Genomic DNA, 287,469 nt, shown 5'->3' on the forward strand with positions numbered 1-287,469 from the left:
GAAAAATTATGACAGGCTGGAAACTTTTGTCTGCCTGTTAGTATCAGGAGATGCCAGGACAGGTGGCATCTGTCCAGGATGGACACAGTGCTAGTTAGAGATCTGCCTTGGGAGCGAACGCTCTCTGTGGCAGACAGCAGCAGACTGAGTTACCTGGAGCCTCCTCCACTGGTTTGCTCTGATGGAAGACAGAGGCCCAGGTTCATAGGTTTCCCAGACTAGTCCCACTTAATGAATCTGTAGTGTTTCTTCCTCCAGGGAACGGCATCTCTGATTTCCAGATTAATTTGTGTTAAGGAGTTAGAGTTCTTCACAGAAGCAGAACCAGTACGGAGGGTATATATGTCCCTATGGGAAGAAGTTTATTATAAGGCATTGGCTCACACAGTTAAGAAGGCTGACAGTCCAAGGTCTACAGTGGGCCAGCTGGGGACCCAGGAGAGCTGCTGGTGTAGCTCCGGGCCGCGCATGAAGGCCTGAGCCAAGCGTGAGATAAAGGCCAGTGGTGTATGTTCCAGACTGAAAGCCAGCAGGCTGGAAACCCAAAGCAGAGCTGATGTTTCTGTTCCAGTCGGGTAGGAGGTCCCTCTTACTCCCAAGGGAGGGTCAGCCTCTGTGTTCTGATCAGGCCTTCAGCTGAGTGAATGAAGGCCGCCCTCGTCAGGGAAGATAGTCTGCTTTAGTCAAGTCCATGGCTTCATCCTGGCCGGCACACCCAGAATAATGTGTGACCAAATACAGGACATCCCATGACTCAATCTGACACATACAGTTAATCACCCCAAGGAGGAGAAACAGGAATGATGCCCGCAGAGTGACCCTCATCCCGCTTAGGTTTTGCTAAGTTAGCAGTGTGTCTCTGAGAAATGGCTGCCTTGGCTCAGATAGTGCTGTGGGTAAACAGTGGGAGGAATGTCTGTGGGTTGTGGATCAGTTTGCTGGGTGTATAATTTGTTCTTCCTGCTTTCTTAAAAGATTTTATTTGAAAGGTAGAGTGATAGGAGAGAGAAAGAGATCTTTCATCCAGTGGTTCACTTCTGAAATGGCCACAATGGCCAGGGCTGGGCCAGGCCAAAGCCAGGAGCCTGGAACTCCATCTGGTCTGCCACATGGGTGGCAGGGGCCCAGTACTTGGGCCATCTTCTGCTGTCTTCCCACGCTTGTTAGCAGGTAGCTGGATCAGAAGCGGAGCAGCCAGGACTTGAACTGGTGCTTCAGTATAGGATTCCGGCTTAACCTACTACACCTTAATTTATACCCCCCCCCCCGCCCTCATTTTTCTCCTTAGCCAAAATTAGTCTGGAATCTGAAGTGCCTCCCATTCTAGGAAGAAACATTTTAGATTCATTGGTCTAACACAAGAACATGGCTAGGGTTAAGAGTTGATTTCTAGGGATCCTTTGTCCTTAAATGTTTCGAACACAGTGTAGATAACAGTACTAGACAGAGGCTGGATAACCTGGGCTTCTCTCAGTATTCATTCGTTTCCAGCTGGAAGGCTTACCTGCAGGTCTCGAGCCCTTGCAGTAGCCAAGGGAGAGAGAATTTAGCTTTCCCTGACGGTCAGAAGAGAAAACTGGTGATTCCTGATCTTAAGCCCTTAGTGTGAACTTCAGGCCTGTACATTCCTATTAAATGGCCTTCCCTTTGAATTGCATGATTCTGAATGTCTTGTCTTCTTAGCTTCTCACCTTACACACACACACACACACAACGCATACTCGCCGTTAGCAATTTGAAACAAAGGAAAACAATTACTTGGTTAGTGTGTGATTAGAAGGATCTCCTAATGGGTAGACTTGGAAATTTAGAAGCTTCCTGTGCCAGAGCCTTTCTGTCCTACCAACAGTTAGCATTTCTCAGGTACCTCACAGATAGGTGCTCCTAACCCATCTTTCCATGAGTTCAGCGGGACAGGGCTGCAGCGCTGGATGGAAAGGACGGAGAGGTAGAGGGGGAGCTGGGAGGGGGAGCTGGTACCTCCAACATCTTTAAAGTTTTAGAGCTCATGACTTGGAACCACAGAAAGGAATAATCCTCTAATTAAAAATTAGTTTTTTCCTTAAAGTTCCTATGGCCAGTTCTCTGAATAGAGGAACCTGGGGAATTTATTTATTTTTAAGATTTATTTTTTTTTTATTTGAAAGTCAGAGTTACACAGAAAGAAGAGAGGCAGAGAGAGAGAGAGGTCTTCCATCTGCTGGTTCACTCCCCAGTTGGCCGCAACGGCTGGAGCCAAGCTGATCTGAAGCCAGGAGCCAGGAGCTTCTTCCAGGTCTCCCACGTGGTTGCAGGGGCCCAAGCTTTTAGGCAATTTTGTACTGCTTTCCCAGGCCACAGCAGAGAGCTGGATCGGAAGAGGAGCAGCCGGGACTAGAACCAGTGCCCATATGGGATGCCAGCACTTCAGGCTAAGGCATTAACCCACTGAGCCGCAGCTCCAGCCCTGGGAAATTTTTTTTTTATATATAGTTTTTTGAGAGGTAGTGTTATAGACAGAGGTAGAGATAGAAAGGTCTTCCATCCACTGGTTCACTTCCAAAGTAGCTGCAACAGCCGGAGCTGAGCCAGTCCAAAGCCAGGAACCAGGAGTTTCTGGGTCTTCCATGTGACTGCAGGGGCCCAAGCACTTGGACTATTTTTTGCTTTCTCAGGCTATAGCAGAGAGCTGCATTGGAAGAGGAGTAGCTGGGACTTGAACCTGCACCCATATGGGATTTCAGCACCATAGGTGGAAGCTTAGTTCACTATGCCACAGTGCTTGCCCCGAAACCTGGGGACTCTAAAATGACATTTTGTCTCTCTTGCTGTGTTTCTTGACTCCTTCCTTACAATACTGTTTTATAAGAAATAGTTAGGGGCGGGCACAGAGGGTTAACCCCCTGTCTGCAGTGCTAGCATCTCCTATGGCACTGGTTTGAGTCCTGGCTGCTCCACTTCCAATCCAGCTCCCTGCTAATGCACCTGGGAAAGCAGCAGAGGATGGCCCAAGTGCTTAGGTCCCTGCAGTCATGTGAGAGACTTGGAAGAAGCTCCTACATCCTGGATTTGGCCTGGGTCAGGCTATTGCAGTCATCTGGGGATTGAACAGCAGATGGAAGATCTCTCTTCTGTGTATCTCTGCCTTTCAAAATTTTTAAAAGATTTATTTATTTATTTGAAAGAGTTACACAGAGAGAGGAAAGGCAGAGAGAGAAAAAGAGAGGTCTTCCATCCGCTGGTTCACTCCCCAGTTGTCTGCAACAGCTGGAGTTGTGCCGATCCGAAGCCAGGAGCTTCTTCTGGGTCTCCCACGTGGGTGCAGGGGCCCAAGGACTTGGGCCATCTTCTACTGCTTTCCCAGGCTATAGCAGAGAGCTGGATCGAAAGTGGAGCAGCCAGGTCTTGAACCAGCGCCCATATGGGATGCCAGTGCTGCAGCAGTGGCTTTACCTGCTACACCGCAGTGCCGGCTCCAAATAAATCTTAAGAAAAAAAAAGTAATTACAGGGTGTCGAAACACTTGTTATTTATTTATTTTTGACAGGCAGAGTTAGTGAGAGAGAAAGAGAGAAAGGTCTTCCTTCTGTTGGTTCACCCCCCAAGTGGCTGCTACGGCTGGTGCACCGCACTGATCCGAAGCCAGGAGCCAGGCGCTTCTGGTCTCCCATGCGGGTGCAGGGCCCAAGGACCTGGGCCATCCTCCACTGCCTTCCCGGGCCACAGCAGAGAGCTGGACTAGAAGAGGGGCAACTGGGACTGAATCCAGTGCCCCAACCAGAACTAGAACCCGGGGTGCCGGCGCCACAGGCAGAGGATTAGCCTAGTGAGCCATGGCGCTGGCCTATTTATTTTTTAAGATTTATCTTAGATCTTCCATCCACTGGTTCACTCCTTGAATGACCACGATGGCGCCAGGGACCTAAAACTTCATTCAGGTCTCCTGCATGGGTGCAGGGGCCCAGGCGCTTGGGCCATCTACCTCTGCTTTCCCAGACATGTTAGCAGGGAGGCAGATGGAAATTGGAGCAGCCGGGACTCAGTAAACCAGCACTCTTTGCGGTGCAGGCATCACAGGTAGCAGCCTATCCTGCTGTATCACAATGCCAACCCTGTGGCTGTTAATTAAAGAACAACTTAGTTCATCATAAAGTTTGTCAAAATTTGCCGAATAACAGTTGAGGGAGTACTTCTTGGATGTGTTCTTTGAGGAGTGCTCTGCTCCAATAATTGGTTCTCAAGCTGGAAGGAACCTTTGAGGAGAGAACTTTTTTCCCCAGGACACCTCACTTTAACTAGTTATTGGCCGGTGCCATGGCTCACTGGGCTAATCCTCCGCCTGCAGCACTGGCACACCGGGTTCTAGTCCCGGTCAAGGCGCCAGATTCTGTCCCGGCTGCTCCTCTTCCAGTCCAGCTCTCTGCTGTGGCCCGGGAGTGCAGTGGAGGATGGCCCAAGTGCTTGGGCCCTGCACCCCATGGGAGACCAGGAGAAGCGCCTGGCTCCTGGCTTCGGATTAGTGTGGTGCGCCGGCCGCAGTGGCCATTGGGGGAGTGAGCCAACGGAAAAAGGAAGACCTTTCTCTGTCTCTCTCTCACTGTCCACTATGCCTGTCCAAAAAAAAAAAAAAAAAAAAAATTAGTTATTAGGAAAAATATTCCTTGCTTATGTCTTTATGTTGCACATGCACGTGTATGTGTGTGTGTGTGTGTATGTTGTATTTGTAGGTTACAGGCAGTACACGTGCACATCTCACACTGGAGGAAGAAGAGGTATTGGTGGACACCAAGATTAAGTGAGCAGGGGCCCAGAGGAGGGCTGGAGCCTCCCAGTCGGATTCTCCTGTACGTGGCTTCAGGACCTGTGTTTCTCGGAGTTCCCCGTGCTGGGGCCTGTTGGCTCAGGCCAGTGCTCTGTTCTGTTGTCCATGGTGAAGAGATCCTCATGGGAGGTAGAAATCTAGTCATTTTGGAGGATTAAGAATAAATTAGTTGGGGCCAGTGCCGTGGCCTGAAGTGCCAGCATCCCATATGGGTGCCGGTTCTAGTCCTGGCTGCTCCTCTTCTGATCCAGCTCTCTGCTATGGCCTGGGAAAGCAGTAGAGGGTGGCCCAAGTCCTTGGGCCCCTGCACCCAAGTGGGAGACCTGGAAGAAGCTCCTGGCTCCTGGCTTCAGATCAGCTTGGCTCCAGCCGTTGCAGCCAACTGGGGAGTGAACCAGAGAATGGAAGACCTCCTTCTCTGTCTCTACCTCTCTCTAACTCTTTCAAATAAATAAAATAAATCTAAAAAAAAAAAATAAATAAATAAATGAGTTTAAGGAAAGGTTGTATTTTCCTTCTAAATTATAGCAGTTGAACTCAAACACAGTTAGCTATTGTGGGTTTTTTTTTAAATTTCTTTTTAAAAACTTTATTTATTTATTTGAAAGGCATAGCAATGGAGGGATAGAGAGAGATCCTCCATCCTCTGGTTCACTCCCCAAATGGCTGCAACAGCCAGATCTGATCCAGGCCAAAGCCGGGAGCCAGAGACCAGGCCACAGTGCCTGCCCCTTTTCAAATTGGTTGATACAAAATTGAATCCTTGTGACCTGCATGCTTCAGCTTCTTCCTGATTTCCAGGTGCCAGCCATTTTGTTCTCTCAAGTACACATATTAAATATACTAGTCTTAGCAAAGTGACTCAGCAGAGAGGCGTGGTCTGTGTCTCCTCTAAATGACAGCTGAGCAGCCTTGGGGGCGTTAGAGGGTGGGGTTACCTCACGCTTGGTTCCGGAGGCAGCTTGGTCAGGGCAGGCTGCTGATGCCTGAGGAGGGGAGATTTTAGGAAGGGAAGGAGCAGACTGGTGTTCAGACAGATACTTTGTTAGGGAAGAACCTCTGCGCTAGAGATGTGGGGCAGTAAGAGTGCTGTGTACAAGAATATCCCTTGGGAATTTGGGAGGGCAGCAGCAGAGTTCTTTCTTTTTAGATGTATTTATTTGGAAGGCAGAGTTAGAGAAGAAAAGATAGATGTCTTCCATTCACTGGTTCACTTCCCCAGATGGCTGCAACAGCTAGGGCTAGGCCAGGAACTTCATCCGGGTCCTCCGTGTGGGTGCAGGGACCCAGGTGCTTGGTCCATCTTCCACTGCTTTCCCAGGCACATTAGCAGGGAGCTGGATCGGAAGTGGAGCAGCCAGGACTCGAGCTGGTGCCCATATGCTGGCTTTACCCGCTATGCCACAGCACCAGCCCCTCAGAGCTCTTACTGAGAGCGTCCAAAGTGAATCTAGTGCGTTCTGATGCAGGGAGCTGGGGAAAGGTGATGTAAGCTTCGCCTGTGGGATGAATCCTAGCTTGTGGGAACGTCAGTGTTTTAGCCCTCCAGCTGGGAGCCATAGGATTGCTCCCAGTGTTTGAAATAGCATGCTTGTCTGATACAGATGATGTTCTAAAGTTTTGGTCTCTCATACCTGCCACAGACAAGTGGAATTACAGGCGTTAAACTTTTTTTTTTTTCAAATTTTTTTAAAGATGTATTTATTTATTTGAAGGAGTTACGAGAAGGGTAGGGGTTTGGGGTGGAGATGAATTATTCTTCAGTCTGCTGATTCAGTCCCCAAATGGCCACAATGGCAGGGGCTGGGCCAGGCCCAAGCCAGGAGCCAGAAACTCCATCCAGGTCTCCAACTTCGGTGCCAGAGACACCCATACTTGAGCCGTTTTCCACTGCTTTTCCAGGCACACTAGCAGGGAGCTGGGACTTGCAGGGGGAAGCTTAACCCACTGCACCACAACACTGGCCCCTGTTCAATTCTATTTTCTTTTATTATTATTTATTTATTTGAAAGGCAAAGTTAGAGAAAGATCTGGGGCTGGGCTGGCTGAAGCCAGGAGCCCGAAGTACGTCCGGATCGCCCAGGTGGGTGACAGGGGCCCAAGCACTTGGGCTGTCCTCTGCTTCCTTCCCAAGTGCATGAGCAGGGAGCTGGATCAGCCCTATGGGATGCCAGCCTCACCGCCGGCAGCTTAACCCTCCACGCCACATTTCCAGCCCTCTTTTTAAAAAAAAGATTTATGCCTATCTAACTCATAATACTTTATACCAACTTTATTTTTGCCGCTAAATGACATTTAGATGTATCCTAGCTCGTGCATCCTTTCTGCAGGTTTTTCTATGTAGACTATGATTAGTATATCCAATGGGTGAAACCTCTCATGTAGTTGGATCTGTCTTCTTTGGCAGACTTCCGATGATTGTGTAATGTTCAGTAGTTTCAGAAGACTGGAAAGTAAAATGCAAAAGACATCTCTACCCATGGGAGTGTAATTTAGTTAGAAACAATCTAACGTTCATAACAGGTAGAGAAAGGTTGAAGGGAATGTGAAACAGCAGACAGCTTTGGAGACCCAGAGGTCCAAATTCACGTGGCTCTGGGTCCTGGACCCAGAATCTCATTTGACCCTCAGAACCGTCCCGTGGACACAGAAGACAGGAGGTGACAGCCTCTCTCACTGATAGATAAGCAGAAGTGGCATCTGAAAACTTCACTTTCCCAAGGACATAGAGCTGGTAGGTTGCAAGCCAAACTGAATCCCAGCTGTCCCAGCCTTCTCTCTGCTGGTTCCCACAGCCCCAGCTCCCCCACTGAATCCTGGCCAAGCAGCACTGGGAAGAGGTCTTTTGATGGCTTGCCACTTAACTGCGCCTAAATCGCCCTCTCTTATTAATACCTTGGTCTCCAGTGTGAATGTGGCCCCTCCTCTATTTCACTATCACAGGAGGTCCTCTATCCAAAGACAGGAGGGTTTGTGAGTTCAGGAGGGACGATAAAAGGCTGCAGATACTGCTGTGGGCATTTATTTAAACAAAGACAAATGATCAGAGAAAGCTGGGGCGTCCTCAGTTGAAGCAGTTAAAAGCTGGGGCCACCTGATCCGCGCGGATCTTCCTCCATCGGTGCTGTGTGGGTGCTGTGTGGGTACTGCTGAACCCCGAGGTCTCACACCAAGTCAGTGGCCGGCTCCGGCTCTCTTCCACTACTCTCCTCCCTGGCTTTGCTTGTTTCCTCTCTCTTTTCCTATACAGGGTTAAATAAAAATGTCTTCCAAAAACTAAAATACACAAATTGGTGTTCTCGTTTTGTTTGACTTGGCTTTGTTGGCAAGCGGCTGGGGAGGAAGCAAAGCGGCGCAGTACAGAAAACAATCGGAATTTGTTGAGAAGCGCGTGCGTGCTGGGGTGTGGACGGCGGGGTGCGCCTGCGCGGTCGCGGAGGCCGGGGGGGGGGGGTTACCCCACTTGGTGTGCCCACGTCTCCTCTTCCTTTTCTGGGCGTGTTGCCGTAGAGGAGTCTCCAAGTTAAACAGAGGCATATTTATCTTGGCTCTAGCTTGTTTTAAAGTTTCTTTTTGACTCAAGGCTTACAAAACTGTGGAAAGAAAAAGAAAAGCTTGGGTTACGGCTTCACAACTTGGAAAGCAATAAAATCCCTGATGTGGTATGGAGCTGCCCTGTCCAGGGCTGGTGTGTGAGAGGCTAGCGTGAGTAAAGGAGACATGGGAGAGGAAGGTAGGAGCAGGTGATGTGTGTTGGCTCCGATGGCCCAAGCCTGGGCTGTAGTCTTGGGCGATTCTAACCCTGAAGGGAGTGGGGCGGGAGCCAGCCTCGGACACCTCCTTGCTGTAAGGTGGGACAAAGAAGAAATAGGTGCCACTCAAAAAGTGGGAGGTCGGTTTTCCACCTGTGGCCCTGTGTGGTTGGCACAGCGGCAGGGCAAAGCTGGTGGATGGACCCCGCTTTCATGAGCCGGGGGCAGCACAGAGATCCAGGGGACACCTTCGATTTTCTCACATGAAACCATGATAACCTGACTCGTGTGGTCTCTCTGGGCCTGAGAAAACGTGGACTTTTTTTCCTCACACTGCCTCTTGCGTGGTTTGACTAAAAGCCTCGAGGAGGAAGACAGAAAGGAGGCTCCTGAGAACTGTGTAATCAGATAGGTAGCTCGGGTTCTTCTTACTCTGCTTGAATAGCGGGGAAAACAAATAGGTGGAGTCAGAACTCCATTCTTTTCACCTGCCTGAAAAAGAAAAAAGCTCAGATGTATATGCGTATGCGGCCGTAGGATTGCTTGGGAGTCAGACACGGTGCCGGGTAGCAGGTTGTGTGGCAGGACGGCCTCCTCCCCTCTGTTGCAGTTCTCGTTATACATGGACAACTAAGATGTCCTGGAAACAACAGCCTAAGGGAGTGTAGATTCAACAGAAAGGAATCAAGCCTAAAGGGTCAGACTGCTTGACATTCGCGTTTCCCAAGGAAAGGTGGAACCCTTTTACCTTTGACAGGTCCAGACAAGGGCTCTGCTTTGTTCTGAGGATTACAGTGAAGGGGCCAGCACAGGGGTCATTTTGCTGTTCTGTTTCTGGAAATGGGAGGGAGTGAAGGGGGAGGGAGAGGGGCTGTGCATACAGAGTGAGTCACAGGGAGCTAAGCTGTCGGAACCCGCGAAGGGCAGCATTTCCGCTGCTACGTGCCCGTTTCGTGGTGAGTAAGGGGGTACTTGCTTAGAAGAGTTGTCTGAGGTTAGAATTGCCTGTGTAGGCCAGCTTACTGCTATGGCCCGGGAGTGCAGTGGAGGATGACCCAAGTACTTGGGCCCTGCACCCCATGGGAGACCAGGATAAGTACCTGGCTCCTGCCATCGGATCAGTGTGGTGTGCCGGCTGCAGCGCGCTGGCTGCGGTGGCCATTGGAGGGTGAACCAAGGGCAAAGGAAGACCTTTCTCTCTGTCTCTCTCTCACTGTCCACTCTGCCTGTAAAAAAAAAAAAAAAAAAAGAGATTTGCCTGTGTAAAGCATCCAACTCACAAGTTCTTTAACGAGAGCCTACTGTACAGCTGGTCCTGTCTTTACTGGGTCAAACAAGACGAAAGTCCCTGCGTTTCGAGCTTGTCTTCTGGTGGCACTCACGTAGAGGCAGCTCCTGATTTGAGGAATGCCGAAGTCACATGGAATTAGAATGCCAAGGGCAGGCAAAAGCCGGCATCAGGTTCTCGTTACATGCAAGAGCATAATGGCAAATGATTGGCAGCTCCGATTTTCTGGCTTTGTAACGGGAAGACTGATCAATGGAGCTCGGGGGCCTGAGCTACAAGTGTTTGATGTCCTCATCGGCCTTTGTTGGGGAGCTGCATTGTCCAGAACCCACCTGCAGACCAAGAATGTCTCTGGCCTCTTTCGTCTTGGCCACAGACCTGTTGCCCCGGTTGGCAGCCATCGGCTCCCCCATGAGTAGAGGCCGCTGTACTCACTTGCCTCTCCCTCTGGGCCCCTTGTCCAGTCTTCCCTCCAGGAGAAGAGCCAGGGTGGCAGAGGTGTGGCACTGGCATCGCTTGGGGCTGATGGCTCCTCCGCACCTACCTCGAGGGACCACCAGGCTGGTGAGCAGCAGCATGCAGATCTGTGCTGGCAGGAAACCTGTCCTGGGAACACCCACATTGTGGCTGAACGCAGGGTGTTGACTGGGCTTCAGGCCTGTCACTGTGTAGTTCCCTGTCTCTGGTTCAGAGAGAAGCATGGGTCAGGGGAGGGTGTCACAAATCATCAGTACCTCCTCTCGCATCATCTCAGAGCATCGCTTTATGACCTCCCAGGGTATCTCCCAGCATAATTCATTGCCCAAGTATTTTAACCTTTGTGGGTGATGAGGGTGATGGACTTACTGGGTGTCAGACACTGGGGCTGACTGCACATAGACTTCAAGGAATTGGAGTTTTGCCCGAAAGACAACTGAAGTAGCCTCATCATTTATACTCAAGATCCAGTTACAAGCCATTTACTGGAGAGAGGCAAGCAACTTTTAGCATAAGGTGAAATCTTGGACTTTGGAATGGAGCTGGATTTTTATCCATCATTTGCTTAGACCAATTATCCTTGAGCCTGAGTTGTCACAGGACAGTAATAGTACCTACTTCAGAAGGCCATAGACATGAAATGAAATAATAGCACTTACTGCTCGGCACACTGGAAACAGTCAGTGCCAGACACTGCTTCTTAATATTGCCCGTCGCCTGTCTATGACTAGTTTCACCTGACAAAGAACCTTATAACCACATTTGGGGATCATCTAAATGTGCTGACTCTGGTGCTTAAATATGCTTAAAAAGGCTGTCTTAGGGAGAACCATCACAAGTAGAAACATTCAGGGGGCTGGCACTGTGCCAGAGTAGGCTAAGCTTCTGCCTATGGCATCAGCATCCCATATGGATGCAGGTGCTAGTCCTGGCTGCTCCTCTTTAATCCAGCTCTCTGCTATGGCCTGGGAAAGCAGTAGAAGATGGCCCAAGCCCTTGGGCCCCTGCGCCCACATGGGAGACCTAGAAGCTCCTGGCTCCTGACTTCAGTCTGGCCCAGCTCTGGCCATGGTGGCCATCTGAGGAATGAGCCAGCAGATGGAAGATCTCTCTCTCTCTCTCTAATTTTTTTAAAGATTTATTTATTTGAAAGTCAGATTTACACATAGAGAAAGAGAGGCAGAGAGAAAGAGAGAGGTCTTCCATCTGCTGGTTCACTCCCTAGTTGGCCACAATGGCCAGAGCTGCGCTGACCTGAAGGCAGGAGCCAGGAGCTTCTTCCGGGTCTCCCATGCTGATGCAGGGGCCCAAGGACTTGGGCCATCTTCTACTGCTTCCCCAGGCCATAGCAGAGAGCTGGATCGGAAGTGGAGCAGCTGAGACTTAAACCAGCACCCATATAGGATGACGACACTGCAGGCAGCGGCTTTACCCACTATGCCACAGTGCCAGCCCCAATCTATTTTTTTTTTTTAAAGAAACATTCTGGTCATGTCAGTGTGAATCCCAGATTATAAGGGCTATGTTGTACCTCAAGGCTTAGCATTGTGCCCGGGGTGCACACTAAGTATTTTGTGGGTGAATGAAAAAGGAAGTTCCTCTGGGGCAGGGGAGTCACATAAATAGAACAAAATTTCACAGAGTCCCCAGTGCCAGGCTACAGTAACACGGACTTGATCCTAAAGACAGAGGCCAGAGGCCACGTAAGCCCAGTGAGTGGCGGTGTGGCTTGTGCGGGCTAGCATTTAGAAAGGTCAGTCTAGAAACAGGGAAGAATGGATTGGAGGCAGAAAGAGTATTTGAAGTCGCGGACAGTTTATTTGCTGCAGTGCGAGGCCCTGTGGAAGGTGAAGGAGACAGATTGGATGAGACTCAGTCGGGGATCTCAAGGGACTCAGGAGACCACTGGGAAGAAGACCTGGCCGACACCTTTGAAAGAGGAGGAAGTGTGGGAAAGAACTAAGAGCGCTTAGTGAACCAACCGCACGATGGCTAAGAGAAAGAGCAACCAAGGTTCTAACTGAAACGGGGGCAGACGTAAGGTCTTGGGAGGACAGGTTTGACTGAGTTTGTGGAGGATGGAAGAGCAGCTAGGAGCTGGGCGTGCAGTTGTCAGTGGAAATGTGTAAACTGAGGAAAGAGGTTAGGCTAGAGCTAGGTTAAGATGGGGCAATTGCAAGGAGGTGCAGCTTTAAGTCACGGGGGTGGCTGAGAACTTGGGAGAGGGTAGAAGAGGTTGAAGGGATGAGGGGTGAGTCAGGGACGCTTGTGTTGGGAATAGGAAGCAGAAGGAAATAGAAACAAATAGAGAAAGGGGAACCAAGGAGAACCGGGGGAGTACAGAGTCACAGAAGCCAAAAGAGACAAGAGTTTGACCACAGAGTGGCCAGAAGTGCTGAGTGCTGTAGGTAGGTAGGATAGGAAAACCCCAGGAAGCAAGAGAGAAAACATAAATCAGCATGGAAAGAAGTAAAACATTGGGATTAACTGTTACCATGGGAGATGTCCAAAACATGTCTTAAAAGGCTCTGGGCTAGGTTTTAATCGGGGGAGATATATTTATTTTGTTTAAAGATAGTAGCTGGGGCAGGCACTTTGGCATAGCAGGTAAAGCTGCCACCTGCAGTGCCAGCATTCCATATGGGTGCCAGTTCGAGTCCCAGCTGCTCCACTTCCAATCCAGCTCTCTGCTATGGCCTGGGAAAGCAGTAGAAGATGGCCCAAGTCCTTGGGCCCCTGCACCTGCATGGCAGACCCGAAGAAGCTCCTGGCTCCTGGCTTTGGATCGGTGCAGCTCTAGCCGTTGTGGCTATCTGGAGAGTGAACCAGTGGATGGAGGACCTCTCTTTCCCTCTCTGCCTCTACCTCTCTGTAACTCTGCATTTCAAGTAAATAAATAAATCTTTTTTAAAGTTTATTTTTAAAAAATAAAGATAGTAGCTGACAGTTCATGAAGAATAGTAGCTGTGTCCTTTTATTCTCCTGGGTTTATTTTCCAGACAGTCACTGCCAACTCTTTGAGATGTTTTATTCCTAAAAAATGTGTTCAGATTGCCACTTCCTAATAAGAGTGTAGACATTATCTATTGACTTTCTGTTATAGTAGATGAAGATATGGTTCTACACTTCCACTTACTTTCCTTCTCCGCATCCTTCCAAAATAATCATATCATGAATTTTTTTAGATTTTATTTATTTGAAAGATTTACAGCAAAAAAGAAATCGATCTTCCACCCACTGATTCACTCCCCAAGTGACTGCAACCACCTGGGCTTGCCCAAGCCGAAGCCAGGAGTTTCATCTGGGTTTCCCACACGGGTGCAGGACCCCACGCACTCAGGCCATCCTCTACTGCTTTCCCAGGCACATTAGTAGGGAGCTGGATTAAAAGTGGATCAGCCAGGACTTGAACTGCCACCCATATGGGATGCTGGTATTGCAGGTGGCAGCTTTACCCACTGCACCACAACGCCAGCCCCATATCATGAATTTCAGTTAAATTAATAATGTTTCCATAATTCAAATTCTGTAAATGTTATTTTTTGCATAGTCAAGTTATGTTCTGTGTTGCTTTGGTAATATTTAGTGTTTTACAAAACATAATGATCATGTGATTCGGTTATATTTCACCTTAGAATTTTCAAGGCTTGCTCTGTTGTGAAGATAGAAACACACAGAGTCACTCTCCTTCGGGGACTTCTCATGACTTGAGAAAGTCCTAGAAGGCTGAGCAGGAGTAGGGAGATTTAGGCTGAGCGGGGAGAGCATGTGTAACATCCGGGAGCTAGGCAGAGATGAAAGGCTGCCTTGCCTCTGAGACACAGAGGGAAAGGAACCGTCTGGGGGCTTGTCAGCTTTCTGGTTTCTGGTTTCTGGTTCCAGCAGCTGGAGCCTATGAGCACCCATTGTAGGTTGTATTTTATTGTTGTTTATGTATTAATCTCATACCCAGCTACCTTTCCTTACACAATTCTTTTTTTTTTTTAATTTAATTATTTATTTGAAAGTCAGAGTTACACAGAGAGAAGGAGAGGCAGAGAGAGAGGTCTTCCATCGGCCAGAGCTGTGCCAATCCGAAGCCAGGAGCCAGGAGCTTCTTCTGGGTCTCCCACATGGGTGCAGGGGCCCAAGGACTTGGACTATCTTCTACTGCTTTCCCAGGCCATAGCAGAGAGCTGGATCGGAAGTGGAGCAGCTGGGACTTGAACTGGCGCCCAAATGGCATGCTTGCACTACAGGCAGCAGCTTTACCTGCTACACCACAGTGCTGGCCCCCAAACTGTCTTTTTTTTATAATAATCTCTCATTTGACTCTTGGATTTTTCAGTCATACAATCATATTATCTGTAAATAATGGTAAGTACTTCCTTTTTATATCTCATTTCTTTCCTTCTATCTAATTGCATTGGTTAATATCTCCAAAAAATACTAAATAATAATAGTGATAATCTGCCATTTTTCTGAATTTAATGAGAGTTGTTTCAATTGTTTCCTTATTAAGCATTACGCTAGCTTTCAGAGGAAATTTATTTTATTTTTGGAAATATATTTTATTATCTTAAGGAGGAATATACAGTTTTCTATGAATAGTTTTAAAAATATCCAGAGTGGATATTGAATGTTAATTGTTTTTAATCAACTAAAATGATCATATGATTTTCTTTATAGATATATTAGTATGGTAATAAATGTTACTAGATTTCCTAAAATTGGTGCATCCTTACAATCCAAAACAAACAAACAAAAAACCATAACCATTTGGTCATAGTTTATTAGTCTTTTAGTGTGCTGCTAGATTCTGCTCCATAGTATTTATTTATTTATTTTGACAGGCAGAGTGGACAGTGAGAGAGAGAGAGAGAGAGAGAGAGAGAGAGAGAGAGAAAGGTCTTCCTTTGCCGTTGGTTCACCCTCCAATGGCCGCCACGGCTGGCGCGCTGCGGCCGGCGCACCGCGCTGATCCGATGGCAGGAGCCAGGTGCTTCTCCTGGTCTCCCATGGGGTGCAGGGCCCAAGCACTGGGGCCATCCTCCGCTGCACTCCCGGGCCACAGCAGAGAGCTGGCCTGGAAGGGGGCAACCGGGACAGAATCCGGTGCCCCTGCTCCATAGTATTTTACTTAAACTTTTGCTTCAATATTCTCAAACAAGATTGACTTCTTTTCTACTCTTGTTGGGCTTTGGAAAGAATTTTATGTGTACTTTATGAAAACAATTTGGAAGTGGCTTCTTTTTTAAGCTCAGGAACAATTTCAGTAGCATCAGAATAATCTGCTCTTTCTAGGTTTAGTAGAATGCTCTAGTGATACTATCTAGGCCTAAGCTTTTGTGGGGAAGTTACACTTTGATAATTTTTCTCTATTTCCTAGTTGATATTAGTTTACTAAGCCTTTTTTTTTTTACTGGAACCAGTTTTAGCTCATTGTAGTTTTGAAAAGAAAACCATCTATTTTATCCAAATTTCTATTCATAGAATTGAGAAATCTCTGTAGGCTCTGTAACTTTCCTCTGCATCTGTAGCTGTTTCTCTCTTTATTTCTCATGTATTTTTCTTTCCTTTTTTCTCCATCACACTAGTTAATTATCTATTTTTTTTTTTTGCTTGCTTTTCCTGAATAAACAGTTCTTGGTTCTCTCACTAAAGGTTCTACCATTTTCTGTTTTCTTACTTGCTGATTTCCAAATGTTATTTTACTAATTTCTTCCTGTTACTTTCTTAGTTTTTCATTTTCTAACTTCCTGAGTGAGATACTTTCTTTTTTTATTAGTTAATCTAAAAAGCACTGAATTTTCATCTTTGCATTGCTGTAACTGATTCCCATAGTTTATGACAAATATGGCTTTTCATTTAGCATTACTTCCTAGACATTCACAATTTATCTTTTATTTCCTCCTTCAACCAAGACAGTGTTTTGCAGTTTTTGGGTGGTGGAGTCTCTTCTCTGGTTTCATTGCACCGCAGTTAAAGAATTCTGCTGTATCTATTTATAGACTGGGGGAAAGGAGCAGAAGCAGAGCAAATTGCTTTATAGTAGCCTCCCTCCCACCCAATTTACATTCCACTTTCTCAGCCATGGACCAGAAATACTAAAGGAAGAATTCCAGAAATAAACAATTCTAGAGTCTTACATTGCGCACCATTCTGACGAGTGTGATAAACCTTTGTGACTTCCTGCTCTGTCCCCAGCCACATCATGAATCACCCCTTTGTCCAGGGCAGATACACAGTATGGGTTACCTGCCCATTAGTCACTTAGTAGTCTTATTGGTTATCAGAGTGACTTTTGCAGTATTCTTTATGCTCAGGTAACCCTTATCTTACTGACAGTGGCCCAAAAGTACAAGAGTAGATGCTGGCTTTCAGATACACCACAGAGAAGCCATGAAGTGCGCCCTCTAAGGGAAAAGGTCAAAGTTCTTGATGTGAAAAAGGAAGAAAATATATGCTCAGGTTGCTTAGACTTCCAGTAAGTTTTGTTGTTAATCTCTGTGATTAATTCATAAATTAAACTTGACCGTAGTTGTGTTTGTATAGGAAACAACATACTCAATAGAGTATCCAGTTACAGGCACCCGCTGGGAGTTCGGGAACATACAAGGGATGGGGGACTGCTCGATGCTGTTCACCTCGGAGGGGTGTACTGTGATGGGAGTAGGTTTATTTATTAAATTTTTTACCATTTTAAATTGTTTGACTTGCAACAATGAAGCTATAATACTTTTACAATTTAAAAATTGATCACAGAATATATGGTGTCTGTGTGTGTACCTGTGTCTGCATTTATGTCTGTGTACACATCCGCGTGCACCCACATGTATGTGTGCCCACAAGCACATCTGGAAGGAAATAAGACAAATTGTAGTGTTTACCTCGGGAATGGGAAAGGGAATTCCATTACATGTTTTGTATACTATATTCATACATGTGTGTTTTTATAATAGCAACTTTAAGAAAACACCTGGTCAAACTCTAATGTGGGGCTGGCATTGTGGCATAAGCTGCTGCCTACAATGCCAGCATCCCATATGGCCACCAGTTCGAGTCCCTGCTGCTCCACTTCTGATCCAGCACCCTGCTAATGTGCTTAGGAAAACAGCAGAGGATGGCCCAAGTGCTTGGGCCCCTTGCACGCATGTGCAAGACCAGGATGAGGCTTCTGGCTCCTGGCTTTGGCTGTGGCTTGGTCCAGCCTTGGCTGTTGCAGCCATTTGGAGAGTGAACCAATGGATGAAAGATCTCTCTCCCTCCCTGTAACTCTGCCTTTCAAATAAATAAAATAAATACTAAAAGGAAAAACAAATTATAATGTGAGGCCAAAATAAAAAATGTATCTGTGAGATTACTAAAAAGCAGAACAAAAATGCAGGACAATTAGCATAGGAGAAGAAATGAGAAGGCAATCAGAATTAAAGCATTCTCTTTTTTTAAAATATTTTATTTATTTATTTGAAAGGCAGAGTTACAGAGAGGCAGAGGCAGAAAGAGAGAGGTCTTCCATCTGCTGGTTCACTACCCAAATGACCACAACAGCTGGAACTGAGCCGATTCGAAGCCAGGAGCTTCTTCCAGGTCTCCCACGCCGGTGCAGGGGCTCAAGTACTTGGGCCATCCTCTACTGCTTTCCCAGGCCATAGCAGAGAGCTGGATTGGAAGTGGAACAGCCGGGACTGCAACTGGTGCCCATATGGGATGCCAGCACTGCAGGTGGGGGCTTTTACCCACTATGCCAGAGCGTCAGCCCCAGAATTAAAACATTCTAATATAGTTGCCTTAAAACTGAGGAGGCATGAAAAGTTCCTAAGAGGTCTATGTGGGCATGATTAAATGAATTAATTTCTAGATCCATAACTTCAATTTGGATCCCCTCCTGAAAGTGATTTGCATGAGATGGAGCTTGTGCGGGAGCCCCTGACTAAGTCTGCTCCCCACCTCCCCCAGCCAACCTGTCCTGCGTGTAACAGAGAGGAGCGGACCTCTCACGCATCCTGACTCACCGTGGAGCTTATCTTAAGGTGTAAAACCTGCAGGTAACCAGCAGAACAATTTGAAATATGAGGCTTACTTGAGGGGGGAAAAATCCTTTCATAAACCAAGTGCCTTCTTATTCTTTGTGTCTAACAGATGCAAGAAACCACGAATGGAAGTGTTAGTTACCAGATCCACTGCTGTATCCCTCAGCATCCACTTGTACTGTGTTTCCCTTTGTACTGCGCCCTCCTGCCCCCCTCTACTGAGTTTCAGCAGACAACAGGTCTGCCTAACCTCTGATTGGGATGGGGTGTACCTGTATGGCTAAGCTTTTCTCCATGCCAGTAAAGGAAAGTGATATGTGCCTGTCATCCATCTTGTTGGTTATAGATTGCAAAACAGAAAGCAAACAACCCCAAGTCCCCCAAGAACAACAAAAATCTGCCATGAATTCCTTCTCTCTCTGAATACATGCCCCTTTGCAATGTGGCTTTGCCACTCAGGTCAGTCTATTGAGTCTAGGCTTAGCTACATAACTTGGTTTAGCTCATGGGATATTAGCTACTGTGGTACTGCTTTGGGAACTTCGGGCTGGCGTGCTGGATCCCAGAGACAGTGACACAGCTTCCCCTACCGCTCATTCAAGCACCAGACATTGAGAGAGTCCATCTGCAACCAATCGGGCACCCAGCCCACCTGCAACTGACTACAGGTAAATGATCGAGACCAGGGCAGGTCGGTGGAAGGACCCGTTGACCCTGCCCAGATTGCCCAACACAGAATTCTGAACTAGCACATGACTTATTTAAAACAACAAGGTCTGGGTGGATGTTGTGCAGCAAAATGATTGGGTACTCGTCCCTTTTCTCCTTTCCATTTCCTGCAGTCTGGAGTTTAGTTAAGGTGCTAGGAAACTGGCTTCAGCCATTCAGCTGAGGGAGATACTGTAAGAAATGGGAAGGCAACACCATTAGGAGGAACCTCACTCCTGGGAAACCTCAAGAAGCAAAATATCCTACGAGTCCCAGACAGCCCAGGGCTATTCCCTGAGAGAGAAACTAAGTTCTCTTTCCCCTCGCCTCTTTGTTATGGGAGCTTTGCCTGTACCTAACAAATAGGTCAGCTAAAAATAACCAAACTGATCATTAAATATATTTTTATGATAGGTCACCATGTGATTTCTGCTGTGTGACACAGTTCGAAGAATGATAGTGCTACTGAAAATGTTCAGTTTTCTCTCATTCTCATCCACTTGACCATTATCAACACAAACATGTAAATATAAATTTACATGTAAATATAATGGATGCTGAAACCTTTTCAGCGAAAGTAATATTCATCCACATATGGAACTAAATTTTTAAAAAGCCAGTCTGTCACCTTAAGAGTGCATACCAGGTTGAAATATTATGCTCAATAATTGTTTACCAAAATAGGCTGTTGGACAACCATGTATTAAAAAGAGGACATTTTAAAAATATTTATAGCCTTGTACTTTGTGGTTCTAGGAAGTTTAAAAATCTCTAATTTCAGTTTACTGTTTTTATTGAACAAATGTATGTTGGGGTATTTTAGAAATACTCCATATCATAATACACCTATTTGTATGAGAGGTAAAATTCAAAAAGATAAGAAAAAAGAATTCAAATTCAAATATATTCACCAAATATATAAATCTAAACAGGCTAAACTTGCCAATGGAAAGACAGACTGCAGAGTGGGATTTGGTGCTAAGGTTGAATTTCTGCTTGGGATGCCTGCAGCTCACAGTAGAGTGCTTGGTTCAAGTCCTGGCTCCTCCACTTCCAGCCCAGCTTCCTGCTGATGCACAACCTGGGGGCTGGCAGGTGACGGCTCCAGTACTTGGAAGAGACCAGGAATGAGTTCCAGGCTCTTGGCTTTGGCTTAAAGCAGCCTCAGCCGTGCCAGCCATCTGAGGAGTGAGCCAGTGGATGGAAGATCTCTCTCCATTTTTCTCTCTGTCTTGGACTCTCTGCCTTTCAAATAAAAAGGAAAATAAATAAAAGACAATTGTAAGGGCCGGCGCCGCGGCTCACTAGGCTAATCCTCTGCCTTGCGGCGCCGGCACACCGGGTTCTAGTCCCGGTCGGGGCACCGGATTCTGTCCCGGTTGCCCCCTTCCAGGCCAGCTCTCTGCTGTGGCCAGGGAGTGCAGTGGAGGATGGCCCAAGTCCTTGGGCCCTGCACCCCAGGGGAGACCAGGAGAAGTACCTGGCTCCTGCCATCGGATCAGCGCGGTGTGCCGGCCGTAGCGTGCCGACCGTGGCGGCCATTGGAGGGTGAACCAACGGCAAAGGAAGACCTTTCTCTCTGTCCCTCTCTCTCTCACTGTCCACTCTGCCTGTCAAAAAGAAAAAAAAAAAAAGAAAAAAAAGACAATTGTAAGAACAAATTTCATGAAATCCATATATATATATACACACACACACACACACACACATACAGACACATATATATTTGAGATACTTAAAAGAGTACGGACATGGAAAGGTTAAAAAATAGAGGAATGGGAAAAGATGAGTTAAATATTAAGCAAAAAGAAAAATGGCATACCTGTATTAATATCAGACAAAAAATAAAAAATCTTTTTAGAGGGGCCGGTGCCATGGCTCACTTGGTTAATCCTCCGCCTATGGTGCCAGCATCCCATATAAGTGCCGGGTTCTAGTCCTGGTTGCTCCTCTTCCAGTCCAGCTCTCTGCTGTGGCCCGTGAAGGCAGTGGAGGATGGCCCAGGTGCTTGGGCCCTGCACCCTCATGGGAGACCAGGAGGAAGCACCTGGCTCCTGGCTTCAGATTGGTGCAGTGCGCCAGCTATAGCGGCCATTTGGGGGGTGAGCCAATGGAAGGAAGACCTTTCTTTTCTCTTTGTCTCTCTCACTGTCTAACTCTGCCTGTCAAATTTAAAAAAAAAAATCTTTTTAGAACTAGAAAGGATCACTAAGAAGTGATAGACGATTTAGTTAACAAAGAAAATATAATACTCATAATCTTGTATATGTTATATAAAGTAACCTCAAACAATGTAAAGCAAAATTTGAAAAAACTATGGTAAGGAATGGAAACCACAGGAAAGTCCACAATAATAGCGTCTTTCTCATTTACTGACAAATCAAGTAGACACACGTAGAAGGGAGAGGGCTTAAGTAACAATAAACAAGTTCATCTAACAAATATATGGAAGTCTCTCCAGCGAGCCATCCAAGAATACACATTCTTGAGGCCGGCGCTGTGGTGGGGTGGGTTAAAGCCCTGGCCTGAAGTGCCAGCATCCCATATGGGCACTGGTTCTAGTCCCAGCTGCTCCTCTTCCAGTCCAGCTCTCCACTATGGCCTGGGAAAGCAGTGGAAGATGGCCCAAGTCCTTAGGCCCCTGCACCCATGTGGGAAACCTGGAAGAAGCTCCTGGCTCCTGGCTTTGGCTCGGCCCAGCTCCAGCCGTTGCGGCCATCTGGGGAGTGAACCAGCAGATGGAAGGCCTCTCTCTCTGTCTCTAGCTCTCTCTGTAACTCTGTCTTTCAATAAATACAATGAATCTTAAAAAATATATATATATATACATTCTTTTCAAATAAATGTGGAAACATTATGAAATAGATCAGTACTAGCCAATAAAGCAAGTCTCAAAGAATCAGTATGATAAATACCATGTTCCCTGTCATAATGCAATAAGCTTAGATGTCAAAAACAAAAAGGATACATTTTTGAGAATCCTAGTTTCCGTAAGCTCGTCTTCTCTGCCTGTCACGCTTTGTCAGTAGGCTGGTGTGGGAGAGGGGTCCATGGGTGGAGGGTGCTCTGGGTTATGTTCCGCTTCTTCGGTGCCCGTATGTGCACTACGACACCATAGAAAACGAGAGCACATCATATACAAACCTAAAAAAAAATCATAATTATTTTTGGAAGGATACGGAGAAGGAAAGTGAGTGGAAGTGTAGAACCATATCTTCATCTACTATAACAGAAAGTCAATAGATAATGTCTACACTCTGTTATTAGGAAGTGGCAATTTGAGCATATTTTTTAGGAATAAAACATCTCAAAGAGTTGGCAGTGACTGTCTGGAAAATAAACCCAGGAGAATAAAAGGACACAGCTACTATTCTTCATGAACTATCAGCTACTATATTTTTTAAATAAACTTTTTTTTAAAGATTTATTAATTTATTTGAAAGGCAGAGTTACAGAGAGGCAGAAGCACATTAAAAAGAAAGTGGACCAGCCAGGACTTGAACTGGCACTCATTATAGAAATCTTTAGGGGCCGGCACTGTGGCATAGCAGGTAAAGCCACTGCCTGCATCCCATAAGGGCGCCAGTTCAAATCCCAGCTGCTCCACTTCCAATCCAGCTCTCTGCTATGGCCTGGGAAAGCAGTAGAAGATGGCCGGAGTCCTTGGGCCCCTGCACCTGAGTGGGAAGACACAGAGGAAGCCCCTGGCTCCTGGTTTTGGATCGGCGTGGCTCCGGCCAGTTGTGGTCAACTGGGGAGTGAACCAGTGGATGGAAGACCTCTCTCTCTCTCCTCACTGTGTGTAACTCTGACTTTCAAATAAATAAATAAATCTTGAAAGAAAGAAAGAAAGAAAAAGAAAGAGAGAGAGAGAGAGAGAGAGAGAGAGAGATGGGGGCCGGTGCCATGGCTCACTTGGTTAATCCTCCGCCTGCAGCGCCGGCATCCCATATGGGCATTGGTTCTAGACCCGGTTGCCCCTCCTCCAGTCCAGCTCTCTGCTGTGGCCTGGGAAAGCAGTGGAGGATGGCCCAAGTCCTTGGGCCCCTGCACCCACGTGGGAAACCAGGAAGAAGCACAGGCCCTTAGCTCCTGGCTTCAGATTGGTGCAGCTCCGCACAGCTCTGGAGGTTGTGGCCATTTGGGGAGTGAACCAACGGAAGGAAGACCTTTGTCTCTCCCTCTCACTGTCTGTAACTCTACCTGTCAAATAAATAAATAAAATCTTAAAAGAAAGAAAATTGCATAACCATTCAAAAAAAGAGAGAAAAAAAAATGTGATTAACAATTATAACCTTAATCAGTAGAGGGATTACATGGAAAGCATTAAAAGTGCTGAGCTGTAGGGCGGTCACTTTAGGGAAGGAGAGGAGTAAGGGTATACAGTGTCTACTTCTGTGTATTATATGCTTACTGCATACTGTGCTGCAGTGTATAGCCTTCCGGGCTACCCAGTGGAAGCAGTCCCACCTCTCTCCTTATGCGCTAAGAGAAGGCAGAGCCCTGATTTTTGTGTGGGAACCCGAGGGACCATCTTCTCTCCACACTCTGGAAGTTGGGCTTGGGCTAGTTAGGTGTCCCTGGGGTGCTTTGGTCCTGAGGGCATGCTGAAACATGAGGTGACAGGGACAATCCCGCTGTGGGATTCCTTCATACTCCAGTGTCTGCTCGCTGCCCCGGCCTCTTCACTATGCTGTGGCCAAACCAAGGTACCGTTCACCCAAGACCGCAGCTGTTTTATGGCTGCAGGTTGCCGCCCGCATCACTGACTCGGGGATGTCTGCATTCCTTTTGCCCAGATAAACTCTGTCATCCCTTAAATTTCAGCTCTCTGTCCTATTAGGGGGCAAAACCACAATGAAATCAAAGAGCTAGTTGAATCCAGGGATGAAGAAGGAAAGTGAAAATTCAGAATAGAAAGGAAACATAATCATAGATATAAGTGGAACCAAAAATTATGAGACGTTTTTGAATTAGTCTGTGCTAAAAACTTAGAAAAGCTAGTTGAAATAAATAGTTTTCTATGGGAATATCAGTGAACAAAAAAAAAAAAAAAAAAAAAAAAAGAGAGAGAGAATGAGACAGACAGACACTAGTGTGTAATAGGCTAAGCTTCCACTTGCAGTGCCGGCATCCCATATGGGTGCTGGCTCGTGTCCTGGCTGCTCTACTTCTGATCCAGCTCTCTGCTATGGCCTGGGAAAGCAGTGGAAGATGGCCCAAGTCCTAGGGCGCACACATGGGAGACCCAAAAGAAGCTCCTGGCTGTAGCCATTGCAGTCATTTGGGGTGTGAACCAGTGGATGAAAGACCTCTTTCTCTGTCCCTCTGTCTGTAACTCTACCTCTCAAATAAATAAATCTTAAAAAAAGAGAGAGGGAGGCCGGCGCCACGGCTCAATAGGCTAATCCTCCACCTTGCGGCACCGGCACACTGGGTTCTAGTCCTGGTCGGGGCACTGGATTCTGTCCTGGTTGCCCCTCTTCCAGGCCAGCTCTCTGCTATGGCCGGGGAGTGCAGTGGAGGATGACCCAAGTGCTTGGGCCCTGCACCCGCATGGGAGACCAGGAGAAGCACCTGGCTCCTGGCTTCGGATCAGTGGGATGCGCCAGCCGAAGCGCACCGGCAGCGGCGGCCATTGGAGGGTGAACCAATGGCAAAGGAAGACCTTTGTCTCTCTCTCTCTCTCTCTCACTGTCCACTCTGCCTGTCAAAAAAAAAAAAATCCATATACAAGGAATTTTCAGTGCAACATTGTTTATGATACAATTGTTTAGGAGCAGGTAAGAGAATGGTTGAATAAATTATGATATATCCCTGGAACAGAATATTATGTCATTACAATGTGTATAAAATTACAAGTAAAACTTAATAAGTGTTCACTTAAAAAGTGACTGCATAAGTTATTAACCTCCTTAGACAAAAGTACTAGTCAGAAAATATGATAGAAGAAAAAAACCCATTCATAATAGCAACAAAAAATTCTCCCATAAAATGCCCAGGAAAAATGTGCCAAGATTTCTAATAGGACCTTTAGGATAAAAAGTTAAAGTAATAGTAAATAAAGTAATATCAAAAGAAAATTAAGAGAGACAATTGTTAGCTTTCCGTGCATTTATCTGTAAGTTTATACAATCCTAACAAGAACTCCCAGCAGCAGCCAAGTGAGATGGCCTGATTTAGCCTGTTTTCTGTTGCTTTAATACAATACCTGAAACTGGATAGTACAAAGCAGAGGGGTTCAGTGAACCCCCAGACTGGGCAGCCTCATCTGTTGGGCCTCTGGTGAGGGCGCCTTGGCCACGTCATAGCATGGCAGCCACTTGCAGAAGGGAGTGCGGGCTGTGGGAGCTGGGGCCCACTTTATGTTGACCCACTGTCCTGAGAATTACTTTACACTGTGAGATTAGCATTAGTCTCTTCTTCTCCTTTTTAAAGGAAGACTTATTTATTTGAAAGACAGAGTAAGAAAGAGAGAGGGAGAGAAAGACCCTCCATCTGCTGGTTCACCCCCAAGACGGCCACAACAGTCGGGGCTGGGCCAGGCTGAAGCCAGGAGCCAGGAGCTCCGTTCCAACTCCAACACATTCCCAGGTGCATTAGCCAGGAGCAGGATGGGAAGCGGAGCAGCCAGGACTTGAACCGGGCTCCGACATGGTATGGCCCCTGAAACCTGCTGCGCCAGCACCTCCAGGCCCCAGCACTGATCTAGTCCAAGGATGACCCAGGGACCTTATTTCTCTTGTGCTAGCCTCCACTTCTTTAAGGTGCCACCACCTCTTAATACTGCTACACTGGGGACCAAGGCTCCAACAAAACAACCCTTGGGGGACAAACCACAGCAGGCCCCAGTGCCTTCCCTAGCTGGACCTCTTGCCCTGTCTCCCATGTTGTCACACCTGCAGGTGCACCACATCTCTAAGGAAAGTCCTAGTAACTCCTGCAACCAAGCATGGATGTCGAGTAGCACGTTTTGTGGCTAGCTACAAAGCACCCTTTGATTTGAAGAGAAGGATAAAGGATTGCCAGGATTCACTCAGCCCAGGGTCATGGTTAAAAAGCACTGATCTAGGCCCAGACTGCTTATGTCCAAATGCTGGGCCTAAAAACAGTTACGGGACTTGGGTGAGTTTCTCGGGCTCCTGGGCCAGGTACAATGCCCAGCCCTTAATAGGCGGACACATTTGGCCATTGCTTCGTGAGCATCCATGGCAGGTTAGGCATGGCAGGGCAGAGGGAGATCACTAGAACAGTCTTCAGCTGCTGTCATGGACAGATACAGTCTCTAGAGTCGGAACAGCAGCCTTGACACCAGGTACCCCTGGGCAGATGTAGTGCCCTCTCCAAAAACGAGTTTGCTGATCTATAAAATGGTGATAGTGTTGTCCTCCTGGGATGATTGTGGGGGTTACGAGAGGTCACCTAGGTAACAGAGTGGCACACAGCCAGAGCTCAAAAACAAAATAAAGTTAGCCATGATTATTATTATTATTTAGAATTTATTATTTGAAAGGTGGAGTTACAAATAGTGAGAGGAAGAGACAGAGAGAGAGGTCTTCCATCCACTGGTTCACTCCCCAAATGGCTGCAGTGGCTGGTGCTGGGCAGATCCGAAGCCAGGAACCAGGAGCTTCTTCTGGGTCTCCCACAAGGGTGCAGGGGCCCAAGCACTAGGACCATCTTCTACTGCTTTCCTAGACCATATCAGAGAACTGCTCCAAGAGGAGCAGCCGAGACTCGAACCGGCGCCCATATGGGATGGTGGCACTACAGGCCGGAGATTAACCTACTGCGTCGGCCCAGCCTGATGATTTATAGGGGTTCTTCACATTGAAAGGAATATACAAGGTCCAGGTACATCCACATACACGACTGTGTTTAGTTCTTAGAAAGCACTGAGCTGTTATTTAATTTATCCTGTGTACTAAGCATACAGAGGCTAGGAGAGATCTTGTGACTTCACAAAAATCACACTTGCTCCGCGCAGGAGCTAGGATGCTAAGCCAGGTTAGGAGAGTCTTGATCTTGGAGTCTGGTGTCTGTCCTCGCCCAGAGCTGCCACCCAGGAGAGCTGTAGTAGCAGTAATCAGGTCAGAAGCATAATCCTCAGGACTAGGAGAGGGGAAATTCTGAATGAGGAGTGCGGGAACGGGATTCGGTGGGTGACGCAAGGCGGGGAGTGGGGCATTTGGCTTCCAGGACTGGCTCAGCACTGGGAAGGCGCTGAGAAGGTCATGTCCCTTCTCTGGGCGAGCTTTCTGAGGGCTTGGTGCAGCGGGATGGGGGTGGGGGTGACGCGGGGTAGGGACTGCTTCCAAGAGCGCACGCGAGAGCCGGCTCGGCTCGCAGGCTCGGATGCGGCGAGACACTCAGCGGCGTGGCCCGGCCTCGCGGTACCTAAGGCCGAGGGAGAGCGGAGCGTGTAAGCCGTCGTGGGTCCTTCTTCGGGGCTGGGGGCAGCCGGGGGCAATGGGGTGCGCTTCCAAGAAGTGACCTTGGCGCCCCGCAGCGGTAGCACGCCTCGGTAGTGCGGGCCGGGCCCCGCGGCTTCTGCACTCTGACCGCTAGAGGGCGCTGCCTTCCAGCCGCAGCCGACGCGACCTTGCACCTGCGCCCGCGCGGGTCAGCGGCCAGGAGCGCGGGGAGGGGGTGTGTGTGAGCAAGGTGGGTCCCGGGGATGCAGCCAGAGGGAACTGGCTTTCTGAAGTGGGGCGGGGAGGGGGCCAAGGAGTCTGGCAACTTGCTGAGCTCCCTGCGTCCTAGAAGGTGGCGATGCCTGGAGCGGGAAGGAGGGTGCCGATCAACTTGGCATCCTCACCCCTGAGTCTTCCTTGGGGCCCCTGAACTGCTTTGGATGAGGGAGAGAGGGGTTGAAGGGGCTATGGGCTCTCAGAACCGTGAGGCAGCTGGGCAGAAGATTGCAGAGGACAGCACACTGCCCCCTCCCCCAGCCCTTTGAGTACTGGTCCTGGAGTCTTCACGTGATCTAGGACGGGTTACTTTACCAGGCTCAGCTTGTGTTTGAAGCTCCCTGGCAGGACTTCCGAGGTGGTTAAAAGTTAGAGGTTTGCCCAAGGTTTTGTGCAGAGTGTGGACTGTCTGATGCGACAAGATAGTGAGAAAGCAGCTTATTCCCCCTGGCGCCAAAGCCTGGATCTAGCCTCTCAGAGGAGCCGGGGGTCAGCTTTGAGTTCCACGGACACCTCCTGGAGTCCGGATCTCATCTGCAGCTGTGAAGGGGCTTCCCACCCTGCCACCCTCCATAACCCAAGTAGAACCAGGCTTGTGAGCAAACAGAGCTTCTGCCCTGACCCCTCTCAACACAGCAGAGTGGGGCTTCTTGGCTGGGGTCCCTCTGGTGGTCTGTTGAAGTCCGTGGAGCCCCCCTCTCAGAATAACATTTGAAAATTCATGAAATAAAATACAGAGGATAACAAAGAAAGCAAATCATCTTAAGACGTTAGAAGCACGAGTGACCCAGGAGACCCATGCTCCTTAAGACCCAGTGCTGGCCCAGTTACTCCAGTAATTTCATAGGAGTCATGAGCATGAATGATGCTTGGCGAACTCGGCATGAACTCTAATGAGATTGGAAAATACCTGCGATTTCTATCAACGGCAAATTCTACTGTGATTTATTGCCTACATTCATAATAGAAACAACTGCTACCTTTCACGTAGAGACAGGTGAAAATACAGATGTATTTTTCCTCCCAAACTCACAGAGCCCAGGAATGAATGTATTTATGGTTAAGGATGAATGAATGAGTCATTCTCAGTTAAGAACTGCTGCGGTCCAGGCTCCACGGGTGGCACAGGGCGGGGGTGGGGGAGAGGGAATGAGGCAACCATGCCTCCTGATTCTTCGGAGGAGGTCTTTGGAACTTGAGGGAAATTATCTCTAAGCCGTTTTTTTTTTCCCCCAGCCCAGAATGTCTGGGTTTACTCTGCTACACACACTCCAGTGGCTGGGAACCTGCCTTGCTGTATCTATCCCCAGGGCACACAACCTTAGGTCCCCCTCAGGGCCACCTCCAAGCTCCACGGAGCCTTGAGGGTGGGACTGTCCCAGCCCAGGTCTGGAGGGTTGATCTGGTAGAGGGTTGATCTGAATCTTGGAATCTTGGTAACTTTCCCCCCTGGAGTTCTTTCTCCTTCATCTCCTCTGTAGTAACAAAAAGATGACCCCTTGACATTCACCTGCCCCTCCCCAGCGCCTAGCAGAACAAAGTGCCTGGAGGAGTGGGAAGGCACCTCCACACGCTCCCTCAGCCGCTCACCATTCAAGGAACCTCAGGATGGGCCAGAGAGTCCACAAAGAACATGGCACCGGCCACCCTCACAGGCAGCCCTGGTCCCCCCGGACTCCGGAGGGCAGGGAACTTTCCCCTTCAAGAAGCAGCTTTCCCGGGGACCTCCCTGAAGCCACCCCGCGGCTCCGACCCCGGGTCCCTGCCAGGCCTCTTTACCTCGGAACAGAAGTCTTCTTCCCTCTCTCCGCCTCCGGGCTCAGGCTGAAGGAGCTCTCAGCCCTCAAATTACTCTTTGGTCTTTTAAGCCGCATCTCCCCACTTCCGTCATCGCCGGCCTTCATCACTGTCACCGCCAGTCTTTGAAAACCACAGACCGGGTTTTAGCAGTCAGGGGTCTTCCTGCCTCTCTTTCCCCCACCCCCACTGAGGACTCACCTCCTCTCTCCCCTCCACCTCAGCCTCCAGTTCCTCCCCTCCTCCTCCATCCCCCCTCCTTTTTATTATTTTTAAGATTTATTTTTATTTATTTGAAAGAGTTACAGAGAGAAACAGAAAGACAGCAAGGTCTTCCACCCGCTTGTTCACTCCCCCATAGCCAGGAGCTTCATTTGGGTCTCCCATGTGGGTGCAGGGGCCCAAGCACTTAGGCCATCTTCCACTGCTTTCCCAGGTACATTATCAGGGAGTTGGATCAGAAATGGAGCAGCTGGGACTCGACCCTGCGCCCATATAGCAAGCAGGTGGAGGCTCAACCTGTTGTGCCACAGTGCCGGCCCCTCTTTTTTATTTTTGCATTAGAAATAGACTAAGATCCCGAGAGGGCTGAGAAAAAACACCCTTGAAATTATCTTCTGTACCTTGAGGCGTGGAGCTTGGTCACTTGATTCCCAACAGGTGAGAACTGAGAGTAGACGCGCTGGGGACTAGAAGCTCTAAGTACAGGAGGTGCCAGGGAGCCGTGGAGGAGGCTGGAGTGAGGGAGAGCAGGGGAGATGTGGAGCGAAAGGGTAGCCAAAGCAGAGGGTGACTGACCTCACTTCCGCAGCTCCCTCTGTTCTGCCCCCTGCCTGGGAGTCGCTGCCGGCTGGGGGGGCTGCAGTGCTCACTGCTGCGCTCCCAGGCTGGGCACTCAGGGCGCTAGGGCCCTGGTCTGAAGCTTTTCTAGGCTCTTAAGCCCTGCAAGGCTGGCCCAGGGCCTGAGCCAGAGGGGACGCAGCAAGAGTCCCATGGTTCAGGAGCAAACAGCCGCCAGGACTAAGCGGGAGCTCAGGGGTGCTGTGAGCAGTGGGCCGGGGAGATCTTGCGTGAGTAATCCCACATCAGGCTCACCCTTGTGTTGCTGTGATGTGAGTGCCAGGTGGCCCTACCGGCTGCTTGGTCAAGTGCCCAGGGGTTTGAGGTCCTCCCAGTGAGAGCTGCTGAAGCCATCACACAGCAGGTGATCTCCCATCAGCACGGTTCGCTCTCCTGCCAGGCCTCGGGGGATGGGGACTCTTATTGGGATGGGGGTTTCTCACCACCACCGTGGTCCCGGGACCAGGGTGCCTGCCCCCACTTAACTTCATTAAAGAAAGCCTGGTTTCTGGGGTCCCAAGATCTTTCTCTGCTGTTTCTGTGACAGTGGAAAAGCAGGAGCTGTGTTTGCTAAAATGGAGACTTGTTCCGGCCAGCCTTGGTGGGTGCCTGGCAGGCCGGCTGTGAGGACACTCAGCATTCCATCAGCCAGGGGCTGTAAAACCTGACCCTTCGAACGTCAAGAGGTCAAGAGCGTTGAAGAGAACCAGGGCTGCGGCAGTGGCTGGGCTGGGCCGAGCGCGTGCAGACATGCGCACTTCTGCTGATTAGTGCCTGCACCCTGTCGTTCTGCAGCCTTCAGAGGTGGAAATTGATTCACTGCGGGCTTCCGGTTCACCAGCCCTGCGGTGCCCTTCCCTCCCGCGGAGAGCTGAACATAGCTTTCTTCCCATGCTGTGTGGGATGGCGCCTCGCTGAGTGGCGGTGTGTGCTCGTGGCCTTGAGAACAGTGCGCCCGCACCTGCACGAGACGAGGCAGGAGACACCTAGTGTTGTGCGTGCCCCGTAAGCGAGAGAAACCCCAGGAAGGAGGCAAAGAGGGGAGAATGCCTGTGGGCCACACTGTTGGGCACTGCATGGCAAAATGAGATTTGAATTAAGCTTTGAAAGAAAGTCCAGGGTTTTTTCAGGTATAGAAAGAAGAGGAGCCAGCATGGTGGAACAACGACTTAGCACAGCTTGTTTGGAAACCAGCGAAGCAACTGAGGTATAGTTAGAATCCAGCCCCTACAGCTGGTCACCCACAGGCCCCCACGTATTTATTTTGAGGGCTTTTAAGTATCCAAGGTACCTGAATTTCAGCAACACAATTTAGCAAATAATACATTGTTTCCAAGATGCTACAGTGGATGCTAAACCCCGTTTTTGTCTTACTGCTGTAGAATTGTGGGCTTCAGAATGGGGAGCGGCTGTAGCTATCACCCAGTCCAGTCCCTGCAGTGTGCAGAATCTTCTGTGCTCCTCAACCTTGAGTGTACTGATCAGAATCACCCAGAGGGCTCGTTAAAATGCAGGCAGTGGGGCCCAGGCCAGCTATGAGCTCCTAACAGGTTCCAGGTGCTGCCACCGCCACTGCCGCTCTGCTACTCCCTGCAAATTGCCCCCTGTAACACCTCTGGCGTCATCTGCCTGCATAGTCCTGAGTGGAACACTCCCGGTTATTTAACAATTCATCGCCCATGTTGTCTTCAGAGCCGCCTCATTTGTCTTCCAAGCGATGCTCCCAGTTCTGCTGAGGGCTCCACAAGGAACACGTCTGCGGACGGCAGTTCCATCATGGCCACGGGAGCCCACCGCCTGGGCTCCAGTCTGGATCCCACCACTCCCATGTGGCTGTGGGCAAGTCACTCCACGTTTCTGAATTTTTCCCATCTGCAGAACGGGAATAATCATAGCACTTCCATCATCGGACTGGTATTGCGGTTAAACGAAGAACATAAAACACTGAGCCTGGTGCTTGGCACTTGGTAAGTACTCAGCAGATGTCTCTGGTATCATCAGCTGGGTTTCCTTTCCTACTTGGAAGTCACTGGAGAAAGTTAATCATTCTCCCCAACATTTCTCCTTTCAGGGCACATAGCCCCAGCTCCTTCCACGTGTCCTTGTCACGAACACAGTCCAGGTCATCAAGTTCTTTACCAGGTGTGTGGCTCAGACATGCCACCTGCCCAAGCTCAGAATCAAAGATCACTTTAGCAGTTTTTTTTTAAAAAAAAGATGAATGACAGAGAGAGAGAGGGAGGGAGAGAGAGCCATCTTCCATCTGCTGATTCACTCCCCAGATGATCACCAAGCCGGGACCCTGGGTTTCCTATGTGGACAGCACAGCCCCAGTACTTGGACCATCATCCTCTGCCTCCCAGGTGCAGCAGCAGGGAGCTGGATCTGAAGCTGAGCAGCTGGCACTTGAACCAGGGCTCAGATATTTTATGCCAGTTTCACAAGCTACAAGGCCACCCCTAGACCACTGTTTAAGATCTTATTTATTTGAGAGTTAGAGTTATAGACAGAAAGAGGGAGAGACAGAGAGGTCTTCCATCTGTTGATTCTGCTGATTCACTCCCCAAATGGCAGCAATGGCCGGACAGACCTGAGCCCACCCGAATTCAGGAGTCAGGAGCTTTTTCCGGGTCTCCCATGCAGGTGCAGGGGCCCAAGCACGTGGGCCATCTTCTACTGCTTTCCCAGGCCACAGCAGAGAGCTGGATTGGAAGTGGTGTAGCCACAGTGGCCATATGGGATGCAAAGGCTTAGCCCACTATGCCACAGCACCAACCCCAACCACTTTAGCTTTTTGTGACTGATTTCCATGGTTAACTCATCCGTATTGGACTTTCAGGCCCTGAAGCAGCCAGAGCCTGTGCCTGCATGCAGAGAGTAAATACTACACCAACTGTTCGGCCACGTTTCCCCATGCGGCTGCCTGGGCTGCACCCACCCAAGGCTCCTCGTGTGTGTGACTCTGTGGGCTGCGAGAGCACCTCTGACGCTTGGCATGGTTTGGGGTTCCTGTTTGCTTTGTGATGGCCCTGGGGCTAGGTCAGCAGGGCTGAGAGGTGCATTGAAGCCCCCGCTAGCTCCAGGAGCCCAGAGGGAGGCCCAGCTTCTCCCCTGGAGAATGGCGACCTGACACCCGGGCACAGCCAGCAGCTTTCTGGAAGGAAACCAAGGCTCCAGGCCAGAGGGCACTGGGAACAAAGCTGCCTAGGCATTTCAGCCCCTCCCCCACCCTGCCCCCAGTGCTGTCACTGCTGGCCTTCAGCCCCGAGTCCTCCCAGTGTCATGTGAGAAGGGAGTCAGGACTCTTTTATGGTGGAGACAGACGGTGGTTGTGAGGGTTTGGGTTCTGGGCGTCGGGGCATGCCCTGGGAAGAACATCTCTCTTCCTCGATTCTGCTGTCCAGTCCTGGCTGGAATTTAGTCCTCAAGCTCTTTTTTAATAAAAGGACAAGAAAACCCGGTTGAGCTACTGAGGTGTTCCTCCCTGGCCACAGAGGATGCGGCCTCTGGTTGCAGCCAGGCCTCCTGCACAAGGCAGGTCCGGCCCGTGGGGCCAGTGTGGCAGCAGCAACACTGCCACCTGCTCCGCAAATGGATTTCCGTGGAGCAACCTGAGATTCCCCAGGACATAGCAGCCTCATGGCAGACATGGCTGCAGCAATGGCTGGGGCCCGCCTCGCCCACCACTGCGAGGCCACCTGCTGCTGTGTGAAGTAACAAGGAGAATGTGGAGCAGGGTTGGGGGAGGGCGTGTATCCTGGGGCGGCAAGTTACGCTGCCGCCTGGGACGCCCATGTCCCGTATCACAGTGCCTGCTTCCAGTCCCGCTCTTCTTGCTTCTGGTTCCGCTTCCTGCTAATGCCCATCCTGGGAGGCAGCAGGTGATGGGTCAAGTACTTGGGTCCCTGCCGCCCACATGGGAGACTCGGATGGAATCCCAGGCTCCTGGCTTTGGCCTGGCCCAGCTTTGGCTGTTGTGGGCATTTGGGAAGTAAAGAAGTAGATGGAACATCTCTCTCTCTCTCTCTCTCTCTCTCTCTCTCTCTCTCTCTCTCTCCTTTTCAAATAAATACAAAGAAATACAAAGAGAATGCTCCTCTCCCCAGCTGAGCTCCCTCCTGGACACCAAGGTAGCAGCAGAAGACCCCCTCCCATAGAGCTGCACCTGGTGAATCCCCCACTGGGCTTCTCTCTCCCCGACTCTCCCCGGCTCTGTCTTTGGCCGAAGGAGTTGGGAAAATTGTCCTCCTACACTTTGTGACATCTGTGTTTCTTAGCCTTCCCAGAGATTCCAAAAAAGACGCAGGCCTTTCTATGCCTGATTCTTTGATGCAGGGATGTCCTGAGTTCCATGAGTTGCCTTCCTGGGTGTTTCCAGTCTGATCCAGGGGAAAGAAGCAGGCCATGCTGAGCACAGGACCCACTGCTGAGACCACACTCCACCCGGAGGCAAGTCAGCAGCGACCATACTCATCCTGTGACTCGAAAGTAGGGGAAGAGGGCAAGCATTGTCTCTTTGCTGGTGGGTTAGAATTCCAGGCAGTGCGGGGCCAGTGCTGTGGCTCAATGGGTAAAGTCATTGCTTGCGGTGCCAGCATCCCATATAGGCACTGGTTCAAGTCCTGGCTGCTCCACTTCCAATCCAGCTCCCTGCTAATGTGCCTGGGAAAGCAATAGAGTATGGCCCAAATGCTTGGGACCCTGCACCCAAGTGGGAGACCTGGAAGAAGCTCCTGGCTCCTGGCTTCAGCCTGGCCCAGCCACAATTGTTGTGGCCATTTGGAGAGTGAACTAGCAGATAGTAGATCTCTTTCTTTCTCTCTCTCTATCTCTCTCTGTAACTCTGCCTTTCAAATAAATAAAATAACTCTTAAAAAAAAAATGAATTCTAAGCAGTGGGGAAACACTGTGGGCACAGCTAGAAAGTCAGCAGGCGGGGCCGGCGCCGTGGCTCACTTGGTTAATCCTCTGCCTGCGGCGCCGGCATCCCATATGGGTGCTGGGTTCTAGTCCTGGTTGCTCCTCTCCCAGTCCAGCTCTCTGCTGTGGCCCAGGAGGGCAGTGGAGGATGGCTCAAGTGCTTGGGCCCCTGCTCCCACGTGGGAGACCAGGAAGAAGCACTTGGCTCCTGGTTTCGGATTGGCGCAACGGCCATTTGGGAAGCGAGCCAATGGAAGGAAAACCTGTCTCTCTCTCTCTCACTGTCTATAACTCTACCTGTCAAAACAAAACAAACAAAAGTCAGCAGGCACTGGGGCCACTCTCATAGCACGGAGCGGTGCTTTGAGGCAGGGCGGCTTTTCAAGCAGGCCACAGGTGGGCGTTTGGTCAGGATGCCCACACCCCATACTGAGTGTCTGGCTTCATCCCTGCTCCAGTTCCTGATTCCAGCTAATGCAGACCCTGGGCTGCAGAAGGTTATAGTTCAAGTAGTTGGGTTGCTGCCACCCACCTGGGAGACCTGGATTGAGTTTCCTGCTCCTGGTTTTGGCCCAGCCCAGCCCTGGGTGTTGTAGCCATTTGGGGAGTGAGCCAGTGAATGGGAGCACACTGTCTCTCTCACTTTCTCCTCTCCCTGCTCCCCGCCCCCAGCCATCTCTTTCTTATTCATCTCTCTATCTCTGTCTTTATCTCTTTCCCTGTCTCTCGGCCTCCAAACCAATCAGTTAATCAGTCAGTCAGGACTTGGGCCACTGGGCTGCTCCTGGTTCCTGATTCTCTCACTGGCCTTTTACCTCTGCAGGGAATCACCCCTGGTGTCCCAGTGCAGGGTGGGGCAGGCCGAGGCGGTGGCCTCGAGATGCCTGGTGCTTTCCTTGCAATTCTCCTGCTCCCTAGCCTGTCCCTCTGGGGGACCTTGAGAAGCCCCCAGATTCAAACTTCCCCAGGGCCACTGATTGTTCCTGTAGCTCTCAGAAACGGCAAGTGGAGTCCCAGTAATCCACACTCCAAGAGTTCCCAGACCTGGGGACGTGCAGGAACCTGGCAGATTCTTTCTCTGCTCCTCAGTTTTTCTTTTTCTTTTTTTTCCCCCCAAGATTTTATTTATTTATTTGAGAGGCAAAGCCACAGATAGAGAGAAGGAGAGACAGAGAGAGAGGTCTTCTATCTGCTGATTCACTCCCTAAATGGCAGGAACAGCCGGAGTTGGGCCAATCCAAAGCCAGGAGCCAGGAGCCTCCTCCTCGTCTCCCACATGGGTGCAGGGATGGGTGGGGGGAGCAGGGGCGGAGAAAGTGAGAGAGCCAGCATGCTCCCATTCATTGGCTCACTCCCCAAAGCACCTGGACCATCCTGCACTGCCCTCCTAGGCCATAAACAGAGAGCTGGGTTGGAGGAGGAGCAGCTGGGACACGAACTGGCACCCACTACACCACACGCTGGCACCACATTCCTCAGTTTTTCTTCTGGTAGGAAAGAGTTATGCATTCTGACTCCTTAGCTGAGAACAGAGAGAGAGAGAGAGAGAGAGAGAGAGACTATATAAACATCCTTTGCAGCCAACTTGCTTGTGTTAATAATTCACAGCTCCCCAGGGGTCCTCCCTGTCCTGGACCCCTGAGTTCCACTCAACAGTCATGTGGGGCTACCATGTGTGTCCCTCCTCCCACACATCTCCTTGCCCTGCTGTAAAACATTTATCTCAGTCCTGCATCTGGACCCTGGACTAATACATTCCTCCAGAGGAATGCAGACTTCCCTGGCCGCTTCTCCGGGTGGTGGATGAGGCTGGAGTCACACAGGGCGGAGGAAAGGCTGACTGTCATAAACATTGACTCTGGACAGGGACAGAGAACCACTGGAGCTTGAAAAGCTGGGCCCAGAGTAAGTTAATGAGCGACTAACAGGCAAGGTAGGACCGGGGCTATCGTACCTGAAGTGGGAGTAAGAATTTGTGGAGTTCAGGGATGGTCTCTTCCGAGCCAGGCAGATAGGTAGAGCAGAAAGAGTGCTGGCCAAAGAAGCAAAAGTACAGAGTTCAGCCATGGCTCTGCCGTGAACTTGGGATAACCTTGGCTAAGCTACTTCCCCTTTGTGGTCTTTGCTTCACAGTCAAAGGATTGGGGTGGTCTAACTCAATAGCAACAAAAGCAAGCTGATTTTTAACATGAGGAAAGGATACACATTTCTTCACAGAGGATATCAGTGACCAGTAAGTCCATGAAAAGCTGTTCAACATCATAAATTTTCAGGGAAATACAAATCGAAACCATGATGAGGTGTCATCTCATACCCATAACCAGATGCTGACAAAAACTCAACAAACCAGAAAACAGGGGTTCACAAGGAAGTGGAGAAATAGGAACATTTTTGCATTGCTGGTAGGAACATAAAATGGTGGAGCCACTGTGGATAACAGTACGTAGTTCCTTACAAAACTAAATATATGAAGGGGCAGACATTTGGCACAGTGGGTTAAGCTGCCCCTTGGGACGCCCATATCCCATATCAGAGTGCTGGTTCAAGTCCTGGCTACACTGCTTCCAATCCAGCTTCCTGCTAATGTGCCTGGGAAGCCCTGGATGATGGCCCAAGTGCTTGAGTCTTTGCCGCACTCATGGGAGATGCAGATGGAGTTCTGAGCTCCTGCCTTTGGCCTGGGCTAGCCCCTGCTATTCCAGGCAAAAAGTGAGTGAACCAGAGGATGGAAGATCTTTCTCTCTGTCTGTCTCTCCTTCTCTGTTATTCTGCCTTTAAAATAGATAAATGAATCTTAAAAAAATATATATTATCCAGCAATTCTCCTTCTAGGCATACACAAAAAATTGAAAGCAGAGAGTTGAACCCGTTTGCCCATTTATACATCTGTGTTCATGGCAATGTTATGTACAATAGCCAAAAAGGTGGAAGAAGGTGGTGGAATTGGGATGCTCTTTGGGATGCCTGCATTCCATGTCAGCGTGCCTGGGTTTGAGTCCTGCTCCACCTCTGATCCACTTTCTTGTGAATATGACAAGAAGTCAGGGTCTGGGGGAGGGAAGAGTGGGAAGTCAGTGTTGAATGGGTTCCGAGTTTCATTTTTTGCAGGAGGGAAAAGTTCTGGAGCTGGACAATGATGATGGCCGCCCAACCATATGACAACACTGAATGCCACTGAAGTGTGCATTTGAAAGTGGTTGAAGTGGTACATTTTATGTTATCTATATGTTGCCATAATTAAAAAAGTCAGAGGCTCTGGAGTGCCGTGGGTAGGTTACTAGAATGCCAAGATACGGATCCCTTCCACTGTTGAATGGACCAGGCAGAGCCAAGCACAGCTGAAACCCTCAGGGAGGTCACTCCCACCATACACATATTATAATGCTGAAAATGTCTACTTTCTTAGCCTCCTTGTCAAGCATAACATATACAGAGAAAAGTGCTTAGAAAGAAAATGCATAGCTCAATAATTAATCATAAACACTGAGAAACCAGGAATTAGAATCTTACTAGTATCCCAAAAGGGTCGCCTTCTAGGCAGGCATCCCCCCAAGTCCTGCTATGCATTTGGACATTGTACAAATGGAATCCTACAATGAAGACAAATGAACTACAAATATTCATGGCAACACAGGTAAATTTCGCAACCATCTAACTGAATGAAACAAACCAGACATACACATACATGACATTTTATTAAAAAAAAAGAAAAAAAAACAATCAGCGGTGGGTGTTTGGCACAGTGGTTTAGTTTCTGTTTGGGCTACTCACATCCCCTATAGGAACGCTTGAGTTTGAGTCTTGGTTCCGCTTCCAATTCCAGCTTCCTGCCAATGCGCACAATGGAAAGCAGCAGATGATGACTCAAAGTAGTTGTGTCCCTGCCACCCATGTGGGAGACCGGGATTGAATTCTAGGACCCTGGCTTCAGGCTGATGTAGCCCTGACTGCTGCAGGCATTTGGAGATTGAACCAACAGATGGAAAATCTTACTCTGTCTGTTTCTCTAGGCCTTTCAAAAATCCTTAGCATTTACTTTTATTCTTTGTCATAAGTCAACTATTAATATATGTATGGGTCTGTTTGGGAGCTTTCTGATCTATTCCATTGGTTCATTGTCTTGTGCCAATATCATGATGTAATAATTACTGTCTTGTCCAGTACAGCAACTCCTTCTTTCTTATTTTTCAAACTAGCCTGTCAAGTTTTACCAAAAAGCAAAGTAAACAAATCCTGTGGAAATTCGATTGAGAATACTTTGATCTGTAGATCAGTTTGGAGAGAATTGATATCTTTACAGTCTTGAAGTTTTCAATCCCTGAATGTGTACGATCTTCACTTAGGTTTCTTTGTAGATGTTTTCCAGTTTTCTACAGGTATGCCAAAATATTGATCCCTTCAACCTTCGGTGAACGAGTCTGGACAGCATCGGGTAGTTGGCCCTAACCAAGTCACTCCACCTTTGAAAAACTGCCTCTGCTTAACCTACTGACCTGTACAATTCTGATCAATTTCTATGTGTGATGTGATGGGAAGAGTATTGGAAGCGTTGAGAAGTCTTTATAGTTTTCCATTTTTGACCAGTTGCACGAAACTTGATGTTGTAAGAATGCTGTCCACGCTGCCCTCAAACATTCTAAACTCCTGAGTTGCCCACTGTGTACTCCTAGCTCATTTGTTTTCATGAGTCTGAACAATGTGTGCCCATAAATTAAGAGAGCTTATTCTTGGCAAAAAAAAAAAAAAAAAGAAAGAAAGAAAGAAAGAAAGAAAGAAAGAAAGAAAGAAAGAAAGAAAGAAAGAAAGAAAAGAAATTATAATAATGTTATTACATACTGGGCCATTACCAGGCCTGGACCGACCCTCTACCAATGTCTTCCTACTTAAGTCTCTGAGCAGTTTTCTGAGGTGGTCAGTATTATCTATGTTTTGCAGGGGAAATGCTGGATCTTTGTATATTTTTTCCCCCTGAGAAGGGAGAGTGAGAGAGAGATCAATCCAATGCTCTAGTTTACACCCAAAATTCTTGTGTGTGTGTGTGTGTGTGTGTGTTTAAGAGGAGGAGGAGGAGAAAGAGAGAGAGCCACAGAGAGGAAGAGAGACAGTGATCCCATCCACTGGTTCATGCCCAGCAAGCCAGGAGGAGCAAGGCACTCAGTCCAGGCCTCCCACGTGGTAGGCAGGGATCCAATTACTTGAGCTATCACTGCTGCCTCCCTGGGTCTGCATTAGCAGGAAGCTGGGCTGGGCTTCCCGCTATTGAGCCCAAGGACTGCATTGTTGGGTGCTGCAGGGATCTTTACCAACATCTTAACCACTAGGCTAAATGGCTGCCTCCCCAAAGCTGGGTCTTTGGAAAGCAGCATAACGATTAAGTGGTAGAACCATTTCTGGCAGACTAGGTAATCTGAAAATGCTCCCTCTGTAAAGTTCATAGGAATACTGGGTAAAATACATCAATTTTTTTTTCATATGGCTATTTGAGCTTAGAAGAAAGGAAAAGAAATCTCTAAGCCCAGAAATGAAGAGAAAGGTGAAACCGGTAACCAAGCAATTTATTTTCATCAGGTTACTTGGGAACAGGAGATCGGACCTAGGAACTAAGAACCTGCATAGAGCTGAGGCCCTCCAAGTCTGTTCTCAGCGAGAGTGTGGGCTGAAGACAAGTCCTGTGGGCAAAGAGAGTCATTCATTCAATAACATCTTTCAGAAAGTTACTCTAGGCCAGGCTTATCTTCCAGGCACTCCGGACACAATGGAAAAAATACAAATCCTTGCCCTGGGGGAATTTGCATTCTGGTAGGGGAGAGACAGAAAATAATCAATAAACACCATATGAGGATGCTAAAAGGGGATATATTTATGGAAGAAAAAAAAAAAACAGGGAAAAAGGGGTCAGGGAGATTACTTCCTACCTTGGTCTGGCTTGTGGGAGGGGGGAAAAAAAGAGTTGTTTCCTGCAGATTTGCAGCTGTAGGTCTGGACTGAGATATGCTTGGGCTGTAACCAACGGTAATTATTGGCGTGATCCAGGAACACCCGGGCAAGTGTTGAACATCCGTTGGCCAAGGCTGTGGTGTTTTCCTCCCCATCCCAGGGGTCCCAGCCCAGTTGCCCAACAAAAGCAAAAGGCTCTGCCCAGGCTGCCAGGTGCTTCCATTGCTACAGCTCAAACCAGCTTGAGCTCCCAAGGAAACAAAACAAAGCAATTCATGGGAGATTTCGGATTCAGTACAGAATCTGTTCATAACTTGTAGCTATGTGCCCTCTACGGGTACACCCGGACTTAACGCCACGCACCCTCAAGGATAGGGCTGCCTTACACGGTATTTAGAATTTTGGAGACTTAGGGTTGGAAGGGATCCAAGAGCTCACCTGCTCCAGTTGGGCAAAACACTGCCTGAGGAGCCAGGCCGGGCAGTGCTGGCTCTGCAATCCTCGGGCAGGATTATCAACCAGGTGAATTTAAGCTTTCTTATCTGTAGGAGGGGTATCACCTCATAGGTTTGTGATGAAGGTCAAGCAAGATAACGGCTATCAAGGCTTACCTGGCACAAGATAGGTAGTTATTTTCCCTCCTCACTGATGTCTGGGTCTATAAACAATATCAGTCAATAAAAAGACTTACTCTGATTTGCCATAATCAGTTAAGAGCCACCCCAGACCTTGTTAAATCTAAAGTTAGGGCAACTATGATTCAGCTGAGTGTTCCATGGAAATGGTTTGGCTGTTTCCAGAACTTGCCCACTTTTGCTTAGTGTTGAACCAGCACAGCACCAGCACAGGGAAGGCTGGTGGCCACAGGGGGACGGGGTAGAGAAGCCTTTTTTTCTTTTTTCCACTCTTTTTTTTGGGGGGGAGTGTTAAAATACACTTTACTGGTTTAGGCTCTATTTTCCTGCTGAATTTTTTAAATTAAAACAAATATAATGAAAATTAAAAATGTTATTTCAAAAAATATTAAGTTGAAAACCTTAAGGTATTTGTTATTTACATGCAGGACGATTCATCTATTTTAGGCATGTAGTTTGATGAAGCAGGTGGGCAGCCATCCATCTGCACATTGGAGAGCGAGCCCTGGCCTTAAAACTTCCCTTGTTACCTGGTGACTTTCAGAAGATTTGCATATCAGCTGGGAAATCATGTAACAAGTCTTGAAGTCACTAAGTGACTTCTGGGGGGGGGGAGGCTTTTTTCTGCCAAAGGCTATTTGGATATTTATAACGTCACTCATAGGCCATACAAAGTGATCAACTTAAAAATTAGCCTGCTAGAGACTTATTGAATTTCGAGTCTCATCCGTGGTACCAGGTTACTTTGGCAGGGCTAGACCAAGTGATGTCACGGGGCCTTCTACAGCCCCACTAGACCATCTCCCAGGGTGAAGCACTTTTCTTGAGTTTTGGAGAAAGGAAGGCCTGTGGGATCGATGCACCAGCGCTCAAACATGTGAAGAGCTGTTGTGTGCGGACATAACAGGTGCTGCCCACAGGGTGGAGGTGAGGGGTGGTTTAACTTAACCTAAGAAACAAACTTCTGAAAACAATGTAATAACAACCCTGAGCGGGAGAGGCAGAGAGTTAAGCAGGAATCACTTCACATCAAACACGTGGGATAGGGTACACCAGAATTGCAATCCGGGTGTGTGGCTCCTCAACCCAGGTGTTCTCATTCTCTTCGCTGCGTTGGAAGACAACAGGCTGCCGAGAGGGCACTAGCCTCCAGGTAGAAGATGACCTGGTACGAGGAAGCACCTCAGATGCCTGCCGGTTTAAGCCGTTCACCCATTGGCTCAGCTCATGTCTTTGTGGGGGGTAGAGCCTTGACAAGTGACCCTTCCAGTATGGGGGGGGGAGGGGAGGGAGGGGAGGGGGAGGGGCGAGGCCCCTCGTTTGCCTTTGCTTTGCCTCGCAGCCTGGAGCAGTCTCTTGCCCTGATTTGCAGTGTGGGTTGAGGATCCAGGTCAGCGAGAAGCTGGTGCTGGAGCTGCCTGCGTGGGTGCCGCTGACAGGAGTCAGCTGCAGATCCCGGGGCTGAGCACGGCACTGGCGCCCAGCGGGGGCAGCGGGGCAGAGGAGCTGGCGCAAATGCCTCCCACCTGCTCCACCGGGCTTGCCTGCGCAGCGCTGCGCGCGCGGAACAAAAGATCAGCTAGATTGGAGACGGGAAGCAGCAAGCTCAGGTGAGAAAGGGAGAAGGAAGCGAGTGTATAAGAAGGGAGCCTGGGCGCTAAGAGCACGTGCGTGCGTTACCCGCTGAAGTCCTGGGGGGTAGGCAAGTAAGAACTTCCAGGGCAGCGAGGAGGAAGGATGACCAAGCTGAGGGCTTCTTGGCCCCCTGGCCTTCCGCTGGGTGAGGGTTGCACAGGCCCCTGCTCCCCAGGAAGGCCTTGGTGTGTGAGGATGCTCTGGTGATGAGCCTTGGCCCTGACCTTGGTTCTGGGGGCAGTAGAGGCTCTTGACAGGGTGTTGGTTGAGTGTGACCAAGGCACCCACCAGAGGGACAACCAAGGAAGGCAGAGGCACCTCCTCCCTGGCTGCCCCTCCCTCCACTACTCCCCTCTCCCCTCCCCACCTCTGGGAGGTGCAGGCCGGAAGCAGTATCCAGCGTGGTGGGACAAGTGGGCGAGAGCCTTGGGTTTGCTGAGGGTTTTTCAGGCTCCGCAGCCCGGGGCGCAGCCAGCTGGCAGGGAGCAGGACAGAGGTCACCTGCATCGGACCACAAGTCCCTGTTAAATACATCAGCTTTTAAATCAATCTTTGTTCAAAGTCCAGTGAGTTCCAAGACTAGTGCTCAGCAGCAGAGAGAGTTCCCGAGCGAACAGAGCGGCTCCTCTTCGTTCCAGACGCAGGTAAGGACGCGCTCCCAGTCCCCGGGGCCGAGGGTGCTGGCCCCCCGGGCCAGGCGACCTTGTTTTGCTCAGTGAGTAGCTGACTGTTGAGGGCAGAAGAGAGGCTGGGGGTTGGGGGAGGGAGCCAGGCCCTTTGGGGCTGGGGGGCCTGGGTGGGGGTGCTGGGGATTTGTCCACACGCAGAGAATTTTTCTTTTTCTCTGCTGGAGATGTCCCTACCCGCTACACGGTCAGGGCTGCGTGGCGGAGGGAATGGTAGACTGAGGTGAGAAAAAGCTCCCGGGGCTGTGTGGGCGCTGGATGTGCAGCCAGAGGGAGCAAAGCCGCAGTCCCAGGAGCTTTCTACTGTGCCAGGGCTTTGAGTGTTAGGGAAGACTTCCTTCTGAAAGCAGATCTTAGAGGACACAGTTAACTTCCCTTTCCCGCTGGTTAATAAAGCGGGCACCTCTTGTCCCTGTACTGCATTGTAGGGCTAGGAAGTGAGCATGCCTAGGCCAGCTGAATTGTCAAACACAGCACCCCCAGGCTCTATCTGCCCAGTAGTTTAGAAGTTGCCTGGTTTAATGTGACCCCCGGGAGAAAAAAATCGTGACTTTGAAGTTCTCCCCCAATGATTGTGACATGCAGGCAGTTTTGGGAGCCACGAGGGGCTCATTTGCTAAGCAGAGGGGGCAGGGGACTTAAAGACTACTCTTACTAAGGGTTCACCAGCCAGCAAGACTCCTGGTCTGGGTTGGATCCAGTGAGGAACACGGTTGGGCCTGCTCCGCGAGAGGAACGAGTTCTTCCTTATTTACTAAAATCTCTGCAGTGTGGCACCCAGGTTTTTGGTTCTGCAGCCAGAAGTGCCAGGTGTGTGTGTGGGGGGGTGAGTTTGACTGTCTCGGCCCTCAGCTGTCCAGGCGCATGGAGTCAGTCTTTCCCCAGCATGGAACCTGGGGACTTGGAGTTTTATGATGGATGGCCAAGGAAATTGTTCTTGCTTTGGACTCTTTTGTGCATTCTCTGCACCATGAAATATGCAGTCATTAGGAATGATATCTTAGGTTCATGGATCACTGCTAGACAGCTGCTGGGCACCTGGGGGAAAGGAGCTCGACCTGGAATACAAATGGCCAGGGTTTGGATTCTGTTGTTGGCCATTAGCCAAGTCGCTCAACCAATAGGAGCCACAGGAAGGCCTCTCGGCTTTTCCCCAAGGTTGTACTGAAAATAAAATTAGAAGAATGTGTTTGAGGGTATGAAAAGCACAAACAGAAGATGCTTACGTTTGAATGTTTGGATCTGTAGAACAGTGGCAAGAAACAGCCTTGCAGGCAGTGAGGAGACCTTGTCCCAGGCTTTCAGTCTCCAGGAGCCTCCGTGTGCTCAACTGCAAATAAAGGGGTGAGCTGACATGACCACTGATGTCCTTTCAGTGCACCCAGATAACCACTCGGGCACATCCTGGAGGCTTGATCAAGTGTTACCGCCCCAGGAAGGACTTTCTAAGGACAGGCTTCCTCCTCCAGCCCACCGCTGTCTGTCACTCACGGCCTTTATCCTCAGAGGCGGTCTTGCCTGCTTTCTGCTGTCCCCTTTGCCAGATGTTAAGCCTCAGGAGAGAAGGACTCTTGCCCTGTGGGTAACCTGCATTCCCTGCTCTTCAAACAGTAGCTGGCACTGAACAGAAGTTTAGGAAATGACTGTGGCAGGGGAGGACCTGGAAGAATAGCCACAGGCTGTTTGATAAGCTGCCCCGGTATGTGGTCACCTGGGTGGGGCTCAGCTGGTCCCACCTGGATTAAATGAGCCTCACGTTTTGAGTAGTGAGCTGGAGCTGAAGGTGTTTCCCTCAGCCCTCCGGGACCCCTTCCCTTAGACTTTCTTTTTTTTTTTTTTTTTTTGACAGGCAGAGTGGACAGTGAGAGAGACAGAGAGAAAGGTCTTCCTTTGCCGTTGGTTCACCCTCCAATGGCCGCCGCGGCCGGCGCGCTGCGGCCGGCGCACCGCGCTGATCCAATGGCAGGAGCCAGGAGCCAGGTGCTTTTCCTGGTCTCCCATGGGGTGCAGGGCCCAAGCACCTGGGCCATCCTCCACTGCACTCCCTGGCCACAGCAGAGAGCTGGCCTGGAAGAGGGGCAACCGGGACAGAATCCGGCGCCCCAACCGGGACTAGAACCCGGTGTGCCAGCGCCGCTAGGCGGAGGATTAGCCTAGTGAGCCGCGGCGCCGGCCCCTTAGACTTTCATGAGTCACCGTCCAGATTCCCTTCATCTCTTTGCCTCACAGTTAGAAGTGTCGGTGTTGGAAACGGAAAGCTGTGTTCCAGACCAGACCTGGGACACATAATAAGACTATTTCCTTATCGGGCAAATGGACACAGTAGATCCTAGCACCTGATGTTATAAGGGTTAAATGGGAGGATGCATATAGTGCCTGGTGCAACCTAAGCCTGCTGTTCCAATGAACATTGGACGGCTGTGTGATATGCTTAATCCCAGGGAGTGGAGGAATCCAGGCCGTGGCAGGAGTTGGATTAAGTAAGGAAGATGGTCTCCAGTCCACCTGATAGCTGCTCTTGGTTTGAGATGGCCGCCAAGTTTTTAAGATTTTATCTATTTGAGAGGTAGAGTTACAGATGGAGGGAGAGACAGACAAAGGTCTTCGATCTGCGGGTTCACTCCCCAGATGGCTGCAATGGCTGGAGCTGGGCTGATCTGAAGCCAGGAGCTTCTGGGTCTCCCATGTGGATGCAGGGGCTCAAGCACCTGGGCCATCTTCTGCCTTCCCGGGCCACGGCAGAGCTGGATCAGAAGAGGAGCAGCCAGGACATGAACTGGCACCCATATGGGATGCTGGTGCCACAGGCAGAGGCTTAGCCCACTGTGTCACAGCACCAGCCCCAGCCATCAACCTCTGAGGCACCAAGTCTGGTTAGAGGCACAAATCTGGATTCACGAAGCTGGGTGGAAGGAACCATGAAGTCCTATTAGGAACATAATCAGACCCAGAATATTCCATGGTCTTTCTGCCAATTGTATTGAGTGCATACCTGGTGGGGGTGAGAATACAGACTGGGGTGACGGACCCTTGCTTTTAAGGGAACTTAAGTTGATGGGGACGCAAGACATAAACCCTAGTGTAAGGTGCTTCATTCTCACCTGACTATCCTTTCGACATGCCCTCTGGGCTTTCTGCACAGTCACCATTGCACAAATGTAACTTGTGCTGTCCCTTCTGCCTGGAATGCCTTCTTTCTCCCAGGTCGAATGACTTCCCACAGCTGGGAGGCAGGATAGATAGTGAAAGAAGCCTGGACCCATCTGGGTTTGAATCCAGGATCTGTTTAACCACAGAGCCACGAGAAATGAACTTTTCAGTTCCCCTCCCCACCTTGTAAAATGACCCATGAGGATTAAATTGGACTCAGAGTTCCTGGGCTGATTCCTGGAGGCCAGCAGAAGCTCAGTCAATGTGTGTAACAGAATCTTCATGTAAATATCCAAACACCTGTGCTGTTATTCCATGGTTGGGTTTTGAGTCTCCTCACTGGGCTCCAGGCTCTTTGTAGGGCAGGGTACTGTCTGATGTGGATTGTGCCCTCATACTTGTCCTGCAGCAGGTCCTAAATATAACTTGAATAGGTGATTCTTGAAATTCAGAAGCTGTGATACCTTCAGACTGTGTTGGCCGTGCAAAGCTTTGTGCATGTGAACCTAAAAATGGAACTAAGCTTTAAATGGGTAAGCCTTAAACTTATTCACTTGGAAAAATGTTTGCTCAGAATCACTGTGAGGGGCTGGCACTGTGCACAGTGGGTTAAAGCTCTGGCCATTCCGAGTCTTGGCTGCTCTTCTTCCGGTCCAGCTCTCTGCTGTGGCCTGGGAAAGCAGAAGATGGCCCAAGTCCTTGGGCCCCTGCACCTGTGTGGGAGACCCAGAAGAAGCTCCTGGCTTCGGATCAGCACAACTTTGGCCGTTGCGGCCAATTGGAGTGAACCAGCGGATGGAAGACCTCCCTCCCCACCTCCCCATCTCTCCTCTCTCTGTTAACTCTGACTTTCAAGTAAATAAAATCTTAAAATCTGTGAATGAGTCAGAAGTGGGGACCATCCGCCAGGCAGCGAGTGTGGCATGAGCAGAGGGCAGCCTGGCTGTGGGTGGCTGCACACAGCTCTGTTTGCATGCTGGGGAGCAGGCAGATGAGCTGCAACTGGGGTAGGCTGAGCAAGTGGTCTGGGCTTCTGTTCCTTGAATTCAGTTTTCAGGGACAAGGTTGGGAACTTTGGGAGGCAGTGACTGGGAAGGACTTCAGGTGGGAGTCCAGACCTAGGAAAGGAGAGAGAGGCTAGAAAAGCAAGTTCCAAGTGTCTTGTAATGCAAGATGCTAATCTGGGGGAAGTCCCAGCCTCAGCCACTCCTCAGAGTGGTTTGGCTGTTGTCAGGTTCCTGGTCGATAGCTCCTATGGGTGCCTCTGTTTCCACACTATGTTGGCTCCCTCTCTCTCTCCAAACTCCTAAAATGTCTAGAGAAGAAACAGAAGTGGGAAAGGCCGTGGCCATTCGCCCGGAGTCCTGTGATATAGGGTGAAGTGTTTTTCATGGTGGCGGGGGTGGGGGTGGGGGTGGGGTACTTGGTACCAGTAAGCCAAATGAAGTTTGGGATAAGCAGATTCCAGTTTTTATCATAAATGAGAAAAAATTAAGCACTGGACCTGGGACTTGCGCCTTTTCAGATAATTCTCGATGGAATACATGCCATTAGTTTCCCACACTTGATATCTGTCTTTGGCCAAGATCAAACAGGGACTATCATAATGGAGAAGTATAGGAAATCCCTGTTTTAGGGCTTTGCTTATCTTTGGATTTTTGATACTTAAATATACTTCGGTGTTTGAATTTCCACTGGTTTTGCTTTTCAAAGTAGAACTTCAGGTGGCCTGAAGTATTATCTGAATCAAAAATGCAGGCTCTGCTCTAGGTAAAACATGTTGGAAAAAGATGAAGTTGAATTGCCTTTATCTTCCATGCTAGAGACATCTGTCAGTACCAGCTCACCTGTAGTAGGATTTCATTTTTTATTAAAAATATTTATTTGAAAGGTGGGGGAAAGGGGAGGATATCTTCCATCCACTGATTCACTCCCCAGATGGCTGCAGTAGCTAGGGTGGGGCCAGGCCAAAGCCAGAAGCTTCATCCAGGTCTCCCACATTGGGGAGTAGGACCCAAGCACGTGGTCCATCATGCACTGCTTTCACAGGTGCATCAGCAGGGAGCTGGACCAGAAGTGCAGCAGCCAGGACTCAAACTGGTGCTCTGATCTAGGATGCAGGCATTGCAAGGGGTGGCTTAACCTGCCATGCCACAGTGCCGGCCCCAGTAATACTTCTTTTATAGTGTTAGGAGAAACAGTGCATGCCTGGGCTTTCTGGCAGACTCTGTAAGATCACGGCTGGCGGAGGGTGTGAAGCCCTCGTGTCAGGGCTGATGACTATAGGGAGCTCTCAATCTGCCACTGGTTGCAGACTTCACAGCACACAGTCTCCACCAGCTGTCTTTTCCTAACCAAAGTGTGGTGCTCCTTGCTGTTTCTCTTCATGGAGCACACACGTGCTGGAGGAGCAGCATTCCATGCAGAGGCACCTGGTCAAACTCCGGGGGATGTTGCCCTTTTGCTGAAGTTCCAAGTGTTTTACAGACGAGCATGGAGTTCAGTTATTGGAAGGCCAATGACATCTAGCTTGAATGCTGCTGGAGAGATCCTGCCCCCTTTTCCCCTTATGACTCAGTGAAACATGTTTTACTCAGTGGTTGCAAATCCTTTCATAGCTGCGGTAGCTGGCGTTAAACGCTTCTCACCGGCTGTCTTGCGAAGTTTTTACTGTTGAGGTTTTTTCATGGTGTCGCATGCCCTGTGGGACAGGCTCTGCTATTTTTGTACACTGCCTGCATAACTGATTCCTAATTACTGTTAGATAAGGTGATGGGTTGTAGATTCCCGTATTTATGGAATACCAGGTGTTCTGGACATCGGGAGCTAGGGGAGGACAGTGGCACTGGGCTTGGTCTTTCCTGATGGTGGCCGCTGCAGCTGACCACCACCCACCAAGCTGCCATCTGCTTTTCTGCTCCAAGAAGGATGCTGCGTATCCCACTTCCTTTCCCGAATCTTCTGGACGTTCAGGGATGCTGTGTGGTGGGGGGTCTGTTCACTAGTTGCTCCCTGGCTGCCATGGTCCACGTGTGGGCCAGGTCTCCGTGGAGAAGGTCACGCTGCCCTTACCGTATTTTCTCCAGCCTGGTCTGTGTCTTTGGTTCCTCGTGCTCCCTGCCGTGAGCACGTGGTGGGACCCTTGGGACAGCTTCATCCTGAAGTTCTGGTAAAGCTATCTGGATTCTTATAGCTCCATGATGCATAGCATTTGGTTAAATTTTGTAATTCTCTAGCTTTCAGACTTACATGAAACTTGCGGGTCCAGGGAAATCCAAGCTCATTAGTTGAGAGTTGTTGCATGCGGAATCTTTCGCCCTGACTCTTCAGCAGCTAAAATTAGCTTTGCAGAGGTTTCCTGGAGGGAGTGAAGGACTCCAGGCCTGGTAATCAAGGTGCCCAAGGGTCCCTGTGCCATTCTCTCCTCTTGTGAGCTTCAAAGAGAAAAACGAGAAACACCGATGAAATTTCTCCTAGAAAACGGGATTCCCACTGCACTGGGGGTCCCGCGAGAGGGCAGGGAAGGTGTGGGCCTCTCTGCTCCAGGTGCCGTGCCTGGGTGGAGCCTCCTGTTTGCTGCCTGAAGTGGTCCACACCTACTTCCCCTTCACACCTTCGGCTCACACATGTTTTCACAACAAGCAAGTCTGAAACTAGGGTTAGAAGCTCTGTTTAGCTCTAGAACCTTGTTCTTTCTAATGCGCTTTGCTGAAGTAGAAAGCTGGGGAAAATGGAAATGAAAACAGACTCCCTTTACATTAGCAACATGCTCATGCGGCTGTTTCGAACTTTCATTACTGGGAGTGACTGTTTAAGGATTTTTTTAAAAGATTTATTTACTTAAGTCAGAGTTACACAGAGAGGAGAGACGGAGGTCTTCCATCCGCTGGTTCACTCCCCAGTTGGCCACAACGGCTGGAGCTGCACCTATCCGAAGCCAGGAGCCAGGAGCTTCTTCTGGGTCTCCCACATGGGTGCAGGGGTCCAAGGAGTTAGGCCATCTTCCACTGCTTTCCCAGGCCATAGCAGAGAGCTGGATAGGAAGAGGAGCAGCTGGGACTAGAACCAGCGCCCAAATGGGATGCCGGTGCTTCAGGCCAGGGTGTTAACCCACTGCGCCACAGTGCTGGCCCCTCTGAGGATTTTCTTAAAAGTTGATTTTCCCATATCCCTTAACTTTTGCAACTGCTTCCTCAGTGGCTGCTGCTTTCCTTCCGTCACTCATCCTGCTGAAGCTGTTCCTGAAATGTCTCCTCTTCCCAGGCCTATCCTCCTGGCTTCTCTTTTCTGCAAATGTATGTGGGCCCCGTAGTCTGAAATTCCAGCCCTGGGCTCATTATAAATCTGGAAATCCTCACTTCCTGTTTTTTAAGCACACCAAACCCCAATATAGGAGAAAAGTTACCACTCTATTCTTGTTGTATGAGGAGAATTCAAACATTTCATGTAACATGCACATTATAAAAAGACCATGGACTTTAAAATTTTTTTACGGGGCAGGTACTGTGGCTCAGCAGGTGAAGCTACTGTTTGGGATGAGTGTATCCCCTATCAGAGCACCGGGTCAAGTCCTGGTTCCTCACCTTCTGATCAAGCTTCCTGCTAATGCATGCTGAGAGGCAGTGCGTGATGGCCTAAATGCTAGGGCCCCTGTGCCCATGTAGGAGACCTTCCTGGAGTTCCTGGCTTCAGCTTGGTCTAACCCTGACTGCTGTGGCCATTTGGAGAGTGAACCAGTGGACAGATGATGATCTCTCTTATTAGTCTCTGTTACTCTGCCTTTCTTTTTTTTTTAAAGATTTATTTTGTTTATTTGAAAAAGTTAGAGAGGTAGAGACAGAGAGGTCTTCCATCCGGTGGTTCACTCCCCAGCCAGCGCTGCGCCAATCCGAAGCTAGGAGCCAGGAGCTTCTTCCAGGTCTCTCATGTGGGTGCAGGGGCCCAAGGACTTGGGCCATCTTCTACTGCTTTCCCAGGTGATAGCAGAGAGCTGGATCGGAAGAGGAGCAGCCGGTACTAGAAGTGGTACCCACATGGGATGGCGGCACTTCAGGCCAGGGAGTTAACCTGCTGTGCCACAGCGCCAGCCCCAACTCTGCCTTTCATGTAAATAAATAAGCAAATCTTAATTTTTTTGGTGAAAATATACTCATTCTAGGGAAGGTGTTTGGCTTAGTAGGGATGCCTGCGTTTTACGTTGGAGTACCTGGGTTCAAGTCCTGATTTCAGCTTCTTACTGATGAACACCCAGGAAGGTAACATGATGGGTCAAGTCTGATCCCTGCCACCCACACGGGAGCTCTGGGTGGGCTCCTGGCTCCTGCCTTTGGCCTGGGCCAGCCCCAGCTGCTGGGGTGTCTGCAGAGTGAACCAGCAGATGGGAGGGTGTTCTTTCCCGTTCTTTCACCATCTCATTCTCTCCCCTCTCCTTCTCGAATTTGAAAAACTGAGGTTCTGTCACATATTATGGTGAGGGAAAAAAAAAAGCCATGAGAGACCATGCTGATTGGTCTGCTATAAATTAATTATACACACACAAACACATGAGAGAGTACTTCAAAAGTTTTTGGAAATGAGATCTGTTTTGGTGCAGCAGAATTTGGAAATCCAGGTGTAGTTTTTTTTGTAATATGTGTGTTCCACGCACTCCTTGAAGACTCCTCATATGTCTGGATTTCAGACTTTTTTAGGCCAAAATAAGTTCATTTTAAAATTTCATTTCTATGAGCTTTTGAAGTCCCTGTGTGTGTGTGAGCGAGAGAGATGGGGGTGGGGGGATGGGGCGGGGGGGTGGGGGTGGGGAGCAACTCTGCTGCTGTTGGAAACCCTTTTTGCCAGTGGTTACAAACTGCCAACCCCAGAGGCTCCATTCTGTTTTGGTTTACATGGAGTTTCTGAAATAATTGAAAGAAGTGTCAGTTTTCAAAAATGGGGACCTCTTTGTAAACCTAGATCTCAGATCCTCCTGAGAGGCCGGAAGATCTGGTGCGCAGGCGTCCAAGCCCCTCACCCTGGGATCCCCCCTCCCCCGCCCGGCTGACACTGGCCGGCCTCACCCCAGGGCGCATTTGGAGCTCTCGTTCCGCATTCTCAGAGGTCCTGATTGTTGTCAGCGGCTTCACAGGAGATACTGAAGCTGTGGTAAGTGACTTTATTTCTCCTTTAACCCACACCCCCACACTTTCCCTCGTGGCCTGGAAGAGAAGGGACCCCCCCCCCCCCAACATGGTGGTGACCCAGTCTCCTCCATATCACCCCTGATCTACAAAGTTTTCTTTTTAAAATGTAACTAGAGTTAAGAGAATGGATGACTAGGAATCTCTTATCCACTGGTTCATGCTACCCCCCATAGCTGCAATGTCTGGGGCTGGGCTGCAGCTGAAGCCTGGAGCTGAGAACTCAATCCAGGGCTCCCGCGTGGGTGGCAGGAACCCAACTCTGAGTTATCACGTCTGCCTGCCAGGGTCTGCATCAGCCAGAGGCCAGAGTCAGGGCTGGAGCTGCGAATTGAACCCTTACTGTGATGTGGAAAACAAGGATCTTAATCTCTGGATGAGATGTCAGCACCCCCCCCCCCCCATGGCTTCCTTAATGCTAAAAATAAAAGGCTTCATCAACCCCACTCTGCTCGGGCTGCGTCCCGGCGCTCCCACATCTGTTCCGCGATGTGTCTGTACTTGCTGCTTCTGGCATTACCATGCCCCTGCCTCTCACTCCTTTCTAAAGTTAGTGGCATTTTCTCTACTTCTTACTTCTTGTTGTCATTCGTCATTGCTGACTATCTTGAAATTTTTAAAGTTTTGATGACACTATAATTAATTTTTAAAAAGATTTAGTTATTTGAGAGAGTTGGAGGGAGAGACAAAGATCTTCTGTCTGCTGGTTCACTCCCCAAATGGCCACAACAGCCGGAGCAGGGCTGATCTGAAGCCAGGAGCTTCTTCCGGGTCTCCCACGTGGGTGCAGGGGCCCAACCACTTGGGCCATCTTCTACTGCTTTCTCAGGCCATAGCAGAGAGCTGGATCAGAAGAAGAGCTGCTGGGACTCCAACCAGTGCCCATAGGGGATGCCGGTGCCACAGCTGGAGGCATAGGCTACTAAGCCACAATGCTGGCCTCAGACACTGTAATTCTTGGCTTTCTGATTTCTGCTCATTTCTCTTCAGCTTCTTGTCACCTTGTTTTTGGTGTCACCTGGAGTTTTATCTTGGTCCTAAACCTGGACTCTCGTCCAACATCTCTTGAACTGCATGTAATGTCAGCCATGTCCTCTGACTTATACCCACCATCAGTTAATGTTGCTTTCTCATTCCTCATGACTACACTGTACTTTCAGGACATTGCTTTCTGCAAGTCATCTGGACATGAACTTGGCTTCCTTGGGCAGCACTCAGCCTCGGTAGGAAGCGTTATTCAGAAGGTGCTAGGGCTGTGTAACACAGACTGGGAGGCTTAAACCTCAGACGTTTCTTTCTTTCTTTCTTTGACAGAGTGGATAGTGAGAGAGACAGAGAAAGGTCTTCCTTTACCATTGGTTCACCCTCCAATGGCCGCTGCGGCGGGCGCGCTGCAGCCGGTGCACCGCGCTGATCCGAAGCCAGGAGCCAGGTGCTTCTCCTGGTCTCCCATGGGGTGCAGGGCCCAAGGACTTGGGCCATTCTCCACTGCACTCCCTGGCCACAGCAGAGAGCTGGCCTGGAAGAGGGGCACCCGGGACAGAATCCGGAGCCCCGACAGGGACTAGAACCCAGGGTGCTGGCGCCGCAGGCGGAGGATTAGCCTATTGAGCCGCAGCGCTGGCCTCCTCAGACATTTCTTTTTTCACAGTTCCAGAGGCTGGAAGCCCAAGATCAAGGGGTCAGCAGGTGTGGTTCCTCTGCGTGAGTCTGTCCCTGGGGTCTCTTCCTGTTTACAAGGATACTAGTCCTCTTGGATGAGGTCTCTACCCTTAAGAGCTTATTTAACCTTAACTGCCTCTTTTTTTTTTTTTTAAATATTTATTTAAGAGAAATCTTTCATCTGTTGGCTCACTCCTGAAATGCCCGTAATGGCAAGGGCTGGGCCAGGTCAGGCCAAAGCCAGGAGCTTTGTCCAGGTCTCCCACGTGGGTGGCAGAGGCCCAAAGGGTTGGGCCATCCTCTGCTGTTTTCCCAGGTGAATTAGCAGGGAGCTGGATCAGCAATGGAGCAGTTGGGACTTGAACCAGCACCTGTATGGGATGCTGGCACTGCAGACAATGGCCCAACCTGCTGTGCTACAGCACTGTCCCCCCACCCCCTTAATTGCCTCTTTAATGTACCCTTCTCTGATCATCCATTGGAAATTAGGACTTCAGTGTATGGATTTAGTGGGTGGTGGCCAAGAGGGCACAACTCAGTCTGTAACAGAGGAAAGGTCAGGGTTTAAAGTAGGGGAAGGTATCAGTGTTGGTTAGCAGACAACACTGGGCTGAGGTCACGACGTTGCAGCTTTACAATTGCACGTTACAGAGAAGCACGCAGAGTAAGGAGGTTGCTGAAGAATTAGGGTATTGCAACTCCAGGCTAGGAGGAGCCAAAAGTACAGCTGTGTTCACTGTGCACGTTCTGCTCTGTGCTACAGGGAACCCTTCCTTGTGACGGTGAAACCACCACAGGAAAGCTGTGTGGAAGGCAGTAGACAGCCGCTCGGGAGGGGAGCAGGAGCCTGCCGCTCCTGGACGCTGGTCAAGGGCAATGGAAATACGTGTCTTGGACATCTGTGCTGGTGCACCTGTTCACTTTGACACCTCTGCGTGGAGAAATCTGACGGAACAGGGTCAGAGTTAATACTCTGTCACCTAGTCCTCTCTGGTTCCTCCCCCTCTGTCACCTGTGTTCTGTTTTCATGGTTACCATGCTGGGTCAGGTTCCCTAGCTGGAGTGGCTATTTGGACAGTGAAATAGCAGATGGAAGATCTTTCTGTCTCAATCTTAAAAAAAAAAAAAATAAATAAAAAATAAATAAAAAATCCTTGAGTGGTGCCCAGTGTCTACCTAACTAAGCCTAGATACTCTGGGCTGGTAGTCTAGGCTTTTCTAGTCTGTCAGCACAGTTTATCTTCTGGCTATCCTTCAACCACTGGGTTTTCAGTTCTCCCTTGTGATAGAACAAGGACATAGCCTCAGCCATTCTTGCTCATTGCCCAAAAGATAGATAAGCATTGGAATGTATTCCTTGCCCTTGAAGCTCAGTTGGGTCTCACACCCTCTTGCCCTCAAACCCCACCCCCCACAGCCACCTGAAAAACCAGTTGCTCCAGTTCCAGGAACTCACCTTTGCCTGCTGCCCCCTGCCCTCACCCCCATCCCTAGTCCTCCTAAAATACAAAAAGACCCAGCCTCTAGGGTTTGGGGCCTTCTGCCACGTGTTCTGTCAATGTGCACATGGGCAGTTGGTCACCCACCTCTACGAACTTATTTCTGAATAAATTCTGTCTGGCTGTAAATTCATACACTGCCTCCTTTTTATTCTGCACTTAATTTTCTAACATTTTGGTACCACACGGAGGAGACAAATCTGCAACTCTTCTAACACCTTGACCATGCACCATGCCCAAGAACCTTCTACCCGTGCCTTAATGTCCACACCGTTGTCTGTGTTGGACATGGTTGTTCCCTATTCTGTGCCTGTGGAAGTCCCACCCATTTTGTCAAGCCTCAAAGCAAACCCTACCTATTTGGTGAATCTTTCCTTAATCTGTCTGATGCTTTAGGTAGTATAGCATTTATAGTCTCATACTGGTGATTAGCTTTGTACTAAGGCTTGTCCTTAACCTGATCCAACTATAAAGTCCCTTGAGAATAGGGGTGGTATTTTTCTGTATCCTAACTACCATTTAATATTGTTTTGCATAGGAGTATGAGGGGAACATCTGGCATGAACCATTGAAATCAGGTGAGGGTAGTTGTGTCTTAGTGGAAAACTTTCTTGATCCTGCACAAATTCACCTGTTCCAGCATGCTAATTGTGGGGAGGGAAGAGGTGGGTGGGGAGCAAGAGGCTGAAGTGGTGCTGGCAATCACCAGTCTTACTTGGGGTTCACAAGACGACCGGTGGAGCCTCGGGCTTGAGTGGAGCTTGGGACCCCACCTATGAAGGGTGGGGGAGAGGACAAGAGGAATGGTCTCAGCTTAAGTGTCATCACACTTGGGAGTCCCTCTGAATTACGTCTGAGCATGAAGAGCCTATGAGAACTGTTAAAAGGTTTTCATCTACTTGATTCTACATCTGTCTGACTCGGAACTAAAACTTAGGGAGAGAGGCATCAAGCACAGACTTTAGATTGCCCCTAATATAATTGACTGGGGCACTGATTATGGACAGAGCTGAGCGCTTAAGACTGCATAGAGTCCAAGGGCCTCCTATTCAGGCTGCCACCTTGGCTTCTCAAGTTTGTCAAGGTGACAGTTAATAGTCCATTCAACCTTAACATCCCTCTGTGACCTAGGAGGGAGTTATCCCAAGGTTGAAGGGAGAGAGGAGGAGTAAATGGGGGCGTGTGTGTGTGTGTGAGATTTTTTTTCAAGCCCAGAGATTCTACATCAGTAGATCCAAGGTGGGGCTCAAGCACCTACTTGGATTTATCTTCTGAGAGCCAACTAGGATTGAGAATCAAACTTGTGATTGTGGGCATTGAAAGATAATGGGCCACACCTGAGAGCATGTGCAAACAGTGGTGTGGTTTATTATCACCAGCATCACCAGGTGGTCTTTAGCTCTGCACTGTTGCAACCACGTATAGCCAATCACTCGGAGGAAGCCAGCTGGTGCCTCTGGGCTCAGAGATGAAGGAAGAGCCTGCAATTCTTGCTTACATCGCTTCTCAACAAGTTGCCATTTATTTTTCTTAGGAGTAGAACTTACTTTTCCCTGGTCATTTTTTGTTTTTGTTTTGTTTTTGTCTTCAGCTGCCTCAACATTCCTTTTCGAAATAATACGGGAGGCTCATAGGAGTTGGATGAATAGCACTGCTTTTGAGCAGGAAATACTTCAAGGAATTCCTTGTTCACTTTTGTGTTTGGGAAATGTTTTGTGTTCTTTTCAGATTCCCACTGATCTTTCAAAGGTAGACACATCCCAGGGTTTTGACAAGTGACTTTAAAATCCCCATACCCATTTTTCCTTATTTTGTTGGGCTTATGAGTCTTCATGTCCATGATAATTCTTCTTGAAGTTAAGAATTCTTATCTGAAAGGCAGAGAGAGACAGCAAGTGAGCAAGCTCCCATCTGCTACTTCACTTCCCAATGCCTGCAACAGCTGCAGCTGGGCCAGGTCAAAGCCAGGAGCCCAGAGCTCCGTCTGGGTCCTCCGTGTGGGAGGCAGGAACCTAACTACCTGGGTCATCACCTGCTCCCTCCCAGAGTCACATTAGCGAGAAGCTAGAATCGGGTTGGAACTAGAACTTGAACCTTGACACCCCAAAATGGGATGTGGGGACCCCAAGTGGTATCTTCACTGTTCTGCCAAATGCCCACCCACCCTTCCATGATAGTGTTTAGTAGACAGTTCCATAGATAAGTTATCTTCATGGCCTTGGGCAGGTGTGTTTTGCTACAAGGCCTGAAGATAATGGAATCAGTTGAGTTGGGGTCTTCCTCTTTTTTCCCCAGTTAGCCCTGTTGAGAAAAGTCTTGCAACTTGCCGCCTGGCATACAAACAGGGGGCAATGGGCTTCCTGCAATCTTGGCTGACTTGGCTGTGTCGTGATGTCCTCAGGAACAGCTCCCAGCCCCCAGGCGGAGGAGTTGAAGGTCGACTGAGGATCATGAGACAAACTGTGCTGGTGTTTGCTAGGGGCTGAGAAACTATGGGCTGCTTTGGGCTTGGAAGAAGTCCCCTGGAGCCCACAGTGATTTCTCTACTCTGGAAAATAGTCCAGTGGCTTCAGCTCTGTGTACTCTGGCCACATCCAGGGTGCCACCTACCCTCCTCCATGGTCATTATCCAGCCTGCCTAACCCTTTGAATGCACCTGCTTTCTCTTTTGATCATGGGTATATTATTCAGTTTCCTGGTAGCAACAATCTAAGCCTTTTGGAAGAAAGTGGGGTCTGAGTATGATTAACATGATTAAATAAGCTTGAGAAAAGTCTCTGGCACTCTCCCCTGGTCCTCTCCTGTCTGCCGGCAAGTGCTTTGTTCTCTTTCCCACGCATAAGCGACTTTGTTGCCAAGTATTGACTGTTTTCCCCCAGAGTTCAGCAATGGTTATAGCTTTCTTTCATTTCTCCTCCCTTATTTGGACTATTTGAAGTGGGGGCTAAAATCTGCAGGCTTGACACGTCGTGGTGGCTGGTGCTGGTGCAGTAGTCAGATCCACAGGTAGTCACTAGTCTGTCCACCTGAGTGGTTTGAGCCCTGGTTTTCTGCAGGTGCAGCAGGTGGGTGGGGGCTGGAGAAACAGAAGCAGGATCCTGACGTGGGAAGGCCCTGTGCTCTGCAGTCCCAGCCCCCCTCGTCGTGCAGCAGTGAAAACCTTGCTAAGGTAACTGACTCCAGCCCTGATTCAGGGGTCAGCATGTGGTCCACACACGCAGTGCAGCCTCTTGAGTCCCAGGTGGATCATCATTCTATAAGATGGCGGGAGAAATCAATGGTGTCAGGGTTCCAGGGGTCCCAGGAAGCCCAGGCGCTCGGAGCTCCAGCCAGCATTTCTCCGTTGCTGAGGCCAAGGGTCCTACACATCTCACTGGTTTGGCCTGGGCACCCACCAAGTGATGGACATCAGCATTGATCCATTGGCAGCTGAACTGTGGGGAAGGCATAGATGGGGGCGGGAGGCAGCTGGGGCTCAGAAGGTAGCACTTGGCCTTCCAGGATGGAAGTGTCTCCCTATTTCTGCTGGTCTGACCCAGCTCTCATTCTCTAGATTCAAGTACAAGTGTGCAAAGAAACTGACCTTGAATGTCTGAGGCTTCAGAGCCTGGGTGCAGGTCTCCGTGGTTAGTGTCTGCCTGCTTGAAATGTCAGCCAAACAGATTTTGCTTTTTTGCCCAGAGATGCTGACTTGTGTTTCCTTGCACGTTGGGCTTCGGAGTCTTCAGTGAGCCCCAGGAAAACTTTGCCCCTTCCTCTCTCCCAAACGCAGGACTCATCCTGCCGGGGAGGTGCTCTCGCTCCCCATCCTTGGCTGACACCAGAGGGTGTGTAGCAGGTGCCTCAGGCAGGCAGGCACAGGTTGGTTGCAGACAGCTCTGCCTAGTGGCCTTCTTTCTGATTTTAAGGACATGTTTTGAGTGTGGTGGGATTTGGCCGAGGGTTTCTAGTAACTCTCCCGTGGTTTCAGAAGGCTTTCTTGATTTTCCTTCGTGGCTTTCCTGTCCTGCGAAACTGAGAGCCGCCAGGGATATAGAGGTGAGCTTGAACACTGGTGTGGATTCAGGTTGAAAGTTGAAGTGATGCCCACGTCAGGCTGGGTGACGAGTGGGGAGTCAGGAGGGGCCGTGAACAGGTGCCTGCGTGACTGGCCATGCCCTGCACTTCCCGCCGTCTCCTGCCGTGGCTCTTCCCAGTGGCTGCTTGTGTCTTTGGTGTGGCAGGGCTGCCCAGCTGCCCTGGGTGATGACCACAGGGGGACACAGCTTTGCTTTCCTCTTCCTCGATGGGGAGTCAATTTCTCCTGTTCGCTTGGCTACCTCCTCCTTTGTGACAGTCGGGCTGCCAGACTGCTGGGACCACGTGGGCTGGCTGAGTCACGGAGCAGTGGGAGGCCTCTGGCTGCTTGGAACTGGATGTCTCCGTGGGCACAAAGGTCAGAGATGGTTATCTCTAATCACCAGGGCCTGGCTCCTGGGGGGGTGGGGTGGGGGGAGGCTGGAGCCCTGTGCTATCCATTCTCCACCCCTGCCTGTAGGGGGAAGGCACAGATGGGTCGTTGTCTGATTGACAGGCGACTGTGAAGAAGGAACGTGAGGTCTCACCCTGCAGCCAGTGTCAAGTGCAGACTGCAGCCTTGCGCTGGGGCCTCTGCCCTCCGACCAGTCTCTTGTTCTGGCTGCAGTATTCTATGGAAAAAACAAGAACAACAACAAAATCCCTTGAAGGCAGCAGGGGTTGGGAGAACTGGCAGGAGCTTTCCCCTTAATAACTGGGTACCAAGGCCCCAGCTGCTGGCTTTCACACTGGGCCTGCCTGCCCAGGGCTCAGGGCCCTGCAAGAGGAGGGGGCGGGATGGATGGAGACAAAGGCTGCGTCCAGACCAAGAGCCCTGGCCTGGCCACGGACGCCTTTCTCTGTTGGGCACCCTACTTGGCTCCGGACAGACACTTCAGGGCGCTGTAAGACCACCTTTTCCGTTGCCTCTCCAACTTATCAGGCCGGCCATGAGGCCTGGATTTATTGGTTCGTTGCCCACCTCCTATTTAAATTGTTTCTGGTCTTCATCGTTCTGCCAATATGCCGACTGCTACCGATCCTTCAGTTCTTGGAAAAATCATTCCTCCAGGAAGCCGTTCTTAATTCCCCTGTCCCTGTTCCCGAGACCCATTTTAGGTTCTTCCTTCTCACTCTGTTTTTCTACAGCATAACATTCCTCATGATATTGTAAAAATGTAATTATGTTCTCCTTGATTATGAGAGGCAAAATGTGGGTCTGTCTTGTCTGCATGTTTATCTGCCATGCCATGAGCTTGATAGACTCTTCCAAGATTTTCTTGACCTTGTTGGGTCCTGTATTTGGACTTGATTTCTTTGGGTTAGGGGACAAAGATGAATTCTATTGGAGATCCTGAAATTGAGTCATCTGCGTCCAGGAACAAGTTGAGAATTTGGATCTGGAGCTCAAATAAAAAGGTCATCCTTGGGGAGATAGGTTTGGAAATCCTGAGCAAGTCCCGGAAGGCGGTTCATACTCCAGTGTTGCAATACAAACAGTCTAGACTTGGTGTGATTGGAAGAATAGCATTACAGATAGAGGACAAGGTTCTCACTCTAATTATATTTTCTTTCCCACGGATTAGTCCGTTTGCTTTTCTTCACAGAAATGGCCTCCACCTTCAACCCCCGAGAATGCAAACTGTCCAAGGAAGAAGGGCAAAACTATGGCTTCTTCCTGCGAATCGAGAAAGACACAGAGGGCCACTTGGTCCGGGTGATTGAGAAGGGCAGCCCTGCGGAGAAGGCCGGCCTGCAGGATGGAGACCGCGTTCTCAGGATCAACGGGGTCTTCGTGGACAAGGAAGAGCATATGCAGGTGAGCGAGACGGGGGCAGTGCTTTCAGGGCCCTGTTAGCTTCCACATCTGCTCTACTGGTGGTGATTTTGGGGGTCAGCAGAGCTCAGTTCTGGCTGTCGAGGACGAGGATTTATTATATTTTATATTGGAAAATCAAGTTCCCTACAATTATATACTTGATCTTAACCAAAAGGCTGATAAGCAATCCCTACAATTATATAAAAACTATAAAAATATTCTTAGATGGTTTTAAAAAGATTTATATATTTGAAAGGGTTAAAGTGAGGGAGGGGGAGGGGGGAATGGCCAGGAGCTTCATCTGGGTCTCCCATGTGAGTGGAAGCGGCCCGAGCACTTGGACCATCTTTTGCTGGTTTTCTCAGGCCATCAGCAGGGAGGTAGAGCAGAAGGGGGAGCAGCCAGGACACAAAGCAGTGCTCATATGGGATGCTATGCTCCAGCACCAGCCCCTATTCTTAGATTTTAATAGTGTCAGATCTAACATGCACTGCGTGTACACTACGTGCCAGAAACTGTGCTTGGAAACTTTTTTTGGAAAAGATGCATTTAGCCAGCATCATGATCAGACTATTACTAGTGATTTACCATGATATTGCATTTGGCAATCAAGAACTAGGGTGCAAATAAACTAATTAAAACCCTTTGTTGGGATGCTTTACACTTTCCACAGAGCAGAAACTAACCTGTTATACGGTTAGTCACAAATATAGTCCTTGAGTTTTTTTTGCCCATACACGTGGGCATTGTCTTCTTTGTAGCAGCTGGGCCTTGCCACCACTGTACGCGGTTGGATTCACAAACCTGCTGCATCCTGTAGCTTCCCTGTCACTTCTCTGGCTCTCCTTTCCTGTTAAGCTTTGTTTCCTGGCAGTTATTAAAACCTTCTGCCACTGCTCTACCCGCTGCTCTTACTAGAACCGCCAGAGTAACCTTGATTTTGTGGTTTGGCAAAATATCGTCCACCACCAGCTCAGGGGCCAGAGCTGCTACCTCCAGGTTTCCTCCCTTCATGGCTCCAATATTTGAAGGTGGATCGTCATAATTGCCAAAATCATCGTAGCTTCCACTGCCTCCAGAATTGGTTCCATCATTACCATGCCCGTTGTAAGCATCCCACGGCCACCATGACCCCCACCACCTCAGCCTCACTTCATAGTCATGACCATTCACGGTGTGGTCTTTCTAAATGACAGTCTGACCCACAGCCATGGTCTTCAAGGGTCTCAAAAGCGAACTCTGTCTTGCCGCTGCTTCTCAGTCATTATCTCACTCTAGTTTTCCCATCCTGTTCAAAATCATCTGAGTGATGCTCTGTAGTTCTGTAGTATCATCTTTTTCAAATAAATCTTAAAAAAAAAAAAAAAAAAGTTACAGAGAGGAGAGGTCTTCCATCTGCTGGCTCACTCCCCAGAAGGCCACAACAGCCAGAGCTGGGCCAATCCAAATCCAGAATCCAGGAGCTTCTTCCAGGTCTCCCACACCGGTGCAGGGGCCCAAGGACTTGGGCCATCTTCCACTGCTTTCCCAGGCCATAGCAGAGAGCTGGATTGGAAGTAAAGCAGCCGGGGTTTGAACCGGCACCCATACAGGATGCCAACACTGCAGGCGGTGGTGGCTTTGCCTGCTATGCCACAGCGCCAGCCCCACTAGGCAATTTTATGTCAGGCATCACCTTGTTAATTTCTCATCTCAACACAGGTGAGAAAACTAAGTACAGGGACCTTGCTAATATAATCTAGGCGGGTGCTGGTCACGCACCATGCTGTCACCACACACTTGGGGCAGCACTCCTCTCTCGAAGGAAGCAGTCCTAGTGGGAGTTACTCTACATTCCAGATCCCAAAAGGGCCAGGGGCCCAACCTAATCTTCGCCCAGGGAGGGAGGGTGACGGGGACACTGTCTGCTACTACTGGGCGTCAGAGGCTAGCAGTCAGAATCTCCAGGGCCAGATGGGGAGCAGCTGAGAGAGGAATTATTACTTACAATATCATCTTTTTTCTTTCTCCTAGGTGGTGGATCTGGTGAGAAAGAGTGGCAATGCAGTGACTTTACTAGTTCTGGATGGGAATTCCTATGAGAAAGCTGTGAAAAAACAGGTAGATTTGAAAGAGTTGGGTCAGAGTCGGCAGGAGGCGGATTTGCGTGACGAGAACGTGGCCCCTGTGATGAATGGAGGAGTGGAGACCTGGACGCAGCCGCGACTCTGCTACCTGGAGAAGCAGGGGAACAGCTACGGCTTCTCCCTGAAAACCGTCCAAGGTGAGCCCTGGGAGGGGGGGGGGGGAGCGGTGCACGGCCTTCCAGCAGGGACACGTTGCTCTGGTTAGTGACTAATTTTCAGCTGCTGTAAAGCCTCGTAGGACCGTCATGTCTCTCCCTTTCTACCTGCCCCCTCTTACCTGTACAATTGCACAGGGGATGGGTGGGGTTGGGGAGAGGGACACTGGGCACGCCTCTCTCCTAGTGTCCTTTAGGCTGACCCTTCGAGGCCAGAGGTCTTTGTCATTCTTTTCTTGCTTCCTTAGGGTGAAGGTGCAGGGGACGATGGGAGATGAGAAGCAAGGGGTTCTTCATAACAGAACTTTTGAGTGGGAACCGTACTTTTCATCTCTGAGTGTCCGGATGGTCACTCACTCATTCAACAAATTCGTGAGCATCCATTGATGTATGTGATGCTGTTGTAAGTTGCTAAGGAGATGGCAAAAAAATCTGCACCCTTTGGTGACATTTAGAGTCCTCAGTGTGGCCCCGTCCCGCCTGCCCTGAGGTGTACCCCGACCTCTAGCTGAGAGCTGTGTCGTGCTGGGAGAGCCTGGCTGTCCAGATGTATTTTAGGGCCTATGTCTGCAACTTCAGAAGCGCAGACAGACCTGGGACGTGGGCTGCAGGCAGAGGAGCCGCATTGGCTGATGGGTTCCATCTTCTACAGTGCCTGTGTCCGCCTTCCTTGTAGCACTGGAGAGGCACTAGTGACTTACCGTAATTCACTAAGGGATAAAGGAGGAAAGCAGCAGGAAATTTTTGAATTGTTTGAAAGAGATGTAAACTAGCTGGGAGGCGTTTCTCTAGTCCATTGGTCATTAAACACAGTGATGTAGGTGGCCAAGGGAAGCCTGGCATTTCGTAGAAGTCCACGATCGATAGAATGGTGAAAAAGAAGCATTTGTGTTCTCATCTGGCTCTGGTGCGAAGGTGTAGTTTAGCCTGGCTTTATGAAGAAAACGTTTTCTTCATGACAATTGTATAATGTAGCCAAAGAAATTTAAAGGTTAAGGAAGCAGACTTCAAGTTCTTTCAAGTAAAAATAAATCAAAAAAAAAAAAAAAAGTTACAGAGAGAGGAGAGAGAGAGAGAGAGGTCTTTCATCCGATGGTTCACTCCCCAGTTGGCTGCAATGGCTGGAGCTGTGCCAATCCGAAGCCAGGAACCAGGAGCTTCTTCCAGGTCTCCCATATGGGTGCAAGGGCCCAAGGACTTTGGGCCATCTACCACTTTCCCAGGCCACAGCAGAGAGCTGGACAGAAAGTGGAGCAGCGAGGTCTCGAACCGGCACCCATATGGGATGCTGGCGCTTCAGGCCAGGACGTTAACCTGCTGTGCCACAGCGCTGGCCCCTCAAGTTATTATTTCTTACAACTGATTTGTGTTATGAGGCTACTTCTCGTCTAGCTGAAATAGGAGCATCTTGGAAGAACTGGCAAGCACTTCTAGCACTCAAATCGCACCACCTAAATGCATGCTTTTCTCCCCTTCCATCCCTCTGTCCTTGCATTAGCGAGTTTTATCGACTCCGCTGGTATGTGGTCAGTGATGGCGCCAAAGATGAGGGAATGGAGCCTTTATAAGTCTACAAAGGCAAAGAATGACAGCAGGATCCAGCATGGGCGTGGTTTGGTGCTTTCAGGTTCAAGAGGCCAATGATATCAGGGATTCCTTCTTTGCATCTAGCTGGGCTCAGAAATTCTGTTCTGATCAACGGATACCCATGGGTAATGGCTGTGTCAAGCTTTGCCCTAGGAGCTACAGCTGTGACTCTAGATCACAAGCCAAGGGCTGTTTGTTAGCTCTAAGATGAGAAGTTCTGTTTTCACATTATTGGGACTTCGAGTTTTCTCTGCAATGGAATTCATCCTCTTCTCCTCCAGGTAAAAAGGGCGTGTACATGACTGATATCATCCCTCAAAGCGTGGCTATGAAGGCTGGCATCCTGGCTGATGACCACTTGATTGAAGTGAACGGAGAGAATGTAGAAGATGCCAGTCACGAGGAGGTGGTTGAAAAGGTGGGCCCCACGGGGGACTTCTCTTACCTTCCTTTGATTCTACCCTCACTGGAAGGGATGGAAAGACAGGGTTGGTAGGGGCCAGCTAAACTTGTGGGCCAGTGGGGTTGCCCTACTGTGTGAATATACTCACTAGTGTCGTAGCCATGTTAATATGGTGTTTTGAAATAAACCCTTTGCTAGTTTCACATCAAGAGGCCTATCTTTATCTTGTGGATCTTACTGAGGCAGTAGTCCCACTTTATCTGTAGTTTTGCTTTCCCTCATTTCAGTTACCTGTGGTCGATTGTGGTCTGAAAACATTGAATGGAAAATTCCAGAATGTTTTAAATAACTTTTATATAATTGCCTACTTGTAATATGTGTTTATCTCGTACTATGTATAACTTATGAATTAAACTTTATCACCACAGGTATGTATGGATGTATATGAAGAAAACTATATATATAGGTTTCTGTACTATTGGGATTTCAGGCATCTGTGGGATACTTTGGGGAACACATTCACCTCTGATAATGGGGAGTAGCTGTATTCACCATGCTGGTTACCTTCTAGTTCCTAGTAAAACATTTTAGTATCATCTCAACACTGAATTTATTAATAAAATCAGAGGCCATTAGAACAACTATAACAATGTACTATAATAAAATGTTTTGGGCTTTGGGACCATTAAGTAAAAGAAGGGTTCCTTGAACACAAGTACTTTGATGCTATGAGAACTGATTTAATAAATGAGGTGGCTACCAAGTGGTGGTTGAGTGGGTAGTCCCACAGCGTGGGTTTGCAGGACAAAGGGATGATTCATGTCCCAGGCAGGATGGAGTGGGATGGCATAAGATTTCATTATGTTATGCAGAATGCATGTCACTTAAAACTTATGCATTGAGGTGGGTGTTGGACACTGTGGTTAGTTAAGTCTCTGCTTGCGAAGTCCACGTCCTATATTGGGAGACCTGGATTTGAATCCCAGTTCTGCTTCTGATTCCAGCCTCCCGTAAATGTATACCCTGGGAGGCAGCAGATGGTGGGTCAAGTAGCTGGGTCCCTGCCACCCACGCGGAAGACCTGGATTGAGTCCCGACTCCTGGCTTTAGCCTGGGCCAGCCCTGGATGTTGCGGGCATTTGGAGAGGGTGTGAAGTGGTTGATGGAAGCTCTCGCTCTGCCTCCCTTTCAAATTAAATGAAAAGTTAAAAGAGAGGATAGTGCTTACTAAAACAACAACAACAACAACAAAAAACAAACAAACCCTTATGAGTAGTTTATTTCTGGAATTTCAATACTTAGCATTTTCAGGCCATGGTTGATCATGGGTCGTGAAACCACAGACAAGGAGGGGCTGCCACGTGGAGGGGCTACCACGTGGAGCTACAGATGGAAGATGCTGGACAGGCCTCACTCCAAATCGAATGTCCCAGCCTGGTCCCATGACACGTGGAAAACACTTGGTTTTGTGGGGGGTATCATATGGAGCCTTAAAAATGAATCAACCTCTTCTCTTGGTAGAATGATCTTTCTTTTCCCAAACTCCTGTTCCAGGCTTTGTTTATGCACCTTTCTGGGTTTTCTGGTTTGCCAGGTTTCAGGCAGCATCTGTGTGGGTGAGGGCACACTCAACAAAGGGAGAAACAACTATAGGAGTAGAGGTAGATACAAACCAGCTAAAGGGTAGGAAATAGTCTTTTTTTAAAATTTTTTTTAAGTGATTTATTTATTTGAAAGGTAGTTAGGCAGAGGCACAGAGACAGTTCTTCCATCTACTGGTTCACTCCCCGATTGGCAGCGATGGGCGGAGCTGCGCCAATCTGAAGCCAGGAGCTTCTTCTGGGTCTCCCGTGCGGGTGCAGCAGCCCAAGGACTTGGGTCATCTTCTACTGCTTTCCCAGGCCAGAGCAGAGAGCTGGATCAGAAGCAGCCGAGACTAGAACTGGTGCCCATACGAGATGCGGGCACTTCAGGCAGCGGCTTTACCCACTACGCCACAGCGCCAGCCCCAAGAAATAGTCTTGAACAGCTTAAATGCAAGACTTGATTTCATGTTTCTGTTGAGTGCGTCTCCATGGCAATTCTCTTGTTCCCCAGCATCATCCTTGGGGGCTAATGTTGTCCCTCGTCTGTGTGTGTGGTTGCAGGTGAAGAAGTCGGGAAACCGTATCATGTTCCTTCTGGTAGACAAAGAAACTGAGAAACGGCACAGCGAGCAGAAGATAGAGTTCAGGAGAGAAGCGGCCAGTTTGAAGCTGCTGCCCCACCAGCCCCGCATTGTGGAGATGAAGAAGGGAAGCAGTGGCTATGGTTTCTATCTGAAGGCAGGCCCAGAACAGAGAGGTAAGGCGCTAGAAGAGGAGCCCCAAACTTGGCAGTGTAACCAACTAGTTCTTCATCCCAACCTGACCGCAGCGATCTGCTAGGCCCCCAGCTCCCTTCCAGATACATGACGGGGCCTAGCAAGAAACTAGGAAGCACAGCTGGCTTGGTTTCTCCATCACATAGTGGGGCCTGACTTTGGGCCTCTCAAAATGTCCATAGGTGGGTGCTAAGGCAGAATTTGGGAAATGGGGGTAAGCGTGCTGGTAAATTGACTTTCTGGGGGAAAGTCCTGATGTGTGATGCTTATTGACTTTCGTGTTGTAAATACTCCCCTCTCGCTGCGTCTGATTTCAAGCTACCAACATGCTGTCACTGAACACAGAATTGAGGTGTTGCCCGATACTGGCTCCTGTGAGCTGGTGTGAGTGTGCTAGCCCCAGCACGCCCCTGGATCTGCGACAGAAGTGCGGGTCAGGGTCTGGGACTCAAACATGGCCGGAAAGTAGTCTTTCTGCTTCCTTGTAACTAAAAACAAAAGAACCAAGACCCTTTCTGGGAAGGCAAATATGTAATAGACTGCAGGTCAGACCATATGAGCTGGTATTCAGCTAGAAGTTTTTTTCTATCTATGCTTTATATCAATTCATCAGATATTAATTTTGTTCATATTATATAAAAACACACTCAAGGTCTTAGAAGTGAATAAAGCAAAAATTCTTCAGTCAAGGGGCCTACTATTTAGTACAGGAGATAAGACACGTATGTCCATAACTGAAGACAGATAAGTACCTTCATGGGGGGGGGGCAGATAAAGTACCGAGGGAGCTGAGGTTGGAGCAGACTTTTCCTACCAGTAAGGTACTGGAAGGCTGCATGGTTGAGGTCACACTTGAACTTGTGCTTTTGTAGTCTGGATCAATTTGGCAAAGCAGATGGAGCCAGGACAAGCAAGGACATTCCAGGAAGGTAGGAGTGAGCCAAGCGGGGATACACAGGGCCAGGTGTTTGGCCTCTGATGTGTTGTGCAGTGGTCCGAGTTAGAAAGGGAGGTTGGAGAAAGCTGATGGAGGGAACTTTGGTGCCTCAATGTCAGGTTGAGGAGTTGGGAATTGGCTCCTGAGTTGGTAAGGAGTTAAAAGTTTTGAACAGTGTGAGAGGGAAGGAAAAAAAAAAAGGAGCTTCAGTGACTTGAGGGTTTCCAACCTCTCGATTACTATGAACACGTCTGCAAGAATCGTTGAAATGGAGGGCTTGGGGAGAGATGTGATGATTATGTGATGTCCAGTTGCTGTGGGATCCAGTTGGGATGGGTTATTTGCAAAGCCCATGCTCATTCTATTGCTCTGGGAATGCATGGTCGGACATGGCCTCCAAGGGATCTGGAGGCAGATCTGTGCTGGGAAGAACTGGGTGGTAAGAAGCAAGACAGGTGGGATTCTACACAGGAACTAACACCAACTGCCTTCAGGCTGGAGGGAAGGGCACTAGGGGAGAGACATACCGAGTATCAGGGTAGCACTGATGGACATGGCAGCTGACCAGTTACAGGCGGTGGGTGCCAAGTGTGGGTGCTCCAGGGAGATGGTGTTCCGCTAACAGGTGGCCAGGGAGAGGGCAGAGGTGGCTTTTCATTTGAAGACATTACATCAGAGGGATTGATGAGGTGTCTTTTTGGAGATAGCCACCAGCTGGGAAAGTGAGGCTGGAGCTTGTTAATATAGTGTGAAGGACAAGAAAGTCTAAGAAGTATGGTAGCATTGATAAAGATAGCTGAAGTCGGCTAAAGACGCATCCACGCAGGGTGCTCACGAAACACATTCAGAGTTGAACAGTTGACTGCTCTTAATACGCCAGCACGGGTTTCCTAGAGTCTGAAGTCTTTGGTTCTGTTCTGCATTCTTTGCTCCCCCTGCCTGTTTCCCCCTCAGTTTCTATATTTATTGCTTTCTATTTTCATGTCCCTTGGTTTCAGCTCATTATAACTGTCCTTACCCCCCTTTTTACAGCTCAGTTTTTATAAGACTTAAAAGGGTACATCATAAAGTTAGAAAGGCAGAATTAGTTTATTGTGCTGCAAAAGTTTTTGAAATCCATACTTTATTTTTTAAAGATTTATTTGAAAGTCAGTTACACAAGGAGAGAGAGAGAGAGGTGTCTCCCATCTGCTGGTTCACTCCCCATCTGGCCGCAACGGCTGGAGCTGCGCTGATCCGAAGCCAGGAGCCTCCTCCAGGTCTCCCGCATGGATACAGGGGCTCAAGGACCTGAGTGGGCCATCCTCCACTGCTTTCCCAGGCTACAGCAGAGAGCTGGATCGGAAGTGGAACAACTGAGATTCCAGCTGGCGCCCGTATGGGATGCTGGCACTGCAGATGGTGGCCTTGCCCGCTACGCCACAGCACCAGCCCTATCCATACTTTTTGATAGCAGGTGCTTTTCATGAAAGTTTTGGAGACTCCTCATGTGGCTACAAGTTTGCCAACTGACTTCTGGGGAATCTGGTGACCCCTGATACTTACTGCTATTTAGTCAAGACTGAATGTCAGGTACTTCTAGGGACAAGATGACATTCTCACTGTTTGGCTGGGTGTGCTCCTGGAGGGAGTTCTGAGCAGGAAATGGAGCTGCTTGCAGGAAGAAGGGGCAGCAGTTGCCCTCTGCATGTGTTTTACATCTACTTCATCAGGGCCTTGGACTCTAGCAGAAATCTGTTTGTTTAGGGGCAAAAACTTTCTGATAATCTATTTTTTTGTATGGGGGAGGGTAGGCCAAATCATCAAGGACATAGATTCTGGAAGTCCAGCAGAGGCGGCTGGCTTGAAGAACAATGACCTGGTAATTGCTGTCAACGGCAAGTCTGTGGAAGCCCTTGATCATGACGGTGTGGTGGAGCTGATTAAAAAGGGTGGAGATCAGACTTCACTGTTGGTGGTGGACAAAGAGGCGGACAGCATGTATAGACTGGTAAGTAATTCAGGCCCCATCCCATGTTCACGCAGTAGGACTGGGCCCACTCATACGCTCAAACTCTGGGATGATGAATTCCTAACTTGTACCTTACATTGGAAGGGGTATAACAATCCTTAAGGCGGAATTGAAGCTCAAATTGGTACTGGAGAGAGAATGCCAAGTGAGTGGTAGATGGATTTTAAGTGTTTAGACTTAAGATTTTGAAAGAGCAGGTGTTCTAGCAGTTAAGTGCCTGTGTCCAGTATCAGTGCCTGGGTATGATCACCAACTGCGGCTCTAGACTCCTGCTGCTGCAGACCTGGAGACAGTGGTGGTGTCCTCCGTGTTTGGGTTCTGGCCAGCCATGTGGGAAACCTGGACCCCATTCCTAACTGTAGCCCTTTCTCACATCTAGGGTGTGAACTAGTGGGTGGGAGCTCTCAAACATTTTTGGGGGGGTGTTGTGGCATAGTGGGTTAAGCCGTTGTTTGTGACACTGGGATTCCATATGGGTATTGGTTTGAGTCCTGGATGCTCCACTTTCAATCCAGCTTCCTGCTAACATGTTTGGGAAAGCAGCAGCAGATGGTCCAACTGCTGGGGCCCCGGCACTCACATGGGAGACCTGGAAGAAACTCCTAGCTCCCAGCTTCAGCCTGGCCCAGTCCTTGCCATTGTGGCCATTTAGGGAATAAATCAGTGGATGGAAGATCTCTGTGTATCTTTATGTAACACTGCCTTTCAAATAAATAGATTCTTTCAAAATCATTTTTAAAAAGATTTATTAATCTGTGAATATAACTGCCAAAGTTACTCTTGGTGATCTGAGAAAAATCTATGGAGAACAGGAACTTAAAGGGCTAGTGCTATGGCACAGCAGGTTAAGCCACTGCCTGTGGCGCCAGCATCCCATATGGGCACCAGTTTGTGTCCTGGCTGCTCCTCTTCCAATCCAGCTTCCTGCCGATGGCCTGGGAAAGCAGCAGATGATGAATCAAATGTTTAGGCCCCTGAGTCCACATGGGAGACCAGAAAGAAGCTCCAGGCTTCAGCCTGGCTCAGCAGCCATCTGGGGAGTGAACCAGTGGATAGATTTTTTTTCTCTATCTCTATCCCTCTCTCTGTGTAACTCTTTCAAATAAACCTCTTCTTCTTCTTTTTTTTTTTTAAATAATAGGAACTTGGGAATAAACATAGCCTTAACTTCCTAAAGTAGAGAATAATTAGATTTTAAACTGCAGATCGGTAAATTCCATCAATCTCTGAAGAGACTAGAGAGAATTATTAAACAGGCTATAAATCCTTTGCAAAAGAAAGGAACAAAAAGATTCCTCAAGACCAAGTTGACTCAAACTATTTTTACTTCCTCTTAGCAACTTTTTTGAAAGATTTTATTTGAAAGGCAGAGTGACAGAGAAAGGGGACGCATGCGTGCGTGAGAAAGAGAAAGATTCCTTTCATCCACTGGTTCAATGACTGCAACAGTCAGGTCTGGGCCAGGTAAAGCCAGAAGTCTGAGACTCCAACTGGGTCTCCCACATGGATGGCAGGGGTTCAAGTACTTGGGTCACCTGCTGAATTTCCAGGCTCATAAGCACAAGTGGAGTGGGAAGGACTCGAACTGACGCTCCGATGTGGGGTGCCAATGTTGCAAGTGGTGGCTTAAACCTGCTGTGCCAAAATGCCAGCCCCCTCTTAGCAACTGTTAATCATAACACCTACTATTTGCATATTTTAAGGTTTTACAGCACTTATTTTCCCATAGGAACTGAGGTTCAGATTAGTTTAATCATCATTGGAGGGAATTTTAAGCACCATCTGCCTGCTGGGTGTTGGTCATAGAGATGAGAACAAGATAAGAAGTTCTTGTTCTAGGTGCTATAGTCATAGAAGCTTCCAAAAGGACATTAGATGATATATAAGGAGGAACGGTGTGGGTGGTGGTTAGTCCCTTTTCACAGGTTAGGAAACAAACTTAGAGCGACCAAGTGATGTGCTTAGTAAAGACTGAAACCATTATTTGAACCCAAGTTCTTGGACTTTTAGTTCCTTATACCATACTCCTTGGCACATTTTGATAAGATATTTCAAGGTGATTGTGGAAGCAAGATGAAAAGAGTGAAGTGGATGACAGAAAAATCAATGGGTTTTCAGCAAGCTGAGCAGTCATTCCTAGAGAACAGCTGTTATTGGAACCATGTAGAGAAGTCTCCAATGGTATGCCACTTGTTTCTATCTTAAACCAGTTTATTACATTTGAATGGAGACATGGAGAATGTATTGAACCTACTTATGGATAAAATGCTGACAGACAAAAATACTTTGGACAGTATAATATTCAAAATATCTAGGATGGAAAGAATAAAACCCACAAGATGAAGTTTAAATAGGGGTACATTTGAAGTAGCATACTAACTTAAAAGCAAGTTGTAAGAGAATCAAATGGTGAGCCCTGGAGACTACAGATAAGGACCAGAAGCTTAATGATACTCCAAGTAGCAGCCCCACCCAAAAAAGGCAACATACTTACTTAAGGATTTATGTATGTATTTGAAAGGCAGTGTGAAAGGAGAGGGAGTGAGAGAGATCTTCCATCCACTGCTTCATTCCCCAAATGGCCACAACAGCTGGGTCTAGACCAAGTTGAAGCCAAGAGCCAAGAACTCCATCCAGGTCTCCCAAGTGGGTGTGAGGGACCCAAGTGCTTGGATGGTCATCCACTGCCTCCCAGATGCCTTAGAAGGAAGGCGGATCGGAAGCATGGAGTAGCCAGGACTTAGACTGGTACTTTGGTGTGGGATGAGGGCTTCCCCAGGGGAAGCTTAGCCTGCTGTCCCACAATGCCCCCTCCCCCAAAAGCAATTTAAAATTATATCAATTGATACGTGGCTTCTGAATAATCATCTGACTTTCCTGATTTGGCTACATTATACTGGAATTAGTAGTAATGTCACTTTGGACAAGTTAGCCACTGTGCCTCAGTTTCCTTAGTTGTAACATGGGGGTAGCTACTGTAAAGAGTGGCTGTGAAAGTTAAATGAGTCAGTGTTTAGAGCTTACAGAAGAATGCCTCACACATGTTATGTTAAAGTTCTCAGAAGCAGACACAATATTGATTGGAGAGCCAGTGACAAGGTAACCAGGGGATGAGGTTTTAGAAACTGCAATATATTTGGCTTGAATAAACATGGACTTTGGAGAAGAGAGCATCTTCAAGTATTTGAAAGGTTATTGCATATGAGATTTCTTTTTGTTGATTTTCTATACAGTACAGCTGGGCCAAATGGAGAAGCTATAGGGAGTTAGCTTTGGGCTAAGAACAACGGAAGCTGCCAGAAATGGGATGAGTCAGTTCTGCAGAGTGGTGAGCTCCCTCCCAGTGGGCAGAAATGTCAAGCAGAAGTGGGTGGCCACTGCTCCAGGTGTTCTAATAGGGATCCTGCCATCAACTCCTTTCTAACTCCTAATACCACAACAGTATGATCACAGAATGACTTAAAACTGTAACTTTTCTGGTGTTGTTAATAGTGAACTTTGTTCCATGAAGATAACTGCCCATCCTCTTCTTGTTCCCTTCCCAAAGTAAGAGTCATAGGTTTGGGGGTGGGGGTCGGCCCTTGAGATGTATCGGTTAGTAGGAGATACCTAGCACACACTAGATATGTATTCAAATGAAGAATGAACAGAAACTCATGAAATGTCCGAAGTTTTTTTTTAATGTTCTTGCTACTTTTTTCAAATATTATATGAAAAGCACAGTAAAAGAATCTTTCATCCACTGGTTCACTCCACAAATGGTTGCAACAGCCAGAGTCAGGAGCCAGGAACTCCATCTGGGTCTCCCACATGGTTGGCAAAGGGCCCAAGCACTTGGGCCATCTTTCACTGCTTGCCCAGGTACAGCAGCAGGGAGCTGTATTGGAAGTGGAGCAGCCAAGATGCAAATCAGCATTCCAATATGGGATGCTGGTACTGCAAACAAGCGGCTTAGCCACTGGGCCACAGCACAAGTCTCGAGTGTTCACACTTTGATGTTACTGTAATTTGCATCAAGAACAGCTGCTGTTAGTGGATTTCCTTGTTTAGGTAGGGCTGTTACTTTGGTATATGACGAGTCACTGATACTTCTCCACACTTTAAAGACTCCAGTATGGAACATTTGTAAGTATATTGCTGAAAGGTCTGAAGTTAGTTGAACAGGGTAACGGAGGTTGTGCTGGTACTGTTGTTGCCACAGGAGATGTGGTCTTGCGGTTTAGCAAGACAGACGCTAACTAGAGGACCCAAGATCTAATTTTAGGCTGCTGCAGCGTGATTTGAAGAGCACACACTGAGCTCACCTTCCGTTGCTTGACTGCCTAACAAGTCCGTGTCCTGCACATGGTGGGCAGAGATTTAACTGCTGGCCCAGGATCACACGGCACCCAAATCTACCCTCTGACCCTCTCAACTGAATTCCATGGCCAGTAGGTTTTTTTAAGATTTACTTGAGAATGGCCGGCGCCGTGGCTCACTAGGCTAATCCTCCGCCTAGCGGCGCCGGCACACCGGGTTCTAGTCCCGGTCGGGGCGCCGGATTCTGTCCCGGTTGCCCCTCTTCCAGGCCAGCTCTCTGCTGTGGCCAGGGAGTGCAGTGGAGGATGGCCCAGGTGCTTGGGCCCTGCACCCCATGGGAGACCAGGAAAAGCACCTGGCTCCTGGTTCCTGCTATCGGATCAGCGCGGTGCGCCGGCCACAGCGTGCTGGCCGCAGCGGCCATTGGAGGGTGAACCAACGGCAAAGGAAGACCTTTCTCTCTGTCTCTCTCTCTCACTGTCCACTCTGCCTGTCAAAAAAAAAAAAAAAAAGATTTACTTGAGAGTTACACAGAGGAGATACAGGGAGAGAGGTCTTCTATCAGTTGCTTCACTCGGAAGTTGAACTGCTGCAATGGCTGGAGCTGTGCTGACCTGAAGCCAGGAGCTTCTTCTGGGTCTCCTACGTGGGTGCAGGGGCCCAAGGGTTTGGCCATCTTCTACTGCTTTCCCAAGCCATAGCAGAGAGCTGGATCAGAAGTGGAGCAGCGGGGTCTTGAACTGGTGCCCATATGGGATGCCGACACTACAGGTAGCAGCTTTACCCGCTGTGCCACAGTGCTGGCCCAGCTAAGCTCTTTATTTTCTTTTAAAGATTTAGGTATTTCTTGGGAAGGCAGAGTTAGAGAGGAACAGACATCTTCCATCCTCTGGTTCACTCTCCAAATGGACACTGGCCAGAGCTGGGCTTGTCTGAAGTTATGAACCAGGAGCTTCCTCAGGGTCTCCATGTGGGTGCAGGGGCCCAAGGATTTGGGCAATCTTCTGCTCTCCCAGACCATTAGTAGAGAGTTGGATTGGAAGTGGAATAGCCAGGACTCAAACAGGATGCTGGTGCAGCAGGCAGAGGCTTTACCCACTATGCCAGAGTGTCAGTCTCTAAGCTATTTTTTAAAGTAAGTCCTTTCATTGTTCCTTTTTCTCTTACTTCCTAAATGACCACAATGGCCAGGGCTGGTCCAGGCTGAAGCCAGGAGCCTGGAACACCATCCATATCTTCCAGATGGGTGGCAGGGGCCCAAGTACTTGTGCCATCCTCTGCTGCTTTCCCAGGCACATTAGCAGGGAGGAGGATCAGAAGCAGTATAGCTGGGACTCAAACTGGGGCTCCAATATAGACCGCTGGGGTTGTGGACAGCAGCTTAGCTTGCAGAACCACAGTACTGGCCCCACTCTATTTTTAAAAAATCAACTATGTGTCCTGTTTATATATTATGATCATTGTAGTTTTCAGGTGGAAGCTCTGTTAGGATAAGCACTTGAAAATGGTGGCGAGTTTGACATAGTTACTGCTTATAACACATGGTAAAATGAGTACAACAGATCTCAGGACTGGAGTGGGTAGAGGCGATGGCAAGAAGTAAGTTGGTGTTTTTTTTAAGATGTGACCATATGGTAATGGCTGCCCTCCCCAAGTTATTAGAGTATGAGGGGTCTTCAGAAAGTTCATGGAAAATGTGTACTATAAGAAAATGATGCATGAATTTCAACTTTGTTTTCAAAATAATTTTTAATTTCATTTTCCCATGAACTTTAAGAATTACCCTTATATATAGGCTGGTCTCTACTTACTGTCTTGAGTCTTCAGTGATAAATGTTTTACATCCTCTGTGGTAAGGAGCTCTGAAACCATAGTACTGAACAGGAGGGGCCAGAAGGGGTTACTCTGCAGGAGCTCCTGGGCTCCTGTCACTCCCAAAAGGGGGTTGCAAGTGCGTTGTTCAGGGTCTTGTTCACTGTCGGGGAGCCAGAAGAAGCTAGCTAGTTCTGTCAGACTTCTTTGCAGTGGACAGTATATTCTGTACTGTTTTTCTTTTGTGCGTATTACTCCACGACAGAGCTCAAACTTTTCTCCTTCCCCTGGCTGAGGTGGTGGGCAGTTTCATAATCAGGTTTGTCTGGAAGATGGGTAGAATATGTATGACACCTTCATAAATTAAGCCAGCATGTCTAATAGTCTACTCATACTTACAATTAAGTCAATTTTCCCCCTTTATTTTCAAAAGGCTCATTTTTCTCCATTTCTCTACTATCAAAGTCAAGAACTGCCTAATGGTTCAGTCACGGAGGTTGCAGCTCCTACCCCTGTTCCTCCGGAGGTCTCAAGTCCAGATCCTACAGAGGAAGTAGAAGATCATAAGCCTAAACTCTGCAGGCTGGATAAAGGGGAAAATGGCTATGGCTTTCACTTAAATGCGATCCGGGGCCTGCCAGGCTCATTCGTCAAAGAGGTATGGTAATCTGGTTCCAGCAGCACAAAGAACACAGACACAATTGGGGTAGTCTCATTTTCTACTCCCCATTGATGGCTTAGTAAAAAGCTTATTGGAGACCCAAATTTCACTTGGGTCAGAAAAATGCTATCTCGTACCCCTTAAGTTAGCTAGGAGTGCACTGTGAGAGCTTTTGCTACTCAAACATCTGGTCCACCTCATTGTCGCTCTAGACTCATTTAACCCAAAGAGTGAGTTGACATGACTAGTTGACATTCACTGTCAACCCTCCCTGCTGCTTCTGTGCATCTGGTGTAATGCCCCCACTTTGGAGGCACTGACAGGGAGAGGATTATCCCTACAGCTGTAAAGGCTGGCAGTGTGAAAGGGGGACCTCAAACTTAATGCTGCCAGCCTAGAAGACATACAACATGCTATTCAATCACTGTTTGTAACACTGATTATTCAGGTATGGAAGTTGTGGCTTCCATGGGTAGAAAAGTATTAGAACATCTTTTTGGAAGTAATTCCATGGTTATGAGCAAATTCTTGAATGGGTCTATCTGAAGGAAAGTTCATCTCTCACATGCCCTTCTCCATGTTAGGCGTTGGTAACTTGGCACATCTCTTCACAGGTACAGAAGGGCAGCCCTGCTGACTTGGCTGGGTTGGAGGATGAGGATATCATCATCGAAGTAAATGGGGTGAATGTGCTGGATGAACCCTATGAGAAGGTGGTGGACAGAATCCAAAGCAGTGGGGACAATGTCACATTATTAGTCTGTGGAAAGAAGGCCTACGAATATTTCCAAGCTAAGAAAATCCCTATTGTTTCCTCCATGGCTCTTCCATTGGCTATACCTGCAGATTCTCAAGGAATGTTGGCGGAATTGGAATACAACTTGCACGAGGCAAAAGAACGAGTGAGTGGTGACACATTTCTCTCAGTGATCTAACTTTCCAAAGCCCCTAATAAATCTGTTTCAGATTTGTGACTATGTAAAGATAAGTTATTATAGAAGAGACAGTATAAATACAATGAATTTCCCACTTTCATAGCATGCAGTCGACAGCAATTGCCTAGAGTTGATAAGTTTATCAAATTATAAAAGAACCTGAATCAGATCATCTAGCTATAAATTCTGTCATATTATCACTCTCTATTTGCTCTCTGCTTTCCCACCTATAAAACAGGGATAAGTTGTTTTAGCAGGATTATATTAAGGCTATCAGTGATTTGACAGAAGATGGCCCAAGGCCTTTGGACCCTGCACCTGTGTGGGAGACAAGGCAGAAGCTCCTGGCTTTGGATCAGTGCAGCTCTGGCTGTTGCGGTCATCTGAGGAGTGAACCAGCAGATGGAAGATCTCTACCTCTCTAATCAATAAAATCTTTATATAGATTATATAAATTCCTTGGTAAACTTCAGTTTGATATTTCGAAAGATTTTTATTTGGAAAGCAGAAGATACCGCTCATTCTGTTGCTTCACTTCCAAATGGCTGCAATGGCTGGGGCTGGTCCAGGCTGAAGCTAGGGTATTAGAACTCCATTAGGGTCTCTCATATGGGTGGTGGGGCCTAAATACTTGGACCATTTTCTGCTACTTTCCCAGTCACACTACCAGGGAGCTGGACTGGAAGCAGAGCAGTTGGTTGGGCCTTTAACAAACACTCCACTAGTGGATGACAGTGTCACAGGCAGACTTAACTTGCATCATAATGCTGGCCCCTCAGACTGACTGGTATTTTTGTCCAGCTTCTTATAGATGAAGCTGAGGTCCAAAAGTGAACTGTCTTATCCAAGTTCATAAGGGACATTTATGTCAAAGCCAGGATTTTAAAAGTTTAATTCAATATTCTTCCATTATATTCTGATATATATATATTACATATAACAAATGCTCATTTTAATGAACACACACAACAGCTACTGATCTTAAGCATTCCAGCATATAACACTTGCCTTTCAAGATTTATAATTCCTGTCAATTATAGTATCGTGCTACTATGTCCACAGTAAGAAATCTGTGCAAGTTGGAAACAAAGCCCAGTTCAGGTCATTCCTCTTAAGGTAGTCACACTTATAAATCCTTTATTTTCTTTTGCACAGGCGCACAGTACAGCTTCAAATTCTTCTTCCAATTCTGAAGATACCGAGCTGTAATGAGAACAGATTATGGCTTTGGCTGATAGCTGTTTCTGGATATTCAATAAAAATCCTTTAAGGAACGAGCTGCCACCTGTTTGTTAGAGAACTCCTCTGGGAACCACTCATCACATTGGATTGTCTTCTGCTCTCATTTGTCTGAGGTGCTGCTATTGCAGATGGCTTATTTATGGGTAACTTAGGAAGAATTATGGCAGGAGCCAGATTCTTTTCATGTGATCTCTTCCCAGCTTCAACTTAACCTCCTTTCTTTGTATGATGATATCTCTTACCTTTGAGTTCCCCGAGCACCAAAGATGATTTGTAAATCTGTGAGAACTGCTAATTAAGGTATCTAAGCAGATAAGTTCAGTAAAATTATGCTTTTGTAACAATGTTGTGGTTACTAGAATAAATACTATTAAAGATGCCTTCCAAGTACGCTTGAAACTTCCCTGTTGACTGGTATCACCTAAAGGGAGCTCTTGTTTGGATCAATGTCTTTGTGCTTTAATCTTCAAAAACACAATAACACACAGAATAAGACCTTAGTAGGAAGAGGAGCCTTCGAGAGAACCATATTCAGGATTTTCTTAAACCATCCTTCTGAACATTATAAAAACTTCGTAGCATCTACCTAGATGAAGAAAATGCATTCTAGGATAGAGAAGTCTTATTCCAGTTATTTTACTCCATAGCATGAGGTGGCAAAGAAAATGAAATCCAGAAAAGTGACATTTGTAGAATCTACTTCAGTTGTATACCATCCCTCTCCCAGAAAGAGTTCTTGCTTATTCTGACAGGGGAATACATGTGGGATGCTAACTTGGGTAACACAAACTAATACTGATGTGTACTTGATAAAATGAATGTAGGACCAAAGTGTCATAATCTGATTTTAATGGGAAAGCCACAGCCTACTTACTCCATGTGAGCACTGACTTAAAACAGAAATCCAACGTATTTGGCCCAGTTACCACAAACATCTCTTGCCCCAGAGTTCCAGTGTATTTCCCCCCAACCTTCACTCCCACCTGGCCTGAGGCTAAAATCCACACAGAACGCTGTCTGCTGAGGACTGCCTGGAGTTACTTCTACTCAAGGCCTAGTTGATGCTACTCCCGATCTCAGTATCATCTCTGGAGGAAACCTATGCTGCCGCAGCATCTTGTTTAAGTCCTGGTCCTCTCCACTTTCCCTCTTCAATCCAAATTCTGATACTATTGGTCACTATCAGTAACAGCCTGAGTTCAAGGTGCCATATGCTTCTCTGGGGCCTGTTTGTGAGCCAAATAGAGGAAGAGTATGCTGGAAAGCGCGCTGACCAGGAAGATCACATCAAACCAGCGGTGATAGAAGTTGAACTGCAGTTCTCCGAGGACTTCAGTGATTATGGTGCGGTATTCCACAGGCATGCTCATCCGGATCAGCAGCACAGAAGAGACGAAGTACATGCCCTGGCAGTCAAAGAAGTTAATACAGGAGTTACGGTGAACGTAGTGTGGGGCAGGTCCAGGGGAACTGTTAAATTCTTTAGAACACATTTGGGGCATTTTACAAAGCTAGTGCATTAAACTTACCATTATCTGTGCTAACAACAGGACAATGACATTGGAGGATTTACTGCTGGAGATGGCATAAAAAAACTGTCAAGAAAGGGAAGAGAGATGAACTCGTGTAGTACTAGATTCCTGTGTCATGGGCAATAAGTCACATGGTTAACCTTTAACTGAAAGTGTCTCTTGCATGCCACATCCTGTATAGAACTCAGATGATCAGGGTTACAAAGAAGAGATGGATGACTGAGAAAGTTAAAACCACCAACTTCCTCTTGGGGAAATTAAGTATTACATTGTAACATGAAAATTCCTTTCACTATCAAATTTCAGAAACTGATGGGAAACAATCTTAACATTCCTGTAAAACATTAACACACAACTCTAGGCCATTCTAACCATCTGTAGGTGTTTCTAGATTTCTGAGCTCTTTCTGCAATCACGCTATATATCTGGAGATCCCTTCTTGTCTCAAACTCTTTTTGACAGAGTGGATAGAGAGAGAGGTCTTCCTTTTTGCCACTGGTTCACCCTCCAATGGCCGCCGGTGCGCTGCGGCTGGTACATCGAGCTGATCTGAAGCCAGGTGCTTCTCCTGGTCTCCCACGTGGGTGCAGGGCCCAAGCACTTGGGCCATCTTCTACTGGACTCCCAGGCCATAGCTGAGAGCTGGCTTGGAAGAGGAGCAACCGGGACAAGAACCCGGTGTGCCGGCGCCGCTGGCGGAGGATTAGCCTAGTGAGCCGCGGCGCTGGCCTCAAACTCTTCTCTTTCAAACAGCTCTTGCATCTTGAGATTTTTACCTCTTCCACATCAATGAAGCCTGCCTACATTAATCAGAAAATAGCTGAATATTCTACTGTGACCTTATTTCTCTAAAACTGGGCTTTTATAATTATTCTAATCTCAAATATCTGTCTCATTCATTTATTCCCATTATATCATGTGCCAGGCTCTATTCTAGATGCTGGTGACATACAAGTGAACAAAACAGATACTTATCCTATTATCTCTGGTAAATGTTCTTATCTGTGATTAGCATATACACTACTTTTTTTTTTTTGTGACAGGCAGAGTGTACAGTGAGAGAGAGAGGTCTTCCTTTACCGTTGGTTCACCCTCCAATGGCCACTGCGGCCGGCGCACTGCGCTGAACCAAAGCCAGGAGCCAGGTGCTTCTCCTGGTCTCCCATGGGGTGCAGGGCCCAAGCACTTGGGCCATCCTCCACTGCACTCCCTGGCCACAGCAGAGAGCTGGCCTGGAAAAGGGGCAACCGAGACAGAATCTGGTGCCCTGACCGGGACTAGAATCCAGTGTGCCGGCGCCGCAAGGTGGAGGATTAGCCTATTGAGCCACGGCGCCAGCCTAGCAAATACACTATTATTAATTTACATAGTAGTTTAACTTTTTAAAAATTCTGGGGGCTTGGCCGGTGCCACGGCTCACTAGGCTAATCCTCTGCCTGCGGTGCCAGCACCCTGGGTACTGGTCCCAGTCAGGACGCCGGATTCTGTCCTGGTTGCTCCTCTTCCAGTCCAGCTCTCTGCTGTGGCCCGGGAGTGCAGTGGAGGATGGCCCAAGTGCTTGGGCCCTGCACCCCATGGGAGACCAGGAGAAGCACCTGGCTCCTGCCTTCGGATCAGTGTGATGCACAGGCTGCAGTGCACCGGCCGCAGCGGCCATTGGGGGATGAACCAACGGCAAAAGGAAGACCTTTCTCTCTCTCTCTCTCACTATCCACTCTGTCAAAAAAAGAGAAAAATTCTGGGGGCTGGTGTCATGGTACAGCGGGTTAAGCCACCACTCATGAAATCAGAATCCCATGAGTGCCAGATGGAGTCCCGGCTATCCACTTCCAATCCAGCTCCCAGCTAATACATCCAGGAAAGCAGTGGAAGATGGAGCCAACGCTTAGGTCCCTGCATCCACATAGGAGACCCAGAAGAAGCTCTTGGCTTTGGCATGGCCCAGCCCTGCCCATTGTTGAACCAGTGGGTGGAAGATATCTTTTTTTCTTTATCTCTCTGCCTTTCAAAAAAAAAATATCTTTAAAACTTCACAAGGTAGAAATCCTAATTAGATAAAATGACCTCATAGTGCTACATGTAATTCAACAAATGAGAAGTACTTTTCAACGTTCTGATAGAAACATACCTTGGTAAGCGTGATCAGCAATCCTCTGATGGATGTGACAATGATTATTCCAACCAGAATGAAGGAAATGTGTTGGGACCAGAACTTCACCTGTGCTCATAACAAAGAAAAAAATCTGTTAAATCTCCTCTGTTGAGTGACGTGTGAAAGTTTTTTTTTTTGGGGGGTAAAGATTTATTTATTTGAAAGGCAGAGCGACAGAAGGAGGGACAGAGAATCATTCCAGCCACGAAAGTTCACTCCTTAAATGGCTGCAATGGCTGGTGCTCAGCCAGGCTGAAGCCAGGAGCTTCTTCTGGATTTCCTATTTGGGTGCAGGGGCCAAACACTTGGGCCATCTTCTGCTGCTTTCTCATGTGCATCAGCAGGGAGCTGGATCGGAAGTGGAGCAGCTGGGACTTGAACCAGTGTCCTATGGGATGCCAGCACTGCAGATGGCAGGTTTTTTTTTTTTTTTTCTTCTAAACAGGCAGAGTGGACAGTGAGAGAGAGAGACAGAGAGAAAGGTCTTCCTTTGCCGTTGGATCCCTCTCCAATGGCTGCCGCAGCCAGCGCACTGCGGCTGGCGCACTGCGCCGATCCAAAGGCAGGAGCCAGGCGCTTCTCCTGGTCTCCCATGGGGTGCAGGGCCCAAGCACTTGGGCCATCCTCCACTGCACTCCCTGGCCACAGCAGAGAGCTGGCCTGGAAGATGGGCAACCGGGACAGAATCCGGCACCCTGACCGGGACTAGTACCCGGTGTGCCGGCACTGCTAGGCAGAGGATTAGCCTAGTGAGCCGCGGCGCCGGCCACAGATGGTAGTTTAACACACCTGTGCCGCAGTGCAGGCCCCTAAGATGTATTCTAATTACATATGTGACTGTGAAATACAATTTCATGAGAGTACCTATCTAGTTTTTGTTTGGCTATTTTTGTTTTTTAAAGGGGTGGAGGAAAGTAAGTAAATGGTGAATAAAACACCTACAGGAAAACTTCAATCTTAATTAGCAGTTTGAACTAAAGGGCAAAAGAAGACAAGTACAGTTAAGTGATGACAACACTAATAAATCAGAAAATACTCAGACCTAATGATGCAGCTTCACTGTATAAAAATTAAAAGGAAACTAACTCAACAGTAGCTTGATTACTTATAATATTTATGAATGATAGTTCTCTGATCACTTAAAACTTTTATAATAGACATTCCCAGCTAAGTTCTACAAAATAGCTTAACTTCATCTGAAACACATGATGATACCTTTTTCTCCTCCTACATTGCTTGATGCTGAGAATTTTGGGGCCCTGTGCTTGATTCAGTTCTGAAAAGTGAGGGAGAGCTGCTGCTACTGGTGTCTAAAATCTTTTTATTCAGAAGGATGAAACATGGAGGAATATGTAGATGAATTACAGATGGAATATACAGACAGCACGTGAGTGGCATAGGAGAGAACTAATAAGGAAAAACATTTCTAAATATTCAGTCCAGTAAAAAATTTAAATAAGGAAAACATATACAACAAGAGAAAAGCAGAGTTAACAATATAATTTATGTAGGTGCCAGAGCTCAATAGGCTAATCCTCCACCTGCGGCGCTGGCACCCTGGGTTCTAGTCCCAGTCAGGGCACCGGATTCTGTCCCGGTTGCTCCTCTTCTAGTCCAGCTCTCTGCTGTAGCCCGGGAGTGCAGTGGAGGATGGCCCAAGTCCTTGGGCCCTGCACCCGCATGGGAGACCAGGAGAAGCACCTGGCACCTGGCTCCTGGCTTTGGATCAGCGCAGTGCGCTGGCTGCAGCAGCCATTGTGGGGTAAACCAACGGAAAAGGAAGACCTTTCTCTGTCTCTATCTCTCTCACTTTCCACTCTGCCTGTCAAAAAAAACAAACAAAACAAAAACAAAAAAACAAACAAACAAACAAAAAAAAAAAACAAAAAACAATATAATTTATATATTACTTAAAAAAGATACCATGTTCCTTTCACAGGCAAAAAGGAGACACTAGTGATTATCATCAAAAAAAATTATGTACTCTGAGCTAATTCTAAAGGACTGGAGTTCAATGTACTCTTGTTCTTTTTCAATTACCCCCTTGAGGTAAGGTGCATGTTGTGAATTTGTGTTTAGGGTCACAGCACAGTTAAAGAGCCCACAGGATGGCCGGCGCCACGGCTCACTTGGCTAATCCTCCGCCTGCGGCGCTGGCATCCCATATGGGCGCTTGGTTCTAGTCCTGGTTGCTCCTCTTCCAGTCCAGCTCTCTGCTGTGGCCTAGGAAGGCAGTGGAGGATGGCCCAAGTGCTTGGGCCCTACACCCGTATGGGAGACCAGTAGGAAGCACCTGGCTCCTGGCTTTAGATCAGCACAGCGCGCCGGCCGTAGCAGCCATTTGGGGGGTGAACCAACGGAAAAAAGGAAGACCTTTCTAACTCTGCCTGTCCAAAAAACAAAAAAGCCCACAGGACTAACAGTGAGAGACACTGGTCTTAATACCAAAGTGCTAATCAGCCAGGATTATTATTGGTCATGTACACAGCTGAAAAATATACTATTGCATGAATAAAGACGCTAAACTTAAATTGGGACATGGGTGTGTTTATGACAGTGCATTACGAAATAGGTAGATGATTAAAAAATAAACTCAATGGGGCAGGTGTTGTGGTGTAGTGGGTAAAGCTGCCGCATGCAGTGTTGGCATCCCATATGGGTACCGGTTCGAATTCTGGCTGCTCTACTGGTCCCGCTCTCTGCTATGGCCTGGGAAAGCAGTGGAAGATGGTCCAAGTCCTTGGGCCCCTGCACCCATGTGGGAGACCTAGAAGCAGCTCCAGGCTCCTGGCTTTGGATTGGCAGAGTTCTGGTCATTGTGGCCATTTTGGGGAGTGAACCAGCAGATGGAATACTCTTTCTCTCTCACTCTCTGCCTCTAACTCTGCCTTTTCAAATAAATAAATATATCTTTAAAAAACAAACAAACCCAACTTGTGCACAGTGGACAGTTACTATCTTTAGCCAAAGGTCCATATGAATGAATTGAAAAAAGATAATTTCTTATGCCAGAAATAATTTCAGTGCCAATTTTAAAACTATTTTAGCTCTAATTTGTAAGTTTCTATCAGGGGAATCAAAGGTGAGTTATGTGTTTGAAAAGCTCACTAAATATGACAGAGAGAGGTATCTGAATACTTAGTGGTGAGAAACTGGTAAAGTGGTAACGTCTACAGAGGGGAAGTGCTTTCAGCTTTTCCCTTTTTAGAATGATATTGGTTCTTGGTTTGTCATATATAGCATTTATAATTTTTTCAAAAAGATTTTTATTTATTTGAGAGGTAGAGTTACAGACAGAGAGAAAGTCTTCCATCCGCTGGTTTACTCCCCAAATGGCCACAAAGGCTAGAGCTGCGTCGATCCGAAACCAGGAGCCAGGAGCTCCTTCCAGGTCTCCCATGTGGGTACAGGGGCCCAAGGACACGAGCCATCTTCTACTGCTTTTCCAGGCCATAGCAGAGAGCTAGACTGGGAGTGGAGCAGCGGGGTCTCAAACCAGTGCCCATATGGGATGCTGACACTGCAAGTGGCAGCTTAACCTGCTATGCCATGGTGCCAGCCCCACAAATATAGTTTTGTCAAACTTTGTTTTATACCTTTGTCAACCCAATGGTTAAGAATGTTATACTACTATAGTTTTAATGACCTGAGATTATTTGAAATTTGCGATATGTGGGTGAAATGATCATCTTTCCATTTGATTATTATTTATAGTCCTTGCCTATATTTACACTAAACCATATTTATGCTATTACACCTATATTTATGATAAACTAGGGTCTTTTGGTTTTTAATGGTTGAACTCTACATTAAGTGGAACATTAAGCATTAATGTAAATTAAAATGTTAAAAATGTTATCTCAAAAATTGAAGAAAGAAATGGGGAAGGAGGAAAGGTGAGAAGGACAGAAGGGAAAGGCAGTGAGGAAAAGAATACCATTTTATTGTTAGAATTGTATTTATGAACTATTTGAATCTGTTAAAAATGATAAAAGCTAAAATAAAAAATTATATAATTACAATTATATATTACATATAATTATAGCAGATAAAACAGAAAGAAACATAACAAGCCAGGATCTTGATATAACTCTTACGTCAAATTGGATTCCCAAGTAATTCACAGTGATCTCAATGCCTCTTGTGACAGGATCAGTTTTCCCAACTCGATCAAAAACAATATTGATGGTTGCCTACAAAGACACAGATCTTTATATCAGAGCTTCTGAATAATCACCATTTCAAAAAGTGTTTAAAAAATTAATGAACTGATCATACAACATATCTGATGGTACAATGTTTCTAAAAATACAAATGTTTTCAATTCACATAATATATAGGAAATCTGTTTTGGCTGATTACACAAAGGCAGACGAAAGTCCCTATCCCGTAAGAATAAGGGGAATAAAGCTATGTCATATATGCTTTAAGTTCTCAGGAGCCAGAAAAGTAACATTCTAGCAGAAAATAGTTAAGGAGTTCCAGGATCATTCTGTGTGAATACTTGAACAAAGACTACAATAATAAAAATGTTACAGCTAATAAGCCAACAAAGAAGATCAAACAGAATTATAAAAGCTACAACTTGGCCGGCACTGTGGCACAGCGGGTTAACGCCCTGGCCTGAAGCGCCGGCATTCCATATGGGCGCCAGTTCGAGACCCAGCTACTCCTCTTCTGATCCATCTCTCTTCTATGGCCTGGGAAAGCAGTGGAAGATGGCTCACGTCCTTGGACCCTGCACCTGCAGGGGAGACCTGAAGAAGCTCCTGGCTTCGGATAGGCGCAGCTCTGGCAGTTGCGGCCAATTAGGGAGTGAACCAGCGGATGGAAGACCTCTCTCTCTCTGCCTTCCTCTCCCTGTGTAACTCTGACTTTCAAATAAATAAATAAATCTTTTAAATAAAAAGCTACAACTAATCCTTAAGGAAGTTTAAACAAAGGAAAAAGGACAAAGAACAGCAACATAATAGTGTTAAAGCTAAGCATATTAATAATCACATTAAATTTAAATAGGATAAATCATAGATCAACAAACTGCCACTGTTCTGTGAAAGTAATCAAAGACAATAATACATAAATGAATGGGGTTGGCTATGTCCCACAGCAGGTATTAGGGTACAGTGGGTGGCTATGGTGCAGTTAAGCCAATGCCTGCAAAGCCTATGTCCATATCAGAGTGCCAGTTCAAGTTCTAGCTGCTCCATTTCTGATCCAGCTCCCAGTATTTGTGCCTGGGAAGTGCTTGTGCCCCTGTCATCCATGTGGGAGACTTGAAAGTAGTTCCTGGCTCCTGGTTTCAGCCTGGCCCAGCCCTGGATCTTGTGGCCATTTGGGGAGTGAACCAGTGGATAAATGATCTCTGTCACTCTTTCAAATAAATAAACATTTAAAAAACCATTTATTTACAAAAGCAAGCAGGGGCTGGGCTTGACCTATTTGCTGATCCTAGGTGTAAACATGGCAATGAAATGGCAGAGACTGTCAGACTGGATAAAAAATTAATAGCCTACTACTGTTTTTGTTGCCAACAAGAAAACCACTTTATATATAAAAATACAAACAGGTTAATAGCAAAAGGATGGAAAAAACATATTATGATAACACTAATCAAAGTAAAGCTGGGACGTTCATATGAATATCAAAGTAAATTTCAGAGCAAAAAATATTACCAGGTGTTAAAAGGATCATATCAAAATACATGAAGCAAAAACTGATAGAAATAAAAAAGTATAATATGTCCTCTCTAAATAATAGTCAGAAAATCAATAAGCATACATAAGATTTTAATAACATTATTAATCAGTCTGACCTAATGACATTTATAGAACAGTCCAGCCAAGAACAGCAAAATACACTTTCTAGTCAAGTACATTACTATGTTGCACTAAGTTGACTATATTCTAGGATAAGCTATAAATCTTGATAAAATTTAAAAGATTCAAATCATAAAAAATATGTTGTTAGATTTAAATCATACAAACTTGTAGGGAAAATGGAATTGGGTTAGCAGAAGAAAGGAAATAATAAAGTAATCAGTGGAACAGAAAGCAGAAGAGGAAATCAATCCAAAAGCTAGTCTATAAAAAGTCTAATGACATAAAAAAATCTTTACTAGACTGACAAAGAGAAGATACAAATGATATGAGAGTGGGGCAGGCATTTGGTGTAGCAGTTATGACATCACTTAGGACACCTGTACCCCATATTGGAGCACCTGGGTTTGAGTACCTGTTCCTCCACTTCTGATCCAAACTCCTTGAAAGATAAAAATACAAGAGGTCACTCAAGAAGAAACAGATAACCTCCATATACCTTCTATCTTTAAGAAACTGATAGTTTCTAAAAATCCTTCTGCCAAAACAGAAGGCTTAGGTGGCTTCACTGGTAAATTTTACCAAACAAGGAGAAAATAATTCTATACAAATCTTTCTGTTAATTAGGAGAAAACCAATACTTCTCAATTGTTGTCTAAAGTTACACCTAGACATCAAAACTGAATAGAGGGGCCAGTGCTGTAGCATAGCAGGTAAAGCTGCTACCTGTGATACTGGCATCACATATGAGCACTGGTTTGAGAACCGGCTGTTCTGCTTCTGGTCCAGTTCTCTGCTGTGGCCTGGGAAAGCAGTGAAGGAGGGCCTGGGTCCTTGGGCTTCTGCACCCACGTGGGAGACCTGGAAGAAGCTCCTGGCTCCTTGCTTTGGTCTAGCCAAGCCCTGGCTGTTGCAGCCATTTGGGGAGTGAAACAGTGGTTGGAAGAGCTCTATTTTCCTCTCCTTTTCCCTTTGTAACCATGCCTTGCAAGTAATTTAAAAAATAAAAAATAAATAAAAAGGCCGGTGCCGTGGCTCAATAGGCTAATCCTCTGCCTTGTGGTGCTGGCACACCGGGTTCTAGTCCCAGTTGGGGCGCTGGATTCTGTCCCGGTTGCCCCTCTTCCAGGCCAGCTCTCTGCTGTGGCCAGGGAGTGCAGTGGAGGATGGCCCAAGTGCTTGGGCCCTGCACCCCATGGGAGACCAGGAGAAGCACCTGGCTCCTGCCTTCGGATCAGTGCGCTGAGCCGGCCACAGCGTGCTGGCCGCGGTGGCCATTGGAGGGTGAACCAATGGCAAAAGGAAGACCTTTCTCTCTGTCTCTCTCTCACTATCCACTCTGCCTGTAAAAAACAACAACAACAACAACAACAAACCCAGAACAGAGCCTGATATTCTTCATAAACAGAGATGTAGAAAAATCAAAACAGTCAACATCATACTTAATGGTGAAAGACTAGATGATGCTTGCTCTCTTAAATCAAGGATAGGATGACTACTGCTACCACTTCCACTTTGTACTGGAGGTTTTTGCCAGTGCAATAAAACTGTAGGAGGAGCAGCAGGAGGAAGAAGGCAAGAGGAGATGGGAAATGAAGGGATGTAAGCAGAAGGAAAGGGGAAGGCAATGGGGGGGGGGGGGAAGGAGAGCAAGAAGAAGAGAGTAGAAAGGAATAAGACATACACCCTGGAGAGGAAGAGGCAAATTATTCTGATTTTCAGAGACCTGATTTGTCTATCTATAAAATCAATTAAACCTATAAAAGAGCATCTATTAATAATAAAGAGTTTATCAAGGTTGCAAGACATAAATTCAATAATATAAGAATCGACAGCATGTCTATATGCTAACAACAATCAAAACAATGAGGGACCGGCATTGTGATGCAGTGGGTTAAGTTGCTACCTCTGATACCTGCATCCCATATGAGTCCAGCTGCTCTTCTGATTCAACTCCCTACTAATGCTCCTGGGAAGGCAGTGGAAGATGGCCCAAGTGGTTGGGCCCCTGCCAACCATGTGGGAGTGCCAGATGGAATTTTAGGTTCCTGGCATTGGCTTGGCCCAGCTCTGGCTGTGGTATAGTGGGTAAGAACGCCATATGGGATGCCCACAACCATGTGGGCGCCAGTTGGAGACCTGGCTGCTCCACTTCTGATCCAGCTGCCTGCTAATGTACCTGGGAAAGCAGTGGAAGACGGCCCAAGTGCTTGGGCCACTGCACCCATGTGGGAGATCCAGAAGAAGCTCCAGACTCCTAGCTGTGGCCTGGCCCAGCCCAGTCATTGCAGCCACTTGGGGAGTGAACCAGTGGATGGAGGATCTCTCTCTGTGTAACTCTGCCTTTCAAATAAATAAATAAATCTTTAAAAAAAAATCAAAAAAGCACAATCCAAAATAAAGGAAAAAAAGTACTACCAAGAGAATAAAAACATTTGAAAATCACTTATTTGATAAAGGATTTCTAGAGTATACATCCCACTCCAATTCAATAAAAAGAAAATAGCCTTATTACAAATTTGGTAAAAGAGTTGAATAGATAATTCACCAAAGAGAATAAACAGCTGGCAAATAAGCACATGAAAAGATGCTCAACATTATTTGCCATGAGAGAAATGTAAATTAAAACCACCACATGGCCGGCGCCGCGGCTCACCAGGCTAATCCTCCGCCTTGTGGCGCCAGCACACCGAGTTCTAGTCCCGGTCGGGGCACCGGATTCTGTCCCGGTTGCCCCTCTTCCAGGCCAGCTCTCTGCTGTGGCCAGGGAGTGCAGTGGAGGATGGCCCAGGTGCTTGGGTCCTGCACCCCATGGGAGACCAGGATAAGTACCTGGCTCCTGCCATCGGATCAGCGCGGTACGCTGGTCACAGCGCGCTGGCAGCGGCGGCCATTGGAGGGTGAACCAACGGCAAAGGAAGACCTTTCTCTCTGTCTCTCTCTCTCACTGTCCACTCTGCCTGTCAAAAAAAAAAAAAAAAATAAATTAAAAAAAAAAACACCACATAATACCACCTCATATTTATCAGAACTTCTAGAATTAAAAAGCCTAACCACAGGGAGTACTGGCAAGCATGTGGAGAAACCGAAACTCAGATATATTGCACGAAGGACCATAGCACAATCTCTTTGGTAGAGTCTAGCTGTTTCTTTAAAGGTTAAACATACATCTGCCGTATGAACCAGACATTTTGCCCTTAAGTGTTTACTAAAGAGAAGAGAACATATGTCCAAATACAGACCTAGACAGAAACATTCACAGGAGCTTTATTTATAATGTCCCCATACTGGAAATAAACAGACACCCACCAGCAGGTGGATAGATAACCATTGGCATACATCCATAGTATGACATACTACTCAGCAATAAAGCAGGATAAATCACTAATACACACAATAGAAAATTAAAAATAATCATGCTGAGTAATTTAAGCCAGATAGAAAAGGATACACATAGGGTTTCATTTACACAAAATTCTAAAAAATGCAATCTAATATATAATGACAGAAACTTGATTAGTGCTAAGGGGTATGAGGAAACTTTTGGGGTATGTTCTTTAACTTGATATGGTATTACTTGCTGCAAATATGTCCAAAGTTACCAAATTGTACCCTCCCTGTATATCAATTATACTTTTAATAAAGTTATTAATAAACTATTTGCTCCCCTAAGGGTTGCATCTCAGGAAGAAACCTTTTAGTAGCTTAGTGAATGAACACAGTGTTTTTCATTCATCCTCTCCCACTGAGTGAATGAAGATTTAAAAATGTCATCTGAGTGGTACTGACATCAATTTATTATAGTATTAGATCCATTAAATTCAAAATCCCACATTCATTTACACCGATCAAAATTAACAAGCTGACAAAGCTCCTCTTTGTGTAAACACAGCCCCAGTAGGAAAGTCATCAAACCAGAAAGTCAAATCAGCCTTTTCTATAACCACACTGAATCCATTAATATCTGCAGATGAGTCAGAAGTAAAGATAAATGAGGTACTTGAAATTCACATAAAGAATAGTACATTAAGGGAGAGCCACAAAGAGTAATATTTCTTAATGATTTTTGAAAGAAAAATGAACCTCCCCCTTCTAGGTCATGTGAAAAGGAGAGGGGGGTAAAAAGAGTGCAGCTCTGAGATGTGAGAGATCATGTTCTCTGCTGACACAATTGAATTTGGAATTTAGTTCAATGCATCAATCAAAATCACTCTTCTCTCTACTCTTACTGCAAAAAATCACCTACACCCTGACAGTTAAAAATAATATACCTACCATGAAGATTTTCCAAACACAGTAAATGGAGAAAAAGTAACCCAGAAAATTAAAGTATTTCCCCTTGAAGGTTTTGGAATACTCAATTCTCTCCTGAGGGAAAACAAACACAAAACATGGTTAGTCAAGCATAGATTCATTTCAGCAAAAATATTCCTCCCTCTATACACCACTGGCTCAGGCTGAGTCAACAAAACTTCCCGCTGTAGTAATAATATGAAGCTATTAGTACTAGTAGTGGCAACATACTGAAAGCTTACTTTGAGCCACAGACTGGGATAAACATTTTATATACATCACCTACTTTAATCTTCATCAACACTCATATATCTTTTTTTTTCATATGTCTTATTATTTTAATTTTACAGATGAGAAAATTGAACCTTAGAGAGGCTAAATAACTTATGGTCACACAGCTGGTGAGTAGTCTCAAATTTGTCTCCAAAGACTATGTTAACCTCTGTTTTATGGGGCCATGCCTAGGAAGTTATCTTCAATAAAATATTTTTCTTTTTTTGACAGTCAGAGTTAGACAGTGAGAGAGACAGAGAGAAAGGTCTTCCTTTTTCCATTGGTTCACCCCCTAAATGGCCGTCACAGCGCTGGCCGACCAATCTGAAGCCAGGAGCCAGGTGCTTCCTCCTGGTCTCCCATGCAGGTGCAGGGCCCAAGCACTTGGGCCATCCTCCACTGCCTTCCCGGGCCACAGCAGAGAGCTGGACTGGAAGAGGAGCAACTGGGACAGAATCCGGCGTCCCAACCAGAACTAGAACCTGGGGTGCCAGTGCCACAGGTGGAGGATTAGCCAAGTGAGCCGCAGCGCCAGCCCAGATTTTTGCATTTTTAAATTACATTGCATTCTGGGTGTACAAAGGTCAGTTACTTCTTGTAGTCAGGATACTTCTTGATCTAGAACCATTAAAATAAGGCTAGACCACGGCAGACAGATATCTAGTGCTCTTGTGTTATTAACTTGTAAGGGAATAAAAGGGAACTACAAGGAATCTTTATCAAGGGTCAGCAGAAGTGGTGCATGCCCTTCCCTAGATGTTGACTATCCTATCCATTTCTATTATTGCGTGTACACCATTAAGGCTTCTGCCAGTGAGAGATGCATTTCATGAAGAGTGCACACCCGTCATTCTAAATGCTTCATGACTGATACTGAATCTGTGAGATGTTTCCTGCATTGACTGGCTACTGTGGTCACTAAAGACATTTAATTTTGTTCTCCCTTCAATCATATTGGCAAAAACCATACTTAGTTCAGTTTCTTGCTTTGTACCTTGGTAGCATAGAGGTCAGCTGTTTCCAGAAAAAGCTGCCTGCTTAATTCTTCCAAAGCATCCACTTCCTGTTGAATAAGAGTAAGATCTGGTACAAAATGGGCATCAAGGTTTAAATCACACAGAAATTTCAAAATATAGCAATGAAGAAAGCATATATGCTTTTGGTTTCCCTTAGTGGATCCTAGGAATTACGTGTATTTTCAATTTCCTGTTTCACAAATAGCTGTGCTACTTCAGAGCATTTTTCCCAATCCAACACAAGCGTGAAAAGCTTTGTTGCACCAAGAGTATCACCACCAAATCTACCACTCAGTTTCTCCAAGTTCAAGTGTCTTAGATTCTTTTTAGGCATCTAATTAAATGGAATCTACTGTAATCTTCAAGATCTCAAATGGTTTCATGATAATCATAACACCTATAATAGGGCATATTTTCCTACATTATCTGTTTGGAAAGGGAACTGACATTTACTGAGTTCTCACATGAGCTAGGATTTACAGACATCATCTTCCTTTATTCATAGAGTGCCCTCATGGAACACGTGTTATCCATTTCGCAGATAAGGAAAGTGAAGCTAAGAGAGTTAAATAATTTGCTCAAAGTCCCACAGCTAATAGGTATGGATGGAAAGTTACATCTGCCTACTCCAAGGCCTGTTCTTTCCAGTAAGCTATGCTATTTTCCCAGACTCAGTGGGCAGGGTTACTATTCTGCCCACTTTGGAAACAGAGACTCAGAGAGGTTTAAAAAACTCCTAATAAACTTACTGATTTACTATCACTAAAATAGCTTAAACCCACACTTTTGGACTTCATGGATTTGTAAGTAATAAAAGGATAGTTATTTCTAAAACAAAAGTGTGGGGAGCAACTGGGAGCAACTCGGACTAGACTAAGTTACTGGAATTAAGACTTATTCTATGCATCTGCTTTCCCACAATATGGCGCTGAGAAGGGAAACAGCTTCTACACAGCTGCCTCCAGTTCAACCAATAAACTGTGGGACCTGCTCCTGATTGGAGGAGAGCAGCGTACTCGGCGTGTGGGTAGCAGAGTTGGGATTGGTGGAAGAGGACTATAAAGGAGGAGAGAGACGGCATGCACCAGGAACATCTAAGAGGAACATCTAAGGGGAACACCTGTGCAGCCCCCGAGAGAGCCGGCCGGCGGTGTGCCGCTCCCCCGCGGAAGTGGGGAATGTGGCAGGGGGAACCACCCTTCCACGGAGGTGGAAGGGTCGGTAGCCAACCCGGGAAGAACCAGCAGCAAACCCGGGGAGGGCCGAGCAGACAAAAGAACAGCGCAGGGTCCTGTGTCGTTCCTCCACGAAGAGGGGGAGCGACATAATGGTGCCGTGACTCGGATATGAAGCCTAGGCAGGGTTCAGTGTTGCTCCTCCACGAAGACGGGGAGCGACAAAAAGCATTGGGGCCGGCACTGTGGCACAGCGGGTAAAGCCACTGCCTGCAGTGCCGGCATCCTATATGGGCGCTGGTTCAAGTCCTGGCTGCTCCACTTCTGATCCAGCTCTCTGCTGTGGTCTGGGAAAGCAACAGAAGATGGCCCAAGTCCTTGGGCCCTTGCACCTGCATGGGAGACCTGGAAGAAGCTCTTGGCTTCTGGCTTCGAATTGGCGCAGCTCCGGCCATTGCAGCCAACTGGGGAGTGAACCAGTGGATGGAAGACCTCTCTCTCTCTCTGTGTAACTCTTTCAAATAAATGAATAAATTTTTTTAAAGCATTAAGTTTAATCCAAATTCTCCCTTCTCCCTCTGACTTTTCCCATAATTACCTAAATCAGTAAGTGGCCTTCAGTTCCTTCCTCAATAGTGGCTGCTATTGGCATGGTCCAGGCCATCAAACACACAACTTAACTAGTATCAACTCTCCCATGATTAGATGGTAAGCTCCCTGAGGGGGAAGGCTACACTCTATTCATCATTTTGCCCCTCAGTACTTTGCATCCAAACACTAGACATGAAATAAATGGTCCTTGATTAAAAGAATCTAAATTAATCATTTTTCTTCCTCTGTCATTAGCATCCTGCCTTTCTTTGGTCGTACTCTTCTGCATTTGACATTTGAAGGATGTAAGTCATAATTCACAGTCACAGACTACAGCTTTCTCCAATGGAAGCACAGGCCAAAGTAGGAAACAGGACTATGTTATCTAATGCCTAGTCCTCTATAGTTCTGACCTAATAGCCTAAGAGTCACACAGAGATCTGGTTACCCATTTTGGGAATCAGTTCAACACCATATCCAGCTGGGCCAGGAATAATATTAACCTAGTACCTTGATTTTTTTTTTTTAAACCACAAAGTTACTAGCCAAGCACAGCTACTTAAAATTTGTTTAGGAATGCTAATCACTTTAGAAATGGGCCCTTACCATCCCATATACAAACCATCCACTTAGGCAGTCATTATTTTTGTGGTGGTTTTTCAAGAGTTGGGAAATGGAATAGTGTAGTGGAAAGAACTATGAAGAGGAGACCATAGTTCTGTCCTGGTTTTGCCACAAACCCACTTTGTGACTTAACCTCTCTGGGACTATTTTCTCATCTGTAAAGTGGAAAGACTGAATTTTTAGAAGCTCTTTAATTCAAAGACAATGATTTTATAATCTTAAATGGGTGTTGGAAAGATGATTCTGCACACTCTATTTCCTAAGCCTTGTTTGGCCAGTTTGGACTCTGATGCAGTCAGGTACCTTTGAAGGGGCTATCCCAACACTACTTTTTTCTTCTGCCCTTGGTCCAGAGTTGAGAAAAGGAAATCAGCAGAGTGATAAAGGATACTTTCACTTCCTGGTGCTGAAGCAGTAACGCTTTTTATCATTCCCCAGAATCCTGAAGGTCTGTTATGCACCTCCCCCTTTTGGAACATAGTTCTCCGTGCCATTGCCATCCTGAAATGAGAGAAAATATAAAAATTCAGCAAGGGAGCATGGACCCTTACAGTCCAGTCTCATCTACCTCATAGTCTCACACTGCTTCTCTCATTGGCTGAGCTCTTCAGGGAAGGAGACTGATGCTGGAGTCCCACTTTCCACCACTTACAACTGAGGGGGAACTACACGCTCCCAGAAGCAATGTGGATTTGGTGAAGGAACACAGAATTTGGAGTAGACAATAAATTTGGGGACTGGCTCTGCCACTTAGAAGCTGTGAGACCTAGAGTTTTCATTTCCTCATCTCTGGAGGGTTGTGAAGATCACTGAAATAGTATGTAAAAAACTAATACTGTTGGGGCTGGTGCTGTGGCACAGTAAGCTAAGCCTCTGCCCCTGGTGCTGGAATCCCATATGGGTGCCAGTTTGTGTCCCGGATGCTCCTCTTCCAATCCAGCTCTCTGCTAATGGCCCAGGAAAGCAGAAGATAGGCCAAATGCCTGGGATCCTCCACCTACCTGGGAGACTTGGAGGAAACTCCTGGCCCCAGATTAGCCCTGCTCCAGTCGTTGCAGCCATTTGGGGAGTGAACCAGCGAACAGAAGACCTCTTTCTCTGTTTCTCCCTCTCTAACTTTACCTCTCAAATAAATAAAATCTTACATTAAAAAAAAAAAACTAATACTGTCAACTACAAAGTGTTATACACTTATTAATGGCTACATTTAAGGACACAATAAAATAGTACATCAAGATAAAGCACCAGGTAGAGTAGGAACTCAATAAAGCAAACAAAAAACCCAAAGCAAAATCATATTAACTTGCTCTCCTCTGAAACATCAGTTTCCCTCTAACTTCACGCCCCTCCTCTCATCGTAATCTGTTTCATTGCTGAATAAATCAGCAGGACATCCATGATACCCTTTTGTTTTTTTTCTTCTCCATCTATACAGGCCCCATTAACCCAGTGGTAGCTGCTGGCATGCTCTAGCCCAAAACAAAGGTATTAAGAACAGGGTCCTCATGAAGTTAAAAAGATCAAGGTGGATGTTTGGCATAGTGATTAAGACTCTGCTTGGGACGCCTGCATGCCCTAACAGCGTGCTTGGGTTGAGTCCTGGTTTTCCTCTGCTTCCAATCAGCTTCCTGCTAATGGGCATCCTAGTGGGCAACAGATGATGGCTAAAGTAGTTGGGTCCTTGACAATCAAGTCAAGAGACCTAAATTGAGTTCCAGGCTCCTGGTGTCAGCTTGGCTCCAGCCTGGCAGTTGTAGGAGTTTGGGGAATGAACTAGGAAGTAGAAGATTGATCTGTTCATGTCTGTCACTAACATTTTCAAATAAATATTCATAAAAATTCATAAATGAATTTATGAATACAAAAATTCATAATATGAAAAACAGTATGTACTTGGCTGAGGTTTGGTGGTAGGGTTCAAGGGAAGAGTGGTTGAAAGGTGTCTACTGGGGCCAGCACTTTGGCACAGAAGGTCAAGCCTCCACCTGCCAGTGCTGGCATCCCATATGGGCACCAATTCAAGGCCCAGCTGCTTCACTTCTGATCCAGTTCCCTGTTAATGCCTCTGGGAAGGTTGTGAAGATGGCCTAAGTCCTTGGGCCCTTGCACCCACATGGGAGACCCAAAAGAAGCTGCTGGTGTTGGACCAGCCCAGCTCCAGCCATTGTGGCCATGTGAGGAGTGAACCACAGATGGAAGACCTCTGTATATCTGCCTTTCAAATAAATAATAAATCTTTTTTAAAAAAGTGACTACCATAGTTTAAATATGAGTATACCATTCTTCAGTTTTTCAGTCTTCACTATTGTGGGATGTAGTTAGCCATTACTATTCTTTTTTAATTAACTTTTAATTTATAAGATAACTGTAAATTCATATGCAGTTTAAAGAAGAAACAGATTTCATGTACTATTTACTCAATTTCAGTCATGGAAATAACTTGTAAAAATCTACAGTACAAACAGGATGGTGACATTGACACAGCCATGATACATATTTCCACCACATGTGTCTTTTTTTCTTTTTTTTACAGGCAGAGTGGACAGCGAGCGAGCGAGAGAGAGAGAGAGAGAAAGAGAGAGAGAGAGAGAGAGAGAAAGGTCTTCCTTTTGCTGTTGGTTCACCCTCCAATGGCCGCCGCAGCTGGCGCATCGCGCTGATCCGAAGCCAGGAGCCAGGTGCTTCTCCTGGTCTCCCATGCAGGTGCAGGGCCCAAGCACTTGGGCCATCCTCCATCTGCCCTCCCTGGCCACAGTAGAGAGCTGGCCTGGAAGAGGGGCAACCGGGACAGAATCTGGTGCCCCGACTGGGACTAGAACCTGGTGTGCCGGCGCCGCAGGTGGAGGATTAGCCTATTGAGCCGCAGCGCCGGCTACATGTGTCATTTTGTGTTGTCTGCATACAGCCCATGTCCCTCTCATTTCAACTCTTCCTTAACCTCCTGCAACCACCAACTGGTTTTCTGTCTCTGTAATTTCATCACTTAAAAAAAAAATGTGTATATAACCAGAAGCATACAGTATGTATCCTTTGAGGACTTTTTTTATTCAGCACAATTTTCTGGAGATTCATGCAGGTTCTTTGTGTGTATTGTTTTCTTGCTAAGTAGTATTCCATGGTATGGATGTACTACAGTTTATTTTGTTGTTCATCCATTAAAGGATATCTGGGGGCTAGTGCTGTGGCGTAGTGGGTAAAGCTGCCGCCTGCAATGCCGGCATCCCATGTAGATGCCAGTTCGAGTCCCGGCTGTTCCTCTTCCAATCCAGCTCTCTGCTATGGCCTGGGAAAGCAGAAGGCGGCCCAGGTGCTTGGGCCCCTGCACGCCCAAGGGAGACCTAGAAAGAAACTCCTGATTCCTGGCTTTGGATTGGTGCAGCTCTAGAAGTTGCGGGCATCTGGGGAGTAAACCAGCAGATGGAAGACCTCTTTCTCTCTCTCTCTGCCTCTCTGTAACTCTGCCTTTCAAATAAATAAATAAGTCTTAAAAGAAAAAAAAAAAGGCTATCTGGGCTATTTCTAGATTTTGGCTACTAGGAATAAAGCTGCTGTAAACACATGTGCACAAGTTTTATATGAATTTAAATCTGCATTTTTCTGGATAAATGCCTAGGATGTAACTGTTGGGGTCCAGAGTTTGCATGTTTACTTTTTTAAAGAAATAGCAAACCTGTGCTATCAAATTACCGACCCATTCTACATCACCACCAGTGATGAATGAGTGGGCCAGTTCTGCATTCTGCATTTGGTGCTGTCAGTAATTTTTACTTCAGCCATCCTAATAGATGTGTGTAGTGATTACATATCCTTAATGGCTAATAATGTTAAACATCTTTTCATATGCTTATATGTCATGTGCATATCCTCTACAATCAACTGTCAGGTCATGTTTTTTCCTCATTTTCTAGTTGTATTTTTTTCTTTTAATGGTAAGTTTTAGAAGTTTTAAATTCCAGATACTAGCTATTTTTCAGGTAAGTTTCAGAAACTTCCTCCCAATTTGTAGCTTATCTTTAATCATCTTAACATGATATTTCACAGAGTAAATGTTTTTAATTTTGATGGAGTCCAATTTATCAATTCTCCCTTTTATGGAGTGTACCTTAATGTCAAATCTAGGAACTGGGGGTGGACCTTGTGCAGCGGGTTAAGACATCACTGGTGCAGTTGGTACCCCTTATTGTAGTGCCAGTTCGACTCCCAGTTGCTCTACTTCCAATCTAGCTCCTTGGTAATGCACCTGGGAAGGCAGCAGATGATGGTCCACGTACTTGGGTCCCTGCCACCCATATGGGAGACCAGGATAGAGTTCCTGGCTCCTGGCTTTGGTCTGGCTCAGCCTTGGCTATTGTGGGCCTTTAGGGAGTAATACAGCAGATAAAGATCTCATCTGTCACTCAAATAATCTTTACACACACACACACACACACACTCCTTGCCCAGCTCTAAATCCCAAAGACTTTGTCACTTTTTTCCTGAAAGTTTTATGTTTTACATCTAAGTCTGTGATCTGTTTGAATTTTTATATTAGGTGTGAGACTTAGATTCAGAACTATTTCCTTGCCTCTAGATATCTAATTGCTCCAGCATCATCTGTTAAAAGGTTTTTCCTCCCGAATTACTTTTGCATTACTGTCAAAAATTAGCTGGGCCTATTTCAATCTATTCCAGAGTCCTCTATTCTGTTCCAATGATCTGTCTGCCAATATCATGTGATCTTGACTACAGTAGCTAAATAATACGTTTTGAAACCAGGTAGACCAATTCTTCTCGTTTTGTTCTATTTCAAAATTGTTTATCCTTTTGCTTTTCTATATTATTTCTAAATTTCCATATTATTTTCCAAATTTATTTGAGGGATGGGTTGGCTAGTTCACTTCCCAAATGCCTGCAATGGCTATGGCTGGGCTAGAGCCAGGAACTCAATTCAGATCTCCAACACGGGTGGCAGGAACCCAATTACTTGAGCAATCACTGCTGCCTCCCATGGTCTGCATCATCCAGAAGCTGCAGCTGGGAACTGAAGCCAGGCACTGTGATGCAGGCACCAACACGAAACACCCATTCCCTTTTAAAAATATTTTTGAGAGGCAGAGAGAGAGATTAAATTTTAGAATAGTCATATATATGACAATCATATATATATATATGATCATGTACAAAAAGCTCGAGATTTTGAAATGAATTCCTCTAAACTTGAATATAAATTTGGGGAAGAATTAACATCATTGCTATATAGTCTTCTAACCCATAAACATGATGCCTTCCAAGTTACTTAGATCTTTGATTTCTTTCACTGTAATTTTTTTTAAGGCTTTATTTATTGAAAGGCAGAGTTACAGAGAGGCAGAGGCAAGAAGAGAGTGAGAAAGATAGTCTTTCATCTGCTAGTTCACTTCCCAAATGGCTACAATGGCTGGAGCTCGACCGATCCAAAGCCCGGAACTACTTTTGGGTCTCACACATAGCTGCATGGGCCCAAGCACTTGGACCATCTTCTACTGCTTTCTAAGGCCAGAGCAGAGAGCTGGATCAGAAGTGGAGCAGCAGGGATTTGAACTGGGCACCCATATGGGATGCTGGCACTGTAGGCGACAACTTCACTCACAGCGCCAGCCCCTCACTGCAGTTTTAGTTTTCAGCCCACAGGTCTTATGTGTTCTTACACTTATCCCTAAACATTTCATTTTGAGAGATTATGGTTTTAATTTTAATATCCATGTTAATTTCTAGTATATGGAAATACAATTGACTTTTTTATGTTTATTATACAATACTTTTTTCATTTATTCATCTGTATGTATCATTTTTCTTTTGTTCTTTAAAAGATTTTCTCTTTTAGCAGTTTCACCATATATGGCTAGGTGTAGTTTTCTTTGGTGTTTATCCTACTTGGAGTTATGTTAGCTTCCTGGATCTATAAATTAATGTTTTCCATCAAATCTTAGAAGGTTTTAATCAGTATTTCTTCAAATAATTTTTCTTTTTTTAAAAAAAGATTTATTTATTTATTTGAAAGTCAGAGTTACACAGAGAGAGGAGAAGCAGAGAGAGCGAGGTCTTTCATCTGCTGGTTCACTCTCCAATTGGTTGCAACAGTCGGAGCTGCGCCGATCCGAAGCCAGGAGCCAGGAGCTTCTTCCAGGTCTCCCACATGGGTGCAGGGGCCCAAGGACTTGGGCCATCTTCTACTGCATTCCCAGGTCATAGCAGAGAGCTAGACCAGAAGAGGGGCAGCCGGGACTAGAACCGGCACCCATATGGGATGCCAGCGCTTCAGGCCAGGGCGTTAAGCCGTTGTGCCACAGTGCTGGCCCCTTCAAATAATTTTTCTACCCTTTCCTTCTCTTATAGGACTCCAAGTATGTTTGACTGCTTGCATACTGAGATTTTATTCATATTTCTTTAATCCTTTCTCTATTCTTCAGATTAATTTGTATTATTCCATCATGTAAGTCACTGATTCTTCTGCCACCTCTGTAAGACATCTGTAAGATTTTACTTCAGTTACTGTAGTTGTCAACTTTTGAATTCCCATCTTGTTCTTTTATCAATTTCCATTTTCTAACGTGATTCCCTCTTTTCACTAATATGCTTTTCTTCATTTCTTTTATTAAAATTTATTTATTGACTTATTTGAAAGAGTGAAAGAGAGGGACAGAAACAGACCCCTTCTATCCATTGGTAAACTCCTCAAATACCTGCAACAGCTGAAGTCAGGAGCCAAGCACCTAACCTGATTTACCACATGGGTGGCAGGGATTCAAGTTCTTGAGCCATCATCTGTTGTCTGGCCAGGTACCTTAGCAGGAAGATGCATAGGAAGTGAAGTGGCTGGGAACTGTACCAGGCACTATGAAATGGGCTGAGGGGGTCCCAGCCAGTATCTTACTGCACTGCACCACAATGCCAGTCCTTTTCTTCATTTGACTGTATTTGTAACAGCTACTTTCAAGTCTTTGTTTGCTAAGTCTAACATGTACAGCCATGTGGAGTTAATTTCTATTGACTCCTTTCTATTTTGAGTATGGTCCTATTTCTTCGCATGCCTAGTAAATTCTGGTGGAAGATTTGATATTGTAGATAACGTGACTGTTGGTTTTTTTGTAGTAGTAGGTAGCGAAATTACCTAGACTCAAACCGTGAAAACTATCATAGCTGCAGCAATTGTTTCTTTTCAATTGTTCAGCTTCCAGCTGGTTTTTTTTTTTAGCATCTCTGATGTTCTTCTCTGAGCCTCAGTTTGTATAAATTTGGGTAGATTCTATACTCACTATAGGACCTCATGGTTCCTTTGCTTCTAGGGATCTTCTAAATTTCAAACTGCTTGGCCAGTCCTGAGTTCTAACTTCTGACACTTCAAGCCAAGTAAGGCTTTCATTTTCTGTCATCAAGCTGTGTGCCCAATCTGCACATAGTTCTGGCAACACATGCAATAAAAGGCACAGTATTTGCAAATCTCACCAGAAAGCAATTTTGTCTTTCAAGGGTAAATTTCCTTCTAGTCCCTGCCAACTTTTTCCTCAGGTTCTCTGGCGCTCCTTGTGTACATGCTGTGTTTAGTGAAGAGGAAGGGATCTGAGTAGAGTTTAGACTTAGATTCTGACTCAGTCCTGTGGCATCTCTCTCAATTTCAAAATTTTCCTTTAAATTCCCAGTTACTCTACTCTCAATCTGAACTCTCAATCTGTCCACTTGGGTGGGTGGTGGCTGAGGAGCAAGACAGGCACAAGGCCGGCGCCGCGGCTCACTAGGCTAATCCTCTGCCTTGCGGCACTGGCACACCGGGTTCTAGTCCCGGTCGGGGCGCCAGATTCTGTCCCGGTTGCCCCTCTTCCAGGCCAGCTCTCTGCTATGGCCCGGGAGTGCAGTGGAGGATGGCCCAAGTCCTTGGGCCCTGCACCCGCATGGGAGACCAGGAGAAGCACCTGGCTCCTGGCTTTGGATCAGCGCGGTGCGCCAGCTGCAGTGCACTGGCCGCGGTGGCCACTGGAGGGTGAACCAACAGCAAAAGAAAGACCTCTCTCTCTCTCTCTCTCTCACTGTCCACTCTGCCTGTCAAAAAAAAAAAAAAAAAAAAAAAAGACAGGAACAAATGTGTAACAGCCAGCTGATGCTCCTCTCAAACTGTGATGAGTTAGATGGGTTACTAGGTTGTTAGGTAAGGTCTCTGTTGGAATGAGGAAACTGAGTGTCCTTTAAGATTGGACACTGAAGGATAGCACTGTGGCACAGTGCAATGCCGGCATACCATGTGTACAGTGGTTCATGTCCTGGTTGCTCCACTCTGACCTGGCTCCCTGCTGGTACACCTGGGAAAGCAGTGGAAGAAGGCCTGGGTCCTTGGACCCCTGTGTCTGTGTGGGACACCCGGAAGACACTCCTGGCTCTGGCCTGGCCCAGCCCAAGCCGTCACAGCCATTTGGGAAGTGAACCAGTGGATGGAAGAGATCTCTCTCCTCCTCTCTGTAACTTTGCCTTTCAAATAAACAAATCTTAAAAAAAAAAAAAAAAAAGAATGGACAAAATGCATGCTTCTCCTTAGAAGCTGCCTTTAGCAGGAGCAATTCCACCCTTTTGAGTTTCTAGTGAAATTTGTTTTATCATGAGCATGCTGGGCAGGATTACAATTCCTGCCTTCTTATGGGCTTTGTTTCTCTCCTTTGACTGTTCCACTTCTCAGGTTGGTCTCTCTTGGAGCTGCCCTCCTGGCTACTGTGGCATGAGGTTTCTGACTCCAATTTATCTTGCTTTACTCAATGCCTTTTCTGCATGGAAATTCTTCTTCTATGTGAGACAAGAACCAAGGTCATTGTCTTTGTTGCTGTTTTCCCTGTAACAAAACTGCTATCTGACTGTGCTCATTTCTCAGTGATCTCAATTTTTTTTAACATTTCCCTAGTATTTTTGACTCTGTAGAAAAAGAAACTGCTTGCATTTTTTAAACTGCCATTCCTAGAATTTTTCTCTACTTTATTTAATATCAGCTGTAGCTGGTGCTGAAATTTCATCATTCAATGTATTATTTTCCTTATCCCTTCATAATTTCAAAAAGAGGTCCTGGAAAAATCTAATACAAGGTTAAGATTTTTTTCTCCAGTATTTCCAATGAAAAGATGTGTGCTTCTTTCATCCCTCTCCCCATTTTTAGTCATTAACTTTTTTGTACAGATTGGATGTTATTTTTCTTGTATGTCACTTTACTATGGCCCTCTATTGCTAAATCGAAAGATGGTTTTCTGGTCACTACTCCTCCCTAGCTACAAGTGCTAACAAACCAGTTTTTGTAAATTGTGGAAAGTAGCAAAAGCATTATATAAATTCCAAAGGCCCCAGCGTTAAAATGTTAGCTGTCTATCTGCCCTGTTCTGCTGGGTGAAGTGTTGTGGCTAGTGGGGTTGGGTTGGAAGGCTGATACTGTTAAAGGTAAAATGGAGACTAATTTACTGGAGTCAGAGACCTCCTGCTACAGCAGCTGGAGGGGGCTCCAAGAGAGGAAACCCCAAGAAACTGGTGGAACAGTACAACTCCAGAACAATCAATCAAAGGGTGGGGACAAAACCCATCAGAAGGCAGGAACTGTAATCCTGCCTAGGCTGCTCAGGATAAAACAAAAAAGCCATCAGAAGAGGTAACCTCTTTCTATTCTCATGGTAAAACTAGAAACTCAGAAGGGTGGAACCAGCACTTCTGTCTTGCTAAAGGCAGCTTCTGGGGAGAAGCATGAATCTTGTCCACTCTTATAGGGACTCCCCCTCTTCTCATTCCAACAGGGACCTGACCTAATGGTGTATTAATTCACCTACTGTCTCATATTGCCCCCCCCCCCCCCCCACCTCCAGAAGAATGGACTCTAACTGCTGTTAGGGACAGGGGGTAACGACTGCTCTGGCAGCTTCATGCTGAAAGGGGGCGTTGTTGAGGGACAGCAATGGGGCATTCTTCTGGGGGTTGATCTAGGATCCCTGGTAGAATGCAGATTTCCTCCGGGGCACTGTTTAATTCTGGATAACACAAAACATAAGGCAGTTATTATCTCTCCCAATTGAGAGCCTATTCTGAGAGTTCCACAGATCCAGCCAGAAGCCTCAAGGTCAAAGACTCAGTTTTGGAGCTTCAGATGTAAAAGAATTGTCAGGTTGAAACCATTTGGTCAAAGTAAAACCTGAGCATTTCAACCAAAGCTGTGGATCAGATCTGATCAGATCTAATCAGATAAAGCTAACTCCTTTAAGAGTCAAATTTTTAAATCAGGTAAAATCAATAAAGGCAACAGAAAATACATGGAACATCCCTGAGACACATAAAACTTGTTACCTAGGCCAGTTACAAAACACAGGAAAACACTGATTGAAAAAGATTAGCAAGTGATTTCAGCATACGAACCCATCACTTAGGACAATTACATATATCATGTAGAGAGGTAGAGAATCAAGTAATCCTGCTGTCTTTTTGCTTTAAGGTTTATTTATTTATTTGCAAGTCAGAGTTACACAGAGAGAGGAGAGGCAGAGGGAGAGAGGTCTTCCATTCAATGGTTCACTCCCCAGATGGCCGCAACAGCCGGAGCTGTGCTAATCCGAAGCCAGGAGCTTCTGGGTCTCTCACACAGGTGCAGGGGCCCAAGGATTTGGGCCATCTTCTGCTGCTTTCCCAGGCCATAGCAGAGAGCTGGATTGGAAGAGAAGCAGCTGGGACTAGAACTGGTGCCCATATAGGATGCCAGCACTTCAGGCCAGGACGTTAACCTGCTGGCCACAGCGCCGCCCCCCTGTGGCCTTTTAGAAGAGCTTTTAAATTTCCTTCTAATCTTATCCAAACTAATCTCATACAGCCTTCAATTTCCACAGGCCTCCTACAATATGCAGTTATTCCTTCAGTTCCTGTTAAAAAATTCTTTCTATCCGAAATCTAACCTTCTGTAACCAAGGACACATCCTTATGCTTACAGCTTTCTTACCTACTGGTTCTTTCAATTCACATGCTAGAACTACCCTCTAAAGTAAGAAAAATACAGCTTTTAAAAGAACATACAGAGGGGGCCGGCGCTGTGGCTCACTAGGCTAATCCTCCGCCTTGCGGCGCCGGCACGCCGGGTTCTAGTCCTGGTCGGGGCGCCGGATTCTGTCCCGGTTGCCCCTCTTCCAGGCCAGCTCTCTGCTATGGCCCGGGAGTGCAGCGGAGGATGGCCCAAGTCCTTGGGCCCTGCACCTGCATGGGAGACCAGGAGAAGCACCTGGTTCCTAGCTTCGGATCAGTGCAATGCGCCGGCTGTAGCGGCCATTGGAGGGTGAACCAACGGCAAAAAGGAAGAACTTTCTCTCTGTCTCTCTCTCTCTCACTGTCCACTCTGTCAAAACAAACAAACAAACAAACAAACAAAAAACCAGAGGGGCCGACACTGGAACGCAGCGGGTTAATGCCCTGGCCTGAAGTGCTGGCATCCCATATGGGCGCCGGTCCAAGTCCACACTGCTCTACTTCCAATCCAGTTCTCTGCTGTGGCCTTTGAAAGCAGAAGATGGCCCAAAGACTGCACCCACGTAGGAGACTTCAGATCGACGCAGCTCCGGCCGTTGAGGCCAATTGGGGAGTGAACCATCGGATGGAAGCTCTCTCTCTTTTAAAGGTCTTCCTTCCGTTGGGGTTCACCCCTGAAATGGCCGCCCACGGCTAGGCGCTACACCAATCTGAAGCCTGAAGCCAGGAGCCAGGCGCCTCCTCCTGGTCTCCCATGCAGGTACAGGGCCCAAGCACTTGGGCCATCCTCCACTGCCTTCCCGGGCCACAGCAGAGAGCTGGCCTGGAAGAGGGGCAACCGGGACAGAATCCAGCGCCCTAACCGGGAGTAGAACCCGGGGTGCCGGTGCCGCAGGGGGAAGATTAGCCTAGTTGAGCTGTGGCTCTGGCCGGCCTGCCCCTTTCTCTAACTCTGACTTTCAAATAAATAAATACATCTTTACCAAAAAAAAAAAAAAAAAAAAAAAAAAAAAAAAAAACAGAATTTAAACCACAGTAACTTTAAAGCAGTTTTTTGAATTTTGAAAATAGTAAAGCAGCTTTTGAATCTAGGTAGGAAACAGGTAAATGGTTTTTACACAATTATATTGCACCAAAATGTTTCAAATCCTAGAAGTCTCCGGAAAAGGTTTAGCTAGAACACAAGACATTAAACATAGTACAACAATTCTTTGTTAACATACATACGTAAATATTTGAGACTCACATTGTGGGTGGCAAAAGATTTAAAATAGTTATAATTACAATAACAACTCAGAGTATAGCATCCTAGAAGTATAGCAGAGTTTCACAAACCTCTGTTTTTTTAGGTTTTAGTTTTCAGGGCTGTTAGTGAAACTGGTGCCATCTTATCTGAAGCGCCATCTTAAGCCCTGGGTGCCATCTTGGGCTCTGGCCCAGTATTCATCTTGTACAATAAGCTTCAGCCTCTCCAAAATCCAGCCTGGCTTACTAGAGGTCAGGTGACCAAATGGCCCAACCACAAGCCTCAACTCCACCCCCACCATAACAGGATTCGCTGCTCCAACTTCCTTATCCCTGCAAGGCTATAATAGGACCTGCTCTCCTGCACAGGTCCTCTTTTTATCGCTCTCTCCCTCCAGCCTCTTGGTCCCTCCTTGACAATAAACTTTTCCCTTAACTCCGGTGTTTGGTGTGTTTGTAGTTGCCTTTCATTGGTGCTGTGACTCAGATCCAGGCTCTCCTATTGACCTTGCTCTGCCCTCGGGGATGTGAGCTGCTTTGAGATCCTGGATTTCTGCCAACCACATAACTACCCCCTGGACGTCCTTCGACACCATATGCTCTGTGATTTCCAACCACACACTGGCCCTCTAAAACCCTGAAGTAAGATGGGGAATGGGAAACTCCCATTTTACCTCAGACTGTGGTTCCACATTGCTTCATCTTGAAGTCCTGGTACCAGACACCACAACCTCCAAGGACTTTACATCTCGGGCAACAGTGGGTGTGGGTGACGACCCCCACCCTCTGCTCCCTTGCTCTCCTCACTGGACTGCTGTGATCTTGGGGATGACTGCTGTGATCTTGGGGATGACTGCTATCCGCTGGTCAGATCACTCATGTCACTATGAGAGCCTCCTCATCCCACGTTCTGTCCGACTCTCCTCTCAGTTGTTTCCTTAAGAATCTTGTTCTTCTCCAGTTGGCCCTGGGTCTCAAATGCCATCACCTCATCATTCTTGGTAATCAGGTGTGGCCCATGTATGAATTTTTTTTTTTTTTTTGACAGGCAGAGTGGACAGTGAGAGAGAGAGAGACAGAGAGAAAGGTCTTCCTTTGCCGTTGGTTCACCCTCCAATGGCCGCTGCGGCCGGCGCACCACGCTGATCCGAAGCCAGGAGCCAGGTGCTTATCCTGGTCTTCCATGGGGTGCAGGGCCCAAGCACTTGGGCCATCCGCCACTGTACTCCCTGGCCACAGCAGAGAGCTGGCCTGGAAGAGGGGCAACCGGGACAGAATCCGGCGCTCCGACCAGGACTAGAACCCGGTGTGCTGGCGCCGCAAGGTGGAGGATTAGCCTAGTGAGCTGCGGCACCGGCCCCATGTATGACCTTGACAACCAGTCCAAATGGCCAACTTAATGGCATGTTTGACCCTGACGTTATCTGGGATCTCTATCACTTTATGTGAGCGTTGGGAAAGTGGGAGGAGGTTCCCTATGTCTAAGTCTTCTCCTATCTTTGTTCTAAACTTTTTTATATCTCGTGTTCTCTTAACTTTCAAAGCTCCCACTAAAAAGCCAAAACCCCTTTCTTCTACTTTTGACCCTGCAGATGAGCCCCCACCTCCAAGCCCACCACCTGATCCAGCTCTCACTGTTTTGGTGACACCTCCCCCTTCTGCCCAGGAATTTCAGGAGGTGGCATCTGTTTCTACTCCCCCTGTCTTCTAGTTGCCCTTATCTTAAAACCAGCCCTTGTCCATTCCTATTCCCCCTGCTCCCTTTGCCTTTATCTCAAACTCAGTTCTCGCCCCAACTCTTATCCCCCACATTCTGCTGAGCCTGCCTGCATGTTACCCCTAGGGGAGGTGGCGAGAACAGAGGGTACAGTCAGGATCCACATTCCTTTCTCACTTGCTGAGCTCTCACAAATGGAATAAAAACTGGTTCCTTCACCTCTAACCCAGAGTCATACATGAAGGAGTTTCAATATTTAACCCAGTCCTATGATCTGACTTTTCATGATGTCTTTATGATCCTCTCCAATATCCTCCTTCCAGAGGAGTGAAGGTGAGTTTGGGAACAGGCCCATCTCCACGCTGATGAGACTCATCAGACTGACCCTGCCCATCCCATAGGAGCAAACGCAGTTCCTGAACAGGACCCTAATTGGAATTACCACTCTTCTGACGGCATAACAGCCAGGAGTCATTTCATAACTTGCTTATTACCTGACCTCAAAAAATCTACCAGAAAGGCTGTAAATTATGATAAACTGGGAGAAGTCATTCAACATACAAAAAAAATCCTCCTGCCTTTTTATAGCACCTTACACAGACTCTCCTCCAATATACCAACCTAGACCCAGAGTCTCCTGATGGTTGTAGCCTTCTCAAGAATCATTTCTTTGCCCAGAGTTTCCCTGACATCAAAGCAAAGCTAACGTGGCTTGAGAGGAGCTCATTAACTCCACAGGCAGAAATTGTAGAGGTGGCCTTTAAAGTACACAATGGGAGGCATGAGAAAGCCCAAAAGGCCAAATTTCAAATGCTGGCCAAAGCCTTTCAACAAATTGCTGCCTCCAGCAGCCCTGCTGACCACAGGGGTCCTTCCGGGTCTGTGCTTTAAATGTGGCCAAACAGACCACTGAGCCAAAATGTGCCCCAACCCCAGGGACCCAAGAGTCCTTGTCCTGTATGTCACCAAAAGGGCCATTGGGCTGTGGACTGTCCCCTCGTCTACTGGGTAAGTAGGCCATCCACTCCACCCATGACCTGAGTTGACCTTCTAGGACTGGCAACTGAGGATTAAAGAAGCCCAGACTCCCGCCACCTGACTACGACCATCACCCCGTGGGAGCCCAGGGTAACTGTGACGGTAGCAGGTAGGCCAATTTCTTTCCTCATTATTAAGGGGGAAATTTCTCAGTCCTCATCCACTACTGGGGGCCCACCTCTGCTGCCCCAACCTCCACAGTCAGGGTGGAGGAAAAATCTTTTTCATCCTCTGGCCATTGGCCCCATCCTCCAGCCCACCTTTGCCTCCCTTCTGTTACTGCTCTCTCAGGACAATGCTCTGCCCACCTCAGGCCCCCGGCCACTGTCAACCCACGGGTATGGAACACAAGTCACCCCACGATAACAGCTCATCATCCTCCTGTACAGATTGTTTCTTTTGTCCTGGACACAGGGGCCTCTTTCTCTCTGTTGACATTTTCAGGCCACACTCTGGACTCCAGCATCTCCATTAAAGGAGACTCAAACATCCCCATCAAAACAAAGCTCACCCCAACTAGTTCCCTGCACCTTTGGCTCCTTGACTCTGGCCCATGCCTTCCTCATGATACCACAATGCCCAATGCCCCTAATAGGCAGAGGTCACCTCTCCAAACTAAAAGTCTCAGTCTTCACACCACTACTAGACTCCACCTTGATCTTTTGTCTACAACCCCACCCCTCTGATTGTCCCTAGATCTCCATCCTTCCTTCCTCTCTGCAACAGCCAAAACTGCCCCCTCTCTTCCTAAACCCTCCTCCTCTGTTCTACCACTCTCCTCCTGAGTATACAAAAATACTGATCCTGTGCCTGGGACATTCCAAACTGTTAAAACAATACATTGTACACTTCACCAAAGAGCCTTCCTCTCAGCCTCCATCCACCCTCCTTACCAGAGTGCTTGTGGTGCTCTACACCTCCCCCAACAAACAAAGTCCCCTCCTAAGACATCACCCTAAAATATTTCTTCCAGCCTATATAATTAAGACTACTGGCCCTTCAAAACAGCATGCTCTCTGGTTTAATTACTATTTTCAGACATACCTCCTTTTCCTTATTTTCAGACAATTGCCTCTTATTCTGTCATCTACCAGATTCTCCTCTTTAAAAATCTCTCTCCAACCAGAGGGGTGTCCATCTACTCTGATGGATGCTCTCCCCCATTAAACCTTACATAATGGTAAATAATAACCTCATACATAAAATTTTGTCTCAGCTGTAACTGGACATTGGGCTCAAGCATAAAAGTGTATTATCAGTAAAAAAAGGTTAGGACAGAAAGAGAATTTTAAATGAGGAAAGGACAAGGTTGATAAGAAATTATCCTAATGGCTAGTTTATTCTAGACTGAAATGTAGAGCTAAGAGGGTTTAAGTCAGTTGTAGAAGGTGTGAGAAAGTCATAGAAGGTTATAGAACAAAATTTTTTAAATACAAAAGCTATCTATTTTTTCTTTAACATACAATTAAAATCTGCCCCTCCTGTCGGTTTCTGCTTGCCTCTCATAAAAAACTCCCTTCTGGTTTGGACAACACCTTTTCTAGGTCCTCTAATAACCATCTGTCCTTTGTTTTGGACCCTGCTTGATAGATCTATTTCCTAAAGACTTAAAATAATGAGATCCTAGGTGATCATGCACAAGGAACCTCAAATGGAGTTTTTGTGAGGTGGCGCTGCAGCCCCTCAAGAAGCCACCTTCTACTGGAACCCTGTCTTGACCATGGGCCCCTCCCTATCTCACTCCCATATAACCGCATAACCTCCAAGACCTAGTGAGCCATTAGACCCTTCTTTCTCTTCCCTTTCCAGGGCCCAGATCCTACATGCTCTCCTAGTAGACTCACCCTTATCTTTCTCGCCACGTTGCAGTCTAAACCCTGCAACATCCCTCCCCCACCTTCCCTTTACAACATTACTCCCACAGGGCCACTCACAGCCAAGTTTATCTGGCCCTGAGCTCTGCTGGCAATGGTGTCTAAAGACCCAAGTCCTTCTGCCATTGATAAACCCACCTCTGAGAAATGGTGACCACCTAGCTACCTACCATTTTCAACACCAGATAAGTGCTGATCCTCTCTTATACCACTATCAGCTCTTTCTACAACTTCTGTGGGAGGAATATCAAATACATTCCTTGCCCATCAACTCCTCCCAGCTCCTTTTGGGTATTGAAGATTTACACCTCCAGGGAATCTTCTCAGGCTTCACTCCCTTTGAGATTTACACTTTTTCCACACCTTCTCTTACTGTCTCACTCCCTTTTCCATACACCATGATGAATGTCCTGATAATCTCATCTCTTCTGCTCTTTTGTGTCTGTCCTGCATCCACACTAGCCCCAGGAACACACTATGCTTGGCAGTTTCAGATTTATACCACTTCCGCTCCTGCTAAATGACACTACCTTCTGCCCCAAATGAGCTGTTCAGGCCCTATCACTCTGTACTTCAATTTCGCTCAGGCCTGCTCACATAATTGTTTTGACTGGACTAGATATATTTTATCTCTATTTGAAACACATCTGTATTATCTCTGCCTAACTAAAGCCAACACAGGCTCATGTAACGATGCTTACTGGAAAGGCTGCTCATCATGGTCCTGTAAGTATTACTGTAATGACCTAGATATGGCCTCCCAGGAAAACAACTCTCTAAGGTCCTGCTCCAAGATAAAAACACTCTGGCTTGGATGCCATAGACAAAGACCACTGAGTCCAACCCTTTTTAGCTTTCACTATAGCCGATCCCTACCTTCAGGTATGGCAAGATGGAGTCAAGGGATCCGTCACTTTATATATGGGCTCTAACGTGCAAGGTCCCCACAGAACCATAAAAATTATCAGGGCCTACACTCCGCTCCCAACAGCTCCCATAGATATGGTGGCTGATATAATAAAGGAGTCTTCTAAACACCTGTCCCAACTAATTAACCCAAACCTCCCTTAATGTGGCTGCAACTCATCAATCTGTCCCTCACCCTACTTTATCAACTACCCAATTCTACTTTATCCTCAGCCCTTTACCAACAATGCTTTATATGTATTCCCCTTTGGGAACCTCCCATTGCAGCTACCCTACTCACTAATGTTTCTGCTTCTATAAACTCCTGTATTCCCAATCCTCAGAAAATCGCCGGTCACCTTCCTCTACATTCTGGAGGACATGATGCAACATGCTCTGTTACCAGCATAATAGAACAACCCAACAAGTTTATGCCATTTAACATTCCCCGTGTCATCAATATAACAGTGACTTCCACAGCTTCCTTCTCTAGCCCACTTAGAGCTTCATTTCTTTATAATTACACCTTACACACTTGTGTCAACACTTCTGCACCCAGTCCATGTGTATTGGTAATCCTTTCCTCCCATCTAACATCATATGACTACTCAGAATTCCTTTTTTAGACCAAATCCCTCTACCTGCAAGAGACAGCAACTCTTCTCCCAGCGTTGGTTGGAATCAGCTTCATAGTCTTCCTGTCCTCAGTAGTGATTACAGCTTTGGGCCACAACTTTATCTCAATCGACTCCAAAGACAACTTTAACAGTTACAAGAGGAGGTCACTAAATCTAAATCCATTAAGACCTCAGCTGATGCCATCTGAGGTCTCCAAAGCCAAATCACCTCTCTAGCAGGTATGGTACTATAGAACAGAGGAGTTTTAGACCTTATAACAGCTAAAAAAGGGGGAAGTTGTATCCTGGGAGAACAATGTTGCTATTATGTTAATCAATACAGCCAGGTGGAAGAAAATGTTAAAACCCTCCAACAAATTGCCACATCTATTAAACAATCTGCCCTAGGGTCCAGAGAACTTCTCTCTCCCTCCCTATGGAGTCCTCTCATCACTTGGTTAATGCCATTCCTAGGACCATTGGTTGCTATTCTCACCTTGGCTTTTATACTACCTCGTCTGTTTAAGTGCTTACAGGAAGTGATAATAAAACAAACTGAAGCCTTCACCACTGGGCTGTCAACCAAATGCTACCACAGGGGTATACTCAGCCCCTCACCCAGGAGGATCACAACTTGAGATGTTGTCACCAACTGGTGGAGAGTGACCCGTCGCCCCATGTCAGCAGGAAGTAGCTCTAGAAGACAGATCATCGTCCCTCCACCCCTCCTGGGCTTTTCAGGCCAATGTAATCCCATACAACACTTGCTTTAGAAAAAACAGAAGGGGGAATGTTAGTGAAACTGGTGCAATCTTACCAGAGGCACCATCTTCAGTCCTGGGCACCATCTTGGGCTCTGGCCCAGTCACCATCTTGTACAATAAGTTTCTGCCTCTCCAAAATCCAGCCTTGATTACTAGAAGTCAGGTGACTTAATAGCCCAACCAAAAGAGTCAACTCCGCTCCTACCCTAATGGGATTCGCTGTTCCCACTTCCTTATCCCTGCAAGGCTATAACAAGACCTGCTTTCCTGCACAGGTCCTCTTTTTTCCACTCTCTCCCTCTAGCTTGTCTGTCTGCACCCGCTCTCTCCCTGTCGGCAATAAATTTCTCCTTTAACTCTGGTGTTTGGTGTGTTTTGTGGTGGCCTTTCAAGGGCAGTGACAGAGAGCTCTATAGTTTAACAAGGCATATGCTGACAAGTGGAGAACGGAAGAATCTTAAATAGGTGGGCAGAGAAACTTCTATAATTCAGCAAACAAGAAAATGTGAATGCTTTGAGTTAGAGCAGCCAGGGTGCCCAGCCTTGCCAATCTAGGAGAAAATTTAAAGGGGAGATTATAGGGAGTCCCTGCAGGGAGTCTGGTAGGTTAAAAACAAAACAAAATAAAACACAGCAGTTTGAAAGAGCCCTGTTTGGATGAGGTCTTTTCAAAATGGTGACTAATGGTGACTAAGGAGGTAAGGAAAATGAGATATGTATCATCTTTAGTAATGAGGGTCGACTGAGACTAGGTGCTGGGCTGTGGTGAACAGATGTGATATCCTTCCCCTCAAACACTTCTTGAGGATTGAGACAGGATTGAGACAAAAGGGAGGGGGTAGTGAACCCTCCGTGGGCATTTCAGGCAAGGCAAAGTCAGGAGGGCCTAGGTGGAGAGAATAACTAGGCCTAAGCCTCTTTTAAGGTACTCCTGCATGAGTGTAGCTTAGAGGCTTTGGCTGAAACACACCTTGAGGTTGTGTACTACGCCTCTTAGTCCGTTCCAGGTCTCAGGCTTTAATGGATACCACCTCTGACGGGGAAAGGAGGCTGAGTCTGGATAGGGGCCAGCACTGTGGTATACTAGGTTGAGCCTCTGCCTGTGGCACTGGCAGCCCACATAGGCACCGGTGAGTGTCCTAGCTGCTCCCCTGGTGATCTAGCTCTCTGCTAATGGCCTGGGAAATCAGAAGATGGCCCAAGAGCTGGGCCCCTGCACCCACATGGGAGACCCAGAAGCAGCTCCTGGCTCCAGACCATTGCAGCCATTTGGGGAGTGAACCAGCAGATGGAAGAACTTTCTTTCTGTCTCTCCCTCTCTCTGTAACTCTTTCCCTCAAATAAATAAATCTTAAAAAAAAAAAAAAATCTGGACAGGCTGAGCAGTTATAGCCTGACTAAATTTTCCCTGCACACTCCAAACTTTGAGATTAATGTCTATCTCTGTCAGAGGGAGGCAAAGTCTCTTGTGCTCCTATAAGAACATCTGGGACAGGAGATCTTTACCTAGTAAAGGTGCTGGGCTCTCTGGTATGATCAAAAAGGAGTAAACATTAGATCATTCCAGACTCGGCTCAAAGGCTGGGTGAAATATCTAACTTTGGTTGGGGTGGGGCAACTCCTGAGACACTCTTTATGGTCACTATATGAGAGGGCTGGCAAAGCTAGAGCAAAGAACAGAAAGTTGCTCTCCGGTGTCCAGAGGAAATGTATAGGCTTTCCTTCCACCGTGAGACCCACCTAGGGCTCCTGGGTGCTAATCTGATGCGTCACTGGATCCTGTCAGAAGAGCCCTGGGCCCCTTCAGTCCCAATGTGGGAGGTCTATCGGAAATGCCTGACCCTGGAGTTCTTGGCCTTCAGGGGCAGTCATATCTCCAAAGATCTCTGCAGACAGAACATGGCCCGGGGGGTGGTGGTCATTTATGATAGTCCTTGGCAAAGTGTCCACTGCCTTTGCAGCGAAGGCACTTGGGAGGTCTCTGGGGTCTCACTGGAGCTGAGACATCATCAGGAGTGCACCCTCCTCTTATCCTTCATCTCTTGGGTCCCCTCCCGATCTCTTATAAAAGACCACAGTGGCCACCTTTGAGAGGTTGTCCAGGGTGCTCTCAGATCCCACTGCAAATCTCTGGAGCTTTTTCCCAATGTCTAGGGATGACTATTAGGAATCTTTTAAAACTGCCTGTCTTTCTACGGAATCAGGATCTAATGGGGGTATATTTCTTTAAAAAGTCTCCCTCAAATGTTCTAAGAAAGTGGGGGAGGGTGGTTGATTTTCCTATGGCCCCTATCAAGGATAGTTTAGCACAGAGAAAGCCTGGACGTAAGGAACCTAAACCCACTCAGGCTAACCTTCTTCATCCTCTAGTTTGTAACCAGGCCAGGTAGCAGTGCAGAAAAAGATCAGGCATTTTTTCTTTAAGCTCTGGGGTCAAAAGAATCTTAAAGTCTAAGGATGCATCCCAAAAGAATGCCTAATGTAGATGGTTTGCTTCCCAGCTAGAATGAGAAGATAAATGCAGAAGCATCCCTCAGTTCTTATCTCTCTTGAGTTTGAGACAATTCTCAAAACTCTCACTGCCTGTGGCATCCAGACATGCACTGAAGCCCACGAGGAAGGGAGGAAGGTGAGGGTGGGATTAGCACTCTTACTCAAGCTCACTCAGCCTACCATGCCTGTGACCCAGGATATGTATTTGTCATATATTTTTCAGCACAGCATACACAGAATGATTAGTTCTCTACTGGAACTGATCATCTTTTTTTATTATTAAAAACTTTTATTTAATAAATATAAATTTCGAAAGTAACTTTTGGATTATAGAGGCTTTTCCTCCCATAACCACCCTCCCACCCGCAAACCATGCCATCTCCCACTCCCTCTCCCATCCCATTCTTCATTAGGATTCATTTTTATTATCTTTATATACAGAAGATCAACTTAGTATATACTAAGTAAAGATTTCAACAGATTGCACCCACACAGACACACAAAGTACTGTTTGAAGACTATTTTTACCATTAATTTGCATAGTGCAACACATTAAGGACAGAGATCCTACATGGGGAGTAAGTGCACAGTGACTCCTGTTGTTGATTTAACAACTGACACTCTTATTTATGATGTCAGTAATCCCCCAAGGCTCTTGTAATGAGCTGCCAAGGCTATGGAAGCCTCTTGAGTTCACAAGCTCTGACCTTATTTAGACAAGGCCATAATCAAAGTGGAAGTTCTCTTCTCCCTTCAGAGAAAGGTACCTCCTTCCTTGATGGCCCATTCTTTCCACTAGGATCTCACTCACAGAGATCTTTCAATTTGGTCATTTTTTTGCCACAGTGTCTTGGCTTTCCATGCCTGAGAAACTCAGAACTGAGCATCTTGTTTGGTCAAATATATACCATCACTTTGCTCTCTTATATGAAGAAACACAGCTGTTCTATGCCTCTTAACCTTGAGTCCTATCCAATGGGTTTGATTTCCATAATGAACCTTCACAATAGCCTTAGCAAAGGTGTTTTGAGCTAGAGTTTGGAGAGAGGGTACCAGTCCTGGCTACCACTTAGGCTGGTGACTAGGCAGGTGAAGGGATAAAGAAACATTGTGGGGGAATAAAAATCCTCCCCAGTTAGCTTCCTCTGAGGTATGGGCTTTAAAGGAGGGACCCAACAGAGGGGACCTAAAAGAGGGAGACCTGAGAAGGAAGGTAGGGGATACCACAGACATGCTAGAGGACCTGTTTCCACAAGTTCAGGTCATGCGGGGATCTATACTCGATGCAAAGTCTAGATGGAAAAGCTGTCTATCTGCAAGAGATAATTAAACCCTGATCCAGAACTAAGGAGATATCTAGGAAATACTAGCTAATGGGACCAGAAAAACTCAGGTTTATAGGAATTAAGGAGATTTAGTGAGGTAAGGAGAGCATTTAGAGCATGACAAGCAGAGAAAGAGACAAAGATCTTGTCAGGGTCAGGGATAAAGAAAAGATTCTTGAGGCAAGGAGCCTGGAGCCCATGGCCTCACTCCAAACTGCACCCAGTCTCACTGACAAATTGATCCCCAAAGAAGGAAGAGGAGAATGCAGTTTTCGGCCCAACACACTAACAGGCTGATGGAGTCTGGTGTCTAGTCAAGGAGCCTTTGAAAAGAACCAGAGTGGCCCTGGCCTGAATTTGGAAGTTACTCCAAGACCTTCTCCCAGGCATACATGATATGCCAATCCCCACGAAAGGAAACTAAGTTGGACAGGGCCAACATTCCCAGAGCTGAGACGAGAAGTAACGAAAGGTGGAGCCTTCAACGTTCATGAGAACTCCAGAAAGGTGGGTAACAAGCACTGGAGTCTGAGGTAAAGCATGGAGTCACTGGGGCACGGAGCCCATGGCCTCACTCCAAACTGTGCCATATCTCAGTGGTGCTGTTTCCTGCAAAGTGCACTTCACAGTCCAGTGCCCATGTGGGCAGGTTGAGGACTGGGGTCCAGCCAAGAAATTTTTGGAAAACACTGGGGTGTGCCCTAGCCAAAATTTTACAGTCATCTTAGGGCCTTTTCCCATCCCTTGCTAAGGGCCATCCACACTAGAGAGGTTAGAACAGTCTCAGCTCCAGGGGATTGTTTCAACCTCATCAGGAAGTCTAACCCTTGAGTCTTAAGTCTGGCAGCTGTGTTAACTGCTTTTAACTGGCTGTCAGGGACCCAGTGTTCTTGAGTGAGAATTACTACGGAGAATGAGGCTCTCCGAGAGACAGAAGCAAGAGCAAGTTGCATTCTCACCCATCCGGCGAGGTGATCCAACACTGGCTAGAGTCAAATTTGAACTGGATCTGAGTCACAGCGCCAAGCAGTTACAAGTAAAATGGTGACCCTCGGTTCCTGCCTCACGTAGAATTTCCATGCGGACAAGACAATGAACAAAGCAAGATTTACTGAAGCCAGAAATCTCCTGCCACAGTAGCCAGTAGGGGGGTTCCAAGAGAGGAAGACCCCAGAAATTGGGGAACACAATTTGGAGAACAATCAAAGGGTGGGGATAAAACCCATCAGAGGCAGGAATTATAATCCTGCATACCCTGCTCATGGTAAAACAAAAAAGCCATCAGAAAGGTAGGATAGGTAACTTTTTTCTATTCTCATTTTAAAACCAGAAATTCAGAAGGTTGGGATGGGCACTTCTGTCTTACTAATGGCAGCATACATCTTGTCTACTCTTAAAGGGACTCTCCTTTTCTCATTCCAACAGGGCCCTGACCTAACTGCCTATTAGTTTATCTATCTCCTCACAATACTTCTGAGGGCCACTCAAATTAATAAGACCTATTATATAACCAAAAACCATCTCTGACCTGACTAGACAGGGTCTTTTTTGTTTGTTTGTTTTGAAAGATTTATTTATTCTTATTTGAAAGTCAGAGTTATAGAGACAGAGGAAAAGTGTGTGAGAGAGAGAATCTTCCATCTGCTGGTTCACTCCCCAAATGGCCACATCAGCCAGGATTGGGTCTAAGCTAGGCAGAAGCCAGGAGTCAGAAGCTTCATGGAGATCTCATACATGGGTTCAGGGGCCCAGGGACTTGGGCCATCTTTCACCGTTTTCCCGGATGCATTAGCAAAAAGCTGAATCAGAAGTGGAGCAGCTGGACTCAAACTGGTGTCCTTATGGGATGGTGGAGTTGCAGGTGGTGGCTAAGCCTGCTACACCACAACATCAGCTCCAACAGAGTCTTACAGGGGAACTGGGCTATAGTGTTTATAGGTCAGAGCCAATTCCCAATCACAACTAGTATGAAGTAGCTTAAACTATATATCCACACTTGACATGGGTCATGATGGCATTTTTATATATTCATCTCTTTATATGAGTAAAAGGAATAAAGTACAAGGGAGAATAACCTTAGGAATCAAAATGGTACTGCTCCCAAATAATTCTCTCTCATGAATAATGCTGCTCTAGTTATATTTTTAAAAATCTGCATTTATATACATTCAAAATAAACCATCTATAATGAATGTAGATAAGACAAATGTATATTTATTGTGTGGCTACCTTTGATACCCCAGTAAAGACAGAGAAATAGGGAAATACTTGTACAATTCAAAATCTTTATGTTACTATTTACATATGTGTAATCATAATTTTGTCGAAGATTCAGACTAATTCTTACCTTCATGAAGGTAAGAAATAATTATCTTATTCATCATTCTGTCACCAGCATCTAGTAACAGGGCCTGGCATAAATTAGGTTTTCTAAAATTTTTAAATGAATGAATAAAAAGGTAAAAGATGAAAAACAAATGACTGTCCTGCAAAGATCATTAATAAATTCAGTAGTTATACTTCACTAAGTGTGGGTTCACCATTCTAAGGACTATAACATTATTATCTTTACTTCACAGACGAGGAAACCAAAGCAGATGCATAAAGTGTCTAGTTCAAGGTCACATTGCAAGGTATATACCAATGATTCAAATTCAGATACTCTGATTTCAGAGCCTATGCTTTCATCCACTGTGATACAATTATATGAAATGCCACCTTGAAAACGTACATTTAAAAAATACTTCTAAATACTGAAATGACTATTAAAAGAATTGAAATGTTTTGAGTAGTTGGAGAAAAGAAGTTGAAAAGATCTAAGACAAGCATGAAAAAATTTGCGAAACTGTAGGACAATAGACTTAAAATATTCATCTTCCAAATGTAAAAGCTATTCTAACAATTTAAATTGTTAACTTTAATATTTAAGTTCAGGAAATAAGGTTGAATTCCAGAAGTCTAGACACTGAATCTTCAATGGTACTTTACCTAAGAAATTTTCTGAGAGCATCAATTCATAGCTGAATTTTCTTGTTGAGAATTTCTAACAGTCCAAGTTTTTTCATGTGCAGGGCTTACCTTTTCTTTTTGCTTATGATCATATCCATGGTTTGGAGCAGTCGTCGCTCCAGGGCTAGAATATCTGTGTCAGTCACATTCCTACAAGAAGTATAAACTGTTAATGCTTTGAGATTCCATCCTTGGGTATAATACAAAGCATCTGAAAAAACATATACACTTCACTTGTTCCCTGGTAATTTAAGGACCTGTCTTTTTCTAGAAAATATTAAAGTTATTATACTAAACTAGAACAATTTTGTTGCTAAAATTTTTGTAAGATCTCAGGGCAGTGGCAAGTATATAGCTCTCTTACAGTCTTTCTTAGCCTTGATTTAGTAACATTTAGGATATATGTTAAAGCACTCTTCTTTTTAAATAAGATTTATTTATTTACTTGAAAGTCAGAGTTACAGAGAGAGAGAAGGAGAGACAGAGAAAGAGAGAGAGAGGTCTTCCATCTGCTGGTTCACTCTCCAGGTGGCTGCAACAGCCAGAGCTGCACCGATCCAAAGCCAGGAGCTTCTTCCAGGTCTCCCATGCAGGTGCAGGGGCCCAAGGGTTTGGGCCATCTTCTACTGCTTTCCCAGGCCACAGCAGAGAGCTGGATTGGAAGTGGAGCAGCTGGGACTCGAACTGGTGCGCATACGGGATGTTGGCACTGCAGGCAGCAGCTTTACCCGCTATACCAAAGTGCCGGCCCTAGCACTTTTTTAAAAAAAGATTTCTTTCTTTCTTTCCTTGTTTCTTTCTTTCATTCCTTCCTTCCCCTCTCTCCCTTCCTTCCTTCCTTGTGGTGGCTTTACCTGCTACGCCATCACACCAGTATTCTTTCATTCTGCTTCTACAAGGAACAGATTTACTGAAGTTGGGAGTAATACATAATGCCATCCACTAAAAATGTGCCTTGAAAAAGTATGCTTGTGGTGTTGCCATTTCAATGAGGACTGGCATTTAGCCTGACCATTAAGATGCCTAAATTCCATATTGGAGTATCTGGGTTCAACACCTGTTGCCAGCTCCTAACCCCAGCCTTCTTGCTAATGCAAATCCTACAAAGCAGCAATAAAGGCTCAAGTAATTGGGTTCCTGCCACCCACTGGGAGACTTGGACTGAGTTTCTGTTTCCCAGTTTTGGTCAGGCCCATTCCTGGCACTTGCACGCATTTTGGGGAGTAGACCAGTAGATGGAAGATCTCTCTTAGAAAAAAAAGTAGGACAAATAACAAGGAGAAGTAATGGAAGTGACAAATAGATAAGACATTTATAGAGATTCCTAGGTGAACAGCCATAGGGACAGAGAAGAAACAAATATGTAAGTAAATATTAAAGATGTGTGTGTGATATGACATACATATAGTCAAGAGTGAGGAAAAGGAACAAAGTGTTCATTACCTGAGGAAGTAGGACATGTAAGTATACGGGCAGTTGACAGCACCAAATCCAGACAGCAGAGCCATGAGAGTCACTCCGATCACACCAACCCGGCTGATGAGCTGTTCTATGGATAAGATCCCTAAAAACATCAAAGAACATTAATGCCAGGTAATACAGATAAAACGGCTCTCATCCGTACAGCAAAGGGAAAGACTGAAAACATCAACCATTACATATACCTTAACTTAGCCAAATTTTAGTTATTAATTTGGAATCTATAAGTCTATAAAACTCTACTGATTATCTTCCTATCCCATAGGACTTGTGTCATCTCTTTTATTGGGTGATGATAATAGTTAAAAAAAAACTGTAAATAAAAAATAAAATATTTTTATTAAAAGTTTTGGTAAATAAAGTGAGGAAATTAAATGTTTTAGGAAGGCATCAATAGCAGATAGCACTATGCTAGTTACCTTTGATACATGTATTTCCCTGTTGCCATACTTTTAAGATTATATCTTATCCCTTTTTTCATTCAATAAACACATTATACATATAATAAACAGGCTGAATTTACAGATGAATGAACAATTCAAAGAAAAATAGTTTCAGATTATCAGTTGTATTCTACTTTTCAATTGCTATCATTTGAGAATGCTAAAAATTAACTGAAGAGTCAAAATAAATGCTCCTGGGTGATATATTTGGAATGAGAAAGGATTGCTGAAGAATAACTCAGGAAGTTTGGTACCACGGAAAAAAATTAATTTTAGTTTGTTTTCACTTCCTATTACCAGGACAGAATTCACTTCAGCCATTCACTCCCAAGGTCCAAATGCATTCAGCTGCGGTTAGTGAATTCTGTCAGCTTTGAAATGAAAATTCCAATGTTCCATTTCTGATCACTGCCCTCTGCTTCTAGTCTTCAAGGTCTCTTGTTCTTTTATTTCCACTACACGCATTGTAGAGTTCAGTGCCCTCTCTGGCCTGTAGTCTTTTGCTTCCTCCCCTCCTTCACCTAGCTTGGGCCCTAAGCTTACTTGCTTCAACCTCTCTCAGCAGGACCCTCAATCCCCTACTCTCCTCTTGCTGAGGCACTGATCCTACAAACCCCTAACCCTTTGCCCATGCCCAAGTTATCTAAAATTGCTAGAACACATTCTGATATTGGTGCATCACAGATTTATGGTCTACAGTATCAACAGAGCTCACCCAACACTGAATAAACCTTACCTGGTTCCTGGCAGCCATCTCTCTCTATTCTCCTCAGCACCTACTCTTAAATTCATTTAATCCACCTTTATCCATCTCCTTAGCCAATGCCCTTACTAAGAAAGACATAGGGGCCGACACTGTGGTGTAGTGGGTAAAGCCACTGCCTGCAGTGCTGGCATCCCATATGGCGCTGGTTCGAATCCCAGCTGCTCCACTACTGATCCAGCTCTCTGCTATGGCCTGGGAAAGCAGTAGAAACTGGCCCAAGTCCTTAGGCCCCTGCACCTGTGTGGAAGACTGGGAAGAAGCACTTAGCTCCTGGCTTTAGACTGTTACAGCTTGGGCCGTTGCAGCCATCTGGGAAGTGAACCAGCAGATGGAAGACCTTGTTCTCTCTCTCTGTAACTCTTTCAAATAAATAAATATTCTTTTAAAAAAAGGCAGACACGGGCCAGCGCCGCGGCTCACTAGGCTAATCCTCCGCCTTGCGGCGCCGGCACACCGGGTTCTAGTCCCGGTCGGGGCGTCGGATTCTGTCCCGGTTGCCCCTCTTCCAGGCCAGCCCTCTGCTGTGGCCCGGGAGTGCAGTGGAGGATGGCCCAGGTGCTTGGGCCCTGCACCCCATGGGAGACCAGGAAAAGCACCTGGCTCCTGGCTCCTGCCATCGGATCAGCGCGGTGCGCCGGCCGCAGCGGCCATTGGAGGGTGAACCAACGGCAAAGGAAGACCTTTCTCTCTGTCTCTCTCACTGTCCACTCTGCCTGTCAAAAAAAAAAAAAAAAAAAAAAAGGCAGCCACAAACTATCTTCACTCTAGTATAAATATATACATCTGCAATCATCCTCCTAATTTTTTTTTTTTTAAGATTTATTTATTGGGGCCGGCGCTGTGGCTCAACGTATTAAAACCCTGGCCTGAAGTGCCAGTATCCCATATGGGCAGCTAGTCCCAGCTGCTCCTCTTCCGATTCAGCTCTCTGGTATGGCTTGGGAATGCAGTAGAAGATGGCTCAAATCCTTGGGCCCGTGCACCCATGTGGGAGACCCAGAAGCTCCTGGCTCTTGGTTTCTGATCAGCTCAGCTCCAGCTGTGTGGCCATCTGGGGAGTGAACCAGAGGATGGAAGACCTCTCTGTCTCTACCTCTCTCTGTTACTCTTTCATATAAATAAAATAAATATTTATGAAAAAAGATTTATTTGAAAGACAGAGTTACAGAGGGAGAGGAGAGGCAGAGAGAGAGAGGTCTTCCACCTGCTGGTTCACTCCCCAATTGGTTGCAAATGGCCAGAGCTGTGCTGATCCGAAGCCAGGAGCCAGGAGCTTCTTCCAGGCCTCCCATGTGGGTGCAGGGGCTGACCAAGCATTTGGGCCATCTTCTACTACTTTCCCAGGCCATAGCGGAGAGCTGGATTAGAAGTGGAGCAGCCAAGACATGAACGGAAGCCCATATGGGATGCTGGCACTGCAGGTGGCGGCTTTACCGACTATACCATAGAGCCGGCCCCCGTCCTCCCAATTTGTCTCCTTCAGAAAAAGATGGTGTCCAAAGTTAGGACTTGTCTATTTGTGCTGTGGGTCCTATTCAATTCCCTCTACCTTCTCCAGACTGTTGTTCCATCATTTGCCTCTCTCTCCTGTTTTCAATCTTTTTTGCTAGTTCTTTCCCTTCAGCTTTAAATCTCTTTCCCAAAGAAAAAGTCTGCTCTTGGTTTTGAATTTACCTTTGGTTATCAATCTCTATCTACTTCCCCATTAATAGTCAAGCTTCTTGAAAGAAGCCGCCCACCCACGTGGGAGACCCAGAAGAAGATCCTGGCTTTGGATCGGCACAGCTCCAGCCGTGGCGGCCAGTTGGGGAGTGAACCTACAGATGGAAGGCCTCTTTCTCTCTGCCTCTTCTCTATGTAACTCTTTCAAATAAATAAATAAATCCTTAAAAAAAAAAAAAAAAAGGAAACCTACACTTACTGTCACCTCTTCCTCACCTCCAGTTTATCCCTCAATTGGTTGCAATCCAGCTTTCCTTTCATCCTTTGACACTGGATGAAATTGCTCTAATTGTAATGGTAATATAATAGGTAACATTCATCAAGCATCTACTATGTTACAGGCACCATTCTAAGCATTTTATTTGTACTAACTCATCTAATCCTCATACCACCACAATGAGACAGCCATTATTGAAAACTGAATTGTACAGATGAGGAAACAGACAGGTTAAATAATTTAAATCAAGGAAACACAACTGATAAGTGGAAGAGTCAGAGTTCAAGTCCAGCATAGCTCCACAGTGCCCTTAACTATTACTGCACTAGGGTTATCAATTTTATCCTGGTTACAAAATTCAACGACATTTTCCAATCATCATTTTTTAAAAATTATTTATTTATTTGAAAGGAAGAGAGAGAGAGAGAAAGAGAGGGAGGGAGGGGGAGAGGGAGAGGGAGAGGGAGGGGGAGGGGGAGGGGGAGGGGGAGGGGGAGGGGGAGGGGGAGGGGGAGAGGGAGAGGGAGAGGGAGGGGGAGGGGGAGAGGGAGAGGGAGAGGGAGAGGGAGAGGGAGAGGGAGAGGGAGGGACAGATAGAAAGACCTATCTGTTGTTTCACTCCTCAAATGGACACAACAGTTGGGACTAGCCAGATTGAAGCCAGGAGCCTAGTACTCCATCTGGGTCTCATGCAAGTGGGTGGCAGGAGCCCAAGTAATTGGCTATCTTCTGCTGCTTTCCCAGGTGCATTAGCAGGGAGCTGGATTAGAGACAGAACAGCTGGGACTTGAACTGGTGCTCATATAGGATGCTGACATTGCAGGTGGCAGCTTAACCTGCTGTGCCACAACGCTGGACCCTCCAGTCATTATTTCATTGGTTCTTTCATGACACTGAATTTTTCCTGTTTGAAAACACTTTCCCTTCTTGGCATCCACATTACCATTTTTCCTTTAATTTCTCTTGTTACTTTTTCTTGGTATCTTCTTGCACTCCACAGGCAAGAATTGTCTCTTTTATTTCAGTTTGTATATTGTCCCTTGGGCAATTACACCCATTCCCCCAGTGTCATCTAGTAGCATCTGGTTGATAATTTTTCAGATTCCTGGAGTCACATCCCCAAGGGTTGATGCATCCATACCTTTTTCCTAAGCACTTGCCTTGTGTATCCAATTGCTTGTTGAATTTCACCTGGATGTGCACAGGCAACTCAAATTCAACAAATCCCAAACTGAAATTATCTTCCTTCTCAACTTGTTCCTTCCTCTGCATTACCTATCTTAGAAAATGGCATCATAAACTATCTGGACATCAAAGTAAAAAAACAAAAACTCTAGAACTATTCTCCATCGTAACCTCCCTCCCCTTGAATATACGAAGGTCTTTCTACCTCAGGGCTTTGTGTGCAGTCTTCTTGTGCCGTCTTGCTGTGTTTTTGGTCTATCCTTAAATTTCAGGTTTTTAAAAGTGAGATTTATAACTCCCTCACAAAGGTTCTAATTCTAATCACCTGCACTAAATCTGATATCCTTCTTGTGCAGCATTCTCTATTACAACAACCTGTTCACTTCTTGACAACAATGATTATTAATGGCAATTACTTAGAATATTTACCTCTTTATTGCTTAGTCTCACTCAAAACAGTTATTTTTTTTCTTTTAAGATTTATTATTTATTTGAAAGGCAGAGTCACAGAGACAGACAGAGATCTTCCTTCTGCCGGTTCACTCCCCAAATGGCTGCCAACAGCTAGGACTGAGTCAGGCTGAAGCCAGGAGCCTCCTCTGGGTCCCCAGTGTGGATGCAGGGACCCAAGCACTTGGGCCACCCTCCGCTGCCTTCTCAGGTACATCAGCACAGAGCTGGATCAGAAGCAGTGCCAACATGGGAAGCTGGTGCCGCAGCCTGGGCCTTAACCTGCTGAGCCACAGCGCAGGGCCCCACAACAAAGTTTCAGGAGTGTAGAAACCAAGTTTATCTTATTTTTGGTCTGTCTCTAGCAACTAAAGATACTCAGTAAATACTTGCAGAATGCTAAGTGAATGAATAAATCCTCATCCGGATTATGTTGATTCTACTTTCCATGTATCTCTTGAAAACAAAACAGATTAATGAGAGAGGTTTTCAAAAAGCTCATAGAAAATGCATACTATGAAAAAATTGTGTATGGATTACAAATTTTTGCACCAAAATAATCTTATCTTTAACCCAATTTTCCATAAACTCTTTGAAATGCCCATTGTACAGGTTTCTGAAAACAAAAAAAGCACAGAAAAAAAACCCAAACCCCTTTATTTTCATTCCCTTTAACCTGGTGCCCTTTCATTAAATGACTTTCTTCAAGAAAGTATCTGCCTAATCCAAGCATTTCTATGAAGAAAGAGTTGGTCACTTCCAAGCTTGTTTACCAGTTGATAAATGGTAAGCCAGATGAACAGGCAACTCGCAGGCCAGCTCCCCATTGCCACTGCTCACACAGGCTCCATCTAGCCCCTTTGATGTCTTTTCTTAAGGCTCTCTTACTCCTGCCCACCAGAGAATGTCTTCCAGCCTCCTGAGACTCAAGCATTGCAGGAATATTTTAATAATTTTTTTTCAGTACAGGTAAGGATGAGGTCTTACAGTTTTTGAGGTCTTCACAGATATTAATAAACCATATAAGTTACTGGGAAAGTCCTGGCCAAGAAGGCAGTCTAAATCGGGCTACTTCTCAGTTACTGCCTAAACTTTCCTCCTTCTCATTTCTCTGAGAGGGCTAATTAAATTAAGACATCTCAACATTCAGGCATAAAACTCAAATGCCTATTTATTGAAGCATGAAGAAAAGACTAAAATTGAAAATATCTCCCTAGCTTTTCTAGTTCAAAGTTCTTTTAAAAATACCTGTATAGGGCCGGTGCCACGGCTCAATAGGCTAATCCTCCGCCTGCAGTGCCGGCACACCGGGGTTCTAGTCCCAGTCGGGGCGCCAGATTCTGTCCCGGTTTTCCCTCTTCCAGGCCAGCTCTCTGCTGTGGCCTGGGAGGGCAGTGGAGGATGGTCTAAGTGCTTGGGCCCTGCACCCGCATGGGAGACCAGGAGAAGCACCTGGCTCCTGGCTTTGGATCAGCGTGGTGCGCTGGCCGCAGCGGCCATTGGAGAGTGAACCAACGGTAAAGGAAGACCAATATCTGTATACATTTGGAAAAAAAAGATGGATGAAAGATACAATAGACGTCTTCACATTCCCTCTGGCTTGGCCTGGCTGCATAGAGATTAGGGCTCTGCCCAACTTCTTGCAATAAATGAATTTATTCTTCAGAGAAAAGACACTGACTTTTGGAAAGCTTTTCTTAATACACTAATTGTAAAGGTTTTAATGTCAACTCTTTTCCCAAAATACATATATACTACCTAAAGAGAACTTTTATCATCACATAAGTAGTGGTCACAGACTCCTTTGGGAATCTGATAAAAACTTGAGGGGCTGGCGCTGTGGCATAGAAGGTAAAGCCGCCACCTTGCAGTGCCGGCATCCCATGTGGGTGTCAGTTCGAGTCCCAGTTGCTCTACTTCTGATCCAGCTCTCTGCTATGGCCTGGGAAGGTGGTAGAGGATGGCCCAAGTCCTTGGGCCCCTGCACTTGCATGGGAGACCTGGGGGGGAGGCTCTTAGCTCCTGGCTTCAGATCAGCCCAGCTCTGGCCATTGTGGCCAAGTGGGGAGTGAACCAGCAGATGGAAGACCCCACCCCTCCGCCTTTCCTTCTCTGTGTAACTTTCAAATAAATAAAATAAATCTTAAAAAAAAAAAAAAAAAAAACTTGTTGAAAACTCACCTCCAAATACACATACAAATATACTCCCATAATTCTGTGTACAATACCAGGAGATTGAAGTTAAGAACCCCTTTCTCTGTCCCTTAAACTCTTGAAGTTTATTCACTAAACTAAGGTCCAAAACTCCATACTCTGGAATGATGGAAGTCTGTCCCCAAACCAGCATTTGGTATCTCTTAGGGTCAAAGAGAGAATTTGGTTTCAAAATCAGAAATTTTATTGATAAATAACTTGGCTATATTTCCAACAGTCAGAAGTTTTAAACATTAATTCTTTTTGTTCAAAATAGAAAATCAAGGGTCTGGCGCTGTGGTGTATCAGGTAAAGCTGCTGCCAGCAGTGCTGGTATTCCCTATGGGCACCCATTCAAGTCCCAGCTGCTCATCTCCCGATCCAGTTCTTTGCTATGGCCTGGGAAAGCAGCAGAGGATGGCCCAAGTGTTTGGGCCCCTACATACAAGTGGGAGACCCAGAAGAAGTTCCTGGATCCTGGCTTCAGATCAACCCAGTTCTGGGTGCTTCAGCCATTTGGGGAGTGAACCAGTGGATGGAAGACCTTTCTCTTTGTCTCTCCCTCTCTGTCTGTAACTCTACCTCTCAAATAAATAAATCTTAAAAGAAAGAAAATCAAATTCTGTGCCTACTCTCCCCTACTTCCAATGTACACTCACCATGTTTTGGGCTGAGAATGGGAAATGGATCTCCTAGTTTCCAGAAGAAATACATAAAGGTCAACCATAGGAGACAGGAAAAAAGTAGTCGCTGTTTATGCACTGCAATAGAGGAGACAAGACTGTTAGGGAAAATAAATACATGGTAAAGACCTTTTTCTACTTAAAAATATGAATGCATGCTAATTAACATTTAACTGGCTAGTTTATCTGGCAAGTGAGTGATGGAACAATACAGTTTTCAGTGAAAGCATTCTTAACACACCATAAGAGAAACTTGGTTGAAATTAAGATGTATATGGAGTTAATAGAAATATTATAGTGGAAATAAATAAATTGTGGTAGGAAAAATAATCAAATCATTAATTCTACATTTATTTTGTGACCTTTCTAAAATGTTGTAAGGTAGTTCCTGATAGCAGTAACCACTGAGAATACCATAGAAATGAAGGCCTTCATAATCTCAATCCCCAAGAATAATCATCTCCATTTACGTGCTGAGAGAGAGGCTATAATACTCACATAGTCGGATGTTGCTCACGATAAAATAGCCAATGTAAAAAGGCACCATGAAAACCAGGATCAGCAGAATTACACACAGGTTCATTTTCCAGTGAAAATAACGGGAGCTGAAATCAATGTTAAAGAGTATCACTGGAAGTGGGAACAGAAAACCAACTTTCATCCTCTTTAGTCTTCCAAAGGACTCTTACTCTATGAATTCAATTGTGCATTAGCACAATACTATTAGCATCTACTCACTTGTAAAGATTTCTGAAAAGTTATATATAACAATTTTAACCTAAGAATTTCACTAATTAAAAGAAAGTAAGAATTATTAATGCTTTAGCTATATTAATGCTTTAGCTATATTCTTAGGCAATGTGTACCCTAACATTTATCAACATATTTTTTATTGGCAGAATGGATTGGTTACACTTACCATTAGGGATCTTATTCTAATATAAGAAATAAAGGAAACTAAATGTTAACAGTAAAATATGCTATAAAGACTCAAATATAATTAAGCATTTGATTTGCATGACCACTTTTATTAGTTTATAAAATTTGTTTTATTAAAATTTTTAGCATTGCTTTTTATGCATTTTGCAGATATAATTCCTCCATTTAAAGTGTACAATTCAATAGTTATTAATATATTCACAGCATTGTACAACCATTACCACAATTTTAGAACATTTTCATTACTCATAAAGAAACTTCTGAGGTCAGTGCTGTGGTATGGCGAGTAAAGCTACCACCTGTGATGCCGGCATCCCATATGGGTATTAGTTCAAGACCTGGCTGCTCCACTTCCTGTGCAGCTCCCAGCTAATGTACCTGGGAAAGCAGCAGCAGATGACACAGTGCTTAGGCCCCTGCACCCATGTGGGAGATCCAGAAGAAGATCCTGATTCCTGGTTTCAGCCTGACCTTACCCCAGCCATTGTGGCCATTTGAGGAGTGGACCAGTGGATGGAAGGTCTCTCTCTTTGTAGGTCTCTTCTTTACTCTGTGTAACTCTGACTTTCAAATAAATAAATCTTTTTTTCTTTTAATTAATTATTTATTGAGAGATAGAGTTACAGTGAGAGGGAGAGACAGAGAGAAATGTCTTCTACCCACTGGTTCACTCCCCAAATTGCCACAACACCTGGAGCTGGCTCAATCCAAAGCCAGAAGCCAGAAGCTTCTTCTGGGTCTCCCACATGGGTGTAGCGGCTCAAGCGCTTGGGCCATTTTCCACTGCTTTCCCAGGCCATAAAAGAGAGCTGGATCAGAAGAGCAGCAGCCAGGACTAGAACCAGGGCCCATATGGGATGCCAGAGCTGCAGGCATAGGGTTAATCTGCTGCACCACAGCTCTGCCCCTCTCCTTTTTTTTTTTTTTTTTTTTTTTTAAAAAAGGAGAAACTTTCTTCCCATTACCTGTTAGTCCTCATTTCCCCCAACCTCCCTAGTTCTAGGAAATCACCAATATACTTTCTACTTCTATGGGTTTGCTTATTCTGGACATTTCATATACACGAAATTATGTGATATGTGGTCTTTTATGACTCGCTTCTTTCACTTAGTATAATGTTTGTGAGGTTTACTTGTTTTAACATCTATAAATAATTCACTCTTTTTTGTGGCTGAATATTTATCCTGTTACATGGATATGTCATATTTTGTTTATCCATGAGTTGATAGATATTTGGGTTGTTTCTCATTTTAGCTATTATAAATGGCAAACTGTGAACATATGTGTACAAATTTTGGTGTGGATATATGTGCTTTTGATTTGTGTTTCTCTGGTGGTTAGATATCAAGCATCTTTTCATGTGCTTACTGGCCATGTGCATATCATCTTTGAAGAAATCCCTAGATCCTTCGTACATTTAAAAATTACATTATCTTATTTATTGAATTGTGAGCACTTTATATATTCTAAATGTAAGTTCCTTATCAGATAGGTCATTTTCTTCCATTCTGGGATGTCTGTTTACTTTTCTTAATGGTGTGCTTTGTATTTGTAGTATTATTTTAAACTTACTTAGGCCTTATTTCAAAAAAGCATTAAACAGTTAAACGGCTTATGAGTATAAAATACAGGATGACAAAATAAATTATAAGAAAATATGAGAGAAAGGAACAACAGTGATAAAATGTAAGTAAAACACTGGCTTGAGTCTGATGGATATTACAAAATAGAGTCCTGGAAACATGCTATGAGTAGGTGGTAAAGTTAGCTTTATGTTTTCTTTTTTTTTTTTTTTTTTTTTGACAGGCAGAGTGGACAGTGAGAGAGAGAGACAGAGAGAAAGGTCTTCCTTTTGCCGTTGGTTCACCCTCCAATGGCCGCCGCTGCAGCCGGCGCACCGCGCTGATCCGATGGCAGGAGCCAGGATCCAGGTGCTTTTCCTGGTCTCCCATGGGGTGCAGGGCCCAAGCACCTGGGCCATCCTCCACTGCACTCCCTGGCCATAGCAGAGAGCTGGCCTGGAAGAGGGGCAACCGGGACAGAATCCGGCGCCCTGACCGGGACTAGAACCCGGTGTGCCGGCGCCGCAAGGTGGAGGATTAGCCTATTGAGCCACGGCACCGGCCTAGCTTTATGTTTTCTAATGACTGATGTGAAACTGAAAATTTGATCAGTTAGATGAAATCATAGTTCTATCAGGAAATAAGAAAATACTCTTACTGTTCCTCTCTCATTCAATCCAGATAGCAGGCATCATTCAGAATCATTCAGCAAAGACTACAGGCCAGTACCAGTTAGTCTAGATAAACTGACGCCTTTTCCCTTGTTTGATTAACCCATGTTAAGGCATCTAGAGACAAACAAACTGCACATCATCCTATCTAATGGCAGTCCTGCCTATCATGGTGGTCCTAAATACCATTTTAGTGAAGATTCTAAGAGACTGGGAGGCAGTGGGTTTGAAATGACAAGTGTAACCGCAAGTATAAACCATGTTGCCAATTGTAAGTGAATCATGTGTTTTGACTAGTCTTTTGAGCTGCAGGTAAAGTGACATTCTGGATAGACATCTATTGAACAAGTCTATTATTTGGAAAAAAGTAGAGTTACTTTTAAAAAATGTTTTAAAAAGTAGTTTAAGTTCAATCAAACTCAACTAAGCCTGTAAAATCAACAACCAAGTAAGGACTGAACTCAGTCTTTAAAGAGGTTCTTAAGGAGGTTTGAGGAATTCTAATCCTTTCAGGTAGATTTTCAATCAGCAGAACAACATGAAGGGCTATATTACAAGGGTTCAGAGAACACCTGGTGGCAAGAAAGTTTCTAAGAGCAAAGCCTGGACCTAGTCTCTTGGTCTCATGCTCTGTAAGTTCTTCTCTGTAAGTTCTCCTGGACCATAATCTTTAAAAAAAAAAGTTTATTATTTACATATTGACATGGGATATGGGCACCTTAGTGCCCCCTCAAGAAATCAGTAAATAGAAACAGTCAAACTTATTTTTATAGATAATCCCCATTCGTAAGTATTTTCAAAAAAGGGTTACTAGTAGCTGGGACCCATAGCTGTGATCATTGCAATTATTAAGGCAAGTATCGGGGCCGGCGCTGTGGTACTGTGGGTTAACGCCCTGGCCTGAAGTGCCAGCATCCCATATGGGCGCCAGTTCTAGTCCTGGCTGCTCCTCTTCCCTTCCAGCTCTCTGCTATGGCCTGGGAAAGCAGAAGATGGCCCAAGTCCTTGGGCCCCTGCACCCGCATGGAGACCTGGAAGAAACTCCTGGCTCCGGGCTTCAGATTGGCACAGCTCTGGCCACTGTGGTCAATTGGGGTGTGAACTATCGGATGGAAGACCTCTCTCTGCTTCTCTTCTCTGTGTAATTCTGACTTTCAAATAAAAGACTAAAGTATCCACACAGTGGATTTTTTCAGCTATGATATTCAGGTAATTTTTTCCACCATAAAGAAAGTAGCAAAGAATTCCAAGAGTTGAGTTATTCAGTAATTTTACTCACCTGCTATTCAATACTCCTAAGATTTCAAAGATGATGAGCTCAAACATGGTGCAGGAAAACGCGAAAGTCACAGAGAAGATCACTTGTACAACATATTGTCGCACCTGTTAAAAGACAAGTAGAGGGTGGGGCTGGCTGTGGCACAGCAGGTTAAAGACCTGGCCTGCAGCATCCCAAATGGGTACTGGTTGCAGTCCTGGCTGCTCCACTTTCCATCCAGTTCCCTGCTAATGTGCCTGGAGAGCAGCTGAAGGTTGGCCCAGGTCCTTGGGCCCCTGAACCTATAAGGGAGACCTGGAAGAAGTTCCTGGCTCCTGATTCTGAATTGGCTCAGTGCTGGGGGTTGTGGCCATTTGGGGAGTGAATCAGTGGATGGAAGACCTCTCTCTATCTTCTATCTTTCTCTGTATCTCTGTCTTTCAAATAAATCTTTAAAAACAAGACAAATAGCAGGCCAGTGTTGTGGCCTAATGGGTAAAGCTACCACCTTGATGTTGGCATCCCATATGGATGCTGGTTTGATTCCTGGCTGCTCCACTTCTGATCCAGCTCTCTGTTAATATGCCTGGGAAAGCAGTGGAGGATGACCCAGGTCCTTGGAATCTTGCACTCACATGGGAGACCTGGATTGAGTTCTGGGCTCCTGGCTTCAGCTTGGTCCAACTCCAACTGTCACAGCCATTTAGGGAATGAACCAGCAGGTGGAAGATCTCTCTCCCTCCTGTCTTTCTCTCTGTAACTCTTTTAAATAAATAAATCTTAAAAAAAAGAACAAACAAACAAAAAATGGGGGCCAGCATTGTTGCGTAGTAAGTTAAGCCTCTGCCTGTAGCACTGGCATCCCATAAGGGCGCCTGTTCGAGTCCCAATTGCTCTACTTCTGATCTAGTATCTCTGCTGATGGTCCCACTTCTGATCTAGCATCTGTGCTGATGGCCTGGAAAAGCAGTGGAAGATGGCCCAAGTACTTGGGCTCTGCACCCGCATGGGAGACCTTGAGGAAGCTCCTGGCTTTGGATGGGCCCAGCTCCAGCCGTTGTGGCCATTTGGGGAGTGAACCAGTGGACAGAAGACCTCTCTCTCTCTGTGACTCTGTCTCTAAAATGAATAAAACAATTAAAAAAAAAAAAAGACATATAGACTGGAAGTCATTTCCTTTGTTTGAAATACTGAAACAATAATCTGGTTCCAAGTCACAAAATTTTTAAGAAATTCTCAAGGCATTGGAAACAAGGCAACCAACACAACTAGCTTGGAACTAAAGAAATGGATCGAAGTGGTGGCACTTTTAAATCATGGGTGACTACTACCAACACTGTCTTGTGGATGGAGAATTTAAAGCACAGGAAGATGAAATGACAGATTATAAGTAGCACTTGGGGGCCGGCACTGTAGTGCAGCGGGTTAAAGCCCTGACCTGAAGCGCTGGCATCTCATATGGGCACCAGTTCTAGTCCCGGCTGCTCTTCTTCTGATCCAGCTCTCTGCTATGGCCTGGGAAAGCAGTGGAGGATGGTCCAAGTCCTTGGGCCCCTGCACCCACAAGGGAGAAGCGCCTGGCACCTGGCTTCAGATCGGCACAGCTCCAGCCGTTGCAGCCATCTGGGGAGTGAACCAGCGGATGGAAGACCTCTCTGTCTCTACCTCTCTCTGTGACTCTGTCTTTCAAATAAATAAATCTTAAAAAAAAAAAAAAAAAAAAAAAAAAAAAAGAAGAAGAAGAAGAAGAAGTAGCACTTGGAGAGGCTGGTGCTATGGCTTAGCAGGTAAAGCCAGCGTCGGCAGTGCCAGCATTCCATATGGGCACAAATTTGAGTCCCGGCTGCTCCACTTCCAATCCAGCTCTCTTCTATGGCCTGGGAAAGCAGTGGAAGATGGCCCAAGTGCTTGGGTCCTGCACCAGTGTGGGAGACCCTGAAGAAACTCCTGCGGCCATTTGGGGAGTGAACCAGACTCTCAGTCTGTTGATTTCCTTCCCAAATGACCTCCATGGCCAGGACTAGGCCAGGCCAAATTTGGGAGCTGGGAATTCAATCCAGTTCTTCCATGTGGGTGGCAGGGATCTAACCACTTGAGTGATTACTTGCTGCCTCTCAGAGTCTGCATCGGCAGGAATCTGGAATTGGGAGCTGGAACGAGAACTTAAACCCAGCCACACCAATATGGGACTTGGGCATCTTAACAGTTAAGCCAAATGCTTGTTCTTAAGGTGGGGAATCCAGGCTTAATATAAGAATCAGAGTTTTGGCCAATGCCGCGGCTCATTAGGCTAATCCTCCGCCTTGCGGCGCCAGCACACCGGGTTCAAGTCCTGGTCGGGGCGCCGGATTCTGTCCCAGTTGCCCCTCTTCCAGGCCAGCTCTCTGCTGTGGCCAGGGAGTACAGTGGAGGATGGCCCAAGTGCTTGGGCCCTGCACCCCATGGGAGACCAGGAGAAGTACCTGGCTCCTGCCATCGGATCAGCGCGGTGTACCAGCCGCAGCAAGCTGGCCGCGGCGGTCATTGGAGGGTGAACCAACGGCAAAGGAAGACCTTTCTCTCTGTCTCTCTCTCTCTGTCCACTCTGCCTGTCAAAAAATAAAAAATAAAATAATAAAAAAAAAAGAATCAGAGTTTTGGGATTTTGGTGTTAGTGTATAATGTAAGACTGGTTAATTCAGAACTTGACAGAAAATGAAAAGATTTTATAATGAATTGTTTACTAAATAACTATCTTATATTTGATGCATACTCTGGACTAATACATTGGACTTGCCTTTTTTTTTTTTCCCTCTTTGAAATCAATAAAACCTCATCATATTCTCCAATCTAATGGTTACCCAGTAGTCATTTGACAAAACTCCTGTCTTGCCAGTGAACATGATCATTTTTTACTGGAGGCATTTTTCTTGTTTCATATTAAAACAATCTAAATTCATAAAGTATAACACAATGATTTCATCTTACCTCATAGTCCTTAAACAATTGGCGCATGAAAAAAAGCCACCCAAATCCAAAAAAAAGTATCTGCAGGGGAAAAAAAAGACAAAATGTCAAAATACATCTTTTGAGAAATGCCTTATAAGAAACTATTTTATGACTAAAGTCTGCTAATTAGACAGTTAATTTATTTCAGAGATTAAATATGAGGTCTACTCACAACAGCTACTCATTAAAGTTCAAACACTGAAAACATGTTTAAATGCTCTTAGATTTTTAAAATTATCTGTGCTACAGCATGTGTTTCTGGGGCTGGTGCTGTGGTGTAGTGGGTTAAGTAGCCACCTGTAACACCAGCATCTCATATGTGTACCAGTTCGAGACCTGGCTGCTCCACTTCCGATCCAGCTCCCTGCTAATGTGCCAGGGAATGCAGCGGAGGATGGCCCAAGTGCTTGGGCCCCTGCACCCACGTGGAGACCCAGAAGCTCCTGACTCCAGACTGGCTCAGCTCTGGCACTTGTAGCCATTTGTGGAGTGAACCAGCAGATGGAAAAACTCTCTCTCCTTCCCTCTCTCTGTAACGCTGCCTTTCAAACAAATAAATCTTTAAAAAACAAAATGTGTTTCTAAGTTAGACAAACATGGAAGTACATACATATTTTCCCATAGTTTTGTGATAATCACTGTGTGAGTCACAGAAATTAGCAAATAAAAAAATGAGTCAATGAAACTTGTTACTTCTAAGTAATCCTTGTTTGCAAGTATTTAAAAAGTTGAAACCTCACAGGAAAAGAAATCAGACAAATCGGACAAAAAAATCAGGGAGTAATAGAAAGACTAATATTTTTCATTATGTGTTTCCTTCAGAGAGCTTTCCCAGCTTCTTCACCATCCTGCCTAATCTCTATAAAGTGCTTTCTATCTTGGTGGAAAGCCAACAGATTGCAGGATCCACTTTTGTCAGTTTTGTTTCAAACTGGCATCACAGACAGTAGCCACATGACAGCTGACAAAGCTGGTTCGTTTTTCCACTAGTAAATAGAACCTTCTAACTATATACACACACATACACGCTGACATAACTCTTCTTTTCTTCTTCTACTGGCTGGGACTGTAACTATGAATCAATTCTTTTATGCCTTTCTCCTGACTCTGAGAACAAATGTTAACTCTTAAGCACTGTTTAGCACAAACTACTCCAGCCTCCCCTGCCTGTGCCTCCCGTCTGTCAAATTTACTTTCAGCCACATGGAGTTTTGGTTATTTCGGCATACATTACTATGTACTAAAACCCCTGTAGATGCTGTCCTCTGACAAACTTCTCTCCAGCCCTTTCCCATTTATCCTACACGTCCTAACTTCTATGTTACTCCGTCTGGAAGGTTTTATTGTCTTCCCAAGCAAGAGAAATTGCTTTTTAAAATATATAATTCTACTGTACCTTGCACTTCCCTTATACATGCAAAAATACATTTGTAACAGCTAATTTAATTTTTTTAGACATTAGATTATAAGCTCTATCGTAATATTTGTATCCTCAGTACCCAGTGCAGTGCCTGGGTGAGCTTTCCATAAATGTTTGCAGAATGGCTAAAATGGTCAGCAATATTCAATCTCAAGTTTTTGTATTAACTTCTATCTGGTATTAACTTCTATGTGCTGGGCTAGCTAAGAGAACAGATGAGGAATACAGTCACTACCTTCAAGGAGCTCATATATGGTGGTAAAGACACTAAATAATCACAATGTAATATGGATATACAATGACTGAAATATGTACATGTTACAGTAAAAACATTATCAGAGGGAGACTAAATCAATTTGTAGTGGGTTGTACAGATTTTCTGGAAGAGATATTTGAGCTGAAGGAGAATTTAAAAAATATCTTATTTTGGCCGGCGCCACGGCTCACTAGGCTAATCCTCCGCCTGCAGTGCCGGCACACTGGGTTCTAGTCCCGGTCGGGGCGCCGGATTCTATCCCAGTTGCCCTTCTTCCAAGCCAGCTCTCTGCTGTGGCCCAGGAGGGCAATGAAGGATGGCCCAAGTGCTTGGGCCCTGTACCCATATGGGAGACCAGGAGAAGCACCTGGCTCCTGGCTTTGGATCAGTGTGGTGCGCTGGCCGCAGTGGCCATTGGAAGGTGAACCAACAGTAAAAGGAAGACCTTTCTGTCTGTCTCTCTCACTGTCTACTCTGCCTGTCAAAAAAAAAAAAAAAAATCTTATTTTGATTTTTATTTGAAAGGCAGAGAGAACATAGCAACAGATAGAGATATTCTACCTACTGGTTCGCTCCCCAAATGCTCACAATAGCCAGGGCTGAGCCAGGCCAAAAGCCAAGAGCCCAGAACTCAACAGGAGCATTTGCAGAGAGCTGAACTGAAAGCAGAGTAACCCACACTCAAACCTAGGCACCCCCATATGGGATGTAGGCCTTCCAAGCAGTGACCTAACCACCATGCCAAATGAAAGTTTTAATGTGGTATTGAAAATCTGAATTGTGGGGGGCTAGAACTGTGGCATAATAGGTTAAGCCGCCATCTTCAATGCTGGTATACCATATGGGTGCCAGTTAGAGTCCTGGATACTCCACTTCCAATCTTGCTCCCTGCTAATGCACCTGGAAGGCAGCAGAAGATGGCCCAAGTGCTTGGGTGTCTGCTACCCAAGCGGGAGACCTGAAGAAGCTCCTGGCTTCGGCCTGGCCCAGCCCTGGCCATTGCAGTGGCCATTTTGGGGAGTGAACCAGAGGATGGGTGATCTCTCTCTCTCTTCCTAACACTGTATTTCAAATAAATAAAATAAATCTTAAAAAAGAATCTGATTTGTGAGAAAAAGTTGGGATTATGTACATTTTTCAACAGAAGTTCTAAAATACTGATGACATACTTCTACTGTCCCTAAAATATTCTACTTTTTTTTTTTTTAATTTATTTATTTATTTATTTATTTTTTTTTTGACAGGCAGAGTGGACAGTGAGAGAGAGAGACAGAGAGAAAGGTCTTCCTTTGCCGTTGGTTCACCCTCCAATGGCCGCCGCGGCCGGCGCGCTGCGGCCGGCGCACCGCGCTGATCCGATGGCAGGAGCCAGGAGCCAGGTGCTTTTCCTGGTCTCCCATGGGGTGCAGGGCCCAAGCACCTGGGCCATCCTCCACTGCACTCCCTGGCCACAGCAGAGGGCTGGCCTGGAAGAGGGGCAACCGGGACAGAATCCGGCGCCCCGACCGGGACTAGAACCCGGTGTGCCGGCGCCGCTAGGCGGAGGATTAGCCTAGTGAGCCGCGGCGCCGGCCATACTGTCCCTAAAATATTAAAAACCACTCTCTTAAAGGATAAATAAGAATTAGGCAGTAAAAGAAGTGGTGGGAGGTTGAAAAACAGCTTTCCAGACAGCAAAGAGCTTGAGTAAAGGCACAGGAATAAGAAATAGCAGAGTACACACATAGGACAATACAGAATTTGCTGCAGCTGGAATATAAAATTCAAAGTAGTAGTTAAAAATATGACTAAAGATGAATAGACCACTGAGAGCCCTGAATGTCACCCAAAGAATCTTGGATTCTAGTCTATAAGTGATTTGGGTCATATAAGTAGGGAAATAACATGGTCAGATCTGTCTTACATAGACCACCATGAGGCTATGTGGAAGCCACTTCTGAAGAAAACACTATAGCAGGAAGACAAACATTATCAGAGGATGTTGCAAAGGTCCAGATGAGAAAATATGGTCCTGAATTAAGACATTGGTGTTAGAAGAGGAGGCAACAGATATGAGAACTATTCAGAAGGTAAATGCAGCAGGGAAGTGTCAAGGACGAAGAGTTTAGAACAAGATGAAGAATGAAGCCACTCAATTAATGTAAAGAATATTAGAGAAGGAGGAGGGTTGGGAATGGGAATGGAAAATGGAGAAGAGTTCATTTTTAGATATGTTAAAGGCCTGAGAAGGGGCAACACTGTCGCTCATTGGGTTAAACCACCACCTGCAGCACTGGCACCCAATCCTGGCTGCTCCACTTCTGATGCAGCTCCCTGCTGATGTGCCTGGGAAAACAGTGGAAGATGGCCCAAGTGTTTGGGCCCCTGCATCCATGCGGGACATATGGATGAAATTCTTGGCTCCTAGTTTCAGCCTGGCTCAGCCCTGGCTGCTGCAGACATTCGGGAGTGAACCAGTGAATGGAGGATCTCTCTCCCCTTTTCTGTAACTTTTTTCTGTAACATTTTTTAAAGACTTATTTGAAAGTCAGAATTACACAGAGAGAGGAGGAGAGGCAGAGAGAGAGAGAAAAGAGAGGTTTTCCATCTGCTAGTTCATTCCCCAATTGGCTGCAACAGCCGGAGCTGTGCTGATCCGAAGCCAGGAGCATCTTCTGGTCTTCCCACATGGGTGCAGGGCCCAAGCACTGGGGCCATCCTTCACTGCTTTCCCAGGCCATAGCAGAGAGCTGAATAGGAAGTGGAGCAGCTGGGACATGAACTGGCACCCATATGGGATGCTGGCACTGCAGGAACCAGTCCCTGTAACTCTTTAAAATAAATAAATCTTAAAAAAAAAAAAAGTGGCCGGCGCCGCGGCTCAATAGGCTAATCCTCTGCCTGCAGTGCCAGCACCCTGGGTTCTAGTCCTAGTCGGGGCGCCAGATTCTGTCCTGGTCGTTCCTCTTTCTGCCCAGCTCTCTGCTGTGGCCTGGGAGGGCAGTGGAGGATGGCCCAAGTGCTTGGGCCCTGTACCCACATGGGAGACCAGGAGAAGCACCCGGCTCCTGGCTTCGGATCAGCGCGGTGCGCGGGCTGCAGCGGCCATTGGTGGGGGTGAACCAACGGTAAAGGAAGACCTTTCTCTCTGTCTCTCTCACTGTCCACTCTGCCTGTCCAAAAAAAAAAAAAAAAGTTACTCTGGTAGTAGTAAGAGAGGTGAGCTTGAAAAAAAGGGGGCCTGAGTAGAGTGATGGAGAATCAAAGAAAGTATGAGGGGAGAAACTACAAGAACAGGTAGCTGATTAGTCAAGAAAGAGTGATCCAATGGGCTGAAGGTTAAACTCATGGCACTGGTGACCTGCACAGCTGTGTGGTTTTCTACAGCAGCCTTCAGACCCCTGCATTGGGAGTAGACAAACTATAATGGTGATCTTAGTGTGGATTTTTATATGAAAACAAAAGAACAAGAGGGATGAGAAAGAACTTTGGATCTATGAATCCTGATCAATTAGAAAAGGGCAAATAGATTAGGAGAAAATACGCCTAGACTATCAAGGAGACCATTTGGCTGTTATAAACATTTACCAGGAAACATTTAGATTCAGAGTTTAAAGGTCATATTTATTTGCGGGGGTCTTCAAAAAGTTCACAGAATTGGGGCTAGCATTGTGGTGTAGTGGGGTGGGCCACTGCTTGTGATGCTGCCTTTTCACATTGGTGCGCCAGTCTGAGTTCTGGCTGCTTCGCTTCCAATCCAGCTTCCTGCTACTGTGCCTGCAAAGCAGTGGATGATGGTCCAAGTACTTGGGTGCCTGCCACCCATGTGGGAGACCAGGATGAAGTTTCTGGCTCCTGACTTTGGCCTGGTCCAGCCCTGGCTGTTGCAGCCATTTGGGAGAGTGAACCAGCAGATGGAAGATCCATCTCTCTTGTCTCTGTCACTCTTTCAAACAGATAAATAAATCTTTAAAAAACACCCCAAAACCCCAAAAAGTTCATTGAAAATGCAAAGTATAAAAAAAGCCTATGTATGGCCGGCGCCGCGGCTCACTAGGCTAATCCTCCGCCTAGCGGCGCCGGCACACCGGGTTCTAGTCCTGGTCAGGGCGCCGGATTCTGTCCCGGTTGCCCCTCTTCCAGGCCAGCTCTCTGCTGTGGCCCGGGAGTGCAGTGGAGGATGGATGGTCCTTGGGCCCTGCACCCCATGGGAGACCAGGAGAAGCGCCTGGCTCCTGCCTTCGGATCAGTGTGGTGCGCCAGCCGAAACATTTTTTTTTGACAGGTAGAAATATAGACAGTGAGAGAGAGACAGAGAGAAAGGTCTTCCTTCTGTTGGTTCACTCCCCGAATGGCCGCTACGGCCAGAGCTGTGCGGATCTGAAGCCAGGAGCGACGTGCTTCCTCCTGGTCTCCCATGCAGGTGCAGGGGCCCAAGCACCTGGGCCATCCTCCACTGCTTTCCCGGGCCACAGCAGAGAGCTGGACTGGAAGAGGAGCAACCGGGACTAGATGGGATGCCAGCGCCACAGGCGGAGGATTAACCAAGTGAGCCACGGTGCTGGCCCCTCTATAAACATTTTAAAGTACTCTCAAAACTGATGATACCTTGAGTGAACGTGGAGAAGCTGGGCAATTAAGATAAGGAGTGGCATGTATGATGTAGATGAAAACAAAACAAAAACATCAGCAAGACAACCCAAAATGAAACTTTGGACGAAGAAGGGTAAAGAAGCAAAAATCTTAATTCTGACAAAATTATAGAGGAATTTAATATATATACAGAAAGAAATAGCGGCCAGCGCCACGGCTCAATAGGCTAATCCTCCGCCTGCGGCACCGGCACACCGGGGTTCTAGTCCCGGTTGCTCCTCTTCCAGGCCAGCTCTCTGCTGTGGCCCGGGAGGGCAGTGGAGGATGGCCCCAGTGCTTGGGCCCTGCACCCGCATAGGAGACCAGGATAAGTACCTGGCTCCTGCCATCGGATTAGCGCAGTGCGCCGGCCGCAGTGGCCATTGGAAGGTGAACCAACGGCAAAGGAAGACCTTTCTGTCTCTCACTGTCTACTCTGCCTGTCAAAAAAAAAAAAAAAAAAAAAAAAAAAAAGAAATAGCAATTTTAAACAGCTTTGAAAATTAACGTAAGTCATACATCTTCTTACTCTAAAAATACAATTACTTTGAGAATTGTACAGGGAACAGCCTCAATCTTGAGACTTACAGTATACTCTGGAACTGATAAGTCTTATCACTGTATGGTGGGTGGGCTCAAAACATACGTGGCAGATAACAGTTGCTTTTATGAAAAATGACTTCTGGATTGAAAATTCTCTTTTGAATAACAGTAATTTAATAAAAAGATGGTCATGGTGCTGGCATTGTGGTGCAGCAGGTAAAGCTGCCGCCTGCAGTGCTGGCATCCCATATGGGTGCCCTATAAGCCAAATTAAGTATTCAGAGCTCCACAAATGTTAACAGTTGGCAGCAATTACTTATTGGTGCTTGCACTTGAAAGTGGATACACAGCTGTGGCCAAACAGAGCTTCAAAAATAAAATCCATAAACAAATACATGAATGACAGCAGTGCTGTGACAAATGCTAGGAAGAAAAAACAGAGTAACAACGGAAGACACGGTAAGAGGCTCACTCAAGGAAGCTTCTAGAGAGGAGGTGTCTCCTGTATGTTTGTACCTCAGAACTTTACATTGACCCACAAACGTTTGTGGATTGCAATAAAAAATGAGGGTAAATCAAGAAGCAACAAGGGCCAATGTTCCGCAAAGAATGTTTGGCAAACAAGAGGACAAAGGATGAGAGAGGTTACCGCACAAATGAAACCTTAAACCTTCAAGTACTGGCGGCAAATACTGCAGCACCCGGATTCAGGAATTGACAATTAGCAGCAAAGCCCCCACGTGTCCCCAGTATCGCGCCCTGATTGGAGCGCCGCACAGGCCGCGCCCGCAACCACCCGTCTGCCCACGCCACGGCTCGCTGGCACTGTCGGGAAGGCTCGGGGAGCTTGTGGGACCTCTGCCTTCTCGGGGCACCGGCCCGTGCTGGGGCCAGCTGAACCTTCCCCCAAGAGGGGTCTGGAGAGCTCGGGGGTGGCGGCCACAGGGCAGCCTCCGACAACCAGGGCGGAGGGAACCGGGCGCAGCAAATCCCACACCCCCTCCCAGTGCTCTGGGTACCGGTGTGGCGAGCACAGGCGAGATCCCCGGGCAGCCCGTACAGCCAAGGCCCGGGCAGGGCGATTCCGAAAAGGGAGGCTTACGGGTGCCGTGGCGGAGGGCGGTGACGCACCTGGGAGGTAATCATAATGCTGGAGTCGATCAGGAAACTCATGGCGAAGCGTAAGGAGGGCTCATGCCTCCACTTACAACGCCCCAAGCCCACCGCACGCTGGGGCCACCGGCCCCTTCCCACAGGCGGCCTTCACCCGGGGGCCGGCGCCCGGAAGAGCGGCTCTTCCGCGCTACGCCATCAAGCTGCGCCCCAGCCAGCCAATCAGCGGCAAGTTTCAGTGCTTCCCGCCTCAGGCCGGGAGCGGGCGGGGCGGAGCGCCTGGGCGGCTTTGGAGGTTTGCGGGCTAAGAGGGGAGAGCGGGTGTGATACTGGAACTGAAAGTCCAAAAACAGACGTAATGCAACGTAGCTGCAGGAGGTGGGCCCTGAGAGCGAGCGTGTAGTTTTAAAGTGGTAATTCCATTTTCTAATTCTACCTAGTAAGACGAAGTGAATAATGATTATGATAATAACTTAGGCCATAAGTAAATGTTTTGTTCTAAATGTTACAATTTTTTTTTTAACCTGGCTGTATAAACACAATTGCTCAGCTATAGGTGAAGGAAGACTGGAAAGGCAGATAAGATGTTGGCAAATATAGCTAACCAAGTACATTTCTTTTGTTAAAAAAAGATTTATTTTATTTATTTGAAAGGCGAGTTACAGAGAAGCAGAGGCGGAGAGAGAGAGAGAGGTCCTCCATCTTCTGGTTCACTTCCCAAATGGCCGCAACGGCCGGACCTTCAAGGATCTGAAGCCAGATCTCTACCTCAGTTACCAACATCTAAAACAAATAGGGATGGGGGCCGATGCCTTGGTGAGGCGGGTTAAAGCCTCGGCCTGAAGCGCCGGCATCCCATATGGGAGCTGCTTTGAGATCCGGCTGCTCCACTTCAGAACCAGCTCTCTGCTATGGCCTGGGAAAGCAGTAGAAGATGGCCCAAGTCCTTGGGCCCCTGCACCGTGTGGGAGACCCAGAAGAAGCTCCTGGCTCCTGGCTTCGGATCGGCACAGCTCCAGCTGTTGTGGCCAATTGGGGAGTGAACCATCAGATGGAAGACCTCTCTCTCTCTCTCTCTCTCTCTCTCTGCCTCTCCTCTCTCTGTGTAACTCTGACTTGCAAATAAATAAATAAATCTTTAAAAAAAAGAAAGATACTAACATTACGATATCTCATAAGGTATGAGGATAAAATAAGTAACACATAAAACCCTCAATTAAATAAGTACTTTATATGCAACAATTTCTATCCATTATCATTATTATCAGTTTACACTCAGTTATTCTTCATTATTAATAAATTTAAGTATATATGAGGGTACTTCAAAGAGGTCTTGGAAAAATGAGATGAAAAGATGTTTATTTTAGTGCAAAAACTTTTCAAAAAGACTTACGTATTTCAAAGGCAGAATTACAGAGCGAGGGAGGGACAGAGATATTTTCCATCTGCTGGTTCACTCCCCAAGTTTCAATTTATATATTCCATTTTAAATTTCATCTCTATATATTCTTCCCTTTTGTTCATAAGTTATATGGATCAAACTAATTCTGCATGATAATAAATGCAAAAAATTGTAATGTCACATATTTGAAATAGTGCCACTGAGTTTTTCCAAATATGGGAGACATACAAACATTAATCTTTCAATTCAATTTGAATAATTGGTAACTGTTATGGTTTGTGTAATAGTTTGGGTGTCACCCAAAGGCCAATGTATTAAGGGCTTGGTTCTCAGAGTCTTATGTTAATAATTTTAAATGGAATTCAATCCGGTTATAGCATCTGAGGGTGGAGCCTTGGAAAGTGATGAGATTGAATTAGGTTGTTAGGGTGGGCACCCAGATTATCAAATCCTGCTGGCTTTATCAAAACAGACCACATAGATGGTAGACTATGCTTTCTGGCCTGCGTGTGATCTTTCCTCTGCAGATGGTCCACCATCTACCATACTCAGACACCAGACCAATAGGTCTGCCTGGTCTTGGACTGTGAACCTTTAAAACTGTGAGGTAAAATAAATCTTTTTCCTTCATAAATATCTTCTTACGGTTTTTTATTATAGTGGTGAAAATTTGACAGAGCAACCAGATATTTACTTTTTTTAAGATTTAGTTTCTTTGTATTTGAAAGGCAGAGTGACAGAGAGAGATCTTCTGTCTACTGGGTCACTCCCCAGATAGCCACAACAGCCAGGGTGAGGACAAGCTGAAGTCAAGAGCCAGGAACTCTCCTGGTCGCCAACATGAGCGGGAGCCCAAGCGTTTGGGCCATCTTCCACTGCCTTCCCAGGCTCATTAGCAAGAAGCTGATCAGAAGCAAAGTAGCCAGGACTTAACCAGCACTCCACTATGGGATGATGTTCAGCTGCTTAGCCCACTAGACTACAACACCGGCCTCATGCTCCAAAGTAGGTAAAAGTGTTCATGTTCTTACCATAAGAGCTTCTCTGAGCTTCTGGACTCCTGCCCTTTGGATCCAGAGAAGAAGCGGGGAGCAGAAAACCTTCCCTACCGTCCCATCACTTCCCACTTCCTGCTCCAGGACTAACTTCTTCTTCTTCTTCTTCTTCTTTTTTTTTTTTTTTAAAGATTTATTTATTTATTTGAAAGTCAGAGTTACACAGAAAGAGAAGGAGAGGCAGAGAGAGAGAGAGGTCTTCCATCTGCTGGTTTACTCCCCAGTTGGCTGCAAGGCTGGAGCTGTGCCGATCTGAAGCCAGGAGCATCTTCTGGGTCTCCCATGTGGGTGCAGGGGCCCAAGGACTTGGGCCATCTTCTACTGCTTTCCCAGGCCACAGCAGAGAACTGGATTGGAAGTGGAGCAGCCAGGACTTGAACCAGCGCCCACATGGGATGCCGGCACTGCAGGCGGCGGCTTTATCTGCTATGCCACAGCGCCAGCCCTAGGACTAACTTCTTAAGGATGACTAACAGAGGCACATTGACATGTTTTAGAGAAGTCCTCACCTTCAGTCCTGGGCTGTTGTTTACTATCATGATTCTGCTAAGACAATTAGAAAGGAATGGAGTATAGTCATATTTCCGAAGTCTGGGATATTTGTTCTTGTGCTTAGTTCCTCTCATTCATACCTGCATCAGTGTACATATTTCTAGGTATCGGGGAAGTCAGCTACCCTTCAGTAGTAGGAATGAAGACACAAAACAGGGTGCAGGATTGAAGTGAAAGGTCAGAGGACTTTATCAATATGAAGGCACCCAGAACCCAGAACATTTTATTAAGGAGGTTATATGCCAAGAATCAGGAACTTAGAGAAAACAGAGTGCAGTTTTATCTCTCAGCATGTTTAGAATGTTTTCTGAGACCACTTGCTGACATTATCATGGCTTGTCTGAACTCTGGGATCTCAGAAGAAACTTTTGCAAGGGCTGGAACAATCTGGCATTCATTTCTTCAGGCATAGACCAAGTACAAGGTGCCCTGTTGCTGATACCCAATCCCATATCTCCACCTTTGTTTTTCTAGAAGAAGTTGGTTGATGAACCAAATACAGGTTTGTCGTTGTTGTTGAGACAAAGCTTTCAATCTAATTTCTCTGACCACACAAAAGGAAAAGAGAACAAGGATTAAAATAACTAGAATTTCAATTAATGAATGCCAGGTAGAAGAGAACCATGTCATTAAGGTCCAGCCAAGAAAGATGAGATTGAAGATTTTGATATCATTGGGTATTTTGATATTTTTCAGCAGAGGATTGTAAAGTTGGTTGTATGACAGTAGTGAGGGATTGACTATCCATGGTAACGTTGTCTTGGCGCCTTGTAGCTGTTGTTTGATCTGTTTCCAGGTATGAAGGGAATTATTCCAGGGAGTTTTAGTAATGCAAATAGCCTTATGTTGCCAATCACATAGGAGATTTTCTTGTAATTTGAGCATTTGTATATATTCCATAGCAGACTCAGTTAATTGCAATTGCATTAGCATCTTCTTAGCAATATCAAATGGAATAGTAAGGGCTTTAGTTATGTTAACAATAGCATCAGTGATGTAAGAAGCCATCTAAACAGATTGGGTCAAGACAACCAGAGCAGCAGTCACAGAGGTAATGATTAATTATGATTGATGCCATGATACTGCAATGAGCATTCCCAGAAAATGTGTTGTACTTAAATTGGATAGGGCCTGCTGTAACACTACTAAGGTATGATAGTATAGGCCTGCATTCTCAAGTGAGGTTAACTGATAACATTACAAAAGATTTACATCAAAATGAGAGAACACTTACATGGGAATGTGAAGTGTCTAAGCAGCATATGAATAGTTTGAACATGAAATTTGGAATAGGAACTGATTGTAAATAATATAGACATTTCCAAGATGAAACAAATAAGGGTGTGGAGTCCAGATTCAAACTGGGTAAGATGCATTGATCAAAAAATGAAGGGTAATAGAACTGTTGAGTGGGCCAAAAGGAAAGATTGTAAAAAATGTGACCCAATCGCCAAACTGGAGGGCCTGAAGAATTAAAGCAGCAAGGTTGAGGAGTAGAAAGGCCTCCTTCACAAGGAATACAGAATCATTACTTTTTACCCAAGAACACTGGGCTATACCATGATTAGTATGAATTCCTGTAGTATAATTATGAGTTTTGTGAAGCCACGGGCTTTGGTCCCAGTCTAACACAAAAAATAGACCCATTATACCCACATGAGTCAGGTGGCCTATGGGACTATGACAACCGTACCAAGAACCTCCTGATAGGACTCACAAAATGTTGACGAATAGCACATAAAAAAAGATTTATGTGGTGTGTCGCTCCCCGTCTTCGTGGAGGAACAACACTAAACCCTGCCTAGGCTTCATATCCGAGTCACGGCACCATTATGTCACTCCCCCTCTTCATGGAGGAACGACACTAAACCCTGCCTAGGCTTCATATCCGAGTCACGGCACCATTATGTCGCTCCCCCTCTTCATGGAGGAACGACACTAGACCCTGCCTAGGCTTCATATCCGAGTCACGGCACCATTATGTCGCTCCCCGTCTTCGTGGAGGAACGACACTAAACCCTGCCTAGGCTTCATATCCGAGTCACGGCACCATTATGTCGCTCCCCGTCTTCGTGGAGGAACGACACTAAACCCTGCCTAGGCTTCATATCCGAGTCACGGCACCATTATGTCGCTCCCCCTCTTCGTGGAGGAACGACACAGGACCCTGCGCTGTTCTTTTGTCTGCTCGGCCCTCCCCGGGTTTGCTGCTGGTTCTTCCCGGGTTGGCTACCGTCCCTCCACCTCCGTGGAGGGGCGGGCCCCCTGCCACTTTCCCCACTTCCGCAGGGGAGCGGCACACCGCCAGCCGGCTCTCTCGGGGGCTGCATAGGTGTTCCTTCAGATAGATGTTCCTGGTGCATGTTGTCTCTCTCCTCCTTTATAGTCCTCTTCCACCAATCCCAACTCTGCTACCCACAACGCCGAGTACGCTGCTCTCCTCCAATCAGGAGCAGGTCCTGCTGTTTATTGGTTGAACTGGAGGCAGCTGTGTAGAAGCTGTTTCCTCCTCTCCCAGCGCCATATTGTGGGAGAGCAGATGCATAGAATAAGTCTTAATTCCAGTAACTTAGTCTAGTCCAGAGTTGCTCCCCACAGTGGTGGGATTGACTGGTGGTTATGTTGCCATGCTTATAACTATCAGTGACAACCACGTTTGCAGTATGATGCTCAAACTGAATCCATAATTGAGATTTAAGACAGAGGCAGAAAGGATCTATCCCTACACTTATGGGCAGGTGGAAGCACACTATGTCAGATTGGACAAAAATTCAGCGTGTGTTTGTTGCTTAGAACTAATGGGTGGGGGCTCTACACACCCTAAATAATTGGTATGGTTATTGAACACCGGAAAAAGGAGGGCTCCTTCCAAGTAACTGGTTCCCACAGAGGAATGGTCTGGAACAAGGGCCCAGTAAGTTGTGCAGGAGATAGCAGGGAAATATAATGAAATGAGATGACCACTAACACGGCGAAGGAGGTGGTATAGAACTTTAGTCTGTTCCGTCTTCTCTGGGACAGCAAACGCTTGATGGGAGAGCTTCTTCAGCCCCCCTCCCTCCTGCCCATCCCATGTTCCTGGTGGTCGTCTGAGTCTGAGGAAGGCCTGGAGATTGAATTGGGGGTGGGCTGGCTCTGGGAGGCTGGCTTCGTAGGTCTCCTAGAGCTGAAGCTTCTGGAAGGGAGGATCCGGTGTCTTAGTCACGATAAGGCTTTCCACACTGTGTGGGAAGCTGCTGAGAAGAATTCTCCAACAACACACAACCATATCCTGGCCCCTCATTGACAAAGACACTAGTCCCTCCTCCGGACCCCCCCCCCCCCCCCGAGGCTCTTGTCATAAAACCTGTGCACGAAGCTTTTCACAAGAGTTACGGCTCCCACATCTGTGGGCAGTGGTCAGACCATCCAGGCCTAAATTGAAAAGTTAAGAGACATCGCCACTTTTGATGTAACTTGAGCCTTCCAGTTGCTCCTTCTTTTTGTCTCTAGTAGCAAAAGCTTGAGAGCTGAATGAGCTCTTGTAATGCTTCCTTGAGCTTGAGGATCATAGTGGAGGCCGGTGATGTGTTTGATGCCCCCAGAGAGTGCAAAACTGTTGAAAATGGATGCTGGTATAAGCAGAGCCTTTTTTTTTTTTTTAAGATTTATTTATTTATTTATTTGCAAGTCAGAGTTACACAGAGAGAGGAGAGGCAGAGAGAGAAAGAGAGAGAGATCTTCCATCTGTTGGTTCACTCCCCAATTGGTCGCAATGGCCGAGCTGTGCTGATCAGAAGCCAGGAGCCAGGAGCTTCTGGGTCTCCCATGCAGGTGCAGGGGCCCAAGGACCTGGGCCATCTTCCACTGCTTTCGCAGGCTATAGCAGAGAGCTAGATTGGAAGTGGAGTAGCCGGATCTCGAACCAGCGCCCATATGGGATACCGGCGCTTCAGGCCATGGTGTTAACCTGCTATGCCACAGTGCCAAACCCAGCAGAGCCTTTCTCAGTCTTAATTTGTTGTGGAAATCCAAGAGAGGCGAATGCAGTGAGGCAATAGGTGGTGACATGAGCAGTGGTCTGGCCCTTCAGAAGGGTGCCATGAAGTATCTTAGAGTAAGTGACTATAGAGACGTGAATGTAGGGCAGTGAGATCAGGAAGGGATATGTGTTGTTGGAACATGCTTGGTGAACTGGACCAACACAGAGGAGCTGGATGAATTGAGAAGAGAATTAAAGAGAAAGAGAAGTGGGACCAGGGGGTCAGGACCACAAGGTACAAGAGTTCCAAATCAAAGCAACATCACATTTTTATTAGAAAAATGCACCCAAGCAAATCCATACAACATGATGTTTCCTTGCTTAAAACAATGTCCTCATCAATAATAGTGCTATAGATACACCCAGAACTGCCTTCTCAAGAGGTTCTTGTTTTCTCCCATTAATGTTTCTCGATATGTTTTTGGACTGGTGACAGAAGCAAAAGCACGTTGAGCTTTTGACTCAGCCAGTGTTCCGGCTTCGTCTGACTGGTTTTCCAGTCTTAAAGGCACATACTTTAACTTCTCCATTGTATCAGACTCCAACAGTTCCCCCTTTTTTCTTTAAAGCAGTTTTAACTGTAAATAGAGCAGCCTAGTTCAACTGCCGCTGTTCCCATTGGTTTCTTCTTCTTGCTTGAAGGAAGACTAGGCACAATAATAAGCAAACACAGATCAGTACAAATGCTAAAAAGAGCATCCCTCCACCCAAAGGCTTAATGAATTTTAAAGGATTTAGATCAGTTATCCCAGCAAGCATCCCTTCTAGGACACCAGCACCCCCTATCATTGAGACCGGATTTGAAAACGTCTGCTCAATGTTATCATGTAACTGTTTTATCAGTGCAGTAGTATTGAGAGATCCCGTTAGATGGTCTTTTATCAAGTCCCATGTTTCATTACTATGATTGTACTTAAAGGGGGTGACACAGATAGTAGTATAATTCCAATCACATGGGAAGCTGCCCCATGTCTTTACCACCATAAGTTGGTCTCCTAACCACCTAACGGCTTGTTGTAAGTCAGCTAGCTCAGATAATATTTCTTTATCCAGTTGGCTTTGAGTGCTCCATAGATGACTGGCATTCTTATGCCAATCTTGCACAAAATGAGTAGTCTGTACACTCTGATGTAAGGAGACCCCAGCGGCTGCCGCTGTAGTCAAAATCATAATAAATCCAACAATAAGAGAAATGAGGATACCAATCATTCTCTTAGCTCTATGCAGTAATTTTGTAAGCACTTCTTTAACTGTATATAAAACAGCCGTCTGTTGCCATTCCCTATGTAATTGAGTAGGAATCCAGATAGACGATCAGCTTCTGAGAACATAAATGGAATCTTGATTATGATTAAAAGGAGTAGACCTGTTGAGACACATGAACAATCTTCCTACCAAATTGAAAGATGTATTTCCCAAGACATTTCCAATAAAGAAGACATAGGGAGGTCGTACGCAGGTGCACACCAAGATGGTTGCATTTTTAGTGAGGGTCAATGTATAATTACCTGCATGAGTATATTTGGCATTCCAGCCATGTAAAGGTTTTAATGCTACAGGAATTTTCCATATTTGGGATTGGCCTAGAGACCCTTCAAGAAATGGGAAAGGAGCAGCCATTCCCACTCCATGCCATTTAAAGCTCTCTTTTGCTGAAGTACTAATTGTGTTGCTATTGTCTTCAATTTGCCATTTGAGGGGGTGGTTATGGCTCCATGCTTGCCCTTTGGGGCTGATATCAATGACCCTTCCATAGGAGGTATTAAGTAGCACAAATGCTTCTCTTCCTCGGCATTTTTCCCATTTGATCCAATTTTCTCCAATATTCGATTTACGTACTTGACAAAAAGGCATAGAAGGATAAGAATAATTGATTAATGATTATAACTGTACTGAAAGGAATAAGCAGATAGCACATGTAATATTATAGGTTTTTGAGTACCATTAGATGAAGCGGTCATCCAGGCTTGATAATTTAAACTTAAGCAATCTGAATTATTTCCAAAACATATAGGCAGACCCTGAGGCCAAATAGTAGCGTTAAAGGGCATTCCTTCTTCGCTCACATGCTCCGGTCCTTTGGGATCCCATGGACCAGGCAACCAAGATGTTTCATTCACAAACAGTAAAGGAGAGGGTTCATGCCAATGTACAAATTGCAATAAAGGAGGGTTTGGTACAAAAGTCCAATATACATGATTACCAGCAACACTTACACTCATTTCAACCACAGCTAGCATTGCTAAACACATGGTAACAGCAGTCTTGGGTTTTCCCATCCTAACAAGGATTTTATCGGCTTCCTGGTTCAGCTTCTTCAGTTGTCCCCAAGTCGGAGGGTGAGCCTGTCTGGGTCTCAGTGTGGGGCTGACAGCCATCCTCAGAGTCAGATTCCTCATTTTGTCCACCGGTGGGTCACAGTCGCATCGCACCCATTTCGCCATATCCAGGCTTCCCAGTCTGGAAGGTAACCACTGGTGTCTCTCCTGAGGAAACACAAGCATATCCTCGCTCCCACATTACCACATCTCCCTTTTTCCATTCTCCTTTCACTTCACCCTTCCACCACACAGGTTGCCTACACACAGGTCTCTCCTTCGCCCAGTGGTTTTCAGTAGCTCTGACACTGTGAAGATCATCTTTTAAACTTAGAAAATTCAGAATAAATAATGTTTGATCTCTTTCCCCCTTTTTGTTTGAATAATTGTTGTTTTGATGTTAACTGTGATCTTTCAATAATAGCTTGTCCCTGGGGGTTATTGGAATAGCAGTAATATGTTTAATCTTCTACTGTTGAAAAAAGCATCGAAGGGCAGAAAGTGTATAGGCAGGACCATTATCCGTTTTAATTTCTTTAGTTAATCCCATTACAGCAAAGCAAGACAACACATGAGGTTTGTTTGTTTGTTTGTTTGATAGCTAGAGTGGAGAGTGAGAGAGAGAGAGACAGAGAGAAAGGTCTTCCTTTACCATTGGTTTACCCTCCAGTGGCCACTGCGGCCAGCGCACCGCGCTGATCTGAAGCCAGGAGCCAGGTGCTTCCTCCTGGTCTCCCATAGGGTGCAGGGCCCAAGGACTTGGGCCATCCTCCACTGCACTCCCGGGCCACAGCAGAGAGCTGGCTTGGAAGAGGGGCAACCGGGACAGAATCTGGTGCCCCGACTGGGACTAGTACTGGTGTGCCAGTGCCGCAGGTAGAGGATTAGCCTATTGAGCCCCAGCGCCGGCCCACATGAGTTTTAATATGAGTAACTTTTTCTCCAGCCAGAGGAGTAGCCACAGAAACCCTGAATATGTATCTATAGTAACATGTTCAAAAGCCAGCATACCAAACATTGGTATATGAGTAACATCCATTGCCATAAATCATTAGCTTGAAGTCTCTTTGGGTCTATTCCCTCTGAGTATGAGGATATTGTTAATGAAGCACAGGAATTACATTGTTTAATAATTCCTTGAGCTTGTTTTCTCATTAAATCAAGTTTTTTTCTGTAAAGTCCTAGAATTACAGTGAGTTAAAGCATGCCAACAAAAATCATCTGGTAATAAAGTGGCCACTGAACTACCAACCTGAGCATTGCCAGAGACCATAGCTCGGGTAGCTGAGTATGTGCCCTAATGTGTATAATTTAAAAAGGATTAGTTCTAGCTTTCAATGAGCATCTGCTAATAAACTTATACTAATGGAATCTTCTAAAAGGTAGGCAACAGTTTTTAAAAATGACAGAATTCGACAAATATATTGAGAATCACTCATAGTATTTAATGGCTCTTGAAATATAGTAAGTAGTAGTTTTGCAGCATATTACTTTCCCTGTTGTGCAGACTTGTAGAATGTTGAGATACCTTTTTTGGTAGGTCCTCAATAAACACCTTTACCATAACTGCCATCTGTTTAACAAGTAGCTGCATTATCTAAGGGAGAGTGATTATTTTTTGCAGTATCCCTTGAGTTTCTTCAAGGAAGGTAAAAAGTTTGGATTTAGGATAAGGACAATCTAAGATTCTTAAGTAATGAGAGATCAAATCGTCAATTTATATTTTCAATAAAAGCATTGTCAATGTGTCCCTTAAAAAGAGGAAGAGGCCGGCGCCGTGGGTCACTAGGCTAATCCTCCGCCTTGCGGCGCTGGCACACCGGGTTCTAGTCCCAGTCGGGACGCCGGATTCTGTCCCAGTTGCCCCTCTTCCAGGCCAGCTCTCTGCTGTGGCCCAGGAGTACAGTGGAGGATGGCCCAAGTACTTGGGCCCTGCACCCCATGGGAGACCAGGAGAAGCACCTGGCTCCTGCCATCGGATCAGCGCGGTGCGCCGGCTGCAGTGCGCCGGCCATGGCGGCCATTGGAGGGTGAACCAACGGCAAAGGAAGACCTTTCTCTCTTTCTCACTGTCCACTCTGCCTATCAAAAAAAAAAAAAAAAAAAAAAAAAGGAAGAAAAATTATATGGGGATCAAAACCTATGAGCATCTTTAGTCTTGTTCTTCCCTTATGAATACTTTGATTAAATAAGTCTCTAATTTCTTTTGCTGAACATATTGTAAAAATATCCAGTCAATCCATTTATCTTCAACTTGTGATATAGAAACCTGCTAGAAACTGTATAATGAGGAAAAGTATAGGGTGATGGGGAGGTTGGTATCAATTTGGTGAGGTTGGCATAATGAACATGACTTTGCATTCAAGTTTCTGAACAGCTTTAGGAGTTAAGTGACATGGACTAAAATAATCACCATTTAGAATGTTAAATAAATTGGAGAGGGCAAATTTGGGAATCCCGAGTGATGGTTGAAGCCAGTTTATGTCACCTAGTAATTTTTGAAAATCATTGCGAGTATTTTAAAAAATCTCTTCATATTTGTAAATTTGAGGAGCCATTTGATTATTTATAATCTTGGTACCTAAGTGTGAATAAGGAAGTTGAGACTGAACTTTATCGGGAGATATAACTGATCCAGCCTGAGACAGATACCCTTGGAGTTGATTAAATAATAGCTGTAGCTCATTCTCGGAGGGGGCAGATATGAGGATGCCATGCATGTATTGCATAATATAAACACAAGGGAAAATTTTCTAAACGGGGCTAACTTGAGCAACAAAAGATTGACATATAATAGGGATATTAAGCATTCCTTGCAGTCAGAACTTCCACTGGAATCTATCTGCAGGATCTCTCAATATATTAACAGAGGGTATAGGAAAAGCAAATTTTTCTCTATCTTTCCAGCTCAGGATATAGTTAAAAAACAATCCTTAAAGTGAATACCAAGTAAAGGCCAGTCTTGGGGTATCATAGCAGGATAGAGGTCCAGGCTGTAATGAACCCATAGGCTAAACAGCAGCACTATTTTCCTCAAATCTGTTAACATTCGCTATTTTCTTGATTTCCCTTTAATTACAAAATAGGAGAATTTCAGGGGCTTGTGGATGGTTCAGTATATCCTGCTAATAATTGTCCTTGAGTTAATTGTTTAAGGCATCCAACTTTCTTTAAATGGGGCCATAAATCTCACCAAATGGGGGTTTGATCAACCATTTTATGTCATGGGTCATGGATGCGCAATAACAGCCCCAGTTGGATACTGAGACGCTGGTGTCGGTTGAGGTTGAGGTTGACACTTTCTATCGTCCCCTGCTCCTTTTTCCTAACCCTTTCTGTGGATCATAATTCATATTCACGTAATATTTTTTACAGAAGGGGATATTTGAGGAATATGTAGGAAAGCTCCCCATTGACTAAGTAAATCTCGTCCCCAGAGATTTAAGGCCATGTCTAATAGATAAGGCTGTATTGTACCTTGTTGTCCATCAGGCCCTTGACAATTCAGAATAAATCGACTTTGATGGACTTTATCTACGGAGCCAACGCCGGACAAAGATGTGGTTGTAGACTTCAAAGGCCAGGCAGAGGGCCACTGTTTCCTCGCAATGACGGAAACATCGGCTCCAGTATCAATTAATCCCGAGAAGGATTTTCCATTAATTATTAAAGAGCAAGTGGGTCTGTTAGGCTGAATGACAGTATTATACCAGATTTGGCTGTTGGTGCTACCAAAGCCACCAGTCCTCTGATGTGGAGAGGAATTCATCTTTACTTAGGGCAGTAATAGTAGCTGAGCTATGCGATCTCCAGCTGCTAATTGATAAGGGTATTGGCAGGAGACCATGATTTGAATGTGTCTTTGATAATCCTCATCAACAACCCCTAGATGAACTTTGACTCCTTCGAGGGTACAGCTGCTTCGTCCAATTATCAGACCCACGGTTCCCTTTGGAATGGGGTCATAGACTCCTGTAGGAAGTTTTTGAACCCCAGCAGCGGCGGTAAGCAAAACATTCTCAGCTATACTTAAATCAAGGGCTGCACTTCCTGAGGTTGCAGGGTAGAGATCGGAGACCATTCGCGGCCTGGCTGGTTGTGTGTCTGGCTGGGACATTGCTGAATGAGCCTCGTATTGTGTTTGTTGGGTCCTGAGGCTGGGCCCTGTTTCCCGTTTCCCGAGGATGCTCCATTGCCCTCTCTATCAAATTTAGAATGACGCTGATTCTCCCAAGGTTTTTCTTTTTCGCTCTGGGGACCAATTCCTGGGACAAGATTTTGAGAATTATGGCTAGAACTAGTGCCTGGATCACAGTCCAAAGAATGAGGGTTACTAGGTGGTTTTTCAGACCGACAGTCTTTTTTCATATGTCCAGGTTTTCCACAGTGAAAGCAATTTCCTTTAACTTTCCCTGAATTTAAATTTTTAAGAGCAGCAGCCAATAGGTTTGCGTTATATGTGGGGGATCCCACATCACGACAAGTTCTGATATAGTCCTCCAAGTTTCCATTATTCAGCTTAATGGGAAGCAGGGCTCTTTGACACTCATTATTTGCATTTTCAAAGGCCAACATTCGTAACAATATTATTCTTAGACCTGGTTCATTCACTGTTCTTATTAGGTTATCATTCAGTCGCTCAATAAACTCCTCATAAGGTTCATTTAACCCTTGTTTAACTTGAGCGACAGGAGGAATAGTTTCTCCTGCAGGGATAATCTTATCCTAAGCCTTTAAACAACACATTCGAAGCTGGTCCACAGCTCGCAGGGTAAATTGCCGTTGATTGTGAAAGCCAACCCATTGTCCTGTGCCCGTGAGCTGTTCAGCAGTAATGGGGACAGGAGGATCAGCTGCTTGGTTTCTCATCTCTTGCTGTCTTGCTGCATCAGCCCACCGTGTCTTAAACTGCAAAAATTCTGCTGAGGATAAACAAGTCCTACTTAGCACGATTGGGATGAAGTTCTCATTTATCACTAATGCTTCTAAAAATTCTCTTGTATAAGGAGACCGTAAACCATAGAGACTGATAGCCCGTTTCAATTGCTTCACTGTATCATAATTTAAATCTTTATAAACAGAATGCTGTCCTCCTTCGGGAAACTCAGGGATCTCATCTGGGCCCAAAGAGGTCACAGTCAGAGGGGCGACCAAGGCCTCACCCCATAGGCCTCCGTGTCCCCACTCCGCTGAGCTTGTCGGATGCCTCTCAGCAAAGCACTCTGGTGGCATCTACCATTGCGATCAAAAGCAGGATGAGCAGAGGCGGTTGGGGCAGGTTTCTCCTGCTCAGGGTGAGATAAGTTCATTACTGCTAGAGGAGGAGAGGGCAGTCCTTTTAGCTGTTTCACTGACCCAGAACTTTTAGATCGGGGAGGGGGACGGTCCTTGAATCTCGGCTTCTCACACCCACCCTGGTCCTCAGCCTCGCTCTCCTTTTCTTTTTCGACAGGCAGAGTGGACAGTGAGAGAGAGACAGAGAGAAAGGTCTTCCTTTTGCCGTTGGTTCACCCTCCAATGGCTGCCGCAGCTGGCGCGCTGTGCTGATCTGATGGCAGGAGCCAGGGGTGCAGGGCCCAAGTACTTGGGCCATCCTCCACTGCACTCCCAGGCCACAGCAGAGAGCTGGCCTGGAAGAGGGGCAACCAGGACAGAATCCGGCACCCCGACCGGGAGTAGAACTCGGTGTGCCTGCGCCGCAGGGCGGAGGATTAGCCTAGTGAGCCGCGGCCGCTCTCCTTTTGACTCAGAGGACGTCACCTCCTCACCTTGCAAGGACTTCAAAGCCAAGCTGATCAGATTACACAAGGACCACAGGGACAAGGGAATAAATTCTCCCTGCCGGTGAGCAACCCGCAAACATCTAACCACCTCATGCCACTGTTATAAGTCAACCGTTCCCTGAGCTGGGAACCAATAGCAATGCTTTTCAACAAAAGTAAAGAGCTCTCGAAAAGTCTGAGTTTTGACTTTCACTCCTGACGGTTTCAGCAAGGTTTTCAGCAACTTGATATACTCAGAATTTTTACTTTCACCTTGTCCCATGTCACTCTGGCCGTTCGGCAACTTTCCCCACCGGAAAGGTCTTAACCTTGGGCTTCACTGGGCAGTCGTGATTCCCTTCACTGTGTCCGGTCCCTGCTCTCGTGCCACTTGCTGGAACGTCTTTGGTGAACGGGGCTGGCTGACACAGAGGAGCTGAAAGAATTGAGGAAAGAATTAAAGCGAGAAAGAGAAGTGGAACCAGACGGCCCAAGGCCACAAGGCACAAGAGCCTCGAGACAAAGCCCCATCTCATTTTTGTTAAAAATACCTGCACCCAAGCACATGCACACAGCATGATATTTCCTTGCCTAAACCAATGTGCTCAACAACAGCAGTGCTATGGCTGCATCCAGAACCACTACCAAGGGGTTCTTGTTTTCCCCATACGTGTTTCTTGAAATGTTTTTGGACAGAAGGAAAAACACGTGGAGCTTTTGACTCGGGCAGTGTTCCGGTTTTGTTTGACTGTTTTTCCAGTCTTCAAGGCACCTATTTTAACTTCTGCTAATATTCCATTTGTATCAGATCCCGCAATGTTTACACATCCATCTGCCAAGTTTGATTGGGCTGAAGCCCCTGGGGATTGACCCCCTGAGGAGGAATTTGTGGTCCCAAAGGTTGATAGCTGTGCAAGAGGCCACAATTGGTGGGACCTCCTGGTGAGTTCAGGAGAAGGCACAGGCAGCATTAAGGCCCTGGCATTTTGATGTAAGAGCTCTTGAGAAGCACAAGCTGTTACAATTGAGAGAGGGCCACTAGGCGATCGGCAGCATTGCTGCCTTCAGGGAGAGGGCAGGAATCCAGAGTGTGGCCAAAGGTGAGTAATAAAGACTGGGCAACTTCGTGTACATGTCTGATGTTGGACTTCTGTAAATAAAGTGAAAGAGAGTGACCATTCCACTGCTACCCTGGTGGGTGTTTACCCGAAAGCACGGAATTCCCTGTCTTACCGGCTGCCCCGGAGCTCCCTGAAAGCTCTTTCCGTTTCAAGCCGTCGGTCCTCTCGGCACTCCTTCTGGTCCGGACCTAGCCTCACGCTGGCCGCCACTTGCCAGGGACGTCCAGCTTGCTTTCGGCCGAGGGAATGCAGACACAAGTCAAGAGGACTTCATCGATGTGGAGCAAAGTCAGCCAGACCCCAGAGCATTTTATTAGGGAGGTAATTGTGCAAGAAGCAGGAACTTTGAGCAAGAGGAAGTGTAATTTTATCTCCTGGCATGTCCAGAACGCTCCCTGAGACCATTTGCTGATGTTATCATGGCTTGTCCGAATCCGGTGTCTCAGTAGAAACTTCGGCAAGGGCTGGGAAAATCTGCTTTCTGCGTTTTTGACCCCAGGTCATGACATTCTTTTTCCTCCAGCATAGCCCAGGCACAAGTTATGCTGATGCTGACTGTTAGGGCCACCCCTGGGCCTTTTCATTTTGCAAAAATGATCCGTGTTAGTGCAAAGGCACTGAAAAGTTATGTCCTCCAAAATGCATGCACTGACGCGCTCAGCACCTATGTGATGGTATTTGGAGATGGGGCCTCTGGGAGGTAACCGGGTTTAGATGAGGTCCTAGGGTGTGGTAAGTGCCTTTATAAGGAGGTTACAGCAGCATAGTGCTCCTTTCGCTCTGTTTCTCCCTACTCTGTGAGGACACAGTGAGAAGCCAGCTGTTCGTGAACCAGGAGCAGGGCCCTTACCAAGAAGTGCTGGCGTCTGGATCTTGGACTTCTAGCATCGGGACCTGTGAGAAATAAGTGTTTGTTTTTTAAGCCACTGTCCTAGTAACTTGAACTGACAATGAGCATAATAGTCTGTCGTATACTTTTCACTCGGAAATACTTCTTGCACTTTTTCTTATGCCAAAGACTTTACATTTTACTTGACTCAAAATTATTCTATCATATGGTTTTGCCATTGTTGTTTAACCAATATATTTTTTAAATTTATTTTATTTATTTGAAAGCTAGAGTAACAGAGAGAGAGAGAGAGAAAGAGATATCTTCCCATCAGCTGGTTCACTCTCCCAATGGCCACAACAGCCATGATGGAGCCAGTCTGATGAAGCCCGGATTCAGGAACTTCTTCCAGGTTTCCCTCATGGAAACAGGGGCCCAAGGACTTGGGACATCTTCAGCTTCTTTCCCAGGAGCATTAGCAGGAAGCTGGACTGGAAGTAGAGCAGCAGCCCGGATTTGAACCAGCACCCATGTGGGATGTTGGTGTCACAAGTGGTGGCTTTAGGCTGGCGCTGCGGCTCAGTAGGGTAATCCTCTGCCTGCGGTGCTGGCACTCTAGGTTCTAGTCCCGGTCACGGTGCCGGATTCTGTCCCGGTTGCCCCTCTTCCAGTCCAGCTCTCTGCTGTGGCCCAGGAGTGCAGTGGAGGATGGCCCAAGTCCTTGGGCCCTGCACCCACACGGGAGACCAGAAGAAGCACCTGGCTCCTGGCTTCGGATCAGCGCGGTGCGCCAGCTGCAGCGGCCATTGGGCTGTGAACCAATGGTAAAGGAAGACCTTTCTCTCTGTCTCTCTCTGTCTCACTGTCCACTCTGCCTGTCTAAAACAAAACAAAACAAAAAACAAGGGGTGGCTTTACCTGCTTTTTCACAATGCCTATCCCTACTTTTCTAAATTCTTTTAAGAAATATTCTTTTCTTTTGGCTTGTGTGTGTCATGGATTATATTTTTCATTCCAGAAGCATTTGTAAATATCTTGCATTTTGACAGTGTCTTTCCATTTCCTTTATTCAGGAATGAAATTTCGTTTGTTTTGGAGTTAAATGTTTCAACCTCAGTATTCTATAGAAATTCTCTTGTTTTATGAAATTTAATGAGCTATGGAGGATGATGCTGCATACTTTCTCCCTTTGTAGGTAACTTGATAGATGTCTTGTTCACACAGAGTTGGTGCTGTAAGCACAACCTCCACAGTAACAGCCATGAGTTTTTTCTTCTTGACCTTCTCTCAGCTTCTTTCTTCTTTTTGACCATGACCAACAGTGGTCTTGGAGGGAAAGGAGAATCTGGCCTTTGTCTTCCTTCAGATCAAGTGTACAAACTCGTTCCTTAAATCTCCATATCCTAGTTGAGTCTAAGGTGCATTATTTAATAATAAGACTATGCAAATTATAATAACTAAATCACATAAGACAGTATTATAATGATGATGATAGCTGATAGTGGTTACTATGTACTAAGCACACTCAGAGTTAAGGGATGGAGGGACAGAAAGAGACAAAGAGAAAGAGAGAGGGAGAGATATCTTCCATCTGCTGGTTCACTTCCTGGATGTCCACAATGGCCATGCTGGTCCAGGCCAAAGCTAGGAGCAAGGAGCTTCATCCAGGTCTCACACATGAGTAGCAGGGGCCCAAGCATTTTGGCCATCTTTGGCTGCTCTCCAAGACCCATTAGCAAGGGGCTGGATTGGGGCATCCAGGTCTTGAACTATCACTGCAGGTGGCAGCTTAACTCACTGCACCATAGCACCAGCCCTGAATCATTTCTTTTTCAAGATTTTCTATTCTCTTCAAAGGAAGCCTCACCTCCTACTGGCAGGGGTGTGGCCCTAACCTATGTTCTCAAGTAGACAAGAATGTAAAAGCATAACTGTTCAATAGCAGTACACAGATCATAGTAGGGGTTGTTGTCTTATAGTTCTAAGTTGGAGAATAATGTCTTTATATTTGCAAATGAAGATTTATCTAGATTTCCTAAGATAAATAATGAATTCCTTGCAATGCGCAATTTTAGGCCTTTGATCAGCTCTGGGAAACTTCCTATTTTATCTCTGTGCTGTGTCTCTCTCATCCTCTTTCCAGTAGCATCAGTATCTGGATGTTGAGTTTTTTTTTTATTTTTAGGATTTATTTATTTATTTGAAAGGCAGAATTATAGAGGGGTAGAGAGAGAGATATCTTCCATCCACTGATTCACTCTCCAAATGGCCTCAATGGCAGAGCTGGGCCAATCTGAAGCCAGGAGCCAGGAGCTTCTTCCGGGTCCCATGCGGGTGCAGGGGCCCAAGGACTTGGGCCATCTTCCACTGCTTTCTCAGGCCATAGCAAGAGAGCTGGATGGGAAGTGGAGCAGCCGGGACTCTAACTGGTGCCCATATGGGATGCTGGCTCTACAGATGGTGGCTTTACCCACTATGCCACAGTGCTGGCTCCAAGGGTTTTTTGTTTGTTTGGTTGGTTTTTCTTCCATATCCATTATTTTCTCTCTGATAATTTTCATCTTTTTGTTTTTCCTCTTAACATTCTAGGAGAATTTCTGATACTGATTTTTTTTTAATTAAAAATCTATTTAAAAGGCAGAATGTCAGAGAGAAAGAGGGAGAGACAGAGAAAGATTTTCCATTTGCTGGTTCACTCACCAAACAGATGCAATGGCTGGGGCTGGGGCTGGGGCTGGACTTACGAGTTTTGTTTCTTCACCACTCATTGTTGAGGCAAAGCCACATATTTTAGGATTTTGTTATGGCCAATTTTGATGTGCCAACTTCTATAAATAAGGAGAATAATGATAGCTACTATTTATTTTTTATTTAAGGTCAAGTCCCAAAGTCCAATGAGTGGGAATTGGTTGGGGTGGGGAGCCCTTTGCTCTATTCAAAGATTGCCACCCTCACATGGCTTCCAAGACTGCCTGTGTGACTGCACCTTCAACACACGGTTGTCATCTTCAACATGTGGCTCCTGAGGCTGTTCTGCGTGATGACATCTGGCAGTTCATATGAAGACCTCTTCCTTCTTCTTTTATTTTTTTTTAAAGATTTATTTTATTTATTTGAAAGACAGAGTTACAGAGAAAGGTAGAGACAGAAAGAGGTCTTCCATCTGCTGGTTCACTCCCCAGATGGCCACAATGGCCGGAGCTGCACCGATCCGAAGGAAGGAGCCAGGATTCTTCCGGGTCTCCCACGTGGGTACAGGGGCCCAAGGACTTGGGTCATCCTCTACTGCTATCCCAGGCCATAGCAGAGAGCTGGATCAGAAGTGGAGCAGCTGGGAACCGGTGCCATAGGGGATGCCGATGCTTCAGGCCAGGGCTTTAACCTGCTGGGCCACAGCACCGGCCCCTCCTTCTTTTATTTATAACAAGGAAAATATGCTTGTGTTCAGGCCTGGAACCCCTGGGACTTTCAGGAGACCTCTTCCTCAGGTCTGTTCCGATGTACTGTCAGCCTGCTCTGTTGTCGGACAACACTTGGCCAATTATCTCCTTCCTCCTCTGGTTCCAGGCACTGTGCTAAGTACTGAATAGTCAGTGTTATGTAAAGATCTTCAAAAAGTTCATGGAAAAATGCATATTATGAAAACCCATAGATTTAAAAATGTTTTGCACCAAAATAAACTTATCTTTTAATTCCATTTTCATGAACTTTTTGAAGTATCCTCATATAGAATAAAATCTATGCCAGAAGTTCTTTGCATTCAGATGGGAGAAAAGCAAATAAATGAAACAATTTTAAAACTGCTGTGATACAGGGGCACAAATACTAAAGGACCACAACCGAGGGGGCAACTAAATTGTTTTGGGAAATTGGTGAAATTGCATAAAGAAGAAAATAACATAGCTGATTCTGAGGAATAAGAAGCAACTGGCAATGGGGGTGGGGGAGAGACAAGACAAAGCACACAGTCCTGACCCAACAAAACAGTGAGACATTGCTATGTGCCAGGACTGTCCATACTGGGGATCAGCAAATGGTTCTGAAGGCTGAGGTACATGCACGTTTGGGCAGATGAGGATGTAAAGGCGGTACATCAGTTAGGGGATGTGTCTGGAAAGCTGTAGAGATGACTTTGGCAATGTTAAAGTTAAAAAAAAAAAAAGGAACCCTGGGGCTGCTAGCAAATTGAAGGAAGGCTTAATAATTATGATATGCCAAAGGAGATACCAAGCATTTATTAGAAATATGGATAAGCAAGAACTGATTGTGGGTTCTTCAGGGTTTTCTTTTTTTGAAAGGTTTATTTATTTATTTGAGGGGCAGAGCTATAGACAGAGAGAGGGAGAGACAGAGAGAGAGGTCTTCCATCTGCTGGTTCACTCCCCATTTGGCCACAACGGCTGGAGCTGGGCCAATCTGAAGCCAGGAGCCAGGAGGTTCTGGGTCTCCCACGTGGGTGCAGGAGCCCAAGCCCATGGGCCATCCTCCACTGCTTTCCCAGGCCTATTAGCAGAGAGCTGGATTGAACGTGGAGCAGCCGGGATATGAAGCAGCACCCATATGGAATGCCAGCACTGTAGGTGAAGGCTTAACTCACTACACCACAGCGCCGGCCCTCTTCAGGGGATTTCTGCTAAACAACACATTCCAATCATTTTTTTACTCTCTCTTACTCTATTCAACATTCACATTTCAGGGTAGCTGTTTGGCATAGTGGTTAAGATGTCACTTGGGATGCCTGCATCCATATTAGAATGCTTGATTTGAGTACCAGCTCCACTTATGATTCCTGTTTCCTGCTAATACACACTCTGAGAGCCACTCTTTGGCTCTCATGTGGGAAACCCAGATTGAGTTCCAGCCTCCTGGCCCAGCTCTTGCATTTGGGAAGTCAAATAGTGGATGGGAGACCTCTGTCTTTTAGTCTCTGCCTTTCAAACAAATAAACAAACATTCATATTCCAGGGAGAGTTTGTCACTGGCCCATTAATGTAAAAAATCCTGGTTTTTGACCATGGGAAATCAGATAAACATGACTAAGAGTACATCATGATTATATTCAAGTTGGGTGTTTCTCATAGGTAAAATGGGGATGTGATTATAAAAGAAGGAAGAATTGTTCCTGGGCAAGTAAAACCAGAAATCTTCCCTACATGAATTGGAGTCCATTTTAACAGACTTTATAAGTCACGTTAATGAGTTTAGAATTTATTAGGTAGACAAAGAAAAGCCATTGAAGTATTTTGAGCAGGTAACTGACAAGATAACTCCCTGGCAGAAATTTTGCTAATTTTATGCTATCAACTTATTTTTATCTATAATGAACAAGTGTAACTCCTGCTACAGTTATTGACACACAAAAGAATATGATACTGTTGCCTCTTTCCATAGGCCATCCAAGTATATCTTTTATTTATTTCTTGAAGTTTGTGCACAGAAATAGAGAAGACAAAACTGACCAATATGAATTGGTTATGAGTCTTTATGTTATTCCTGAATCAGACTCTCCGTCATGCCCCTCAAAGGTATTGGGAGCTGGCTTGTGCTGGCTGGCAAGAGTGATTTGCTAAATTTTCAGGAAATTAGTGAGCCAGTTGTTAAGTATAAACATGACTACCAATTAAAGTATAGAAGCTTAAGGTTAAAAATTATGGAACACAGAGTTAGCACTCAAAGCTCACCACTTCCTGATGATTTTAGTATTATCTATGCTCTTGAGATTATTTATTTCTATTGTAGAGTGCATGTCCATTGTATGGTGGAAAATTCCATAATGTACTGCTGCCAGCTCTCCATTCAGTGACATTGTGTTGGTGGCTTAAAATTGGTACTGGTAGGAGAATTCATAGTAAGGAAACTGACAAACACTGTAGGCCAGCACTTCTTTACCCTGGAGAGAGTTGGCTGTTCACTCATTACCAACATACACCTCCCACCCCTCGCCACCTTCACCTCAACCTCCTTATTTTCCAGGCCCTCAATTCCAAAGGAAGAAAAGCTAGAAAATGAGGCAGTCTCTCCACAGTCCACCTGCCTGACAGGCCAAAAGACAAAAACCAAGATGGTGAAAAGTCACGCTAGTTTTATTCATTTTGTAACAGTCTAACATGTGACTATTAGCTCTGACGTAAGGCTGTAGAGAATTGGAGAACAGAGGACCGCCATCCCAATAATGCCTCTCTCTTTTGCCAGAGCAAGCTTGCTCTGAGTGAGTTTCTTAGCTGAGTCTTTGCTATGCTGTTTCACAGATGGAAAAAATCTGCATCAAAAGGCAATGGAACCATCCACTTTTCCTTCCAGGCAGCTAAGGAGTTCTCCTAGAATTCTCTTGGTGTTCCCTGAAGAACTTGCAGAAAGCAGTGGCACTTCAGACCGGAGTATGCCTCCCTGCTACTTGGTGGCTACTGCCTGGGCTGCACACCAGCTTCTTTTGAGAGTTGCACTGTCTAGGACAGTAGAGAGTGAATTGTCTTTCATAAAAGTTTTTCTTCTTATCCAACTGGTGAACCTAGAATTTCATTTCCTTATTCTCCTCCATTCTCCAAGTCTCCCTATTTCACTATCACTAGTAGGCACACACTTACTAGATTTTGCAGATTGTATTTACACTCAGAGAAGTTTTCTGTCCAACCAGGCAAATCTTTTACATGGAAACTTTGTTAACTGGGTTGTGCTTTATTGGCACATGATGTGCATAGAGATGTAATTGCGGGGCCAGGGAAGGAGAGAGGAGGAGGTTGGAGGGATGGGAAATGGATAAGGGTGTGTGTGTTCCTTCTTACCCAGGCATGCCTAAGGACCCTCTTCAGGAACCAGAGAGGGGCAGAAGTCTGCACTCATCTTGCCCCAGGCCTTCCACATGGTGCACACCCAAGAGTTCCCGCGTGAGGGTCTTTCAGTGTCCATGGACTGCTTCCCGCCCAGACTCAGAGGCTGACTCAGGAGCTGGCGCCTCTACACAGGAGCTTCACCTTTCGGCTCACTGTTCATCGTCATCTTAGTTTAACAATCTAGGCAGTATTCCAAAGTGACGGCTGTCATCGCTTCAGCGTACATTTCAGAACACAGACTTCCAAATTTGGATAAGGCCACCTTTCCTTTCATTTTCCAATTAGCAAGTTTTTAAAAACAGCAACAACATCTTCTTTATGAAGAAGAACTTAGCCCCAACTAACCTAGAGAAAGCTGTCATGGAGAGCAGGTCGGTGGGATCTCGGCCTCCCCAAGGAGAGTAGTTGGCAGCCAATACTCCTGGCTTGACTCCTAGTGCTCCTTGTGGCTCTCCCTCCAGGCCACACTGACTGGTGGGCATACTTGTCCGGTGCTATGCTGGATACTTCACACACGTGTCAAGGGATGAAGTCACAGCCTTTTTACAGTGCTCCAAATGCTAGCTAGGGATTATACAGCCAGACTCAAAACTTTCTAGCTGAACTTTGAGTGACTTCATCCCTCCTGATCACCAACCTCCCCTGACAGAGGTGTTCCAACTGCTACGAAGTGATCAGCCCACTGCCTCTGGAGGGAGCTGCACTTCTGATGTCCTGCCCTCCTCTGCTTCCACTGGGAGGTCCACGAGCACTAAAGCTTTATCTAACAAGGGACGTACTAGGAGTAGGAACTCGAGCTGGATCTATGGCAGCCCAGGGGGATTGTAGTCCAGAGTCAGTCATAATGATTTGTCTCAGAATAGAAGCTGAGGGATGCTGCTGCATAGGTTAGGAGCTACCACAGACACACAGCTGCCTCTGAAGGGATCCTGGCAGCAACTGCGTAGCAGCTCAAGAAGCAGCGTCCTATTTCAGAGGCTGGAAGCAACTGCCATGCTGCCCCCAGCCATTTCCTCAGGTCATAGAACCTCAGGCTCCTACGAAGCCTGTGGGGTCAGATTCTTCTCTGAGACAGCTGATCTTCAGACTGCCTATTCCACATTCTCACCAGGTAACGCCAGGCAAGAGGGAGGGTCAGATGGAAACCACCTACCTGCCCTTCTCCCCACTCTTACTGCCATTAGATTCTCTCTCAGGAAATGGCACTACTTTGCAGGCTCCAGGCTTGGCAGCCAACTTGTTCATCTTTAGGATATCCCTGGAGGTAGTAGGTGGTAAACGCCATCTCTGGTTTGTAGACAGAAAACTGAGGTACAGAGAGGTTAAGAGACAATAGTGCCGGCGCCGCGGCTCAATAGGCTAATCCTCCACCTAGCGGCGCCGCACACCGGGTTCTAGTCCCGGTCGGGGCACTGGATTCTGTCCCGGTTGCCCCTCTTCCAGGCCAGCTCTCTGCTATGGCCCGGGAGTGCAGTGGAGGATGGCCCAAGTATTTGGGCCCTGCACCCCATGGGAGACCAGGAAAAGCACCTGGCTCCTGCCTTCGGATCAGCGCGGTGCGCCGGCCACAGCACGCCAGCCGTGGTGGCCATTGGAGGGTGAACCAACGGCAAAATGAAGACCTTTCTCTCTGTCTCTCTCTCTCTCACTGTCCACTCTGCCTGTCCAAAAAAAAAAAAAAAAAAAAAAAAAGAAAGAAAGAAAGAAAAAAGACAATAGTAACATAGAAACTAAATGGCAGAAATAGAAAATCCTGGTCCCTTGATGCCTGTATCTGTTTCTTCCAAAATAGGCTTACTCTTCTTCTTGGGAAGACTAAGAGAAAAACTGCTAACTTACGTGGTGGCAGAGTGGTGTGGACATTGGAGCAGGATGCTGCTTCATCCGAGGGAAAGCACTGATACACCTATGTCCCGCTCAAGACAAGGAAACCCGCAGCCCTCACCTACAGCTTTATAGTTGGTTCCAAACAGCCCCAGCAGTCTAACTTGGGGATAATACATGTTTTTTTTTCTTTGTTGCTTAGGGTCCTGGCTGAAATAGATGCTTTATTCTGGTACTGATAAAGCTATTACTAATGATCTTTTAAAATGCGTCACCAATAGCAAAACTGTAGGAGGAATAGTGTCGCCATTGGGGTCAAGGATGCATTCTCTTGTTCTCAGGCCCAGAATTTTGTTTCTTCCTTCACTAGGCACGATAAGGTTGTGTGGAATAGTGTTGCTTAAAAAGGGTTAGAGTCAAACAGTATCCAGAAAATCGCATTATACAAGATAAATATTTCTTCTGTTCAACTTGTCTTTGCCTGATACATTCTTCCACTGAAGGTTTGTCATTTTGGGTTACCTAGATAAAATATGAAATGTCTTCCTAAAGTTCATGGAAAATATTTACTATGAAACAACTATATGTGGATTTCCATTTCTTTTTGCACCAAAAGAAATCTTTAAGCTTCATTTTTTCCATGAACTTTCGGACATGCTCTCATATGTTTTAGGGCTTCTTTGCTAAATGCAAGTTTTCCCGGGAGTAAATATCAATCATACTTTAGAATGAATTTAATCTTTAGACCTCTTTGCTTTAGAATAGGGCACCAAGGAATGGGAATACGGTCACAGTAGAGGAATAGCTTTGGAGAAGGCTTGCTTTAGAAAGACATATCTAGAATGAGTATCTTAAAAGGAAATTGCTAACCAGAGGGCAGTAAAAGGGCCTTGCGCACTTTGGAATGGTGCTGGTGAGGTGGACAGGCAGCATTTGTGGATACTTCTTTTGAGTCTCCTAGTGGTGTCCTGTCCAGATCCTTGACAAATCAACTTGGTTTCTATACCTCTTACCCTGCCCTTGGCACTTCAGTCTATGAAATATAGCTTTGGCTTAGACAAACCAACTTAGTTACTGTTTCACTCTCTGCTCTGGAAAGTGACTCTGGGTAAGATTGCTCCTGGTGTGAACCATGTACCTGCACTTATTTCAGGATTTCCCCTGACTGGACTGTATGTTTGAGGTGGGTTGGTTGCCAGGGCATAGGAGCAGAGATCTCTGAGATTCTTCTTGTTCCCTTTAACATCTATGTCCTTTCCAGGGATGAAGCTTGGCCTAGTACTGAACTTTGGGACCCTCGCTGTTTGGATACCTACTTTGTAAGAGGCTCCCCCTAGTGTCACCCTGATGGCTCTTTTGGCTTGAGAGCTAACTCTTCAGCAAAAGGCCTGTGAGTATCCTCCCGCTTAGAAGTTGGCTTGCTCCCAACCTTCAATGAAAGGAGGTACAGATTTTATGCTGAACACTGATGTTGGTAAAGAAAGTAAAGAAGAGGATCTTCTTTGCTTCAAGGAATTAAACCGTGACCAGGCCTCAAAGCCTTGTAATTTCACAGGGAGAGGTTTTGGTGCCAGGGGCAGAATGCCTACCAACACAGGGTGTATTGTTGCTTCAGAACCAGGAGGTTCAGTGGCATGAACCTAAAGAATGGTCAGCGAGAAATCTGGATATCTTCTGAACTTATTATTTAAATGCCTCAAGGTGGCCAAATGGAGTTCAGAAGCCACAAAAAACAGATTGTAAATAATAATGACAATTCCGCAGGAAAGCCGAGTCAGCTCATCAGAGCAAACTGACATCACACATTGGAGCCAAACAGGTTAAATTTGGTTTGCACGCGTTTCCTTTGGCCCACGTGTCATATTTAAACTTGGATTGCTAACATTAAAACTTCTGAAAATTTCAATTCAAAGTTCGGACTCCTGGCTTCTCTTGAAAAATCAGAAGCCAGGTAACACTGTGTGGTCGTCACTGCCTGGAACCGAGCAGCAGCCAGCCCGGCTCTTCAACTGGCACAGCCCTCCCTCTCTCCATTGCAGCCTATTTCCCCAATTTCAATCACTTGTCTGGATCCTGTGGGCTTTGCAGTATGGAATCCTTACAGTATGGTCACATAGCATCAGTTAAGGAAGTGGTAGGGTGGTAGAATCTGGCTGCGTTAGTGAGATTAAGTCTGGTAGAGGGCTGTGAGGCAACCACAGTTCTGACTGAAGGGTATCTATAGAGCAATGGGGATAAAAAGTGTTCCCCCCAGCCATGGGGATAGAGGCACAGGGCAGTGATATGAGACTGGGAGCTCGAGGGGCCAACAGGTTTAGCTGGATGGCCCTGACTTTGGGGATGGGCAGTTTCCTAGTTGTCCAGTATGCACTGTGCCACTGCAGCATTTGTCCAATTAGGGATGAGAGTCAGGGGAGGAAGCGGAAGCCTCAAGCCATGTTGGTACCTTTTCTTTTCGCTTTGCCCTATATTAGCTGGAGGTTTTCTTCCTTTGGCACCATTTCATATGGTTAGATCATCTGACCTGGCTCTGCTGCTGGCTTTGCTCAGCCTGCTCAGAGGTCTGGTATCTTCGGAGGTCAGCTCCGGACACAGCGGAGGCGTCTTCTCAGCCGCCAGCCCTTGCTTGGCAACCTCAGCCTGCAGCTCCTCCTTTTCTCCTTCCTTCCCCACAGCAGGGGGCTCTATTTTCTCCGCCTCCAGCACAGCCACCATCTCTGGCCCTTCTGCGGTCACCTTCTCAGCTTCCGGCCTCTTCTCTCCCACTTCCGGTTCTGCGGCCTCCTCTACTGGAGGCTCCTCCCCTTCCACTTCCGGTGCGCCCACCTGGGCATAGGAAGGCAGTGTCTCTTGGTAACTCCGGGGCATGTCCGCTAGGGGTCCAGTGCTGATCTTTTCCTCGAACTGACTGAAAGGCTTGGCAGACAGGGGGCTGGTCTCCACCATCCCAACCTCAGTCAATGGGAAGTAGTGGGACACGATCTTCTCTTCTTCAAGGAGCTGGTAGCCCTTCGCTTTCTGGATGGAGGAGACGGCAATGGAGTGGAGGGATTTCTCAGGGATCTCCCCGAGGGGCTGCTCGACAGGCCTCTTGAAGGCAGACCGGATCCCCTTCAGGCCCAGGTGGCTCAGCTCCATAATGTTGAGGAAGAGCGACACAAAGGCCACAGACAACATGAACAAGATGAAGATGGTTTTCTCAGTGGGTCGGGACACGAAGCAGTCCACCACATTGGGGCAGGGCCAGCGGCTGCAGCGGTAGAGGGGCAGGATCCGGAAACCATACAGGAAGTAGTGGCCCACAATGAAGCCCACCTCAAAGAGGGTCTTGAAGATGATGTGGCAGATGTAGGTCCTCAGCAGAGTCCCCTCCAGCCGGAACTTCTTGGTGCCTTTGCTGCTGCTGCTGCTCTTCCTGATGCTGCCCTGGTCGGGGCTGATGGGCACCCTCTCGCTCCCGTCGCCCCGGGACTGCTGGCACAGCTCCTCCGCCTCGCGGTCCTTGCGCTTCTCCTCCATGCGCACGTGGTGCACGGCGTGGCCCACGTACATGAGGGACGGTGTGGAGACGAAGATGATCTGCAGGACCCACAGGCGGATGTGGGAGATGGGGAAAGCCTCATCGTAGCAGACATTCTCGCAACCGGGCTGCTGGGTATTGCACACGAAGTCGGACTGCTCATCCCCCCACACGAACTCTGCGGCTGTGCCGAGAATCAGGATGCGGAAGATGAAAAGCACGGTGAGCCAGACCCTGCCGATGACTGTGGAGTGCTCATTCACCTCCTCCAAGATGTTCCCCAGGAAACTCCAGTCACCCATTTCTCACCCACCTAGAGGAGGAAGAAGGCAAAAGCTCAGCGGCCACAGTGCAACCCTGGGTCACTCCCTTTTTTGCTAACTCTTCGGATACAGCGCCTTTCTGCATTGCTGAAACAGCCAACATGTAAACAGTATCTATTGAGTGCATCCTCTGTGTAGGCTGGGACTAGGGACAAAAGAGGCATGAAAGAAACTGCTTCCATTAGCTTATTCATAGGCAGAACGGATTTGATAGTAATACCTGTTCTCATTCTCTTCACAAAAGCTCTGAAAGGCAATAGCTTTATTATTCCTTGAACTCCACCAAAAAATAAGAATTCATTGTTGACCATAAATAAAAATCCATGGTTACGTGGACTTAAATCCAGACCATCAGCTGATGTAGGGTCCAAAAGACATACTGCTGAAAAAATTCTTTATTCTGTGGGTGTCTGGGCCTCCAGCACAATGTGTGTATGTGTGTGATTGTCTGTAGCCACCTTACGTTTGTTATGTTGGAATATGTAAACATGTGTTTAAAGGTAAGTGAAAAGGAGCCGATACTTATTGATCATCTACCTGGGGACAGACCTTTGACATACATTCTTTAATTCTCATTTGATCCTTCAATCACCATGAGAAGGAACCACGTTGGTCTTATTTATGGTTGTGTACTCAGTACCTGCCCCACAACCCAGCACACAGTGTAAGCTAAGTTAAGCGTTAACTAACTTAATTCCAACATACGCAAAAACTGAGGCTCAGAGAGGCCAAGGCCATGGGCCAAGACTAGAGAGCCTATTAGCAGCAGTTCTGTCTGCCTGATGCTTAATGCTGGGTTCTTTCCACTACGCCACTGAGATACACTGCCTGCAATCAGAGCTACATGATTCTCTGACTCCGCTGCTCTGAATTTATGTATTCCTTTCTCTAAGTTGAAATCTGGAAACCCTTCTTAATAGCTTTACCAATTGAGGGCAGTATATTTTTATTATTACTCTTTTAAATCCAAAGGAGCTAGAGAGGGCTTTGGGAAGGACGCATGGTACAGGATGAGGAAGGTTTGCAAGGACACATTTAGTGTCCAGCAGAAAAGGTGTCAAGGTCTATAACGTGGCTGTTTTAATAGGGCTAGAGATTTGGTCTATAGAAAAAGGATCCCAATAACATGATAGTAAATAATGCCCCCAGCACAGCAATGGCTAATGGAAACGGGATTGAACTGACAGGGAGAATGTATACAAACTGGGTCATTCATCCAGTGCAAACCTGTAACATATGAAAGACTGATAAAAACTTCCACCTTATCCTAGGACACTTCTTCCTCCAGATTCACTAGCCCTAGAGTTGTGCAGTTTGCTCATGGCTGCCCTCAGACCAGACCATGAGCTCATGGGGGAGGATCCTGCTCTGTCCCCATCCCCCATAGGATTAGGATCCCATGCAACCGAAGTGATATGTCTATTGCTTTCTAAAAAAATTTTTTTACAATTATTAGTATATTTTTTTGAGAGACAGAGTTGGAAAGCAAGGGCGAGAGAGGAGTTCCCATCTGTTGGTTGACTCCCTAAATGCCTACAATAGGCAGCAGGCTGAAGCCAGGACCTGGAAGGCAATCTTAGTCTCCTGTGTGGGTGGCGGGGACCCACTTATTTGAGCCATCCCCTGCTGTTTGCCAGGGTCTGCATTAACAGGAAACTGGAGTCAGAAACTGGAGCTGAGTTTCAAATCCAGGTACTCTAACGTGGGATGCATTTTAACTATTAGGCTAAAGACCCAACTCTATGCCTGCTGTATTTAATGACAGCAATATGTGTTGAACACTTTAAAGGGTGATGAAAAGTCTTAAATTAGGTGTGATGTTCATCTTTAAGAGAGGGAAACCAGAATGGCACTTTAAAGCTTCCTCCCACCCCGAGATTTGGAGCCCTGGAAGGCAGTACGTGGTGGCAGGGTCCTAAGTGTAGGCATGGACAATGCCCAGCCTGTGATTACAGCATATGCATGCCTATGCACGTCCGCTCTCTGCATTTTGTTGAAGAGCAGACGGCGTGCCTTCTTCTGGAGCCCCAGAAGCTCCCAATTAGGTAGACCATCTTACAGCTGCGTCTCTTCCCTGGGAAGGCAAGAGCAGCTGTGGCACCCCCACTCATGGAAGAGATTCTTGCAGTTATGGGGACTTGAGGGTACGAGTGGTCCTCTATCCTCTGTTCAGTACCAGCAGCTCATAATCCCAGCCACACAGACCTGCTTTTGAATCTTCTCAAGCTACAGTTCTATCTAGTGCTTGCCCTGTAAAGAGTGGCAATTGGTGGCAGAGCCAGAAAAAAAAATGTTTCTTATCAGTTTCATCTGAAATCGATTAAAACAATAGTTAGCATAATTTACTCTTATCAGACCAAATCTGGTGCCAGTGTGCTCCAAATCTAATACCTTACTCATCTTGCTAATAGTATCTAACATTGTCTTGCTAGTATCTTACAGGGAGCTTCCAAAAGTTCATGGAAAATTGAATTAAAAGATGTATTTATTTGCATGCAAAAAATTCAAGATCCACACTTAATTTCCTCATCATGTGCATTTCCATGAACTGTTGGAGGACAGCCTTATTTCAGTTGTTCCATATTAGTGTTTCTGAGTTTGTACTTCAGTCATGCACTTGCATGGATGCTCTTAGAACTGTACGTCGCCAGTCTGGCTTCCCCCATTTCAGATCAAAAGCTCTGTGAGGGCAGGGACCATTTTGACATCACCCTCTGTGAACCGTCTCCACACAGAGCAAAGCCCTTCAGAGAGTGGGAGCTCCCTGGACACAGTGGATGAGGGCAACCGTAATCGTTTTGAAGCCTGAAATTCTCAGTCCCTGCATGCCTGCGGAACCAGTGTTCCTCAGCGGCCAGGAACTGCAGTCCCTCTGCTGTGGCGGCAGTAAGGAGAATTAGAATTTGCAAAGAAATACTAAATACCAAAAAGGACAGAAAACATTCAAAACCAGCTGTTTGGAGAAAAGAAAGCACACCTGCTTGTTATTTTTCTAAGATCAAAAATATAAACCGGAAGACCAGCGATTCTTGCCACTTGAGTGTCCCGATAGACATTTATGACACAAGAGCCTCCTGACCACCCCATTCGAAATTTCCAAACCAAAGCCGGACAAGGCTGTGTCCTTCTGCACCTCTTCCTATGATGCTAGGGTCGTTTGACTATTTTTTTAATGTCCAGTTACAAAGTGTCTTATGCTAATTGAAGAAAAAAAACACCCACTGTTATTTGGTGCAAAATCTTTCCAGTCCCAATACTGAAACAGACCAAACCCGCTGTTGTGATGGACTTTAGAGGTGCTAAGGGTTCGTGCCTTGGATTCGTGCCTTCTGAAATAAAAACTTAAAGGAAGGCAGAGCAGGATAGCAGCTATTCCACTGAGGCAGAGAGAAATCTAAACCAAGGGAAGAATAGTTCTCTACTTTCCTTCAAGGAAATAAGTCTGTTTTATTTTGCTTGTGAAAATGTAGTGAACAGATCGATACAGATGGAAAATAAACCTGTGGAGTTTCAACTTCAACACAGGGCATCCAGATACTCCCAGGAATACCCAACTGGAGAATGATGGTTAGAGGTAACGATTGAAATTAACCCAAGTTTGGGTAGCCTGTGTCTGTTTATAAGCGATGCATGTCCCTGTATCTTATTTCAGTCCTCATAACAAGCTTTGTACTAGGGCAGTGGGTCTCAAACTTGGATTTCACAGAGCAGTATAATGACAACAAAATAGGATGAGCAACATAAGACTGCCAGTTCTTTATTTTGCCATAAAAACAAGACCTTTGTTAAATAATTACCAATGACTTGTGTCTGTTTTCACCATCGCTTCATAAAAGGGGATTTTAGTAACATAAAACTAGAAAGCAAATCATTTCTGAATAAAATACAGTCCTCTAATTTGATCTAATTCAGTGGGAAATGCACTACATTGTTTCCATCATCACTGTCAAAGTTTTGTCGCGGGTTCCCCGAAAACTTCATCCACAGATGGGTGTTTGAGGACCAGTGAGTTTAGGCATTATCCAACCCCATCCCCTGAGAGAGAGACAGGCTGGGAGGTTCTATGCGTCTCCAGAGGCAGCACAGCTATTGAGGGCTGAGCCGGGAGCTGAGCCCTGGTCCTCCAGCTCCGAGCCCAGGGGGGATTTCCAATGCGGCACCAGCTTCTCCTGGCTTTGGGAAGGCACAACGACCTACGCACATTGGCGTTAAATCCCCCAAAGCGTTAGAGGCCACTTGCCACTCCGGCTGGTAACAGAGTGGTAAGTGTGTGCTTCTGTTCTTATTTCTAGAGCAGCCACTAACCAGCAGCTCTTGTAGCAGAGAACAGAACCTTCTCCCGGGAAGGGGTTTATGGTCCTTAACCGGATTTGTTCCTGTGCTGCAGTAAATGCTCTAATGTCAGAAACACCCTGTGTGAAGTTTCACCTACATCCACAGCACTCAAGAATTATGGCGATTACTCTTATTGCCAAGTCTGAGTGAAAAAAAAAAGTGCAAAACTCTTTCATAAACATTGACTGCTTGGCTGAGGTCCCTCAGGATTCCTGGAGGCATGTTATTCATTCTGAAAAGTGCAAAGACCTTAAGAAGTCAAGTTGGAGTTAGAATCTGAACATTTCTGTTCCCCCATCCATCCAAACATTCCAGTACTCCTCTCCCTTTCAAGCTTCTCCCAACCCTTAGGTTAACTCCAAGAGGGGTTTGAGTTGTACCCTAAAGTCCAGTCATCCCAGCCCTGGACTGAACCTTAATGGCAGCATTTTTCCCTTTGGAGAAGCCTGGATATGATTTGTAGATTAGGCTGTGAAAGAAGAAGGGGGTGGTCTGGGGAGGGGCTACAAACTAGTATCACCCAAGCAACACTTGCCAATGTGAGTAGGGTCCCACGGAGAACTACGCGCTGTCGTCCTCTCTGGGCGCTCAGCAGCAAAATGGCAACTTTGGCTTCTTTCCTTTGCCACCTAAAAGCCCACCTCCCACTTCTCTACCCCGCCCCTACCGTGCTGCACGACTGAGCACATATGACTGGATTGGCCCTGATGGGTAGGGTTTACTGTCCAGCAATATTTTAAGCTCCCAGCCAGACAGCTTTTATGAAGGGAGGGATGTTTGGGAAACAATAGGAGGGAGAGAATGGGAGAGCTGTGTTGGGCACCGAGGGGAGGAGGATGGGCGAAAGCTAATCTGGGAAAGCCTCGATGTGGCTTCTGCCACCTCCCAAAGTTTCTTTTTGCAGCTGACTGGTCCTCTACAACGAGGGACCTTTGACTTCTGTCCAGAAGGCAGGAGCCCAGGCGTATTTTCCCAGGGCCTTGGAGATTTTTGTGATGTGGTAAGAGGGCACCCGTGTGCATCTCTGCACAAATCAGACTGAGAGAGAGCACTGGGTTCTTTTCAAAGGACCATATTTCACCCTTCATTGGTGCTTGTTCTTATTTCTCGAAGCCTTCTGCAGGGCAGTCTCCCTCTTTCAAAAGGAGCCCTGGTACTCCAGAAATTCTCGTGCTGTTGCAATTCTGGTGGTAGCATCTTCTGCCATTTTCCTGCTCATGATTACAAATATTTTTGAGAAGCTGCCATTGAATGGAGGGAATTAGGCAACATCAGCTAGTATTTTTCTATAAAATGGGGTCTGAAGTTTTGGCTGTTGGATGAGGTGACAGTGTGGCTTAGTGAGGGGTGATGTGTGGGGAGCCAGCTTGGAGGGCACAGACACAGACCCTTTGAGGCCCACCTCCTTCCCCTTGTTTGGACTGACTACTGCGCTCATATAAAAAATGGTTGTTTTGACCACATTTTCCAAACCAAAAATGGCAGTGTTTTACCCTACAAGTACACTTGTGGAAACAGTGGAGCAAAAACAGTTGAAACTTGGTTTTAGGAAATATGAAATGTATGATTACTAAATGGAAGGCAAGTTTAAGGGTAAACCAGACATCATCATCATCATCATCATCATCATCAACATTTGCTTTACCTTTCCCCATTTCCTATCCTCTCTGGAGTCATGGATATACTGTATTTAATTTAATTTAATTTTTAAAGATTACTTATTTATTTGAGAGGCAGAGTTACAGACAGAGAGAGGGAGAGACAGAGAGGCCAACCTTCCATCTGCTGGTTTGCTCCCCAAATGGCCACAATTACTGGAGTTGGACTGATTTGAAGCCAGGAGCCACGAGCTTCTTCTGAATCTTCCATGCAGGTGCAGGGGCCCAAGGACTTGGGCCATCTTCCACTGTTTTCCCAGGCCATAGCAGAGTGCTGGATTTGAAGAGGAGCAGCCAGGACACAAACTGGGGCCCATATGGGATGCTGGCATTGGAGGTGGAGGCTTAACCTATTATGCCACAGTGCTGGCCCTGGTACATTGCATTTTAATGGCGGCATTTGGGTACCAAGTTTGTATGAGTCCCCATTTTTATTAAAATGCTCACCAGCAATCTTGATCACCTTATTTCTTTAGAATTTCAAAGTTTGAAGATCCACACTGACTGAAACAATGCTCTCTAGGGAATACCGCTAAAATTAGAAAGTCAAGGTCGTCTCCCCAATTATCAATGAGGCAAGAAGTCAGAGGAGGGAAAGGAAGAAACTCAACCACCCTTTCTTTGAAGAACATGCAGTGCAGGTTGATTCCTGAGGCTTGTGTATTCCCTGAGGTATTCTAGAACCTACAAATCTTCTCTTCAAAATGACCTTCTCCCCATTTAGAGTTTCTGGTCTGACCTGGCCCATGTGGTGGGTGGCCTTATCACTTGCCATCATTTTCTGAGAAGTGTAGCAAGGGTGTGTTTGCGTCTGGAACATCAGCACAGAACCACTTACAGTCCCTCTACCTTTCTAATTGAGCACTTTCTTTGCTTGTTTACTCTGGGAACATAGCAGACACTTTACTAATAATCCCCTGAATTGTTTTTGTTGCTGCCTTTTCGGTTTACATCTGGAAAGTCCTTGAAAATGTAAACACTCAATCACTATTTCTTGGGGAAAGTTTTGGAAGAGATGAGAGGCTTTCTTAGCTGTCACTGAGAGATGAGTTATTGATTCCTGCCAAGAACCAGTCAGTCTCTCAGGTCTTTCAGAGGGATGTGACTGGATTGTATTTTTTGATAAAAAAGAAACTTTTAGAACATGAGACATAACCACATTCAAATGCAAATCTCAATGATATACCAATAATGATAAAGACCAGATGATTAGGTTTTTGACACTTGGATAATCAAGTGATGTCATTCGTCTACAAGGGTGCATTTTGGAAGTAGTGAAGCAGTTCTGTGTGGAAAGATGCCAGAATTTATAGTCAGAAGACCTGCTTTGGGTGTGGCTCTTTTGCTTCCTGTTTATGAGCACTTGTTCAGCCTTTTTTTTTTCTTTTAAGATTCATTTTCTATTTATTTGAAAGGCAGAGTTACAGAGAGAGGGGAGAGAGAAAGAGAGAAAGAGGAGATATCTTGCATCTGCTGATTCACTTCCTAAATTACTGCAATGGCTGGACCTCTCAGAAGCCAGGAACCAGGTCTCCCACATGGGTGCAGGGGCCCAAGGACTTGGGCCGTGCTCTGCTGCTTTCCCAGGTGCATTAGCAGTGTTCTGGATTGGAAGTGGAGCAGCCGAGTCTCAAACCAGTGCCCATGTGGGATGAAGGTGTTGCAAGTGGAGGCTTAACCTCCTACACTACAATGCCAACCCTTAAGCTCTTCTTTAAAAAAAATATTTACTTATTTATTTGTAAGTCAGAGCAACAGGGTAGAGGGAGAGACAAAGAGAGAGAGAGCTTTCATCCATTGGTTCATTTCCCAAATGGCTGCGTCAACGAAGGTTGAGCCAGGCCAAAGTCAGGAGTCAGGAACTCCATCTGGGCTTCCCACATGAGTGGCAGGGGATGAAGTACTGGGTGATTATCCATTGCCTACTCAGGTGCATTAGCAGGGAGCGGGATTGGAAGCAGAGCAGCCAGAACTCGAACCCATGTTCAGATAAGGGATGCCAGGATTACAGGTGGTGACTTAACCCCCTGTGCCCCAACACCCACCTCTGTTTGGTCTTTCTGAACCTCAATGATCTCATCTGTGAAACAGAGTTAATAATAAGTGCTTTTCTTGTTTTGTGAAAACAAGATGGCGGCTACCGACCTAACTGTGTGATACTGTGAATCACTGTTTACTTATTCGTTGTGTTTGCTAGGATCACTTCCCCTCTAAGGACGGTCGTATTCTGTGCCCCAGGGTCAGGGGTTGATTTATTTGTCACATGCTCCCTCCTTCCCATGGGGATGATGTCAGAACTAGGAAAGAGCAGATGAGATTATGGGCCCCAACACTTCCCAGATGAAGAAACTGAAGTTCAGAGTGGAAACAACATCCTGAATCGGGCAGCAGCTCCGAGGGCCTTGTGCTGTTCATGGCTCCAGGAGCCTCCACAGCTGAGGCCTAGACTCACCCGAGCAGTGAAGCTCTGTAGGGAGAATGAGCAGAAGGGCAGAGAGGTCCGTGGGGCCAAGGGGACCATCCTCAGCTAGTCCCTGTGGTGAGTGGACTGAGGGATGCCAAGTCTGTCTCTTCCGGTCACTGGGGGGTCCATGCAGATATAGCGCCAGTGCTGTGTCAGCTCACTCCTTGAGTATTTCAGGCTCAGCTGTGACCTAGTGGGAAGTGTTTGACGATTCATTTAGCAAATATTTACTGAGCTCCCATCCTTTGATGTGTATGTGCACATCATTGAATAAAACAAAGACCCCTGCCACAGCAGAGCTTGTGCTGTGGTAGGGAGGTGGGCAACAGGCATTCAACACAGTAAGTAAGTGAATTATATACTACATCAGAAACGGCTAAGTGCTACCAGAAATAAACAGGGAGCGCTGTGGAGGGGTGGTGGTGCTCAGCGACCTCACTGACAAGGTGAGAAGTGAGCACTCTTCAAAGTGGTGAGGGAGGGGCCGATGCTGTGGTGCAGCAGGTTAAGCTGCCATCTGCAGTACCAGCATTCCATACGGGTGCCAGTTCAAGTCCCGGCGGCTCCACTTCTGCTCCAGCTCTCTGCTAATATGCCTGGGAAAGCAGTGGAAGATGGCCCAAGTCCTTGGGTCCCTGCACCCATGTGGGAGACCTGGAAGAAGCTCCTGGCTCTTGGCTTTGGCCTGGCAATGCCATGGCTGTTGTGGCCATTTTGAGAGTAAAACAGCTGTTAGACATGCTGTCTCTCTCTCTCTCTCTCTCTAATTCTTTCAAATGAATACATATATCCCAAAAATAAAAAAGGTGAAGGAAAGAGCCGTGAGGGTGTGGGGCAGGGGGACTTGGGGGCAGGGAGGAATAGTGCAGGGTAAAGGCCAGAGGCCAGAAGGATTGAAAGAGAGTGGTGAGGACAAACACACGAGGGAAATGTAATTTCTGTTCTCGATTGTTTACCAAGGGATGGTTTGTTCACCTGCACGTTTTCTAAATACCGACGGCCCAGCATCCCATGTGCAACGCCGCCCTTCCTGTCTGTAGTTAAGCAGCCGCTGTGCTGGGAACACAAAGGTGGGGAAGACACGGTCCCCGAGGCAATGCCCAGCCCAGGGAGTGTGCAGGGGGTCTCCTGTCCATCGAGGGGGTAACAGGGTGAGGGAATCTGGTCCCTGCTGTCACCATGCAACCTGGCTCTAGCCCTAGAGCTGGGAGCCTCCATCTTGGTGGTGGTGGGGGGCCCAAACAGCCAAGTGGTCAGGGGTAGGCTCTGGCGCTGGATGGCCGCAGCTTCCCCACTTGCCAGCTGCTGACCTTGCCCGCGGCTTGCCTCATCTCAGCCTCACTTTCTTTTGGGAGAAGCGGGCAGCAGTGTCCGCCTCGAAGAGCTGTAGTGATGAAAGAAAACAGTGTGTGTAGACCTGAGCTCAAGGCTTGGCAGAGCAAGCCCTCGGTGAGTGGTAAATGCCCTGACCACGATCAGGACCAAGGCTGGAGAGCCCTGGAGAGAGGTCAAGGGCTCTTTGCTTCACCAGCACAGGGTCAGTACTTGCTTTTCCTCGTGCCTCCTGCCCTGTTGATTGGGTTGTGAGCCACAGATTCTTCAGCACAGCCACTGGCTGGGGTTCAAGGGCTCCCGTGCCCCGAGGGGCAATGGGTGGGCTGGAGGGGAGCTGGGGGCACTTTCACCCGAGAGAGGATTTCCAGTGCAGACGAGTTGTCAGGGCAAGGCAGGGCTCTCTATTGAGCGGAGCAGCTCATGCGTGAGAGTAGATTGTGCCAATTCTATAGAGCACGACCCCTGGGCCCAGGCTTCTCGGGCTAACAAAGTTATCTTTTGCAATCTGCTTAGGCAGAAGGGGACTCACTTCCTGTCCTTGTGCTGAGCACACAGAGCAGGCAGGACCCAGGCCCGGGTCGGGTCCGGCTCTCAGCAGCCCCCCGACCTGTTTCCCCTCGACAAGAAGTCTTGGATTTTCTCAGCTGCCCTTCGCCTCCCACGGCGTTCGCACAGACTGCAGCCATGGGGCACGGCCCGGGGTCAGCTCAGGGAGTGTCCTGGCAGTCTTGGTGGAGAACCCCAGGCGGAATGTCCCAGACAAGGGGTGGAGAAAGCAGCTGCTGCAGCAGCAGAAAACTCGGTGAAGTGGGAAGAGTTGAGAATGCTCTGGGTCAGCAGGTGTCCGAGCGTGGGGCGCCGGCCCAGCAGCCAGCAGCTTCGCCTGGAAACCGGTTAGGAAGGAAAGCTCCCAAGCCTTCCTCCAGGCCCACTCAGAGCCCCTGAGCAGCAAGCCGCCTTAACAGGGCCGCTGGGCAGTTTGAGGGCAAATCTGAGAACCCCTGCTTCAAGCCGCCCCAGCGACTGGCGTCAGCCTTCCCCCACGCATGGACCCTCTGCCACCAAGATAGGGCCCTCCCTAGAAGCATTTTTTTTAAAAGAGATTTATTTATTATTTGAAAGTCAGAGTTACACAGAGAGGTAGAAACAGAGAGAGAGGCCTTCCATCCGCTGGTTCACTCCCCAGATGGCCGCTAATAGCTGGAGCTGTGCCAATCCGAAGCCAGAGCCAGGAGCTTCTTCTGGGTCTCCCACATGAGTGCAGGGGCCCAAGCACTTGGGCCATCTTCTACTGCTTTCCCAGGCCATAGCAGAGAGCTGGATCGGAAGAGGAACAGCCGGGACAAGAACCGGCGCCCATATGGGATGTTGGCACTTTAGTCCAGGGCTTTAACCCGCTGTGCCACAGTGCCAGCCCCAGAGCATTTCTTTAGATCCATTGAGGGTAAAAAATTCTTCTGACGAGTTCCCTACAGTCTCTCCTCTGTTGTAGTGGCCCGTCCAACACACAAGGGTACTTCTTTATTTTTTTAAATGTTTCTGTTTATTTATGTGAAAGGGACACACACACACACACACACACACACACACTGATCTTCCATCTAGTGGTTCACTCCCCGAATGTGAGCAGCCGCCAGGGCTGGGCCAGGCTGAAGCCAGGAGTCAAGAGCCCCATCCAGCTCTCCCATGTGCGTGGCAGGGACCCAAGTACCTGAGCTGTCTCCCACTGCCGCCCAGGGTGCTCCGTAGCAGGAGGCGGATTGGCAGCCTAGCTGGCACTGGAACCCAGCACTCTGAGTTGGGTGGCGTCTTAATTGCCATGCCAGATACCTGAGAGTACTTTAAAAAGTGTGGGAAAACGGACTTAGAAGATAAGTTTATTTTGGTGTTGTTTTTTTTTTTTAAAATCCATGCATAATCTTCCCGTAACACCCATATTCCATGAACTTTGTGAAGACCCTGCACAGGATATCACAAATCAGGAGAGAAAGCACTTGTACACTCCTGGAGGGGGTGTGCACTTTTGTCTCCATTGTATTGAGAGCCAGTGAGGTTAAGTAATTAGTTCTTGGTCACAGAGAGAGGCCAGGCCAGGGCTGGACCGGGGTCTGCTTGACTTCAAAGGCCGTGTTTGCTCTGGGGCTGCCCACGCTGTCTCCTTTAATTACAAGATTCTTTTCTGCAGTGCTGACTTTCAGAGCATCTGGGGGCCCTGGTCTTCGCGCTAATCAGTTAACATTTGGGGTGCTTAGCATCGTTTTTTTTTCTCTGAAAAAACCAATACAGCTGTAAACATTTTCTAAATAGGGTCATTCAATTTGCAGATATCCATATTTTTCTAAAACTAACAAATGTATGGCACGAATGCTTTCATATGAAAAAAATCAAACAATATGGAAGCAGGTAGGGTAAAAAAGTAAAGAGCTCTCATTCCCCCTTCCTGCTCTGCCACCGTCACTGTGACCTTGCTTAACGGTTCGTTGTGTGCTTCCAGGCCCTCTTTCTGGCCATAAATACAAATGAGATCAACACAACGCGTATTATTTGTGTCGCTTTTTTTTTTTTAAAGATTTATTTATTTGAAAGTCAGAGTTACACACACACACCACACACACACACAGAAAGAGAGAGAGAGAGAGAGAGAGAGAGAGAGAGGTCTTCATCTACTAGTTCACTCCCCAGATGGCCGCAACAGCTGAAGCTGAGCTGATCCAAAACCAGGAGCCAGGAGCTTCTTCCTGGTCTCCCACGTGGGCACAGGGGCCCAAGCACTTGGGCCATCTTCTGCTGCTTTCCCAGGCCTTAGCAGAGAGCTCGATTGGAAAAGGAGCAGCCGGGACTAGAACCGGTGCCCATATGGGATGCCGGCGCTTCAGGCCAGGGATATAACCCGCTACGCCACAGCGCCAGCCCCTGTGGCTTGTTTTTTTTTTTTGCAGTGGTGATCTTTGTGGTATCTACAGGTAACCTGGCACAGGTGAGGAACCTTTTTTCTGCCCAGGGCCACTTGGATGCTTATAACATCATTTGCAGGCTACACCAATTATCAGCTTAAAATCAGCCTGCTCTAGGGTTATGGAATTTTAATCCTACCTTCAGTTGCCTTGGCTGTGCCAAGCCAAATGATTTTTTGGGCCTGATCTGGGCCTGACACCTGTGTGTCTGCACTACATTCCACAGCAAGGCCGCCATCCTGGAGATTCGTTCCATGTTCTTCAACTGAATGTCTTTTTCTTGTTATGATTTTTTGAAACGAATAATTCCTTAGGAAGATATATATATATATATATATTAAAGATTTATTTGAAAGACAGAGAGAGGACAGGTCTTCCATCTGAAGCCAGGAGCCAGGAGCTCGTGGGTGCAGGGGTCCAAGGACTTGGGCCATCTTCCACTGCTTTCCCAGGCCTTAGCAGAGAGCTGGATCAGAAGAGGAGCAGCCAGGACTAGAACCGGTTCCCATATGGGATGCGGGCGCTTCGGGCCAAGTGTTAATCCACTGCGCCACAGTGCCAGCCCCGTGAAGATATTCTGAGTACATGTGGAAATATTTCTGGAGGATGTGTTCTTGTAGGTACACTTGATTATTCAAAAGATGTAAAATCGGAACACTGGTTGGTACCACCAATTCTCCAAACAGACTAGGCGAATTCCCAGGGGCCCTGAATTGGAGTTCTTCCCATCACTACCTTTTGTCTGTCTTTACATTTCTCGTAATGGGATAGGCAGAAATGACCTTGTTATTTTAGTCTGTGCTTTCCTGGTTATTAGAGAGATGAAGTGACTCTTCCTGTTTGCCATCTATGTCTGCATCTTCCCCTCTCAATCGCCTGCTCATAGCCTTGTCCAGTGGGGTGGGAGGGTTACGTGCCTTTTCCTGGTTGATTTATAAGCTCTTTTTACAGATCATGGTTGTGATTCCTCTGCTACGAATGTTGTAAAACTTCCAAATGATCGCTTGTCTTGTAACTTTGCTTTTAGTGTATTTTGCTGTCCAGAGAATTTGTACTTTTATCTAATCAAATCTGTCATTTAAAAATTGATGGCTTCCTGACTTTGTGCCTGCTGTGGAAAGGCCCTGACATTTCATTAAAATGCAGGAAACCAATTAGAAAAAAAAAATCTGCCAGAGTGGTTTCTCTTTCAGTTCAGCATTTAGGCCCTGATCCTTAAAAAACAAAATTATCTGAGCGTTATGAATACTGCTGGTTCTCTTCCTCCTAGTTTTTGTGTTTTTAAAAGATATATTTATTTATTTGAAGGGGGTGGGGAAAGATTGTCCATCTTCTGGTTCACTTCCCAAATATCCACAACAGTCAGGGCTCATCCAGGCTGAAGCTGGAGGCCAGGAACCTCATCCCGATCTCCCACAAGGGTGGCAGGAACCCCAGCACTTGGGCCATCTTCTGCTGCCTCTCAGGTGCACAAGCAGGATGCTCCATCAGAAGTGGAGCAGCTGGGACTTGAACCAGGCATGCCAGTATGGGATGCAGGTGTCCCAAGTGGCTGTTTAACCTACTGCACCACAACACCTGCCACTCCTAATTTGTAGATTTTTTTTCTTAAAGACACCAACTTTTAAAAAAACCAATAAAGGAATAAAAATATATAGATTCATCATCTTGGTGCATTTGGTAACACATTTCACCATCATCACCCTTAGCCCATCTGACTGGGGATCATCTGTGGATTTCTGCTTCTTGCTGGTGTTTTGGTTGTGTCTTGTCAAGGTTCCGAGGGCCTGATTTGTGCTTGCATTCAGGTAGCGTGGTGGGTGAGAAAGAGAGCAAGAGTGCTGGTGCTTTCTTCAGAGGCAATTTTCTGTTTTACTCTGTTTATGGGGAGGAAGGTTTTTTGATTTTTCTTTTTCTTTTTTTTTAAATTGCTGTCTCTTTTATGGATGGATCAGGCTGTTACTATGCTCTGTCACTTGTCACTCAGAAGCAACACTGTAGGTTCCATGGCCCATCTGGGATGGGCCTCTTATAGCTCCTGGTTTCTTCTGTCTTCTGTGTGTGTGGAAGGCAGAATAATGGCCCCCAAAGATGGCCACGCCCTATTCCCTGTTACACAGTGAAGAGGAGCTCCGGTTTTCCGATGGAATTCAGCTGACTAACCAGGTGAGATGGGAGCTTATTCTTCGAAGTGAGCCCAGTATAGTCAGAAAGGACCCTGAACAGGAATGAGGGAGCCAGGAGAGGGAGAACAGTATGGGAAATGCTCCCGGCTCATCGCCGACTTTGAAGATGGAACGGGCGGAAGCCAAGGAAGCTGAGCAGCGTCTAGAAGCCAGAAAAGGCAAGAAAATTGGCATCCCTGAAGCCTGCAGAAAGGAACAAACCCCTGCTGACACTTCGATTTCGGCCTGGTGAGACTCGTCTTGGACTTCTGACCTGCCCGGCTGGGGAACCGGTCTGCATGGCCCTGAGCGAGCTGCGACGCTGCTGGCCATCTGTCACAACATCGGGAGGAGGCCCCTGCACGGCACACAGAGCTTTGCGGCCCGCAGGACAGCAAGCCTGACCACCACAGATTCATGAAGTGTGGCTTGAAAATGACTGCTGGGGCCGGTGCTGTGGCATAGTGGGTAAAGCTGCCACCTGTAGTGCCGGCGTCCCATATGGGCGCAGGTTCAAGTCCCGGATGCTCCTCTTCTGATCCAGCTCTCTGCTGATGGCCTGGGAAAGCAGTAGAAGATGGCCCAAGTCCTTGGGCCCCTGCACCCGCGTGGGAGACCTGGGAGAAGCTCCTTGCTCAGGCCATTGCGGCCAGCTGGGGAGTGAACCAGCAGATGAAAGACATCTCTCTCTCTTTTTCTCTCTGCCTCTCCTTCTCTCTGTGTGTAATTCTGAATTTCAAATAAATAAATTTGTTCCTGGCACTAAGGATGGAGTGTGTCTCTGCAAGTGGCCCTGCACGCTTCAGGAGTGTGCCCTGTTGGGCATCGAAGGGCCTCAGGCCTGCAGACTCCTCTCCCTCAGACATTCTGGTTGCTTCCTGTAAGCAGTCTCATCCAGAGCTGTCCTTGGGTTAGCACTCCTGATAGAGAAAACGGCCGTGGTGTAGGCCACGTACCCTGGCTTGCAGAAAAGTGTGCCTCCTCCTAGTCCTTTACCACTTGGATTTCGTCCTGACCCAAGTAGAAGATTCATCGGGAAGAACATGGATGGGTGTTCTGGAGGGATGGGTGCTCATGTCCATAGCTTAGCATAGTCGCTCTCTATCACCAACGGCTTCGGTTTTTCCATCTTTGAAGTGGTGGTAGTGGCAATTGTCATCTAACACGCGGGCCAGCCCACAGGTACCTAAAACAAACATGGTTTCCCGTTCACCCCTCCAGCTTCCAGACCTGTAACATGGATATAACCAAGATCTTGCTCAGTTCTTTGGGGAATTAAATAAAAAAGTATAGAATTTGAGGAATAAATGGCCACACACCAGGAAGCTGGACTCCTCTCGGGGCCATGCTACACTCTGACCGCTAGATGGCGACATCAACACAGCCAGCGGGCTACACGGCCCTGCGGAAAGGGGATCCCCATTCGTCTCCTCTCCGGATGGGGTTCGTTTGACAGCAGCAATGATCTCAGATGCACCGAAGTTCTCACTTCTGCTGTGAATCACTCATTACCGTCAGAGCTTTCCTCAGGGAGTGGACCGCGGCGGGGTGGTTGGGTGTGGGCCTGCAGGCTGGGATGGCTTTCCTGAAACACACATTGGCCCATGTGCTTCCCATGCTGAAAACCGTGACTATATATAAGTGGCTATAAAATATTATACAGTATTTATATGTAAATGAGCATAATATATAAGTGAATGTAACACATTATTAATTATTATCAATCATCCTTTTATTATTTAATTTTATCATTATTAATCAGCATTAACTTATCATTAATAATTAATTTATTATTATTATCATATAATGCTATGTATGTGAATGTAATATATAATATATAAGTGATGAATATAAAATATTATATATATAAGTGAATTAAAAATAAGCCGCTCAGGCCAAGAACAAGAGGCCCTGGTCCTACCCTGTGGCATCCCTGCGAAGCCCTGGAGCTCCCTGAAGCAAGGCTCAAGAATCGCTCCAGACTCTACTCCAGGCGGCAGTGTTGGGCCTAGCGCTTAGGACTCCACTTGGGAAGCCCGCATCCCATGTGTGAGGGCCTCATTTGAGTCTCGGCTCCTCTACCTCTGGGCCAGCTTCCTCTTAATGTGCATCCTGGGAGGCAGCAGGTCATGGCTCAGGTACTTGGGTCCCTGACACCCACGTGGGAGGCCCAGATGGAGTTGCTGGCTCCTGGCTTCAGCCTTGCCCAGCACTGGCCATGGCAGCCATTTGGGGAGTGAACCAGCTGATGGAAGACTTCTGTCTGTCCTTCTCTCTTGGTGTCTCTCTGTCTTTCAAATAAAATGGAGGAAAAAAACAAACCAAAGCAAATAAACGAACAATACAAAACCTGCAGGATGAAGCTTGGGGCCTTTCACATGGCCTCTAGGGCCACCAGCTGTCTGATGCCTGCCTGTCACTCCAGCCCAACTGCCACTCATAGCTTCGCACCTGCCTCTCAGCCTAGGTGTTCTACTGAGTTCCTGGGGTACCCCTTCCCGTGTGTTGCTGCCCTGCCTTCACCCACACAGCCCCTCTCCTGGGGGTTTCCTCTCCCCCAGACCTGACTCCTCTGCTCCAGCTACCCCCGGCTGAGCCCAGTTGGCGTCTGTCTTCTTCTCCCGTCTATGTGATTTCTCAGTATGGGGGAATGTGTCTTCCTTAGGTCTGTTTTACGAGGGCCTGGGAAACGGAAGCACCTGGGTTTTTGATGAGTGAAAGAGTGCTGAGCAGAGAGAAAGGTATTCCAGGTAGAGGAGACGGCAGGAGAGAAAGACGTAGAAGTGGGGAAGGCAAATGAATATTTTGAGGAGCAGCTGGTTGGAATCTTGCGGGCTGGGGAGGCTCTCCCAGGCTCTCGGCTGTGCCCCCATAGGAGCCCAGGGTGAGCCCGCTCCTCTCAAAGCCCCAGCCATGGAGCGGTTGTGAGAGAAACGTTAACAGTGGCTTTTTCTGCCAGTCACATTGACGGTGACCTTCAGGGGCCCGAGGTTGGGGTGGGGTGGGGTCTGGAGCTGCCCAGGCCTCACTCAAAGGCAAGACTCCTATCAAGCTGACCCTTGCCATGGGGCTAGAGGGCAGAGGGGCTCTTGGCCGGAAACTGGGAGGAAGCCGCTTGGATTTTTAAAAAATCATTTCTTACTTCATTTTCCTCTCAAGCGGGTCCCCAGACATCCAAACAATGCCTCTCCAGGCAGCCTGGCCCGGCTGTCATAAAATGCAACTGAAATCCGTATCTATGGAAACAGGCTGGCTCCTCAGTCCCTTTTGCCTCTCTGCCTCCTTGCTTCTGTGTTGGCCAGGATGGGTCTGGAATCCAAGCCTTGCACTCGGTTGTAGGGGTTGCTTCAGCCATGCCCTGACCACCCCCTTGTGGCTACCTTCCTCTCACCTCCTCTTCCCAGGGCAGGGGAGAGCCGGGGTGAGCAGGGGTGCGAAAGCTCAGGATGGTGGCAAGGCCTCAGTCCTTGGTCCTTCAATTAGTATCAGTCAGAGGGATGGTGTTCTGCCTGGGCTCCAGGGGCAACAGCAATGACTTGGGCAGCAGAGGCTCCATGCGCCTGTTACGGCTTTTGAGGGCAAACCCTGTACTCAGTAGACACAATCCACTCCCAGCCTCCACCACTCACTGTGTCTCTGGTCTTTTCTCTCCTTTGCCTGCAAACGTGACTGTTTATCCCTGAGAGGTACATATGTGATGGTGCTTAGTGTGAGAGGCTTATTTATTTATGTATGCATTTATTGGATTTATGACGAATGCAAATCCATCTGCTGCAGTTTGGCAAAATGGACTGAAATGGAAACAAAGACATCAGAGCTCTCTTCCTCCCCAGCCCTGAAGCTGCTGAGCAAACCAGGAGTCTTCCTGTGGGGGCAACCTGTCGTCAAAACACACTGTGCACAGGTGTGGCTTATCTGTGTGGAAAAGTGGCTGGCGGGGCGGTAGAGGGATCCGGGTGCCGCCCTCTGGAAACCTCAGCATCCGACGCGGTATCAGTCAGCAACAGCCAGGGGTTCTCAATTCCTCTCCATCAATTCCTGCTCCTGAGGCGCCCAGAACACCGCCGAGGTCGGCCTTGCGCCACTAGGGGGCGGTGCCATCTCTCTTTTGCTCCATGCATGGGTGTTGGACGCATCCAGGGCCTGTGGGCCGAAGGAGCGACCACCACTGAGTCTGCCAGGGAAAGCCGGGGAACGCTTTTTCTCTCGGCAGAGTGGACGAACGTGGTCTACACGGCAGGGGCTGAGGGGACAGGAAGGGCTTGAATTCGGGGTGCTTTTCACTGTATGACCACGTTTCCGGGGCTGCTTTGCCAGCTCGCCTCCCGCTCTCGCGCGTGGAGATGGAGATAGATGATCATTGTGAGGGTGAATGAGGGAATGTATGTAAAGCACTTGGCCTGGTGACTGCGACTTGGGTGGCTGTGGCTATCATGAAATGCAGGACAGTGTGAAGGCTTAGCCGAGTGATGCAAACCTCCTGGCTGTGTTCTCCGGGAAGCCGTCCGGGCGCCCGGTGCCTTGGTTTCCTCACATTCAAATGCAGCTCAGCACAGCACCCGCGTCCTAGCGTTCTTGCTGAGACAGCGTGGCTCCCGCACCTCTAACACTGGAAACAGTTCTAGGGGCCAAGGCAAGAACCCAAGTTAGGCCCAGCTGACACTGCCTGTGGAGCTGTGGCTTGGATTATCCAAAACTGATCTCCCCACTAGGCTCTGGTATGCTGCGATGGTGTTCTTTGCAGAAGACTTATTTTATCATTGGATTTAGTTTGCACCAAGATGAAATTTGTGTTTGTTGCGTGTACAGCTGGTTCATGTGAAGGGCCGGGGCTCAGGATGTGGCCGAGGGAGACTTGTGAGAGATACGGGATGCTCCAGGAGGCCCAGAAATGAAGCCCTTTGAGGTACTTGCCACCTGCCGTCTTGCAGAGTTTATCGATTGCTGTGTATCAATTTGGGGAGCAGGATTTTTATCATCACACCAGTTTTGCAAATGGAGAAATTGGTGAAAAATAAAAGAGATGTGCCCTACCCCAAGGTTGCAAGGGCAGGCTCTTCAGCCGCATGCCAATTGCAGTTGCAAATAAACATTAGGGTAGATATTCAGTGCAGGAGATACTCCCCTGGGACAGCTGCATCCCAAATCGGAGTGCCTGAGTCGAGTTCTGCTTCTGCTTCTGATGTTAGTCTCCTACTAACGTGCAGCCTGGAAAGCAACTATGATCCCAAGTACTTGGGTCCCTGCCGCCCACACTGAGCTCCAGGCTCCTGGCTTCAGCCTGGCCCTGCCCCGATGTTGTGGATATTTGGGGAGTGAACCAGTGGATAGAAGACCTCTCTGTCCATCTCCCTGCCTTTCAAATAAAGTGAAAATAAGTAATTTTAAAAAAAATTATTGAAAGAGAACAAGAGACAAAGCCATCCACATAGGAAAATAAAGTTAAAAAGAAAAAAAAACCAAAATGATTAAATCAGATTTTTTAAAAAGATTTATTTATTTATTTGAAAGGTGGAATTACAGACAGGGGGAGATAGAGGCAGAGAGTGAGTCCACTGGTTCACTCCCCAAATGGCCACAATGACCTGGGCTGGGCCAAAGCCAGGAGCCAGGAGCTTCCTCCCACATGGGTGCAGGGACCCAAGCACTTGGGCCATTCTCCACTGCTTTCCCAGGCCATTAGCAGAGAGCTGGATTGGAAGTGGAACAGCCAGGACCAGAACCAGCACCCTTACGGGATGCTGGCACTATAGAAGCGGCTCTACCCACTAGGCCACAGCGCCGGCCCCTAGAGCAGCTTTTGACGTTGCCGAACGAGAGAGAGGTCACAGACAGTGTTTTCCACATGTCCACGACTATGTCAGGAGCCGTGGGCACAGCCGTAGTGGATCTAGGTTAAGGCTAGGACTGGTTACCTCTCCCTGACTGGCTGTTTGCTTTTAGTCTCCAACAACAAAATGTTAGGGGCCAGTGTTGTAGGGCAGCAGGCTAAGCTTGTGGTGCCAGCAGCACATTTGGAGTGCCAGTTTGAATTCCAGGTCTTTCTTTCTTTTCTTTCTTTCTTTCTTTCTTTCTTTCTTTCTTTCTTTCTTTCTTTCTTTCTTTCTTTCTTTCTTTCTTTTTTAAAAGATTTATTTATTTGAAAGTCAGAGTTACCCAGAGAGAGAAGGAGAGGCAGAGAAAGAGAGAGAGGTTTTCTATCCACTGGTTTACTCCCTAGATGGCCTCAACGGCCAGAGATGTGCCAATTCAAAGCCAGAAGCCAGGAGCTTCTTCCAGGTCTCCCACGCGGGTGCAGGGGCCCAAGGACTTGGGCCATCTTCTACTGGTTTTCCAGGCCATAGCAGAGAGCTGGACTGGAAGTGGAGCAGCTGGGATGTTTGGCACTCATATGGGATGCCGGCACTGCAGGCGGCAGCTCTTTACCTGTTATGCCACAGCACCAGCTCCCTGCCCCCGCCCCTCCCCCCGGGGAGATGTTTCACTTCTGAGCTTGCTAGTATGCCTGGGAAAGCAATGGAAGATGGCCCAAATACTAAGGCCCCTGTCACCCTGTGGGAGACCCGGATGGAGTTCCTGGCTCCTAGTTCAAATGGGTCTGGATGTGTTGCAGACATATGGGGAGTGAAATAGCAGGTGGAAGATTTCTCTCTCTCCCACTCTGTCACTTTGCATTTCAAATAAATATATAAGTCTTAAATAATTTTTAAAGGAAAAAAATTGTGGATAGGAATCAGAAAAGAGCAATCTAGAAAAATCAGATTTTTTTCCTCTAAAATTCTCACAATATACATTCTGAATTCTAGGTCCTGGGCCACTTTGATAAGCCAGTCTCTGATTCTTACCACAGTCTTCAAGGAGCAGAATCTTGAAAAATCAAGAGTAGAAAGAGGAGAATGAGAGTGATGTACTATCCATCTTTCTGAAAAAGCAACAAGGATTAATTGGGAAAAACAATGTACCGTGGTTGACAATTATTTAAGTAAAGTACAACCAATGACAAGGAATTGGGAAGAAGCTACTCTGCTGGTTAGGGGTACCTGAAGTCTCTTCCTGATTGCACATGGGCCATCCAAAGAGGCATTTACATTGGGCTCTGGAAAATATCATTATGTTTGCTTTGGGAGTAGATTAATTTTCAATTAAACTTATTAGGTGAATTAAAAATATTTTGTTAGAAATGGTGGGCACGATTGCTATAACTTCTTCCCATCCAGCAAATATTGGCTGAGCACCTGGCGCAGGCACTGGGCTAAGAGCTGGAATACAGTGGCAGAGCTGGCTGCACATGGCCCCTGGCCTCCTGGGGATGGACATGGAAGAAGCACTATACACAAGTAATTGTTTAATTAATGTCGTCACAATGAAGGGCACTTATAGAAGGCTAGGTATGCAAAGAATGAAGAGTTGGTTTTGGCCGGTGCCATAGCTCACTAGGCTAATCCTCCACCTGCGGCCCCGGCACCCCGGGTTCTAGTCCCAGTTGGGGCGCCGGATTCTGTCTTGGTTGCTCCTCTTCTAGTCCAGCTCTCTGCTGCGGCCCAGGAGGGCAGTGGAGGATGGCCCAAATGCTTGAGTCTCTGCACTCGCATGGGAGACTGGGAGGAAGTACCTGGATCCTGGCTTCGGATCGGTGCAGCGCTGGAAGTGGCGGCCATTAGGGGAGTGAACCAATGGAAGGAAGACCTTTCTCTCTGTATATAACTGTCTCTCTCTCTCTCTCACTAACTCTGCCTGGCAAAAAAAAAAAAAAAAGTTGGCTTTGCCCAGAGGATTAGAAACATGTGAGACCAGTGCTGAGGTGTAGCAGGTAAAGCTGCCACCTTCTGCAGTGCCAGCATCCCATATGGCTGCTGGTTCGAGTCCTGGTGGCTCCATTTCCAATCCAACTACCTGCTAATGCACCTGGGAAAGCAGCAGAGGATGGCGCAAGTGCTTGGGCCTCTGCACTGACTTGGGAGACCCAGGGAAGCTCCTGGATCCTGGCTCTGGATTGGCCCAGCTCTGGCTGTTGGAGCCATTTGGGGAGTGAATCAATCTTTACAAAAAGAAAAGAAAAAAAGATATGAAAGTCCCTTGACAACCATTAGGTGCTAGGTAGATGGAGCGATCCTCTGCTCCAGGCTTTGGCTGGATTTGTAGTGAGTCTCTGAATTGCCACAAGATTGCTGCTGCCCGAGGCCTGGACTGTTGTTTTCACCAGAACTCCCTCTCTCCCCCTCTAATTATTTTGTTATTTTTAATATTATCTTTGATCAGCAAATCACGGCTGTGTACACTTATGAGACACACTGTGATGCTCTGATACATGTGTATAATGTGGCATGATTGGGGTGGGCATTGTGGCACAGTTAAGCCACTTCTTAGGACAGCACCGTCCTACACTGGAGTGCCTGAGACAGTCCTGCCTCAGTTTCTGATCCAGTTCCCTGCTATGCACACCCTGGGAGGCAGCAGGTTATGGCTCAAGTGCCTGGGTCCCTGCCACCCACATGGGAGACTGAATGGAGTTCCCAGCTCCTGGCTTCAACCTGACCTAGCCCCAGTTTCTGTAGACATTTGGGGAGTGAAATAGCAGGAGGAATCTCTCTCTCTCTCTCTCTCTCTCTCTCTCTCTCTCTGCTTTTCAAGTAAATAAAAAGAAAGTTTAAGGCATGTTGCATGATTACATGAAGATAATTAACACACAACCATCACCTTGCTTACCTATAATTTTTTATGGTGAGACCTGTGAAATTTACACTCTCAGTTCTTTTGAAGTACATGGTACATTATTAGTGACCACAGTCACCTTGCTGTACAATGGCTCTCAAAATTCATTCCTCCGTCTATCTGAAACTCTGTACCCTTTGATCGAGATATGTCCATCAATGCATGAATAGAAAAAAAAATGTGGTGTCTACATAAAGGACTACTATTCACCCTTGAGAAGCGGGGGATTTCTGTCATTTGCCACCAGGTGGATGGATCCAGAAACAATTTGGTAGGTGAGGTATGAGAGGCACAGAAAGACGAACACTGCGGGGTCTCACAGCTGTGTGGAATCTGACGACGTTAGATTCATTGAGGAAGAAAGGAGAATGGTGGTGCTCAGAGAGGGTGTCGTGGGAATGGGGTGTTATGGAACTTGGTCAACTTCCTCCTCAAAGCTCTACTGACAGACGGAGAGGCCCCAGGTTGGCTGGGAGTGGGCTGTGGACTGGTTCCATCAGAAACAGGAGCAGGGACACTGGCTCAGCCCTATCACTTCCTTAACTGTTTTGCTTGGAAATCTGACAAAAAATAAGGGAGCAGAGTAACTGCTTGATCAAAGCTCTAAGCAGGGCCGGCGCCGTGGCTCAATAGGCTAATCCTCCGCCTTGCAGCGCCTGCACACCGGGTTCTAGTCCCAGTCCCAGTCCCAGTCCCAGTCGGGGCGCCGGATTCGGTCCTGGTTGCCCCTCTTCCAGGCCAGCTCTCTGCTGTGGCCAGGGAGTGCAGTGGAGGATGGCCCAAGTGCTTGGGCCCTGCACTCCATGGGAGACCAGGAGAAGCACCTGGCTCCTGCCTTCGGATCAGCGCAACGCGCCGGCCGCAGTGGCCATTGTGGGGTAAACCAATGGCAATAGGAAGACCTTTCTCTCTGTCTCTCTCTCTTTCACTGTCCACTCTGCCTGTCAAAAAAAAAAAAAAAAAAAACCTCTAAGCAGGAAGGTGTGCTGCTGTCCATCACTCACGGCACAGAGACTGACACGATTGTCTCTTAATGGGCACGTGTGGTTGTGAATGCCCATATTATTTTGAAAATTGAAGAGTCTTTTTTTAGATACACATTATATAGCCAGCACCTTCAGAGAGTCTGTGGAAAACGAAATTAAAAGATGTTTATTCTGATGCAAAATTGTTTTTGAAATCCATGCACAAGTGTTTTTTTTTATTATACATATTTCCACGAATCTCTTGAAATAGCCTTATATATCATTTCATTTAATCATCCTATAAGCCTTATAGAGTAGCTCTTTTAAACCCATTTTATCGATAGAGAAGTAAAGTTAAAGACACCAATTCACTTTTCCAAGGTTATAGTGCTGTAAGAAGGGGCGGCATCGGGATTTATACTGAAGCGCATTTGGACTTTAAAAACTTTATTTTCCCATCATTGAGTGGTACCTCATCTTTGGAAAGTAGAGAAAGAGACAGCAGCTGGCGGTCAAGACTCTGGTAACTTTTTTTTTTTTTTTGACAGGCAGAGTGGACAGTGAGAGAGAGAGACAGGGAGAAAGGTCTTCCTTTCCAGTTGGTTCACCCCCCAATGGCCGCTGCGGCCGGCGCACCTTGCTGATCCAAAGGCAGGAGCCAGGTGCTTCCCCTGGTCTCCCATGTGGGTGCAGGGCCCAAGGACTTGGACCATCCTCCACTGCACTCCCAGGCCAGAGCAGAGAGCTGGACTGGAAGAGGAGGAACCGGGACAGAATTTGGCGCCCCGACCAGGACTAGAACCCGAGATGCCGGCGCCACAGGCGGAGGATTAGCCTATTGAGCCGCGGCACTGGCCCTGGTAGCATTTTTTTTTTCTTTTTCTTTATAAACAGGTGAGAAAGAGAGAGTATACAACTGACTTTTTTTCCTTAAGATTAAGGGGGAGGGGCCGTGCTGTGGTGTAGTAGGTTAAGCCTCTGCCTGCAGCATCCTGTGTGGGGACTGGTTCCAGTCCTGGCTGCTCCATTTCTGATCCAGCTGTCTGCTAATGGCCTGGAAAGGCTACATGGGAGACTGAGAAGAAGCTCCTGGCTTCTGGGTTTGGATCAGCCCAGCTCCAGCCATTGCAGCTATTTGGGGAATGACCCAGGGGATGGAAGACCTTTCTCTGTGTCTCTCCTTCTCTCTGTCTGTAGCTCTGTCTCTCAAATAAATCAATAAATAAATCTTAAAAAAAAAAGATTTAATGGGGCCGGCACTGTGGTGCAGCAGGTAAAGTTGCTGCCTGTGATGCTGGCATCCCATATAGGCATGGGTTTATGTCCTGGCTGCTCCACTTCTGATCCAGCTCCCTGCTAATGCACCTGGGAAAGTAGCAGAGGATGGTCCAAGTACTTGGGCCCCTGCATCCATGTGGGGGACCCAGATGAAGCTCTGGGTTCCTGGCTTCAGACTAGCCTAACTCCAGCTGTCACGGCCATCTGGGGAGTGAACCAGTAGATGGAAGATCTTTCTCTCTGTGTCTCTCCTTCTGTGCCTGTAACTCTCCACCTATATGCGAGGCTGGTGTTGCTGGCAGTGGCTTTACTGCTTTACCACAATGCTGAGCTTTAAACTGGGGATTAATAGAAGTAGGTCTCATATTATTTTAAGATCAGCCCTTCCTATTGGGTGAGCCCTGAAATGAACATCTAGGAAATCCAATGTCTGCTTTGAGCTGATGGTGGAAGATTCTGTACTTTTGCATGCCTATTAATGTTGAAGATAAAATGGAATCAGTGAGGGGACAATTGGGTAAAAAGACACATAGCCAGCAAATGTAAAAGCACATCTAAGGGACCATGACCCAAGGATCACAGAGAAGAGGTTCACGTGGCTTGTCACCAAGCTGGAGTTATTCCTGTTTGAGATACGTGAAAGCCAGACCCTAACCCTTCTTCCTTAGTTTTGATAATGTGAAATCTGGGAGTCATTCCTACTAACCCCAGCCCCTTTATGTAGCCCTGTATAATTGGATCCAACCTTTTAAGGAAGAGAGGCCCGGCAGACATGTCTCATGGTTTATGCATAACCCAGTTCCTTTCATGTTTCCTGTTGAAAATTCATGCTTGTAAATTGCATTTCTGAAACCCTATTGTAACCATTTCTGGGGTTGGGAAATTCCCTTACAACCAGACCCGTTGGCTGCTGTTTGGTTGATTGCTAACGTACACAGGGAGCAGAGGCAGTGGAAGAACTGTGCGGACAGAGAAAGGTAAGGATGTCGAGAAGAATCGTGTATCAGGGCTTCTGCTCTCAGATCTTCATTCATCTTGTACTGCTCATAAGAGCCTGCGCTGGTCAGTGTTCTAGCAGAACCAATGGGATATACGGAGATATACGAGGGGAGATCTATTATGGGAGTTGGTTTACATGAATGCAGAGGCTGAGAGCTCCCACGATGTGCCCTGTGCAAGCTGGAGAACCAGGGAAGGTGGTGGTGTGGCTCAGTTCAAGTCAGGAGGCCTGAGAGCCAGGGGCTCTGCTGGTGGAATTCCAAGTCCGAGGCTGAAGGCCTCAGAACGGGGCAGGTAGGGTGCTGGTATAATCTGGGAGTGTGCAGGCCTAATAGCCAGAGGCTCCAGGGTCTGGGAGTGGGAGAAGATGGATGTTCTACCTTGGGAAGAAAGGGAGGAGTGACCTTTTCTTCTCCTCTTTGTGTTCTGTTTGAGCCATTGGTGGGTTGGATGATGTCCACTCACCCTGGGGAGGACTGGTCTTTACTCAGTCTATTGATTCAAGTGCCAGTACCTTCCCAGAACTCCCTCACCCCACACACCCAAAAATGATGCTTTATCAGTGATTTGGGCATCCTTTAGTCTAATCAAGTTGACAGAAAATGGAGCACCCAGGGATCAACCTTGGGTAGCCTTCTCCTCAGGGTCTTCTCCAGCTGTCTTAAACTCTCAACTATGTGGTTTGACAATTGCCATTTGTTCCATTCTTGGAAACAAAAAAGATTTGGTTGCAAAGGGATCTTTTTTTTCTCCCTCATGTTAGTTTTAAGCTTAATGATTTTCATAATGTCCTTAAACTAACTGCTTTTTTTCCCACTGGCATAGTGAAGTGGAGTTCATGTTTATACCTGCTTACGAATTAATTAGCTTAGTTTAAGAATAGACTTTATGTAGCTCTACCTTTAACTCAAGAACAACTGAGATAACAACCACGATAATGATAATACTGAACATACTCAACGAAAGAAAATTGTACTGCAATAGGGGATGGTGGTTGATCCAACAAAGATTATAACACCTGCCATTCAGGCCATCCCGTGGTTCACAACCTAGTCTCCTGAGGGGTGTGAAGAAAGAAAAGTGGTTACTGATCCTCTGTTTAATGGGATGATCCCATTCTGTCCACACCTCTATTATGGACTTTATTAAACTGCATAATACTTACTGGTCACATTGGCTGGCTCTAGCAACAAAATGTAAGCTCCTCAAGAGCATAGTAATCGAAATTAGTACTAATAAAATCTGGCTGATTATTGATGAAGCAACATCCAAAAATTCAATAATAAGAAATAAGAGGTCAAATTCAATGGCTTCATGAAATAACTGGGGTCAGCCAGTCACCAAGGGACCCCCTTCAAAATTCACCACCGTTTGGCTGTCTTAGGGGAACCCTCGTGGCAGATGTCTGCTCGCACTGAAACAGTAATGAGGCTGCGTCTGCTGTCCTGTTGTTGGGGTTCCCGGAGCAAGAACAGCGATTCCAGAAATCTTTTGGTTAGTGGTTGTTATTTGTCAGCCCAATTCAAATAGGTAAGTCCAGAAAAATGTTGGGGGTACTAGAATTTACCCTCTACTTCCCAGCTACCAAGGAGAAATTTATTTAATGTTTTCTCTATTTTTTTCCTATCCTTCTTCCTTCCCACATTGTCTCTCTTCCCTCAAATAAGAAGAAATTTAGCTTGCTACATTTCAGAATGGGGACCGGGTGGAGGATGGGAGCCAATCTCCTGGTGACTTATGTTCCAATATATTGCCGTTGCAGGCTTGTACTACACTGTGTTTTCAAACAGTGTTTGCTGAGTGAGTGAATAAATATAATTTGTCTCACTCAACATCACCAGGCAATGATTTGAACTTCTTGGAAAGTCAGACAACAAAATGTATAAATAAACCAATAAAGGGGATCAACATTTGTTCCACTAACTCTTGGGTATTTAGGATACAGGCTAACCAATGGAGTGCCGATGACATACTAGATTTTAAAAATGAAAGTGCTGCACAGCAGATCTGCACACCAGATTAGCCTAAATTTCATAGTCAAAACTGTGCCTAATTCTAGCCTAAAGGAAAGTCTGCATTTGGATAATTGGTGCTGGCAAATTATCTCAATCCAATATATGATTGAGTTCATTGGAAGATGAGCCTTATTCCTTTTGAGGGCTGGTTTATTTCTAGCTCATGTTCTCTCCTAATTGGAGCCTTCCATAAGTCCTAACTGAGAGCCTTCTCCTTGGTGGACTCTGCCTCCAATTTTACTTTCACAGAATTGGGTCTCAGTTTCATTTTCTACAAAATGAGAAATTTAGACGAGATTCATTTTTAGAATTCTTCTAATTAAATTGCAAGTATTTACAACCATCCCAGCAGCACTTCTATTAATTTAAAAAATAAATTTCCTGGGCCGGCGCCATGGTGCAATAGGTTAATCCTCTGCCTGCGGTGCTGGCATCCATATGGTTGCTGGTTCAAATCCCGGCTGCTCCTCTTCCAATCCAGCATCTCTCCTGTGGCCTGGGAAAGCAGTGGAAGATGGCCCAAATCCTTGGGCTCCTGCACCCACATGGGAGACCCAGAGGAAGCCCCTGGCTCCTGGCTTCGGATTGGCACAGCTCCGGCCGTTGCGGCCATCTGGGGAGAGAACCAATGGAAGGAAGACCTTTCTCTCTGTCTCTCCCTCTCACTGTCTGTAACTCTTCCTCTCAAATAAATAAATAAAATCTTTAAAAATAAATAAATAAATAATAAATTTCCAGGGCAGGCTTTTGGTGCAGTGTATCAGACGCTGCTTGGGATGCCTGCTTTCCAGATTGGAGCGCCTGGTTCAATCCTGGCTCTGCTTCAGATTCTAGCTTCCTGTTAATGCACACCCTGGCAGGCAGACTCCCAGATACCACCTAAGAGTCAACAAATGTCCCTAGGAGAAGAGTGAGATGGAATGTTCTACACACCCTCCCCTTGTCACAGATCTTTGTTTTCCAGTCCTTACTGCCTTGGTAGCTCTCAAAGCCCTCAAATTAATGTTTTCCTTTCACTTTTTAAATCCAGATATCCTAGTTATTCTTGGAAAATGAACTAATTTGTACAAATTGGTCTACCACACAAAGAAGTCTCAATGATGTTAATTTCAAACATGAATTTTCCAGAAGGCTCTCATGTAGTCAGTCATATATTCAGCTCAGTAGTAAAGGGTTGTACTATACTTGGCTTTTTTTTTTCTTTTCTTTTCTTTTCTTTTCTTTTCTTTTTTTTTTTTTTTTGATGGGCAGAGTGGACAGTGAGAGAGAGAGAGAGAGAGAGAGAGAAAGGTCTTCCTTTACCATTGGTTCACCCTCCAATGGCCACCACGGCCGGCGTGCTGTGGCCGGCGCACCGCGCTGATCCGAAGGCAGGAGCCAGGTGCTTCTCCTGGTCTCCCATGGGGTGCAGGGCCCAAGAACTTGGGCCATCCTCCACTGCCTTCCCGGGCCACAGCAGAGAGCTGGCCTGGAAGAAGGGCAGCTGGGACAGAATCTGGCGCCCTGACCGGGACTAGAACCCCGGGGTGCCGGCGCCGCAGGTGGAAGATTAGCCTATTGAGCTGCAGTGCCGGCCTATACTTGGCTTTTCATGCTCATTTTGTGTTAGGAAAAATGAATAACAATAACAAGAACTTCGATTAGGTAGCTGAGGTAACTGGAGAGTTATTCATGATCAGTCTGCCCCCATCAGGCCCAAGGCAATACTGCAAGGAAAGAGAAGTTGAATCCTGCCACTTCCATTTCTGTATCATTTTCTTAGGAAATCTATATTCTCTTCATCAGGGTACTTTCTCCCTCTTTTTCTTTTGTTTTTTAATTTTTATTTTTTATTGGAAAGGCAGAGTTACAGAGAGGCAGAGGCAGAGAGAGAGAGAGAGAGAGAGAGACAGAGAGAGAGAGGTTTTCCATCTGCTTGTTCACTCCCTAGATGGCCACAACGGCTGGAGCTGCGTCGATCTGAAGCCAGGAGCCAGGAGCCAGGAGCTTCTTCTGGGTCTCCCATGCGGGTGCAGGGGCCCAAGGACTTGGATCATCTTCTGCTTTCCCAGGCCACAGCAGAGAACCTGATCAGAAGTGGAGTAGCCAGGATTCGAACATGCACCCATTTGGGATGCTGGCATTGCAGGCGGCAGCTTTACCCACTACACCATAGTGCTGGCCCCTACAATTCTCTCTTGACCCTTGCCAACACAGAACTTATCATAGTACTTTGCACATAGTTTGTGTATGTGTTGAGGGACTGAATTTTGCCTCTCTGTTACTCGCCAGTACTTAGCAACTTGGAGGAGTTGCTATTATCTGGTGCAATACTAGCACTCTGGGGGTTGCAGACTTGTGTTCTTGCCACCAAAACTCTAACCATCCCAGCAATATTTCTACTTTAAAAATAAGTTAAGGGATGGGCCCGGTGCCATGGCTCACTTGGTTAATCTTCTGCCTGTGGCGCCGGCATCCCATATGGGCACTGGGTTCTAGTCCTGGCTGCTCCTCTTCCAGTCTAGTTCTCTGCTGTGGCCCAGGAAGGCAGTGGAGGATTGCCCAAGTGCTTGGGCCCTGCACCCGCATGGGAGACCAGGAGAAGCGCCTGACTCCTGGCTTCGGATCAGCGCAGTGCCGGCCCGTGGCGGCCATTTGGGGGTGAACCAATGGAAGGAAGACCTTTCTCTCTGTCTCTCTCTCTATCTATAACTCTACCTGTCAAATAAATAAATAAATAAATCTTAAAAAACAAACAAAAAAAGTTAAGGGGCCGGCGCTGTGGCACAGTGGGTTAACGCCCTGGCCTGAAGCACCACCATCCCATATGGGCGCCGGTTTGAGATCCAGCTGCTCCACTTCCAATCCAGCTCTCTGCTCTGGCCTGGGAAAGCAGTAGAAGATGGCCCAAGTGCTTGGGCCCCTGCACCCATGTGGGAGACCCGGAAGATGCTCCTGGCTCCTGGCCTGAGATCAGCGCAGCTCTGGCCATTGTGGCCAATTGGGGAGTGAACCAATGGATGGAAGACCTCTCTCTCTCTCTCTTTCTGCCTTTCCTCTTTCTGTGTAACTCTGACTCTCAAGTAAAAAATAAATATTTAAAAAAATAAGTTAGAAGATTTGGTGCAGTGGTTGAGGCATTGCCTGGGATCCCTGCATCCCTTGTTGGAGTGGCTGGTTCAAGCCCTGTCTCTGCTTTCAATTCCATCTTTCTGCTAAGATCCCCCTGGAAGGCAACAGATGATGGCTCACGTACTTGGGTCCCTGCCACCCACCTGGGAGACCCACATTGAAATCTGGGCTCCTGGCTTTGGCCTGACCCAATCTCGGCTGATGCAGACATCTGAGGATTAATTCTATCTTTCAAGTGAGGAAACTGAGGCCCATCAAGGAAGAGGATGGGCCCCACGCTATACATCAGATACATGGCCACGTCTGTTTCTTTTAGGCTTCTCGACTCCAAGTGCAGAGCTTTGTTGTCATTCAGCAGGCAGTCATTGAAGCTCTTGCAAGGTCAAGGTGCTAAGTTAGGCACTTGGAGTGATGCAAAGATAACTAGGCTACGGTCCCTGAAGCCTTCTGGGGGCTATAATCTGAGATGAGTGCCTTGTATCTGTCAGGTGTTTTATACAGCTCATCTCTTTAAGACCTGGGGATTATCCTCTAAGGGTAGACATTACTAACTCAATTTTAATAAGAAGAAACTGAGGTGCAGAGACAGTCAGCAACTTGCCTAATTCCAAACTGAGGCAGTGAAGTGACAGAGCCAGGATTTGAGCCTGGCTCCGCCTATCTGCAGCGGCTGCTTCATCAGGACGTTTTCTTAAGGAAAGGAGGTGAGGAGCATACAAAAATGACCTCACTGTGAGCCGGCATGCGGCAGGTGTCACACCGGCCCTGGGGCTGGACTACAGAAGCCTCGCTATCTGAACTCTGAGGGACTTCCATCCCCGGCTTCTACTGCAGGATGGGTCTTCCTGGATACTGTGAAAATCAATACCGTATCAGTGGTTTCTTACAGAACTGGTGAAAAGGGAAATCCTTCACTCCTCAATGAACAACAGAGAGATTCATTGTGAGACAGGAGAGAACGCTGAGAATACCAGCCAGGTCATTCTGTGAAGTCAACATTGTATTAATTCCAAGTCCCTCGAAACAGAAAGAGACTTAAGCCACCCATCTAAATAATCAAGCTGAGTGAAGATATACCAGACTTAAAGGATAGAGAGATGTGATTGTCAAAATCAAGACTGAAATATATGACATCTAGAGGAGATAGGTTTTATTATTTTTTTAAAATTTATTTATTTTATTGAAAGGTAGAGTTACAGAGAGAGGGAGAGGGAGAGGGAGAGGGAGAGAGAGAGAGATTTTCCATCCACTAGTTCACTCTCCAAATGGTCACAACAGCTGGAGCTGAGCCGATCCAAAGCCAGGAACTGGAAGCTTCTTTTGAGTCTCCCATATGAGAGTAGGGGCCCAAGTACTTGGGCCATCTTCTACTGCTTTCCCAGGCACATTAGCAGGGAGCTGGATTGGAAGTGGGGCAGCCTGGACTTGAACCAGCGCCCATATGGGATGCTGGCACAGCAGGTGGTAGTTTTACCTATTACACCACAGGAGACAGTTTTACAAAGAACATGTGTGTGTGTGTGTGTGTGTGTGTGTGTGTGTATGTGTGTGTATATATATATTATAGTCAAAGGATAGAGAAAAGATATACAATTAAATAGTACATATAAGCAGCTCAGTGTGGCTACATTAGTATCAATAGATTTTAAGCAGTATTTCCAGAGATGATGAGGGTCATTTCACAGTGATAGAAGGGTCACTTCAGCAGGAAGACATAACAATCCTAAATATAAATGCACCAAATAAAAGACGCAAACCGCAACAGAGCTAAAGGGGCAAACAGACAAACATCCTATTATGGTGAGAGATTTGAATAACTCTAAGTAATTTATAGAACAAGGAGATAAAAAAATCAGCAAGGATAAGAAGGTCTGAGTAATTCAATGAACACCTCGACCTGATTGGCATTCATAGAACGCTCTGCCCTGGGACAGCAGGATAAACGTTCTTTCCATGTGTCCAGGGAATGTTCACCAAGATGGACCATATTCTTCAAAAATAATTCTCAATGCTTTCAGAAGGTTAGTATTTTACACACTGTCTTCTCTGATCACAATAACATTAAATCAGAAATCCAGAATGTATTTAGAAAAATCCCTAAATAGTTAGAAATTAAGTAATACCCTTGCAAATAACCCATGACTCCAAGAAGAAACCACAAAAGAAATTGGAAAGTATTTTTAATGGACTGAAACAAAACCAGAAAAGAGACTTTACAATAGAAGAGAGTTGAAGATCATTATCTTTCAAGAATAGATACACAGAAATCTTCGGCAGCGCGTGCGTCTGGCCGAGTGGTTGAGACGCCGGTTCAGACGTGGCTCATGTTGGAGATGGGTCCCGTGTTCCAGTGCCTGGATTTCAAGGCCAGGAGTGGACCCTGGCAGACAGCAGCCTAATGGTTGTACCTCTGCCGCCCACATGGGAGCTCGGTTGAGTTCCTGGCTCCCAGCTGGTCTTTTTCAGTCTCTCAAATAAATTAATAAAAAAATTTTTAAAACCACCACAAAATATTGGCACACAGAATTGAGCAACCTATAAAAGGGGCAATTAAAAATAAAGGAAAAAGGATAATATATTAAAGCCAACTGAAATTTTTCCCAAAGAAAGGAAGGGTAGGTTAGTATTTGAAAACCGGTCAGTGTAATTTACCACATTTATAGAATAAAGAAGAAAAGCCAAAGATCAACTCAGCAAATCCAGAAAAAATCTTGAAAAAGATCCAACACTGTTCATGATTAAAATGCTTCCCAGAGAAGAAGCAGAACATACACAAGGGCATCTATGGAAAATTCTATAGCCAGCATTCTATTTAGTAGGGGAACACTGGGTGCTTTCCCCCGAGATTAAAACAAACAAGCAAATCTTCTGCTCAACTTCGTACTGAAGGCCCTAGCTGGTACAGTAGGGCAAGAAAAAGAAATAAATGGTGTAAAGATTGCCAAAGAAGAAGTAAAACTGTCATTATTCCCAAGTGCTTTGATAGTGATTTGTGTGAAGAAAATTCTAAGGAATCAAAAACTACTAGACTGAATTAAGTGAAATTAAAAAAAAAATATTTATTTATTTGAGAGTCAGAAATGGAGAGACAGAGACAGAGAGAGATCTTCCAACTGCTGGTCCATTCCCCAAGTGGCCACAACAGCCAAGGCTGAGCCAGGTTGAAGCCAGGAGATGAGAGCTTCATTTGGGTCTCCCCTGTGGGTGCAGGGGCCCAGGCACTTGGGCCATCATCTGCTGCTTTCCCAGGTCATTAGCAGGGAGTTGGATTGGAAGTGGAGCAGCTGGGACACAAACTGATGCCCATAGGGGATGCCGGTGTCATGGGCTTTACCCTCCGTGCCACAAGGCCAGCCCCCAAATGAATGAGTTTTTAAAATCATGGAATATAAAGCTAATATATAAAGATCAATTGTATTTCTGTATGCCAACAGCAAAAAATTGGGCAGCGAAAATTTTAAAATATAATTACAATAGCATCAATAACATAAAATAATTAGGAATAAATATAATAGAAGTGCAAAATGTTCTGAGAAGAACAAAACCTTGTGGAGAGAAACTAAAGAAGGCATAGATAAATGAAGAGATATATCATGTTCCTGAATTGGAAGAATCGGTATTAACTTAGGTGCTCATTCTCTTCAAACTGATAGATTCAGTGTAGTGTCAGTGAAAAGGTCAACAGATATAAAAAGTATAAATTAGTGGGCCGGAGCTGTGGTATAGTAGGTTAAGCATCCGTCTGCAGTGATGGCATCTCATATGGGCACTGGTTCAAGTCTGAGTCCCGGCTGCTCCACTTTCTGATCCAGCTCTGCTGTAGCCTGGGAAAGCAGTGGAGGATGGCCCAAGTGCTTGTGCCCCTGAACCCATGTGGGAAACCCAGAAAAAGATCCTGGCTCCTGACTTTTGATTGGCACAGCTCCAGCCATTGCAGCCATTTGGGGAGTGAACCAGTGGATAGAAGACCTCTCTCTCTCTCTGCCATTGCCTCTCTGTAACTGCCTTTCAAATAAATAAATCTTTAAAAAATATAAATTGGTATGTTGATTCTAAAATTCATGTCAGAATGCAAAAGACTTGGATAGCCAAAACAATTTGGAAAAAGAACAAATTTGGAGGATTCCCATCATCTGATTAAATAAATATTTTAAAATTATAGTAATTAAGACAGTGCAGTATTGCCTAGAAAAATAGACCAGAGGAACAGACTATCAAGTCCAGAAAGAGACTCACATATATAAATGCAACTGATTTTTGGCAAACCGTTGGCTCAGCTGAAAGAACAATCTTTCCTTAAATAGTGCTGAAATAACTGGATAAATATATGAAGAAGTAAAACTTTACCCTCACCCCATATTGTACACAAAATAAATTTGAGATAGAACATAGACCTAAACATGAAACTTAAAACTACAGAACTTCTAGAAGAGAACATAAGAAAATATTTTTGTGACCTTGGGATAGAAAATCTTTCTTAAAGAGATCATAACAAACACTAACAAAAAGGAAAAAGGGGCGGGTATTCAGCCTAGCAGTTAAGACGCCCGCATCCCATATCACAGTGCCTGGGTTTGAGTCCTGGCTCTGTTGCTAATTGCAACTTGTTGCTAATGTGCACCCTGGGAGCAGCAATGATGGCTCAAGTAGTTGGGACCTTGACACATCAGAGACCCAGATTGGGTTCTGAGCCCCTGGTTTCTGCCTGGCCCAGCCCAGGCTGTTGGGGGGCATTGTGGGAGTGAACCAGTGGATGAGAGCTCTCTCTATGTCTCTCTGACTGTCAAATTAATACAAAAAGAGAAAACGCTGATAAATGAGAATTACAATTACAACTTATGTTCATCAAAAGGCATGAAAATGGAAAGACCAGCTACGGTCTGGGAAAAAAATGATATTTGCAAAACATATCAGACAAAGAATTTCTCACATATATGTATACAATATATATATATAAACTCATACATACCATCCATTTAACATAATCTAACAGATAGAATGTGCAAAAGACTTGATTAGAGACTTCACAAAAGAAGGTACATAAATGACTGTTGAGTATATGAAAATATATATTAAATATGTATAGAAAAATACATATTAAAGCCGCAGTAAAATATCACTACATGCCCATCAGAATGGCTAAAATTAAAACATCAGTGATACCAAATCTTGGTAACTGGCACTCACATTCATGGGTGGTGAAACTTTCAAATGATGCAATTCCTTGGCAATAGCATTTGGAAATTCTTTTTTTTGTGTGGTTTGCAGAAATTTATTGATAGTGGGGCTGTTTAATTTTCTGTCTCGTGAGCATTCAGCCAGCTGCCTTTCAAAGGGTAAGTTGCATGCTCGTTGCTGATATAAAAGCCCTTGATGTTTCCGTGGTTAAAGGGGATACCAGGTTTTCAGGATCTGCATTTCTTCAAATGTGAATTCTTAATCCTTTGCTCAAAACTGCTTCCTTCATGGACTGGGGCCGAGCTGATACTTCATACCTTTACTTAAAAGGTCTCCAGATTGTGCACTGAAGCCATCCATAGAGAGTAACAGGGAACCAGTAGTAAAAAAAATTAAAGCAGGCCCAGGCCAGAGAGGCCCTGCTGTTTTCAAGTTCCTGAATGCTGCCTGTGGGAGCACAGGTGGAGCAGGCTTGCTCCTCAGGACCTCAGTGTTCATCCCTTGTTGGCACAGAGCTGTCTGCAGGACCCCATCAAGAGCCACACTGCATCCACACCTAGCACTGTTCTTTCTTGTGGCAAACTAACTCCCAGCCTGGAAAAGTAATACAGCTGGGTTCGAGTCTCAGCTGCTACACTTCCAACCCAGGTCTCTGCTGAAGCACCTGGGAAAGCAGTGGAAGATGGCCCAAGTGCTTGGGCCCCTGCCAACCATGTGAGAGACCCGGAAGAAGCTCTTGGCTCTTGACTTCAGTCTGGCCCAGCTCTGGCTGTTGTGGCCATTTGGGGAATGAACCAGCAACTGGAAGATCTCTCTCTGTCTCTTCCTCTCTGTAACTCTGCCTTTAAAATCAATAAGTAAATTTCTATTTATTTATTTTCTAAAGATTTATTTATTTGTTTTTGAAAGGCAGAGTTACAAAGAGGCAGAGAGAGAGAGAGAGATCTTCCATCCGCTGGTTCACTCTCCAGGTGGCTGCAACGGCCAAAGCTGTGCTGATCTGAAGCCAGGAGCCAGGAGCTTCCTCCGGGTCTCCCATGGTGGTACAGGGGCCCAAGGACTTGGGCCATCTTCTACTGCTTTACCCAGGCCACAGCAGAGAGTTGGACTCGAACCGGCACCCATATGGGATGCCAGCACTGCAGGCAGTGGCTTTACCAGCTACACCACAATGCTGGTTCCAATAAGTAAATATAAAAAAAAACAATGTTAGCATGCACCTACTCAGTAACTCAATAATTTGACTCTTATAAAAGGGCACTTTAAAACGTTTGTAGAACAATGGAATTAAAAGATAAGTTTATTTTGATGCCAAAAAACTTTTAAATCCATGCAGAGTTTTTTCATAATAAGGTTTTCTCTTGAACATCCAGAACCTCAAAAGAAGCAAAACCACGTCTGCATGAATGAATTTCAAAAGCATTGTCCTAAGTTAAAGAGGCCAGGCACCAAGGACTATGAGTTTATGATTCCATTTGTATGAAAAACTAGAAAAGGTAAAATTACAGTGATGGAACTAGATCCATGGTTGCCAGGCAACAAGAAATGGGGGGGTGAGTATTGATTGTGAAGAGGTCAGAGGGAACTTTTTGGGGATGAGAGAAGTTCTGTATCTTGATTGCGGTGATGATTACATGACTGCATACCTTTGTGAAAACTTACTGAATCGTATGCTTGCACAGGGGAACTTAATTGTGTGTAAATTATACTTCAGTAAAGATGACTGAAGCCTGCAACCTCGTGATAGGTATTTATTATTCCTATTTTACATCTGGGAAAAGGGAGGTCAAAGTGGTGATAGCATCGTACCTGAACTCATACAACAACTGGGTGGCAAAATCAGCATTTGCACCTCCATATGTTGTTGGTGCCAAAAGAAATGTTCTTCCTGTTACATAAAGAACCTAGAAATGATTGTGTGGGTGAATATGACTCCCACATGCAGGTGTCTACCACTCCTTCCACTAAAATGGAAACTCGTCGAAGGTGAGGACTTCCTTCCATAACTCCTTGCTTGTCCCCAGCTGGCTCGCAGAGTGCCCTGTGACAGAGTCGCACACTCGGGCTGTAAACTTGAGCTTGGCCGCTAGTCATGCATACAGTGACTTTGCAGGCATTACAGGTGGGCCTGAGCGATGATCTTTCCATCTTCCAGACATCTGGAGTCTCTGGGCCAGCTGCTCATGCTGACAACAGCTTTACATACATATAAAGTGTTATCATTTTCCTATGGTCTGAGCAAGGTGAGGAAGGACTGATTTATGGACAGGAAGTGCTGCTGGAATTTGAAAGCGAGAGTAACTATGTGAGATGCTCTCCATCAAGGGAAAGACCCTGTTCGCCAGAGAAGAAGGCAAGGGCGTATGTGGCAGGGATTAAGGACGGATTAGGGTGAGATTGGACTTGTCACATGTTTGGGGATAGTGAGCAGAGCAGGCGGCCTACAGCTGGGCTTTCAGAGATGGCCACTTTTCTGGTGATGGCCTGGCCTCTGGGCTACGGAGTTGAATTGTGCTGTGCAGTACACAATCTGTGTCGGTCAGATTTAAGCATTGGTGTGTGTTGGGGGGAGGGGTGGTCTGCAGGGGAGGAGATAGGGCTGGGGAGGAAAGTGTGTGTGTGCTTGAGAACACTGAGCTGTTCCCGGATCTCATGCTTGAGGGTCAGGCTGGATGCTGGGAAGGGCCAGCCCCTCGGCCTGGAACCCCCGGTGAGATCTGGCTTTCCATTTCACACCGAGCTTGTTCTCAGGAGCTGGCTGTCTCCCCACCCCCACCCCGCCACCCCCCGGGGAGGACATCCGTGGGGACGGTTCCTGTTTCCCAGCCTGGTAGGCCCTTGCCTTCCTGAATGTGATATGATTGTTTCTCTGGGCATAGTGCAGAGATGCCAGTGGAGAACGGAAGTATCTCATGCCTCAGCAATTTTTTTAAGGCAAAAGAGAAAAGGCTATTGAACTTGGGAACCCTGGATCTGAAGTCTCCTCTTCCTGATGTGGGAGTGGGGACATTGTACAGGGCCGATCAGCCAGCCCTGGGGGCCAGAGAGCCACCATGGGAACGAGTTGACTCCCATCCATCAGCTGAGCAGCCACAATGGCACTGAATTCCTTCTTGCTTTAAACTGCTATATTTATGCACAGTGCCTCCAGGGAATCTTGTTATATAGAAATGGAGAACTTTATCCCTTGTCTCTCCCCTCTCCTCTTCTTCTGCATCTCTTCCCACTTTAATATTTTTTTCAGTCAGTCACTTGTTTATTCACTTGTTCACAGGGGCTGGTGCTGTGGTGCAGCAGGCTAAGCCTCCATCTGCAGTGCCGGCATCCCATTTGGGCACCAGTTCGAGTCCTGGCTGCTCCACTTCTGATCCAGCACCCTGATAATGGGCCTGGGAAAGCAGCAAAAGATGGCCCAAGTGCTTGGGCCCCTACACCCACGTGAGAGACCCTGAAGAAGTTCCTGGCTTCGGCCATTGCAACCATTGCAACTCTCTCTCTCTCTCCTTCCCCCCTTTAATTCTTTCAAATAAATAAATAGCTTTTTAAAAAAATATTAAAAAATGGAGACCAGCACTCTGGCATAGCAGGCAAAGCCACTGCCTGTGGTGCTGGCATCTCATATGGGCTCTGGTTCGAGTTCCGGCTGCTCCACTTCTGATCCAGCCCTCTGCTATGGCCTAGAAGATGGCCTCTGTACCCACACGGGAGACTCAGCTCTGGCCATTTCGGCCATTTGGAGAGTGAATCAATAGATGGAAGACCCTCTCTGCCTCTGCCTTTGCCTCTCTGTAACTCTGCCCTTCAAATAAATAAATAAATATTAAAAATAATAAAAATATGTTTTGTTCTTTCTCCCTGGTTCCAGGCACAGAATTTCCAAAACCAGTGGAACTTCTTAAATGACAGGACTGTCTTTTGTTTTTCTGAATGAGTCCCTTTCAATCACACCTGTGTTTATGCAAATGAGGTCACTTTGGATGAGGTCTATAGCAACATGCAGGCTGGGCTCCTTGCTAGGAATCCCAAGAGACTATAGGAGGAGGAGAGGGGCCTGAGCTTGAGTCTCTAGCAACTCTTGAATGAGTTTTGATCTTTTTTCAACTTGCTGTCCACCTGGAGGTGCTGGGAGGGGAGAGTGCCCCAGGGGGCGTGCAAATGCTGTGTGTCCCACCCTCCACCCCCACGCCTGGCTCTGTGCTGAGCTCCCAATCTTTTATAACAATAAACAAGGACATGTAAGGAAGGTATTTCTCTGAGTTCTGTGGGCTCTTTTAGCAAATTATCACCTCCGAAGGGGAGGCTGTGAAAACCCCTGACTCACAGCTGGGCAGTCAGAGGCACAGGACGGCCAGCCTTGTGACTGGCATCTGAAATTGGAGCAGTCTCATGGGAAGGAGCCCTTCACGTCTGGGATATGATGCTTTGTGTCAACATCGCATTAAATTGTAGGATGCCCAGCTGGTGTTCAAAGAGTTGGAGAATTGCTTGGTGTGAAAAAACCTGCACATTTCCAATTGGAAATGTTGGGTAAGCCAATAGAGAAACAGTGTGTCTTCTCAGACTACTAGGTGTGAGGTATTGCTCAAAGTACTAAAAATATAGCAGTGCTTAAGAGAGAGCCCCTCCTTGACCTCCTGCACTTATCACCTGATGGGAAGTGTCTTTAGCTATGTTCAGATACAGTTACGCTGGGCTTGGAAAGAGAAAATTCTCAGAAAGAGAAATGATGCATTTCGCCCAGCTCCTTGAAGTCTAGGTTTGTGTCTAATTAATCTCTCGCTCTCTTACAACACAACACATGCTACAATGTATGGCACGGTACATAATGAGTGCACCACGACTGACTGTTGATTGAATAATGACAAAGTGAATGGAAAGTTACATCATATAATGTCAAAGAACAAAACCGCAACAATTGAATTTGATTGGCTTTATTGTCGATTCCAGAATTAGGCAACACATCATTCCATAAAACTGTGTATGTGTGACACTGGGCTGAGCAGAAGTGGATTTTATGGAGAAAGGATGAAGAAAGAAAGAAACAAAAGAATAAAAAGTGGGTTGGTTTCCTTTGCAGCACAGAAGCTTCTTAGCTTGATGTTGCCCCATATGTCTATTTTTGCTTTGATTGCCTGTGCTTCTGGGGCCTTTTCTGAGAAGTCTTTGCCTATGCCAATGTCTTGCAGAGTTTCCTCAATGTTCTCCGCTAGTAATGTGATGGTATTGGGTTGTAGATTTAGACGCTTGATCCATTTTGAGTTGATTTTTGTATAAGGTGTAAGGTAGGGTTCTTGTTTCATACTTCTGCATACAGAGATCCAATTTTCCCAGCATCATTTGTTAAAGAGACTGGCCTTTCTCCAGGGATTGATTTTAGCTCTGTTGTCTAAGATTGGTTGGTTGTAGATGTGTGGATTGATTTCTGAGGTTTCTATTCTGGTCCATTGGTTTACATGTCCATTTTTGTGCCAGTACCAGGCTATTTTGATTATAACTGCCCTGTAGGGTGTCTTGAAATCTGATGTTGTGATGCTTTTGGCTTTGTTTTTGTTCTTTAAGATTACTTTAGATATTTGGGGTCTCCAGTATTTCCATATGAATTTCAGCATCTTTTTTCTAGATCAGAGAAGAATGTCATTAATATTTTGATTTGGATCACAATGAATCTGTAAATTGCTTTCTGGTAGTATGGACATTTTGATGATATTAATTATTCCAATCCATGAACATGGAAATTTTTTCCTTTATTTTTGTCTATCTTCTTCTATTTCTTTCTTTAATGGTTTGCAATTTTCATTGTAGAGATATTTTACATCCTAGGTTAAATTTATTCCAAGGTATTTAAATTTTTTTTGTTGCTATTGCAACTGGGACTTATCTTAGAAGTTTTTCTCAGCCATGGCATTGTCTGAGTATACAAAGGCTATTGATTTTTTTTGTGTTGATTTTATATGCTGCAACTTTCCCAAACTCTTATGAGTTCCAATAGTCTCCTAGTGGAGTCTTTTGATTCGTTTGCATATGAATCATGTCATCTGCAAACAGGGATAATTTGACCTCCTTCTTTCCACAACAAAGTGAAGAGGCAACTGATAGAGTGGGAAAACATATTTGCAAACTATGCAACTGATAAAGTGGTTTTTTTTTTTTTTTTTTTTTTTTTTGACAGGCAGAGTGGACAGTGAGAGAGAGAGACAGAGAGAAAGGTCTTCCTTTGCTGTTGGTTCACGCCGCGGCCAGCGCGCTGCGGCTGGCGCACTGCGCTGATCTGATGGCAGGAGCCAGGTGCTTCTCCTGGTCTCCCATGGGGTGCAGGGCCCAAGCACTTGGGCCATCCTCCACTGCACTCCCTGGCCATAGCAGAGAGCTGGCCTGGAAGAGGGGCAACCAGGACAGAATCCGGCGCCCCGACCGGGACTAGAACCCGGTGTGCCGGCACCGCAAGGCAGAGTATTAGCCTAGTGAGCCGCGGCGCCGGCCGATAAAGTATTAATATCCAGAATTTATAAACAGCTCAAGAAACTTAACAATTACAAAACAATCCAGAAAGAAATGAGCAAAGGACTTGAAAAGGCATTTTTCAAAAGATAAAATTCAAATGGTCAGAAGACACATGAAAACATGCTCAGGATCATTAGCCATCAGAGAAATGAAAATAAAAACCACAATGAGGTTTTACTTCACCCCAGTTATAATGGCTCTCATACAGAAATCAAAGAATAATAAATGCTGGTGAGGATGTGGGGGGGAAAGGTACCCTAATCTGTTGATGGGAATGTAAACTAGTACAGCCATTGTAGAAGACCGTGTGGAGCTACCGCAGAGATCTGAAAATAGATCTACCATATGACCCAGCCATCCCACGCTTGAGAATTTACCCAAACAAAATGAAATACACAATGAAAGTGTTGTTTGTACCCCCAGGTTTACTGCAGCTCAGTTCACAGTAGCTAAGATATGGGATCAACCCAGATGTCCATCAGCTGATGAATGGATAAAGAAAATGTGGTATACACACACACACACTCACACACACACTATGGAATACTGCTCATCTATAAAAAAGAATGAAATCCTGTCTTTCACAACAAAATGGATGAAACTGGAAACCATTATACTTAGTGAAATGCGCCAGTCCTAAAAAGACAATTGTCTTATGTTTTCTCTGATCTATGGCAACTAATAGAGAACAAAAAACATGTAATAAATATGAGCAAAATGGACATTTTGAGATTTGATTATTGTGCACAGCACTTGTCTCTACTGTTGAGGAACAGTGTTTTTTTCTTCTTACTATTTGTTAAATTCTTAGTGGAAGGTTAAGCTTATGATTATAAAATAAACTGAAAATATGCTACTGTGGCTCACTAGGTTAATCTTCCTCCTGCAGCACCAGTACCCTGGGTTCTAGTCCCAGTCGGAGCGCCGGATTCTGTCCTGGTTGCTCCTCTTCCAGTCCAGCTCTCTGCTGTGGCCCGGGAGTGCAGTGGAGGATGGCCCAAGTGTTTGGGCCCTGCACCCGCATGGGAGACCAGGAGAAGCACCTGGCTCCTGGCTTCGGATCAGCATGGTGCACTGGCCGTAGTGGCCATTGGAGGGTGAACCAACGGAAGGAAGACCTTTCTCTCTGTCTCTCTCTCTCACTAACTCTGCCTGTTAAAAAATAAAATAAAATAAAATAAAAAATTAAAAGAACAAGGAAGAAGGAGGGAGGACAGAGTATAGGCAGGAGGGAGAGTACTGTGGGAAGTATCTATGCTCTTAAATCTGTTTTTATGAAATGAATGAAATTTGTTCACCTTATATACATTTAGAAAATTTTAAAATTACAAAAAAAAAGAAAAAGAAAAAAAGTGGATTGATTATTTCAAAGTTACTTTCCTTAAAAGATAAGGACAGAACAATAGAAAAATGATTTATTTATTTATTTCAAAGTCCAAGTTACACAGAGAGAGAAGGAGAGGAAGAGAGAGAGAGGTCTTCCATCTGCTGGTTCACTCCCCAGATGGCTGCAACGGCCGGAGCTATGCCAATCTGAAGGCAGGAGCTTCTTTCAGATCTCCCATGTGGGCGCAGGGGCCCAAGGACTTGGCCCATCTTCTGCATTCCCAGGCCATAGCAGAGCGCTGGACCGGAAGTAGAGCAGCCACTACTCAAACCGGCACCCATATGGGATGCCGGCACTGCAGGCAGCAGCCTCACCCGCTATGCCACAGTGCCGGCCCCACATAATATAGTTTAAATGAGGAGCAGAGAACAGAGGTTACAGGAGTGTGGAGGACGGTGTGGCTACAGAGGTGAGGAGAGTCTGAGCTGTGCCTGGAAGGCAGCCCATACTTGGACAAATGGAGAGGAATGAGACAGGGCAAAGGGCAGAAGCAGTACGCAGGATCTGGCCTCAGGAAAGGTGTGTCAGGTGGGAAGGGGGCATAAGGAAGGAGCAGAAAAACAGTTAGACGGCTACTCAACAATGCAAATGGTTCAGGGGGACCTCCATTGAGGGTGCAGCGGTGGAATGAACAGTACGGCTGAGGCTGACTTTGGGTTGAAAGAAATCAGCAGGACCAGCTTTATAGCAACTTGTCCAGGACCAGAGGCATGAGGAAGGACATGCCCCTCCTGAAGAAGTGGAGCCCGCCAGTCCTTGGGGCTTTTCTCCAAATCCCTACCCCACCAGGCCCACCCCACCCACCTGGTCTCTTCAGACTATTGCTTACCTTTTGTTTTGACTCTCTCCCTCTCTCTCCCTCCCTCTCTCTCTCTCTCTCGATTTATTTATTTATTTGGAAGACAGAGTTACAGAGAGGCAGAGGTAGGAGCAGAGAGAGATCTTCCATCACTGGTTCACTCCTCAAATGGTCACAATTGGGCTGGCGCCATGGCTCACTAGGCTAATCCTCCACCTTGTGGCACTGGCACACCGGGTTCTAGTCCCTGTCGGGGTGCCGGATTCTGTCCCGGTTGCCCCTCTTCCAGGCCAGCTCTCTGCTGTGGCCCGGGAAGGCAGTGGAAGATGGCCCAAGTGCTTGGGCCCTGCACCTGCATGGGAGACCAGGAGAAGCACCTGGCTCCTGCCATCGGATCAGCGCGGTGCGCCAGCCGCAGCGTGCCAGCAGTGGCGGTCATTGGAGGGTGAACCAACGGCAAAGGAAGACCTTTCTCTCTGTCTCTCTCTCTCTCACTGTCCACTCTGCCTGTCAAAAAAAAAAAAAAAAAAAATGGCCGCAATGTCTGAGCTGGGTCAATACAAAGCCAGGAGCTAGGAGCTTCTTCCCTGTCTCCCACGTGGGTGCAGGGGCCCAGGAACTTGGGCCGTCTTCCACTGCTTCCCAGGTGCATTAGCAGGGAGCTGGATTGGAATGGAGCAGCAGGTTCTCCAACTGGTGCCCATATGGGATGTAGGGGATGGAGGTGCTACAGGCTTAGCCTTCCACGCCACAGCCCTCGCCCCCTTTAGCATGTCTTATAATTTTTTTCTTGTTCTTGAAACCTGCATATGATGCATCCAGAAAACAAACAAATAAAAATAAACAAAACAAAACAAGAATCCCAGAAGTGTGCAGTAGAGGTTGAGGCTTGTTTTTCAGCCTGGGATTTAGGCTGTGTTTGCTGTGGCTGCAGGGTCAGCCTCAACTGTCCTGGCTCTTCTTTCCCCTGTCGTCTTTGGGTTTCCCTAGAGACTCACTTAAATGGTGCCGTGGAAGCCTAGAAAGGGCTCAGGTTGGGCATTCTCCTCCCCTAGTTGGTCAGAGCCTGGTGACGTTGGCCCCCTGAAGGCAGGCCTTCGGAAGGGTACAGAGACCTCTGGGAATGTTCTTCGATGGGTACTTCCTTAAACTCCCGCACCTCTGCTGGAAGCATAGGGAACTTTTTCTTGAATTTCCAGTGAGAATCTGGTGGGATTCCTGGAGGTAAAACCCAGATGAGTGTTGAGGGGACTCCTTAAGGTTTTTTTTTTTTTTTTTTTTTTTTGACAGGTAGAGTTATAGACAGTGAAAGAGAGAGACAGAGAGAAAGGTCTTCCCTCCGTTGGTTCACTCCCCAAATGGCTGCCATGGCCGGTGCACTGCGCCAGTCTGAAGCCAGGAGCCAGGTGCTTCTTCCTGGTCTCCCATGCAGGTGCAGGGCCCAAGCACTTGGGCCATCCTCCACTGCCCTCCTGGGCCACAGCAGAGAGCTGGCCGGGAAGAGGAGCAATTGGGACTAGAACCTGGCGCCCATATGGGATGCCGGCGCTGCAGGTGGAGGATCAACTTAGTGAGCCACAGCGCCGGCCCCAGCCCTTCAAGTTTGAACTCTCAAGGGAGTCCACAGGAAATAGCCAGCCATTTGTTCAGTGTAGTTAAGGAAGGGCTCCCCCTGGCGCTGGCTCCAGCATACTTGAGTCCCTCTGCACCTGCCCATTTTCTCTCCAGTGCTCTGTGATCTCAGCCCTCTGAGGGGTCTGAGAAGAGCTGTTGATTTTCAGTTTCTTCAACTTTTGTTATTGTAAAAATGGGAGTAATGACTTCCAAGCTCCTGACATGTTGGACCAGGGACTGGAAGTCCCCAGGGGTTTTATAAAATTCCGAGTAAATGTTATTTGATTGGCTGAAATCCAGGAGAAAACATTTACTTTAATTTTCAGCAATGCAGGGAATGGATATAAAATTTTTTCGAAGATTGATTTATTTAATCGAAGGGCAAATAATACATATAGAGAAGGAGAGATAGAGAGAAAGTTTCTGGATTAACTGGTTTTTAGATCATCAGCATTGTAGCATGGCAGGTAAAGCTGCCACCTGCAATACTGGCATCCCATATGAGTGCCGTTTCAAGTCTCGGCTGCTCCACTTCCGATCCAGCTCCCTGCTAGTGGCCTGGGAAAAGCAGCAGAAGATGGCCCAAGTCCATGGATCCTTGAACCCACGTGGGAGACCCAGAAGAAGCTCCTGGCTTCTGGCTTCAGATCAGCTCAGCTCCGGCCACTGTGGCCATTTGGGGAGTGAACCAGCAGATGAAAGATTTCTCTCTCTCTCTCTCTCTCTCTGTGTGTGTGTGTGTGTGTGTCTCTGTAACTCAGCCTTTCAAATAAGTAAATACATAAAATCTTCAAACTTAATTTTTTTTTTCATTTTATTTGAAAAGCAGAGAGGCAGAGAGACAGAGAGATTGTCCATCCTCTGGTTCACTCCCCAAAAGCCTACAACAATTAGGAAACTGGGATCCAGGGATTCTATTTGAGTCTCTCAGGCAGGTGTCAGGGATCCAAGTTCATGAACTGTCACTGAAGCCTCCCAGGGTGCATGTTAGCAGGAAGCTGGATCAAAAGCAGAGGAGCTGGGACCAAAGGCAGGCACTCTGATATGGGATGTGGGCCTCTCAAGCAGAGTTTTAACTGTGTCAAATTCTCAGTCCTCAAAATTATTTCTTGATGGTCTCAATGTACATTGCACTGTGCTGGGTTTTGTGGAAATTATAAAGAATGAGATATAGTTCTTTGTCTAAAATCATGTGACATTCTCCTAGTCCCATGCTCCCACCTATCATTATCTTCTATATCTTAAGCTTATTTTTCTTCTACATTTTGACTAGTGGTATTGTAGCATAGTAGTAGCAGTTATTGGAATCAAAGAGTTCTTGTCCCAAATATTGATTCTGCTGTTCATCAGCTGTTTATCTTGTGCGCATTTCTTAAGCTTTCTAAGGCTGACAGTAGCCTATCTCATTGGATTTTCAAGGGGATTAACTTACCAACACATGGCATGTAGAAATTAGTCAGTAAATAGGAGCTGTTTCTATAATTTTCTCTGATAATGCCAGAAGTCTGTTGATAAGATATCCAGAAATTCTTAGATAATCTCTTTATAAAATAATTGTGGTAAAATACACCTAACATTAAATTTACCATTTTAATGATATTTACGTGTGTACTTCAGTGTTGTGAAGTATATCTACATTGTTGTGCAAGCGATTTCCAGAATTCTTTTCACCATGCAAGATGGAAACTTTATATCCATTAAACAACTCTACTTTTCTCCCTCCCTTGAGTCCTTGGCAACCACCATGCTACTTTGTTTCTATGAAATAATCTCTTTTTCTTTACACAATATGGATTTGAATATTCATCTGGAATGGGATCTGGCATGGTCTTTGGCATGTTCATACGAGAAAATATATACACATTATCATGGCCAAGTGATTCCGGTGCAGAGCTGTAGGTCCTCTAGCAAGGCTCCAGGCTCCTGGCCTCATTAGCCAACAAGCTAATGAGTCCTCTGCGTTTTGCTCTCCTTGGTTTCGAGATGGAAAGTGTAGGACTGTGATCCCCAAGCTGCAGCCTCACCTTCTCATGCTGTCTGAGGTCGTTGCTGGGTCACCAGAGCTCTGACTTGTAGCCCTGGCCTCATTAAGGAAAATTCTGACCTTCATGGAGGGGATGTCCATACTTGGAGTTTCAGCTTCAGTCTCAAGTGTCAAATGTATCAAGATGTATCACTTGCACTTCAAACTCAGTAGGTCCCTACCTGGACTTCCTATCCCCCCACCCCCATATCTGCTTTTTCTTCTGCGATTGTCACCACTGTGAATGGCATTTCTGTATTTCCAGCTTCCTAATCCTTATTTGTGGGAGTTTTCTTTTGATTTCATCCCCCTCCTTCACTGTCGCTTTCCAATACAGCCAACATCAGATGAGTCCAATTTACATCTCTTCTGACTCCTCTCTCCCCTGTATTGCCACCATTGTTCAAGTCTTCTGTGTTTCCCATCAGTCATGAGATCATCAAGAGTTTTGCATAATTTCTTTACTTGGAAGTCTCTCACTTTCTGCTCCACTCTGGCAGGGCACCAACGCCGACCAGTGACCTCTGATCATGGCCATTTCTCACAAGCTTTAAGATCTCACAACTGCCTATCAGCTACAGGCCAGATACATGAGGACAAAAGTTCATGGAAAATAGACTTGAAATACAAGTTTATTTTTGTGCAACATATTTTTGAAATCCATGCAAAGTTTTGTCAAAACATTTTTGAAACCGTGCATTGGGGCCCATGCTGTGGATTAATCCTCTGCCTGTGGCGCTGGCATCCCATATGGGTGCTGGTTCTAGTCCTGGCTGCTCCTCTTCCAGTCTAGCTCTCTGCTATGGCCTGGGAAAACAGTGGAAGATGGTCCAAGTGTTTAGCCCCTGCACCCACATGGGAGACCGGGAGGAAGCTCCTGGCTCCTGGTGTCAGATGGACACAGCTCTGGCGGTTGCGGCCTTTCGGGAAGTAAAACCAGCAGAAGGAAGGCCTTTCTTTCTGTCTCTCCCTCTCACTGTCTGTGACTACCTCTCAAATAAATAAATAAATAAATAAAATCTTTTAAAATTTTAAAAAAAGAAACCCATGTATCAAGAAATTTATGGAAATGTGAATTCTAGAAAAACTATGTAGGGATTTAAAAGATATTTTGCACCAAAATAAATATCTTTTAATTCATTTTTCCATGAACTTTTTGAAGTTCCCACCTATCAGTCATAGTTGAGATGCATGAGTCTGGTACTAAATGTCTTCAGAAGGTGGTCTCTAAGCCTTTTCAGGTGCACTAGCTATCTACTGTTACATAAAAAATCATCTCAGGGCTGGCGCTGCGACATAGTGGGTAAAGCCACTGCTGGCAGTGCCAGCATCCCATATGGGCACTGGTTCGAGTCCCAGCTGCTCCACTTCCTTTTTTTTTTTTTTTTTTTTTTTTTTTTTTGTTAAGCAGAGTTAGTGAGAGAGAGAGAGAGAGAGAGAGAGAGAGAGAAGGCTATGGCCGGTGCGCTGAGCCGATCTGAAGCCAGGAGCCAGGTGCCTCTTCCTGGTTTCCCATGCGGGTGCAGGGCCCAAGGACTTGGGCCATCCTCCATTGCCTTCCCGGGCCACAGCAGAGAGCTGGACTGGAAGAGGAGCAACTGGGACAGAACCGGCACCCCAACTGGGACTAGAACCCAGGGTGCTGGTGCCGCAGGTGGAGGATTAGCCTAGTGAGCTGCAGCACCAGCCCCACTGCTCCACTTCTGATCCAGCTCTCTGCTATGGCCTGGGATAGCAGTAGAAGATGGCCCAAGTGCTTGGGCCCCTGCACTTGTCTGGGAGACCCAGAAGAAGCTGCTGGCTCCTGGCTTTTGATTGGCACAGCTCCAGTTGTTGCAGCCCTGGGGAGTGAACCAGCAGTTAGAAGACCTCTCTCTCTCTCTCTCTCTCTCTCTCTCTGCCTCTCTGTACTCTGCCTTTCAAATAAATAAACAAATCTTTAAAAAAAAAATGATCTCAAAACTGAGTGGCTGAAAACAGTGCAGATTTACCACCTAAGTTTTGTGAGTCAGATCTCCAGGTGTGGCTAAACTAGGGCTTCCGGCACAGGGAGTCAAAAGACTTAGTGAGGGTACAAGGTTTGCCTGGGGTGACACCTGCTTCCAAGTCACCCAGTGGTTGTCGGCAGGATTCAGCTGCTCGTAGGCTGTTGCCCTGAGCCTCAGTTCCTTACTGGCTGTTGCTTTGAGTCTGCTCTGGCTCTTGACGATTGGGCTGTTCCATCTGGCAGCTCAAGGGGGAGCTGAGAGGAGATTAGGAAGGGAGGGCGTGAATATCAGCAGGTGATGCGAGGCGCCATTTACGAGGCCACCTACCATACCAGGCATTTTGACTGCTATCCTAGATTCTGCCTGAAGTATGTGCTGGCTGTGACTTAAATACTTCCCGTTCTTTCTACCTCTGGGACTTAACTTAGGTTACTCCTTCTACCCAAATGCCCCTTCTACCTCCATAGCTCTGTAATACCTCTCCCCAGCTCAAAGGCCGCTGTTCTGGGGATTCTTTCCTGACCAGATCTGAAACTGACCTCTCACTGTGGAGTCCTGGAGAGGCCCGGGGTGCATACCTCTTTATTGGCTGTTACCACACTCTTCTCTGAGGGGAGACTAGCTTGTACACGTGTATTCCCCAACCCTCAGCACACTGAATTCCATGAGGGTATAATTTTTTTTTTTTTTTACAGGCAGAGTGGACAGAGAGAGACAGAGAAAAAGGTCTTCCTTTTGCCGTTGGTTCACCCTCCAATGGCTGCCATGGCTGCGGCCTGTGCACCGCGCTGATCCGAAGTCAGGAGCCAGGTACTTATCCTGGTCTCCCATGGGGTGCAGGGCCCAAGGACTTGGGCCATCCTCCACTGCCTTCCTGGGCCACAGCAGAGAGCTGGCCTGGAAGAGGGGCAACCGGGACAGAATCCGGCACCCCGACCGGGACTAGAATCCGGTGTGCCGGCGCCGCTAGGTGGAGGATTAGCCTATTGAGCCTAGGCGCCGGCCAAGGGTAGAATTCTGCCTTAGTCAATTTTTAAATCTCCTTTGGCCTTTGCACAGTAAGCAATGGAACACAGTAAGCAATTAAGCATTTGTTGGATTGCAAACAATTGTGAGAGCCCAGGTTCTGTGCACGTGGGATACTGTGTAGGGCGGTGGCCGAGAAAAGAAACCCAAGCTACTCAACAGCCCTGTGTGGCTCACTTGGAGAACAGCTGTGTTGCTGTGGCTCCTGGGATTAGTCAGGACTGGGAGGTCTGCAGGAGCTGGAGGCTACTGGGGACCAGAAGCCACCGATACCTGATCTCTGCACAGGAAGTTGGGAAGTCTAGTGTCAGGGTGTTTAATTCTTATTATTCCATTTAAAGGAACATGGTCTCGCTAAAGCCAATGAGTTATGTGTGGAAGGGAAAAGAGAACAAATGTTTATTTATAACCTACGGATACTCAGGAAGTGACCTGTGATGTGGGCATTAATTACTATGCCCATTTTAAAGATAAAACCCACAAAATTCAGAGGGAAAATGAACTAAGTGTAGCTCAGTGAACAATTAAACGGTGATATGAATCCAGGTGTGGCTGCAAATCTGTGCTCTGTTACAGCCACTCAAGTTGGCCAGCATTTATGGAGACCCACCATGTGCAAGTCCCTGCTACAGTAGTGAAGATATGAAAAGGCTAAGGCATGGATCTTGTCATTCAAGAGACTATAATCTAGAGTTGAGTTTGGGCAGGGTGGGCTGGTTGGTGCAGGATAACAATCTAATTCAAGACAGTGAACAGTCCTATGTGTGTGCATGCCTACCCACACATCTGCATATGGCAATATGGTGAAAATAAAATGATTAATTGTAACTTGGAACACTGCACAAAGATTTTTTTAAAGAAGGTAGAAATTAAAGAAAAGGCAGGACTCTGGGTCTGAGAAGGTAATCTTAGGTCTGTCCTCAGCCTCGCTAATCCTGCAAGGTATATATACTCTGGACAACTTCAGGTGCGACAAGGATTAGAACTCAGCAATACTTGGTAACATACATGAACCTAAATCAGGAACTACTGGATTTGCAACCAAAAGGACAGCTCAGAGTAATGTTTATGTAACAAATTGGGTTCACGAAAATCAACTTCCTAAATGATTAATTGAGATGGATGCAGGTGGTCTGTGCACAACAAAACACTGTTAATACGTGAAATGCCAAAGTAGCTCTGAGTTTGTTTTTGTGCTGCTGTGCAGTGAACAGAATGATGTAAATGCAGGGCTTTATCTTGGTTCTATTTCATCTTGTTTCCTAGCAAAATCATTTTGGACTGACATTGTCATTCTTTGTATTTTTTGGCTCCTAGTTTCATTTATGCTGTGTATTGATAAACATCTCCTGGTGTTCTCATCCAGTTTATTGTTAAAAATATGGGACAGGACAGGGCTGAAGCCAGCAGGCACATGCAGGCCGTGGTGGATCAGTACTGCGTGGGGACAATCATACCCTGCAGTACCCTTGGCCTGGACATGCCTGGCAACCACAAATGAACGAACTTGGCATTTGCTACTCAGTGTGGTCAGAGCGGGCTGGAGTAGCCTCTGCAAGTGTGGCATAAATACCCCCTGCAACAGTAACAACTCACGGCTCTGAGTTCCTAAGTGTTTTCCCATTGATTATCTCATTTGGGCATCAGAGCAACATCACAAGGAGGGTATGTAGATGTTGCTTTTCTTATTCTCAGAAAACACGATGAAATCAAGGCCCGTAAGTACTCACGTAGCAGGAAGCAGCAGATCTGGGTCTCAAGTCCTTTTCTGACTTGCAGAACTTGCCCGATAATAACAGTCATTTTCCTCGAAAACCAAAACCATTGCTTTTTCTTTTTGTGACTCCTCACCCTTGGAAGTGCTGGCTAGGTGCCTATCTCCCTACTTGGTTTTATGCTCCCTGAGGGCAGGGACTGTGCCTCTTCACAATTGCACCCTTTGAGCCATCTCCAAAGGGGATGTGTTCACTGTATGGTGACCAGTACAGTGTATATGTCCAATAAATGTGTGCTAAGCCAATGAGTGACTAAGCTCCAGCTATCATCCACGTGTAATTGTGAATAATAACAGATCTTATCTTACTTGGCAGGGCTAGAACTTTAGATTGTCCCCTCCCACTAAGTACAGAATAAATACAGTACTATGCCTGCACTATGGCCCCTTAATACAGAACTCTGTTTATCCTCTCACACACCTTGACAACGTGTATGGGTTAGTGGTATTAGCATCTTATCGCCCATAAGAACAGAGAGATTCTTTATCTCACCCAGGACTGCACAAGTGCTGTCAGGAGCAGCTGTTAATAGATTTCATGTTTCTTTATATTCAGTCCATTGCTGGGGACGCTAAATCCTACTAAAGCTATCAGGCACCAGAGCCTTCTGTTTCTTTTCAAGGGTCTAAATGCTCCCGAATTAATTCACGGAGATGGCTGTAGGATTGTGGAAAAACAGCTGGTTACCTCCCAGCAGAATTAGCTGTCACCAGTTTAGTCACTTGCTGAGAGAAGGCAGGAAATGTCTTGCAAAAGTCAGCCACATTCCCCATCATATCCTAGCAAGTAAATCCATTCCCGAGGAGGCCCAGATGTCTGGCTGGTTTAGGAAGATTCGGGGACACACAGAGATTTGTGCTCTAAAGAATGTGAGAGATTTCAGAGCCAGATCCAGGTCTTTGATTTGGCTGACTGTTACAAGATGGGGCAAATATTTTGAGAACACTGAAAATGATTTGCTACTGAACTGAAAGCAGAAATCCACGAGTCACTCTGGCAGCTGCTGCTGTGACAATGGCCTTCCCATCTCCTGCCTGAGACAGGCAATAAGCCATCACTTTCCATTTCCACCGGCCATGCCTGAAATGACCCAGAGTCTGCCCAGGGGCAGTCAAACCACAGCCAATTTATTTGTAGTACACCTTTTATTGAAATGTTTTTGAAAGAATTGCAAAGTTGAAAAACGCTATGAATGAATATTAGAAGTTCATGTAAAATCTGTATTAAGGAAAAAACTATGCATGTATTCCACCAAAATAAACTTCTTTTAATTCCACTGTCCATGAAATTTTGAAGTACTGTTTTTGCTAATATGATTTTTTATTTTAAATGCTCATATATTTGAATAGATACAGTAATTATACATATTTGTGGGGTACAGTGTGGCATTTCAATGCATTTATACAATGTGTAATGACCAGATCAGGATAATTGGCATATTTATCATTCAGACATTTATCTTTTTTTTGTGGGTGTTGGGATACTATTTTCCTTTAACCATATGAGAATAAGTTGCCAACCTGATTCAGTTTTTTAAAAAGTTTTATTTATCCTCATTTTATTTAAAAGGCAGGAGTGAGAAAGAGAGAGAGAGAGAGAGTGTGTGTGTGTGTCTATGTCTATCTACTGGTTCTATTTCCAAATGCATGCAACAGCCGGGGTTAAGCCAGGCTGAATTCAGGATCCCAGAACTCAATCTAGGTCTCCCATATGGGTGATAGGGACAGAAGTATCTGAGCTATCCCCTACTACCTCACAGGATGTCGGCTCAGAAGTGGAGTAGCTGGGACTCGAGCCAGGCTCTCCGATGTGGGATGGGAGCCTCCCACGTGGTGACTTAACCACTGTGCCAAATGCCCACTCCCTGATTCATTGGTACCCTGAAAACTTTGTGATCTTTCCTATAAATAAAGACTTTTTCTGTATAACTACAATACAGCCAACAAAATTGGGAAGTTAACTTGGATACCTTACTGTCATTAGAAGCCATTCAAACTTTTGTCCAGTGGTGCAATGATGTTCTTTATAGCAAAGGTCTCCAGTTGGAGAATGACATGCTTCAGTCTTGGCATGTGGCAAGTCTGATTTTCTCATGCCATGGACTGGCTCCTATCTCTCCGTCTCTGTGACGGCCTCGCCCCTGCGAAGCTTTGCAGGCCAGGTGTTTTGCAGAGCGTTTCTCAGTGTGGCTTTTCTGCTCTTTCTTCAGACTCGCCTGAGCTTCTCATCTTCGGAAGGAATAGCATGGAGACGAGGCTCTGGTCTCGGTGCCTTATTCCGGGTGGTCCAAAATTGCAGTTTTTCCTGCTGCTGCTGACGTTCGCTGTGGTCACTCTATTAAGATGATGTCTACAGGGGTTCTCAGTCACAACTTCATTTTTTTGTAACTAAGGAATATTTTGTGCGAAAAAACTTTGAAGCTATGTAACTATCATGAACAACTTTCTAATTTATTAATTTATTGATATCTATATGGTTTCATGGTTTCCTATTTTATTCAATGAATTATAACCTGTTACTTTATTTATTTTGATGCTCTAATTGCTCCCAGTTTGCCCATTGGCAGCCTCTTTAAGCTGGCATTGTGCACTTTTGATGTATTCCTATCATTCCTTGTGTACTTCCTTTCTGGCAAAAAAAAAAAAAAATAGATTTCATATTATATTTACCCTGTCCCATCCTGGAACTTACATGGTCTCAAAGGAGATCTAGTTCTTTAAGAACAGAATGGTATTTAGAAGCCAGGTTCTGGATAATAGTGTGTTTATTGCTGTTGCGGTGTTGCTGCTTCAAGAACCTCTCATTGGACAGAGTTAAAAAATAAATGTAGACACACACACACATACTTACTTCCATATTAAATTCTGTATCTAGCAATATTTATTGCAAGGTGAAATCTGCAATTCTAATCCAACATTGGAGTTAATTTTAATTTTCTCATTTTCCATAGTTGTAACTCCATTTCCTGCTGGTCAAAGACCCCTCAGTATCACTCCTATAGTCAATTACTTGATCAATGCCCCATATGAAACCATTGCCATCTCCTCACCTGAATATATGTGCTTCTCACTGTCCTCCAGCTCTAGCTCTTTCTGCCAGGCTTGGACGAGGACCCCAGCTACCAGCTGGAAGTAGGCCAATAGAGCCACTCAGTGGCCAACGCGTGCTGCCTTCCCAATACACGGATGACTCAGGGCAGAGTCCACAAGCTGGAGAGCTACAGCACTTGCTCCTTTGCCTTGAAACTTAATAGAGAAAATCTGATATTTGTCCCAGTTCCAGAACTGAGAAGCGCTGGCCTCCCCGGTTTTGAACCAGCATGTCTCTAGCTATTAACTTCTGCCTGCCTCACCATTGTGAGTGGGGTGCACTGGGTGCGTTGGGGGCAGGCACCTGGTCTCTTCAGTTTTCCAGGTCCTTGCACAGACTTCCAATAAGCCAATCAACAAACACACAAATAAATATTTTTTGCAGTAAACATTGGGTTTATCGCACTCAGTTTTGCTTATTGGCCCTCTCCAGGGTTGGATTTAATGGGAGGAGTCAGCAGCTGGTGCTAGTGTGTCATCCTGTTTCCATGGTCACCAGATTTGAATATGAGAAAGAGCACTCTTGACTACCTACTAAGTGAACTGGCATGACTACCTGTGGAAGACCGATTAGGATGCTCATCTAGCATCCCAGGTGAGAGATGATAGTGACTTGAGTAGGTGATGATTGGACTCTGGAAAGAAATAGATGGATTTGAAAGGCAATAGAAGTCATACTCAACCTCAGTGCCCAGAGATAACCATTGTTGATATTAACTAAGTATTTCAGCACATTTTCCATCTTTCTTTTTATATATATATAGTTTATTTTTTTCAATATTGGGTTAACATTGAATTTATATTTTACACATAGAACTTTCATATCCTTGTGACCAATTATCTGAAACATTAAATAGTAAGATATTATTTTTTAATAAGTCATTGTTTTCTTTGCTGTTTTAATTCCCTGGAGTGATATTAAAATATATTAATGGAAAATATCTACAGGAATTTAGGAGTGGGGCCAGAGTTGTGGCATAGCAGGTTAAGTCTCCCCTGCAATGCCAGTATCCTCTGTGGGTGCCAGTTTGAGACCTGGCTGCTCCATTTCCATTCCAGCTCTTCCAATACACCTGGAAAAGCAGCAGAAGATGGTCTGAATGCTTGGACCCTTACCCCCAAAGTGGGAAACCTGGATGGAATTCTTAGCTTTGGCCTGGCCTGGCCCAGCCTTGGCCATTGTGGACATTTGGAGAGTGAACCAGCAGATGGAAAAATAAAAAAAATCTTTTTAAAAAAAATTTTATTTATTTTTATTTTATTTTTTTGACAGGCAGAGTTAGACAGTGAGAGAGAGAGAGAGAGAGACAGAGAGAAAGGTCTTCCTTCCGTTGGTTCATTCCCCTAATGGCCACCATGGCCGGCGCAGCGCTGATCCGAAGCCAGGAGCCGGGTGCTTCATCCTGGTCTCCCATGCGGGTGTAGGGACCCAAGCACTTGGGCCATCCTCCACTGCCCTCCCAGGCCACAGCAGAAAGCTGGACTGGAAGAGGAGCATCCAGGACAGAATCCGGGGTCCCAACTGGGACTAGAACCCGGTGTGCCGGCGCCGCAGGTGGAGGATTAGCCAAATGAGCCATGGCGCCGGCCAAAAAAATAAATCTTAAAAAAAAAAAAGAATTTAGAATTTAGGAGGAAAAGTGGATGGTGAGAGCTAGGAGAAGCTCACAGCTGAGATCCTACTGATTCTGTTATTGTGAGAGTGGGCAGGCATGGGTGCCATCTTAATGCGTTTACAGCTGAGAGTGGGGTTTGGGGAGCAAGACCTAGTATCAGTGGTCAGTTCCTCACAACAGGACACCTAACGTCTGCATCTGTCATAGCTTAAGGTCCCCAGCTGCCGGGTGCTACATATAACAGAGTATCTCACACCTGTCAACAAGCTTATTACAGTACAACTGCTTACCGGGGGCTAAAAGTGATCTGCTTTGGAGTAGGTAAATTTTTGAACGACCTTTTAGGAAAGAAACAAGAGCAGATATGCTATTGGGAGAGCAGCTGGCTAGTAATAATATATATATATATATATATATTTTTTTTTCTGATGAGTCAGTGTAAGCAACAGGTCAGGCATCCCTCAGAGCCAACTCTACTCAAGCCGTGGAAACTGCCAGGCCTTCTCAGAACTTGTTTTCTGCTTCCCAAGAGTCCTTTTATGTAATTTACAGAACACACACACACACACACACCCTCCTCCCTCCCTCTGTCCCTTCTCCCATGAGGGCAGAGCAAGCAAAGCAAGTGGTCAGGTTAGTGGAGATTTATCTTTAGTTTCCTTTACCAAGTCTCTCCTCTCACTTTGCATTCCTCAAACCCTTATCTCCACCCTTCACCTTCCCCTACCAGGGACAAAGCCGGGTCTTTCTTTCCCACACACACTTTGAAAGTTGTCAAATAATTTAAGCCAAGGTGTTTGCTGATAACAAAGGTGCTATGACTGATAAGAAAAGTGTTAGCTGATATGCTTAACACCTACAGAAATATTTGCATTTAGTAGAGGCCTTCTGAAGAGAGAAAAAGCTCTTTGGACCTCAAAGAAATGAGTAACTCCGTGGGCTGGTTTTGGGAGACTGATTTGGGGCAGGCTTCCCTGCATGGTCTCGGGCTGTGCTGGTCTTGGTGGAAGGCTTTCAGGTCTGTCTGCAGCATCCCGCTCACAGTAATGCTTGACTGCTTCTAGATGGGTGGTCCCCGAGCCCCCTCAGGGCTAACTGCTCTACCTCCTGTTCCCCCACCGCCTCCACTTCTCTCTGGGAGGTGGTGGGAATAAAGGTAGGGGTCAGGGGGAGGAAGGTTTGTTTCATCCAAATTGGGAGAAGTTCATGTCCGCCCCCCCCCCCTTTTTTTTTACCTCCAGAGGTATAGGAGAAGCAGTGTTTATTTGAAATGAGCTACTAAAGCAAGTTGGTCTAATAGGTCCCACTTATTACGCTATTGAATGTTAATCTTCAAATTGCAAATAGTTAGACACTTTAGTATCATAAAATAGAAATTGAGCTTGTATGTTTTCTGTGGTTTGTTGGTATAATGTTCTAAATGTCTGCTCATGGGAAGACCCATTTTTATTCTGTTTCTTTCCCATTTCTTAAAATATCCTTGTTTTCTCTTTTAAAATTTTTTTAAATTTCAATTTTAATTAGATTTTCACAGATTCAGTGTGCTTTGTAGATACAAGTCTAAGAACATAATGATATTCCCTCCCTCACTCCCTCTGCTTCTCTTCTTCCCACCTTCCTTCTTCATTTCTGTCTTTTTTTAGCTTTTGAGATAACATATTTTAAATTTACATTACAGTAAAAGGGTTTAATACTTCACTGAATAAGAAGTTTAACAAGTAAAAAGCAAAAAGACTCTAGTTTAGTCAGAATATAGACAATGGCTATAAAGAATAATTGAATGGAAAAATGATCATTTCACCCATATTCAGTAAATTTTTAAATTAACCACAGATCATTAAAACTATAGTAGTGTAACATTCTTAACCATTGGTTTCATAAAAGTATAAAACAAAGTTTTACAAAACTATATTTGCAGCAGTACTGATACACACAGACATTTCTTTTTTTTTTTTTTTTTTGTCTGTTTTTTAAAATTTTTGCTCCCACATATAAAGGAGAATCTGCGGTATTTGTCTTTCTGGGTCTGGCTTATTTCATTCAACATGATGTCCTCCAGTAGAGTCCATTTTGCTGCAAGCGGTAGAATTTCATTCATTTTTATAGCTGAACAATATTCTATTGTGTTTCTATGCCACACTTGCTGTATCCATTCATCAGGTGATGGCCACCTTGGTTGATTCCAAATCTTGGCTGTTGTGAATGGTGCTGCTGTGAACATGGTGGTGCAGGTGTCTCTTTGATACATTGTATTCAAGTCTTTTGGGTGTATACCCCGTAGTGGGATTGCTGGGTCAGATAGCAAGTCTATTTCTAGTTTTTAAAGAAATCTCCACACTGTTTTCCACAGTGGTTGCACTATTTTACATTCCCACCAACAGGGTGTAAGTGTTGCCCTTTGTCCACATTCTCCCAAGCATTTGTCACTCTCTGCATTTTGGACTTTAGCCATTCTGACAGGGTGAGGTGATATCTCATTGTGGTTTTGATTTGCATTTTCCTGATGGCTAGTGATGTTGAGCATTTTTTCATATACTTGTGGGCCATTTGTATTTCTCCTTTTGAGAACTGTCTATTGAAGTCCTTTGCCCATTTCTCAACTAATACCTTCTTTCCTGTGCTTGGTACATTTATTATGTTTGATGTTATTGTTTCTGATCCCTTTATTTATGTTTTATGTTGTTACTATTTCTGCTTAGAATTATTATCTATGTATGATGTTGCAAGGCCCATTTTTTAAAATAATGCATTGTGAAGAGCCTTTTTAATGTTAAAACATCTTTGACATCAAAGTGACAAAGTGGCAATGACATGATGCAGAGGATTGGCTCTATTTTCTGCTGTGCCCCCATCTCTATGACAGTGCCTGGTATGTAGTAGACACCAATGAAAATGTATTGAAAAAAATGCATAAATGAATGACAAGAGATGACTGTTAGAGATTATATTTATACTTGTGACAAAAATTGGCAATTCTATAATCAGTTCCTGAATCTTAAGAGATGACTGATTCATGGAATGCATAGGTTGAGCCCACAGGATTGGGAGTCCAATCAACCTGGGTTCCAATTTGCCTTGATCTCGAGTAAATTGCTCTATCTCATTTGGCCTCAGTGTCCAGTGGTGTGCAGGTGCTCGGCTGGGTGGGTTGCTCTTGCCAGTGGTCATGAGACGTGTCCAGGGACATGTCTGGCAGTGAGCTGTGCCTTTGTCACCTGCTTGTGCTTGGCCAGCCCCTTGGGGACAGGTCATCCCCCTTTCCCACCAGTCATTATCCTCTTGCTGTCTGCAGACCACAGCGGGTGTCTTGATGATGGAACCTCCTGATACAGACTCTCCTTGGGTGCAGGCAGCTGAGGGTACAATGAGCAGGTTCCAGTGCACCACAACTTTCTTTTTGAAAGTTTAAGATTTCTTTCACTTTCCAATAGGAAATACATTGTTGTTTTTCAAAATCTAAGCACTTTATAAATCTAAGCAGTTTTATTACATATGTAATCATGTGTTTTCCCCTCAGAATAATTCTAGGAAATATTATGCCTAATTTACAGCTATGGAAAAAGAACTCAGAGAGATTAAACACCTTTTGTTCAAGGTCTCTTGTTAGTAGGTAGAAGAGCTGAGGCTGGAGCCCAGATCTAAAAATTATGATTTAACCACATTGTGAGGCTGCTGTCTGCTAGAGAGAACATAGCTGTCTATTTTAAATTTTTAATTAAAAATTTAATTGTACATATTTACAGGGGACAGTTGTGGCATTTTAATACATGTATACAATGTGTCATGACCGGATCAAGGTAATTGGCCAATCAATCACCTCACACGTTTATCATTTCTTTTGTTGGGAACATTGAAAATCCCCTCTATTCATTATCTTGAAATATTCAATTAGTTGTTGTCACCCATTGGTATCCTCCTGTGCTATAGAACAGTAAAGTTTATTCGTCCTGTCCTACTGCATCTCTGTAGCCATTAACCATCCTCTCTCCACTGCCCCCTCACCCACACCTTTTCTAGGTTCTAGTAACCACTATTCTAATTTCTACTGCATTGAGGTCAACTTTAGTTCTACATAGAATAAGAACATGCGGCATTTTTCTTTCTGTACCTGACTTACATCACTCAGCATAGTGTCTGCCTGTGTTGCAACAAATGACTAAATGAAATGTCTATACAGGTCATTTATTTTATTTATTATTTATTTCTTTGAAAGGCAAAATGACAGCAAGAGTGAGAGCAAGAGTGAGAGCGAGAGTGAGCTTGAAAGAGAGAGAGAGAGAGAGATCTTCCATGTGCTGGTTCATTCCCCAAATGCTTGCAGTAATGGGGGCTGGGCTAGGCTGAAACTAGGAGCCAGAACCTCCATCTGGGTCTCTCCTATACTTGGCATAGACTCAAGTACTTGAGCTCTCACCTGCTGCCTTCTAGTGTGCGCAGTAGCAGGTGGCTGGATGGGAAGTGGAGGTGAGATTTGATCCCAGGTACTCTGCTATGGGATGCGGGCATCCCAAGCAGCAGCTTAATCTGCTGTGCCATAACCTCTGCTCCATTCACTCATTGAAAAATCTGATTATTTGATTTTTTTGTTGAGTTGTTTGAGTTCCTATTATATTTTTGGAATTAATCCCTTGTAGGACAAATAGTTAGCAAAATCATGCTGTAGGTTGTCTCTTCACTCTTTTGATTGTTTCACTCTGCTGAATTTTGTCCTTTATAATGACTGACTAATACTGCATTGTGCATACATGCCATGTTTTCTTTATCCATTCATCTTTTGATGGGTATCTACATTGCTAGGTGTCCACAAGCTATTGTCAATAGTGCTGTCATAAACGCGTGAGTGGAGATACCTCACACTGATATCATTTCCTTTGGATATAGACCCAGAAGTGGGATTGCTGGAATATATGTTAGTTCCATTTCTAGTTTTTTTTTTTTTTAAAGGAATCTTCATATGGTTTTCCACAATGGCTGCACTCATTTGCATTCTCTTTATATTCTCATGAACAAACAGTGCCATAAACAAGAGAGGCTTATTGTCTCACAGTTCTGAAGGCTACATGACCAAAATCAAGGTTCTTGTGGAGTTGAACCTTCTGTTGGCTGTGAGAGAATCTATCCCCTGCCCTTCTCCTACCTTCTGCTGACTTTTATGATCATATTTGACATTCTTTGGCTTGTAGACATATCACCCTGATCGCTGCTTTTGCGTTCACATAGCATTCTCCCTGGCTCTCTTTCTCTGCATCCAAAATTCCCCCTTTTATAAGCACATAGTCATAATGGATTAGGGCCCACTCTAACGACATCATGTTGACTTGATCACAAATGCTTCATTTCCAGATTAGGTCACTTTTGCAGGTACTGGGATTAGGACTTCAGCATTGTTTTGGGAGACACAATTTAGCTCATGGCAGCCACTTCTTTGAGAGAATTCCTTGGCATTTTCACCTTTTTGCTTTTTCTTGGTTCCAGAGAAGTCCCTCTTTTCCTTTACCAGGCTAAATCCTCCCTGGACCTCCTAATGTCATCCCTGCCAACTTCTCCTGGGCTCTCCAATGCCATTTAGCCATTCCTGGGCTCCCCTTCAGGATCTGCTGAGATTTGCAAATCTGCTTAGGTCCTACATCTGTCTTCCTTGGTCCTGCATTGCCATGTTCTGTGATCTTGCTCCACCTGCTGTGTCTACTTCCCCATCACTCCCTTGTTCCTCCAAAACTGGCTCTATGCAAACCACTCTTCCAGGTCAGGCGAGCATGCTGCCCAAGAGTGTAGGGCTTGGAGTCAGATTATACGGATTCATATCCTGGTTTACTTTCCTTAGCTTCCCTAAACCTCAGTTATGCTCATCTGTGAATGGAGATAATAACATCATCCACCTTCTGGGATTTTTCATTTTTTGAGGCTTATATAAGTAGTACAGGTATTACCTTAGAACACTCCCTGACACACAGTGAGGTCTTAGCTTTGCATCAGCATTATAATGGTTGGTGATTTCAATTACACCTGTTGCTAGGAAGACGGTCATTATGTCTACATATTGAGTTGATTTTTTGTATTTCAACTACCTGATAGATATTTTATCTAGATAACCTGCTGACATTGCAATACATCAAAAAATGAAGCCCTCCCCCTGCCCCCACACCTCTTGGTAGCTGATTTTTCTATTTATGTTATTGACAGCATCTACTTCTCTGATCTCTAGACACAGATTTTGGAGACATTACTTCCTCTCTTGTTCCAACTACAACAGTAAGTTGTGTGGGCTTTATGAATGAAATATTCATAAAATGAGTGTTTGGCCTGCCAGTTAAGATGCCCGTGTCCCACCCTGGGGTGCCTGGTTTCAGCTCCCAGCTCCAGCTCCTAATTGTAGATTCCTGATATTCTAGACACTGGGATTCGGTGGCGGTGACTCAGGTAGTTGGGTTCCTGCCATCCACTGGGGAGACCTGAACTGAGTTCCTGGCTCCTGGCTTTGGCTCCAGCCAGTGGCTGTTGCAGGCATTTGGGGGAGTGAATCAGCAGATGGAAGCTGTTTGTCTCCACCTTGCAGGTAAATAAATAAAACTTCTTTAAAAAAGTGAAATATATATGTCTATATTATCTGCCCCTTCCTTCCAGTTTCATCATCCAGAGCCTAGTTTAGGCAGTTACCTTCCTTTGAGACTACCCCGGTTGCCTTCTAATTGGACTCCTTGCCATCCTCATTGCTCACACACCTTGCTGGCAGATGATTCTTCTTAAAATGCAACTTGATGGAATGCTCATGCAGAAAAACCTCCAATGACTCCCTACTGCCTACCAAATAAAGCCCAAACTCCAAGACTCCAATGCCTTTATACTTTTTCCTTCCCTCTGACCTTACCTCCTTGTAGTCCTCTAAGCTTTGAGAATCACCAGTTATGCTTCAGACATGGCCACTGGGTTTTCACCTGCGGGTGTAGGTTAAGGAGTTTCTTTCTCTGGAACACCTCATTCCACCTCCCATCCTTCAGTGGTCTTCTTAAAGATCCTGTCTGCTCGTAGACGCCCCCTGATCCCTTTAAAAAGCACGTTCCCACCATTCACTGGCCCTCACCATCTTATTTCTATTTAAGTTTGAAGCTTTTTATTTAGTGAGAGAAATGCATAGGAGAGCGAGGACTCTACCTAAGAGAGAGGGAGATCTGGATTCATACCGAGTACTAAGGAGCCAGCCATGTGGAGGAGCACGTGGGCCAGGAAGTCTGGGGCCGGTGGCACGAAGGCCACACGTCCAAAGGCACAGGGGCCACAAGTAGGTCTAAGGGCAAAAGGGGAAAAAGGGCGGGGCCCACCATGTCTCAGGCCTTTAATCCACTTCCAAAGAGGAGTGGTTAGTTACAGTGATTGGCAGGTGGGCACGCAGGTGTGGCCAGGTAGGGGCATGAGGTCACACAGGGGCGTGGTGAAGGCGTGGCCTTCCAGCTCACAAACCTAATCAATTTTATTCTGCATGCCTGCCTACAACATTCCCTCCTCAGAGACTCCATTGCTTTAATCCTAAGGGATGTTGAAGAGCATAGAATCACCATATCTTATACAGCTGCTGCTTATGAGGGGTGTAGTGCAGGCCCTGCCTGTCTCGGGTCTGGAAGTCTCTGTCTATCTCATCTAACAAATTTGCTTCTTGAGCTGGAGCAGTCTCGGTCACCACCAGTCTCTGTGTCCCCTGCACGGCCAGTTACTCCCAGAAGTTGAATTCTGAAACATATAAGTTTGTTAATTAGCATGAGCAAAACGAACAAGACCAGTTGTAAGTGGAGTGCTTCTTAAATCTTATTTATTTTCGACCATCCTTCGGCTATTAATGAAATGTCTTACACTCCCCAGTAGAGACGTTCATGTTTCATTTTCATATCTCGTCCAACCGGTTCACTCCCCAATTGGCCACAACAGCCGGAGCTGCGCTGATCTGAAGCCAGGAGCCAGGAGCTGCTTCCAGGTCTTCCACGAAGGTGCAGGGGCCTAAGGACTTGGGCCATCTTCTACTGCTTTCCCAGGCCACAGCAGAGAGCTGGATCAGAAGTGGAGCAGCCGGGACCCAAACCGGCGCCCAAATGGGGTGCTGGTGCTGCAGGCGGCGGCTTTACTCACTACACCACAGCGCCAGCCCCTCGTCTAACTTTTAATAGTGCTTCATAACACAGATACAGATCATTGCTGAGAATCTTGACCTAACTTAAAGAGTATTCAACTTTATACATCTAGTTTCTTTTTTTTTTCTTGCGGTATGAATGGCCTTTATGGGTTACCATGTGAAACAGACCAGAGCAGGGGATATGACAGCTCCTGCTTCTGGGGAGGCGTCTGTCAGTCCATCCACAGACTTGCTCAGCACCCTCTGAAAGATCAAATGTCTCTAATGTCTCTTCAAAACACCTGAGCAGACTAAGAAGCGTGACAGGTGAATGGGAATGAACCTGCAGTGAAGTGTGACGTCAGAGCCTTAGCACCCAGCGTATCGCAGCCTCCCATCACTGTCTTTCCATGGCCTCCCCTCACCTGCCACCCTCCCTGCAGGCCACTTGTGGGTTTTAGGGAAGTGAGAGTTAAGACATCTAGGACATCTTTCCTCCGCTCCCAGGATCCTTTCTCTCCATAGTCCTGGCAGTCTTTCCAAGTTCCCTTTTTTGCTCAGGTTCTTTCTTCTCTGCTTCTTTTCCTTCTCTTGTTCCTCACTGCTTGACCCTCCCCATCACCATCTAGCGCTCTAAAAGATTCTGGGTCTGGGTCTGGGTCTGGGTTGGACTGGACTGGGAATGAGAAGCAACGAGAAGCAGACACGTTCTGCCCGAGAAGGACCAGCCCCTCTAACTGCTCTCCTGTCTCTGTCTCTCACTAACTGCACGGTACCCACCCATACGCACTGGTCGCTTTGTCCTGCTGGTATGAGTGAAGCAAGCACAGAGACATTTTCATGGTAAGGGCTTTATCCATAGAGACCTATGGAATGCAGAGTACTTTCTTCTTCCATTTACAGAACAAACAGCTGAGAGCCAAAAATTCTACCTCTCTGTAGAGTAGCGCTATTCATCCCTGGCCTCCCTCTGGCTTCTCACCTCTAGATCTCTCCACGCCACAAGTGCACTATCCGATGACTGTGGGGGCCTCCGGAGAGGTGAAATTTGATCCTCAGGGCGTTCATCCAAAGAGATTGTGTTTCCAGAGCACATTTTTGGGAGAGCAGAAATATTTCAGGTCTGATTATCCAGCATTCCTTGTCCTGCCTATGGCCTGCGCCACCATTAATGCATCCTCCATGTACCCCCATGAGCAGTCTGCCTGCAAACTTGTTTTTATTATTTCAAGTTCACGTGTTAGATTTTTCATCACCTTAACTAAAATCCCTGAGAGGAGCCATTCAGGAGAGAAGAAGGCTTATTTTGGTTGATAGTTTGCAGGTTCACAGTCCAAGATCAAGAGCCCCATTAGTCTGGCATCTAACGGAGGCTGGCAGTGGTGGAACTTGTGAGGAAGAGCAACTATATGGTAAGCCAGGAAGCAGAGACATCGGAACTACACTGGTCTTCTATGTTCTACCCCCCTGAGAGTGCTGCCTTCTGTGTGAAAGCACCCAGTGACTGGGAGACCTCCCACTAGGTCTACCTCCCAGGTGCCATAATCAGATCATCTCCATCCTTAATCCATTAACATTCATCCATTAACTGTTATGATAGGACTCTGAGGTTTAAGCATCTGCATGAGTTTGAGGAGCCAAAATTGTTCATATCATCACACTCTATCAGTAACTCCCTCACAACCATGTTTACCTTTGAATCCAGTTTACCCTACTTTGCCCCAAGTATTTAGAAATCACAGCTCTGAGTACAGATGTGGCTAATTTGGGCACATTCAAGGACACAGCCAGTTCTTGTCTGTCACAAGTCCATCAGCCCCTGCACTCCACATACTCTCAAACAACAAAGTTCCTTAACTATGTGTGAAAGTGAACTCTGTTTCTGGTGCAAGCATTTTCAGGAAGCATTTCAGTTCACTTCTTAGAGCATTTTAAGCTCACATAAAACATTTGTAAATCAAAGGTATTCTTTATATCCTTATCACTACTATTGTTACTCAGATGGACCTGGTTTTTAGCATGTTAGAACAAAAGAGTGGTGTTCAAGTTCATTAGAACCAACAGTGGTTGGGTCCAAATTTCTTGTGAATGTAACAAATGTTTACAGGTTTTATGTTCTGACCTGATCTTAGTATACGATGTTACTAACTTCCAGGGCCCCCAGGAACAGCCAGCTTACATGACAGCAATTTTCTAAAAATAGTCCATCAACTACTAACTCACACTATGTGGGTGAATCTTAACCACAAGCAGTTGAATGAAAGAGTCCAGCCTTAAGAAGGAAACACCATAGGATTCTTTACTTTTAAGTTCAAAGGTGAAGAAAACAAATAGATTATGCTAGATAGCAGAGTCAATTTGCCTTATGGAGGGACACTGATGTAGATGGGGTGGGCACCTGGGATGCTGCTTATATTTCTTGAAGAGTCGTGTTCACTTTGTGAAATTTTGCCGTGTCGCGCACTGTGATCTGTGTGTTTTTCTGTATGAGTGTTTTAGTCAAAGCGAAGTCTGATTTTGTTTTTGTTTTTTAAAAAACTAGTTTGTCAAGATTTTGGCTGCTGTGCTTGGGAAAGGGGCGAGATGAGAGGACTGTGTTACCATAGTAGACTCTTTTTTTAAACTTTTTTTTAATTTAGTAAATATAAATTTCCAAAGTACAGTTTATGGATTACAATGGCTTTCCCCCCCCATAATTTCCCTCCTACTTGCACCCCTCCCATTTCCCGCTCCCTCTCCCATTCCATTCACATCAAGATTCATTTTCAATTATCTTTATACACAGAAGATCGATTTAGTATATATCAAGTAAAGATTTCATCAGTTTGCACCCACACAGAAACACAAAGTGTAAAATACTGTTTCAGTACTAGTTATAGCATTACTTCACATTGGACAACACATTAAGGACAGATCCCACATGAAGAGTAAGTACACAGTGACTCCTGTTGTTGACTTAACAATTTGACACTCTTGTTTATGGCATCAGTAATCTTCCTAGGCTCTAGTCATGAGTTGCCAAGGCTATGGAAGCCTTTTGAGTTCGCCGACTTCGATCTTATTCCGACAGGGTCATAGTCAAAGTGGAAGTTCTCTTCTCCCTTCAGAGAAAGGTACCTCCTTCTTTGATGGCCCCATTCTTTCCACTGGGATCTCACTCACAGAGATCCTTCATTTAGGTCTTTTTTTTTTTTTCAGAGTGTCTTGGCTTTCCATGCCTAAAATACTCTCATGGGCTCTTCAGCCATATCCGAATGCCTTAAGGGCTGATTCTGAGGCCAGAGTGCTATTTAGGACATCTGCCATTCTATGAGTCTGCTGTGTATTCTGCTTCCCATGATGGATCATTCTCTCCCTTTTTGATTCTATCAGTTAGTATTAGCAGACACTAGTCTTGTTTGTGTGATTCCTTTGACTCTTAGACCTATCAGTGTGATCAATTGTGAACTGAAATTGATCACTTGGACTAGTGAGATGGCACTGGTACATGCCACCTTGATGGGATTGTATTGGAATCCCCTGGCACATTTCTAACTCCACCATTTGGGGCAAGTCCCATGGAGCATGTCCCGAATTGCACATCTCTTCCCTCTCTTATTCCCACTCTTATATTTAACAGGGATCACTTTTCAGTTAAAATTTTTAAACACCTAAGAATAATTGTGTGTTAATTACAGAGTTCAACCAATAGTACTAGAACAAAAAAATACTAAAATGGATAAAGTATTACATTGTACATCAACAATCAGGACAAGAGCTGATCAAGTCACTGTTTCTCATAGTGTCCATTTCACTTCAACAGGTTTCCCCTTTGGTGCTCAGTTAGTTGTCGCTGATCAGGGAGAACATATGATATTTGTCCCTTTGGGACTGGCTTAATTCACTCAGCATAATGTTTTCCAGATTCCTCCATCTTGTTGTAAATGACTGGATTTCATTTTTTTTTTTTTTTTACTGCTGTATGGTATTCTATAGAATACATGTCCCATAATTTCTTTATCCAGTCTACTGTTGATGGGCATTTGGGTTGGTTCCAGGTCTTAGCTATTGTGAATTGAGCTGCAATAAACATTAATGTGCAGACAGCTTTTTTTGTTTGCCAGTTTAATTTCCTTTGGGTAAATTCCAAGGAGTGGTATAGCTGGGTTGTATGGTAGGGTTATATTCAGGTTTCTGAGGAATCTCCAGACTGACTTCCATAGTGGCTTAACCAGTTTGCATTCCCACCAACAGTGGATTAGCATCCCTTTTTCCCCACATCCTCTCCAGCATCTATTGTTGGTAGATTTCTGAATGTGAGCCATTCTAACCGGGGTGAGGTGAAACCTCATTGTGGTTTTGATTTGCATTTCCCTGATTGCTAGTGATCTTGAACATTTTTTCATGTGTCTGTTGGCCCTTTGGATTTTCTCTTTTGAAAAATGTCTATTTAGGTCCTTGGCCCATCTCTTAAGTGGGTTGTTTGTTTTGATGTTGTGGAGTTTCTTGATTTCTTTGTAGATTCTGGTTATCAACCCTTTATCTGTTACATAGTTTGCAAATATTTTTCCCCATTCTGTTGGTTGCCTCTTCACTTTCCTGACTGTTTCTTTTGAAGTACAGAAACTTCTCAATTTGATGCAATCCCAAATGTTAATTTTGGCTTTGACTGCCTGTGCTTCTGGGGTCTTTTCCAAGCAGTCTTTGCCAGTACCTATATCTTGCAGGGTTTCTCCAATGCTCTCTAATAATTTGATGGTGTTGGGTCATAGATTTAAGTCTTTAATCCATGTTGAGTGAATTTTTGTGTAAGGTGAAAGGTAGGGGCCTTGCTTCATGATTCTGCACGTGGAAATCCAATTTTCCCAGTACCATTTATTGAATAGACTGTCCTTACTCCAGGATGGTTTTGGATCCTTGATCAAATAGAAGTTGGCTGTAGATGTTTGGGTTGATTTCTGGTGTTTCTATTCTGTTCCATTGGTCTGTCCATCTGTTTCTGTACCAGTAACATGCTGTTTTGATAACAACTGCCCTGTAGTATGTCCTGAAATCTGGTATTGTGATGCCTCCGGCTTTGTTTTTATTGTACAAGATTGCTTTAGCTATTCGAGGTCTCCTGTGTCTCCATATGAATTTCAGCATAATTTTTTCCAGATCTGATAAGAATGTCTTCGGTATTTTGATTGGTATTGCATTGAATCTATAAATTGCTTTTGGGAGAATGGACATTTTGATGATAGTGATTCTTCCAATCCAAGAGCATGGAAGATTTTTCCATTTTTTTGGTATCCTCTTCTATTTCTTTCTTTAAGGTTTTGTAATTTTCATTGTAGAGATCCTTAACGTCCTTGGTTAAGTTTATTCCAAGGTATTTGATTGTTTTTGTAGCTATTGTGAATGGGATTGATCTTAGAAGTTCTTCCTCAGCCGTGGCATTGCCTGTGTATACAAAGGCTGTTGATTTTTGTGCATTGGTTTTATATCCTGCTACTTTGCCAAACTCTTCTATGAGTTCCAATAGTCTCTTGGTAGAGTTCTTTGGATCCCCTAAATAAAGAATCATATCATCTGCAAAGAGGGATAGTTTGAGTTCTTCCTTCCCAATTTATATCCCTTTAATTTCTTTTTCTTGCCTAATAGCTCTGGCTAAAACTTGGAGAACTATATTGAATAGCAGTGGTGAGAGTGGGCATCCCTGTCTGGTACCAGATCTCAGTGGAAATGCTTCCAACTTTTCCCCATTCAATAGGATGTTGGCCGTGGGTTTTTCATAAATTGCTTTAATTATATTGAGGAATGTTCCTTCCATACCCAGTTTGCTTAGAGTTTTCATCATGAACGGGTGTTGTATTTTATCAAATGCTTTCTCTGCATCTATTGAGAAAATCATATGGTTTTTCTTCTGCAGTCTGTTAATGTGGTGTATCACATTGATTGTTTTGTGAACACTGAACCATCCCTGCATACCAGGGATAAATCCCACTTGGTCTGGGTGGATGATCTTTCTGATGTGTTGTTGCATTCTATTGGCCAGAATTTTATTGAGGATTTTTGCATCTATGTTCATCAGGGAGATTGGTCTGTAATTCTCTTTCAATGATGCATCTTTTTCCGGCTTAGGAATTAAGATGATGCTGGCTTCATAAAAGGAATTTGGGAGGATTCCCTCTTTTTCGATTGTTCTGAATAGTTTGAGAAGAATTGAAGTTAGTTCTTGTTTAAATGTCTGGTAGAATTCAGCAGTGAATCCATCTGGTCCTGGGCTTTTCTTTGTTGGGAGGGCCTTTATTACTCTTTCAATTTCTGTCTCGGTTATGGGTTTGTTTAGGTTTTCTATGTCTTCCTGGTTCAATTTAGGTAGGTTGAATGTGTCCAGGAATCTATCCATTTCTGATAGAGTTCCCTGTTTGCTGGCATACAAGTCCTTGAAGTAATTTCTGCTGATTCTTTTTATTTCTGTGGTGTCTGTTGTTACATTTCCTTTTTCATCTCTGATTTTATTGATTTGGGTCTTTTCTTTTTTTAGTTAGTTGGGCCAATGGGGTGTCAATTTTGTTTATTTTTTCAAAAAAGCAGCTCCTCATTTGGCTGATTTTTTGTAGTTTTTTTTGTTTCAATCCTGTTGATTTCTTCTCTGATTTTAATTATTTCTCTTCTCCTACTAGATTTGGGTCTGGTTTGCTACAGATTTTCTAGATCCTTGCGATGAATTGAAAGCTCATTTATTTGGTGCCTTTCCAATTTCTTGATGTAGACACCTATTCTTATAAACTTTCCTCTTAACACTGCTTTTGCTGTATCCCATAAGTTTTGGTATGTTGTGCTATTATCCTTATTTACTTCCAGAAAATTTTTTATTTCTCTTTTGATTTCTTCTATGGCCCATTGTTCATTCAGGAACATGTTGTTCAATCTCCATGTGTTTGCATATGCTCTAGGGATTCCTGAGTTGCTAATTTCCAACTTCATTCCTTTACGGTCTGAGAAGCTGCATCGTATGATTCTAATTCTTTTGAATTTGCTGAGACTTGCTTTATGGCCTAGTATGTGGTCAATCCTAGAGAAGGTTCCATGTACTGCTGAGAAGAATGTAAATTTTTTATGTGTAGGATGAAAAGTTCTGTAGATATCTGTTAGATCCATCTGGGCTATAGTGTCATTTAAATCTACTGTCCCCTTGTTGATCTTCTGTCCGGATGATCTGTCTATTTCTGAGAGTGGAGTATTGAAGTCCCCAGTACTATTGTATTGGAGTCTAAGTCTCCCTTTAAGTCCCTTAACAAATCTTTTAAATAAACCGGTGCCCTGTAATTAGGTGCATATACATTGATAATCGTTATATCTTCCTGTTGAATTGATCCCTTAATCATTATATAGTGCCCCTCTTTGTCTCTCTTAACAGTTTTTATGTTAAAGTTTATGTTGTCCGATATTAAGATGGCTACGACTGCTCTTTTTTCATTTCTGTTGGCATGGTATATCTTTTCCCAGCCTTTCACTTTCAGTCTGCATGCATCTTTGTTGGAAAGATGTGTTTCTTGTAAGCAGCAAATAGATGGGTTTTGTTCCTTAACCCAATCAGCCAAATCTGTGTCTTTTAACTGGACAGTTGAGGCCATTAATGTTCAATATGACTATTGATAAGTAGTAACTTTGCCCTACCATTTGCCAAATATTTTCTAATATATGCTTTGAACTCCCTGTGATCTTTTGCTGTGAGGTTTCCTTCCTTTACCTTCTTTCATATTGACGACCGTGTTTCTGTGTTTCTGTGTGTAACACATCTTTAAGCATCTTTTGCAGGGCTGGACGAGTGGCCACAAATTCTTTCAATTTCTGTTTGCTACGAAAGGTCTTTATTTCACCTTCATTCACAAATGAGAGCTTTGCAGGATTTAATATTCTGGGCTGGCAGTTTTTCTCTCTTAGTACGTGGGCTATGTCTCGCCATTCCCTTCTAGGTTGTAGGGTTTCTGGTGAGAAGTCTGCTGTGAGTCTAATTGGAGATCCTCTGAGAGTAATCTGACATTTCTCTCTTGCACATTTTAGAATCTTTGTGTTCACTGTGGTGAGTTTGATTACAATGTGTTGTTTTGAGGATCTCTTCTGGTCATGCTTACTAGGGGTTCTATGAGCTTCCTGTACTAAGATGTCTCTGTCCTTCTCCAAACCCGGGAAGTTCTCTGCAAGTATCTCACTAAAAAGGCCTTCTAATCCTTTCTCTCTCTCCATGCCTTCAGGAACTCCTAAAACCCGAAGTTTGGGTTTTTTAATAGTATCCTGTAGATTCCCAACAATATTTTTTAGATTTCTTTTTTTTTTTTTTTTTATTTTTTGACAGGCAGTAATTTCCTCTTCTTTTCTTCGGTTTGACTGTATCCTTTCCTGTGCTCTGTCTTCTAAGTCCGATATTCTCTCTTCTGTTTCACTGATTCTGTTTTTAAGGCTCTCTAATGTGTTTGTCATTTGATCTATTGAGTTATTCATTTCACTTTGATTTCTCTTCATTATCACACTTTCCTGTTCTACTAGTTTCTGCATTTCATTTTGATTCCTCCTTAAGATTTGATTTTCTCGAAGGAGATTTTCTATCCTGTCCAGTAAGGAATTCCGTACCTCAAGCATTTGTTTTTTTTTTGTTTGTTTTTTTTTTTTTTTTTTTTTTTTTTTTGACAGGCAGAGTGGACAGTGAGAGAGAGAGACAGAGAGAAAGGTCTTCCTTTGCCGTTGGTTCACCCTCCAATGGCCGCCACGGCCGGCGCGCTGCGGCCGGCGCACCGCGCTGATCCGATGGCAGGAGCCAGGAGCCAGGTGCTTTTCCTGGTCTCCCATGGGGTGCAGGGCCCAAGCACCTAGGCCATCCTCCACTGCACTCCCTGGCCACAGCAGAGGGCTGGCCTGGAAGAGGGCCAACCGGGACAGAATCTGGCGCCCCGACCGGGACTAGAACCCGGTGTGCCGGCGCCGCTAGGCAGAGGATTAGCCTAGTGAGCCGCGGCGCCGGCCTCAAGCATTTGTTTTTGAAAACTTCTGATTTTTCTTATCATAAATTTTTTGAAATCCGTATCTTGCATTTCTTCCATCTCATCATCTTCATAATCTTGGCTTGGGGTGTGTTGTTCATTTGTGGGTGTCATAATGTCTTCCTTGTTCTTGTTTCCTCGGTTTCTGTGTTTGTTGCTTGGCATTGTGGAGATGTTCTTTGGATTCTTCTTCCCTCGCTGTGGTGTTTTTTCTTGTTGTTCTATGACTGTATTAAGTGGACTGTCTGGTTTTGAAGGAGCCTTAGAGGCTTGAGATGGGTGTGGCCTGAGAGCTCTGTTTGGTTCCTCAGGGTTAAGGGTGTGCCAAAGGTGACACTCCCAGGTTAGGCGTGGCAAATCTCTCTTTCTTTTTTTGATTCAAAAGGGAAGTAATTCTGCACAGCTGAACGGAATTGGAGGTAGTTAGCAGGCAAATGATATACCCATAGGAGCCAGAGATTGGAAGCTCTTTCCCAAGGACCACACAGGGAATCTGTACTGCCCTCAGTGTGGGCTCAAATTCTGCAGTCTCCCACTGGGTTGCCAAGGTCCTGAATTGTAGCATCTCTGGAGAGTATTCACGTGAATTCCGTGAGTTCTCTCCCCCACCATCTCTTTTTTCACAGTCTCAGTTCATTAGCACCACACATTCACTAGGTCCTAATCTCCTGTTATTTCACCCCCTCCCAGAGTCAGGTTTTTCTGCTTGGCTGCGGGTGGGTGCAGCCCTGAGGTTGCCCTGCTTATGACATATGTCCAAAATGGCGCCTGCTCTTTGTCTTGCTTGCCTTTGAGAGGTGAGTGGAGAGAGAAACTCATGTCTGTATCGGTCACTTTTGTTTTTTTTCCCCCTCTCTCTTCTAGTTAGCCTGGTGAACTTTTCCCCACGGGGTTTCAAGCCTCATTCCCTCTAGTCTCCTCTTTCTGCTTGCCCGCCAGTGTCTTGGGCTATTGAGGTTTGGCTCACCTCGCGTTCCAGCGCTGGTGTGTTGATTCTGCAGCTGGTGTCCCAAACCATTGGGCTCCCACGCTCTCCACGCAGGTCCACTGTGAATCACTAGTTTTGGAAGAGTTTCCTCTGCTGTTTCTTCCCCTACTCTTCCTTGAACCTGCAGTGTCTCCACTTTTATTAAACTGTCTCTTCCCGAACTATCAGTGTGCTCCCTTCCTATTCCGCCATCTTGCCGTTCAGATCCCCAATGACTCTTGAAGGCAGTGGGTTCCCCCGGTGCTAACAAATGGCTGTACATGGTGCAGACCCAGGATGACCCAAGTAAAACTTAAGGAGTTCTAGGATTTGTACTAGACATTTCTCATGCTCTTGGATAATCTACTTTTGGATCCTAAAATAAGGAAGGAGGTTGAGGGACTACTTGTCTCCTGTTGCTTGGCACTGGGGAGTCACTGTGTGGCCCAAACTTTGCCAATGCAGGCTTTGACCTGCTCTTTTTTTCCCCCCTGTTTGGCCTCAATTTTTAAAATTTTTTTCTATTTTATTTTACTTTATTTTTTGACGGGCAGAGTGGACAGTGAGAGAGAGAGAGACAGAGAGAAAGGTCTTCCTTTTCCACCCTCCAATGGCTGCCGTGGCTGGCGCACCGCGCTGATCCAAAGCCAGGAGCCAGGTGCTTCTCCTGGTCTCCCATGCGGGTGCAGGGCCCAAGCACTTGGGCCATCCTCCACTGCACTTCTGGGCCATAGCAGAGAGCTGGCCTGGAAGAGGGGCAACCGGGACAGAATCCGGCTTCCAGACCAGGACTAGAACCTGGAGTGCCGGTGCCGCAGGTGGAGGACTAGCCTATTGAGCCACGGCGCCTGCCTCAATTTTTTTTTTTAAGATTTATTTTATTTATTTGGAAGGCAAGTTTACACAGAGGCAGAGAGAAAGAGAGAGAGAGGTCTTCCATTGCTGGTTCACTCCCCAAATGGCTACAATGGCTGGAGCTGGGCTAATCTGATCCAAAGCCAGGAGCCAGGGGCTTCTCCCAGGTCTCCCATGTGGGTGCAGGGGCCCAAGAACTTGGGCCATCTTCCACTGCTTTCCAGTCCACAGCAGAGAGCTGGATCAGAAGTGGAGTAGACGGGACTAGAACTGGCGCTCATATGGGAAGCCAGTGCTGCAGGCAGCGGCTTTACCTGCTACACCACAGCGCTGGCCCCGGCCCTGCTGTTTGAATCTTTGGAGGCAACTAGACACGTTTAAGGCCTCAGGGGAGAGATTCAGCTCTAGATCTAGGGCTTCGGTGTCAAGTGAGAAGCGAGAGCCCCTCTATGGCAGAGCGTGCTGCAGCTTTCTAGACAGCGTGTTCTTGTTGCACGATCTACAGGAGTTCTTGGCTGCCCAGACTTTCTTGGGCTCTGTTTGACTTCCAAGCTACCTCATGCATTCTGATGATGTCCTTTCTAAATCCCTTTTTTGATTAAGTTAATCAAAGTTTCTATGAAATTCAAGAGCCTTCACTCACACAATAGCTCCCCCAGCAAAAGAGATTTCCAATTCTGCTTGAAATTCCTCACCCAAATTTTGTCACATGGCTTCAAGATCCATCAATTAGAGATTACCTGGGGTTAATGATGCCTCTGTTTCAAAAACCCCACCATTCTTGCCAGCCAATTAAAATCACTCATACTTCCATGTAAATTCTTTCAATCCAGTTGTTTGCTTTCCTTGGGTCTATCTGAGATGAGTACATGAAGAAAATAGGATGGAGGAGGGAGGAATTCAGGAAGAGTTCACTGTGAAGCCTGGGACCTCGCAGGGAGGAGAGGAATGAACTAAATTACCTATGTGGGGAGCCTTGGGAAGCGAGAGGGGCCCCCGAGGTCATGGGATTTATGTTGGGCAGGAGAGAATTCACCCCGAGACAGGGGAGGGCTCAGGGCAGAAGTGACCCAAAACCGAAGCTCAGCGCTGCAGCTCTGCTTTCGGCCAGTCTTCGGCCCATGTGTGTTATCTGTGCTACGGTGGGTACTTGGGAGCCCAGGCCTCTTACGGTTCCAGGAGTGATTACAGGTGATTTATCATGTTACTGTGACACCATCAGGAGAAGCAGTGTGGGTTCAGGATCCACCCTGCCGGACTAATCTTCATAAAACAACAGGAGCCCACTCAAGACCAGTTACGGCAGACTAAACTCATTTCCTTTGTTGATGGGGTTACCAGGCTGCTGCGTTTCAGCAGGATAGAGACCTGTGAGCCTGGTACAGTGAGACAGATTCGTAATTGGTTGAACAGTCACATGCAAGGGCTGGTGATTAATGAATCTGTGTCAACTTTAAAGGCGGTCTCTAGGCATTTGCTGCAGGGTCCCAGTCAACATTTTTATTAATGACTTGGATGGGTTCACGGAACACATGGATCAAATTTGCTGAAAGGGTTAGTCACTCTGTTGGATGACAAGATCAGGATGCAGAGAGATCTCAGCAGACTGAAGCGATGTCCCAGATACAACAAGATGGGATTGAATAGGGATAAATGTGACGTTTTACTCCTAGCCCTTAAATGCCAGCTGTCCATGTGGAGGCTAGAGGTTACTTGGCATAAGGTGAACACAACTGGGGAAGACTTACCCTGAGGCAGGGGTATGAGGTGCTTGGGTGAGCATGAGCTCTCTTGGGCTTGCTGTTACCCTGGCCACACCTGGAGAGTGGGGGCTGCTTCTGGGCCTGGCTCTTGCAGAGCACAGGGAGAAAGCGAAACACATGCAGAGGTGGGAGCCAGGCCATGGGGGTTTTGAAGCCCATTGATGGCAAGGACAACAGCTGAAGGACGTCCAGCCTGGACCCTGAGGTCTTAGAGTTAGGCCACATCTTTCTCATTATTTGCAAGCTGGTGAAGTGGAAGGCGAATTAGCTGTGTTTTGGTAGTTTCAAACGGTAAAACACTACTGTGGATGGAAGGGGCAGCTTCCACCTAAATTATAAAATTTAGGAAGCCTTTCCATCAATCAAGGAAGCAGGAATGCATGACAGTAAGACCATAAGCTTAGTAGAAAGCCTTGGTTCAAATCTCAAGTATATCACTTCAGAGCTATGCCTTTGGGCAAGTTTACTTTACCCTTTTGTTTCTGTGAGGACTGAGATCCAAAGCCCTAAGCATGGGGTTCACTACACCTAGAGGCTCCACAAGTGACAGATGTTTGCATGACGGTTGCTGGTAAGAAGTTGTGTGAACGGCCTCGGGTGGAAGTGAGTTTGAGCACAGCTGAAATGGTGGGAAGATGTGATGTCTCATCTGTGGGGTGGGCAGACCTGTTTAATTCTGAGACTTTTGGGCAAAGGGAAGTGTACAACCCTACAGAAGAAGGGGCAAGGGTGCCTCACGCCTGCATTTTCTTTCGAGTTTGTGCTCAGAACAACTGGGTTTTGTAATTCATGATGCTGAAGAGGTTCGTATTTTCCTCACATTATGTACATTTAAAGCTTGACTTATGGGCCAGATATAAAGTAATTCATAATCTTAAAATAGTTTCTCTTCGCTGAGGCCAGGTTATAGGCTGGGCAGTGTGCTAATCATTTTCCATCTATCTTTATTATCACATTTTAATATAATGACATAGGGATACCGTATAATAAATGCTACACAACACGTTGCTCTAATGACATGGGAATATCATATAATGTCACAGGAACATTGATGGGAAGCAGTTAATTCTAACTGGAGGATTGATTAGGAAAGGCTTCTTGGAGAAAGTGGCATTTGAGCTGGGCTTTAAAGGCTGAGTGAGACTTTAATTGATGGGAGTGTGTTCGGGACAAGGCCTTCCAGGCTGGGGAATGGCTTAAACAGAGGCACAGAAGTAATTAGCAGAGATAATGAGCCATCTTCCCAGGCTGACTCTGCCCTTTTTCTGATGGCTGCCTTCATCCTTGCTGATGTTGACGATAGCATGTTACTGTGAAATTCTAGGAGAGAGTCTGCAATCGGTAACTTCTTACCACTCACCCATGCGGAGGTTCTTTTATTTTGCTTTGTTGTTAAAATCTATGGAATGTCTATACCTTGTGCGCAGATTCCAGATTCCGGGTGTTGTAGCAGGCGACCGTAGGTAATTCAGTGAGGGAGGGGTGGGTAGCGAGAGCTGCGGAACAGGAAAGAAGGTCTCTTAGCTCTCTTGAAGGGGCCTCCTCCACCTGCCTAGGAGAGGCCTTTTTGGCTTAAGAAGGTCCTTTCTGGGTGGATTAGCTCTGCTGCCTGGAAGGGCCTCAGCAGATGGGAGCCCATCAACACCCAAACCTAGAGGACTTCATGGCTGGGGTCCCCCACTCCTTTACACACTGGACAAAGGGGTGCTGGGATGGTGGGAGTGACTGGGGCCCAGTGGCTGGTCACAGGGGAAGCCAGACCCACAGGATGGTTTCCCATGGATGGGAGAAAGACTGTCCGTGTGCGCTGCCTCAGTCTGGGCCAAGCTTTGGATCAGCCTTAAAGCAGGACAGTGCTGTGGGAGCGGCTCCAGTCCAGGTTTAGCCCAGTGTGACCGACAGTGTGACTGGCAGTGACCAGTGGGGGGGTCGGTGGGAGCTCCAGATTTACATACGGTGGCACTCAGAGACAAGAGTCAGGGTGGAGGGTTCCAGGTACGAACGTTTGTGTCCCAGCCCCCCCAATTCAATATGTTGAAATCTAGTGACCAATCTGATGACGTTAGGAGGTGGGGGCCTTTAGGAGCTGATTAGGTCATGAAAAAAAGGAGCCCGCATGGATAGGGTTAACACCCTAATGAAAGAGGCCCAGAGGGTGCCCTCGACTCCCTGGCCAGGTGTGCACACAGATGGAAGGCACCACGGTGGAGCAGAAAGTAGCCCTTGGCAGACACTGAATCCACTGGCTCCTTCATCTTGGCCTGCCCCGCCTCCCCACTGTGAGCGATACGTTTCTATTTGTTTATAAGCCACCCAGTCTGCGGCATGCTGTCATAGCAGCCCCAAAGGACCAAGGCAGAGGGGCGAAAGGATGCTCGTTTTGGAGTTTCTTTTGCATAGTACACTATGCAAATACTATTTCTACTTTGATTATATACCACAGATCATGAAACAAAATCATGTTTTTAAAATATACTTTTGGGGCCTGTGTTCTGGCACAGTGGGTTAAGCTGCCACCTGCAGTGCTGGCATCCCATGTGGGCACCTGTTTGGGTCCCGGTTGCTCCACTTCTGATCCACCTCCCTGCTAATGGCCTGGGTATGCAGCAGAAGATGGCCCAAGTGCTTGGGCTATATGAGAGATTCAGAGGAAGCTCCTGGCTCCTAGCTTTGGCCTGGCACAGGGCTGGCTGTTGCAGCCATTTAGGGAGTAAACCAACAGATGGAAGATCTCTCTCCTCCTCTCACTCTCTGTAAACTCTTTCTAATAAATAAAATAAATCTTTTTAAAATGTATACTTTTAGGGGCAGGTATTTAACCTAGTATTTAAGATGTCTATCTCACATTGGAGAACTGGATGTAATTCCAGGTTTCTGACTTTGTTCTGGTCCAGCCCTGGTTGTTGCAGGTATTTAGAGAGTGAACCAGAAGATGGAAGATCTCTCTCTCTCTCTCTCTCTCTTCCCCTTTCTCACTCCCTTCCTCCATCCTTCTCGCTCTGTCACTCTGCCCTTCAAATAAATCAATAAATAAAACCTTAAAAATATATTTTTGAGAGGTAGAGTTAAAGAGGGAGAGAGAGAGAGAGAGAGAGAGAGAGAGATCTTGCATCTGCTGGTTCATTCCCCAAATGGCGACAACGGCCGGAGCTGGGCCAATCTGAAGCCAGGAGTCAGCTTCTTCCAGGTCTCCCACATGGGTACAGGAACCCAAGCACTTGAGTCATCTTTCACTGTTTTCCCAGGCCATAAGCAAAGAGCTAGTTTGGAAGTGGAGCAGCCAGGACACGAATCAGAGCCTATACGGGATGCCAGCGCTGTGGGTGGAGGCTTAACCTACTACACCACAGTGCCAGCCCCTAAAAAAATCTTGTAAAAAGCCTAAGTACCAGATTGAGGTGAGAGTCAAGGACTGGAGAGGTCAGGGCATGAGGGTGAGAGTGTTTAAATCAAGAACGTTATAGCACCCATCATCTACAAGGCAGGACTAAGCCTTTTATGCATATTATCTCTCTTCTCATAGTAACCCTACAGTGTTCGTATTTACTGCATGCTTCTACAGACAGGCTCTGTGATTTGTTACAGACATGGATCTGAGAAGTGGGACAGGGCCAAAAGGGAAGGGAAATGGTTAATTGAGGGCCTGTTGTGTAGGATGCAGAGGCAGGAGCTGATCTACCTCCTTGGACTTAACTGATGCTGTGTGTGTGTGTGTGTGTTACATGTATAGATTCCATATAAATTTTATTCCCTTCAGAGTTAATTCTAATAAAGATAGGTAAGATCTTGGGCACTGTAGCCATGGTGGAAGTGCCAAAGCAGGGCAATCAGTGGTGGTGAGAAATGATAGGAGAAACAAAAGAATTTGAGACACATTTTGCTAAAGTCAAGGGCTGGCTTTGGTTGCAGATAAGATGTAACCAGAAATTGGGGAGAATTTGAGATTTGAACCAGGTGAGGTGGGCATCAGTGTGCTCCTTAGACAAGCCAAGCTGAGGTTGTTCCATGGGCGGAAGAGAGAGCAGCTGTAGAGAGTTCTCTGTGGGTGTGAGGACTAACTCTATGGTGTTAAGCAAAGCGAATTGATTGGACAGGTTACCTAGATTTCTGTGTTGAATGTATTAATTCAGTAATTACCTATACTTTTCTTTCAATGAGCGTCTTCTAGTTGAACTGTTTATTGGAAGACACAGCTGCTTCTCTCTGAAGATGAGGGGGCCGGAAAGGGACCAAGTGGTCTTTTTGCTTTGGCTGACCGATGTAAGAAGTGAGACAGAAATAAGCCACAGCATTAAACGGCCACACGCAAAATAACAGTACAGCCGTTTGACTTAGTTCTCAACCTTGCATCTGTTTATGTTGCTAGTTTTGAAGGATTTCACCCTTCTTTCCCATCAGTTGAACACACTGACCACTTCCCAGGCATCTCAGCTCAGTAACACCCCGAGTGTGTGTCACAAGGTCTGGGGGACTGAGGAGAAGGCAGCCCCCACTACCTAGGACTAAATGTTCCGGGCTGCTAGGCAAAGAAAGGTCAACCCATGACCGACTGGGACGTAGCATTGTTGGCAACTGACTCTAACAACCCTCGGAGATCAGCAAACAGAGAAAGTCTTGCGATGACTCTAGTGTTTCCAGCAGCCCCAGTGTCAGATAATCAAGGTTTTTTTGTTTTGGTTTGGTTTTTTGCTGACTTTGCTTTTTTCTGTTGCTAGATTTGCTGTCTTTGGATGTAATTTCATTCTTTACAAAGATAGTTCTTTAAATACGTAATTGAATGTAGCCTAATTACTTTGCCTTTGAAAACCTTGTCACATAAATAAATGACTTAACATATCTGAAAGAAACCATCTGTATGATGAGGCCATGCAACTCAACAAAGATCGAGTTTTGGGAAATAGAGTTTTGAGACAGATAGGAAACCAAGATGCTTGCTGTTGTTTTACCCCTGAGCGGTGGCAGCTCCTTGTCAGCCGTGTGGCTCAGCTCGGTCTAGGAGGAGTCAGTACTGTGATCTGGTTTGGCACGGTAGCTCCCCAAAGTAAGTTCTGGGCTCCCAGTTAGCTTGAGAAGTTGGGCAGGCAGTTAATATCCATGCAGTGTTTCCCTGGAGCCTGGCTCCGGCCAATGCTTCACACCCAACTTCATTTGGTCCTCAGGACTACCCTCTGAGGAGGCCACTACTAACCCCATTCAGGGAGAAGGACGCTGAGGCCGCCGTGAGTGGCCCTAAGAAAATCCAAGCAGTGGAATCTTTTAGGTTCCAAACTTCTTTTATGCAAGGTGTCCCTGTAAAGAAATTACATTTACAACAAGGGCGGGGGGAGGGAAAGTGGTTTGCTGAGAAGTGATAGAGCTGCTTTCCTGCTGGTCCCCCAGCCCTCACTCCTCCCCCAGGGAATCCCCAGGTGACGCAACCTTTGGTCGGATGACAGCTGCAGAGATGACCTTATGTTTGCAACTTCTTCCCAGCAGAAGGAGAGCTTTGCATCTCCCTAGTGTTCCCGTATCTTGCATGTGAGCTCCGTGAGAAAAACTCTCCTGACTGTTTGACTTCAGGGAAACTGAATGAAAACTTTCAGAGCTGTGTTGCGCGTTGCACACGCTGTTGCAAAGGAATCCCAAGTGTAGGATGCAATATATTGTTTTAATTACAAAGGGATAATAGCCTAAAGTTGAAGGGGTTTTACGAAGAAGAAATGAGTCTCACATAATGAGCAATAAAAGTCACCACAGTCACCATTATTGGTTTTATTCAGGCTGGGCTTCTGCAAGATTGGGAGAGAGGCCAAGTTCCATTTGCACAGCGTTCTTGCTTGCCCCATCCAGCCTGCTCTCTGAGTGCTGCTGCTTTCCTCTGTTTTCATCACTCCTGCCCCCTCTCCATGAAGAGGGACACCTGGGTTAAATGCATTTATACAAAAGTACTAGAGATGTAATGTGTTCTTCTCCCAGGGGTATTTACATTTTAAAACGTTGGCCTAGTGAGGGCAATACTTAATGCAAAGCAACAAGTCTCCAAGGTGACATTGTGAGACTTGTGGAAGGGGGAATTTCTAGAGATAATTTTTGAGAAGACACTAGGGGACACGAGGAGCGATATTAGTATCGTCTTGCCTGCTTTCATTGCAAAAGACTAGTGACCTACAATAAGGCATCTGGGCGTAGAATTAGAATCTCCACTTGCCCACACCTTGTTTGTGGTGATACTTGTTCTTCCTCCACAGATTTCATTTATTGCCTTCAAAATCAAAATAGCTCATTTAAGAAGTGGCGTAGTGGGGCCGGTGTTGTGGCTAGGCCTGCGATGCCAGCATCCTACGTGGATGCCAATTTGTGTCCTGGCTGCTCTACTTCTGATCCAGGTTCCTGTAATGCCATGGGAAAGCAGCATAAGATGGTCTAAGTGTTTGGACTTCTACCACCCACATGAAAGGCCTGGATGAAGCTCCTGACTCCTGACTCTGGTCTGGCCCAGCCCTAGCCATTGGGGCCATCTCAGGAGTGATCCAGCTGATGGAAGATCTCTCTCTCTCTCTCTCTTTCTCTCTCTCTGTATCTCTGACTTTCAAATAAATAAATAAATCTTAACAAAAAAAAAGAAGTGACATAGCTCAACTCAAGTCAGTTCACCCGATGGGGCTGTAAATTTACCATGAAGTGGTGACACCAAGGAGTAAAATATGGTTGGTGCCTTCAAGTAGGCCATAAACCTCAAGGGGATGGAGGTGATTCCCCTCTGTGATGTGGTAGGATAGCAATCTAAATAGTGCATCGTGGAGCACTCTGTGTAGCTTAAAAGGGATCTATCAGTTCCTTCTGCCCCTTGTAGTGAGACTGTCATCTTTAATGTGTGATACAGAAGATCTGTGATCTGCTGCAAGACATATGAGTTTACCGAGAAGTTTGTGGTATCCTTTTCTCTGAAATAAAACAGCTCAATGACATCAACACTTCTTTCTCTTCCTTTTTTTAAAAAAAATACATTTGTTTATTTATTTTACAGTCAGAGTTAAAGAGGGAGAGGGAGGAAGAGAGAGAGAGAGAGAATCTTCCATCAGTTGATTCACTCTCCTGATGGCCGCAATGGCTGGAGCTGGGCCAGACCAAAGCCAGGAGCTTCATCTGGGTTTCCCACATGGATGGCAGGAGCCTAATCACTTGGGTCATCTTCCACTGCTTTTCCCAGGCCATTAGCAGGGAACTGGGCCAGAAGTGGAGTAGCCAGGACATGATCTAGTGCCGTTCTTCCTCTTCTATGAGAAATCACAGGCTCCCCTAAAGGGAGACTGGATGTTTCCAGCTCAACTTCCAGTTTGCTTTTTTTGTTGTTGTTGTTGTGGGGGGCTGGGGGCTGGTTTTTCCCACGGCCAGGTCTTTCTTATCAGACACCGTGGGTTGGTCACTTTAATTGGTCTGTCTCAGAGTCACAGGCCCTCTTTTTAACCCCTGTATGCTGATTTCTCTTCCTCATTTGCTCCACACTCCCAGTTATGGCTGCCTCTGTTCCTTTGCCCAGCCCAAGGTCGATGAAGACAGTGTAGGTCAGAACTCTGTGCCCCTGTTGTCTCGGGGGGGAAGTTAGGCAAGAACCACAGCAGTAGCTGCTGTGGTTATTTGGATCAATGCATGGGCATTGAGCGATTGGGTGAGCCCCTGGGGAGTCCTGAGATTCTAAACATCATTTATCCTGAGGACTTTCTCCACGAGGGATTGCAGACAGCAAGAAATTCTCCCACATTACCTTGGAGGGACAAGATAAAGAAAAAATATAGAAAACCAAGATTTTCAGCTATTTAATTCCAGGCTGTTAGGCAATCATAAATAACTTTTTTTAAAAAAATTATTATTAAATGCAGAGGACATGCGAACTTTGTATGAGGGCAGTATTGACAGTTGAAACAAGCAAGAGCCACACACATGAGGGACCCAGCTGAATCAATGGAGGGAGTCTGATACACGGAGAGATAGCACAGCCTGGATGTTTGCCACCATTCTAGAGCTGAGTTTCTCAAAATGTGGTTCCTAGAACATCTGCATCAGAATCACCTAGGAGCTAGTTAAAAATGTGGAGTCCTGGGTTGGGGCCAAGTTAGAATGTTTTCAGCTACAAATAAGAGAAAACTAGGGCTGGTGCTGTGGCACAGTGGGTTAATGCCCTGGCCTGAAGTGCCGGCATCCCATGTGGGCGCCAGTTCTAGTTCCGGCTGCTCCACTTCCAATCCAGCTCTCTGCTATGGCCTGAGAAAGCAGTAGAATTTGGCCCAAGTCCTTGGGCCCCTGCACCCATGTGAGAGACTGGAGGAAGCTCCTGGCTCCTGGCTTCAGATCAGTTCAGCTCAGGCCGTAGCCGCCATCTGGGGAGTGAACCAGCAGATGGAAGATCTTTCTGTTTCTCCTTCTCACTGTCTGTAACTCTAACTCTCAAATAAATAAATAACATCTTTAAAAAAAGCAAATAAGAGAAAACTGACTCAAAGTGGCTGCGAGACCTGGTTAATTCAGGCACTCAATGACCTCTTTGAAGACCCATCCTTTCTACCCTTCGTCACTCCTGTCACTTTGTCCCCAGGCTGATTCTCCTTGTGCCTGGAGAATGGAGTCCATGTGTTCCAAGTGCAGCCACAATGATGTGCAGCAGAGGGAAGGACTATTCTAAGAGTGGAAGACCTTTTTCCAGAAGCTTCCTTGCCAGGGCTGGCTTCGTAGGCATGTTCTTGGTTTACACTCTGCTGTCATCATCTAGCACTTCTGTCCCTGAACTTGTGCTTTTAAGTGCCATTTGACAGGACAATGGGGCATGCCCAGGAGCTGAGGAGGGATGTGGCTTTGCCTTCTCTTGCCACCCTGTTTGTGTGTAGAATTTGCAGTGTCTCATGAGCCTAGGGTATGTGGGAGTTCAGAAAGACTCAACTGTGCCCAAGGTGTAGGGGAGGAAAAATAATTTCTATCCCTCGTAGTGTTTAGTTGGCATGAACTCCCATAGAAAAAGACAGATTAACAAGGGAAAAGGAAGCAGAAGTTTAATGATATGTATATCTCATGAAGAGATACCCAGAGAAATAGATGAACCTCAAAGAGGTGGCTTTGAACTCAGGTTTAAAAAACATGCTTCACTGAATCAAGGAAGGAAGGGTTTGGGGAAGCTGGTTATGGGGAGATGCCCAGGAAAAGCAAGGCAAACAAAGGTGATATGTGTTATGTAGACTAAGTAGGGGCTCTAAAGTGGGATCGCACTGTTATTCCTAGGGTAGCTTGTTCCACTGATAAAACTGATCAACTGGGTCAACTGATGCTTAAATCGCTTTGACCGGTTAAGTCCAAGTTAAGATCGCTTGGACGTCCTTTGGTGCCAGATCTGTTAAGCCTTACTAAGTGTTTTAGAAGCATCCTTTTCTTCCTGGTACCAAGAGGGAAGCAGCCTCGCACAGGGGGGTGCTCCTTCCAAAAAGGTAACTTCCGCTGTGTCTCCAGAGCCTCCCCTATGCCTGCGGTTTCTCAAAATAATCCTTATGCTAAAGAGGCATATTTTAGGGTGTCTTATTCTGGTCTTCCACACAAGTTGCTCTTTGTTTTTTTCTTGTACTTTCAGAAGATCTTTGTGATTAACAGCACACACGTTGAGAAGCATTCTGCCATGAGAGGTTAGCATTACGAAGGCTAACAAGTCAGTAGACATTAGACCCTACATCTCGAGTTGAGGTAAGAGACCCTAGGATAACAGAGAAGCCTATTTATTATGGTGTGGGCTAGCCTGCCAGGCTTTGTTTTTTCCAGGGAGGGAGAGCTGAGTCCCAGACCATTTAGTGTGTATTTATACTAAACATCATATTTTCCTGTTAAAATAGAACTCTGCTGGAATCGCTGCACCACTCTGTTGGAACTGACGGCGCCGGTCAGCGACTCTGACCTCTTCAGTTCTATATTTTCTGAAGTTTTATATTTTAGGTTTATATTTTATATTTTCAGTTCTATATTTTCTGAAGTTTTGCTGTCCTGACTGTTCTCCTTCACAATGATTGAACTCCTGTTAAGGCTCCTTAGCAAGAGTGTGCAAAGATGATAATGATACTGAGTGAGGTGGGTTCCTTCCCCAGGGCTCACAAGCCCAATGTGTGACACTGGTCTGTGGAGACAAGCTTGCTTTTATTTATTTATTTATTTATTGACAGGCAGAGTTAGTGAGAGAGAGAGAGACAGAGAGAAAGGTCTGTCTTCCGTTGGTTCACCCCCCAAGTGGCTGCTATGGCCGGTGCGCTGTGGCCGGCGCGCTGTGCCGATCCGAAGCCAGGAGCCAGGTGCTTCCTCCCGGTCTTGTGGAGACAAGTTCTATATGTGCGACTGGCCAGCACCTAGAAGGGTGAGCCTCAAATCTGTCTCCCTCATCAGAGGCCTGCGGAAAGTTTTCTGGGATCAGGAGAGGCAGGTCTGGACACAGACACGCCAGAGGGCAGCTTTTGACTCGCGGGGCTCTCAGGGGGCCCAGGGAGTACGTGTTGGAATCTGAAGACCCCTTCCTTCCTACAGCTGGCCGGCTCTTCTGTCCCTGCTCATCCTCCATTGTTTTTGGCTTCACGGAGGAACGCGACTCCAGTTCTGGGCATGCGCGGCTCAGCTGGTCAGTCTCCATCTAGTTGCGAGTGCAGCTTGGTGGTGAAGCTTGTGGAAGCAACTTAAGAAATAGTGATTTAGGCCGGTGCCGCGGCTCAGCGGGTTCTAGTCCGGGTCGAGGCACCGGATTCTGTCCCGGTCGCTCCTCTTCCTGTCCAGCTCTCTGCTGTGGTCCTTGGGCCCTGCACCCGCATGGGAGACCAGGAGAAGCACCTGGCTCCTGGCTTCGGATCAGTGCAGTGTGCCGGCCGCAGCAGCCATTGGGAGGTGAACCAATGGTAAAGGAAGACCTTTCTCTCTGTCTCTCTCTCACTGTCCACTCTGCCTGTCAAAAAAAAAAAAAAAAAAAAAAAAAAAAAAGAAAAGAAAGAAATAGTGATTTAGTAACCTGGCCTTTATGACTGCAACCTGGTGTTAAAGAATAGGCCAGTGGAGTTACGAGGGTGGGGGAAGCCCAGGGCACACAGCAGGGAGTCTTTGAGTTTGAGGGATGTCAAGAGGAGTCCTGATTAAAGAGGCAACAATCCAGCTTCAATAAAAATGAACTGAAAACATAATTGAAGGTCTGGTGATGAAACAGGGAAAGAATCACCTGTCTGACGTTCTGCTATACACAGAAACTGAGACTCAAAGCAGGAAGTGATTTAAACAAGATCGAGCTGCAAGTTAGGGGCAGAATGCGGCTTCCAATTCAGGTTACTTTCTGGCTGGAGCTGCAGTATCCACGGGTCATCCAGCTCTCCAAACTCTTCCTTCCCACCAGCCTTAGTGCCGAATCTCGCAGCACCAACGCAGTAAACACCAGTGAGTACACTGTGGCTTCGTTGGATTTCCCGAGCCTCTGTGTCTCTCCCATCCTTTGACAATGTCGAAAATCACAAAATCATCTCCATGCCCTCCTGTTCACTCCTTTCTCCCACTCTCCCTCTGCCATAGCATCCCTACCTCCTGTTCTGTCACTTACACCTGCCTCTCTTCATCTGTAACATTCTTAGTGAAAAAGAATAAAACAAATTATCTTAATAGCTGGCATCAGAATTCCTATTAGGAAGGAAGCTGTCTTTACGTTAAAAAAAAAAAATCCACGGGGAGGCACTGGCCAGTGGAAGGGGCGCTCCTGAGGCTGGCAGGAAACGAGCAAACCCAGTGAGGGTAAAGGGCTGTGCATGCATGAGAGCTGCTTGGGCTTGGGCAGGGGGGAGGCGAGAGAGAAGGGAGGAAAGGGAGGGGTCAGCAATGTAAGGGGAAGAAAACCAGCGAATTGTGCAGGGCTCTTTAAGAACACAAACTTTTTAATATTAAACTTCAATTCATTTCCATCGCTGCAAGGTAAATGCTCCCTCCATTTTCCTCAAAATGTCAGCACAGGCCTTATAAGATGTGTGTGTGTGTGTGTGTGTGTGTGTGTATCAAGGAAAGGCACCAGGTTTCAAGAGTGTCACCTAAGGGACTGGGTAAGGAGAGGAGTGGCCGGCACCGGAAGGCGAGAGCACTGATAAACTGAACTAATTCCAGAACCAGAGGAGACCACAAAAATGTAAGTGCCCTGAGAAAGTGCAGGCATTTTGAGGGGAGGCGGGGGGCACTGAACTTTCCACAGGATGCAGAGTGGAGATCTGAGCCTATCTTATCTGGATCTCAAGTGGCAGGGTCCCTGCGGTTGACATTTGGGTTATGCTAGATTTTTATTTTATTTACCATCTCAAATCCATTTCCTTGACTCTCCATAACCTTGCCTTCCCCCGTGGAGCCAGGCTCTACCTCTGCCCCAGCCAGGCTGATGTCGGTGTAATCCAAGGACACGGAACGCTGACAGAGGGCCCCGCATCTTCACTCCATTTCTCTAGGCCTCGAATCACCTTCCCACTCTGTTGTTCCAACTCCTCATCCTTCCGCGCCCTGCTCAGTCGCCACCCCACCCCCTGTGAGCACTCGGTCCCCTCCAGCCCTCACACCCTCTCTGCTGCTGTCCTCCTGTTGCTCCTGCGGTTCATACCCAGAAGGGGTACTCTTGACAGTCTTGCACATGTGTACCCATTGCCAGTTCAGATCTGTGTAAAGATTCTTCTATTTATTTGAAAGGCAGAATGATGGAGACAGAGAGAAAGGTGAAGACAGAGAGAGAAAGAGCAGAGAGAGAGAGAGAGAGAGAGATTGAGAGATTGAGAGATTGAGATCTTCCATTTGCTGGCTTCCTTCCCAAATGGTTGCAGCAGGCTGAGCTGGGACAGGCTTCATCTAGGAGCCATGTGGGTCTCCCACATGGGTGGCAGGAACTGAAGCACTTGAACCACCATCTGCTGCTTCTCAGATGCATTAGCAAGGAGTGGGATGGGAAGCAGCGTAGGACTTGGACTGGCAATATGGGCTGTGGGTGTCCCAAGTGTTGCGCCACAACGCACACCCCAGCGGTTCAGGTCTGTTTGATGTTCAGCTCTGCCGTGCAGTGGATGCATTCAGGCCAAGGGCCCTCTTGCTCCTTTGAACTTCACAGTACCTTTCAGGGTGCTGTGTGTTAGTATGGAGCGTTGACAGCCTGACGGAAGCCTTCCTCCTTGGAGTAATCTGTGCACCAGACTCCATTCAGCTGCCTCTGGCCCCTCAGCTTTGTCCCTACACCCAGCAGTAAGGGTCTTCTCTCCACTGGAACCCTCTGCTCATTCTTACTTTCAAATCAAAAAAGCACCCCCATGGAGCCCACAGCTAATTCATAAGCCCTAGCTTGCCTTTGAAAAGTGGATAGAGGGCTGGTGCCACGGCTCACTAGGCTAATCCTCCGCCTGAGGCGCCGGCATCCCAGGTTCTAGTCCCGGTCAGGGCGCTGGATTCTGTCCCGGTTGCTCCTCTTCCAGGCCAGCTCTCTGCTGTGGCCAGGGAGTGCAGTGGAGGATGGCCCAAGTACTTGGGCCCTGCTCCCCATGGGAGACCAGGAGGAAGCACCTGGCTCCTGGCTTTGGATCACCACGGTGGGCCAGCCGCAGTGCACCAGACGTAGTGGCCATTTTGGGGGGTGAACCAACGGCAAAAGGAAGACCTTTCTCTCTGTCTCTCTCACTGTCCATGCTGCCTGTCAAAAAAAAAAAAAAAAAAAAAAAGTGGGTAGGATCTGCAGCGACTGTGAAAGCCCCTCTGCCATAGCTCATAATGGGTGCGTGGACTCCATGTCATATCCAAGTAAAAATTATAATTAATACTCCATACGGAGCGCGTGCGCAAACACACACATTAATGGCAGCGCACCCCACTCATTTCATGACTCACGAGTGGGCTGTGATTTGCAGTGTGTGAGGCACTGTTCTGAGGGGTTGGAGGACAGCTGGCAGGGGGTAAGAGGGCCACAGGCATCCCGAGCCTCTCAAGGGCTGCCCCTGGGGTGAACTCTGCTGGGGGCTCTCGCCTGGCAGGCTCTCTGGGCACTGCCGGTTCAGTTGCAGGTGAAGAGTCAGCGCGAGGGACGGATGGATCTGCTGTTTCCATCTGGGTCATTGCAGCAGGGTGTGTGCATGGGCCGGGAGGGCGGTGCCTGCCGGCTGACATCCGAGGAAGGGCGTGGGGCTGTCCAAGCGCTGGGTGCTCTGTGTCCTGTTATCCTGTGAGCTCTGCAGACGCCAGGGCAGCCCCAAGCTGGTGTTTGCAATGGGCATATGGGGTGAATAACTGGAGTCATGATCTCCTGTTCCGATAATGCTCAGTTGAGGGCTACCGATAAGGGAAAGGACTCAGGGAGGGATGAATGCAGGTTGTTTTTAAAGGTTTATTTATTTATTTATTTATTTTAAAGATTTATTTATTTGAAAGGCAGAGTTACACTAAGAGAGGAGAAGCAGAGAGAGAGAGAGAGAGAGAGAGAGAGAGATCTTCCATCCACTGATTTACTCCCTAACTGGCTGCAATGGCCGGAGCTGCACTGACCCAAAGCCAGGAGCCAGGAGCTTCTTCCGGGTCTCCCACATGGGTGCAGGGGCCCGAGGACTTGGGCCATCTTCTACTGCTTTCCCAGGCCACAACAGAGAGCTGGATCAGAAGAGGGGTAGCTGGGTCTTGAACCGGCGCCCATATGGGATGCCAGCGCTTCAGGCCAGGGCATTAACCTGCTGCACCACAGCACCAGCCTATTTATTTATTTTTAAAAAGATTTTATTTATTGTTTATTTGAAAGGGAAAGACAGAGAGAAAGGTCTTCCATCCAATGGTTCACTCCTTAAATGGCTGCAGTGTGCAGAGCTGTGCCGATCTGAAGCCAGGAGCTTCTTCCGGGTCTCCCACGTGGGTGCAGGAACCCAAGGACTTGGGCCATCATCTGCTGCCGCCCAGGTTCAGTAGCAGGAAGCTAGAGCAGAAGCACAGGATAGCTGGGACTCGAGGCGCAGCGTACCCAGCTACATCGCAATGCCAGGCTTGAGCGCAAGGGCTTGCTGCAGGGGACAGTGGAGGGGAAAGCACCTGGTGTCAGCCTTGAAAGGGGCAGCCCTGCTGGGGCATTCCCTAGGCTCCCTCTGTGCCCAGAGGGTCCAGGGCGCACGCAGCTCCTTCAAGGTCTTCGTCGGTGGACAGTATCCTCGGGGGCTGAGCAGAGGAGCGGCGGCATGGGGGCAGGACGCCCACAGGAGGCCTGCGGAGATTCCACAAGCTGTGGCATTTTATCAGAGATGCCGCGTGCGGAGAGGTGATGAGAATGCGTTAAAAGTCAAGAAGGTGCTGCTGATGTGTTCCGGGCTCAGCCTCTTCCTGCTGGTTACAGGGCACAGGCCAGTGGCCCCTTCCTCCTCCCCCCAGCACCAGCCTCCCCACCTCTCCTCCCTAGCGCCCTGGGGGGCAGAGTAACCTGGGTGGGCGTGCGACTCTGCTGGCCCCGCAGGGTGCAGGGGTCCTGCTGCATGCTGCTGACCTGGTGTATACTTCCTATGAAGATTAAAATGAGATTTATTCTATAAAGCACATGGTGCTTGTTTGCTGAATTAATTCAGCAAATATTTCATTACGACCCATTGTGAATCACTCACCATTCTGCAAGTAGGTGTTGCTTACACAGAGGTGAACAACGCACTGCTTTCCTAGCACTGAAGCGGGGAGATAGATCATAAATAACAACAACAATAAGTAAATGTGTCACATGCCAGGTTGTGATACGTGCTGTGAAGAACACAATTTAAGGCCAAGGGCAACAGGGGATGGTGGAGCAGTGTTAGTCCATGCAGTTTGGCCAGGGCAGGTCTGTCTGACAATGGGCCATTTGAGTGGAGACCTGAGAAAGTAAGAAATTAGATCAGGAAGATCTGAGGCAGAATGTTCGAGCACATGGAACAGTAAGTGCAAAGGCCCTGCGGTGGCAGCATGCTTAGTGGTTTGCAGACTATCTAGGATGTCAGAATGGCTGGTGAGAAGTGAGTGAGAGGACAGGAAAGTATTATTGTATTCTTGGAATCCTATCTATGAAGCTCATGAAATCTGTTCTCTCTACTTTAATACATTTAAGAAAAATAATTTTTATGACATTATTATCATGAACTCCTTTAAGCAAACCAATTCCTTTTGCACCCATTCCTTTCATTGTCTTTTTAAAATTTGATTTGGTTTTTTGATAAGTAATATATGTATGTATATATATTTGTGGGGTAGAACGTGATGTTTTGATGCATTATGCATTGAGGAATGATAAAATCAGATCCATTAGCATGTTTGCCTTTTGGCTGTGGCAAAATAAACCAACGGGTCATACAAAAAAGTGTGTTCCTGGACTCGTGTTGTGGCGTAGCAGGTTAAGCAGCTGCCTACAACACCAGTATCCTGGTTGCTCCCCTTCCGATCCATACTATCCAGCTAATGTGCCTGGGAAAGCAGTAGAAGATGGCCCAACTCCTTGGGCATCACATGTGGGAGACCCAGATGAAGCTCCTGGCTCCTGGTATTGTGGCCATCTGGGGAGTGAATCAGCAGACGGATGTTTCTTTCTTCCTTTCTCTCTCTTTCTCTCCCTCTCCCTCTCCCTCTCCCTCTGTAACTCTGCCTTTCAAAACAAATGAAGAAATCTTTTAAAAAGGTGTTCTGTTAAAAGCTCAATTTTAAAAACTTTGGGTTACATGACCTGCCTACACATGGTATGGGGTATGGTGCAGTAGGTCACTAGATATACACAGCGGACACGAAGCCCCTTGGGAGATTGGCCTGTCCATCTCCGTCCTCACAATTACTCTGCTCCTCCACAGAGCACCAGGACCAGGCCCCCACTGACTCCACGCTGGTAGTTACACAAGCTCTCCCCCCGCCCCTCTAGCTGCCACTATTTTACATTCATATCAAGCATTATGTATATGTATCAAATATATGTACATATTTTTAACTTCTACATTTGAGAGAAAATGTGTGCTATTTGTCTTTCTATGCCTGGCTGATTTCTCTTAACATAATGATCTCCAGGTCTGTCCACTTTGTGGCAAATGTTAGGATTTTATTCTTTGTTATGGCTGAGTAATATTCTATTATATCTATAGACCACCACATTTTCTTTCTTTCTCCCTTCATCCACTGGTGGGCATCTAGGTTGGTCCCACATCTTGGTCATTATGAATAGCACCTCAATTAATGTGGGAGTGCAGGTATCTGTTTCCTATGCTGATTTCATTTCCTTTGGATACAGCCCCAGAAGCACGATAGCTGGATCATATGGTAGATCTTTTTTTTGGTTTTTTTGAGAAACTACCATACTCTTCTCCAGAACTGCTGTACTAGTTTGCATTTCACATTAATATCCAGAATATGTAAGGAACTCAAGGAATTCAATAACACATTCATCCGGTTAAGAAATGGGCAAAGGATCTACACAGACATTTTTCTAAAGAATTGCAAGTGGCCAAAAAATATATGAAAAAAACAGTATCACCCATTCGTTTCCAGGGCAAGGAATTTGGAGCAATAGAGTAGATTTGGGGGAGGTGACGGGGAGGGATGAGAACAGCTTTCGTACTCTCTGAGCACTGCACCTCCGCTGTGCCCTAAGCCCACCTGTGTCTCAGGTGCCCACGGGTCTACTCACGCACGCAAGGGCAGTGGCTACTAGAAGGCCATGGTGTGGACTACCTTACTGGCTGACAACCACATGTTTCTCCCCTGGGCTTGCCTTGCTTCCTGGGGAGGCAGTAGATAGCCCTGCTGGCTTTGGCTGGGCCATGGGACTTCTTGTGGCCAGGGGAGGGAGCGGACAAGTGAAGACTTTAATGCAATGGTGCAGTTTGACTCGGATCCTGTTGGAGTCTGATTACAGTGAGAACAGCTTGCCTCGGAGAATGACGGCTCCTTCATCACAGGGGGCAAGTAGAGACCCGCAGAATCCAGCAGAGCCAAAGCCAATCCTTGGCCCTCAAGAAAGAAACGTTTGTGCTTGCCAATCACCCTGAATTGGGAGTTATTTGTTGTAGTACAATCTGACCAAAATAACCAGTATCTGTACTAAACACCTTAAATGTCAGCTCATGTGATGGTCGCCCCAGTTCTTCCCTATGGGTGGGTATTCTCAGGCCGGTTTTGCAGGTGAGGAAGCTGGGGCCTAGCAAAGTCAAGCAGCTTGCCTAGGAGCCCAAACCAGAGAAGAGGCAAAATCCAGATTGCAGGTCTGGCAGCCTCCCAGGCAGCGTGCCACACACCACTTGCTTTCATGTGATTTTTTTTTTTTTTTTGACAGGCAGAGTGGACAGTGAGAGAGAGAGAGAAAGGTCTTCCTTTTGCCATTGGTTCACCCTCCAATGGTCGCTGCGGCCGGCGCACCGCGCTGATCTGATGGCAGGAGCCAGGTACTTCTCCTGGTCTCCCATGGGGTGCAGGGCCCAAGTACTTGGGCCATCCTCCACTGTACTCCCTGGCCACAGCAGAGAGCTGGCCTGGAAGAGGGGCAACCGGGACAGAATCCGGCACCCCGACCGGGACTAGAACCTGGTGTGCCAGCGCCGCAAGGCGGAGGATTAGCCTAGTGAGCCGTGGCACCGGCCATCATGTGATCTTATGAAAGAGTGATAGACCAAGACGTTCCTGTGATGATCCCGAATAATTCGGGTACAAGGTTGGACTTGGTTTTCCAGCTGAGCCCTCCCCCGAAAAGCAGGTAGACTGTGATCCTCTTCTCTTCTCCCTCCTCCCTCCCCCAACCCTACTCCACTCCACTTCCATTGCTGAGAGAGCGTTTTGTCTCCCATTTCCTTCCAAATGACTATTAAAAATTCTCTTCTCTGTGAACTCTTTCTAGAATGATAAAAGATAAAATTTAATCTCTTGTTCTTGTTATTTCCAAACCTCTCCTGGTCATTTCCTTCCCATTCTTCATTCCAGAAGGTGCCAAGTAGTTTGCTTTATACCAGAAACGTGAGCACGGCCACATCTAGTGGGGCCTCCTGCCTGCCAGCCGCCGTGCCAGGGCTGGGGAGTGAGGCGAGGAAGGCACGTTGCTAGAGGGTCTTCAGCCCTTGTGGAAGAGAGCGTGGAAAGAGATCATGTGACTGTGCGCTCTCAGTAACTACAGGGATGTGTCACACAGATGAGAGCTCAAGGCTCAGCCTGGGAGGAATGATTTAGAAGACTTTCAGACATGCGCAAGTGGGAGCGGGCTAAGGAAAGGGACAGCGTGAGGCAAGAGCTGCCAGGTCGTCTCCCAGAACCACAAGGAGTTGGGTTCAGCTGAATTGTGAGCTGGAGTCTAAGTGGGGAATGAAGAGACGGTCTGGAGAGATACAGCAGATGTTATATAGAGGGGTGTAGTATGAACACAAGAGGTTAAAATGCCAAGGCCACTGGAGAGCAAGACCAGGTCCTGGTACCACCCCAGCAGTTTTGCTTTTGAAGCCTTTCCCCCAGTGCTTCCTGTGTGCCCTTCCGCTGACTCCACAGCCCCTGCAGACCCTTTTTGGTAGGCTTCCTCTACCCCAGGAGTACATTTATTGGTCCAGGCACATCTGCATCCAAACCTGCACCTCCACCATCATTTCCTGGCGTTCTTATGTGCCAGGCACTGGACATGTATGACGTATGTCACTTGATCCTTGTAGCTACCCTATAAGGAAGGTACTACAGTTAATCCTGTCTGAACCAAGAGAAGGCCAAGTCTTAGGGGAAACCCCTAGCAGACAACTGTAGGAGAGGATTTTCAGCAGAGTGAGCAGTGGCTCCCTCATCCCGCCATGCCGCTGACTGTTGGCACACACTCCTAAGGCTGCAGTCCCTCAGAACTTCTGTACTGAGCATTACGAGTGAGGCTAAGAGAGGCTTCAGGGTCCAGCATGCCTTTGAGTTAGTCATTATTATTTTTGGGCACATGACTTGGCCAATGACAAATAGATCATGTATAATAAACTATGCAGTGGAACTCCACACATTTAATTTTTAAAAGATTTGCTTACTTATTTGAAAGAGACACAGGGACTGATAGTGAGTAAAGGATCTTCTATTTATTATTTTACTCCCCAAATGGCCTCAATGACCAAGATTGGGCCAGGCTGAAGCCAGGAGCCAGGACCCCCACCTGGGTCTCTTATGTATGTGGCAGGGTCTCAAGCACTTGGGCCTTCTTCCACTGCCTTTCTGGGCCCATTAGCAGGGAGCTGGTTCAGAAGTGGAGCACCAGAGTCTCGAACCGCCACTCCAATGTCAAACGCCAGTGTTGCAAGTGGCAGCTCAACTTGCTGCATCACAGCATCAGCCCCGATTCTGTTTTCTGTCTTAAGAGAGGGAGGACCAGAGAGGACTGTGTCTGCGCTATCTGCCTGCCCCTAGCCCTTTGAAAGTATTCAACCATGTGCGAACCCTGCCCCCTTGGGACCTTCCAGGCCCAAGGCTAAGCGAAGTATTTGCCTAGATCTCCCAGGGCCGCTCTGGCTCATTTTCCATTTGTCTTTGGTCTGACCCCGTGCCCTCTGACCTCTAACTTGACTTCCTCAGACTCCTTTTTCTGCTTCTGTGAGTTCAGCCTGCCCCGCTGTCTCCGAGGGCCCGGGACTCAGTTTCTCTTTCGGTCCAGTGCTTGCTGGATGCAGCTCTTCTTGGGCAAACCTGGGCTTCTCACTCCTCAGTGTTGGGCAGATCACCAGGGAGACCGGTACAGTTGGCTGTGCAATACAACCTGCTGATGGGGGTAACAATAACAGCTTACATTGACAGGCACACCTCAGCTCAGGTGTTACGACAGTTAAGCCACAGCAGTTCCACATCACCAAATCCCATGGTTACTTCTCAGTGGTTGTCTAACTTAAAATGACCATGGGGCTGCAGCAGACTTTCTGTACTGGCCGTGCAGGACGCCTGTCTTTGGGTTTTCCTCCTTTTCATTCTCCTCTGCGGCTCCCTCGTCTTCCTCCAGATCTCTGAAGATCAGCAATGTGGTCCTCTGTCCTCCGCACTCACTTCTCTGGTGACTACGTTCACCTTTCTTCCCAACTTCTCTGTATCTCTATCGTCTATATTTCTATCTAGCGACCCACTTGACACAAGCACATCTAAGCAACACCTGAAACTCAAGTCCTTCTCAACAAACCTGTTCCACCCTCGCGCTTCCCCACTTGATGGATGGCAACGCTGTCTCTCTGTGGAGCCATCTCTTTTCTTCTCCCCGGTCTTTATACCCCACATCCAATCCTTCAGGAGGTTCTGTGGGCTCTGTCTTCAAAACACACCGGGCCTTGAGCACTGCTCACCGTCCCGCGCCTGCACCTTTGTTACCTCTCTTCTGCATCACTGCCACAGCTTCCACACTGTCCGTTCTGCTTCCACTCTGGCTCTCAACCGTCTAGTGTCAGCATCGTAGGCAAACATCTTTCCAGAAAGTAGGGCCGACCGCGCCCCTCTTCTGCTGGAGTCTTGCAGTGGTGCCCTGTTTCTCAGTGTCCAAGTCCTCACGCGGGCCCACGAGCTGTCCTGGCACCACCTGGTGCTGTCACCTTCTGGTCCCAGCTCCTCCTCACCTTGGCGTCTCCTTCTCCACGAGGCCTATGCTGACCGTGATGGTAAAGACCGTGGCCCACCCTCGCGCTCTCTCAATTTTGCTTTCTGTGTCTAGTTTCCTCCTACAGCATTTATCACCTTCTGACACTAAGTAATTTATATTTTGCCCTCCATCCACTGAGTATAGGTTCCAACCATGAGCACAATACTTAGAAAAATAGCTAATACCTATGTAGAGTTGTGTTCCAGGCCCTATTCTGAGCACCTGTGAAAAAAATGTAATACTGGGCCGGCGTTGTGGCTCACTTGTTTAATCCTCCACCTGCGGTGCCGTCATCCCATATGGGCGCCAGGTTCTAGTCCCAGCTGGTCCTCTTCTAGTCCAGCTCTCTGCTGTGGCCAGGGAAGGCAGTGGAGGATGGCCCAAGTCCTTGGGCCCTGCACCCGCATGGGAGACCAGGAGGAAGCACCTGGCTCCTGGCTTCGGATTGGTGCAGTTCCAGCCGTAGTGGCCATTTGGGGAGTGAACCAACGGAAGGAAGACCTTTCTCTCTGTCTTTCTCTCACTGTCTATAACTCTACTTGTCATTTTTTTTTAAACGTAATACTTCTGTATCAACTCTGTGAGGCAAGTACTATTGCTATTTCCATTTCACAGATGAGAAAACTAAGGCAAGAAGATGCTAGCTGGCTTGCCTGGAGTCACTCAGCTAGTCTGTGGTGAACCCTGTTCATTCCCAGCCTCAAAAATACACTGCCTCTCACGATGTAGCACTTAGTAGGAGCTCAATAAATGTGAGAGGAATACACGAGGGATTTTCTAAAACGAAAACTTCCTGGTAAATAATAATGCTACTGCTACCTTACAGGTGATTGAACCTAGGGACAAAGATGCTGGGTGACCTGCCCACATAGGCAGGCGATGGCAGAGCTGGCGGCTGAACCCCAGCGGCTGCCTCCATTTCCAGCGTTTGCACTGTGGGCAGAGGAAGGTGATTTCCGGATACATATCGATTCCCACTGCAAGTATTTCACGTCAAGTTTTTGCTTAGCAGCCTAACAATCGCATCCTGTGAAGGATGTAGGAGAGGCCCTGGTTTCCAACATCCTAGCGTGCAAGCTAATCTCACGCCGGCCGATTGATTTTCTCGAAGGAAGAACATAGCTCAGGAGCAGAACTTCTGTTTCCCAGACTGATTCTGATTTCCCAGTCACCTACAGAAATGCAGAGGAAATGGAGAGTTACTCCCATTACCCCCCTGTCTTAAGGAGAAAGCTGGAGGGGCTGGCACTGTGGGTTAATCCTCCGCCTGCAGTGCCAGCATCCCATATGGGTGCCAGTTTGTGTCCTGGCTGCTTCACTTCCAATCCAGCTCCCTGCTAATGTGCCTGGGAAAAGCAGCAGAGGATGGTCCAAGTGCTTGGGTCCCTGCACCCATGCGGGAGACCCAGAAGAAGCTCCCGGCTCCTGGCTCCAGCCTGTTGCAGCCATTTGGGGAGTGAAACAGCAGATAGAAGATTCTCTCTCTCTCCCTCTCCCTTTCCCTCTCCCTCTCTCTTCTCCTTTGTCTTTCCCTTCCTCTCTGTAACTCTGCCTTTCAAATAAATAAATCAATCTGTTTTTAAGCAAAAAGAATACTGGAGTTTAGACTTGCGTCCTTGCATGACACCAGATTTAGGTGGAAACTGGCCACGCGTGGTCATCACTGCTCCTACTCCTGGTCTGAGAACCACTCAGTGGCCTGAAGTCATTTTTGTCAACTTTCCAAGTGTGTTTTGGGAACCAATTTGTCCTGATGCTCACCCTCCATCTCACGGAGACATTCCCACATGGAGAAACTCATTTAATTTATTTACATGTCTGCATTCCTGACTTTGCCATCTGATTGGCAAAGAGTGACTGAAGGCAGATGTCAGGACTATTACGAGATGAGGCCCAGGAACAGTCTGTGTTGTTTCTGATGTCTGGGAACAGCGAGCTTAGAGGGGACGGAAGCTACAAACCGCTTCTTGCTAAAGCAGCAATCAGCCCCCTAGGTCTTAGGCGGAACTGGGATGGTGGAGAAGTCTTCATCCCAAGCTGTTCGGTTTCAAAGTTTCTTCTTCCTTCTGCCCCGGGCAGTGAGCCATCTCCCTCTCAGCACCTTGGATTGCCATCACCTGCTTCCTCTGTGTCTTTCCTAATAGATGACGAGCTCCTTGAGGGTAGGGCTGGGTCTTACTCATCTTTGTATCTCCAGAGTTTGGGCACAGCGTGTGCGGGCCACACACTGTCGGTCGTGAAATGGTCAGAGAAATGAACGTGGCCATATGGGTGCCCCAGCCAAGGGGCAGTGGCGATCACACAGAATTTATGTTGAGCCCTGACCAACCTGTAGGTGAATCTTTTTGCCAAAAAGAACAGCCATGCAAGGTCCCCACCCAGTGCCGCCTCCCAGGTAGGACAACTCAGAGTGTGGTGGCAGAGGACAAGCAGGCTGAGAGAAAGATGGAAACCAAGGTCATGAAAGGGTAATGGTGAATGGCTTACCACACTCGTGAGAGGGATCAAAACCCTCCTTGTCATAGTGAGGGTGCAGTCTCTGTTCTCGGGGGGCTGTCAGACCAGACTGCAGCGGAAGAGCGTGGGACTTTCCTGAAAACAGTAATAGAGCTGTGACAAATGGAAGTGATTGCCGCCCTAGCTGATGCTTGGGACAAAGAGAGTAGACCATGTGGGAATGGGTCAGTGGGTAAGGGAGGGAGGAGGTAAATCTAGGTCCATCTGAATGGAGGTGGTTGTCACCAATACTTTACAAAAAGGTTGGGAGACATCATGAGGTGGCCACGGTAAGATTCGCACCTGCATATAAGTCTGCTCACCATCTACCATGCAGTCAAGCCAACACAGTCCTCGCCCCCTAGCAAGGATGAAATACATGCTTTAAGTGTTCTCAAAACCCTCTGGGTGTTGGGCCTGGATCCTGTGTGTCCTACGATTCTTTTACTCCTGGTTCTGGAGTTGAGTTTGGGCAGGACTTGGTTCTGCACAAGGCATACATACTCTTGTATATGTGCACTCTGGTTAAATCTCCGTCATTGATCAAAGAGTGAATGAGTTTGGCTCAGGTGCCTGGTGCTGTGCCTGACATAGCTTGTCCACAATGCCTCACTGTGAATCACTTCTCCAAGGCCAGTGCCTTCTACTTTGAACATACCTGTCCCCCATTTTTCTTTAACTTAACAATTGGTTAAACATTAAGGAATCAGGTACAACTCAGAATATAGCTCTCTACTGAGTTACTTCCCTAGAGAGAAAAGCAGATCCACTCAAAGGACTATCTAAATGGCTAAAACTTACTCCATCCAATTTTTTTCTCAAGTTCAAGTCAAACAGTGACAGATTTTGTTTTGGTTTCCCTGCTTACAATTCCCCGGGTAAGAAACCATCTGCGTCGCTGAAAATGATTTATCACTGGAATTCTATGCAGCAGAGAGAGAACTCGAGCCCTCATGGTTAGTATGGACTCTGGATTTCAGGCACAGTGACTACTTGGTGGGCAGCACCACTGTTGGCTGTTGGAAACAGTGCATGGCCAGCCGACTCCAGGCTCTGGGCTTAGAGGGTTCTGGATTTGAATCCTGGCTTTAACACTTTCTACCTGTGGGGTCTTGGGCATGCTCCTGAATGTTTAAGATGAGGAATTGTAACAGTATTCACTAAACAGCTGTTGTGACATCACACGATTACGGGGAGGAGTTTCATCCACTAGTCACCCGAAAGCACTGGTCATGGACATCGTTTAACCTACTGTCTCCTCCAGAGACATTCTCATGGGGCCCAGCACCTTACTCCACGGAGGCGCAGGATGGTTCAAGGTCATGTGCAAATCACACTGTGTGAATCAGAACAAGACCTTACGGAATAAACAAAGCTAAGCCGGGCAGGCCTCTGAGACAGGGAAGGGAGTGGCCAAAAGGAAGACGGTGAATTCATTCAGCTCCTATCTGAGTGCCGCGTGTGGGCCAGGCAGTGCTCCTAGGGCCCAGCTCCGGCAGGGAACTGAGATCATCCGACTCTCGCCCTCATGGTGTTTAGGTTCTGGCGGGGAGAGACAGCTCATACCTGTAACAAACAAAGCAGACATAAAGTGTGCCAAAAAGTGTCCAAGGCAGAGGAAGTTGGGAAGAGGGTTGCTAGGGTTTGTAATTTTAAGCAAAGTTTTCGAGAATATCCAAGAAGGTGATATGTGAGCCCAAACCAGAGGAGGTGAGGAGGTAGGGGTGAGAGTGGGCAAGGAGCAGAGACTGGGGCCACAGCCTCACTTCTTTTTTTATTTTATTTGAAAGACAGAGTCACAGAGAGAGGTGGACAGAGAGAGAGGTCTTCTATCCGCTGGTTCACTCCCCAGTTGGCCGCAATGGCTGGAGCTGCACTGATCTGAAGCCAAGAGCCAGGATTTTCTTCTGGGTCTCCCATGTGGGTGCAGGGGCCCAAGGACTTGGACCATCTTCTACTGCTTTCCCAGGCCATAGCAGAGAGCTGGATGGGAGGAGGAGCAGCCGGGACTTGAACCGGCGCCCATATAGGATGCCAGCGTAGCTAGGCCAGGGCTTTAACCCACTGCACCACAGCGCCGGCCCCTCTCTTCTATGCTCAGTCCCTGGAGATATCAGAGAAACAAAACAAATTCTGTGCTCATGAGGTTTTTGATAGGACCAGGTGGCAGGTCTCTTTCCTTCATACCCCCACCACCCACCATGGTGGACCTCAGCCTGTTTACCGTAGCCTCATTTTTAGGAAAGCAGAGCAACGTTTCTCCAAAGTCGGATGGCTGAGTACGGCTGAGCAGGTTGTACACTGCATCGGTGCCACATTTAGGGGGTTCCATTCACATTTTACACATTCTGGATTTGTATATTTAGGATGATTTTCTGGTAGGCAGCAATAAAGTATCTTCCTCAGGACGACAGTGTGTGTTGTCATAGTTTTCTGACATCTGAGAAACAAAGCATTTTGAGGATGGGGCACCTTTTTCTAATTTCCATTAAGGCACCTGGGAGCCGGGGGCAGTCCTGAAGTTCCGGATTTCCCAAGGCTGCTGCCGGTGGTTTGTCGGGTGGTAGATTTTGGGTTAAATCAGCTCCCTACTCTGCTAAAAATCCCGTGGCTCCTGTCACATGCAAGAAACTGCCCGGGAAGGCTGGAAAGCAGTGGCCACTGCAGGGCTGCTGTGCTGGAGAGGTTTCAGGGTGGACTCTGGTGGGCCGCATGAGGGGGCCAAGGAGACACAGCCTGAGGCCACAGTTGCAGGGCAAGCGCGCAGCAGTGGTAGTCTGACGAGCAGCTGTTAGAGACGGAGCACGGTGAGATGCCACATCCTAACCTCGGGCCCTTCTCAACCTGGTCTCTGCTGGCCTCCCTCACCTCGGCTCTCGCCCCCTCTGCACTGGCCCGCGCCCCGGCAGCTCACTTGAATGCAGTTGCACAAGGTGTTCCTGCGGCCCTTCCTGCCCCATTGTATCAGCCCTTAATCATTACTTCCTCTGGGAAGCCTTCCCCGATGCCCGGATCCTGCTTGGTCACCCTGTTCAGGGGATCACAGAACTTTAGAACGGTGTTTTTTCTCTGTGTACTGAAACGACAGCTTCGTCGTCTGTTTCTACGCCGGGCCAGGAGCTGCCTGATGGCTGGACTGTGTCTTCCTAACCTCGGCAGGCACTCGTTCACGCTGTCGCTGCTTGGGTGTTGTGCTGCTGAGAACTAAGCATCTCCTGCTGATAATAAAGGAAACCGTGCTTTTGTTTACTTATTTCATATTATATTTTTATTTGTCTGAAAGGCAGACAGACAGATGGACAGAGGGAGCTCCCATGTGCTGATTTACTTTGCAAAGGCCCACAACAACCAAGGCTGAGCCACGCCAAAGCCAGGGAACAGGGAACTCAATCCAAGTTTCCCACATGGGTGGCAGGGACCCAGTTAGTTGAACCATCACCTGCTGCCTCCCAGGGCCTGCACCAGCAAGAAGCAGGAGCCAGGTTTTGAACTCAGGTATTATTACTATGTGGAACATGGTGTCTTAACTGGCATCTTAGCTGCTAGCCTAACACCCAGTCTGAAAGATGGACTTTTAAATTCTACATTTAAAAGCTGTAGTGCATGCTATAAGGAGCTCCTAATTGTTTAAGTCCTAAAAGGCTGTTTTTTTCCATCTGTCATATGTGTGTTCAGTCTGATTTTGTTTTCAGAACCTGAGATATAAATATGCATCAAACAAGTATATATGCAGATAAGAATAACACCTGCGATTAAGGGGACATGGATCAAATAGCCCAGAGGCTACAATCTCCATACTTGAGGGGATATGCAATTCTCCCTTTAGGGTAGCAGAGAAATCCCATGTCCCAATATGGCAAAAATAGGCCACCCAGAGCCCTAAACGCATATAACTGGGCAGGGCCCTGTGGGCTTATTACAGCCATTTTAGGTTCTGAGGGCCTGGATCACCAGAGAAATGCATAGAGTATGTGGCCTTGTAACCCCAGCACACCAGTCTCCTTGGAAAGTTGCCACTCTCAGGCGTCAGACACGTCGAGGAGCAAAGTCCCCAGGGTGACTGGGGCAGAAATATCCCAATTTAAAAATATTCTCTGAGTGGCTTATAAAACGTGTACACATTCAATTACTCCAGGCGTCCATGTGCTGTAGCAGCTGGGCTGTCTGTGTTTATTTGTTGCTTTGACTTGTGATTATTCAAAGGTACTGCATTTGTCTCCCTCCGTCTCCTCCACGCGAGACAAGAAGCCCTTAGAACTGAAGCAGTCCTGAGCCTGCTGGGGCCTCTTGTCAAGGAGCAACTGCCCCTCTCGGGGAGGCCGGGGAAGGGGGCAAGCAGCAGCAGGTGGGACTGGTATTGCCTGGGAGGCAGTACTGGTGGCTTTCCACTGAGCCTGGAAGCCGGCCTTGGTGCTGTCTTACCCTCTGGTCCTCCTCTGCAGTGGCCTTGGAAAGGCAGGGGAGGAGAGTCAATGATCTAACAAGACACAGTGCCCTGAGGACAGCCAGTGGGCACACGCTATACGTATGGTTTAAGCACTAGAACCCACAGTCACTGGATTCCCCATGGCTGGCCAGGAGACGTGGGGAGAGCCAGTTGTTGAGAGGGAGCTCCCTGCCTAGGGTTTTGGGGGGATGTCAGCTAATGAAGACATCCAGATAAGAAAAGAAGGGAGGCTAAAAGATACAGTGAAGCCCGGGCTCTGGGCCTCAGCCACCCTACAACCCAGTAGGGCAGGAGGCTGAGTTCAGAGGGAGACTGAGGGACCCGAGAGCCTGCGGGGGCTCCTTCAGTCGGCAGCTGATTCTCCACCTGGTGCCTCTTCTCTCGCGCTCCCTGGGGTCAGTGACTGACCTTCCTGACCTTGGGTTTCCATTTTCAATGTCAGTGCCCAAGACAGCCCTCCCCCTGCCCCCAACTCGCATTTATAGAGACAGAGAGAGAGATCCACTGGTTCACTCCCCAAAGCCCAGAACAGGCGGGGCTGAGCCAGGTTGAAGCCGGGAGCCCAGAACTCCATTCAGGTCTTGCACATGAGTTACAGGACCCAAAGGCTTGAGCCATCCCCTCCGCTGCCCTACAGGATACACATTAGCAGGGAGCTGGGATGGAGACCAGACCTGGGACTCAAGTCCAGTCCCTGCAACAGGGGAT

General features: G+C 46.4%; 3 protein-coding genes and 1 long non-coding RNA gene across 41 annotated transcripts; 1 reads left to right on the plus strand and 3 right to left on the minus strand.

The window, feature by feature from the left end:
* Positions 1 to 27,371: 27,371 nt before the first annotated feature.
* PDZK1 (PDZ domain containing 1) lies at positions 27,372 to 81,460 on the plus strand. 12 transcript variants are annotated; one of them, XM_089336610.1, is made up of 11 exons: positions 44,077 to 44,136; positions 53,281 to 53,469; positions 57,204 to 57,243; positions 62,308 to 62,540; positions 64,554 to 64,803; positions 66,690 to 66,826; positions 68,959 to 69,154; positions 71,904 to 72,100; positions 78,666 to 78,890; positions 79,508 to 79,795; positions 80,984 to 81,460. In XM_089336610.1, exons 4-11 carry the CDS (start codon positions 62,331 to 62,333, stop codon positions 81,035 to 81,037), a joined length of 1,557 nt encoding a protein of 518 aa, XP_089192736.1. In that variant the 5' UTR covers positions 44,077 to 44,136; positions 53,281 to 53,469; positions 57,204 to 57,243; positions 62,308 to 62,330; the 3' UTR covers positions 81,038 to 81,460.
* Positions 81,461 to 81,902: 442 nt separating this feature from the next.
* Positions 81,903 to 149,187, minus strand: LOC100358013 (Golgi pH regulator). 25 transcript variants are annotated; one of them, XM_089300049.1, is made up of 15 exons: positions 149,028 to 149,187; positions 141,046 to 141,105; positions 138,714 to 138,857; positions 138,100 to 138,203; positions 134,147 to 134,253; positions 133,625 to 133,726; positions 125,954 to 126,074; positions 124,580 to 124,660; positions 98,934 to 99,043; positions 96,131 to 96,219; positions 94,846 to 94,938; positions 88,852 to 88,947; positions 84,731 to 84,820; positions 82,600 to 82,665; positions 81,903 to 82,476 (listed from the first exon to the last, which is right to left on the minus strand). In XM_089300049.1, the coding sequence occupies exons 1-15, from the start codon at positions 149,067 to 149,069 to the stop codon at positions 82,270 to 82,272; spliced, it is 1,512 nt and encodes a 503-aa protein (XP_089156175.1). In that variant the 5' UTR covers positions 149,070 to 149,187; the 3' UTR covers positions 81,903 to 82,269. The 25 variants fall into 25 exon arrangements, 14 of the variants coding, with proteins under 14 accessions (XP_089156175.1, XP_089156181.1, XP_089156177.1 ...); XM_089300055.1 differs by lacking the exon at positions 138,714 to 138,857 and adding an exon at positions 140,541 to 140,666; XM_089300051.1 differs by having other exon boundaries at positions 148,999 to 149,187.
* Positions 149,188 to 156,283: 7,096 nt separating this feature from the next.
* On the minus strand, positions 156,284 to 165,568 carry LOC149125550 (uncharacterized). 3 transcript variants are annotated; one of them, XR_016237093.1, is made up of 4 exons: positions 165,353 to 165,568; positions 164,449 to 164,555; positions 158,256 to 158,525; positions 156,284 to 156,686 (listed from the first exon to the last, which is right to left on the minus strand). It is a non-coding gene; the product is annotated as an uncharacterized LOC149125550 (long non-coding RNA). The 3 variants fall into 3 exon arrangements; XR_016237092.1 differs by having other exon boundaries at positions 164,393 to 164,555; XR_016237094.1 differs by having other exon boundaries at positions 158,256 to 158,499; positions 165,353 to 165,567.
* Positions 165,569 to 176,391: 10,823 nt separating this feature from the next.
* On the minus strand, positions 176,392 to 178,867 carry GJA8 (gap junction protein alpha 8). Its single transcript, XM_002715651.6, has one exon. The coding sequence runs from the start codon at positions 178,543 to 178,545 to the stop codon at positions 177,226 to 177,228; it is 1,320 nt and encodes a 439-aa protein (XP_002715697.1). The 5' UTR covers positions 178,546 to 178,867; the 3' UTR covers positions 176,392 to 177,225.
* Between the last annotated feature and the right edge of the window lie 108,602 nt (positions 178,868 to 287,469).

The sequence above is a fragment of the Oryctolagus cuniculus genome, chromosome 7 (assembly GCF_051225735.1).
Source record: "Oryctolagus cuniculus isolate XC-2025 breed Fujian yellow rabbit chromosome 7, ASM5122573v1, whole genome shotgun sequence".
Classification (NCBI taxonomy): Eukaryota; Metazoa; Chordata; class Mammalia; order Lagomorpha; family Leporidae; genus Oryctolagus; species Oryctolagus cuniculus.

Bases quoted from the DNA above. Each gene is read 5' to 3' on its own strand.
- PDZK1 (XM_070076638.2), top strand. From the start codon at position 62,331: ATGGCCTCCACCTTCAACCCCCGAGAATGCAAACTGTCCAAGGAAGAA. The intron at 62,541-64,553 runs GTGAGCGAGACG...TCTTTCTCCTAG, and splicing joins ACAAGGAAGAGCATATGCAG to GTGGTGGATCTGGTGAGAAA. The intron at 66,827-68,958 runs GTGGGCCCCACG...GTGTGGTTGCAG, and splicing joins ACGAGGAGGTGGTTGAAAAG to GTGAAGAAGTCGGGAAACCG.
- LOC100358013 (XM_089300049.1), bottom strand. From the start codon at position 149,069: ATGAGTTTCCTGATCGACTCCAGCATTATGATTACCTCCCAG. The intron at 99,044-124,579 runs GTAAGCCCTGCA...CTCTCATTTCAG, and splicing joins ATCATAAGCAAAAAGAAAAG to GATGGCAATGGCACGGAGAA. The intron at 96,220-98,933 runs GTATCCTTTATC...ATTTTGTACCAG, and splicing joins TTCAGCACCAGGAAGTGAAA to ATCTTACTCTTATTCAACAG.
- GJA8 (XM_002715651.6), bottom strand. From the start codon at position 178,545: ATGGGTGACTGGAGTTTCCTGGGGAACATCTTGGAGGAGGTGAATGAG.